The sequence below is a fragment of the Anastrepha ludens genome, chromosome 6 (genome assembly GCF_028408465.1).
Source record: "Anastrepha ludens isolate Willacy chromosome 6, idAnaLude1.1, whole genome shotgun sequence".
Classification (NCBI taxonomy): domain Eukaryota; kingdom Metazoa; phylum Arthropoda; class Insecta; order Diptera; family Tephritidae; genus Anastrepha; species Anastrepha ludens.
This window is the reverse complement of record NC_071502.1, coordinates 54,139,270-54,347,460: the sequence shown is the minus strand read 5'-3', so window position 1 is coordinate 54,347,460 and position 208,191 is coordinate 54,139,270. Positions and strand designations below refer to the sequence as shown.

General features: G+C 34.7%; 11 protein-coding genes across 18 annotated transcripts; 5 read left to right on the top strand and 6 right to left on the bottom strand.

Annotated features, from left to right (window-relative positions):
• Positions 1–344: 344 nt before the first annotated feature.
• On the bottom strand, positions 345–77,855 carry LOC128866141 (probable beta-hexosaminidase fdl). 4 transcript variants are annotated; one of them, XM_054106652.1, is made up of 9 exons: positions 69,371–69,480; positions 69,200–69,274; positions 5,881–6,063; positions 5,061–5,809; positions 2,949–3,684; positions 2,540–2,763; positions 2,362–2,456; positions 2,051–2,145; positions 345–1,561 (listed from the first exon to the last, which is right to left on the bottom strand). In XM_054106652.1, coding segments are annotated over exons 2-9 (2,244 nt in total). In that variant the 5' UTR covers positions 69,202–69,274; positions 69,371–69,480; the 3' UTR covers positions 345–1,401. The 4 variants fall into 4 exon arrangements, with proteins under 4 accessions (XP_053962627.1, XP_053962628.1, XP_053962629.1 ...); XM_054106653.1 differs by lacking the exons at positions 69,200–69,274; positions 69,371–69,480 and adding an exon at positions 77,247–77,855; XM_054106654.1 differs by lacking the exons at positions 69,200–69,274; positions 69,371–69,480 and adding an exon at positions 69,541–69,607.
• LOC128866142 (uncharacterized) lies at positions 26,330–43,673 on the top strand. The gene is made up of 3 exons (XM_054106655.1): positions 26,330–26,881; positions 30,013–30,160; positions 41,978–43,673. Exons 1-3 carry the CDS (start codon positions 26,412–26,414, stop codon positions 43,514–43,516), a joined length of 2,157 nt encoding a protein of 718 aa, XP_053962630.1. The 5' UTR covers positions 26,330–26,411; the 3' UTR covers positions 43,517–43,673.
• On the top strand, positions 69,042–92,890 carry LOC128866143 (cytochrome P450 4p1-like). The gene is made up of 9 exons (XM_054106656.1): positions 69,042–69,067; positions 88,110–88,471; positions 88,544–88,744; positions 88,844–88,925; positions 89,911–90,011; positions 90,849–91,113; positions 91,202–91,425; positions 91,486–91,800; positions 91,861–92,890. The coding sequence occupies exons 1-9, from the start codon at positions 69,057–69,059 to the stop codon at positions 92,019–92,021; spliced, it is 1,722 nt and encodes a 573-aa protein (XP_053962631.1). The 5' UTR covers positions 69,042–69,056; the 3' UTR covers positions 92,022–92,890.
• Positions 92,891–99,291: 6,401 nt separating this feature from the next.
• Positions 99,292–108,956, top strand: LOC128866145 (cytochrome P450 4p1-like). The gene is made up of 8 exons (XM_054106657.1): positions 99,292–99,615; positions 105,460–105,657; positions 105,714–105,795; positions 105,856–105,956; positions 107,571–107,838; positions 107,903–108,126; positions 108,202–108,516; positions 108,601–108,956. Exons 1-8 carry the CDS (start codon positions 99,417–99,419, stop codon positions 108,759–108,761), a joined length of 1,548 nt encoding a protein of 515 aa, XP_053962632.1. The 5' UTR covers positions 99,292–99,416; the 3' UTR covers positions 108,762–108,956.
• A 1,980-nt stretch (positions 108,957–110,936) lies between these two features.
• On the bottom strand, positions 110,937–117,473 carry LOC128866147 (uncharacterized). Its single transcript, XM_054106659.1, has 4 exons — positions 117,262–117,473; positions 114,051–114,283; positions 111,904–112,014; positions 110,937–111,829 (listed from the first exon to the last, which is right to left on the bottom strand). Exons 1-4 carry the CDS (start codon positions 117,394–117,396, stop codon positions 111,679–111,681), a joined length of 630 nt encoding a protein of 209 aa, XP_053962634.1. The 5' UTR covers positions 117,397–117,473; the 3' UTR covers positions 110,937–111,678.
• A 247-nt stretch (positions 117,474–117,720) lies between these two features.
• Positions 117,721–118,525, bottom strand: LOC128866148 (uncharacterized). The gene has a single exon (XM_054106660.1). The coding sequence runs from the start codon at positions 118,379–118,381 to the stop codon at positions 117,956–117,958; it is 426 nt and encodes a 141-aa protein (XP_053962635.1). The 5' UTR covers positions 118,382–118,525; the 3' UTR covers positions 117,721–117,955.
• A 214-nt stretch (positions 118,526–118,739) lies between these two features.
• On the bottom strand, positions 118,740–121,811 carry LOC128866146 (zinc finger protein ubi-d4 B). The gene is made up of 3 exons (XM_054106658.1): positions 121,089–121,811; positions 120,562–120,831; positions 118,740–120,492 (listed from the first exon to the last, which is right to left on the bottom strand). The coding sequence occupies exons 1-3, from the start codon at positions 121,477–121,479 to the stop codon at positions 119,651–119,653; spliced, it is 1,503 nt and encodes a 500-aa protein (XP_053962633.1). The 5' UTR covers positions 121,480–121,811; the 3' UTR covers positions 118,740–119,650.
• A 1,027-nt stretch (positions 121,812–122,838) lies between these two features.
• LOC128867445 (uncharacterized) lies at positions 122,839–124,289 on the top strand. The gene has a single exon (XM_054108648.1). The coding sequence runs from the start codon at positions 122,964–122,966 to the stop codon at positions 123,753–123,755; it is 792 nt and encodes a 263-aa protein (XP_053964623.1). The 5' UTR covers positions 122,839–122,963; the 3' UTR covers positions 123,756–124,289.
• On the bottom strand, positions 124,186–125,531 carry LOC128867446 (josephin-like protein). Its single transcript, XM_054108649.1, has 3 exons — positions 125,254–125,531; positions 125,026–125,197; positions 124,186–124,949 (listed from the first exon to the last, which is right to left on the bottom strand). Exons 1-3 carry the CDS (start codon positions 125,327–125,329, stop codon positions 124,595–124,597), a joined length of 603 nt encoding a protein of 200 aa, XP_053964624.1. The 5' UTR covers positions 125,330–125,531; the 3' UTR covers positions 124,186–124,594.
• A 428-nt stretch (positions 125,532–125,959) lies between these two features.
• LOC128868927 (ribonuclease kappa-B) lies at positions 125,960–127,546 on the top strand. Its single transcript, XM_054111545.1, has 3 exons — positions 125,960–126,208; positions 126,345–126,464; positions 126,711–127,546. The coding sequence occupies exons 1-3, from the start codon at positions 126,140–126,142 to the stop codon at positions 126,807–126,809; spliced, it is 288 nt and encodes a 95-aa protein (XP_053967520.1). The 5' UTR covers positions 125,960–126,139; the 3' UTR covers positions 126,810–127,546.
• An 8,986-nt stretch (positions 127,547–136,532) lies between these two features.
• Positions 136,533–198,493, bottom strand: LOC128867752 (uncharacterized). 5 transcript variants are annotated; one of them, XR_008455014.1, is made up of 10 exons: positions 193,167–198,491; positions 163,387–163,512; positions 158,205–158,300; positions 155,716–155,901; positions 152,571–152,888; positions 152,290–152,487; positions 151,713–152,228; positions 143,081–143,207; positions 139,137–139,311; positions 136,533–139,074 (listed from the first exon to the last, which is right to left on the bottom strand). XR_008455014.1 is itself a non-coding variant. In XM_054109220.1 (9 exons), the coding sequence occupies exons 1-9, from the start codon at positions 197,043–197,045 to the stop codon at positions 139,196–139,198; spliced, it is 5,562 nt and encodes a 1,853-aa protein (XP_053965195.1). In that variant the 5' UTR covers positions 197,046–198,491; the 3' UTR covers positions 136,534–139,195. The 5 variants fall into 5 exon arrangements, 2 of the variants coding, with proteins under 2 accessions (XP_053965195.1, XP_053965196.1); XM_054109220.1 differs by having other exon boundaries at positions 136,534–139,311; XR_008455016.1 differs by lacking the exons at positions 136,533–139,074; positions 143,081–143,207 and adding an exon at positions 149,487–149,697 and having other exon boundaries at positions 139,224–139,311; positions 193,167–198,493.
• Between the last annotated feature and the right edge of the window lie 9,698 nt (positions 198,494–208,191).

Genomic DNA, 208,191 nt, shown 5'->3' with positions numbered 1-208,191 from the left:
ATAAATATTAATTGTCGTTTTTGGGCAGTGTGGCCATCGATAATTCCTCTAATTAGCTTAAATTATGGGAATTAAGTGTAGTAGTTGATTCAGATTAAAATAAAATAAATAATTGGCGCGTACAATTCTGTTAGGTGTTTGGCCGAGCTCCTCCTCCTATTTGTGGTGTGCGCCTTGATGTTGTTCCACAAATGGAGGGACCTACAGTTTCAAGCCGACTCCAAACGGCAGATATTTTTATGAGGAGCTTTTTCATGGCAGAAATACATTCGGAGGTTTGCCATTGCTTGCCGAGGGGCGACCGCTATTAAAAAAATGTTTTTATTAATTTTGCTTTCACCGAGATTCGAACCAACGACCTCTCTGTGAATTCCGAATGGTAGTCACGCACCAACCCATTCGGCTACGGCGGCCGTCAGTTGATTCAGATTAGTTACTCTTAATTCCTGAGTTCATTCCGAATTAGGTCGTTAATCCCGATTAACACAATGGTTATCTAACAGCCGCTCGCTTGTACGCATACGTGCAAATTAATTCATATGTGTTGGTACCTATGGCTAGGCGTTCGCTGATACATTGAAAATGTGAGACCTTCGATAAGAAATTTTTGTAAATAAAAAATAAGTTTCAGCACACAAAGTGCCTTGGAACTTCATTTTTTTTATGTACATAAAAACAAACCATCACAAATAATCACAAACTAACACATACACAAACACAAAATAATTGAAAATATTGACAAGAAATGAAAAATCACTAATAAATTGTTCTTAGTTAGTACTGGCTTTGCAGGGTGTTTGTCTTTTAACAGCTTACAATTTAGAAATTAATTTAACTATTTTAGGTTCTATTTCAGATAATCTACTAATTATAAAATACATACATCATTGGGTGTGCGCAATTATATATATACATATACACTACAATATTAAGGACTCATTTAAAAGCAAATGATTTGCATATTTAAACAGTGTTGAACATATTTTATTAAAATCATATACGGTATATTATTTTAAATAAAAGGCTAGGAGAAATAAAAACAATTGCACTAATAAAAGTTTAAAAACAATATCAATTTCCAATATCAAATATATTGCTGAGTTGCGCGTCATATGTCAATGAGCATTGCTTTTATTTTTTTTTTATTTCAACCTTTAGTTTGCAAAAATTCAGGAAATCAGCAACCTGCACGTGACTAATTTTGTAAGCTTATGCTAAATAAAAATGATATTAATCGAGCAACTTTAACAAATTAAAAATGTAGACAACTCCGGCATGAACATGAAGTTTACACTGTTTAGGCACAAATCGATCCACACTGAGTTATCAGAGATTCTAATTTTCTTGCGCATACGCGTACATATGTACAAATGCAGACTAATTAGGCAATTAGAAATAATATCAAATACATTCGCCTGGATGTTGTGCACAGAATTTTGGAAATATTGGCTCCGCCTCCAAGCCTAATTCGACAAGTCGATTACGAAATACAGACATACGCTTAAAAACATCCTGTGGCACCACATCGAATTCCCGATCATCGTCTAGATCACTCCATAGTCTGAATAAAGGATATACAAAAAACGTAATATTATTTAATATTTTGAAGTCTTTAAATACTAATGATAGAGTGTTTGTTTAAGAGAATGAGAACGTAAAATGATAATACAAAAGATACAATCAGCAAAAATGCGATGCAAATTTTTGGCCATTTATCTTCAATTCTTGCACAAACTGTATTTTATAGGCACGTAAGCAAAGATCCTTAGGAGAAAATGTTACACGTAGTCGAAGGACTACGGTTGAGAACAACGACGGAATGACATTTCGGCGTCTTCTTCAACACTTCGCCCTATGAACTTCGTGAGCAGATTTATTTATTTATTATTTTCATTTTTTTTTTTTTTTTTCAAAGCAAATTCCCACAATGCTGTTGATAGCGTTGTTCTGGCTTGAACGTTTCAACAACAATTTGCCATTCTCAGCTGTCAAGCCTTAGTTATAGATATTGATAGTTCTCATGCAGCTAAAAAGAACATCCGATACTTACCTTTCGCCTAGTGCAGCAGAACGCGGCCATAATCGATTATCCAATTGATACTCATCGGTTTGCTCCGTCCACATGCAAGCCTCGCCGCCCAGTACCTAAATGGAAAAAGAAGAAGAAGAGAATAGAGTTAATTAAAGGCAAATAAAAACAACAGGACACATTTTGGTTAATGCAAAATATTTAAACTTTAAACTATGAAGCGACATTATTGTTGTTGTTTTTGTGGTTATTGTACAGCATAAAGCATTCCCCATACATTTTTTGGGGAATACTGCTGAAGTAACAGCCCTCGGCCGGATGTAAATAGTTACCTGTTTTCGCTGCGCTTTATTTAGCCGCATGCGCTCCCACGGTCTATGTTTGTACACATTTTGCCAAGTGCGGTAAGGCGAACAGGCGCCCTCACCTGTAAGCATAAAATTCATATGTATGTGCAACCCTCCATTCAATCTCATTTTTCTTATACGTATGCCTCTTCTAATCACTCACCTGTTGATCGCCAATTACCGAACCCACAGTCCAGATACCAGGCATCCACATGCGAGAAGATCACATTGAAACCGTTATCAATGAGATCATAGTTTTCCTGCCACGAACTACCGCCCCACACTTGCACAGCAAATCGGCTGCTCGGAAGACATTTTGTATTCGTCAGACCACTCGACCAAACACTCACTATGCGCGGCTCAATATTGTTGTTTGCGATTTTCAGTCTATAATCAACAAAATTAAATATTTAAATATTACAGTCAGCAAAATTACATATTTAAATATTACAATCAACAAAATTAAATATTTCAGTATTAAAAAAAAAAAATTCAAAATTTAATATTTAAATTAATTAAAAAACAAAAAATCTTGCATCGTCTAGTTCCACCTAGTCGTTTGCAACACTTACCGCGTCAACGCATTCAACATAAAATCACACCAAAGTCCACGCAAGTCTGTGTCGTTGAAGTACTGACCCCAACATTCAAGATTCACCTCATCACCGCCGAGATGAAAATAATCTGTTGGGCCGGTAGCATTCAATAACTCCTCATAGAGATGCTGCAGTACAAGATAAGTGTTGTTATTTTTAGGATTCAGTTGTCCGCACGGAGGTTCACCACAGAAAAAACTCCACGGTTGTTGATTTATACACAAACATAGATCGCCAAGGCCACGTTTTGGTCCCCATTCCCAACCGTTACCAGCGTGCGCCGGCGCATCGATCTCCGGCAAGACTTGTACGCCATGCAAACGCGCAAAAGCTGCCACATCACGCACATCTTCAAAAGTGTAGGTTTCATGTTCCGAGTAGGCGCCATGCATTGCCATTTCGGGGAAATGTTTCGACACATAGGGAAAACTTTGGGAATCGGTTATGTGCCAATGGAAACGATTGAGCTTCGCGTGTGACATGCCGACAATGGTGCGTTTGATTGCCTCTACCGAGAAGAAATGCCTTGAAGTGTCCAACATAAGGCCGCGATAACGAAACCTCGGTGTATCAACAATTATTGCCTTTGACAGAATGCGCAAAAGATTGTCATCGTCATCGTACCAGATCAATTGCTGCAGTGTGGACAAAGCGTGGCGAGCGCCAAAGAATGAATTTGCGGTGATGTGAACATTAACGGTTCCTCGTTCATCTGGAAGTAACAATTTTTAGTAATATATGGTTGAATATAGTTTGATTTACAATAACAAAATGTAATTGATGTGTACTATACAAAAATGAGAGATATGTATTTCCGTAATATACAATCAAATTAGACCAAAGTTTATCTTAGTGCTTTTGAGTCATACAATTATTCATCACTATCAAAGCATCACCTGATTGACTTATGCCCCGAATGTCGTTATCAAACAACAATCACTACCTATTGAAAGTAATACGCCCAACTCAACTAGTGAAAGCCGCTTGGTTTTGTATAGCATAATATCATACGAGTATTATAGGTATATAATGTAGCAGGCTAAGTTGCACCATAGGCATCCCTTTTACTTTGGTTCAATCTCGTCGCCAAAGCGCACTTTCTATACCTCTTCGTGCGCTGCTCATGAAACCCAGGTCTTATAATTTATACTGCAAGACTCTTAATTTGTTTATTTATTACTCTGCTTACGCCTAAGCTCTTTAGACCGATGGAAAAGAAATTTGAAGATACTATTAATGGTTGCCCTAAATAGGTTTTTACTGAAACGGTGAACTGTGGGGTAATCTGAATGGTTGCCACTAGGGATCAAAACTCTAAACAAATCGATATTTTTTGAAGAAAGAGCGGAACCTCTTTCTGAACGTAGGTATACCACTGCAATTGCCAACAAAGTACAGAGGACACATAAACATCCTTCCAACATACAAATCATTTGGCCGGCCGGTTTTCTGCCACGCAACACAAGTTTGCTCGCACTTATGACAGTCGCACAATGCATCTTATGTCGTTGTGACAGGACTTGCATATTTAGGTCCTAAAGATCCTGTTATTTCTTTGAGCTTAAGGTCGAAATCCAGATAAAGTAACACTCTATAAAACTATAAGCGAACCAGGCTACCACAGGCGAAGAGCTCGAATTGCCTTACGAGAGTCGTGTAATATCGCACAATTAAGCTCTGAATACTGTAGCAAGTTAAACATATGTCGAAGCTACGTACGATCCTAACCACCGTCTCCTACATCGCACTCATCTAAGACCGTTATTCTTCGGCCTGATCATCCGAAAGCTTTCAGATCCTACAATTGTGTGACCCACTTGGAAGAATACTGACCTACATAGATGAGGCTTAATAAAGCATCTAACTCTTCAGCTACTAATTCCAATCGAAAAGGTTACTTTTTGGCATTTATTTCAATATATATATATATACTGGTGGTTTCGAAATATGTATGCCTTGGAATGAGAAACTAAACGATTTTTCATGAAATTTCAACCGCATCTATATAAATGGTTATCGAACATTTCAATTAAGTATACAAAATAAAAAATTATCAACTTGTGTAAGTATTATTTTTCGTTTACTTACGTGCAATGGAAAGTTTGTAGCTCTCATCGGTGTCCAAGCTTAGATTTATTTCGCCGGACTTGTGCACCTCCACCTGCACCAGCAGCGTACCTATGTCACAATGACGACGCGTGTTGAATACATTGCTCAAAATTCCAGCCGGTGCCACATTCTCATTTAAGCCCACTTTACCCAGCGCTCGATCAATATCGACATTCCGCCGTATGCGTTGATGGTGATCTGCACCTACCATTTCTGATGCACTATCACCTGCAGCCACAGCAGAGTGGCCAGTGTGATACGCCTCGTAAGCTGTATCTCGACGCGCGCGATTATGATTCTGCTGATTTTGTTGTTGCTGCTGTTTATGGATGTAATGAATTTCAGGCACTTGAGAGCGCACACCGGAATTAACATCGGTAGACACATCCCGACCACCAATACCGGCGCCTTCTGAGGTTTCATCCGTACTTGGCAGTCGTTGTATGCGACGCAGATCGCTTAGGAAATAGGCAAAAGATTGTTTGAATTGTGATTCGACTGCGCTGTGTGGTGTATCCATGCGCAGTTGCACATCTTCCATTGTGAATGTGAGAGACACTGAACTAATGGCAGTTTTTATAGTCGGATGCGGCCAAATATTGACTTCGCCACAGGTCATTGCGCATGTCATGAAGGGTATGCGGCGTTCGGTGGACACTCCACCACCATACGAATGTCGTACGCAACGTTCATTTTCACATTTGTATGTCCACAGTTTTTCATCAGGTCTGCGTGTATGAGAAAGGAATCACAAAATTTATTTTCTGTTATGTATGCAAAATCATCATAATCAACTTACAGTGTCGGTCGCATTTTAACATCACGCCGGCGATTCATCGATTTCTCAACCAAAAATGCTTGCGGCTTAATACCATCTTGTTTCCAGTATAAAACTATTAATATGAATATCGTTACCGTCAGCAGTATGAGCAACACGCGACGCAATGACACAGTAAAGGCCATTTTGAGGACGTGACGAAACCTAGAAAAAAATGAAAAATTTAGTTCTTCCTTATTTGAGTGTATGGAAAAAATATGTTGGTATGTTTATAAGAGCAAAAAAAGATAGAAAATAATTCAGGCTCATTCCATAAATATATATGTATATATATTTTTTTAATATTGTTTTGCTGCCCAAAAATCACGTATGTATGTATGTACAGGGTGGGCCATATAGCGTTTGCTTTTTGAACCACCTTTTTTATTGAGAATGGTAACACAAATGACATGTCAAATGTGTTCATAATTTACTGAAAGGTTTGACATTTACGAAATGGGACGCTTGAACAAAATTGGGAAATATTTCCAAAGTGGTGAGTCTTCTTCTTCTTTTCTGATTTTCACATCGGTGGCTACGTCAATAAGCAAAATTGTCGGATTTGGGGCTCAGAAAATCTACACGTTACTGTAGAGAAGCAAATGCATCCACAACGAGTCACTGTTTGGTGCGGTTTTTGGTCTGGCGGCATCATCGCGCCATTTTTTTCAAAAATGAGCGAGGAGCCGCGGTTTCAGTAAATGGCGAGCGTTACCGTGACAACAACGAGTTTTTGTTTCCAAAAATTGAAGATGATGACATGGACGACATTTGGTTTCAACAAGACGGTGCAACTTGTCACACTGCCAAAGTTACACTCGAACTTTTGCCTACCGTTTTTGAAAACCGAATAATCAGCCGAAATTCTGATATCAATTGGCCGCCTCTGAGCTGTGATTTAAGCCCGTTGGACTATTTTTTGTAGGGAGCCGTTAAGGACAAATGCTATGCGAACCATCCAGAGACGGTTGACGCTTTAAAATACGAAATCGAAGTTGTCATTCATGAAATTGGAGCCCAAACAATCGAAAATGTGCTTAAAAATTGGGTTGATCGAATGGCCTACTGTAAAGCCAGTCGTGGCAGTCATTTGAACGATATTATTTTTCATTCATAAATGACAATGTTCAATCTTCAAAATAAAAAAAAGTTTGAAAAAATATTGATTAGTTTTTTTCTTTATAGCCGATTCAAAAAGCAAATTTTACACGGCCCACCCTATACAAGCTGGTGCCGCCTACCATTCGGAATTCGGAGAGAACGTAGATTCAGATCTCCGTGGATCACCAAAATGAAGAAACAGTTTTTTCTAATAGCGGTCGCCCCTCGGCAGACAATGGCAAACCGCCGAGTGTATTTCTGCCATAAAAAAGCTCCTCATAAAAATAAAAAAAATATATGCCGTTCGGAGTCGGCTTAAAACTGTAGGTCCCTCCAATTGAGAAACAACAACAGGACGCACGCCACAAATAGGAGAAGGAGCTCGGTCAAACACCCAAAAAGGGTGTAAGCGACAATAATATAAATATATACCTATATATATACGAGATGATGGAAAGTGAATCACCCTATCGGAAGATTTATATAATAATTATTGCAAATGGCGGCGTACTTCATTTATATATATAAACAGACAAGCAATGGAGCGGGTAGAACTCAAAATAAATATTTCCATCACTCAAAACCATTTAATTTTTATTTAGTGAAAAAGTTATTCAAAATACATTTGTATGATTAATTTTGCACCACCTTATATGTATGTAGGGTGCATTATACAATGTATGTGATCGTGATACAATTATAAATTATTTATAAATAAAAATAAAATTATAAAAACACAGCTGAATTTTTGAGCAACCTTAAATTTGCACTTTATTGTACTAAAATTTAAAAAGCTATAAAACTGCATACCAAATTTTTTTCTATAAATTCTAATTAAAAACCGCGAGATTGGAATGTTCGCGGAATTTTTGTAATTTTTGAATAAAAATTCCACAACTGCATTTATATGGTGTCTATTAGAATGACCAATGGACATTAAATAAAGAGAAGTAGCCAAAACAGATCAAAATCCCATTTGATGTTCAAAAACTCGATTCAAAATTTACTACGTTACTAGGATAGTAGGTACAACAGTTTGCTGGATTTTTGGCTGGCGTTTTTTGGCATTAAACATAATTTTGAGTTTAAGAAGCCACTTCTTGTGTTTTAACAAAGACAAACAGTACAAAAAGCGACAGTTAAAATATATCGCCTGAAATGAAAGTGGCAATAAGAGCAAATGAATTATAAGAAAAAAGAGAAAGGAGGAATAAATTCACATAAGTGGCCAAGAAAAAAGTAGGGCAAAGGATATGTAGGCTACATAGTAGAGATGTTTTTGTCAATATCAAAGAATGTGGCAATTAGCACTCGTGTATCACGTGTAGGTTGATTTTAATGATTGTAATTATACTTTCATATGTTTGAAGGTGCACACAAGGGACTTATGTATATTTGGGCATATGGCTATAACACAAATATGGTGCACACATTCAGGTACAATGCATGTATTTTTGGGTACGTTTTTCGAATTGGTCTCGAATGGTCTGATTAAAAAAGCGCAGGAAAATAGTAAAGAAGTACCTGAAGATTTCATTCCATCTGCGTTTTTCGCATTAAAGTATGTGTTATTTTTTTATATTAATCATTCTTTAACATGTAAATCAAACTTTCAAACTTTATACAAAATGTAAAAAATTTAACAATTTTTCAAATTACAATTTAACTATAAACTTTTTAATCGGAGTTTTTAGAAAAAATTTATGTATGTCCATTGAATTTTGGTATAATAAAAACCCAGTTTTAATTAGAAGTAAACGGGATTCATTTAATGAGACAGAATCAGTAGAATTCAGGGCAGAGAGAGCAAACTGAAGCAAAACTCTTTATACTCTTTCAATTCAGTCAATAGAGAATTGGCGGTATGGTCTCGAAATAAACACAGCATATTCTAAAGTAGATTGGTCAAAAGCCCTAAATAGCAATTTAAGGGCATAAGAGTCTGCAAAGTTCGAGCTATTTCTTCCAAGTAAAGCCAAGGATAGAGTACGCTTTAAATAGAATGAAAGCGATATGGCTTAGAAATGTTGAACGCGCATTAAAACCAACATTAGATCTGTGATTCCTTGAACTATCAGCGATGTAATGACATGTAAGAATAATATTAATTACCTGAGTTAACAAATAAGCTGGTATGTAAACTTATTAAGTGGCATCGCGCTTGAAGTATTTACAAATCCGCCGAGTTCGAAAGAATAGAATGTATTTTTAAATCATTCGCATACAGAGGGAAGTTAGCATAAGAAAAGCAGCTGCTCAGATGCTCATTGATAAATAAAACAAAAAGCAAGGGATCCAAAATGCAACTGTGGACCTATGTACATATAACGAATTCCTGCTGGTATGAGGATATAATACTTTTAGTAGCAAAATACATACATCTTTTTTTGACAATATTTTCGAACAGCTAATATGCCGACGAAAGCTTCTAAATTGATCTGTAATTATGAACATCGTTTTTTTTTAATGGAGCAACAACTGTCATTTTTCAGTAAACGATAAAGATGCCCGAAGTTTACTCGAAGCGATTTATTTAAGGTTAAATTCACTATCACTTTCGTTTTCATAGACACTTTGCATTCTGTCTGTTCACAATGATTATTTTGCGAAACAATAATATAATATTATATGTCGCAAAAAATTATTTTGCTGGATTTGGAACAAAGAGGATGAGGACGGATGAAATAAAGAAGAGGAAAGATAAAATAACGATTTTTAGTAAACTTAATCCTGTTTTGAAAATAATTTAATATTTATACGAATTTGTTAAGACGTTCACTACGCGATGGACAAAATCCACCTACTTTGAGGTTTATTTAAAGGAACCTGAACTGAAGTACATGTTAGTCCACCTACAAATATTTCAAGTTGTGACATTTTGAACATTGCAAACGGACAATTTTTCCAAATAGTGGAAAATGCATTCATTTATAAAATTTATTCATATTCTTTTATTTTTTTCCATTCGTTTTTAACAATGCATACAGTGACTCCCAGACAAAGTGGTCCAGCGTTCTCTTTTAAATATTTACTACACTTGTGTACAATAATTTTTTCGTTAATTGTTGAAGTTAATATATTAGTTGACAGCCCCTTAATAAACCACCAACAAAATTGGCACACCCAAAAAACCACTTTCCTCACGTTAAAGCTTTAACACAAGCCTAAAAACTGTTCGGAAAAAAGTAGGCTTTGATAGTGATTTTTGTAAATATAAAAACCTGAAAAACTGTTATTGAAAATATCATAAAAGCTATGACAATTTTTCAAATAAATAAAGAAAAATAATTTGAATTCAATTACGTAATGAACAAAAAGCTAGAAAAAAATGTCAATTAAAAAATTAAAAAAAGGCAACTTAAAAATCAAGGCAAAAGGCAACAATCAATCAATCACAGACACAAGGATTCGACTTGATATTGAGTACAGTTCATACAACAAAAACCGTGTAAATCCTCGTTTAAAACATTGTGCGAATAAAAACAAAATCTCAAATTTTCATCAAATTCTTTAATTTTTCAAACAAAATTTTTAGAAACTTTTCCGGTATATAAAGGGTGGTTAAGTTTCAAGGGCCGGTGTTGATTTTGAATAAAATACATTTTTTTTAGAAAATTATTGTCATTTCTCTTTATTATGATAATATTGGTATGGCTCAATTACGTATGGAACAAAATATCGGCTAAATAGCCGCCGCGGTCTCGGCGGCACACCTCCATGCGATGGTCCAGGTTCTATGCCGTTAATGTGCCGAATTATCTCATCCTTTAGCTCTTGAATTGTTGCTGGCTTATCGACGTACACCTTTTCTTTCAAATAACCCCAAAGAAGAAAGTCCAACGGTGTCGTTGACGTTTAGGTGTGGTTCACATTCAACATCGGCCCTTGAAATTTAACCACCCTTTACATAGTTTTGTAGAAACGCACTTGCAGGGTTGCCACGGACCTCCTTCGCCATTGTTTCACACACAAATTGTAAGTGAAAATAAAATTTTCATATAAAAACATTTTGAAGTTTATTTTCATTTTTTTAGGATACGCGAATCATTTTACGTTTACGCAGAACGAAAATCGACTCCCAGAACAATGTTTGCGAAGAAGAACAACTAAAAGACCACCTTCAACACTTTCCACTGGCAAATTCAAACACTCGATGTTTAGAGACGAGGTAACATTTAAAAGAATATTCCAGTTTGAGTCAGATTCTTCGCTAACAAAATTTCCTTAAAAAAAATCACCAAACAGATTCACCACTTCTTTACTGGTGATAGCTGATTTATCATCCAGAAAAAACAGCAGATGGAAGACCAAAACTGAAAATACTAAATTTGAGGTTTCGCCAAAACCACTTAGGACTATGCTTTATTATATTTTATTAATTTATTCAAATAAATAATTAATCTTAATGTAATCAAATTAATCTTTAACAATTAGAAAACCGAGGACTGATTTTGTTTCTGTATCTTTTGTTTAATATTATCAAGAGTAAAATTCACGGATTGTGGATTGATTTCACTCATAGCCAAAAAATATGGATATATTCACAAAAACCCTCACTTACCCCATGCTTCGAATATTTACACACCAATTTACCCTATGAAAAAATCCCTTTTTCCATAGGTTATCAAAATGGGCGAAATACATTAATACATATGGATGTAAAAATATTGATGTGTGTATTTAAAGCAAGTGACAGCGCTCATTTGTGACAGCGTCTAACAGAATAATTAGAGCTGAATATAAATCACTGGCAGCACATTCGGTTCGGCAGTATTAACACACTTTTAGTTTCACTTATTTTACCAAACACGATGTTATTTCCAACACAACAACAAAAGCGCAATTATACCAGACACTCAAATGATTGTCATTTCTGGCATTGCGTTTGTTTGCCACAAAAAAGCGCAACTGCAACATTTCACTATGCTGCTGATTCACTAACACCCACTACATTCAGCCACAAAGCCAACGCCACTAACAACAACAATTGGATGAGTAAAAAATTAGCACTTTAGTAGCCATTTAAAAACAGGAATGCAATGAGGAATTTTATTTCTTCTTTTGTCTTTTTTTTTTGTAAAGAATGCGTATTCACTTCATCATCATCATCATCCAATGACTCTAGTTGTGCCCACTACACTGCGCTCCGAGTGAGTCCTTGCCGCTGGTTGTGGTGCTAGCGAGTGCGCGCCTTATTTAACTTTGAACACACCATCGACCCAACGGCGAGTCGATGCCAGTCAGTGCTTGTCAGACATCGCGTGTAGTAAAATTACTAGCACGCCAAAACACCAAAAATGAAAACACACACACACGCGCACATACTAACAATACAAGAATGAGCACAATTCCAATAAACAAAAAACAAAAAGTACAAACAAAACGAAAATATATTTTACTAATGTACAAGTGTGAGAGTCAAAAGGCCAAATAAGAGTATGTATTTGTATGGAAAAGGCCAAAGCAATGAAGACAACAGAAAAACAAAAATGAGCTCGCAGGCGCAATTGAAAGTTCGAGTGAGGCATGAAGTGTGGAATGTTTGCCACAGGCGCTACAACACCAATAGCAGGTTATCAGAAAAGTAGAAGGCAATGCCAAAAGCATAAGCGAAAAAAGCCCACAAAAATGTTGACCCTCTGCGTTTGTTGCATTTAAAAGTGGTAGCAGTGCGCCGTGCTTTTCTTCCTCTAACACCGAGTAGTCACTTGTGCTACCGCAAATTGGTTGCTGTAATGATTTTGCTGTGCGACTAGACTCATTTTGTAAACCTTTTTTAGTGCAGGTCTGTATGTCAGACCCTCGAATAGATCAGAGAGGTAGGTAATGTCTAGTGCCCATATGCGCTCGGTTTTTACTGTTTTTTTATTTAACCCTTCACGAATTTAAGATCCCGCCTTTGGCTTTCATAATCACTGCCTACGGTAAGGAACTATCAAATACCATTGATTCTGATCTTTTGGTGAGTTGTCAAGATTTTCCTTCCACACAAAGTGCATGCACGAATTTTTTATTTGCTTGGATTTTTTTTTCATGTGAAAGGTCAACTAAAAGCTGGCGCAAAATTAATCAATTATAGAGAGATTTATAATATAATATTTGCAAATATCGTCCTACGGCAATCATATTTGACACTTGTGAGCTAGACAGCTGCAGCATACAAACAGACAAGCAATGGAGCACGTAAAGGTCAAAATAAAGATTTCCGTCATTTAAAATATTTTCTTTTTAGTAAAAAGATGAATGGTTAATTTTGCGCCACCCGATTAATTTTGCGCCACCCCTTATAAAACCATAGTTCTGGGTATACTTTTCTAAATATTCTGAATAAAAAGTTTGAAATTTTCACGAAAATTCTTTGAATATTTTATAATTTTGTACAAAGTTTTAAAAGTAACGTCTAGATATCAGTAGCAAATAATTCCCAGACGGTACTTTTTTTGACGATTGTCTGGTAGGCAAATGTACAATTTTACGCAATAGAACAACGCGTTAAATTTATTGAAACTTATTATGAAAATAGTCGATCTTCAAGAACAGCATATCACAAAATTCGTGTTGGTGAACAACCTTCAACATTGATATCTGGACGTTCGCAAAAATTAGGCATTTATAAATCGACTGTTTGGGGGACTTTACCTCTAAAGGGGTTTATGCTGGGCAATTAAATTTTGAAATGCTTTACATATGTTTTTTTAGCTGCATGAGATCTATCGATATCAATAACTATGGCTTGATAGCTGGGAAGACAAACCGTGTAAATAAACAAAAACAGTCTATTCGCGAACTTCATAGAGCATTAGTCACACAGAGCAACATCGGCCCTTATTTCCTTCGAATTGCGGAATACTGACTATTAATCAGCTAGACACCGACTACATTTTGGTCCAACAAGACGGCGCAACTTGCCAAACAGCGCGGTTAACAATCGATTTATTACAATATTTAAGCTACCGTTGACGACATACGGCCAGATTTATTGGAAAAAGTAGTCACAACTTGTACTAATGAATGGGCCAAGTAACTCGTAGCTGCGACGCACATATACCGGATATCATATTCAAAGAATAATTGCATGAATTCATCTACCAGATTATAATAAAAAAATTAATTCGATAATATTTCCGTTTTGTGTTATCATTTTATGCTCTCAGATTCTTAAAAAGACACCCGATAATTGTAGAGAGCCGTAATTTGAATAAAAATAGTGAAACCTGAAAGAATCTAAATTTGTACATGTTTTATTTTAAAACCTTTAGGCGCACCTTTTGAAAGACCCTTTAGTTTTTTTATTGTAATAAAACCTACATTTGTATAAAAACAATTCAAGCAATTAAATAATTAGTCAAAACTTTGCAATGTGTTTTTATAGTGACCATCTCTGCCTATAAAATAATGTATGTTAAAATATGTTTTGCTTTGTTTAATATTTAAAACTATTGCATTAAAAGTTTAAATATATTTTTTTACTAATAATTGTAAATGCATGTATACCAGATACATGTCTCTTTATTAAAAATTTTATTTTCATAAAATTTTGTAAAACTATATAAATTAAATTTCGTTCTTATTTTTAGCAAAAAATGAAGAAAAAAATATATGTATGAATGTATATGTATAAAAAATAAATATTAAAAATAATTTTTTTAATAAAAAATGTTTATTCAAAAATATAAATAAACTTTCTTCTATTAAAAAATATGTACAGGGTGGGCCAAATAAGACCTACTAATGTTAAGCACAAATAACTTTTTTATTTTTTGACATATTTATTTTTCTCTTTTTGTAGGTTATAATTGAAGGGCAACACACCAACATCATTAGCACCCATCTAAATGTACTGTTTGGTGCGGTGTTATGGCCACTAGAGTTATCGGTCCATATTTCTTCGAAAATGAGGATGAAACGCCGGAATCGATTTTAGGAGCTTCTTACAGAACATTGATTGAAAACTTTTTGCGGCCAATGGCGGAGCAGTATTCTAATTTATGGTTTCAACAAGATAGAGCAACTACGCATACTGCTAGTAGTAGTAGTAGTAGTAGCATTAGTAGGGCTTATTTGGCCCACCCTGTACAACAACATACAAGGTGGTATAAAATTAATCATCCTATCGGAAAAATTATAATTCTTGCAAATGGCGTCTCAAATGAATCATACCTAACACTAGTGATCTAGACAGCTACACTATATAAATAGACATCCAATGGAGTGTGTAAAGGTCAAAGTAAAGATTCAAAATCACCTGGTATTTTGTTGCCATGTAGTATTGTTGGTTAAAGTACCTATTATTTATTATTAAATTAAGTATATTCACCAGTTAGTTACTGGCTACTAATAGCGGCAAAAAATCGCTAAAGTGTTACTCCATAGCACAGGCCAAAAATCTTTGGAAAAAACACGATCTTCTTCCAATTTTGAAACTCTCTTGTCATATATACTAGCACTGGAGTTTTTTGAAGACGCACTTTTTTGCTTTAAACAAAAATTGAAGCATGTGCTTTCCAACGTTTCAGATTTTTAGGATACGGCTACTAACCTTTACGTTAAAATTCAATAAATTTTAAGAGAAGTCTTCGCTCTGTCGATATGGCGCCATTGCCATAACATCCCCTAAGTCTTTGTGCAGCTCAAATGTTTAAACTAAATGTTGGGTCTGAAGTTTTGAAGTAGTTACTCTCAACATCAAGATTAAACTTACGCTAATTCTACGTTACATGTGGCGGGTAAGTGAATGTTGTTCAACGGCAATCTACCAAATATGATAGTTCGAAATTCTTTGTTTGGCTACTGCTCTATTCAAAATGTAGGCTTGGCCTTTAATCAAATTTTGGGTGGTATTATGTCGAATGATACTATAATTTCCATATTTATTTACGATGATTACTTTAAGCCCTCTTTGTTACTTTTTAAATTGAGCTTAACAGTTGAAAATCGAAAGCACAGTTTACCTTTCTAATACCAAACACTACTTTATTGAAGGTAGTCTAGAGATACCCCATATTTATATTGTGTAAGAGGTAGTTAAATTTATGCTATGGACAATATAAAATTGCGCCTAAAAGACTTTTAACACTTTGCACGGCACCAAAAGAGAGCAGAATAGTTCGTTTCTCTTTCGTTAGTATTTTCTTCCTAAGCTAGTATTGTACATAGTATACATACATATCTACTGTCGTCGTTCAAAAGTAAAACTGCTATTCGGTAAACAACAGGCAAAAGCCGATACAGCATTTTACTACAAATCCCGCCAGCGATGAGAGTGAATCGATACGATATATTTAAGTGCAACTGTATAGCCGATTGTTATCCGCAAGAGTTGCGTGTCCTTTACGAGTGAGCGAACTGGTGGGAAGGTCGTTGGGTGATGGTAGTAAAAGGGCAGGAAATGGTTGTCCATGCATTTAAGTTATGCATGTATGTGCATATATATTTCACAAGTAATAGAGCAAGTTAGCTAAGGATGTATATGCGTGTGTGTGTGTGGCTACAGTATGATGCGCTGATGGAATGTGTTTGTCTTTTCACTGTCGAAAAAGTGCGGATCGTTCGAAACAGTATTGTTGATGGTCGGCAAATTTCAGTTGTATAAACCGCGGCCAAGTGTTAAGTTGTGCGCGTTAGTGTTTGTGAGAGTGCATTGTTCTGAAGTGTTAATATCTGTGGCGAAGAGATACAGTGAGAAAAAAATTGTAGTGTAACTATTATTATAAGTCGCGCTATAAAACAACGACTTGAATGTTTGAAAAATGTCAAAAAAAACAAAAAAAAAAAAAAACAATGTTTAAATAAAAAGATATTTTAAATTTGCATTACATTATATAAAAGAAAGAAAAAAATCTTTGGCAAATTGAATAAATAAAAGAAAACAAAATCTCTGAAAATGTCATGACAGTTAAAACAAAGTCAAGAGTCACCGAAGCAACTTTGGCTTAAATTCGCTAATACATCCACCGAAATTATTATAGAGGCAACACACATTGACATATTTTGACTATTTAGTCAAATATTTTTAAATTTCATTTATTATTATTTTTTTAATATAGTTCAATTTATAATTTATAAGATTTTCTAAACATTCGACAAACTTTCCTCATATTATATCAAATGCCGGACATTTGTTTTTTTATACGGAAAAAATGTGAAACTGAAAAAAAATAATGAAAAATCAAAATAAAATTGAAACTTCAATTTTGCACTTTGGTATAACAAATTTTTAAATAAGTATTAAAAAATAATTAGAGTTATACTTTTTTTAAATAATTTCGATAAAATTTTTTTCGAATTTTTTAAATTTTGTTCACAGTTTTATCTTCAAGGGTCTTGTGATCCTTGTTATAGAATGAACTATTTTTTCATAAAATATAATTTAAATTAAAAAATTAAACAAGTAAATAGTTAAAGCTTATGTGATACCTCTATAATAGTTTCGGAGGCACACTGAAAAACCATGTATTCCATTATTTATATTACGAGCTCACATTTCCTACATTTTTTTATACTAACCAGCCGCATCTTGTAGACACGAGTTACTTTCTTTAGTGAGTAACCGCATTACACGTTTGCAGTCTTGACCTTGACCTTGAAACTACAAAGGTCTTAAGGGTTAAGGTCTCTGTAATTTTTTTTTTTTTTCTTCAAAAAATATTTTTTAAGAGACCCTTTTAAAACAATATTCCTAAAGATTAAGTCCAGAAAAAATGTATAAATACTCGATTAGCGAATTTCAAGTAAGAACGCCAAACGCACAGTAAATTGTTGTGGTGACTTTGCGAACTCTTTTACAATATTTGCAATGAGAGTAAAAGGTTTTTCGACTGAAAAACGGATTTAGTGCCAATCTTGTGCATTTGTTAAGAAATGGTTATATATACATATATACATATAATTGACGCTTACACCCTTTTTGGGTATTTGGCCGAGCTCCTCCTCCTATTTGTGGTGTGCGTCTTGATGTTGTTTCACAAATAAAGGGACCTACAGTTGTAAGCCAACTCCGAACGGAAAATATTTTTCTATGAGGAGCTTTCTCATGGCAGAAATGCACTCGGAGGATTGCCATTGCCTGCCGAGGGAGATTCGAACTTACGTACTCCGAAGAAGGTTTTATAAATCGCCTGATCATGCCCCGTTATATCTTCAAAAACAAAAAAAAGGATTTTGTATTGTATATTATTTGATTTAAAAAATTTTTTAAAGTTTTTTTCTTAATTTTTGTTTACTTTTTAATTTAAAAAATGCACCATTTTTCCGAAAAATAATATATAAGTTAAAAACAAAAACCTACTTTTTAAGCTATGCTCAAGAAAAAAACAATCTTTACCCTAAATAACTGAACATTTACAGGAGCTCTTTATCCAGCAGTGTATCGTCTGCAAATGAGACGTTGAGATGTTGCACAAAAACGTTGAGATGTTGCACAAGATATGGTCACATTGGTTTTTAAATTTTTTCTTTGTTTTTTAATTTTTTTGTAATTTTAGGAAAATTGGCGCCTCGTGGCCTCGCTATTGGTGGTGCAATTGAAAGTGAACGTAACTCATTTGTGCATTTCCAAAGAAATAAGGAGGGATGATTTCCACTATGCTGAGATCTTCCAACTCATTGAAAAATTGTCTACCTAAATGGTAAATCTTCGTCTAGATGTGCAAGACAGTGCGAAATGACAGAAGGTGCGAAATCGTCTCTTCCTCTAGTGAGCTTCTGCAGAAGTCGTGTACCGGCATCCTCAGGGTGTGTATGCCTATTAGACAGTGCCCCATCATAACGAAAATCAGTAAGCTACGATTATATTTAATTTGGCTTAACAAAGATTCTTTGCGTTCAGCAAAGAAAGCTCCGAAATACCGGTTAAGATCTTACCGTGACCGTGACGTCTTCCTTAAAGTCATCAATCTTATTGCCGCAGATTTACTAGAAGGAAATTTAGTGTCGCATTTTATGCTTTTGATGGCGTGCTTGGCATTGCCCCGGTTAAGAGAGCAGAAACGAGTCTTTGAACTTTGCCACTCCCATAAAACCATTTCAGCACTAGATATCCTATATTTTATTAAATTCTAGCCAACTTTTAGGTTTATCACTGTGGCCACTGTGTGGCGGCAGAAACTGCATATTCAGTTCGAGTAAAACAAAAAAAAACTATTACTACGTTTTATAGGTCCAGATATTTTTTCACTGACGCCGTGTGTCTTCTTTCATACCTTTACTTTTACTATTTACTTTTATCTCTTTATATACAGACAGAATGTTTTTGTATCTACCATCAAAATTAGTGTCGTTTGAGAATTGGCTTATTTAGGGAACTTGGAACTTCTTGTAACTGCCGTGAGCTCATAAACAATAAAGTTTATTTTCAACATTGGCCACCTTAAGTCTCAACAAGACCTTTATTGCAGCGATGTGCAAGCCCGGTGCCAATCAGATTTCAAATAATTGCAGCGCCCGGGTTAATTTTTTTTTTGTCTATATCTTCTATCTTCTATGTATATTTTGTCACTGTAGTCTATAAAACTGCATACCCGAAATTATTCTAAAGATTCTGAGTATAAATCTTGGAAATTTGATGAAAATTTCCTAAATTTTTAAAATTTTATACAGAGTTCGAAACTTTGCTTTATATGGTCTTGTTGTAGTATGAACTATATTTAAAAAAAATATTTAATATTACAAAATCTATTAATATGTAATTAGTCAAAACTTATCAATTATGTTAACGCTGACAGCACATATATGTATGTATATATGTATTTTCAGAGCTACTTAAAAATTAAATACATAATTTAAAAAGCTAAAAAAAATTAAGTTGCGGCTTCTGTGGTATTTGTTTTTTTTTTATTGTAATAACTAACTTTAAAAGGCGTCAGTCAGAAGTAAATTTAGGCATCTCACACTTTTAACTTAGCGGTTTATGCATAGATATATGCATAATCCATCCCATACTTTTGTATGGGCACATACATACGTACATACATACATATGTATGTTTGTAAAGATTGCATACTTGCACTAGAAACTTTCCAAACTAGACACAACTTTTCGGTTAAGTGCGACTATATATGCAATCAACCGATATTGAGCATTATTTGTAATGATATATTGTTGTTAGAATGCCGTTAGAATGAGACATGTGGAAGTCACAAGTAAAAGCGTATCGCCGTTATTTAGCCTGTCTCTTGGGACACTCGGAAGGGTGGCATGTGGATGGTGTACAAAAATGCCAAGTAAATATAGCACAAATGTCCATGTATGCGTTTCGTAACTGCCATTCGGGCTAGGCTAGACTAGAATAGACTTTCTAGCATGCTCTCTTTATCCTGCCCGACTAGTTTAGTAAATGGGAGCGAGCTGTACAGTCGTGATGGACGAATAGAACGAACGAGGAAAATCGCTATTTTAATGCGTTTCTCATTGTAGTGAGAAAAGTGATTTCAAATAAATATTGTTTTGAATTATTCAGAGAAAAGTAATATATTTAATAAGCATTTGAGAAATAAACGAATAAACCGTTTGTATTTTTTGAATATAGCAACAAAGAGCAAATAAAAAAAACTAATAATAATAATAAACTTTAATTAACGTTCAATGCAGTAAGTTGTGTAGGTATGTGCGTGTATGTGTATTAAATCAGTGAACTAATCGATGGCAACAACTTTGCATGCGTGATTTAATCATCTAAAAGGGTTTTGTAATCGCTGCTGAACTTATGGACAGATTTGTGCCGCAAAAGGATTTTTAAAGGATTAAAAGCGATAAAAACTGATATATAAATTTAATGAAAACTCAAAAGATTTAATATTTTAACAGTCATTTTTAGTCTTGTGAATCTAAATAAATTATAAAAAATGATTTAGCTTCCGGTATTCATTAAATATTCAGGAAATTATTTTTCATTCCGCAAAATGTTTCAATAAAAACAGAGATGATACTTTATTATAAATAAAAATAATTAAGTATTGCTGAAAATTCTGAATTCTTTTTTTTTAGAAATTTTGAAGGGACTTTTCTTGTAACAACAGATTTATTATGTAACTTTTAGTGGATCCAAAAATGTGAGGCGTGAAAAATTCAACTCTCGCTTGATTTTCTGTAGCCAAATTTTAAGAACTTCTAATTCGAATACAAATTTTGAGGTGCATCCAAGGTGTAGCTATTTTAAAACAAGCACTCAAGAGCTTATGGAGTGTAAATAGTTACAGAGCTATGAATTGAACTTTATTTGAAATTTTAAATTAAATTAAAAATTTTAAGTTTTTTTTTTTATTTTAAATTTTTTAATTTAAAAAAATGTTTATCTTGCGAAAATTTTAAATACATTCGGCGATTGTATTAAGTTTGTATTACATATATTCCCTAAAACAAACATTCCATAAACTCTTACTTTTTACGTAGTTGAATAGCAATGAGTTGAATTTAATTTGATATTTAAAAGTAAATTAATGATTTAAGTTTGAAATCATTTTCTTTTTTACATAATTATTTAAATACTTTATGCAGCTATATTCAGTTTTTGTCACATACATTCCCTCAAAGCCCCTTGGACAACTTTATTTTTGTTGTATTTGGTTGTGTGACGATTTTGGGTGTTGTTGCTACCGAAATTTTAAATTAAACCAAAAGTAGCAAATAAATTTAGTATGGATTTCTTTTATTACTTGTATCTATCGGGTGATTTTTTAAGAGCTTTAGGAAAGTTTTTCAAAAAACACACGTAAAATTCAGAAAAATGCATGAAATTTTTATTTAAATCGATAGTACAGTCCATATAATTTAATGTTTGAAGATTCTTTCATGCAAACGTTGACCGCGACTGCGCTTCACATGGTCCAATGTTTCGGCCGGTATCTCACATATAAATGCTTTAATGTTGTCTTCCAATGCGTTAATTGAAGCAGGCTTGTGTGAATAGACATGAGCTTTAACATAGCCCCACAAAAAATAATCTAAAGGCGTTATATCGCACGATCTGGGTGGCCAATTGACAGGTCCCGAACGTGAAATAAAATGTTCACCGAACTCGCCTCTCAACAAATCCATTGTTACGCGTGCTGTGTGGCATGCGGCACCGTCTTGCTGAAACCACATGTAACGCAAGTCAAACTCTTGCATTTTGGGCAAAAAAAGTTGGATATCATTTCACGGTAGCGCTCACCATTCACAGTTACGTTACGATTCGCAGCATCTTTGAAGAAGTACAGTCCAATGATACCTCCACCCCATAAACCGCAGCAAACTGTGACTTTTTCTGGATACATTGGTAGCTCTTGCAATTCTCCTGGCTGATCTTCACTCCAAAATCGACAATTCTGCTTATTTACGTACCCATTGATGTAAAAATGAGCTTCGTCGCTGAACACAATATTTCGACTTCAAACTTTCAAAACAGAACACGTATTTTTATAATAAAATGCAATGATTGCAAGCGTTGTTTGTTTGTTGGACGATTCATGTTTAAATTATAGACCAAACTGACGATTTTTGACAGTGAAACAAAACACGAAACGTGCATCAGCTGTTTAAGTCAACTGTTTAAAAAGATAATAGCTAAAAAATCACCCGTTATATAGCGAAACGACTGTTTTGACCTATGCTTCTAATCTAACACACAAAACATACCTAAAAATATGCCCCATTCTAAATAAATTTTAACAAAATAATTCTGAAAGAGAAATTGTTTTTGGATTACTTTATCCGTGATATATGTATTTTCCGTGTATTTATGTGTGTATGTTGATATGTGGGACTTTATCAAGACATTGAGATGTATTCAATCCACATTACTCATACGACCCATTGTTCCATAACTTCACAGCACTTAGATGTGTGAAATTACGAAACATGCACTAAACGAAAAATGTAGGCGGATAGACGAATGATGGGTTAGATTATTATGAGATATGGAGTAGATTGCCTGTGCTCTCTTCTCTTCCCAATACTTCATCCGGACCGAATACTCTTATGAGCACTGAAAGAACTTTGGATTTAAATAATGGTTTGTATGTACTTCATTCCTTTATCCATATTGAACTAAGATATTTTCTACTTCACGAGATGGCATCAAATTCGATAAGAGGTACATTGGTGCCTATGGCGATAAGTTGCAAAAGCAAGTTGAGTCGGTCCACCATATGCAGACTCTGTAACGATAACTTTGTAGTACGAAATGGTCCGCGAAGATGCTTATGGATAGTTTAAAGGGCCATTAAGCCTAATGGGATAGTCACATATTGTTTTGCCAGTGAAGATTAGAAAGATTTCGGAACCGATTCCCAAACCTTCATTTCAAATTTAAAAATAATGAAATTTTGTTGGATAATCATTTTCTTTGAATTCAATATTTTTTTTTTCAAGGTTTAGTGGTGTACCAATCAAACAGTCACAACTTCTGAAGCCTTTGAGATTTCATCTCGGGTAATATTATTTAAAAAATAATTTTTCTATATTAATTTAGTCAAAAAAATTATGGGAACATCGAAAGAAATAAAAAAGTAGAACCTTTTAAAAATATATTGTATCATAATTGCTGTGAAAAAATTTCAAATTTTTTTTAAGCCGATTTCCGTAAGTTTATGCATGAATTTATATCCCATGTGCAGAATTTGAACGAAATCGATGGGCACGTTTAATTTGGAATGGCTGTATACAGTAATAATAATGGTGCTACAAAGCTTATATATTTTTATTTATTTATATATTTTTTATAACATTTTTTTCTTTCTCATAAAAAATATATTGTATTTCATTGGTATAAGATCTTGAAAAATTCAACAAATTTGAATTAAAAAAATTCAGGCTTTCCTTATATGCAAAACCAATTTTTCTAAAAATTCTGACTAAAAAGATTCAAATTTTAACGAAAATTTTTAAAATTTTTTTAAATCTTGTATAAGCTTTGATACCTTAAGTTATATGGTTTTTGTTGTTGTATGAAATATGTTTTCATGAAAGATAATGCATATATAGTCAAAAGTTGGTGATATGCTGGGCTACTTTTATTTTGACCGTCACTGTATATAGTTAGAAGTACTGGAGTAAAAAGGCAAAATATTAGGGAAGCGGGACATATTTAAAATTTTTTTAGATGAGCTCTTAATGTGTTTTCCAATGGCACATAAGAGTATTTGAAATTAAAAAATATTAAGTAAGGCTATAAATTTTGGAAATCTATCGAGCATTAACTAGGAATATGTCCTTCATAGACGGATAGATAGACAGGTGGCCGGCGTAGCCGAATGGGTTGATGCATGACTACCATTCAGAAGTGCACGGCTTTGAAACTCCGAGCATGAAACACTAAATGATGGAAAAAGGTTTTTTCTAATAACGGCAGGCAATGGGCAGCCTTCGATAATACTTATCGTCATAAAAAATCGCCTGCCATTCGGAGGCGGCATAAAGCTGTAGGCCCCTCCATTTGTGGAAAAATATCAACTGGCAAACCACAATTGGGAGGAGGAGCTATATATAATTATATATACTATATTATATATATATATATATATATATATGTGTATATAGCATTAAAGCATGGTATATGGTATATTTAAGACGTTAACAGAAGGACAATAATTATGGATAGAAAAATTCGAGTGGAAAGAGCTTAGAGAGGAGTTAGGTTAGGTTAGTCTGGTTGGCAATAAGCCACGCATAGACCTTTTGGTCTCTAGCGATACCATATGGAGACCGACCTCTATGAATACTGAAAGTAGACATCATGTAGGTCATCAGCGCTTTTGGCGAATCTAAGCAGAGCTGGGACATCCGCTTTTCAGACGACCTCCAGACCCTCCAACAATGGGGCTACCAGGCATTTTAACGCATTTTTAATAATGCCGGTCAGACGCACAGAAGGTGTTCTAAAGTTACCTCAACATCCTCTCTGCATTTCCTGCATTTATCCGTGTTAGCAATCCCTACGAGTATCTTGTACGCATGTGCAGCCAATAGATTATGACCTGTGTATGCTAGCATGATATGATAGTTCTGCAGTTCTTTCGCGAGAGCGTAAGTACAAATTGAGTCAGTTTTTTGTGGTTAGTTCTACACATAACTTTTGAGAGGAGGGTAAGACTCCGTCAGAAAATATGAGATTTGCAAGTGGTCTTTCGATTTCTTTGAAACTTTGGGAAATATTAGTTCTAGGTAAGATACATTCGAGCCTAAAAGGATTTTGAAAAATTTTCAAAATTGAGTCATCTACGCCATGTTGAAAATCGGGACCGTGTTTTTTTCAAAAATCAATATTTCTTGAACCGTTGGATGGATTTCAATGCAATTTACAGACAATATAGAAACAAATAAGTAGTTTAAATTAGTATTATGTTAAAAAAAAAATTTCGAAATTTTGACCAAAAAAAAGTCAAAAAAAATTTTTGAATCAATTTTTAGTTGATTTGGCCAGTTTTTTAGATTTTCTGTTATACACGTAACGATTCCTTATGATTTAACCTTTATTTTGAAAAAAAAAAAATTTAATGGTGTCTATAATAGTTCTCGAGATATTGCGATTTTAGTGGAAGCGCGCACCGTGAAGTTCGCGGTTACGCAGCGCGGGAGTAGAAAAACGCGCACAGACCTGCAGCAGTCTGCTCCAGTCACTTCATACAGGAACATAACGCAGCGCGCATTGCACACCTGTTAGCTAAACCGTGCGTGCGCGCTTCCACTAAAATCGCAATATCTCGAGAATTATTATAGACACCATAAAATTTTTTTTTTTTCAAAATAAAGGTTAAATCATAAGGAATCGTTACGTGTATAACAGAAAATCTAAAAAACTGGCCAAATCAACTAAAAATTGATTCAAAAAATTTTTTTGACTTTTTTTTGGTCAAAATTTCGAAATTTTTTGTTTAACATAATACTAATTTAAACTACTTATTTGTTTCTATATTGTCTGTAAATTGCATTGAAATCCATCCAACGGAATCGAAAGACCACTTGCAAATCTCATATTTTCTGACGGAGTCTTACCCAGGAGTAAACTCCTTTTTAAATTTTCGCGACACCTTGATTATTCCGGGAAGTAGTAATGTAGCTAATCCGTTCTCTACACAACTGCGCTAAAAATGCGCCTCCTTAGTCTAGCGAATGCTGGGCAAAAGTAGAGAAATGGCGCTCACTTTCTATCCACCTCCCAGCAGGAGACACATATTGGATTCTCGATGATGCCGATGGAAAGCAAATATAAATCAATAATGAAAAGGCTCCAAAATATTTTTTTTTTTATTTATGTAATAAAATATATGGTTTGAAAAGAAATTTAGCATTATTTTTGAGCAAATTTGTTTACTCTCTTTGCACCTCAGATTCAAACTTCTCGCTAACACGAACAATAGTGGCAGAGGAAAATAATTTCTAGCATTATTTTTTTGTCTCTCGAATTCAGCGGAAATCAATAACAACAAATAAATGCAATGATGTCTTTAAGACGTTTCGCAGTAATTACGCCGTTAATGTTCAAGTACAATAAGCAAAACATTTCAAATGTTGCCAATTTGACGACAAATGCACAAATGCATAGTGCAAAAGGAACAACACCCTCAACAACAACAAATGTTAACATTAAACAAACACAGTCGGCAACAACAGCAATAACAACGGCAACTGATAGCAACAAATATAACAATCATCGAATTATCGATAATGATGGTTACGCTGATGAGAGCAGTGACAACAATAGTTATGATGACAGCAATGAGACATATACAAATATAATTAACAAATACGCAGCCGGCAATGGATTGCAGACGATACGTGCCAGTTTCGGCATAAGTGGCCTCATCGGTCACAGTCCAGGTGGCATTAGTAGTGGTGGCAACATTGGCAGCGGTCATCAAACATATCCACATGCAATTAATGGAAATGCCAATTTGCTGTTATGCGGGTGAGTATCAGCAACGAAAACAAAACTTTTGCGAAACCACTATCAGCAAACAAGCAACATAACACCCACTCTCACACACACATGCAAGCAACAATAGAGCCCTTGGCGCAATATTTACTTTAAATTTTACTCTCAGCTGGTATAATTTTAAAAATACGTACACTTTTCGATAGATGTTCTTAACTAAATTAACCAATTTTGCAATCAGCAATTTAGTTTTTTTTTTCATAAATTAAATTTGTAAATTATTTCTTCATTTTATTTTACTATTTATTTCTACACCTTCTGACAACTTAGACAAACCAAATTTTTTAGAGACGACGAAAATTCAATAGTGTCTATGACAAAAACAATCTATTCTGAATTTTTGTGAAAGTTAAGTTCCAGGAACTCAATTGCACTCAAGAGCTTTCTTAAGTTTCAAAAACATCAAGCATTCTTGCAGCAATAGAATTAACTTGAAACATTTGATTTTTGTTCCCATTTCAGATATTTTAGCTATAGATAACTAAATAGTGGTACATCCAGTACCGGTATTCATATATGTAGATTTGCCTAACCCTTGTTGCTGATGCCCAGCGTCCATAGTAAATCGCCTTACTACAGACCCCTTGTTTATTTTAACGCACTGTTCTATTCTATTTCAGCCGACGAGTGCGTTGAAGACTTTATTCCAGCTGCGGATTTTGTTGCTTTCCGCATACGTGTATGCGTAGAAGGAGAGGTGAATATCGAGCTTGACACCTAATATCTTTCGGTTAATTGTCATATACATACACTCGATTCCGTCGACCTCAACGTACAGTTCGAGTCTCACTGTTATTCAGGTGGTGAATGGTGTAGCCATAGGCTTGCCGACAAATGCTTTGGGATTGATGCCAAAAAACTGTTCACCAGTGTACATGGTTGGACGAAGTGCGTTTCCATAATGTAACAGCTTACAGAGTATGAGATAGCTAAATATTTTTGGGGCGGCAGATAAGTTTTTAGAGGTAAAAATTTAAGAGATTGATTGAGAAATTGATACTCTCCGGTTTTCGAGACTTTAAAATACCGTTTATTCGGTTAGCTTTTAACTGACTTGAGATTACTGCCTGTAGAGACGCTACACAGGAGATTTAAATGCCCCAAATATTTACTGAAAATCTTTCGCTATTGAATAGGCAATTTAGAAAAGTGAAAATTGGGTTTGTTGCGAAGAAAGCGAAATTAGAATATATAGGATGTTCTTTTTAGATCGCAAAAAACGCAATATTAATATGACAAGTGTTGATGTTTTTATTGTAATAAAGAGTACCATATATGCAAGACGGTTACGTATAAAACACAGTAATAAAGAATCGCCTTATGGCATTGAAACGTTTGACGAAATTTTAGCTGATATTTTGGCACTTCACCAACTCGATTTCATCAATATCACCGCACTCAATGGTGCACCGAGTCGCGTATGTGAGGCCAGAAATTTTTCAGAGATTGTTTATTGGTTTACACTTTTTCATTTGGAAAACAGTAAAAAAAAAGTAATCCAACGTGATCAAATTCCATGATGTTGGTAGCCAATTCACATGATCGTCGCATGATATAACGAAATTTTCGAACCTTCTCCGCTAAATCCTCATCATTCCGGTAGTCTTGTGGTTCAATGTGGTCCCGTGTGATGCTTCATGGCTGACAAACAACGCCGTAACGAACGTCACAAATAACATCGTTAAACTCCAACAACGTTTCAGTGGAATACAAAATATAATGAAGCAGTGATCGTTCATTTATTATTTGCCCGTAAGTCTCAGCTAAGAGTGTTATCAATTATGAATTAGTGAGGTAACGTTGTACTGGACAAACAATGAAAATGTGACAATAGCAACGTTTAATATTTATATAAGAATGTCGCATGCATGCATACATATATACATATACTTACTTATACTAGGGTGGTTCAATTTGTATGGAACCATTTTTTCGACATGGTTTATAACAAATTCGCATTCTTCATAAAATTATAAGAAAAAACTACATTAGAGCATAGCTCTAATATATATCTATAATTAATACGAATATTATATAAATATTAATTTTTACTTACTTTATTTCCTTCTTTTTTTTTTTGTAATATAAACTTATACTTGCAGACCTTTTGTTGGGAAAAATTTACTTTAAATAAAAAATTTCTTATTGAAAAAGCCGGAAGTGGACGCTAAATGTTAAACATAATTTTTTTTGTTTGTCATTTTTGTTCTTCGCAAGCTTTAGTTCAATTTACATGTTAAAAAAACATTACACGTAGTCACTTTTTCTATTACAATATTATAAAATACATATAATGTGCTCTAATGGACTTCTTCCTCATAACTCTATGTAAAATCCAAATCTGCTAGGCGCGGTGTCGAAATAAAACCGTTCCATACAAAATAAAGCCATCCATTGACCCACACTAATGTATACTCACTATGTACATATATTCGACACCATTTGACTTGACATTTAAGCAAAGTAAGTCACAATTTCCCACTTCTGCTTTACAAGGAATTTTGTAACAGCCTGCAACAGTAGCAGGTCTCAAATATTTTCTCCGTCTGTCATATTGTTCGATTGACGACTTTATCTACGTTTCCTCAATTTGGAAACGAACGTATTTTTGTTTTCGTTTTTTTGGTTTTTGCCCTTAATTTATATTTATAGTAGCGCATATGTATATACATACACACACGTACACATTCGTGCGCGTGGAATATAAATAAATTTCTTGCACGTAGAATGCGAATGGCCAAAAGTAAAAAAATCAATCACGCAAACACGCACAAGTTTTCGCGTCCGTCTATTGATTTTATTCCCTCTCATAAAAAATAGAACTGGATAATCATAAATCAGCATTACATTTCAAAATTTAAATATGAAACCATTTAAAATACTTCAGGTTAATTTCTCAACTACCATTCAAGTTATTTAAGGCAAGACATTTTGTTTGTGAAAGTATACTTTTACACACCTTCTCCTACGGTAATTGGCATATTGTATATTTATTACACTAACTGCTTTAACCCAAACTTACTTTATTTTGTACACTTTTCATATATAATAGTATATATGTATGTGTATATATATGTATATGAATATTCCAACTTTACTTGCAGCGCCATGCTGTCAGTGGTTACCACAATTTTATGCGTTGTTTGTTATTGTTGCCATCGCAACATAAAGAAGCGCACCGAAGCAGCATATCGCCAACAACATCAGTGGCTTGAAAGTGATCCAAATATGGAAATATATAGTGTGGAGCAGGTATGTTGCTATTCGATTATTATGTGGCGAAAGGGCTTTTTAACACATATTTTCATAAAATAGAGGTCGATGCACTTCTTTTAGTATTGGAAGACCAATTATGTAGTTGGTTGTGCGCTATCCCAAGACTCCATGTCAAGTAATCCAACTATTTTGGACGTTGTGATATATTTTTCTGAAAATTGGTTTATTCGTAGGCTTGAGTATAATAGGAAGTAAACTGAGAAAATTTTGAAAAAAATTAATAATTTAAAACATAAGATTAATAATTTTTAAAATAACCAACAATTTAAAAAAAATTACTAACTATAAAAAAATAAGGAAAAAATTATTAACTTTTAATTTTAATATTTATTTTATAATTTTTAAATTAATAATTTAAGAAAAATTAATCATTTTGAAATAAAAACATTATAATGAAAAAAAAAATTATAAAAAATTTGAAAATATAAAAAAAAATAATTATTTTGAAATTTATTCAATTTTGAAAAGAAAAAATTTGAAAATAAAAAATGTTTTCAAAATTGAAAATTTTGGTATAGTTTTTGCAAATGAAATATCTATGGTTCTTTTTGACATTTAATTGTCATGTTTAAAAAAAATGTTTGTGAAAAAATCTTAGTGTTTTGTTCAAAATTTGTGTGGAAACCATTTTGTTGGCGTTCGCTCAGATATTTTTCTAATTTTTTTATTATTGTAATATCTGAGACTTGCTCTGTAATCTCTGCAAATTTCATAAGATCCCTTTAACTTTTCTAATTACATTCAAATACGTAAAGCGAACCATTGCAAAATACTTCTCTACCGAAGAGCTTCAAGTCGATCGAAGCCTCGCTACGTGTACTAATAAGCGATACACGATATTTTTCATTGATTTGCTGTGCGAATTTGAATATAACTAGGAAAGTTAAATATGGGGACCTCGCTATGAAACTTTCAGAGATTACTGAGCATAGTCTAAGCTATTCATGAAAAAAAGAAAAAAATCTGAGGCTGGCGTTTTTCATAAATTATAAACCAATAAAATTTTCGCCAAAAGTTTGTGATAAAAAACTATATTTTTCCAAAAAATAAATTAAAAAGTTTTAAAAATAGTATAAAAAATGAAGATGTTTCACTTTAAAAAAGTTTATAACAAAATAGAATGAAATAGAATAGACATAGAAACATTTCGAAATTATTACTTTTTTCCTAATTTCTTCAGTTTACTTCTAGTTATACTCAATCCTAACTACTTGGATCACTTAACATGGAATCACTCGCTCACCTGCTTTATTTACTTCAATATTTCCTCATCTACTCACCAACACAAAAACTTTTTCAATCATTCGTTTATCGTTTCTTATTGCGGCACATCCAAAAAACTGTGAATACTATATACTATATATAATATGTATATACAAAAATCAATTGCCGTGCTAGAACTCTCTTCTTATTTTCTTCATCTCAATAATGGGATGGCTTGGCAAGACAGAAAATTCACGAAACCCAAAGAAAAAAGTTTGAAAATCAAATTTGTGTCAATTGAAAATAGTTTCAAAAAAACTCAATACAATTTTTATTTTCATAATCACAATAATTTCGGGGTGTAAAAAAAGAAGAATTTTGAAACCCTAAAAAAAATTAAAGTAAATTAGAATTACGTTTTATACAGGAATGGGGATTCAAGCCAAAGGTCGTACTGTGTATGTACAACTCAGTGGTTTTGCCAATTTTAACGTATGGATGCCTGGTTTGTTGGGAAGCTCTTAGGGAAGGCTACAATATCACTAAACTGGGGAGGGTGCAAAGGACTGCATGCATTGGCATCACTGGAGAATGTAAAACTTGCCCCAGTGCTGCCCTGAATGTCGTTTGCACTTACTTCACATCGACTTTTACATTATTTCCATCGCAGCTCAAAGTGCAATCAGGTTAACGGATATTGGCCTCTAGAGAAGGGGCATGGTAGCATTTTTGAGCAGTTAACACCATATTTCTCCGAACTTCGAACAGATCTCTCTACCTGCAAACTAGAGTTTGAGAGCCGTGTTAGGGCAATTTTTCCAAATAGGCAGGATTGGATCGAGGAGAAAATCTACACCGAAGCTTGCACCTCTGTCTTCACAGACAGTTCCAAGATGGAATCGAGAGTCGGAGCAGGGGTTTTCTCTAAATCAGCCAATTTATCTATCTCCTTTAAATTACTGAATACTGCTAGTGTTTTTCAAGCAGAAGTCTTTGCGATCCTGCAGGCATGCAAAATGCTCAGGGAACGCGGGAGCGAGGGAGATATTAACATTTTCTCCGATAGTCAAGCCCCTAGATCGTGGCGGCGCCATGATGCAGAACGAAATTAGTTAACTCCTGTAAGGAGGAGATCAAATCTCTTGGGTGTGCAGGTAACATTTCTCTGCTCTGGGTTCCAGGACTTAGGAACATAGAGGGAAATGAAATTGCTTGAAAGGAAGGGGACTGAATTGGCCTCAGAGACCTCCTACCCGGTCATCGGCATCCCCCTGACAGTGATTAAAGGCGAACTGCGCAAATTATTTATCAAGGAAAGCGTAGAAAAGATGGAGTTCAATTTTTTCATGTGCAATTTGAAAACCCTTTAGCCCCAATACGATATACGAAAGACTCAGAAAGTCCTTTGGACTCCTCCCCATTTAATTTCCAAACTCTTAGCTGTACTTACCGGTCACTGGACGATCGGCACACACGCGGAAAAGCTAGGGTTATCATTTAACCCCCATTGCAGAAACTTTGGGGACCTTTAAGGAGAAGGAGACTGTAGGGCATTTTCTCTGTAAGTGGGGTTTGGTTTCCTGTTGGAGGTCTCATAATGGTATCAAAACGGCGCTTTAGTGCTCCTTGAGGAGCCCCAGACCGGCACTTCAACCATTTCACCCACCTACCTACAGGAATGAACTTAGCACTATAGCAATAGCATTCGTTATCAGCCGCTTCGGACTGTAATACAATGAAATGGAATTGTGGCTGGTCTACTTTTTCCGATAACAAATGGAGAGCCATGAGTTTGATTATTGAAAACTTTGATGTATCCGATTATTCCCGCTACGCTTAATCCTAAAATTAGCTCCGGTCCAAGTGGATACTTGAAAGATTGGATTAATTTCGATAGATGGTGCCAGCGATCATGCCTTACATATTTCTGATTCGATTATTCACACTGTGCGGTTTGCTAAAACATTGCAGAATTTTTGAAATTGAATATATTCACATACAATTTTTCCAGATTTTCACAGCCAATGTCATAATTTGAGTTTCAAATATTGGCTTCCGGATTGACAACGCATTCACTTTCAGTTTTACGCAGGCATGTAAAACATTACAGCTGGCTTCACTAGGGTTAGGTGTGGCAGGATATGTCACTAGCTAAAGTAGAATTCAGCCCCCTATTTAATTGCCTAACTGTTTGGCTTTTTTATTCTTGTCAGCTATTACAAAAGACTTATATATTTAATATATATATGTAGTATATGTGCTCATTAATAGTTTGTAAGTAAAGAGGCAACATGGATTATTTTTAGTTTTCATAGAAAATATAATCAATAAGAGATTAATGGTGGTAGGGTTATCAATAATGTAGGTACCCGAGTATGCGTGCATGTAAACAATTTTTGTAGGTCGTATTCACTGGAGAGGTTATTTTATTTATTAATACTCGTATGCTCAATAGGTTTAGTTACTCCTGAACTAGTGAAATCAAGTTCTACTTCCTCTGCACGATGTATCCAATATAAATAACTGTAGCCAAAAACTACCAAAAAGGATATTTTGGGCAGGACGTGCACTTATGTGAATAGCTAAGTGTGAAACTTAATTGGCGCTAACAGCAGTGCGTGCATTGTAAGATATGTAATTAGGAGCAAAGCAATTTAAATATAAATATATGTAGTTTAGCCTACTTTTTACTGTGTGTGCCCCTTTTTCACACGTAATTATTTTTGATTTTATTGACCAATCGAAAATTACATAGCTGTGCCACAATGGGAAGAAACTAGAGCAGCAAACAGTTTGTACTGGCCTGAGTTGGTAGGTAGTAGAGAATTGCTCCAGAAATTAAAGCAATGTGTGTGTACTAGTAAAATTACTAATATGGCGAGTATCCATACAGTCAAGTTTAATAGCCGGAAAGGGATAAAGTTATCAAAAATCCACGAGAAATTTGAATCACTTTAAACTTGCACCCTTGATTTTAGTTTTTTTTTCTCGTTTTGTTATTCCTTGATAATATTTTTTTTTTAATTGACATTTTAAAAACTACTATGAAAAAGTACCTATCTACACATATTACGCTCCTATGCTCCGCTTTATTATAATAAATTTTAAAGCTATGAAACTGCATATCCATTTTTTATTTAATTCTGATTGAAAGGTTTAAAATTTGATGAACATTTCTCGAGTTTTCACATATCTTGTAAGAAGTTTGAAACTTCGATTTACATACATATATGAAATTTGTTAGAAAATGAACTATATTAAGAAAAAAAATTATGAAAAACTGTTTAAAATATCGCGTTTCTAATTAGTTTACCGCGGGTGTAATTGTGAACCAGTGAGTAATAAATAACCGAGTAGTAATAGGCATTGTTTGCTTGAATGATAGTTAGGCAACCGGAAACGACAAAAACCAGTTTTAAAAACTATAAGAAGCTTCAAAAATTTCTATTGCATATGTATTATTTTATTAACTTACAGAAATGTATAAATTTTTCAAAAACAGTTTACTTAAACATAAATAAATTTGACATATGTAGATACACTTTTCTACCAAAAAAACCAACGGCGAGCTTAGTTTATAAAGCGCGCAGCAGGAAAAAATAAAGGGCTAGTTTTACAATCCATGTAAACAAATCACCGCGCTATATTTTTCAATGATTTATTAAAAATAGTAAACCTTCATTCAAAAGGCATTATAAACCGACCTTGCAGCAGCACATCTTTTCAACTCAAAATCACTGCACATTTCCGTTGATTTCTGATAAGGCAGAAATATTGCGTTTAGGTACATGAGTCATGGCGTATTGTAGACAGAACAATACCTTCAATGGTAACGCTACAAAACAAACATCGTTGAGATTTCATAATGCAATAAAACAGGTATATCAAATTAACGGCTAACTACTGGGTTATCGAACTTAAACCACCGATCGATGAATTGTAAGACATATAACGCCTTTTTACTGAAATATCGGAAAAGAAATACAATGATATGATAATAGCGGAAATTTCCAAAGGTGTCGGCGTTTCAAAAAAAAAAAAAATTCCGAACACGGTCTCACGCTGAGGTAATATTGGTTTATGTTGTTGTTATTGTAGCAGCGTAAAAATTCCCCATGCCAGTCCTTAGACGAATGTAAATCCGGGACGTCCCGGATTGTTATTTGAACATTTTATTAAGTATTAATAAAAATTAAAAATTTGTTTTGAAAACACAATTATTTCATAACCGATCAAATGACCGGTTGAGGTAAAAATAGGTATACGTGATACCTCGATACGGTTAGTGTTAATGTAGTCGCTGCGACGAAAATGCGACTAATTCGAAAATGTGATTTTTTGAGCAGAGTCGTCGTTGCAAACCGACGTCTTCATGCAGAAGGGTCGCTGAGATCTACGTCGAATTGATGTTATCGGATTCATGCGCACATTATGGGCAATATCTCACACTGGTTTAAAAAATTTACTTGTACAAGGTGAGGTCAAGTCAGTGCTTTATCTCAAATGAAATTTCTTTCTAAATTCGTACTGTTTCAGCAACAAAGCATACACTTTTAAAGTTTTCGATTTTCGAAGTTTCGATTTTGAAAGGTTGCTCAAAAGTAAAGCGAACCATTTTATATAGCGGAATATGAATACTGAATTGCTGCTATTAACTTTTTGGAACGCAGCGTCACATCGATTTAAAAAAACTAGCCTAACCGAAAAAAAACTAGCCTATCCTTTGCAATAGTAATTAATAAAAATCGTATTAAAGTAATTACCTTGAGGTATGCTTCAAGATGTAGTTACGACTTAATTCATTTGAGCTAACACTAATGTGTTACGCCTAACTATTTTTGCCTTTTTAATTCGTTTAGCTTTATAGCTCGGGGACTCCTTTAATGAGTCTTGCTCATAAAGAGGATAGAGCGCAATGCAAAGTATAACTGCAGTTCGCATGCATTGTACGCTTTCAACTTACCATTTCATAAGCCCTTTGAGAGATGCAGCGATTTTTTTTCGGCAAATGATACGATAAACAAACTTTACACCTTTGCTGCCTACTTACAGCCGCGAAGAACAACTGGCTTAAACACTAATACTAAATTTGTTCAGAATTCGCAGCTTTTTTTTGGGAGCGTAAATAGCTGTAAAATAGCATTAAAATGTTCGCCTTCAAGTTGGTTTTCTTTGAATTCTATCTTCCATTCAAGGAGCGTCAATAAAAAGTGTACACCACAAATTGGCAAATTTTGACTATTTATCGATTTTTTTATATTTTTGTAATTATTTCTAATATTTTTTAATTTTTTTAATATATTTTATTTTTTTTAAATTTTTTATAAAATAAAGCTTATACTGGAACAAAAACAATGAAACATGCATTCTGTTATCCTAAATTGAATGGGCTGTAAAACTACTTATACATACCCATAAAAGGATTGAGGAGTTAATAAAATTTTGCCGAATATATTGAAAAAAAAAATAAATAATAATAATAAAAAAAGGTTGTCAATATGTGGAGTGTCTTTCCTTTTAACGCTGACAGTAGATAAATGGATAAAAATTGGCTACAGCAGAAGATAACACATCGCGACCTAAAAAGATATTTTGCATCTTAGTAATAGGTCCTCAACCCGTTTTTGCCAATAGAATTTCAATATCCCAAATAAAAGATAAGAAGTCTTTGTTGGACGAATTCCTAACTCATGGGAGTTCTACTACTTTTAAAGTAGCTGAAATATTTCAATAATTACACAAAACTTGGCCGTACTTCTCATAATTCTCAAGACAGAGCCTTCATGCAATCCATCTCAATAGGCAAACCAAACTGCTGCAAGTGAAAATGCACGCGATTATACCCGGTCAGGTAGCCAGTGAGCGCGAGCAACCACGCCTTTCGCTTCACACACGCACACAAACGAGTAAGATTCGGCGATTCCAAAAGTTACGCCGATGCGACGATGCTAAATTTACAACCATCCATGCAAGTACAATCGACGACTCGTAATTGGTGATTACTCATTTATGACGTTACTTTTACTTACTCATGTTGGGCTCATGCTCAATACGACCCAATGCTGTAGTTTTTATAATTTTCTTTATTTCCCCCCTACTTACTTTCACACAGCACAACCACATGAAAAGCGAATTTAATGAAATTTTAGTTTATCCTTAAATGTTTACATACTGTTAATGTGACTTTACGAGCTCAGCATTTTCTAATTTCTCAGACAAGGCACATAAATAACTATTTTTTACTCTGTCACTTTCTTTGTGCCAAACCGTGGACGTAAAATCATCACCAATAACTTGACCACATTTATTGTAATTCGACCTGTCGTGTCTTTACTATGTATATTGAGTGCACACCCAAAATGTTTATATGTATATACATATATGTATACAAGTACATACATACACACATAAGTAAATATAATTAAGTTTTATGTGTCGTTTGCTTTCCTGCCTTTAAAAGCATCAACACCAGTTGCTGAGATAAGTTTTGGGTAAATCGGACATTCGCTAACATTAAATCAGTAAATTAATTGCACAACAAAATTGTTGTTTATTTAGTACACTTATACATACATATGTATGTACATACAAGTCTTTTAGCGCTGTTAGTTCACAGATTAAAATCGATGAGGTTATTTGACTTGCAACACGAGCAACAAATTTCAATTGATTTCAGTCATTTCAATAGGAACATACGAGTACTTTTATAAAAATCATACGCTGTGCATACACTTTTGAATATTTAAACAGAAGTTTTAGTAATGTAAAAGAAGCTTTGGAAAAATTGTATTCTAACACGGAAAAGCACCTAACTACATCTATATATCACTACATTATCACGTCAATCATTACCTCCCGGTGCACCGACTTGCATTTTCTTCCGTATCACCAAAAAAAAAAAAATTGTGAAAAATCAACGCGATTTTCGACCGACTTCAAACTTACACTTTACCAAACTTAAATAGGCGATAAACCTGCATATTCGAAATTGTTCTAAAAATTTTGGTCGAAAAGTGTGAAATTTTGAAGAACTTGTTTTGATTTTTTTTAATTACACAAAGCTTGAAGGATGAATTTATATGATTTTTGTCAGAGAATTAACTGTATTTTCCTAAAATAATATTAAAATTACATAAGAAACAAGCAAATTGTCAGAACTTATCAATAATCCCGGTACAATAGTAAGTTGGCGCACTATATTTTTATAATATATTAAACACCAAGTTTATGTCTTTCATTTAAAATTTAAATGGATATGAGCAAAAAAAAATAAAAAAAAGTATGTGCAAATTTTGATTTTGTGTGTGATGAAATACGCTTTTAGTAAAATTTGAAGATTATATGAGCCATTTTAATAGCAATATGTAAGATCAAATAAAAGGATCCGAAAATTTGTTCGCTCTGAAATTAACATCGTGAGTATTATCCGATTTAGATCAAATATTCACCGCTTTGTACGGGTGTTTGAAGCCTGAAATATTGGTCTGAATGCTTTTATCATTTGGATATGTGCTGAATTCAATTTTTTTTTCAATTAGGTACTTTCATGTACAAGTTGGCACAAAATTAATCCCCCTATCGAAAAATTTATAATTGTTGTAAATGGCGTCGCACGATTTGGAAATTAAACAGCTACAGTACGAGTATACAAATAGATAGATAAGCAATGGAACGCGTAAAAGTCAAAGTAAAGGTTTCCAAAAGATTTTCAAAAACAAAATTGGATGATTAATTTTGCTCCATACAAAATACAATTGTTAACATTGCCATCTCAATAAACCAATTACTGCTGCACATTAGCTTAGCATTGTATGTAATAATAACAGATTATTTTCAAAGATTTTATTAAAAAATTAAAAATAAAAATTAAATAAATTCCGCTATTGAAGAAGTGCTCGTCCTTATGGGAAGATAAACAAAAACCGAAACATCTGTTTCACAAGCCTCACTTGAGGCCACTTTTGTAACATCACGGAAATCATGTAAATGATTGAAAGGATGCCAGATCTAGATTAAGCGGCGGTTACCACCTGCCAACCAAACTCTAGGCGCTTCTGGAGCGTCGTTACTAATGCATGTGACTAAGCTTTGTTTATATGAAACGTAACACCACTCCTATTAATTCAATTCTGGTCGATCCTACGATCGCGTCTGCTTGAAAATGTTAATAGTAGAAGAGGTCCGAATTCAATGTTTGGCTCAATGGGAGCAGCTTAAAGTGGAGTATTCCCATCCAATATTACCAAGCACAAACAACAAAACCTGTTTGGCCGTTAATCCTGCTTACCCTTATTTGATTATGTCTTTTGTAGTCTGTGGTTCTCTTATAACACATTTTTTCTCCCTAATTACCATCCGCTTTCAAAAAAGGACAATATTTTTAAGATACTGTAAAGAATCTCGGGCCTCAAATCGGTCCAGAAGATTTTTACGTCAATTTATGTAGCACCTAGATACTGACCATTTTCTTCAGAGCAGCTTCATCCAAATGATTTCAATTGAGGCATATTGAACAGATAGTAGCTATAGAGGAAAAGCAACAAAAGCAATGTATTTTGTTTCCCTAGAATATCAAAATCTATAAACAAAGAATGAGAATTTGGAAACCAAATAAATAGAAACAAATCAAATCAGCTGCTCGATTTGGTCAATGTGCCTTGGATCCAACAGTCTTAGATAATGGAAGAAGTACTTAAATGTCCATCTGGCTAGACGATTTCCATAATTTTACTAACAATTTCTACCAGTGTATTTCATCTTCGACCTTCATGTGCCCGGAACAGAACCATTGAAATCATCGCTTCTCTCTACTCTACTCTTCTCTGAGTCCATAACAGCATGAAAATTGCACCGAATTTATCTTTTTTCTACCTCTATTTTTAAACGCTGTAACACATAACTGACTTCGCTAAAAACAACTTTTTTTTTAAGCGTAATGTAACCTATAAACCACCGTTCCAAAGTATATGTATTGAGATATGTTCACTAAAGATATCTAGCGGAAAACGCTTGTTTATGACAAAGCCTAACTTATCGTTCATGAAGCTGAGCAGGAGAAGTGGCATTGTAAGGGCTGACAATATTTATTATACGCAAAATATGGAATAATATATAACGGAAAAACGGTTGTAATGTCTCCAAAGACACATTCGAGGACATTTACGTGCAGAAGACCTCAAAACCGCTCCTCTCATTATTCCACATTGAAAAAAAGACTTGCTTGGGCTAAGGCAAATTCAGAACGGAATTCGGTAAACGTAGTATTCACGGATAAATTTTCCTTTTGGGCGCATAGTCGCATACGTCGTTGCATGTATTGCTTATAATAAAAAACTTCAACGAACTGTTAGGCATTCAGTTAAGTTTAGGGTTTTGGACTGCTTCTTCGAAAAAAGAATTGGTCGTTTATTTGTTTTTATCGCCAATTTGAAAGCAGTTTAGATGAATAAAATTTATCAATGCATTATTACTGTCAACTGCAACGATATTTGGAAAAATTAGCCAACCTTGTATTTTACAAGAAGACAACGAAGCCAAGCATCGGAGCCGAGGGTGTGTAGAGGGGAAACAACAAAATGGGATTGAAATGTTGGATTGGCCTTAACAGGCGGCTAATGTCAACCCTTTTGAAAATGTTTGGGCAATAGCTCAGCAAAAACTCAAAGGAAAACAAATATAGTCGACCAAACAATTCGATTGATTTGTAGCCAATTTCCTCCACAGCTTGCGCAGAAATTAACACAAACTATGACTCAAAGATGTGAAGCCATTACAGCTAATGGTGGTGAAACTGCATTTTATTGAATATATTGCGTATAATAAATATTGTAAGCCCATACAATGCAGTTGTAGCATCGAATTGGTCAAATAGTTTCCAAGTTATAGCGGACACGATTCTATTAGACAGACTGTGCATATATCCTAATGTCGCACGCAATCTTATTGATTCGTTGTTCTCTCCACTAGTTTTATGGAAATTCTACTAATTACCTTTGTTATACTATAAAAGTTGAGATTATGACCTAATAAATTTTTAAATGAATAAATTAAAATCGGCGCAAAATGTAAAATGGTCCACGAACACCAGTACGAAATCCCGACTTGCTGGCTAAGAAATAAAACAGACACTTGTATTTTATGCTATTTTTTAATTTCAACTTAAACATTTATTTTGAATTGGAATTCTTCATCTGTTAATACACCTGAATATACAATTTATAATGATAAATAATATTTTCCGAATGTCATTCGGTATATTTTCAAATCAATGCCCGAGACGAATGTGTACCGATGTATTATTTCTTGTACCGGGCAATTCGACCAAAATTTTCGATTAACTTTTTTAATCAACGCTCTGTTCGGCGATTTTTACTTTCTTGCTGATTGTGCTAGTCATATTTTGCGCCTCCTCTCGCCATGAATATTTCTTACCATCTTTCGCAGTGACAATTTACAGTTGACCAATTTCCTTGCGTGACTGCCGCTCTGGCGGCTGGTCACAGGTTTCCTCATATTTTGTAATTTTACATACAATTTCATCTTTTACTTTGGAACTCTATATTCACATATTTTTTTCTCTTTTCTTCGCAGAGCTACGAAACTTCTGGTCTCTTTTTGGGTGAATCTGGGGAGGGGTTAACCACCGTAGCAACGCTTCATCACGAGCCGCCACCATCGTACGATGCCGTAGTGGCGATGCAAGAGCAACAATTAATACAGCAACAATTTTATCAACAACAATGTCACCTACAGCAACAGCGGCAACAACAACAACAAATACATTTACAACACAACTCCCCACCACCAGGTTACCGTTCCACACTCGCCGTCAACGAAATGGCAACACCAACAATGTCTGCCTCAGCAGCAACCAGCAACCTGGCTATGGACACGCTGAACAACGACAGCAATGGCAATTTGAGTGGCAGCTGTAACATCAGCATCAGCGGCAACAGCATTGGTGGCAATAGTTGCAGCAATTTCTTTGCTTGCGGCAAACCAAACACTCCGAGCAGCAGATACAATGCTAGCAATAATAATAGCAACAATGCAGCGTTTATTAACATGAAAAAGGTGCTGAACGCACAGTCATGCTGCTCGCTACAGCGTGCCGAGGTGGAGAACATGTGGAACGCAGCAGCCGCTGCAGTAGCGGTACGCGCCACGCACGCCACATCCTCACCATGTGGCGCCACCAACCTCACAGGTGGCAGTGCCGCCAGCAGCAGCAGCAGCAACAGCAACAGAAACCACATATCACCAATGTTGCTGCCACGCAAATCATTGCCCTTGCCACTCACGCTGCCAGCAAAATTAACAGCGAAAAGAGGTGGACGGCGTTACTTGCCACATCACAGCACTTACTATCGTCGCGGTTGCCCACTTTGTGGTAAATTTCGTTACGATGCCGATGAGACGCTCATGCTCTCGGTGGAAAGTGAGCTGGACGTGTCCACAACCTTCTCCACATTACCAGCCACAACAAGTGCCGCAGTGAAGACGTCAGCTACCACAGAAACTGCAGCACGCAGCAACAGTGAGTTGAAGTTGGCTGACAGCTGTCAACAGCTAACCGCAATAAATGATGACGAGAGCAAGGATGAGAGTTTGCAAGTGGAAGTATGTGGTGAGCATGCCATGGCTGCTGTGGTAACCGCGTCAAATACAGATCCGCTGGATAATGACGAATTGGAGAGGTGCGCGTGTGCTGTGCGTATTTTGGAGTCGCCATCAACAATAATTATGGACGGTGATAGCAATGGGAACAACAACAACAATGCGGTACCGACAAATACAAATAATAATGCAGACGCAGGGTCAAAGGAGGTGATGATCGATCAGAATGCAAATGGGCAGACAATGATAGAAGAGTTAACAACACCCGCTGAAAACGCAGCCAGGGATATGGTTGTTGCAAACGGCAAAAGAGGTTTAGCAATTGCTGAAATTGCAACATCCTCCCAATGTACGACGGACGTCGCGATGCCAAAATTGCCCGAAGACACTACTTTGGATGCAATTAATGGGAATAGTGGTATAATACGAGTCGACATGAGCAAAGTCATCGATCAGACAGGCTTACCCACCTATGAAGCAGCCGCAAAGTTGGAGTCAAGTGGATATGTATAAAATATAACGGCGAGCCTGCTTAAGTGAAAGCCAGAAGTGCTTTAATAGTTTTAGCTAACAATTTCATATTCACTGAAATGCATAAAATTTGACACACACTGTACCAAAAATAAAAATTAAATTGAATAAAGGGAAACATTATAGCAACAAAAAGTATCAAAAAGAAGGAGTTTGACCTTAATTTCGAGCGATAATAAAAAACTTAACTTCTTTCTAGTGACTATCTCGATTCGGGTGACATATTAATAGGCTTGGGGGTTTGCAGAAATTCCAAAAGGTCACTTTTTTTACTTAAAACATGCCCTAATACTTTAAAAATTAGTTATTCGCAGGTTTAGTCTGAAACAAATATCCAGATATAATATTTTTATTTTGAATTTTGCCTAACGAAAATTTTACAATTATCAGCTCAGGCCATAACGTCCCCTTAGTATTAAAATAGCCTATACATTTTTTGATGTTTTGAGAAAATGAATTTCAAACTTTTTGTCGAAAGTAGCTCTCACTCAAATCTCGTTATGTCTGTAAATATTTATTATTTTTGACTGACGTTTTGACCCACTTTGTGGAACTAGAATTTGACAAAATTTTGACCACATATAAAATCGACGATGGAGAATCCAAAAATTCAATAAAAAAATAATAGCCTATGAGCACATAGGCTATTGTTATACTAAGGGGACGATAAGTTCGTGCGTTTTTTAAAGGTAGTTTTAAAGTTAACAAAAAAGGTGTTTAAAGTATTTATTAATCAATAATATATTTTCCTTCATTATTTACAATGTCTTCCCAACGTTTAGGCAAATTTTTAATTCATTGCTCAAAAAATTGTTCGTCCTTGGAGTCAAATACGCTTTGATATCCCTTTTTATAGCTTCTTTTGAGGAGTAGTTCTTGTTACTCATATGGGATTGAAGTCCACGGAAAAGGTGATAATCACAAGGTGCAATATCCGGAGAGTATGGTGGATGCGGCATTAGCTCCCTTCCGAACTCGTTCAGCTTGCCTCATGTTTGCCTTGTGGTATGAGGTCTTGCGTGGTCGTGGTGAAACAAAACTTTGCGCCTATTCACTAAAAACGGTCGATTTTTGTTAAGTGCCTCATTTAGGTTTAATAACTGATGGGAATAATAATTACCAGTTATCGTCTGGTTTGGTTCCAGAAGTTCATAATAAAAAAATCCGGCCATATACCACCAAATAGACAGGAGAAGCTTCTTGGGGTGAAGCCATCTCTAGAGGTCGGTTCTAGTGTTTCATCTTTATCTAACCATTGGCGTTTGCGAACAAGATTATTGTAAAGGACCAATTTTTCATCACCAGTAACGATAAAAAAACTTTCATTCTGAAGCCGTTGCAGCAGCTGAGAACACACATTCACTCTCTGCTGAAGGTTGGCGACGGAAAGTCTATGCGGAACCCATTTTCCCAGCTTTGAAACCTTTCCCAACTGAACCAGGTGCCTGTGAACTGTTCCATGCGATAAATTCAACCTCTGAGTTATCATATCGACTGTGAAATTTGGCTCAGCTTCCGCAGCGAGTTCGAGCAAGGCGTCGGAGTTAAAGACTTCAAGACGACCAGCGCGCGGGCAATCCTCCGCGTCGCAGTTACCACTTCGGAATTTTGAAAACCACTTTTGCGCAGTCCTTACACTCACGGTATTCTCTCCGTGAACAGTGTTTATTTCTGCAGCAGCAGTTGTTGCATTTTTACCACTTTTATAAAAAAAATACAAAATATGCATCTTATACGCGTTCGAAGATTCCATTTTATTTTTTAACAACACGTGCGCGATTAAAATCACTTGTGGAATGCACAATATATCAAAGAAAATATAAATAGTTCCGTTATATTCCGCGAATAATTTTTTGTATGCAACAATCGTACAAAAGTGAAATTATGGGGAAAATACGCACGAACTTATGGACTGACCTGATATTTTGCTGGACACCACATTTTTCAAGTCGGGCGTACTAAGACCTGGAACAAATCTTGACTATGGATTTGGAGCGTTTATTTAAAATTGCATTTGCATAGAATTATGGATGAGGTTTTGCAATATATTAAGTAGTTTTTTTATAAAAAGTTTTCGACCAATTTTTTTTTTAATTTCAAACATATTTTTAAAACGCTCCGTTTTGCAAATCGATACTCTTAATACACAAAGCATGCATAAAAACAAATGTTTTCACCGTAAATTAAAGTTGTAGGTGCAATTTCCTATCCCACAAGATCAAAAATATAGCTTTATCAAAGGAAAGCTGTACCGACGCAATAAACCTTTTTATGATGCAAAAAATCTATAGATATATAATATTATATAACACATCAATATTTTGCAATTTTGATTCTTTTTCGTGCTTTGTTGTTATAGGGAAAATGCGCAACACCGTTAGGGAAAAAAATTATAATAACTCAAGGGGATTCTTTAGCAACTTCATACTTGTACGTCATCAAACTAAAATTGAATAAGCTGTAAAATTGCACGTAAACATTTTTCTAGAAATTCCAATTAAAATCCATGGAATTGGGATGAAAATTTAGTATGATGTATTTTTTGTAAACAATTTTAAAATATGATTTATACGGTTTTTGTTAGAGAATGAGTTATACTTTTAGACAAAAATAATAACAATTAAAAAAATAAAGATAAGAATTGTCAAAACTGGTTAAAGTGCTTGATGTGCTATCGGTTTGTCACGCGGTATTCTAATGAATAGGTTAGGTTAGGTTGACCTGACTGGCTAAAAGCTTGAGCTGGAGCTTGACCCTTACGTTTCCTTGTAGTAGCCTTCTTGTAATAAGCCTGCGTCTTGCGAATCTAAGTTATCTTGCGAATCTGGAAAAAAACCACAATTTAACCTTTTTTTTTCTTAAAAAGTTTAAGCTTAGCTTTGATATCGCATAAAAAAGTAACAAGGTTTCGACAATGGGTTCTAGTAGAAGGGAGCGCTAGAAAAATTTACCTGTATCGGCGTTTTGAAAATTTAATCTAAATTTTACTTTAAGGTTTTCACATTATTATTGTAAGCTGAGCAGTTCTATTTAAAAACAAAGTGGAACATTTTATTCCTCTCACTCCTCAATAAATTGACCCTTATTTTGGTGAATTGTTTTGTGGGACAGAGTAAAAAATACTCATAACAGAGGGATATAACGGTTTGGTTTACTGAACGCTCTTTCTTTCACACTCGACGGAAAACCATGCAAATACAAAATGTTTGTATTAATTAATTTAAAAAAAATCGATGAAAGTTCTGTTTGAATAAATTAATTTAAAAAAATTCCCAGAAAATTTAAATAAAATAAAAAACAAAAATCCATTAAACTGCTGTTTGAATAATTTTATTTAAAAAAAATTCCGTGAAAGTACTGTTTGAATAAAGAGTCAAACCACGTCAAGTGGGCCCCGAATTTTCCATCAAATTCCCGATTTTAAAATCTAATGCATTTTTGGATAGTGAATTCGTCACATAATAATTGCTGTGAATAGTTTTTTTTTTATTTCGGCTTTTGTTTATGTTATTAACAATTGAATTTTTTTGCATGATATTCTTGTAAAATCAATATCTCAGAAACTACAATTGATAATTTGATGAAATTTATTTCGGTTACCGAAAAATGTTTACTCTACCGATTTAACGTTCAAAGACTGTGTATTTGTTGAAACAATAATTTTTACCAATAATTTTTATGAAAAATCGCAATTATTTTTGCGTTCTTCACGCTCTAAATGGACAATATTACAGTCAGATTAAGCGCACAATGCTCACCTTTAATAATCTGTAAAAAAAACTTTGTTCATCCAATCCGTTCTGAAGATATCGAATTTTTTGCCTGTCGAGGCACTACGCACGAAAACGAACTTGCATGAACATGGCTTTGCAGAGTCGTACAGTCGCCGCAACTTCTAGTGTCAGTGTGCTGTAATTCCTAGTATGTTGTCTATGCTTTGAGGTTAGAAAAAAATTATTATGTATTGTTATGAAAATGGTTCGACCTGATGAGTGTTGCAATCCGTTGGGGGAAAAAGGTCATAATTGCGTTCGTCATAATTTATTCCAAATAACCGCTCACTGGGATGTAAAATTCAAACAATATATCGGTAAATACGTTTGCAAATCATGTCGTATGAAGATGTATAGAGATGGAAGTGTTACTGAAAGTTCAGCGTATACGAGTATACGTCCAAGTCCACAGTGGGTATAATCTTGATCTTTATATACTTATATTGTGCACTGAATAGTTATTATTTAGGCAAATTTGGATCCAGAAATATAAAAAAGTTCTGTTATTTTTTTGATAGAGCTACATCGCAGTACAAGAATAAATCTAACTTTCTGAACCTATATTACCACAAAAAAGATTTCGGAACCGAAGCCGAATGCAATTTCTTCGCGACTTCCCATGGCAAAGGAGCGTGCGATATGGTCGGCGGAGCAGTTAAAAGGCTAGCCCGAATAGCAAGTATGCAGCGTGTTGCTGGAAATCATATTCGCGATACTAAAGCTCTTTTCGAGTGGGCCAGAGGTGTGTTTAAATCGATAGATTTTGTTTTTTGTTCGCAAAAAGATCACGATGCCCATGAAAAAAAAATTTCCAAACGCTTCAATGACGCAATAGCTATCAAAAAACGCGGCAATTTCATCACTTCGAACCTGCAAGTAACAAAAAGATTCGAAGTAAAATCTTCTCCGAGGACACATCTTGTTTCGAGACTATTATTACTAATTAAATTTTGTATGTTTTCATGTAGATTTGGATGTATGTAATAAAAATTCTAGTAATGAAACACCTCATTTTTGAATCCCTAATCCTTTTGTATGTCTCTTTTAAGTGCTATACGTTTTAGCGTATGATCCCATGGGACAATGCAAGGCCAACTGTGAAGCGCGTCGCGTTGCACCAGACTATACTGCGCATCAAAACTTTACACAGTTTGACAAAAAATGCGATATCTTCAGAACGGATTGGATGAACAAAGTTTTTTTTACAGATTATTAAAGGTGAGCATTGTGCGCTTAATCTGACTGTAATATTGTCCATTTAGAGCGTGAAGAACGCAAAAATAATTGCGATTTTTCATAAAAATTATTGGTAAAAATTATTGTTTCAACAAATACACAGTCTTTGAACGTTAAATCGGTAGAGTAAACATTTTTCGGTAACCGAAATAAATTTCATCAAATTATCAATTGTAGTTTCTGAGATATTGATTTTACAAGAATATCATGCAAAAAAATTCAATTGTTAATAATATAAACAAAAGGCGAAATAAAAAAAAAACTATTCACAGCAATTATTATGTGACGAATTCACTATCCAAAAATGCATTAGATTTTAAAATCGGGAATTTGATGGAAAATTCGGGGCCCACTTGACGTGGTTTGACTCTAAATGAATAAAAAAATGCATTTAAGTACTGTTTGAATACATCAATAAAAAAATCTATTAAAGTTCTATTTGAATGAAGTAAATAAAAAGCAAAATTCCATGAATACTCTGTTTGAATAAATTAATTTAAAAATAAAATTCCATGAAAGTTATTTCTGAATTAATTACAAAAAATTCCAAATAAATTGAAATAAATTAATTTTAAAAAAGTCCATGAAAATTCTGTTTGAATACATTAAACCAGAAAATGCATCAAAGTTCAGTTTGAACAAATTAAATAAAAACCGAAATTCCATGAAAGTTCTGTTTGAAAAAACTTTAACAAAAATCCATTAAAGTTCTGTTCGAAGTATTAAAAATAATTTGAAAGAGATATCGCAGATATCATCAAAAATTTAATGCCACTTCAGTTTAAAAGATGTGCATTCAGTATTTTCCAGAATTATAGCGTCGCTACTAAAAAAGTTTCTGTTCTAAAAAACAGTGCTGCTTTAGTTTTCAGTCGATCAACGCATCAGAAATTCAGAGAATCTCTAGAAATCTTTTCGACCGCATAAATGATGATTCGAGAACTGAGAAAGTAGACGAGTATGCGACAAAAGAGTCTTAGACAAAAATATGGGATTCGCATGTTAAAAACAAGCTGAGTGCAACTTTTACTATTAGGTGAACTAAACTAAATACTTGAAAACATAGCAACGAGCTCTCTTTGTTCAAAACTCGATAAGGGAACAAAACACGACTGCCTGTGGCCATCAAAGCATCTGCTTGGCTTCTCGCGGAAATACTAACGGGATAGTGTTGTATTGTCAATATGACCGAGTTCTAGAGGTGCGGAGGAGATACCATCAATTCAACACTTCGTGTGCAAATGCCCTAAATTTAGAAGTACGAGTAAGTATGGGGCCACTTCTCCAAGGATCTGAACGGTTAACGGGGCAGAATTTTGCTTGAGGGGCTAATGGGATATGCCAAAATATCAGGATGATTTAAAAGCATTTTAGGATAGCACTGGCCCAATATCGCTCGGGCCCGCGTGTACTCCTTTTAAGAGCAACCAGTCCAACCTAGCCTAGCCTAATGTATAAAATTGTTATGATGCTCAATTTTTTTGTCAATAATAATTGTATAGAAATCAAAACAATTCAACTACAATTGTACAAATAAATAATCTAAATACTATGTAAAATGAAATAAAGGGTGCTTAAGTTTTGACCAGCACTGTACTTATTTAAAAAAAAAAAAAATAATAATAATTGGCGCGTACACTTCTGTTAGGTGTTTGGCCGAGCTCCTCCTCCTATTTGTGGTGTGCGTCTTGATGTTGTTCCACAAATTGTTCCACTTATTTAAGTATATCGATTTATTTGAATGCCAAAGAAACAAGACAATATGTAAAAAAAGCCCCACTATCTGTCACGCTTAGAAAAGCACAACCAATAATTACCGATGCGTTTTGACGTATTTACAAATGCAAATATGTGTATGTATTTAAGTATATATAAGAACAAACACAGCCTTCTTTTGTTAAGCGTAGCGTGTTGAGGATTATCGTCGCTGAACAACAACTGTCAGCTAACGATATCGAGTAAAGAAATGGGAATACATATACATAGATACATACGTAGGGGGAAAAATATGGCACGTGTTGGTTGTTTGTGGGCTTGCGTGGCAGCAGCGGCACACTTGACGGCACAGCAGGTGCCGCAGACTTTAACCGCATATATGTATATGTGTGTATATGTATGTAGCCTGGAAAGTTGGCCAAGGCGTGTGAAGCAGGTCATTGCGTGCCTCAGTAATAGTCCAGCACAAACGTGAATGTATGCGTGGCTCTGCATTATGAATGACGGGGCGACCACAAATCTAATTCGCTTCATTTGCATGCGCACATACACACACGAACGTACAAATGCATTTGTTTATTTCAGCGAGACGTTGGCATTGTACAGGGAATAATGCTAAAAAATCAGAAAAATATGAATAAATATTATGCAAATATGCATACAATTCAACACATCCACACATTCACATAGTTAAGCAAACTTATAAGGGTCAAATGAGGGTTGGCCAGTGCCTAATGAATCTTCTATATGATTTTCAAAGAAAATATGTAAATAGAAAAATACGAGCAAGTGTGCCAAGTGCAGTGTAAGGAACTAAAAAACCTCACAGTCGGCTCAGCGGGAGGTGTTGAACACAGACAATTAAATCGACGTTGCAGCGACGTTGGCACAGGTATTTTAACCTTGAAATGTAGGCCGTTTGCGCATGACTGCATGCAACGGCATCTGTGTGCGTGTGTGTGGGAGCTCATGCCGGTGAGAAGGTGCAACTGCAGTTAAGCGTATAACATGCATACAAGCAGTTATCCTACCTAGTTATCCTTTCAAGGATAATAAGGTAGTGTGCCAAATGTGGAAAACAATACTGCCAACATAGTGGCATTATAATATTAAATATATGCAGCATGCGAGCGAGCAGACACCAATTTGATTCTTTTTTTTTTGAGGTAGAGGAGACAAAAAAAGGTAGAGTGAGCAGAGTATGCCGTCTATTAGACTAGGGCTGTCGTGAAAAAGAAAAAAATTGCAAAAGTACACCCATGTGTTTAAAACTTACATAGGGGATTTTAGCACCATAAAAAATGCGTTTTTGTTCCTTCTGAAAACCGCCGAAATATATTTTTTTCTTGTAACTTAGTTTTTTGACATCCGATTTTAAAAAGCAAACTGTCATTATTTCAGTCTTGAGGAGTTCTACAGTTCATGCTAATTTTGTTTTGAACTCCGAAGCCGTTTTCACATATAGTTGTGTACACCTAAAATAGAACCTCGATTTTTGACCATTTTTATTTTATTGTCTTTGTTTTCAAACATTTTTTACAAAATATATATTTTTAACCCAACAAATACCACATAAATCAATGATTCAAAGTTTTTAAGAGATTAATAAGTATTCAACAAATTTTTACAAAAAAAAATGTGAGTGCATGTTTGAATTGACTAAAAATTCTTATTGATTTTTGATGTCCTTAACAATGCTACACATTTTTTCTTATAACAAATGATCTACAGGTTTGTTTAAATTTTTATAGTTTTTTCAAAATATTCTCCTACATATCTGCATTCGCTTAAACTAATGCCCAAAGCACGTATGCCACTCAGAAGTGGATACTTCCAAAACGAGCTCTGTAAAGGCTTCAACAGCCTTTTCAGGCGTTGAAAAACGTTGACCTCGAATTTTATTTTTGATGTTCGGGAACAAGTTAGGCGCCGAATCATTAGACCACTCAAAATTTAATGTTTTAAGTTTTTCTAGTGGTACAGTTGTGACATGACCAGATTTTCCGACAGAACAGTTGGCCATTAGCATTGAGGTGCTTCTTTCGCAAACAACTTTTGCCGGATTAAGCTTTTCTTGGAATACCCATGCAGTTGATTGTTGTTTTGGTTCCGGCTCTTATACATCGATCTAAGATTCGTCACCTATTACACGACAAGAGTATTTTTTGGGAATTGTCAAATTATGCTACATCCAACAAAAACAAATCTTCTTGACGACCAAATGTTCATACAATATTAAATGTATGCTAGTCATACTAACGCCCATATCTGGCGAATGTTTCTGGCACAACGACAGTTTTTGACAGAGCTTCACGAAAGTCTTCTTGCGAGGATCGACGAGCACGTTGGAATACATCGTACCAGCGTTTCACAATGGCAAAGAATGCAGTTTCAACGCCAAAAGTCGAAGTAAGTTTATCAGTGCACTATTACTTAAAAAATCCACGTTGAAAATCGTATTGAATCATCGCACGAAAATTTTCACCAGTTAATTCCATCTTTTGGCGTGATGAATTTTTCAACTCACTTAAAAATGAACAAACAAAGCTTGTAAATGAAAACATTTTTTATGCTAAAAAATACTACAATATTATACAATTTTCGATAAAATACCGATTTACAGCTCATTACATTCTAAGCAAATACATTTTTAGCTTAGATATATTTATTTGTGATAGAAACAAAACAAAAAAATCCAAACAGCCTCTTTATAGCGCCAAATTTGTCTCGAATATAAATTCTCGGGTGGATATTTGTAACTTTTTTTTTCAACCCAGTCTACTGTCTACTCAGCACAATGCCGAGCGGCTGTGCTCACGCTGGCGTATACATAACCTGAATTTCACTTGTGCGCACCATTTCGGTACAACGACACTGCCAATTACTCAGGCAACGCGTACGCCCCGCTGTACAGGGGGAAAAACAATGGAGTATTGTGTTGTGGTAGACGCCGTGCATACCGTATTTTGCTGCAGTCTGCATAATGCGGCTTAATGAAATATGCATAATGGGTCATTTGACTAACATAATCTACGTGCACCCATACATACATAGAGACAGATGCATTACGTTAGTATGGCAAGGAAACAAAAACAAAAAGAGAAATTAAAAAAAGCAATACGTATGAATAATTTAATACATATTGAACAATCAATGCTTGCGCTGCAGTGACAGTTATTGGCTGCTTTTAAGTCCAGACCGTTCCGATAACGTGGTCGACACCACATTGTTGTGAGAGCGTGCGAAAGGATATTGCGAATGAAAAATATTGGGGGTAGCGTATTTAAAACCAGCTAAATACAGGATGAACAAAATACAAGTTGATGACATCTTTCGATATCCCCCGCATTAATCGTCGTAAAACTGTTACTGTGTTATGTTCTTTGTTTGTGTAATGAAGAGGTTGTGGGTGTACATTTTACGTGCTCGATTTTTCACCACAAAAACGCGTCAACTCATTCACTGTGCAAGGTGTAAGAGTTTTTTGGCAGACAAATAGTATTCTGCGCCTTTTTTATATTACCCGAGACGATGTTGCACCTAAAGATTACTCATCGTGGGCGCGTAGATGAGGTCAATGAATCTGAAACCGCGGCACTAAATGGTTTAACATCAGAGGATTGCCAAGGAACAACAATCATTGTATAGAGTTAAGAGGGAGATTATGGCGAAGACCGAAAATACCATTTTCTGTTAACAACTTTTGATCTTAATTTGCCTGTGTTTTATTGACGAATTCCCGGAAATTAAATGAGTAAACATCTTTTCTGATGAAGCATATTTCCATTCAACAACTATGTTAACATCGGGGTCCCCGATTTAACTCTGTTGAACTTTTTTGGAAAGCAGCCTTAAATCAATTATGCATACACACATTTCAGAAACGGTATCCCTTATACTTGTAGAGAATAACTTTCCAGCATTTTATTGATATTTATAACTATCTGGCACTTAGCAAAAGAAAAGTGCGCACGCTTGGCAAACCGTTCTTAAGAAACCTTTTGAGGGCATTTATGTGATGAGGAAATTAGGATGATGAGAAGTGATGAGGAATTAAGATATTGACAGTTGATCTTGAGTGAACTTCTTAAAGGAACAGTGACTGCATAGTACAGGAAGGAAGTTAGTAGCTCGCGCGCCATTTCAACCTAACCTAACTTTTATGTAATAGGCATTAACAGTTAATAAAGATTCGAAAAGTTAGTATGTTAGGATGGGCATACAGTCGCAGTAAAAAATAAAAAAAACTTGACACATTTAACTTTTGGGAATATTCATTCTTTCCAATAAAGCTAAAAAATAGACGGAAGAAATTTATTTTTTCGATTTTGTTTTAGATTTTTTTTTATATTTTTCGTTTTTTTTCTAATTTTATCTTGTTTTTTTTGTAATTTATTTTATATTACCTAAATTTTAATTTTTTATATTACTTAATTTCATTAGATTTAATTTACTTGAATTTTATTTATTTTATTTTACTTACTTTATTTTATTTATTTCATTTATTTTGTTTTAATTGAATTTAAATTATCTTACTTTAATTTTGTTTTATCTTACTTCAATGTTTAAATTTTATATTATTTTATACTACTTCATTTGATTTTATTTTATTTATTTCATTTATTTTGATTTATTTTAATTTATTTTATTTTACTTTAATATTATTCTATCTCACTTTAATTTTTATTTTGCATTATTATTTTTTTCAGTTTCATTTCATTTTGTTTCATTTAATTTCATTTAAGTTTATTTTACTACACATATATATAAATAAATTTATATAATCAGCTCTTACACCCTTTATTGAGTGTTTCGTTGAGCTCCTCTTTCCATTTGTGGTGTGCGTCTTGATGTTGTTCCACAAATAGAGTGACCTGCAGTTTTAATCCGACTCCGAACGAAAGATAGTTTTTTTTTTGTATAAGGAGCCTTTCCATGGCAGAAAAACACTCGGCATTGGCAACTGCCAAGGGACGATCGCTGTTAGAAAACTTTTTTGAATCATTTGATGTTTCATGTACGGAGATTAGTCGAACCCGGACACTTCTGAATGGGAGTCACGCGCCATACCATTCGGCTACGCCCGCCTAATAATACAATATTTATTTTATTATATTTAATGTATTTTATTTTACAATACATACATATTTTATTTTATAATTTGATTTCATTTCATTTTTTTTTTTTCATTTCATTTTGTACATATTTTTTATTTTTTATTCTTTTTGGATTTTATTTAATATAACTTAATTTAGTTTTATTCCACTTAATTTTAGTCTATTTTTATAGCGAAACTTGTATTTGCGCCACCCTGTATTAGCAATGAGTACAAAAAGTTAGTTTGCAGTCATGTATTATTCTTTGGTTAATACTTATGGTTCAGATTTCCCAAATGGAACACACATTTTTTTTGCATGCATTACCAGCAAATGTTATTAGATTGACCAGCATTTTTCTCATCTCATGACATAGCCACAAAATTAAATGTTTCCCAATTATTATCTATATAATTATTTAGTATTACATATATTAACATTGCATTGTATGATAATTGCTTTCAGCATTTTTTTCTCCTACCTGCGCGATAATAGCATTTTTCTCGCGTTTACGCTTGCAGCAAAAAATTTTAAATTGCCGAAAAACACACATACACATACAAAATAATATAAAACGAGTTAGCAAAAATTTAGCGACGTCATAGAGCAACACAACAATAAACAACAAAACGCCAATATACTCGTATGTGGTCGCTCAATAGTTGATTGCCAATACCCGCACACTGGCGCATCTACCGACAACTGGCATTGTTGGGAAATAGTCACTACGACAACCACTACCAATTGGATTCGCACGTTAATTACAACTGAAACAATGGCAAACGGATACGGCACTAAAACAACAGACAATATTTTTGCCACCAAAGGCCGCCGCCAATAGTAGCAACACCTCAGTTGTGCAAAGTGAATGGACACAGCTGACGCAGTCGCCATTGCAGCAGCCGCTTGGTCTCAACGATAGTCAACGGCCCCGGCGAATCCCCCATTCGCACATACTCTCGAATAAGTTGAGAGGTGAATACTCACATACATGAACGCATATTAGTGATGGTCACACCGGCGACAGCTGTTTTTAGCGCCAACAAATCCCCAATCGTAGGGCTGCCGGTATGCTCTGACACACATTTACATAAATATAGTGCATATTCTTACAACTTTTGTATGCGCTCGTATGTATGTAAGAAATTGTGTATTTATGTGTGCTTGGGTGTATGTACAGGCAATGCTAGCTAACACTCATAAGTAGGCTTAAATGCTGCTTCATTGCAATCTGCAAGCACAGCACACATATATACATACATACATACAAGCATACATGTACATATATATCTCCTTATGTACCTGCAGACATTGTATGTCAGGGCAACAACTTGTGCAATTTAAAAATAGCTGAATAGAGAAAAAACGTATTATTAAACCTGCGATTGAAACGTAAAAAAGATATTGAGAGGAAAATTTTCAAACGAAAGCTATGCAGAAATATGCACAAGGTATATGAGCAAAAGAACAATTAATAAATAATTATATTGTAATATGTAAGTAACGGTGAGCGAAAGTAGGCAGCTGTTTGAAAATAGATTATAATGTAAACGAATAAGCGATAAGCGGCGAATGGTTCAATATACCGCACACGCAGCGGCTAAGGGAGGTATAGTGACAATTTCAAATTTCAACTGCCAATTCATTAGACGCAGGTTGCCATATCTTTGTGTGCTTTTCGAAAATCATTTTACTGTCAACAAAGTTTAGTAGCCAATAGTATATATATATATATATATACAGTATTTTTTTACATTTTTATTTTTAAATTTGTTTATGTCAAATATTTCTGATTTTATATGTTTTTTATAATTTTTACAAACCTCACCTATGATGGGTACAAAAATGAGTACAAATTCTCACCGTGTTGCATGGCGTTAACACTGACTTAACCCTATAACGCAAAAACCTAAACCACTGTGAATTGAAATTCTATATATATGTACATATATATATATTTTTTTTTTAGTATGCTACGAAGAACACACGTTTTAAGTAGGGTTTACGATACCTCTTATATCTAAAGCGCCACGTGAGATAATCTAAAAATAGATGGGTACAAAATGTATTGTATTAATAAAGCGTTGACAAAATATGTTTGACGGTGGAAAGAGCTTTATTTAATTATCAATAACACATAGTAAAAGAAAAGTAGTGAAAAATCTTTATATTTTGGCTTTTTTTATTTTAACGGAACCATATAGTCTATAAACACTAGTTGCTAAGTATAGAAAACAGTTGGAAAGCGGAAAAATTACTTTTCACCAAGAAAGATGAATAAATCAAATCTAAGAAAATATGTTTGTTTTGTCAAAAAGTGCTTAAGTTTTACTCTGTTATCGTTTTTTGAAATTGAGTCACTCGTACCTCAATTCTGCTTTTTCACGCACTGTCACAAAAGTGAAGTTATTTTGAAAGCTCATAAAATTTAAGGCAATTTGTTTGCGTTTTATTAATGCTTAATATATATTTGATGGATTAAAATAGTTTGAATTATTTTATAATACTTAATTTGAAAATGAAATTGAATCAAAAACGCAATACCATATATGAGCCCATATGCGGTAAAGGATTAAAAACCCCTTAAATATAAAAAATAAAAATTCTCTACCAAGTGAATTTTTTTTATATTAAAAAATAAAGCACACATTTATAATTAAAAATAAAAACAAGTGGATTAATTTTTGAGTGGGTTAGTTTTCAGAGAGCGTTGGCAAAACAATTTCAAATTTATTTTATTTATTTATAAAAATTTACTTAGAGAGTAAATCTTATAAGCTAATTGTAACATAAAGCAATAGCGTCGAGGTCTTACGCTTAAACTGTGTATATGGAGTACACTTTTGTATTGTGCCTTACATTCTATGGTATAGGTTGGTTATTTTAAGGAATTTGGTTATTAAAGATATTGAATCGGAGGTTGGGGAAGATAGATGCGTTATTGGATTTGAGTTGATGAAGATTTGTCTGCTGCGGGTGGTGTATAATGGGCAATGAAAGAGGATATGGAGTATGTATGGTACATCTTACGTCCGGGTTGCACCTGCACGTAGTGGGGTTGGTGTTGGTCATGAAATGCCCATGTGTAACTCTTTGTATGTCCTAGACGAAGACGCCCGAACTTATGACAATTTCAAATTGTTTCTTTTATGTTAGCGGCAAAGATGGCGTCGCGATAGGGTGGTACACTTAATTATTACACACTTTGTCTGAGTAGATAAGGCACATCAAAAATATAATTAGTTTTTTACTCTACAAATTGCTGTTACTAACATAAATCATTATAATTTACGACTTTATGAAAATTAAAAGCGACTTATAAGCCCGATAGGATTTTTAAAAATGTGTTTATTGACTACCGCAACAAAAAAACAAACAAATCATTTTAGGTATTCGATTACTTCTGACACTCTGTCAACTGTCAATAATTTTACAATTTTTCATCGTATTTGATTCAAATCAGTTTCGTTTTGTTGATAAAACATACTTCAGGTATAAACAACTTAGTACAGTGACAATAATTGGCTTTAAAAATAAATTCCCTCGGTCACCCCACAGGTGTGCGTTAGAGGGTTAACAGATGACTTTTGTCATATAATTTGTTTATTTTTAACGTTTTATGCTGGTAGAGTTGTGTTATCTTTTTTATTATTATTTTATTATTATTATTATTTTTTTTTTTAATTAAATTGTCAGAGGAGCCAAATTGGCCTTCTTCTACGCTGGGGATCACACACAAAGTTTAGCTATGGTTTTACATAAAGCAACGCATATTTTCACCTGAATTTGCAAAATTTCTCATCTGCAGTGTAGCATATGTATTAGATAGATACGAGTATTAATTATGTCACTTTTAACCACATTTCGAAATATTCCCACGCAAAAGACTCGTGGACAGATAGATCATTTTCTTCTATTATTGGTATCGTAACTGGACGTCTATAGATCAGCGCCTCTTTTAATATCAAATTAGACAGTGCTCGTGTTTTGAACTCTCTGTTTGGGCAAAGGTTTTGATAACTGATCTCACTTTATGTGGGCTTTCTAAGCTCTAGTTTTCGAGATAACGATAATTCAAAATTTGTTTACCTTTAATAATAATTTTAACTGTTTTGTAAACATTTTTAAGAGTATTTTTCTAAAAGTTTGTACATGACGGTTTTCTAATACTACCTGAACTACTTGCGATAATAATCGAAATCGGTTCACTGCATTATGTACTTCCATACAACAGGTTGTTCAGATATGAAGTTGGCATGTGATAATATTTTTTATATCTGTCATAAAACGAAAACTTTTTTTTACATTTTTTATTTTTTTAGATAAGTAAAACAAAGTTGAGCAACGAACAATTTAAATTTCATATTCATCCACTACAATTTAAACAATTTTTCAAGTGCCGTTCTCTCGAAAACCGGAGTCAATCTGGCTAAACGAGAGATGTTATTGAAATTAGAAGGTCGCAATTAGGTAAGACCAACTATCAAAACCTTTGCACATAGTGTTATGGAAACTCATAATCATATTTTAAATTCAAAATCAACCAGTGTGGCAACTTTGTTCACGATTTTTCCCAATTCCATAGTTCGAATATTGGAAGCAAAATAAATAAAATTAGAAACGGAAGATATTTGATTAAATTTGTTGAAAAAAAATATGTATGGATTTATGTATATTTGTGCATACGTGAAATTACCTGAATTTTCACATGACACGGGTTTTCAAGCGTGAACATGAACGGTTTTAAGAGAAAATTACATTACATCCGTGAACGTGCGTGAGCTTGATCTTTCTCTTAATCACATAATTCCATACATACATATGTATTATACATTTTGGGTGAAGTGAAAATTTCACATCGTTTTCCGCTGTCTTTATTTTGCCCGTTTTGTTTTTGGTAGACACAGCTGTTTATTACAGCATTCCAAAATGGAGATAAATAAAGGCAAAAGTCACAGCCAGCCAAATAAAATTTTGATACTTAGCGACCTAAGAGAGTATCGAATGCAATAGCAAAGTGATGTTCCAATGATTCCGTTCTGTAACATAGGCATCGAAAATGAGACTCGAGTAGGCCTATCGTCAAAACGTCCATGAAATTATGAAAATCGTGGAGTCGGACGGGCATGTGAGCACTTATTCCATTGCAGTCACTGAAGATCAGCCACAAAATAAACAATAACTCACTCACACATCTTTAATATAAATATTTTATTTTGTAGTTTACACAAATTTTTAGTAACTCGAAGTACAATTTGGAGTAAAACATCGCTAACTTTGTTTTCTCCGTGCTTTTCCTTCTAATCGAATTTATTCACGTATTTTCGGGATATTCTGAACCAATTTGATATCTTCTACCTGTTCTGATAACCAATTAGGCTTCATGATTTTCATATGTTAACGTATGAAACTTCAATTCTTCTGACCTAATTATTTTCATGTTTTCAATGAAAAATTCGATCATTTTTGTGGCATGATTTAATAGCATATAATGCTATATTGGTTCTGGAGGACCAATGCAAGTAAGTATCAGCTCAACCTGCCCATGAATTCTATGGATTCTATATTTAATGTGCGAGTTATGGGTAGGTAGTCCAACTATCGTTTGGAATTTTATCAAATCAATAGCAACGTGGATTTCTTGTTCCAACCCTTGAACACTCTCTAGATGGTTGGCATAAAATGCATGTGCGCTCTTCGGCGCCTTACAAAATAAAGTCTAATGAGTTCAAAACGCAATTGATATCACTATTTCGGCTCATTATTCGAATTTTCTATATCTAATTTTGATAGATAATGGTACCGAACACCGCAAAAATTTACAATAGTTATGTATATACAGTATATTTATGGCGACTTTTATGGACGCCACAAAGCAAATTCAGCTGATATGTCTTCTTCTTCCGGTTTTTGCAGGTGATGCCGATTCGTTAATTTTTTGCCTTTTCTTCTCTTTGAGAGAGAATGTTCGCCTTCGCTCTTGATTTGGATTGATGGCTAACTTTTTAAATTGGCCACAGCTAATATTTCCAAATTATCAAGCGAAAAGCGGCGCATTTTGTAAATATGCCACTATAAACAAAATTGCCGACCCATCACGGATATTGTTCAGCTGTCAAAGTCGATAAAATCTTTAGTTCATATGTATACGAAGCGATTAAGCATCCTGCAAAAAGTTTTATTGAGCCAGACTTTTCATACATATTTATGATAGTAACTATAATGAATTAAAATTTTTATCTTTATCTTACTGTAAGGAAACTATATCCACTAAATATGTACTATTGGGGTCTAGTTTCTTTGAAACTGACATACTAACACAGACAAAATAAGAAAATACAAGGAATACTTTATAATCATAAAATTTGGAATAATCTATATATATAAAAAGAAGTTACATTTCCTTGGTAATCTTATAATTCAAGAACGGGCTCACCTATCCAAACCAAATTTTTAGGCTTTGTTTGGACTATTCAGTAGATGGTTTGTGTTTTGAAATTTTAAGAATCGGATACCAGGGTCTCGAGAAATAGGCCAAACCGTGAACCCGGGTAACCCTAGGATGTGTTTGTACAATATGGGTAGCAAATGGAAGCTGTTGATGATTTCTATAGTATAGAGTATTTTTCATACCGTTCCGTGACTAGGGTCTTGAGATATAATCCAGAACGTGGACCCGGGTAACCCTAGGATGTGTTTGTACAATATGGGTAGCAAATGGAAGCTGCTGATGATTCTATGGCATAGAGTATTTTTCATACAGTTCCGTGACTAGGGTCTCGAGATATAATCCAAAACGTGGACCCGGGTAACCCTAGGATGTGTTTGTACAATATGGGTAGCAAATGGAAGCTGCTGATGATTCTATAGTATAGAGTATTTTTGATGCCGCTCCGTGACTAGGGTCTCGAGATATAATCCAAAACGTGGACCCGGGTAACCCTAGGATGTGTTTGTACAATATGGGTAGCAAATGGAAGCTGCTGATGATTCTATAGTATAGAGTATTTTTCATACCGTTCCGTGACTAGGGTCTCGAGATATAATCCAAAACTTGGACCCGGGTAACCCCAGGATGTGTTTGTACAATATGGGTAGCAAATGGAAGCTGCTGATGATTCTATAGTATAGAGTATTTTTAATGCCCCTCCGTAACTAGGGTCTCGAGATATAGACCAAAACGTGGACCTGGATAACCCTAGGATGTGTTTGAACCACATGAGTATCCATTTCGGCAAAAATGTAAAGCACTTATGGATTTAATTGTGAAATTATATGTATTTGGGGAGGTGCGTTGCCATATGTACTCCATCGAATGGCAGAAAAGGGGATTGCCGCACGCACATATACTAATTTGGCTGGTACATAAAATAACTCCGGATCAAATCGATAGCCTTATATCAGCTGAAATTCCTAACCACACTGCTGATCCTGAGTTATTTCAAGTTGTCGTTATATATTACATTTCCTTGGTAATCTTATAACTCAAGAACCGCCGAACCGATTGACACAAAAATTTTAGAGTTCTTTTCTATCTTTGAGGAGGTGGTTTGTGTGAAGTTTGATTGAAATCGGTGCAGCCGTTCCTGAGTTATGACATTTTATGTGAGTAATGGTTTCCTCTCATACGAAATGCCTGTATGGGAAAAACAATAACAAATACACAGCCGCTTATGAGCGTTTCTGTTGTACTGTTATGGTTGTAAGTGTATTATGTTAATATTAATTTTGGGCGAAAATATAATAAAAACTGGAGCATTCAAGGAACTGGAAAAACATTTTTAACTTTATTTATTTTAGCATAATTTATTTAGCGTAAAAATTGAAATGGAAATTAAAGAATCAAAGTTTAATTACAAGTTTTTATCGGCTCTTTCACCTTACCTGTATATATGTAGGTGACCACCACAATCAAATTTTAAAAAAGTACAGAAAAGGCTAAAGTGACATCTTTAGAAAGTATGTTGAATGAAAAAAATCAACTAATTCAACTGTTTAAACATTTTACGAGTTCTATAAAGAAAACTTAATATGAAAAATATCTTGCGATATAAAAAAAACATTTTATGTATGGTGGTGCGAAGCCCACTGGGTGATGCTAGTCTATTTATAAAAAAAAAACCTTTTGTTTTTTCAACATACATATGTAGTCCGGTGTTAGCTCGATACATAATTAAAATGTTCTCCATTTTGTATGCTTTTCAAATAATAACATTTAGGGAGATTGTCTAAATAGATGTTTGCTTCATCTGCAATGCAAATCTCAAACTATCCAACTATTTTTTCATGTTGGGAAAGCGAAAAGTTACAAGGGATTAAATCTGGAGAATAAGGTGGGTGTAAAGGGTGTAAGTGAAAAACATGAAAGGAAGTGCGAAGCTGTATTCCTATGTATTGAGATGGAAAATAATAGCATGTGGGCACGATTATTTTTCTTCTGATTTTGTGCTTCAGACAACTCACATACGAAATCTAAGCCAGTGACCTATTACCACACATATTTTTGACATTTGAATTATCACAGACATACTTTGGCTTGAAAACTCATTAATTAGAAACATATATGTATTTACATGAAAAGAAAGAGGCAAATTGCTTTGTGCGAATGCGATTATTTGCGTACGGAATTGTGCTAGTGCATAATCAATAACTTTGACACATACAAACATATGTATATATATATAATATATTACCGAGAACAGAGCGAACGGCTCAACGAATTCAGTGCGATCAATTTAGGAGGAAATATTAATCTAACAAAATAATTGTAATAAATAAACAATTACGTACGAATTTAACTTCAGGCACCTCTACGAGTACATTAGCAAGTGTAATAAAAACAATGTGACTTTTGAGTAAAACAAAATGCAAAAAAAAACAACAACAATTTGATTACCGCTTGTTTATTATATTGGATTAGCCACTAAAAATTCACATTGTTATTACCCGAGCGCTCAACTTTATTAGCATTTGGCGGCGGTCGAGTTCAATGAACTAAGCGTAAAAACCAAAATAGAGAAAAATAAAGAGAGAAAATAGAAAAAATATGATAAACCAGTTTATTTTTTTACGCATTCGTTCGTGTTCGTATAAATAGCAACAATTACAGTGGCGATCAAAATAATAGTACCTTTTTTTGTACAAAATAAAGTTAATTTTTCTACAAAAGCTATATAACTTCAAGTCTTTAGCTTTGTAATATAAAAAATTTACAAAATACAAAAAATTTACAGCAAAACTTAGAATCCGAGTTTTTAAATAATTTTTGGGCACGCAGTTTTATAGTCCGTCAAATTTTTTATAATAATTTTTTTATATGGAACAAAGAGCCTAGGGATAGCCGAATTAATAGTGGTTAGGAAATATTCAATGGAATTAAATATCTGACCAATCGAACTGGAACGGTAAGACCACAAATACATATGTCGGAGTTGAAGGAAGGAACATCTCAAAATTAGTTAAGTTTGGCTAACCGTAGTTGAAGGGCCTTACAGTACTGAATGGTTTCTTAGAGTATTTCCTAGAAAAAAAGGGTAGAGCAACTACTATTCAGTTGTTTCAAGGGTGATAGAATACAAGGTTTGGCCATCCGAAGCAAAATTGCCACGTCAGCGGGGACTTGGCAGCAGAAATCTGCCCAAGAATGATAGGTTACAAGGTTTAGCCTTCAGCTAATGTGAAAAGCGAAAACGAGCGAGTAACTTCGGCTGCCACGTTAACGGGTACTCGGCAGCCGAATTCTGCCCGCTCATTGCACAAATATTCACACACTCGTCCAATCAGTCGTTGTTCAGAAGGCAACAAAGCGACATGAGCGAAAACTATACTGATTTGTTTCGAATATCTCCACCACAATCTTATTATGTCAGCCAATCAGCTGATTCCTTCGAATTCGCTGCGAGCCGGTTAACGGTCTGATGTTGGCCACACCTCCGCATTCTGTACATCGTGCATAGTTATTGGTATTGCACAGAATATGAGGTTTCTAGCAATATTTAAGCAAAGGTTAAATTACGAGTTATGACGCCAAAACAACCTGCATAATGGCGCAGAAATATAATATGTGAAAATTTGTAAGATATGAAGCATAATGGAGAACACATCAAAAAAATACGTCAATGAAAGCGTTTTATTTACTAGCTGAAAGATATATTTTACCCATTAGACACACTTTTCGGACTAAGCAGACCATTTTTTACCGGCTCTTTATGAAAAACAGACTGATACGTATGTTAGGCTTTTGGAAAATAGATGGAAAAATTGTTGAGAGATTTTTGGTTTAGAGCCTTATTTTCAAAACTTCATGACTCCTGTTCTGTTGCATTTCATTAAAAAAAAAAAATGTTTAGACAATTAATAAGGAATTTCTATATTCATTAACAATTTACTCGATTGTTAACATTCGCTTCGGTGCCTCGTATTGAGTTTTTAGTAAAACTATAGTATTTCTCGTGCAGCTTTCGAAAAAAACGAACTTTTAATTAATTACGAAATTATGATTACTATCAGAAAAAAATTAATTGAAAAAATTGTTTTATAAAATGGAATTCCAAAATGACAAAATTTTCAAAATTTGTATACCGTAATTGTCTAATATGTTTTTGGTACAGAATCGGATATAGAAATTCCAATTAAGGGGGGATTCTACTGTAAAAATCAAATTTTCATGGATTTTGTTTTCATACTTGTATTAATTTAATTAGTAAAAAAAAGTTTAGGGTTACATAAACACAGGTCTTGAGTGCACAAAAAAATTTTTTAAATTTATTTTCATTTCAAAATGGCAGCTGTACAGCCGCTCCCCCGAAACGCCTTTTGAAATCTGCCCACACTGTCGCGCATTTAAAAAAAATCTGAAATGAAAAAAACCAATTTTTTTTTATTAATATATATATCATTATTTTTAGTTGTTAAGCCTATTACTTGCAAAAAAAAAATTTTTTTGTAAAATTTTTGAAGTTTTTTAAAAAATCGACATTTTTTTGTTGTCATTTTGTTATTAAAAAAGGGGTTATAAATAATAAATTTTTTCCCACCATAGCTTTAAAAACTAGTAAATATTGTTAAAAATATACTATCAAAGTTTGAGCTTGATATGTTAATTTTTCACGGAGCTGTGATGTGGGCAATTTTGAAAACGTGGTTTCGAGAAAAACACGCTTAAACAAGCGCATTATCAAGCGCATATGACCGTAAACCGCTCGAGCGCTCAGTTTATACCTGCTTTGCTAAAACTTTTATAACTTGAAAACTATTCAAGATTTCTTTTTAAGATTTTCATGGAGCATTCTGGAGTTGTTTCTGAGTATGTTTCAACAAAAAGTAAAAAATCGATTTTTTTAAGTTTTACAGTAGAGGCCCCCCTTAACTCAAAGATTTGTCCGTCAATTTTTGTCCAAATCTACCGTCTTTGTAAAGGAATGGAATTGTTTATTTTGACCTTTACGCGCTGGATTGTTTTTCTGTTTATATAATGCAGCTATCTACATAGGTCAGAAATGTCATACCAGGTATATACCTATGAAATGAGAATTTCAGCTATTAGTGCATAGATGTCGCTAGGAGTATTTTTAAACCTTCCCAAATGTCTTGTTTTTTTCGTCTGTCATCTGTCAATAATATTCAGTTCATTGTTTGTTACATTTCAACTACGATTTGCGGACATCGTTGGTTTTCTGTTATCAATTGAAGAAAAACGCTTCTCAAGTTCATCAAATGCTTATAGAAGCTTATGGTGGACATGTTCTAAGTAGAGCACAGTGCTTCAGGTGGTTTGAAAAATTCCGAAGTGGTGATTTTAGCGTGGAGAACGAGGACCGTGGCCGGCCACCGAAAAAGTTTGAGGACGCCGAATTGCAAGCGTTGCTGGATGAAGATGATGGACAAACGCAAGAAATGATGGCAGAGCAGTTGGGAGTGACCCAAAAAACCATTTCCAAACGTTTGAAAGACATGGGCATGATTTTAAAGGTCGGAAGATGAGTGCCGAATGAACTGACAATGTGACAATGCACCGCCACATCGAACCAAAGCGACCCGGGAATTGGTGGAGACGTACGATTGGGAACCGCTGGTGCATGTGGCTCACTCACCAGACTTAACGCCTTCCGATTATCATTTGTTTGCATCGATGGGCCACGCACTTTCCGAGAAGCGCTTCGATTCTCACGAAGAAGCCAAAAAATGGCTCGATGATTGGTTTGCGACCAAAGACGGCGAATTTTTTTTGCGCGGAATCCACAAATTGCCTGAGAGATGGGAAAAATGTGTCGCTAACGATGGCTACTATTTTGAAGATAAAATTTGTAACCATTTTTTGTTATATAACTGGTATATGATTGGGGTACGACGCCGTTTGCAAAACTTATAAATCTTCCGATAGGGCGATTCATTTTGCGCCACATTTTATTGCACTTTTTTTTTTTGTTTAGAGAATTTTCAATCAGACTGAGGAACTTTGGTTGTGTGGCACCATTAATATGAGCACAGCTGTATTTCATACACACAAACACACTACATAATATGGATAATTATGCTTTTTTTTCTTCACCGCTTTTTCTACATTTAAACCTTTCTGCTCTGTGAATGAATTTTTTATTCGTTTATTTCAATGAATTATTATTGCAAGTTATTTATTGTAAATTGTTAATTAATTGCAAGACCGCAAAGCACGCCACACTTTAAAAAAGCTGTTAATTAATTTAAATTGGGTAAAGTGACTTAATAAGGAGAAATAATTACATATTCCAACAAAATTTAGGAAAACAGTAAAATGTCAAACCGAGCTTTGGCTATATAATAATTTTTGTTTCTAATGTTATTTAGAATCATTCGTATGCATTATTATGTAAGTGCACGGAAGCCTCATTTAGGAATCTGAAAATTTTGTATGCACTATATTTTAGCGTGAATATATACAATATATAATCAATTCTATCGCCGATTGTAAATCGGTTACATATCTAATGCAAATTCATTTTAAGCTTTCATTAAATTATGGAAAAATTATTCACCGTTTCCTACAAAACCCCATAAATCCAATTTTCAAACTGTGTACATATTAAAACAAAATTATCAAAATTTCATACTTTTCAAACAGAATTTTCAGAAAACTTTCGATATGCTGGGTCATAGCTCAATGAATTTTAGTATAATAAATTGCACGTTTGAAGCGTCTCAAAAATTGCATTGATTTTTAAGATTTTTTTTTTTTTGTTGTGACGGTGTTCGCTGTTTTCTTCCTTATAAGAAAAAAATATCGAGCATTTAATCATTTTGATTTTGAATAACTTTTTTACCAAATAAAAGCAACAATTTTGAGTGATGGACATTTTTATTATGACCTTTACGCACTCCTTTGCTTGTCTGTTTGTATACTGCAGCTGTTTAGTTTACAAGTGACAAAGATGATTGACGTACGACGCCATTTATAAAAATTATAAATCTGCAGTGTAAAATGTAGAAGACCGCCAGCAAAGAAAAATTGTGAAAAATCAACTCGATTTTTGAGCCACTTCAGACTTGCATTTTATACCAAAATTGAATAGGCTTTAAAATTGCATACTCGAAATTTTTGTAAATTTTGATGAAAGCTCGGAAGTTTTGATGAAAATTTGATTGTTGCTGATTTTTTTTTAACTTGCACAAAGTTTGAAAATTGGATATAAATGTTTTTTATCATAAAATAATAAATAACACTAAATGAGAAACCGGTGAATAGTGAAAATTTGTTAATAAATCCAATATTTATTTAACTCAGTGTATGTGTATGTGAATTTTGGAAAACAATTTTTTTTTTTTATTTTAGTATATCTTGAATTTTTATACAAAAGTTTAATACATACATGTCGTGAGCGGGCAAGTTTTTGATTTACTCCTGCAAGTTCGAGTTATACGGTTTATAAATATAAATTTATACACTATAGAAAACAAAAAAAAAAAGCGAAAGGACGCAATTAGGCAATTTTTAAAGATATCACTAATTACACTAAATTTTTAAAATAAAAGCGTTTCACCGGTTGTGTATTTTTGATGTTTAATGTTTCAAAACAAAGCAAAAATTTTGAGTTTAAAATATTAGCGAAAAAGTGCGACACTTTCTGCAATATACTAACTAGTAACCAATAAAATACCATTACAAAGTGAATTTAATAAAGTGCAAAAAGTTACGAAAATGGATAACTACCATAAGTGCAAAAATCCTATTCGCGGTGAGAGCGGAATCCGTTGTCACGGTATATGCGGCAAAGTTTACCACTGGACCAAAAAGTGATCGGAATTGGATGAGTGCAGTGAGAATGTTCTCACGGGACATAACTATGTATGTAGGCAAGGCAAATCTATACAAGCTGATATTGTTTCATCAGCTGATTGGAGCCTGATAGTCAAAGGGAAAATGTTAGTATTATCTTTCTCTCTTCTTCCTTCAAGGAAGAATAGCCGAAAAATTTGGCAATAGCCCACCAAATTGTTGTATTTGTAGAATCGATATTACCTTGCATGTGCGTTTTGTGTGTGATAACTGTGACACGTACATGGATAATAGCGATGAGCTGCTGCGAAATACAGGGTGGCTGATGAAAGCCGCTACCAAAAAAAATTGAATAACTCGTCCCCTTAGTATAACAATAGCCTATGTGCTCATAGGCTATTATTTTTTTATTGAATTTTTGGATTCTCCATCGTCGATTTTATATGCGGTCAAAATTTTGTCAAATTCTAGTTCCACAAAGTGGGTCAAAAGGTCAATCAAAAAATAATAAGTATTTACCGACATAACGAGATTTGAGTGAGAGCTACTTTCGACAAAAAGTTTGAAATTCATTTTCTCAAAATATCAAAAAATTTATAGGCTATTTTAATACTAAGGGGACGAACTTTTTTTCTTTTTAAGTTATCTGTTCCATTTTTGTTTTAATTTGCAGATTGATCTTTAAAATTTATTAAAATGGATAACTGGGGCACGCAAACAAGAATTTGGATAGTCCGCCGCTATCACGCACTGGAGTCCGTAGTTTTGGTACAGAGAGAGTGCAGGCGGATGTTTGGCGGCGATCCCCCGAGCAGATGGACCATAATGAGACTGGTGAATAATTTTGCTGAGCAAGGAACAGTCGAAAGAAGGCCTTATCATCGAAACCCACCAGTTCGGACGGAGGAAACGATCGCTGCTGTAGCTGCAGCTATACAAAGCAATCCAAGGGTTTCAACAAGAAGCTTATCTGCTCAACTTGGTGTCAGCCGACAGTCTTTGCAAACAATAGTGCACAAAGATTTAGACTTATTTCCCTACAAAATTCAAATGGTTAACAAACTGAATGCAGCAGACTTGCCGATTCGCTTGGAATTTTGCCAGAAGATCCTGCAAATGGTGGAAGAAGACCAAAACATGTTAAACTGCCTTTTCATGTATGATGAGGCCCATTTCGATTTAAACGGCAATGTGAACAAACAAAATTGTCGAATATGGAGTACTTCTAACCCACAGATACTCCACGAGACGGAATTGCATCCTCTTCGCGTGACAGTGTGGTGTGCGGTTTCTTCACGCTGTATTGTCGGGCCTTATTTTTTTTAAGAAAATGGTCACACCGTTACGGTTACTGGAGACCGTTATTTGAAAATGCTGAAAGAATTTTTCTATCCAGAACTACGCCGAAAGAGAATTCCTTTCAACTCTGTGTGGTTTCAACAAGATGGGGCAACGTATCACATAGCCCAGACTGTTATGACAGAGTTGCGACGAAAATTTCCCAATAAACTGATTTCAAGAAACTCCGAATTTCGTTGGCCCCCCAGGTCGCCTGACCTTACTGCACCTGACTTTTTCTTGTGGGGTTTATGTAAACAAGAAGTTTATAAAACAAAGCCAACAAATTTGGATGAACTAAAACAATCCATTCGGGCAACAATTGCGGCTATTCCTGTCGCAACTCTCAAAGCAGCAATGAACAACTTTTTACTAAGATGCCGCACTTGTGTCAACGAGTTTAAATTCAATTATTTTTAAAACTAGTTAAGCTACATTTAATAAAATTTAATGACCTTCAACTTGAAAAAAAAAAATAAATGAATTCCATACACTAAAAAAAAAGTTATTTGAGTTTCTTAATGTAGCAAAATTCATCAGCCACCCTGTATGAGAATATTGGTGGAAAACAACAGCAGAAAAATAGCAAGGATGAAAATTCCGAGAGAGTAGAGCACTGATGAAATTAATGGTACAAATGCACTTTTTTTGGCACAATTTGGAAGTAAAGTGTGCATTGGTATTACATTAACATTTTTGGTACAATTTTGGAATACGTAACCAATATGTTACAAAATGTAACCAATTATTATTTGCTTTTTGACGATGTCTATAAATCCATTTACCTATTACAATTAATATGGTTCAACTTTTTTTGTAATTTTTTAGGAATCGATAAAGACTGGAAGTCACAATAAACAGTTATTTTATACACCAATCTATTTGACTGGTTTTGTAGAAATAGGTATATTTAAATAGCTGACAAATCTAGTGTTAATATTCGATTAGTTTTATTTCTAAAACCAGAACAGATATACACGTAAATATTTGACGAAATAAACAGAATTTGTAAACAAACGACAAATGTAAAAGCAAATTTTGTTATACAAGGTATTCAAATTTATTTAAAAAAGTCAGAAATTTTATTTTCGCGAGTTTTTCCTTTAATTTCAACTTGAATTTGTTTCTGAGCTAGATTAATAATGCTGGTGAACTGAGCAATTGCCGATAGAAGAAGCTCATTCTCTGCGGTATAACCATCCTATCGCCATTAGGGAAGTTTATTTTCTCAAAGTCAGCTTGCACTTAACAATTTTTCACTGTCTATGGACTCACTTGCTCCCACGCTTCTTGAATGAAATAAACAACATATAACAAATTTTTTGATTTTGAAAACTCCAAGGCAGAGTTTTTAAGCTATCCGCTTGTGAGAGAACTAAAATATCTTTGGTGAGGGGAAAAAGTATTCGCGTCTTGTTATGGGAGGGTTGTCCGCTCAAAAGAGAAAACTTTAAAACATCCCTAAGATCCCTCCATTTGTGGAACAACATCAAGACGCGCACCACAAATAGGAGGAGGAGCTCGGCCAAACACCCAAAAAGGATTTTTGCGGTACTGAAAAAAATGTCCGCTTATGGGAGGTGTCCGTTAGGAGTAGGAGAGTACACTGTATTTTTTTAATATTAACATTAATAATCTTTTTAATTAAAAAATTAACCAATAACAACAACAATTGTTTTGTGCACCATAAAAGCCATTGCATGCAGGTGTTTTACAACCTTATGATTTTGATGTGATAGCACCTTAGATGATTGGCTATTGTTCCTTTTGCACTTTTAAAATGCGCTGCTAAACTTCGAATAATAATAAAAATATGTAAAATATTATTATTTATAAAATTTTAAGAAAGTATAACGAAAAAATATTATAGTTCGATTTTCATTTACACATGGTCCATAAAGTCTGCGTACATTAAAAACACAATATTAATTTATAGTTGTAATCTTCTGCTCTAGCACTACGCAAAGCCACTTGACTTGTCGATTACAAGCTGTCCAATTCTTTTTTCTAATAGATGCCACAAATGCTCAATAGGATTGAGACTCGGCGACTGTGGGGGTATTTTGATCTCTTTCGGAGCGTGTTTTGGCTCGTTATCTTGTTGAAACTGAAACGTTCTTGATAAGCCAAAATTTTCGGCACTCTGTTTCAAGTTCCTTTTTAAAATGTTCAAATTCACCCACTTATCCATTGTCCATTCAATAAATCCTAAGTAACCCACACCACTTGCCGCCATACACCCCCACACCATACCTTCACCATTGCCGTGTTTGATTGTACCAACAACTTTTTGTTTCTCAAGAGCAGAACTTAATTTGCGTCAAACGATTTAACGATCTCTTATTCCAAGTATAAAAAAATGTCTGCCGTCTGAAAAATGGCATGTTTCCAAAACTTTGGAGGCTTACTTATATTCAAATTCAAATGCGCTCTTGTGCGTTCCACAAGTGAAATAAACTGCTTTCTTGGAGCAACTATACCATGGTATCTACCTTTTTTTACCATTTTCTAGCAATTTCCGCACAAATACTTTTTTTAAATGTTAAACGTTTTCAACAATTTTTGATGATGTAATTCGAGGGTTAACATTTGTCATGTTGGTTAAGCTGCGCTCTGCGTTCTCCCAATAGCTTTGCCAATATTTCAGAAACTATTTCCATCACACCTTTTTACTTATTTTTCTTTGTGATACACTAATTTCTCTCCCTTTGATTTTCATACCACTTTTAAATAAAATGTGCAACTAAGTGCGCTAACCGATCAACTAAAATAACAACAATTACAATGGAGGGCGCGTGAAAGCGAGAAAAAGTCATAATAAATCAACGGTATTATTAAAAGAAACAAGCTTTGCGCAGACTTTCTGGTTGCCATATTTACAGTCAATGTCAAAAGAAAGTGTACAAACGTGAAATGTAATAATAAGGGCTTTCTTTATACGTTTGCTGGGTAATTTTAAAAAACATTTTATATTTTTTTTAAATGATATTTCATACCATAAGAATTTATGGAAACACAAAAACAAAATTCTTACAACAAAAAAAGTTGTGAACTAAAAATCGAAAATACTTCATATATTAGGTGCCAAAAGAAAGTGTACAAATCATCGACCACGTGTTTACCAGATAACGGACTTGGAAAAGAACCGTTACATAGTTTCGTCTATTGTGAGAGTCATCGTATACGATCCATTTAAAGTCTTTGCTTAGTCGCAATCGGTAGTTGCTTTGAAAAAAAAAAAAAATCGCAACGAAAAAACAAACGTCTTTGGATATTCGGGAGCTTGTGATAAAATATCACAAGGAAGGCAAAACCTTGCGCGAAATCGGTATTATTAACAGAAGCCATAATACTGTAAAAAAAATTATTGACAAGAATTAAAAGTATGGCAAGCTGGAAAATCGTCCAAAATCCAGCAGACCAAGGCGACTAAATGTTGCTGAAATAAGGTCGGTTATGAGAAGTGTGAAAATAAATCCGTCAGAAAGTGCTATAAAATTGTCCAAAAATATTTCACAAACGTCTGGAAAGCCGGTTAGTGCTAGCACAATTCCTCGAGCATTTTATGCGAACGGTCTCTATGGGCGAGTTCCGCGGAAAAAACCTCTTATCTCGAAAACCAATCAAATAAAGCGATTAAACTTTGCTAAAAAGTACCAGTATAACGGCGTTTCATTTTGGAATAACGTACTATTTAGCGACGAAAGCAAATTTGAGGTATTCGGCAAGAAAAAAGCAACACAAATTTGGCGAACCAGAAATACGGCACTTGCAGAAAGTAATGTAGTATCCACTGTGAAGCATGGGGGTGGCTAGGTGATGGTGTGGGGGTGTATGGCCGCTGGCGGGGTAGGTAATTTGACATTCATAGAAAGCACTATGAATAAAATAGACTATCTCAACATATTGAAGAATAACCTGCGCCCTAGTGTCGAAAAATTGAGCTTGGATCGGTCTTGGGTATTTCAACAAGACAACGACCCTAAGCACACTGCGAAAGTTGTCAAAGAATGGATGCTATATCACGTACCCAAGCAATTAGATCACCCTCCCCAGTCAGCGGACCTCAACCCCATTGAGCATCTGTGGGAGCACCTAGACAGATAAATCCGAAAAAAAACCATTACTAGTAAAGATATGCTCAAAGCCGCGATTTCTGAAGAATGGCAGAAAGTTGCACCAGAAGTGACTGCAAACCTTGTTAATTCTATGCCACGACGTTTGCAAGCAGTGATAAAGGCAAATGGAAAGCATACAAAATACTTAATATGCATTCTACTCTTCTGTACACTTTCATTTGACGCCTAAACTATGAAGTATATAAGATTTTTCGTTCATAACTTTTTTCGTTGTAATAATTTTGTTTATGTTTTTGTATAAACTCGAATAGTATTAAATATGAATTAAAAAAATATAATACAATATGTTTCTTTGTATCACCCATCAAAGTATTGAATAAAGCTAATATTAATACATTCCAAGTTTGTACACTTTCTTTTGACATTGACTGTATATGTTGCTGCAATTACTTACCGTTATAAAAACAATGAAGTGAGGAATCTTGTTATTTTCTTTTGCTTTTGTAACTTAAGAATGTAACGAAAGAATAAGTAAATAAAATATGTTTTCAACTATAAATTTATATTGGTTTTTAATCAAATTCAAAATACTTGTAAAGTATACGCAGACTTTATGAGCTACGTGTATATGTGATGAATATTTGTACAAAGTTTGATTAGTCAACAGTGACTAAAAATTTCCTCAATTGTGATTTTTCATAGGTGATGAATATTTACTTCACTGTTGACCATAGAGAAGCATTGACTATAGCAAATGACTGTCACTGTTCTTGTAGGGATACTTTGGTCTAGAATTTTGAAAGAAAAAAACTTTGCAAGGAACAAAGAGCAAAGAGGAACAGCTTCCAACTAAATGGCCTATGTGTAGGAAGAACTTAAAATACTTTTAGATACTTTTGAAGTTTTTTGCCATTTTTTGCACTTTAATTAGAATTGATTTTATTATTTTCCCTACATATTGCAGCTGAAATTTTACATCTCATTATGTACTAGCCGTGCCTAAAATATCCTCCAAAGAAGCTCGTATGTAGCTTCGTATAAAGACTACTATTGTGTGCAACCCACTAATGTTTTTAATATTAAATGACAATAAAATAAATAAAAAATTCCAAAAACAAAAACTTATTAGTTTTGTTGTTATACTTCATGTATTTTGTCGTATTGTTTTTGTGCTGCTTATCAAATGCGAATTAACAAGAAAATTTTAATTAATCCAACGCGATACTGTTGCAATGTTATGTATGTATATCTGTTTGTACAAATGTATCTGCATTTATATAAACTACGTTGTAATAGAGCTAAAGCTTGTACGCTTCAAAAAATAAAAAAATTTATGAATTTGAAGGTTTGAGCTTTATCAGGAATTCCGTTATCAGAAGAATTATATATATATTATATAGGAATTATATATATGTATATAAGTACATGCATGGACAATATTTGTTCATTTATTTCTGGGAAATATGAGTTTAAAATAAAATCTCTGATGTACAAAATGTTGGGTTATTTTTCAAGGACTCTGAAATCTCGCATTATGCTGCCTACAACAACTCAAAAAGGTTTATATTTCAGCCGATTAAATAAATAAATAAATAGTAATGTTGACTTTGTTGTATGGATATAAAACTCAACCGTTGCGGTAATGTTCATATATTTCATAATCCTTGGAACGGCAAAATAAATGACCACACTTGACTACTTATACACATGAAAATATGCACGTTTGAGAAAATAGTATCAAAGTCTCCTAAAAAGTTTTACTTTAAATGCAAAACTCCGGACTTGCATTATTGTATAATATATCATTTGCACTTTATGCCATTCGAATCAATTACTTTCCCTATGAAATTTTGGTATATGCTTCCGAAATCTTCACTGTGTGTTGTCACTCCTTTTCGCAGTTACGCCAGTCATACCATAGCAAATGCAAGCAGGCCCATATGAACTTGCAGTAATCTCACAAACCAATTGTTTACAGAATGATTGACCGCATGTTAATGCAATCGATTGTTTTGCACATCTATATTCCACATCTACTAAAAAATGGTTTTTTTGTGTCCCACCCAATTTCCGTGGCAATTTCCCTTTCACCGCATACATTCTTTTGTAGCATCGCTTTTTGGCAAAAAATTCCATGCTTCAGAGCCAAAGTGGCAAGCTAAATGTATGTACATATGTATGTACGTGGCTGCACATATAAAATACAAAATTTCCAATATTCACCTTAATGTAGTCAATTTGAGGCAGGCAATTAGCAGACTTTTCACATATCCTATAATCTCACACTTGAAGGCACTCTTCGCTCCTGGCCGTCCGTTTTTCTTAATTTTTATTTATTTTTAACACTGTCTAGGCAAAAACAAAGGCTACGGTAATTGGCACGAGATGAAATCTCTGTCACTGAGTTGAATCGACATTTGTTCCGGTCACTAAGTATGGGTAGAGCGGTAGTTGTCGTACGAACACGTCGCACTTTTTTCACATAGTTTTATATACTTTACGGCTGAGAAATTGCTTCAAAACCATATTTCTTTGTTTTTACATTCGTTATAAAAGCCGTAAAGAACGCCACAGCTCTAGTGAACCGGAGCACCGGAATACACAATTGCTTAACACATAAAATACACCTCTCTCAGAGCGAAGAAACACTTTTCAGCTTGTCTAATTATCAGGCATTTACTATAAGTTGAATTATTAATTAAATACAGAAATGGGATTTTGTTTCAGACTAAATAAACTCTAAAAAAATATGAAATTCCAACAGATACTTTAAATCGGTATTGCACTAAAGCAGCTACTTGGAAAGTTTCGGTCGGGAGGCAATGCCCAGTACTTTGACAGTTTTCTTTTGGCTACAAATTCTTGCGTTTGTTTTTGCACCCCTGACAGCTGCACAGGCGCTTCCAGTGCTGCCACTCTTTATTGTAAAGCGCAGTTTGTAACAAATAATTCCTCAATTTGAGAAATAGGGGGAAAATATAACTATGTTTTCAAATATATCCAATTTGCATTGTTTATTTATGTATTTTAATTTATGTATTTTAAAATTTATTTTCAATATATGAAAATCGAATTATTTCAATGAATACAAGATAAACATAATCTCCTTCTATGTCGAGTTACTTGAGTAATTAAATTTAAACGTAGATTAAAAATTATTTCCCAAAAGTTTAAGTAAAATATTATTATATTTTTGATAATCTTTATATTTTCGTTGCATCTGACATTTTTTTAGAATGGAAAGTATTAAAAAATCTTAATATTTTAACGCATATATGTACATTTACATCAGCTTTTTCTCTTATATATATAATTATTTTAAATGCGCAGCCTAATTTCCGATTTTCTTAATTCCTATCACTAAAATCTGAATGTATAAAAATTGGAGCTAAAATTTAACATAACATAATGTATTCTGGTACTTCCTGCAATGACTTCGCTGGTTTCCTTGCATTTTTATTGAGTATTATTATACACTGGTGCTAGTTCCCCAGACAGCGCAGCCTACGCTACTATAACGTCCCAATTCCAAGAATGCTGTATTCCTCTAACATTTATAAATCATTTATTTAGCCGTTAAGTACATAACATATATGAGCAAAATGATGTGAAAACACTCAAATTCCTAAAGGTCAATCCATTTCAAGTCGGGCAAGCCAACTTGGTTCGTGTTGTGCGACAAAAAGATGAGCGGTTTTCAACGATTCTAACAAAAATCGGCAATGGACTTAACTAAGCAACGATAATATTTCCCTTATTGAGTCTAGACATAATACTCAGGCTTGGTGCACGGAAAACGTGTCTAATGCTGTCAGGCTGTATTATAGTAACAATGAAGTGGATTCGTACAACCAAGCGCAATTCTAAATGCATACAACTGTCTCGCACATGATATTATGCTTGGTTATTCAAGTGAACAAGAGAAGAGACAGGTTCAAGGTAAACTACACAAGATGACAGTGGCAGAAACCGATGGATATCCGATGCCTTTGGCAGAAGGATATCCCTACATGATGATTTCTAACTGTCGCTGATGGGTTGGTAAATGGAGCTATTGGTGTCTTGCGACATATCGAACGTCAGCAGTCAAATGTAGATGACAATTCTGCAGAAGCAGGACCATCGACCAGTACAACTTCGCCAGCAGCTAGAGAAGAAATTGTTACTTTATGGTTCGAGTTTCCGGAAGAAACAACAGGAACCAGAGCTAAAGTTAAATGCCGACCTCACGTGCAAAGCAAGCCAAAAACTTTGTCTACAAACTGGATACCAGTTTAAAAGAAATTAGTAACCTTTACACTAATAAAAACTATAAAATGCAACCGAAAACAGTTTCCTTGCGTTCCTGCTTGTGCCATCACTATTCACAAGTCACAAGGTGGGTCGCTTGCTGTCATTGTTTATAAATACTCATCCAAGCAACCGCAACAGTTGGAGAACATGGCACTGAGTCGGGTGACAAGTATAGAAGGCTTGTATATTATCGCTGAAAAATATGCTCCATTTCGCTTTAAACACGGACGGGAGGGAAACGATTCACAGACAACAAGAGATATCCGTAACGAATACTTTCGACTTCGTGGACACACACTTCGACCAATTACTGATACTGCAGTACAGTTCTATAATGACTCAAACAATGCAGGACAAACTCTAATAACGAACCTTAATTCACAGAGTTTGCCTGCTCACTTGGCAGATATTGAAAAAGTCACAGTGATTCCAAGGTCTGATGATTTGATTCTGACTGAAACCTGGATGCGTGACAATTGTGATCCAATTTCAATTGAAAATTTTGAATGTGTAACCCGGCAAAATAATCGATCAGATTTTGAAACAAACGCAGCAGGTGGATTGGCAATTTATAGAAATTTGTCATCGACATCCAACGTTGAACTGTCGAATACAACCCGCCTTATTAGAAACACTGGTGACGTTTGCTTGGCAGAAGTTACATGCTTCACCGCTGGCGCAGTTTATATTCATCCTGGAACAAATATCTCTAACATCCGTGTTCTGCTGCATCAAGCACTATTTCCGTATGTTTACAACAGCCAGTATGTACATCCCATCATGGAAGTTGATACTAATTCTTGTTTGTGGTGACTTCAACATAAACGTGAAAAATGACGAAACATTTATCAAATTCATGAAAGTCATGTTCAATGTCGATTGTGCATCAGACGTTAATAACAGAATAACACAAATAATAAGAGGTTAAATATCACATTACTATAAATTCACATATTTGTATTTGCATATGCCTTCTTCCTGTGTGCATGGTAATGAACCATTTCTCTGTTGAGAATAGGACGATGATAGGAAAAGTAGGAAATGAAAGGGAGTGTTTCGAGTGTAATGTGTCTTGGAAAAGTCAAATCGATGATGGTGCCTCTGATGCACAATCGAAATTGAACATATCTTTCAAGAATTTGATAAATGTTTCGTCATTTTTCACGTTTGTGTAAATGTAACTTGACCTATTCCATTGCGATTCCATTTACCTCCTTCTCTATATCCATACAAAATAGCTATCAAACAAACAAAATTCAAATTTTCTTTTGAAAAATGCAGCCATTCCATTAGTATTTTCTTATGACGTTGTCACGTTAAACTATCGTCAGTAAGCCGACTTTACAGACAACCTCTTTTTGTTTTTTTTTTTTTTTGTTCTTGAAATTTTGTCCTTTATCAAACATTAAATTTTCTTTTCTTATGTAAGCAGATCATTTATTTTTTCAAAAGCAAATTTTATTCTAACGCTAACGCTTATTCAATTCAAACATAGGCTGAAAAGTCCCAAGCCTAACACATAAATGGCACTAGTTTTATTGCATTCACATCTTTTTCTGTTAGTTCTAAACTTAATAAACAGCTGTGGTATTCTATTCATTAGTTCGTGAGTTATTGAGCTACGAGGGGGGCGACTTTTCTTATTTTCAAAACAATGTATCAAAGAGAAGTTCATGTTTAAATTTTACACGGCTTCTTGATGGGAAAAAGTACCGTTCAAGCGAAGCAATGGCTGTTGGGACCCCGCTGCATTGGTTCGTTAGTTGGTTTAGGTGGTGATTCTTCCAGAATCCAACTAGCGCTTCCGCACCATTTTGTTGCCACTTCCTCGTTACCAACTTGTTTACCAGTTATTTACAGCATGACTATATCTAGTCTATGCGGTTCAGAAACCTTATTAGGTTGTTGACATCTAAGACCGACAGCTGTTCCAGACTCTCGAACAGCGGTTTACCCAGGGTTAACATTCTGTCCTTCCATAGGGCAGGGCATTCGCAGAGGAAATGGAAAATTCTTTCCTTTTTCTCCGGTTGTTTACAACTGTGACAGTATGTGTTGTGAGGGATGCCCATTTTTGCTGTTTGTTCTCCCACTGCCGCTTTTGACTGCCGTTAGCCTCCAGGCGTCCCGTCGTTTCATTTTTGTCAATTTTGACGATTGCTTAAGGTTGTAGTTGGGCCATAACGTTCTGCTAATTTTGCATTTCGTCTGGTCTCTCCATCTACAATCTGCGATTCGGAGGTATTTTAGGGAAATTGCACTCTTGACTGCACCTAGTGATGTGAATACCGATTCTGCAAGAGCGTTATTCGTGGCAGATCCCCTTCTTGCCAGTTCATCCGCTTTCTCATTACCTTCAATGCTCCGATGTCCCGGGACCCAGATTAAGGTAACTTTATGGTTTTCGCTCAAGGTGGTAAAGCTAGTCCTGCTTTGTTCCACCACCTTAGAGGTGGTGGTATCAGAACCCAGTGCCTGGATTGCAGCTTGCTTTAGAAACAACAATAAAACGACGGTTTGCTGATATCAAAAGTGGTGGCATCCAAATGAGGCGGTAACACCAGAAAATATAAAAAAATCCACAAAATCCTTTTGAATGATCGAAAAGTAAAGCTACGTGAGTTATCTGACATATGTTCCCCTTATATTACCCACATATTACTATGAGAAAGCTCTGTTTAAAAGGGGTGCCGCGTTTATTCACTGCACCGTGACCGCAATATGAATTGATCTTCGAAATGCTCTCACATCTACTGTATTTGCCAGATTTGGCTCCCAGTGACTACTGGCTGTTCGAAAACCTAAAAAATGCTAATGAAATCCCACGAATTTTTTACACAATGTTAACTTACACATTATATAACTATAAAATCTTTCCGGAACCTATTGGATGCCCGAATCAAATGCTCCTTATGCATATTGATCATAACGCTATTAATTACAGCCCTCAGATAAGAAATGATGTTAGGAAAATGCTTATTGGCCTCACTATCAACTACGCCCCATACGTAGTAATCTAAAGGATTAAGGTCTGGGGAGTTTGACGACTATAAGTTCGGTGTTATGAGGTCTTGTATTGCCATTGCTTTGTGTGAAGGAGCACGTTACTGCTTGCACGATCAATCCACGTTTTCACTACTATCTCTAGAGCCTCGAAATATGCAGAAGAATTCACTCGAAATCTTCGAGTAAAGAAGTGTGGCTGCATAGCATGTCCTTTGTTGCTCTCAATACCTAAAACAATAACAGTGGCCAGAAACTTCGTGCGCTTGACAACAGGAACCTCTGTAGGATTAGAACATAGACATCTGTAATTTCTGTGACTAGTATTTTGGTCTTGGTCAAACATTTTTTCGTCAGAAAAAAACCACAACATATTCAGGGAGTTTAATTACGCTTGTTGAATTAATTCTTTTGCAACAGATTCAGCAACGCCGCTTGATGCTTCCAATTCACGGTGAACCATATGAACGAATGAACTGGCTCACTTAGAGATTTCTAAACCAGTGTAATTTGCACAAATAGCAACGATAACTGCATTTCTCTTCGTTTCTTGAATTGAATTGTAGTCCTTCATGTCTTATCTGAGAAAAGCGAAAATATTGTTTTCGAGAAGTTATAGGCATATTAAATTATAGACTAATATATTAATAAAACTCTTTGTTGGAGCTAAGTTGGCATTGAAAATTGGCGGAATCGTGTTATTTTCGTTTTTGAATATATAGCCTAAAATACAGTTCCGATAAGAATTATTGTAAAACAAATTTTCGACATCGTCATGTACGATTTAAAATGGATTACCTCCAAAGCGATGATTTTGCTTGAACTTTAAAAAGCCCTCTTCCAAAACCCATTTTTTGTCTCAATCACCTAATGCTAATGTGGGACCCCAAAGAAAACCAAATCATTTTCCACTTTATCTAATGCAAACACAGAGTTAAATTAAACGTAGATCAACAAATTCTAAATTTCTGCAAGTCAATTGTGCTTGAAAAGTTTCATTGTGCAACAATGTTGTCACACACTACAATTATTGCGCTCATAAACACAAACCACTTATTTACAAACATAACTACATAAACTTAGTCACTTAAGTAAGTAGACAACTAACTAATTTCGTATCTAGTAAATGCCGCGGCCGCAGTTGTCCAGCATTCGATAGAACACGGGCTCGAAATCCATTATGGGTATGAAAGACCAAATGATAACAAAATGGTACAGATAAAAAGAAAAAGTTCTAACGGTAGCATCACATTAGGCGATGACAGCCCTCTGAGTTTGTTTCTACCATGAAAAAGTTTCTTATTAAAAAACCCTTCACGGGTAGCATAAAACTATAATTCCCCCCTTTAGTGGAACATCAATACGCACACCACAGTTTGGAGGAGGAAGTCCGCCAGTCCCTCAAGAAATGGTATGAGTGCTAGTATACTCACAATCTATAGAGTCTATCATTGTGCCATGAGTTTACATACATATATATCGAAGATAACGGTGCCTTGATTATCTTTTCTCAACGCAAGGTATACATAATTCTGTACTACGCCGTGAAGAATAGGAGTCGAGGGAGAGATGACAATTTCCATATCAGCATTTTTAGTCCGACTGCGCAGCCTTCTACTTTCTTCAAAAAGCGTGCGGCCATACAAAGCTTAGCTTAATTTTGTGATAATAATTATTCTACATACTTATATAGACGCCAAGTATGTAAAATGGATGTGCCTTTCGGATGGAGCGTGCTCTGACCAGGTTTCTCATAAGCGGAAATCAGCTATAGGGCTCTCACATTCGGCCATCGAAGCCACCGTCAGAAAATAGGTAAATATGACACCTAGCGATTACTATAAAGCATAGAATGTCTGTAGTCAGGCTAAACTCACGATGGCCTCAATATTCAAAATTCTGGTTAAGATTTTGTTCTCCCTAAGCACACGCAATTATGGACAAGTTATTAAACTACTGACCGTTCACTTGTCATGGTTCGAACTCTCGAATGTAATCGACAAAGATGAAAATCTCCTGTGCTGCCTCGTCTAGAGGATAATTATACAATACAACGGATGGCTTTGGGCGCGAACGTCGTTATAAACCACTCTTGCCAAAAAACGATTTATTCTTATTTGGAATAGATCAAAGGGAACTCGAAAACGGTAAAATATTCAGGGTGTAGACAGAACGATGCACGTGTACATACATGTATTTCTGACCATGTTGCTTTAATGTTTCCGTAACTTTTGCTTATAATGGAACTACGTAGCGTAAACAACGAATCGTAGACTCTCATATGAACCAGTACTGGCGGTACTGCTCACTATAATGGTGCTTATAGTGCTCACAGTTACCAACGTAAACGCAAGGCCGTGTCAGCTGACACGATAAAACTAATGAGAGCCCCATGTAAATGAATTCTCACCACCCTTCCGTTCCGTAGTGTCGTACGATTTTTGATAGTTTCCGTAAAATCGTGTCAGCTGATTGCTCTCCCACCACGCAGTGTTGTCAAACAGTACATTTTGAAATTATTTACAAAATAAATTTTAGTTTTTATTAAAATAACTTAAAAACAATGTTGAATAATGTTAATTATAGATAAATGAACTACAGCGCACGCTCGATAACGTGAACGCTCTAAAGCGTGAACACCCCAAAACGTGAGCAAACATTTTTGTGCATTGACTACTCTAAAACGTGAAGAAACCCGAAAAGCTCTAAACATGAACAATAAACGTTACAATTATTTGAATGTAATTTACATTGTTCTCAAGTAATTCTGAAATTGGGGAATCCCCTAATTATAAAATGGGCATTTTATTCGTAATTGCATGTAAGGAGTAAAATATTTCAGCCGCGGTTTTGGTTTTGCAAAGAGTGTTTAGTCTTATGTTCTCTGGTGAAAATGAATTCTAAAAAACCCGTGTGCTTGACATTAAAACAAAAGGCTAAAATTCACGGCTTTTTAAAAAAAGGCTCATCTGTGACGATTTTAGCAAAGAAATATAATGTTACTAAATCAACAATTTGTAACATTAAAGCGAAAAAGCAAGTGATTTTAAAATGCGTAAACAACACGTATTGTGAGCCTGGAAATAGAAAACCACTGCGTTCTTCAGAGTTGCCCAAAATGGGGAGAGCTCTTTATCGTTGGTTTATCCAAATGCGAGATAAATACTAGCCAGTAAGTGCTCTAATGTTGAAAGAAACAAAAACACTGCATGAAAAATTTAAAGAAAATCAAGCACACTTCTTCGCTAGTGATGGATGGCTCCAAGGATTCAAGAAGAGGTACGGTATTCGTCTTCTTAAAATATCAGGCGAAAAACTGTCTTCGCAACCTCAGCTAGTGGATCCGTTTAAAGAAAAACTTAAAGCTAAAATGGCCAAATTGGGGTTGTGCAACGATTATTTTGGAGACTTTTACCAAAGAAAACGTACGCGTCAAGTTTGGAGAAGAGAGCCCCAGGGGTAAAGTCCGACAAGCAGCGAATCAAGTTTATATGCTGTTCAAACGCCACTGGATCCCACAAGCTTAAGCTTTTGGTAATTGGAAAGGCGAAGAATCCCCGCTGCTTTAAAAACTTTCAGTTCCCACCGACTATAAGAGCTCGAAATCCGCCTGGATGACGTCGGCTATTTTCAAGCAATGGTTTCACGAGTCATTTGTTCCACAGCTGAATATTCCTTTTAAGTTTTGTCCGATTTTTAAGGTTAACTGGTTGTTTTTTAAAGTTACATCGATTTTAAAGAAGAAAGCCTTACCAATTAAAGCTCTCCTCCTAATCGACAACGCTCCTTCGCACCCAAATGAAGCTGAACTGGCAAAGGAGAATGGGCAAATTTCGGCAATGTTTATGCCACCAAACGTTACTCCCCTCATTCAAGCGATGGATCAGAATGCAATAAAAATCACTAAGTTGCTTTACAGAGACAGCCTTCTAGCTTCAATAGCAGCGACAAAGTCTGATTTTCTCGAGTCGTTGAAAAAAATTAACTTAATGGCAATAAATCTTTTGGATGCGGCTTGGTTTCGTGTTGGTGAAGCAACATTAGCTAAGTGCTGGAACAGTATTTTAAATTTTGCGGTAAACAATGATTATCCCGAAGATAATTTTTCGTTGGCGGTTTTAAAAGAAAAAATGGGAAGCTGAACTTCGCACCATGATGAGCAACACCGTCGATCTCCTTAGTAGTTTAAATCCTGAGGTTCGCTCGTGTTCGCAGATATGCTCAAAGATATGTATGTGGGTTATTGAAAAAACTCTTTTTTATTAAAAATTTCAGATTTAATTCACGTTACCAGCCGTTCATGAATGGAACGAAGATATCGAGGAGGGCAATGCAGATGACGGTCATCAACAAGAGGACAACTCTGATGATGACAGCGACTGGAGAAAATTAAGCCGAGTGAAGCAGTTGAAATTTTCAACAAGGCGTTAATATGAGTCTTGAAGACGTCGATCAAAATGATATGAGTGTGCTAAGACGGTTAAGGGAGAAAGCTGTGCTTCAGGTTTTAGAGAAACAGAAGATACACAAAAATATGACTGACTTTTTTTAAATATATTACAATAAAATCATCGTATGACTTAATTTTCAATTAATATGTAACGAAAACAAGAATAAAATGTGAATTTAAATGTAAAAAAATATGTATATTCACTTAGTCTTTTCGGGCATTCCAAAACGTGACCACTTTTGTTAACGTGAACTGCCTTGGTTTGAATTAGTTCACGTTATTGAGCGTGCGCTGTATTTGCATTTGTTGGTTTTTGGCTTTGGCTCATTAAACAATGAAAAATTGTAACTGATAACGCCGATGCCTGTAAAAGTGTGTATGCAATCAATGGCAACATTGTATCGATACAGCCAAACACAAACCCACACAAACCAATATACGAGTATTGTGTAAATATGTAACCAATAGAAAGTAATTGTTTTCTACGGGCTAAAGTTTTGCTCAATTTTGTTTATCTCACAGGCAACAGAGGGGGGCTACGATGAATGTGGGCACCATAAGCAAGTGACTGACCATGGAGTAGATGAATACGTAGTGCCAGGACAAGTGTGCATTCATAATGTGAATTTTTTGAAGAACGGTGGCTTTGCTTGCTGCACTGTCTGGATAGTTGATAAATCTTTATATATAAAAATGAATGTTTGTCTGTATGCCCTCGATGAACTCAAAAACTACTGGGCCGATTATTATAAAAATTGGTATATATACCTATGTATTTTTCCACGGAGAAGGTTTGTAGAATATGCTCATTGCTGCCACTCGCCACCAGGTGGCGCTGCAGAGTACTAACTTTTGCCCCGTTCAACCGATTTTTCCGAAATAAACAAAATCAATAAAATGGTTAAAATGAATGCTGATATTTCTTTAAAGTTATTTTTCTTAAATTTATTTTAGTTGTTGGCGTAGCAACGCGTGCCGGGTACAGCTGGTTATACATATATAAAAATATAGTAATTTGAAATGTGACATTGTGCTTATAAATAGTATAAAAAAAACAATACTCGGTGAGAATAAAAATCTTCAAATTATATTTTCACCCGATGAAACGTTTTCAAATGTCTTTTTTTGTCCGTGCGGTTGATCCTCTATGCAATTGCGTACAGGGTGTCTCACACTTTCAGAATGCGCGGTAGGATTTTTCTGCGGAGTGAAATTTTTGTAGTATTAAAATGATTTAAATTCATCTTATTATATATTTACTGATAAATAAAAGTATACTTACTTATGTGACAAACTGTATAAAAAATTTATTTATTTACTCACCCTCTTACATATTACAGGTACATTAGCTACCAAGTCTCCCATAGTCAAGCTCAGTTAATTTTTGATTGCTCTGGCGAATGGTTTATCACAATATTACTCTCGCTACAACTAATTCAAGCCAAATACAAAAAAATATATCTACATACGTCTGTATCCAACTTAAATCAACCACTTCGCTCAATGTTGCTTTTCGCTTTCATTATTGCTGTGATTTCAATTGCGGCCTGGCTCTATAAGCTCAATCGAGATTATTGTGTAATGGCATTTTTTGCCAAACGCTTAAAGACAATAGACGGCACACCGCTTGAGAACATTGTGCCGCAGGCAAATGCAGAGACAATTTTCGCAAATGTGTTCGATTGTTTTGGTGCTGATAATGGTAAGCAAATAAATAATAAAAGCATATACACACATACATACGTAGATATTAAATAATTTCCCAATTTAACAGTTGCACTATTTGAGAGCTCTCGTATTTCAGCAGCCAATTTGGGAAAAAGCTACGTAGAATACGGATTATTTACGACTTTTTATAACGTAATTACCGCCGAAGATGCTGAGCTATTGTTAAATGATAAAAATTTAATTACAAAAGGCATAGCATACTATTTTCTAGAGCCATTTTTACATACTGGCCTACTGACATCAACAGGTACTTAAGTGGTAAATTTTAATTTTTTTCTTTTATTTATAATGTTTTTACACATGTATATGTATTAAAAACTGATACGATTTGCTTTTCTACTTTAAGATAAAAAATGGCAAACGCGCAGAAAATTATTGACACCTGCTTTCCATTTCGATATACTCGGACACTTTGAGGAGGTTTTCAAGTGAGTGACTTATAAGAGGTCAATAAATTGTTTTTATAACGGTCATGAAAATTGATGAAAATATCGCTATACAAAAGCTTATTTTGAGATTTTGAGGTCATGAAATTTAGTATACCCATATGTATATTACATATTTACAATTCCAAAATATTTTTTAATTGAAATGAAAATGTTGAAAGAAAATATGGAAATGTAGAATTGAATGCTTCAAAAATTGGTTTCGCTTGTTGCTCTGAAGTGCGAGAAATCGATCATAATGTGTGGCTACCATTAAACCATAATCAAAGCCATGATCAAAAAGGTAATGTGAATTTTTAATTTAAAATATACGAGCACGTGAATTCGGTCAAAGTTTTTCAGGTTGATAATGCTGTCGTCTTAGACATCTGTGCCAAATTTCATGTCAATATTAGCAAACGTTCAAATTTGGATAATGAATAAAATTTCGGTGTTTATGAATAGTTAAATTTGATGGCCAAAGAAATGGCATTAAATTTGGTTTGAGAAATGAAATTTCTGCGTAAAATGCTGAAACCTACCTTCAATTATGCTGGTTTCAAACTTAGAGAATTAACTATTGAACAAGCTATATTCCAATTTTTTAAAGACCAATGAAAAGATAATCGATTTAAAACCGCTTCGGCAGCATAAAAAAGAGTTGTCAATAAGCCGCGAGCTCTGAATTTGGTATCCTCTCAAAACTACCGTGTGCGTACATAAAATAACAGCCGAACTACTTATTATGCCATTAATCTTTTTACGAAGACTCAAATGATGAATTAAAAAAAGATCTTTCCAAATGGTCACAAGTTTTCTAGAATCCAATTCTAAAACCACCCTTTACAGTATTCCCCTAAATTAGAGTTTTTGAATACTCTAGACTACGAGAATTAAATCTGCACAATTGTAAAAATTAAAAATACTTTTATTCGAAAAACGTTTCTCTTTAATATATAATTGATACAACTTACTTTTCCTCTTTCAGGGAGGAGAGCCAGAAATTCGTCGATCAACTTAATACAGTCGATACAAACTCAGTCCTTTTGAATGAAATAATACCAAAATTTACATTAAACAGCGTTTGTGGTAAGTTAGTTAGTCGGAGTTTTTCAAAGTAAAAAAATATGAAATTGAGGCGGAATCAATTTTAGCGCCAACTTGCGATAATATAGAAATTAGAGATGGTCATAGAAAAATATGTGTACCTGCCCCACTTTTAGCACTATTGAGATATTAATTTAATGACCAGCACCCCAACATATGTGGTTACCAAAGGAATCGTAGAAAATATCCATATCCATGTCTCACTGGACGTCAAACTAAAGTACGCGAAGCTGTAGCAGTAGATGTATCGTTGTAATGATGGATTACAAAGTTACAAAGATTTTAGTAGAATTTTGAGAATAATTTTGATGTGACGACATTTCAGAGAAATGTCAAAATAGGGGACTTCTGTAAACAAAAATAAATAGTTAGACTAGGTTAATTTGAATATGGAAGAGAATAGAGTTGCTTGTAAGCAAAAATTGTACAAAATTCCAAATTTACGTCAACCGCGCAACTGATTCTTTCAAATGCGCTGAGAAGTAGTAGCAATGCGCAACCTACTGCATTCAATCAATCGTGAACGTTTTAAATGAAAAGTAGGAATAGGATTCGGCCGGAGTATATTACAATTTTTCTAGTTAAACAAAAACGGTCACGGCTATCAATATCGAAGCAGTTTCCAGAAATTTAAGTTTTTTTAATTAAAAAAAAAAATATTATTAAATTTCTGCATAATTATTTAACTAAAATTTTTCTTCTGTTTCTGTTTTCTTTGATCATATGAGTTACTAGTATGTTATAAAATGCCGAAAAATACAATTCCTCTCTACAAAGAATCTTTCCATAATAACTACATAAAATTCGCTCTTTTCACAGAGGCTGCTCTGGGTGTCAAATTAGACGAGCAACTGGATGATGAGCAATATCGTGCGAGTTTTAAAATGATCGAAGAAGGATTTATTGCACGTATTAGGAATCCATTCTATATGATCGACGCCATTTATAATATATTTATGGCACCAAAAATGGAAAAACACTTGAAAACCGTACATGGATTCTCCAGCAATATAATTCACAAGCGGCGTCCACTTTTTGCAGCAGAGTTGGAGCAAAGTTCCAAAAATGGAGTCATTGAGCAGGAGTAAGTAAAAGTGCGAAGCAGAAAGCGAGAGAGCATTTTTTTAACAATTCTGCAACATTGATTTTATTTTATTTTTGATTTCACGCAGCACTGGGTTTATCAAGAAAAAGCGCTACGCCATGTTGGATACACTCTTACACGCCGAGCGCGATGGACTTATCGATCATGCGGGTATATGCGAGGAAGTGGATACATTCATGTTTGAGGGTTTCGACACTACATCAATGGCACTGATATTTACTCTAATGAACCTATCGCTGTATCCCGAAATGCAGGAACTGTGCTATCAAGAGATACTTGAACATGTCGAAGGTTTTGTATTGAGATTTACATAATTTTTGTAATTGTTTTATATTCCTCTTCCTTATGCAGATGATCTTAGTAAACTGAATATAAATCAGTTGGGTAAACTTAAGTACCTGGAGTGTTTTATTAAGGAAACTTTACGTCTTTACCCCTCGGTGCCGGGTATAATGCGTAAAGCGATACGGGATACATTTCTTTCTAATAATGTCTTTCTACCCGCGGGCACACAAATCTCCATACACATCTTCGATATACAACGCAGTCCTAAGTACTATAATGATCCGAATATGTTCGACCCGACACGTTTTACAGCTGAAAACTCCAAAGGTCGGCACCCATACGCGTTTCTGCCCTTTAGCGCTGGTCAGCGAAATTGCATAGGTAATATTTTGTAATTTTCATTTCGATTATTTAATTTTATTTCTTATCTTCTTATTTTAGGCCAAAAATTCGCCATGTTGGAGATGAAAACCTTATTAGTTTTTATGTTAAAGAAGTTCAAAGTAGTGGCCTTAATGGATCCAAAAGACTTACGCTTTGAAACGGGCATTATCATAAGAACAGCTAACGAGATTAAAGTAAGACTGCAGAAAAGGGTTTAAGCAAATAATTTTTATTTGAAAATCCCTTAACTTTTGGGTATAAAGAACAACGATTATAAAATCGTTCACAGCTACATAAATAAAGTACGGAATAAGTCCAAGTCTATACTTACCCTTGAAACATTTAAGTTAAGTGAATGTAATCAATAACAAAAAGCAAATAAGGAACAAAATCGCGTTAAAAATGTAGACGTTTAATTTCCTCAAAAATATGGTTTCAGGCAGAGTTAGAGATGGCGCCACGCTATAAACGGTCAGAGAGACTATGGCGATTTTACGTGACTTCTTCGCTAACAAACTGATAAGCCGTTTTCGTGACATATCCTCGCCACTCAGATCGCCCCACATTACCGGAATGAACTTTTTTCTATGGGGGTACCTCGAAAGTAAAGTCTATGAAACAAACCCAGCGACCATCTCAGCACTGAAAGAAAATATCGTTCGCGAATTTAATGACATTCCGACATCACTTAGTTTAGCGAGTGGTATGGAGTATAGAGGCCAGATTGCAAGAGTATATCCGACGTAACGGCCGACATTTAGAGGAAATCATTTTTGAAAAATAAAATCCGCACTTGTCTTTTAGTAGTTACTGAAACAAACTTTTATCATTAGTAATAATTTTTTAATTTAGCTTTTAGTTCCTAATTCAGTCACCGAACACCCTATAAATGGGTATTTTTCGTACTGTAATACATTGAGTAAGTAGTTAAGGTAGATACTAGGTAGATAGTTCAAGATACATTAAACAGGTAGTAGCATTTCATTTCATTTCATTTCATTTATTGCCCAAAATCATTTTAACATAGAAGTTTACAAAGTTATGATAAAATTAGATTATTTAGCATTATCCTAACATACATTTGTATTTATCTAGGAGTTTAAAACTTATTTTTCTTTTGATTATACAATAGGTTATCATTATTATTTGGAATGTCTTTGGCATAATTTTAAAACTTATTTATATTCTCCCAAAAAGGGCTTAAAAAGGAGATAACGTATATTAAACTTCTATAATTTATTTGGCTATAAATTGATCAATGTTATAAACTAAATTTTCATCGTTGAAGTTGTAAGTATTGTATCGCCTATGATAATATATTGCTTTACTATTTTTATGTAACATATTATTATTTTTTAGTACTTTTAAATATATTGGTGATAAATGTTTTTCTGTTAGAGGTAATGATACTTCCCTTGCCTTTGACAGATATTTGTTTATCAGTTCATTTTCTATGAATGTCAGTTTATCAACAAATCTTACTGACGATTTCATTAAGAAAAAGTCTATGCGTGATATTTTACATTTTTCATATAAATTTTTATTAGAAACTCTTTTCCGAAAAGTACCACTTCTGTAAGGTTGGCGGTTAAGACCGCTACAAATTCTTAAAACATAGCAGTAGAGCAAAAACAACAAGAGTATGTTTTTTTTTTGTGTTTGGTCCCTAAAATGTCAAAATCTATAAACAAAGATTAACCGCATAGAGTAGTTCAAACAAAATTTGAGGATTTAGAACCGAAATTAAAAGATAAAAATAAATGCATATTGGAACCCTAATGCTGGTATGTGATTAATGTACCAGAACATCTTTCAGTAGAGTTTTTAAAATTTGTTTACTGGTCATAACCCTGAAGTTAAGAAGTGAAGTAAGTTTCGTTGCGTTACTCAGTAAGCAAAAATATTTAAACATTTAAATTTAGTATGTTTTTTTAATGCAGCATCCTTTTATAGAAGAAAACATAAACGAAGCTAGTTTTTTGTTTAAATACAGCATCTGTTTATTACAAAACAACATAAGCAGGGGTCCATATGTACTTATACTATACATAAGCAGTTGGTCCTAGGTTCAATCTTCACTGCGCGCCTTTAATAACAGAAACTTTTTTTAACTATGATTTCTTCCTAACCTTACTGTTTCTTACTTTCGATCAACTTTGTTTAAAAATCTCCCTCTGTGCTTTAAACAGAACAATGATTCAGCAAATTTCTTCAAATTCGGTTATGCAAATTCGAAAATATAGTGCCAAAGTATTTTTAGTTATTGTATTCTGTTAAGTCTTATAAACGGCAAAAAGAAAATATTCGCAACAAATTTTCCCTATGGAAGCCAGATTTTAAATTCGCATTAACTACCGTCAAACATGAGAGACTATAAAGAAGAGGGTTACTCACTATTTTTGCGAATATTAAACTTTAGTGCGGAACAGCACAACAGACTCAATTGCTTCCCAATGCGACACCTCAAAATATGTACCTCTAAGGGCGGCCGCCGTAGCCGAATGGGTTGGTGCGTGATTACCATTCGTAATTCACAGAGAGGTCGTTGGTTCGAATCTCGGTGAAAGCAAAATTAATAAAAACATTTTTCTAATAGCGGTCGCTCCTCGACAGGCAATGGCAAACCTCCGAGTGTATTTCTGCCATGAAAAAGCTCCTCATAAAAATATCTGCCGTTCGAAGTCCCTGTAGGTCCCTCCATTTGTGGAACAACATCAAGACGCACACAACAAATAGGAGGAGGAGCTCAGCCAAACACATAACAGAAGTGTACGCGCCAATTATTTATTTTTTTAAGTGGGCGGCCGCCGTGGCCGAATGGGTTGGTGCGTGACTACCATTCGGAATTCAGAGAGTGAACGTCGGTTCGAATCTCGGTGAAAGATCAAAAAATTAAGAAAAAGTTTTTTCTAATAGCTGTCGCCACTCGGCAGGCAATGGCAAACCTCCAAGTGTATTTCTGCCATGAAAAATATCATATATATTAAAAAAATTATCCGGTGTTCAGAGTCGGCTTAAAACTGTAGGTCCCTCCATTTGTGGAACAATATCAAGACGCACAGCACAAATAGGAGGAGGAGCTCGGCCAAATACCCAAAAAGGGTGTACGCGCCAATTATATAAGTGCGTCATGACTGGCATAAGCGCATTAAAAGACAAGCTCAAGAGCTTTGAAGGCATTTGTACTGAAATCCAATAGAAAATCACTCTTGATATTTAGCAGTTCCTAATATGGAAAATAAAAGAAAGGCGGGTCCCATTTGTAGAACAAATAATGTATAGGAGTATAAAAATTTCAGAAGCAAAATATTGCAATAAGCATTGATACGTTGTCTTGGGATTTGCTGTTATTTACAAACCACAAACACATACGAGGTGTGTTCAAAAAATAAGGTGAAGGTTTCAAATTTCACAGACTACGTACATTCGAGTTTCGAAGATATGTTCACGTAAGTGGTTTGCATGTTCAGGGCTTTTCTGCTATCGAAAAAAATAAATCAAAGAAGTTGCATCAAATTTTGTGTAAAAAATGGAATTAAGTGCTCAAAAATACTTGAAATGTTGACAGTTGCATACGGTGGAGTACTCTGGTGAACAAAATGCTTATAAGTGGTACAAGCTTTTCACAGAAGGTCGAGAAGATGTGACTGACGACGCTCACTCTGTACGTCCCAGCACATCAACAACCGATGAAAATGCTGGAAGTGAAGAAAATTGTTATGGAGAATCGTTGAATCACAATTAGAGAAGTTGCTGATGATGTCGGCATATCGGTTAGCTCATATCATGCAATCTTTTCGGAAATTTTGTGCAAGAAATGTGTGTTCGTTCCAAAATTGTTGAATTTCGACCAAAAACAACGTCGGACGAGCATCGCTCAGGTATGACATCTACGATGACCCAGATTTGCTTAAAAGGGTCATAACTGGTGACGAATCATGGGTTTATTTGTTATGACATCGAACCCAAAGCCCAATCGTCCCAATGGGAGGGTCCAGGAGAGCCAGGAGTCGATAGCAGAAAATCGCCGAACACGCAAAACACTTGTCTTATAGTGCTAAAACCGTGAACATATCTTCGTGACGAGTGTACCAACAAAAATAGTGAAGTCGAATGTAATTAGCCCGCGAACTTTTAAACCTTTACCTTTATTTTTAAGCACACCTCGTACATACATACATATATACTTATGAATTTAATTAGAACTTAACCACTTTGTTAAGGGCCAAAGACAGAAGTGTTCACTTACATATTAATCAAGTTATTCCAGTTTATAACAATCATTCAGCACTTTATTAATCGCTAGTATTAAAAAACTTGATTATGACGATATCATTGTTTAATGCTTTGTCATGCACATATTTATTATTCTCGTTGTTTAATGCTTTGCCATGATGAAGTATTTTTAATACTAGCGATTAATAAAGTGCTGAATAATTGTAACCTGCAATAACTTTGCATTTCCTTTCTAGCAACAATAAAACATTTAGTACATATTTATACAGTTTGTCAAGAAAATGTGTCGTCATATTAAAATATTCCAGTTTGCACTTCTTAACTAAAACCATCACTTCTGCGGCCAAGAAAGTAATTTTACATATCTATTTTCCAAGGATGATAGATTTACCAAGTTTGCTTTGTAACTATAGTGAAAAAAAAATTGTGAGAGAACTTTGACTGCCACGTCACTTGGGGATTCAGCAGAATCCCACACAATCATTTCACACATAATTACACACTCGTCCAATCGGTTGTTGTTCAGATGGTAACGAAGCTGTTTGAGCGAAAACCAGCCGATATTCGCACAATCATTTCACACATATTCACACACTCGTATAATTACACTCCAAATGATGTCAGCCCATTGGCTGATACTGTCAAATTCGCTCAGAGTCGAATAACAGTCTGTTATAGTACGTTCACATATGCATTAATTACCAGTAAATCCACAAAATTAATCACCCGTTAACATATTGGTGGAGTATTTCGGTGTTTTTGGTTTGTTTAATTATTATTAACGATATGAAGAAAAGGCAAGGAGGAGAAATAGCTAATTTACTTGCGCAATTGGCTACTAATAATGAACAGTTGGAGGAAACCCGTTTACGACGTTTACTGAGGTTTCAAAATGTTATGGTAGCAATACTCATCGAAATTCGATATAACATTTTATACTAAGTAATAAGAGGGCACACGTTTATGGTCAAATGCTTTTTTTCTGTTATATGAATGCATAGTTAATAATACCTGCCTAACAAACATTTTATTAGAATGCCTACAAACCTGTTTTCTTTGCCGGCATCCATTTTATTTAGTTTTTACTTTAACGTTTTTCTATACACTCGAAAAAATAATGTTTTATAGTATTACACAGAAAACACAGGGTTGTATGCCAAAAAGTATGGTTATTATCTAGGATTATTTTATAATCTCAGATTTTGGGAGAGAAAGTTTGTATGGGAAATCTCGCTTTTTTATTACGGATTGGGAGGTAAGCCCGAAAAAGTGGATCATCTACGTATATGGGAACGTATTATTTTGCATTTTATTTTTGTGTTATTTTTAAAAAGAATATTTGTATTTTCTACAATTTTATGTTATTTATATTAAAAATAACCAAAGATTGAAAGAAAATTCCCGAAAAAAAATACATGCCCTATGATCAAAAGGTATCGGGAATGTTTAATTTAAACGAACCGCGCACGTGGGAATCGGCCCATATTTTTTTCTTATGTTGGTAGGACTGTAAGATAGTAAAGAATATTATTTATCCGTTTTGAAGCATTTGAGAGATGTTGTGTGTCGCAAACGGCCGGAAATGTGAGCAAACAATGCTTGGATTTTGCTTGGCCAAGAGCACTAAGCACAAATTGTGCTGGATTATTTGACCAAACACCAAGTAAACATCATCGTGCAAGCACCGTATTCACCTGATATGACCCCGTGTGACTTCCTTTTGTTTCCCAAATTTCAGTCGATAGAAAAGATCAAGGAAAATGCGACGAAGGAGCTGAAGGCCATCCCTTTGTCGGCCTACCAGAGGTGCATGGAGAACTGGGCCAAACATGGGCACATGTGTGTTGCTTCAGACGGGTCATATTTTGCAGGAGATGAAATAAATTTGCCTGAAATTTAACTATGTTTTGTTTTATGTAAACATTCCCGGTACTTTCTGATCATAGGGTACACACTTTTTTAAGCAACCTGTCTGAATTTCGATAGATCAGTAGATGTTAGAAGACTTCCTTGACAAACTGTATTTAATTTAACCGAGCTCCTCCTCCTATTTATAATGTGCGCCGTGATACTGTTCAACAAATAGCTAGTTTAAAACCGACTCTGAACGGCATAAACAATTTTTTATGAGAAGCTTTTTCATGGCAGAAATATGTCATCGCGTGCTGAGCGACGACCGCTAATAGAAACAAACATATTTTTTTCATCTGATTCTAACGAATTCTACCTACATATTAAATTTATACCAACAAATTATATTATTACATTAGCCCTTTAATAATCTTATAAGTGTCGAGTTTCTGAGAAGGTACTCAGATTTAAAAATTTAATAATTTAAATATAAATAAATTTAATAAATGTCGGCAGCCCTATTCAACCTTAGATGGCAATTTTAAATAAAATTGATTCGTTTTTTTAATCTATAAGTTAATAAACGTATACAAAAATAAAAAAAAATAACTAGTGAAAAGGAATTTATTTTACTAAACTTGTAAAATATCCGAATTTATTTCATATTGTAAGCACTGCGCACCAAACTAAAACCACCTCCGTCGAATCGATGAAGATGGACCTAAGTGTATAAAAAATAACAAGTGTCAGAATCCTTCATTTAAGTGCTTAAAAAAGTGTTTGGCAAGCTTATTTAATGCACACATTTAACATTTATTTTAAAGAAAATACGAGCAATTGAAATCCCCTTAAATGATGGAGCATGAAATAATATGTCCCAAAGTACATTGAAATTATTATTTTTTTCCAAAATTTCATGGCTATCCTATTCGAAATTGTTTTTAATCGAATTTGATTTTTTTAAATCCCAAAAAAGGATAAATATAAAGAATGACGATCATAGTCCAAGGGTCCCAAAATCTTGCGCAGAGTCTCTGAAAACAAAAACATACAAACGGGTGAGAATAAAACTTCTTACTCATCTTAAATATGATATATATATATATGCATATAGATACTAGACGTAGTTTACAGTTCGCATTTCTCAATGCTCTCACTCATATCTGCCTTGAGTTCAAAGAGAAGAAGTAGGAAGTCAAGTCTGTAACTGCAAATTGGGCAAGGGTAATCGTTGCATATAAAGTTGAATTCGTATGTACGTACATATGTATATCTTATCTTCATATAACATTTCTAGTTTGAGAACTTTTGCATGCATATGCATTAATATATATTGTATACATGTATTTACATAGTTGTATTTTACCTCTGATAAACAATTTCACGCTCGTTTGTGATATTAAGGCGCATAACAATTCAGTTGTTTCAATGTTTTCTACAATCACAGTCGCAAACTAGATTTTGTTTCGACAGTATTATTGTATTTTGCTTCTATTCTTGTTTTGTTTGCTCCTAACTTATACGTCATGGTGTTCTGGACCTTAATCATTGGTGCGCTTCTAATCGTTTGGCTATACAAGCTCAACAAGGATTATGTTGTAATGGCATTGTTTGCCAAACGCGTGCATACAGCTGACGGTACGCCCTTGGAAAATTCAGTAGGAACTCCAAAGGGTAGAACAATATTTTCTAATGTATTCGATTTGGCACTATCCAGTGATAATGGTGAGTCTACATATCTACTTATACATACATGAATAATTGTTGTTGCGATTTGCATGCATGCAGTAACCAGGTGTAACTAAAATTGCGAAAAAAGACCTTTAGAAAGAACTGGGCACTGTCACCCATCGCCTATCGAGCTCTAGACAAAAGAAACTATTAAAATATAATTGCAAAGGTTAAAACGCTCTCCTGCTACTTTATATTTGCTTCGATATATGTATCTGTAGTTTACTCACATCAAGAAGGGCTAGATAAGATATCTCACCCTCACCCTTGACAGCAAAAAGTTTTTATTCAAGCCACAGAGACTTAAGGTTAAGGCATTCAAATACATGAATACCATTCTACTATGGATATACCACCTTAATCAAAAAGTTCTCACAATATATTCAGACAATTTAAATTAAAAGTTTATTCCTTCGGCTGTTTAAACATGTTCCCCGTTATGGGCATAGAATTTTGGTACGAATGCTAATCACAGATGTGGCAACCTAACAAAAACAAAAAAAATAAAACTCAAATTAGTTGACTTAGAGCGTCACCTGGCGATTAACGAGAATTTTTTTTATCAAAGTTGTATACCTAGTAACTAAATACAATAGAAACTAAATTGACTTGAGCCATACGGGCTGCATACGATCCGGCATTTCTGATTAATACTTACGAATAGTGAAATTACAGGTTCACCAGCAAGAATAAATGATGATCAGTCGAAAAAGGCAATTTACTTACGCCGATGGCTTGATAATTGTGAAAGTAACAACAACCCCTCGGCAGGCAATGGCAAACCTCCGAGTGTATTTCTGCTATGAAAAAGCTCCTTATAAAATCATAAGAAATATCTGCCGTTCGGAGTCGGCTTAAAACTGTAGGTCCCTCCATCTATGGAACAACATCAAGTCTCACACCACAAATATGAGGAGGAGCTCGGTTAAACATCTAAAACGGGTGTTAGCGCCAATTTGTACGTATGTGGAACAACAATCGGTCTCTACCCGCGAGACCTGCATAAAGATGGCAGCTAGCTTTCTAAAAAGCTGAAAATTCCACTATCTTCATTAACACTCAGCGTGGACTGAAAGCAATAGCATTCAAAGTATTGAAATCAAGAATTGCAAATAAACAATTTAGGAGCGCTGAGCCCCTTTTGTGACACTATCCCTTAAATTCCGAATATAAAAACCATGGAATGAGTGAGATGACTGTTTAGATAGTCAGATCTGTGAGATCTCATAGTCGTTTGGTAAATATATAGAAGAAAAGAATGAATGTGATTCTATCGGTGAAAAGCATGTGTTTTAATCAGCGAAATGGCAGGTTACTATGCTATTTCACCAATGCTCCAACAACAACGTAAGCCCACATTTTTACTCTCTGTGATGAAATTGTTTAGGTGTCTCAAAAATTTTTTATTTTTTTATTTTCCCTTCTACTACCCTGGAGGTAGAAATGTTAGTGTCCTTGTTACCGATTTGACCAGACGGTACTTTCACTAATTTTAGGAATCTCGATTAGAACGCTGCGTCTCTCCTCAATGAGCAATTATGCAACGAGGTGAGAGATTTCCTCTGAGCATTTACTCTTCCAACCTAGGCTAACCGAATTTTTCGAACATGTAGTTCGATAGCAATAGAAAACCACCTGATAGACCTTTTCTGCGATTCAGAAAAGCGTTCTATTTATGAGTAAGCATATTATCATTAATTTATAAAAAAATATTTAACCAACCATCCAAGCTCCAATAATTTTTGTCGAGTGGCCAAAGATGTGTGTGACCTTGCATTATCATGATGGAATACAATACTTTTTCGATTTGTCAATTCGGGCCGCTTTTCTCCAACTGCATTATTTAATTTTATTAGTTGTTCAATGTAGACATCATAATTGATTGTTCAGTTGGTTGGTAAGTGTTCAAAGTGGGCAATTCCTTTGTAATCCCACCAAACTGATAACAAAACCTTTTTTGATGAGTATCAGCTTTTGATGTTGTTTAAGTTGGTTCACCTGGCCTGCTCCACGATCTTTTTCGCTTGACATTGTTGTAAACAACCCATTTTTCATCGCCAGTTATCAGTCGTTTTTTATTACGTTTCTTTGGCAAATCGCAGCTGTTAATGCGTTGCATTAAATGCGTTTCTTTCAGTTCGTGAGGAACCCATGTATGGAGTTTTTGTACATAGCCAAGTTGTTTTAAGAGTATTTTCAATGCATGTTTGTGATGCATGAAGCTTCTCTGTAATCGCACGTGTTGTACTGTGACGATCCGAATCGATTATTGCTTTGATTAGGGCGTCATAAATTTCAACTGGACGAAAACAGAGCGTTTTTCATCTTTGAGTAAAAAATCACCAGAACGAAATATGGCAAACCAATATTGACAGTGCCGTTCTTTTAAGGCTTCGTCACCATAAACAGCACATATCTCTTTATGAGCTTGCGATGCGGTTTTCCCTTTGCGGAAATAAAAAAGCAAAATATGACGAAAATGTCTCTTTTGATTTTCCATTTTTCAACGAACGCCAAACGAAAACTATGCAACCGATCAAAAAACTTTGTTTTTACTGATTGACAGCTGAATTACCAACTATCAAATAACAAAACGTGTTTTACATTTGTACTACGTCTGCAAACCTAAAAATTGAACTGAGGCCATTTATGAGTGAAATCCGCAATTACTTAGTTGCCAACCCAATAACAACGAGATTACAAAACTCGCTACAGTAAAAATTGAGCTGTTTGGAAATTTTTAACAATTAATATATGTTTTGAAGCAAATCAGTCGAGTTGAATACTGTACGCAGGCCAGAAGTAAAGCCAGCTGTAAAAAATGTTTCAATTAAAACGCATGGATGCAAACAATTTTCTATGGTTAATGCAATTAATGACTGTACTCTAAAGCATATAAACCTACTCAATAAGCAAAAAGTATTTTTTTTTTTTTTTGCAAAATACCAACTGTTTACTTGTTCACACAAAGTACAAGGTGGTGCAAAATTAATCACCCTATCGGAGGATTTGTAATGTTTGCATTTTCGCAAATGGTGTGGTATTATATCATAGTTAACACTTACGAACTAGAAAGCTGCAGTATACTGCAAGCAATGGAACGTGTAACCATTTTCGTTTTTTTATTTGTAACGAAAGTGAAACACGAAATTAGATGATTAATTTTGCACTGCCTCGTACATGCTCGAGTTGTTTTTTTGGAAGAAAAGCCCAGCACTGTCAACAAAAACAACTGCCAAAAATCGACGGTATTTTGTAGTCACTTGAAACTTGCACCTTATTATATAAAATATATATATAAAATTTATTCAGCTATAAAACAGCATACTCGGAAAATCGTACAAATTCTAGTTAAAAATTTTGTCAATGTTTGAAACTTTTCATTATTTGGTTTTAGTTGTATTTAGCATGAACTATATTTCTATAAAAAAATAGTGATGCATTTATAATTTGCTCAAAATTATTTGAAAATAAATCGTACGATTATGACATCCATTCGAGCATTTAAGGACCTATGCCACAAATTTCGCACTAGTTGCTCTTGATCGCGGCATAATGAGAATATAGTGATGTCACTAACTTAACCTCACTTTTTCGGCTGGTCTATTCGGATCATGTATGTAAAGGTATTAAACAGCGATCCGATAGATAGATAAGGAAATAAAAAAAATCTTGTGTATTTTGGTTTAGTTATGTTAAAGAAAGGCGTGCCAACTACAACATTACCCTAGATTATGTTAATATTTTACTTGGAGTATTGCCACTTTAAGTGAACCACTGGAAACATTTTTGTGATACGAAAGTCGTTAGAAGTCAATACGCAATAGGATTCGAAACAAGTAAAGTTAATTTTTGAAATAATTTTCACATCTTATTAGAAAAAAATAGTACGATTAGAAATTGTGATATAAATACGTATATACCACCTTAATCAAAAAGTTTCCGGAACAACCAACGAATGTAGTGGCTGGTAGGCCGTCGACCTTAAAAACTGCCGAAAACATCGATAATGTGAAAGAAAAATTGGTCAATAACCGCAAATCAATCAATAACCATTAGAGAGCTGGCAGAAGACTTGAGCATTGCTTATGGATCCGTTCAGGGCATTGTAGTTAATAATTTGGGTTTACGCCGTGTTGCTGCAAAGTTGATCCCAAATGGACTGAATTTCATACAAAAAAGGAATCGCGTTGGTATCACCAAAAATACATGAATTCCCATTCTGAATCCGAGCCAACATTCATCAAATGCATTATTACTGGAGACGAAAGTACGATACGCAATCCAAACATCAGACGAGGGAGTGGAGAGCTCCGAATAAACCAAGCCAAAAAAACCACGTCGTTCTCAGTCAAAAAAGAAAGCGATGCTCCCGGTTTTTATAGATTACAACCGTATTGCACACCATGAATCTCTGCCAGAAGGTCAGACAGTTCATAAGGACTGTTATTTGTGTGTTATGAGACGTTTACATTAAGCAATTGGCTAAAAAAGAAAGGCTTGGTAGGAAACAACTCGTGGCTTTTGTACCATTATAACACACCGTCGCACAGTACCATCATTATCCGTGAATTTTTGACCAAGGACGAAACGAATACCATCCATCGAATTTATTGCATTTTGAAGTGAAACTTCTTAGGCGTCGATGGACGAACGGGAATGGAGAGTAAAATTTCAAGGTCATGCAACGTTTTGGGCATTTTCGTTCCGCGTGAGAGAAAAAGATATAACGTATAGGAAAAGGAGAGAGAGAGAGCTATAGATGATGTTCTTGCGCTTGTGCATTATTGTTTTTCATGTACAAATGTACATACATACATATGTATGAAATACAACATAAAATAAGTGTTGATTTATCTTAAACCATTATTTTATTTTTGTAAATTTTGTCTATTTGTATTCTCTGCAAATGTTGTGAATTTATTTAGATATATATTCTTTCTCTCTCTCTCTCTCTCTCTCTCTCTCATTCCCTCTCGGGTCTCTCTCTCTCTCTCTCTCTCTCTCTCTCTCATTCCCTCTCGGGTCTCTCTCTCTCTCTCTCTCTCTCTCTCTCTCTCATTCCCTCTCGGGTCTCTCTCTCTCTTTCTTTGTCTGCCTTGAAAGTTTCACCTCTATTATGTGTACTATGCTACACGCACTTTTTTTATTTGATCGAGTCAAAAAATTGTTCTAGGGAACGCGTTTTAACAGCCGAAAGGAAGTAATGGAAAAATCGAGTACGGCATGAAAATAGAGTTCCAAAAATGTTTCGAGATCTGGATCACTTTTGAGGAATAAACTTGTATTTCGAATTTTCTGAATATACTCCGAGACCTTTTTTCATCAAGGTGGTGTAACATAACAAATAATCTTCAAATTTTCCATGTCCAAGCTTTAAAATATGAGTAATGTCACACTGACGTAAATGTTGCTAGAACGGAGTTTCAATACATAGGAAAACAAGAATTAGAAATCTTCCAGAATAGTTCAAGTTGCCATCATTCTAAAATAAGCATGCGGAATGAGTCAAAATTACAACAAAAACTACTCTACTGCCAACATTTTTTTTTTTTTAGTCAGACTTATAATTTCCAATATCTCCACAGTCCAAGGAGGTTAATTCATCGACCTTTTCGTAAGCCGAAATGTACCTACGTTTTGCGGAAACCAAATGACTTCACGAATTTTTCAACCACTTTTGGATAAAAAACAGTCCATCCGTAAGTGCTAGTAGTGGGTGGTTAATATAAAAAGAATTTTTGCAACAAATATTGAATTACTGTGATATTACTGTTATGATAATTTATGGTAATTTTCAAGCAACGAGCATTTACTTCTTTTGTATTTTGTATCTAGTGTTTGAATATTCTCGCAAGCTTGCCGCCAAAATGAAAAGAAGTTACTTAATCTACACGTTCTTCATGCCTATTTATAATATCATAACTGCTGAGGAAGCTGAACTTGTGATGAGCGATCAAAAAAATCTAATCACCAAAGGCATTATATATACCTTTATGGAACCGTTCTTGAACAAAGGACTCTTGACGGCATCAGGTAAATAAAATATTTTTCACTATTTTAGGTATTTTGCTTAATTAAATTTTTTGTAGGCAAGCAGTGGCACTCTCGTAGGAAAATGCTAACTCCCGCTTTCCATTTTAATATACTTGGGCAATTCGAGGAGGTGTTTAAGTGAGTTTACTTATTACCTATTCATTTTTGGTTTATGTACCTAAAAATATTTATTTCCAGAGAGGAAAGTAGTAAATTTGTACGGAACTTAGAAGCTGGCGATTTGAACTCGATTACTTTAAATGAAATTATACCAAAATTTACGCTCAACAGCGTCTGTGGTAAGCTATTAATGTGACTAGATAATTTTTTGTTTTACGCGTTTGGAACAAAAGTCATAATTTTCGCAATTCCAAAACCATCTATCAAAGATATACGAGTGGAAGTGGAAAAGCTCGCGGTATGAGGGATTAGAGAGTTTAGATGGGACTTTTTTACATATAATATCATGGCTATTTAGCACAACTATAAATACTAAATTTTTAGTCGAAATCGGTTTATTAACAGTTGAACACAAATTAGTTTGGCTACGGTGTCCACTAGAAAGAAAAACGAGTCGCTAAGCAAATAAAATACCCCAGATAATTATCAAAGAGATATCTTCTGTCTATGGAGACGCTTGCTTAGAAAAGGCAATAATTTGTTGGTGAATTAGTTTATTCAAGCAACGAAGAAAATCCTTCGAAAACGATCAGTGATCGAACCGGCCAATTGTCGCAACGTTCTCACTCATTGTCGAAAAATAATGAAAAAAAAATTTGGAAGATGCACATTTCAAAAATAAATAAATCGCAAATAGGTAGAAGTACGATGTACGAGCATCTTTAACATCCTCCTTCATGATCACAGTAAATTTAAGGCCAGGTCAAGATGGCGACCGAGGGAGCTTATATCACTTCGGAAGTAAAACGATCGCGGCGAGTGCTCCCACGAGATTTTGAACCCTTATAGCGAGAACGATGAATTTATGAATCAGATCGTGGCTAAAGCCGACAACTAGATTTAACACTTTAAGCTTGAGTGAAGTCGAAATCTGTGCAATGGCACATAAAAGTTGCAGCACCGCCTAAGAAGATCTTTATCTCACACTCGACTGATGGTTAGTGCTTTTGAGATTTAAATGGCATCCTCTAATTATTCTTGATTGGCGCGATAACCGCTTAAGCGATTTTGACTGAGTTTGACAAGGTACGCCACTCGTTTTTTTTCTTGTGCTAACCGGCACTAGTTGAGCACACCAACTGAAGTCAAAGGAGGCCTGTTTCCTTCTTTACTAGTAGTAGCAAGTACCGCATCGAATACTTTCAGATCTGGGGCGTTTGTATCCATTCGGACGACATGACTTAGCCAGCGGAGCCCCCGGATCTCTATTCGCCGCACTATGCCTATGTCGCCTCAAAGCTCATGCAGCTCATTGTTCCAAAGGCGTCTTACTGATCTATTAAACATTAAAAAGTACCACTTGGGAAGAAGAAGAGTAAGACAGACTTAAGTTTGCTTCGCCTACGAGGGTCATGTTGAATTGGCTGCCCTACATAAGAGAGGATACGAAGTACTTAACTACGCAGTCTATAGCTCAGTTTTAGATGCTTAAGATTATTGGTAATTTTTAAAAATAGAAAAAGGAGCACTAAGAAAAAAAAACTTACTACTGATGATAAAAAAATCAGCTATTTCTACCTTTGAAGGCCTGGACAAAACAAGTTTTTGTATTATAAATAAACTATATAGAAAACTCCGAAAGAGGAATATACCTAAAAAGAGAATATATTTCTTATTTAATTTCACTCTCCTTTCTCTTCATTCCGCGAACACATTATCTTCACTTGTATGTGCATATTCCATCCAAACCTAGAATTATATACTTGTCCTTTCACTATTTCCCTTACCAACAGAAACTGCATTAGGCGTCAAGTTGGATGAGCAAATGAATGCCGATCAATATCGCGCCAGCTTCAAAATGATTGAGGAAATGTTTATTGTGCGGATCACTAATCCACTTTATATGTTCGATCCGCTATATAAACTATTTTTGGCGCCCAAAGTTAAAAACCACATAATGACTGTGCATAATTTTTCCAGTGAGATAATCAATAAGCGTCGTCAATTATTAGCAGTGGAACATCAGCAAACCCGACCGCAGAGCGAAGAGGATGAAAAGGAGTAAGCAAATTTTATTGAATATAAAAAAATTTTTTATGATAAAATGTTCAACATATTTCACCAGTATTAGTTTTACTAAAAAGAAACGCTTTGCAATGTTGGACACACTCTTGTACGCCGAGCGCGATGGACTCATTGATCATGCGGGCATCTGCGAGGAAGTGGACACATTCATGTTTGAGGGTTTTGACACTACATCAATGGCACTGATATTTTCACTTATGAGCTTGTCACTGTACCCAGAAATGCAGGAGCGTTGCTACCAGGAGATACTCGAACATGTCGAAGGTTTTGTATTGGAGTGTGGATTGTTTCTTAGTAAAATTGGTTTTTTCTACAAATGTATATTTTGACTTTCAACAGATGACATTAGCAAACTGGACATCAACCAGCTGGGCCATCTTAAGTATTTGGAATGTTTCATAAAGGAGACTTTACGTTTATACCCCTCAGTGCCAGTGATTGCGCGCAAGGCGCCAGTTGAAACTCGTCTTGCAAACAACTTAGTACTACCTAAGAACACCCAAATCACTATACACATCTTCGACATACATCGTAGCCCCAAGTACTGGGATAATCCAAATGCATTTGATCCGGATCGTTTTACCCCTGATCGTTCAGTCGGCCGACATCCATTTGCATTTGTGCCATTCAGCGCTGGACAAAGAAACTGTATCGGTAAGTTTTCAATTGATATCGAAAATGTCACTTATATATATTTTTTAAATTAATTAATAACATATTTTTTCTTTTGTTTGCTAGGACAAAAGTTCGCTATGCTGGAGATTAAGACCCTTTTAGTTAATATTTTAAAATCTTTTAAAATTCAACCATTGATGAATGAAAACGATTTGAAACTTAATGCTGGTATGATTATAAGAACACCAAATGCAGTGAAAGTTAAATTGGAAAAAAGAGTCTAAAATTATAAAAATTATTTTAAGTATCAAGTCATTTATATATATGTATGTAGTCATGTATATAAGTGACTCTAAACGTAATTTAATATATATTTTTGAATTTAATTGTGGTTTCCCACCGTTTCTAAAAAAAATAAACTGACACAATTTTGATATGAGTTAAAAATAAAGACGCTCCATCTGGCAATAAAACCTGAATAGATTTTTAGCTAACAAAAGAGGAATGACTGAGTCGAGTGGCTAGCCAAAGAAGAAACGACACGTTTTAATGGGTTCTAAGACTAAGTAGGCAACTGAGTAGTAAAGCCCTCTGTCGATTTTTGGACCTTTGCATGTTGGTGAAGGCGAGTATCATATGCAATGGATCAATGAGCTTTACGACGACATAAAATAAGGATCCAGCGGCTTCTTTGGCTGGGTCATGTCGTCCGAATGTATACAAGCGCTCCGGCTCTGAAAGTAATCGATGCGGTACTAGCTTGTGGAACCAGAGAAAGACGAAGGCCTCCTCTTTGTAAAGCACCCGGTTTTCTTGCACCACTCTCAAGGGTTTCGAATGATGGGAAGTGGATTGCATAGTCGCGTCCAAATAATATTCAAGTTCTTGTTCTTGATGTTCCTTGATACGGATCTTCATTTCGTAGTGGTATCAATTTTGTACCGTGATACTGTTTTATCTATCCGGGGCATTCCTTGTCTTCCGCATCAAAATAACCTGCTTTTAAACCAATTTTAATATGTTATTGCACTAAAAAAGTCTTTTTTTGGAAGTATGCCATTCCATATCCACTTACTTTGATGTTCTATGTACACAGTGGCATCAAACTTGAATCAAGAATCATTCCTTACGAAGTTGCCTTCTTTAAGTAGCTCGATGGCCTCATAGCAATGAATATCTGAAACCTGATGTAAATCAATTCATTCTTAGTGCTAATTGGATTTAGTTGAAAGACCGCGGATGGCTCCATAAGGACAAGCGCTTGACTTTATTTACTCTGAACTGAACAAAAAATAAATATCGAGGTGAAAAAGAACTGTACCGTTTGGCTTTACAAGCCTAGATAGAACCCAAAATATATCTCACCATTTTAATTAGAGAAAATATATTGGTTGTCTCAACAGAAAACGTTTACCTTAGCTTTTTTTATTTCATAAAAATACTTCATCGCGAAGCTTGTCTGTTGGGCTTGTGATGTTCTACATTTGTTGTTTGATGTTCTTAATATTGTTCTACAAATGAGCATTGTTCTACAAACTACAGTTTTAAGCCGACTCCTACAGCAGATTTTTTATGAGGAGCTTTTTCATGATAGAAGCACACTCGGTGGTTCGTCATTATCTGCCGAGAGCGACCGCTATTAGAAAAAACTGCTTCTATCATTTTGGTGTTCCATGCACGGAGATTCGAACCCACGCACTTCCGAGTGGTAGTCACGCATCAACCCATTTGGCTTGAAATTACAGCACTTATATTTTTCCTTAGCACTCATAGAGCCCCCACACACTCGCCCTTTCAGATGGGCCTCGAATGCTTAAGAAAACCATGTTATAAAAATTGTGAGACGTAAGTCTTTAAAAAATTGTACCCGAGAGTCACCGGGTGTAAAGTTTCCACATATGACCGTAGAATAGAAACAAGTGCGGGGAGCCCGATCACTGGAATACGCTAAGTTCAGATATGAGCTACTTAAGCTCAACGAAACCAAGACAGGAGGTCGGCATGGATTGTAAATGATGGCTTAGAAATTGAATATTGAAGGGAAAAGGAGCAAGACACGGCAAACTAGCTTGATAACGCTTGGTTACAAGTTATAAAACTATTGCAAAACTACTAGCAAATGCTTTTAAATTAGGATTAACTGATTACCACTTGTTCTTACTGCCTAAGTTTCAATACTTCAATTCCTGCGAATATGACAAAAATGAGCTGATTGGTAGATGGCTTTAAAAATTAGTCGCGCTTTCAACACTGGCATTCGAATACTGCCAGAAAGATGAAAAATGTCAAGCCGTGGACGTTACTTCTAATAACATCTGCCGCACAAATTTATTTAGAACGAAACCGTTCTTTTCTCGAAGAGATTGCGATTTTGTACTTTTTCAAGACCCGAATATTTAATGATTGGCTTGGAGACAACTTATGAGTTATGTCCCTCTTATAGCGGGAAAATATCATTCAAGAACTTATAAGCCGATCCAAACAGGGCACCGCTTAGCAGACCTCAAAAACTTGTTTCTAAGCACTGCAATTTGTATTTATTTCAGAACAAAATTTAGTATACATTTTTTGTTGAAAAAAGTTTAAAAACTAATTTTTCAATAAATAATTCAAAAAACCTAATAACGCATTACAAAATAAAATATTTATATTTTAACTAAAACAAAAAAGTGACCATACGAGTATAGTCCTGAAAGTAACCATAAGTAGATATTTTTTATGTAGCAAAAGTTACATATACACGTAATAGTCCAGCGCATCTTAATTTAATACGCGGTTGGTCAAAGTTTCCCACATTTAGTCATAAACATTTTTAAATTACGTGTAAAAATCATTATAAGTCAATTTCTGATAGATATTTTATTGCCAATGTTCGACAGTAGAGTTTCACGAAAATTATTTTGATGGAGTATTCCAACCATCTATCTACTCTATTTATAGGTCAATTTGACCAATAAAAAAATTCTAAAAATTTCTTTTGAATAGTTAAAAAAAATTCAGTGAGGGTTATCGAAAGTCATCAACATAAGCGTTTCTCATGATTGACAGAAACACTGGCCTAGAACCATATGATCTCTTTTCTGTTACATAAATGCTGCTCGACAGCATATCAACCAGTATTAAATACACCATTTTTTTAAAGCTGGTTTTAGATATTTCAATACATATTTTCTTCATACTTATATTAAATTTTCATATCATTTACGGCTCGACCTTGAGCACACTTGATATCCAATTCAATAAACTGATTTTACAATCGTAAAAATCGCAATCGCCGTTATTTCTACCGATCTGCTCAGCCTGTTTGTAATGCAATCCCTCCGGCGTCGCCTTATCAGCAGAGGTACTGGGGCTAAAAAAAACAGTTCGTTTTTCACATTCACTCACAGTGGCTGCAATATTAAATTTATATGTATTTCGGCATACCTCAGAAAAATATGTATGAGTTCAGCAAAGATGCTGTGACCCCGTCGAAAACTTATCGAGCTCGCTTCGCATATCGCCTTCAGTACGCATTCCATGCCTTTGTAGCCATAGCTTTAAGTAAAATAATGATTTTATTCAGAGTATTAAAATTTGTTTAAATATAGTAAGTAGTTGTACAGAGCAAGCTATAGGTAGAAGGGAAATTTCCTGTTTATTTTAATATTTTTTTAAATAAATTATCTTCTTGTTGATTGATACCAGAGCACTTGTAATTTTAGTTATTCTGATTTTCTTAATATACAAAGTTTGAAATCTTAAATTGTTCATTACTAAAATCCAATTTGTATTTTTTTTTAATAATATTATATATAGCAGAAACATATTTAGGTACGTATGTACATATATGTAAATAAGCTATGAATATTCCATAAAATTTCTCAAGCAAATTTACGGTGACCGCCGTACTCGAGTGAGTTGTTGCGTGACTACCATTCAGAAGTGGAAATCGCGGATACGAAACGCCAATTTATACCAATACCAATGAAAACGGTATTCCCTCGGCAGACAATGGCAAACCTCCGAGTGTATTGCTGCCGTGGAAAAGCTCCTCATAAAAACCAGTTCCTGTTCGGAGTCGGCGACTGTTGGTCCCACCATTTGTGAAACAACATCAAGGCACACACCACAAATAGTAGAAGAAGCTCGTGCCAAAACAGTCGAAAAGGGGGGAAGCGCATATATATATTCAAATAAGTTATGGAGCTTTTTATGCCATAATAACATAATAAAATCAAATCAGCAGACCTACCACAAATATTCTAGAATTTAATATGATTTCTTTAATTTTATTTTACTTATTGAGCCGTAAGCCCTGGCAGCTAGTGCTCCTTTTATTGTAAAATAATAATTTATTGTTATTTTGTTCTTCAAAAAAATGAAAATTTGCAAATAAGTATTAAACTTTTATTCAGGAAAAAATTTATAAATGATTATATACTACGCATACATACATATATCATACATTAGAGCGGGTCGAAAAAAGTCTTCAAAAATACCCCTTTTTGTAAGCCTATGTGAAAACAAAAGAATCAAATTTTTAAAGCGCCCTAAAAACCAATAAAATATATTTTTTTTCATAACTTGGCTGGAATGTAATTAAAGCACACAAAATTATATTTTATTTATTTAGTCTGTCGATATTTCGACTTTAGTCTGAAGTCAACTTGATCAAATTTTAAATGAAAATGCTTTTTTTTAATCAGAGATAATTGTAAAGAACAATTGTTAAATTTTTTTCTAAGATGTTATTCATTCCCAAAATTCAAATTCACCAGCGAGGCACATTCAACAAGGTAAAGTGACAACCCAGCCGTACCCTCTCATATGCACCTGACGTATGCCAGGAAAGTGTTAGCAAACAAATTAATCCTTTATGAGGCAAGTACCATTTTTGCTAAAGCTCAATAGCATTTGAAATTAAAGTTTCTGTAGATATGAAAATATTTCAAAATACCTTCATTTTAGCATTATTGCATTTTAGTGTTTTCGGTTTGATAGGTTTCCTTTTTTTCTCCCAATGTAATTAAGCATTCAATTTCTTATTCAAAAACTTAATTTTAAGTTTTTATAATCCAAAATTTTTAAAAATTAAACATTTGGATACTTTCTTCCAAATTCAATCAGAACTTAAATGTATTTTGTTCAACTCACAATTTGTAATTGAAATTAAAAAATTTAAATTACGAATTATAAAGGATTAATAATTGACATTTCAGGCTCAGTTTAAAAGAGAGAAATGTCCAAATCATTTCTATCTTGTTGAATATGTCTTGACTCACTGTGAAGTCTTATGCTCAAAGTTGTACCCCCAAATGCAATTTTTTCTCAATTATGATTATAACCAAACAAGTTATACCGTCAAATTTAAATGCATTTTAAACAGATATTAAATGATATTAATTTGCTCACAAATATGATACACATTTTTAATATAACATATAAATGATCAAAATATTTTCTTTGGCTTCGAGATACTCTCCCATAAGCTTTCAAATAAGGAGTAGCTTTAAAAAAATGTAGGTATGTGGAAGCGGGCCAGCATAATGACCTGAGTGTTTTATTGAGTTTATAGCCTTTTAAGTTACTACCTGTCAAGTCGATTTGCTGCATAGGAATACAAGCTCCAACGCAGAGTTGATTGTCTCCCTTGTAATGCATACATCGGAAATGTGTTGTTGTATTTATTATAATACTCTGGCCAAAATGGATTTTCACGAAAAACTGTCGCATTATAGGGTAGCCAGTATTCAGCCTTTAATACGTGTCCAGTGGTGAGAGATTCATACGAGAGATCGGCTGGAATTCCAATGCCTCCAATGAACTATTAAAGTAAGATATACAAATTTTTGAAATTCAAAAATTTCTGCAAAACAAACTTAAGGCATAACTTAACGTATAAATTCAAATTTATAAAATTTATCCTTTTCGAAAATATTAAAACAAAAATGTATATTTTTCAAAACCGTTTCTAACAATTTAGTAAATTTCTTACACTTACTAAAATATAATTAAATAAAATAAAATGCAATGAAATAAAATTAAGTGGGTTAAAATGAAGTAAAATGAAATAAAATAAAATTTAATGAAATAAATGGAAATAAAATGAAATGAAATAACATAAAATGAAATAAAATAAAATTAAGTAAAATCAATAAAATAAAAATAAATCAAATAACGAAAGTAAAAAAATTAAGTAAAATTAAATAAAATGAAGTAAAATGAAATAAAATAAGTGGAAATAAAATTAAATGAAATAACATAAAGTGAAACTAAATAAAATGAAGCAAAATAAATGAAATAACGGGAAGTAAAATAAATGAAATGAAATAAGTGCAAATCAAATAAAATGAAATGAAAAAAAACAAAATAAAATCAAATGAATTGAAATAAATCAAGTAAAATGAGGTAAAATAAAAAAAAAGTGAAAGTGTTAAGTGAATAAAAGAAATTATCCAAAATCTAATAAAATAAAAGAAAAATAAAATAAACTATTGTAAAAAAAACGAAGTGAAATAAAATAAAATAAGTGCAAATTAAATAAAATTAAGTAAAATAAAATAAAATAAATGGAAATAAAAAATAATGAAGTAAACTTAAATGAAATAAACGTGGGAAAATTAAATAAAATAAACCAAGTAAAATAAAATAAAATAAAATAAAAAGAAGTAAGTATTTAACAAACGAAGTAAAATGAAATAAAAACAGGAAATAAAATAAAATTAAGTAATATGAAATTAAATAAACGAAATAAAATTAAAAAAACAAAAGAAAAAGTGTGTGTAGCGTAGTACACATAACAGAAGTTAAACTTTCAAGGCAGACAAAGAAGGAGGTAGAGACCCGAGTGAGAATGAGACAGAGAGAGAAAGAATATATATCTAAATAAATTCACAACATTTGCAGAGAATACAAATAGACAAAATTTACAAAAATAAAATAATGGTTTAAGATAAATCAAAACTTATTTTATGTTGTATTTCAATTGATATGATAGTTTATGTATTCGACGGCAAATTACATATGTATGCATGTACATTTGTATATGAAAAACAATAACGCACAAGCGCAAGAACAGCACATCACATTCCTACAAGAAATCAGATACGAATACGCACTAGTGAACAAGCGCGAAACAATTCTGCTCTAAAGCCTATGTAGGTGTGTATTTCTATAAACCCACTTTAAGTCCTAGCATGCATACAAACACTCATACCTACTTGCCTTCTAAACTTCCAACAAAATCATTGTATTCATATGTAACTACATCCATGCACGTTCAAACATACATACATGCATATATGCGCGAGCACAGCGCTCCCTTCTTGCTTCCGTGTACTTTTGTCTTCCACCAGTCGATATTCCGAATATTGCACTTACAAAAACAAAATACCTTGATTGACGCAAAAGCAGCAGCAAGCGCAACGCGAAGACCGCTTTGACACCACGCATTTCAAAATGTTCTAGAACACAACAAAAACGCAGCGCATTCACTTCATGCCTCAATAAGAGTATGTCCTCCAAGCCCAAAATCTAAGCCTAGCGACTACAAAAACAAAATACATTCGTAGACGCAGTCGCAGCGGCCATGATTCTTTTAATCGCGACGGCGCTGAACAATTTAGAGTATTATGTGGTACAAAAACAAAAAATGGAGATGTGAATAGCCTAAAGTGTATCTAAGATATATTATATATAAGGTATAGCTCTCTCTCTCCTTTTCCTCTACGTTATATCTTTTTTCTCTCACGCGGAACGAAAATGCCCAAAACGTTGCATGGCCTTGAAATTTTACTCTCCATTCTCGCTCGTCCATCGACGCCTAAGAAGTTTCACTTCAAAAAAATAAAATAAGTGTAAATTAAATAAAATGAAGTAAAATAAAATAAGTAAAAATTAAATCAAATTAAGTGAAATAAAATAAAGTGAAGTAAAATAAAACAAAATTAAAAAAAAAAATAAAGTGAAGTAAAATATGAAATGAAAAATGAAATTAAATGAATAAAATAATAAATAATGAAAATGAAATAAAAGGAAAAAAAAATTAGAAATCAAAAAAATTAAATTAAAAAAAAAATACAAAAATAAGAAATATGACAAAATAACAAAATAAAAATTCGAATAAAGGCCGATTAAGTGCAAGTATTTGGCGTTAAGATGGGACTGCATCGTCGTTATTTTGATAGCATACCTTGAATTCTCTTCAAATAAAAATTTGTTTGAATGCTATTAAAATAACGGCCCATGGAATGACACAAACTCAAAGCTTTATGCATTTCCTTACCGCTACTCCGTTCTCAATACATTTGACAAAATTTTATATAAATATAGAAATTTTTTTTTTCTTTGTTTTCTCTACAAACAATTTTTCTTCTTTGTTTACATTAACATTTATATTTAAATTAGATTAAAACAACGTTTCACTTCTATTTAAAATCTTCGCTATTTTGACACTCTGTTCTTAGTTCTCTCACACAACTCATTTAGAATTACGTCTGGTGAAAATTTCTTTTCTATTTTGTATTCTATAATTTTTGTTCACCGCCTTCCTTTATAGAAATTTTCAATAGGGACAGGTTAATCTTGACAGGCATTTGAACGATATGATGTCCCATTCATTCTCGCAAATCATACTTACATATGTACGTGGATCTTTCAACAAAAACAAAAAAATAGTCTCCGTTCATGGACTACGCCTGAACCAATAATCTTTTAAATATGTATATAAGATTTTCATGATGTTACAAGCCTACCACCTCTAAAACTGACCCCATGCTAAGTAATAAATAAAAAAATGCTTACTTGATAACGTGTGGGCGCTTGACGCGGAAATATAAGAAATCGCTTATTCCTCTGCAATCCAATGCTATTTATCAGGATATTACCGCTAAGAGAAATAATCACAAAACACCGGAAACAAAAGGAACAACAATCCATTTTGAACAACTATGATCAACTAAATTAACAAAATCTTAGTGAACCAAACCATCCGCTAGAGAACAAATTTAATTGGTGAAGAAAGCTTTTGTAGAAGCTGTTACACATATACGTATGTATGTACATACGTGCATAGCACGTATTAAGGTATGCATGTATGTGATGCAACGATACCGAAACCGAGGTGAAAATGCTAATTGCATTGCAATGATTTCACACTCATGTACTAAGCGGCAACTTGACGCTTTTGTCTCTATTACCATAGGTAAATAGACTTTAACATTCAATAATAATTCATAACTTAGTGTTGATAAAAAATGCAATTTTTTTTACAAGCATGCCACATATTATTTTTGCGCTCATTTTTACTACAAAAATGTTGATTTAGTTTTATTTTGACAATCGTGGTGACGAAAACGAATTATAGCAAAAAGAATAGTTTGTATACGCGCGATTACACGCTATTAATAATATAAAGTATAATTCACAAGCAATTTTTGTACCATCTAAAAAAACAACTACCTAATTCATGAAAACGTCAAATCACATGCACACATAATTAATAGTTGCGCTGCACGATGCGACGTTTTGCTTGATCCTCTTCCGTTTTCAAATTACTCTTTTTCACATTCAATTGCCAAGCATCGCTTAGCTGAAAGATATCGACCAATGTTTTGAAAGAAACACTCTTCTTGGGGTTATACTGCTGGTGAGAATGGTGATTTTCTTCTTGTTGATAGTTAAAATGTTGCTGCGTTTCTGTATTCACGTCTGCATTAGCGTCGGCGTCGGCATCAACGCTAACTTGCTCACACTCTTGCATGCACATATATGTGGCCTCATCCACAGTTGACTGATAAACGTTGCCCACATTATCATCTGTTACAGCGTTCATGCTCTCTGATTGCTCAGTTTCCTGCTGTTGTTGCAGCTGCTGCTCTACATTCTGTTGCATCGGGTGTTGCGTTTGCGGTTTACTGTCCATAACGATGCTGCTACTGTTAAGGTTTTGTATTTCTGAATTTTTTATTGATTTTATTTAAAAAAAGGTAGAGATTAAAATATACAAATTATAATTGTGTACATGAAAAACGAGTTCTTCGAAGTAAAAAAAAAAGTTTTCGAAAGCAGTTGTGAAAAGTGTAGATAACATAAAAACACTTAGAAGCTGTCGTTTCAAGTGCACATTCCCAATCAAAAGTTATTGATTGAATTTGATCCACTCTTATTGATGTAGTCAAGTATGTACATTTTTAAGCCACTAGTTTATAATTGGTTATTTTAAAGTTATTTTCCCCCTTCATAATTCCCTTACAACAGCAGATTAACAAAACAGTCTGTAATTGAAATAATCAAACACATTGGGTCTAAAGTAATGATTTATTATTATTGCTCAGTGGTGATAATTATGAGCGCATATTGCAATAAATATTTATGATTATTTCCCATTTATTCGTACGGTAATGTGCTTACATATGCTTGTACGTATGTATATTTGTATGTAGATATTAATATGTAAGGTAATATATACTATTTCGGTTACACATTTGGTCAGCTAGTGACCTATATTACATTACATACTTATAAAAATGTAAGTGAATTATATTTTGAAATTACCAAATTTCTTTCCAATTAGAAGCACTGAGATTAGTGGGGATTCTTTAAATGTATTAATAAAATATAAAATTTTAACTATTCAGCCAACTAATTTTTGATCTAGCACAAAACAAAAACAAGCATATAAAAGCAAAACACTTCGGTATAATACTTGCGTACATGGGATTCTTTAATACAATACTAATTTATATATGTACCACGAATCAAATTACTTACATTTACGGTGGCATCACGACATGATAATATAAAACTAAATTAAAAACTAAAACACACAAAAAGTTGCCATCTTATGAACCTTTTAGCTTAAATTAATAAATTCAAAATAAAACAGCGGTGCATCCAAGCTCTGCAAAGTGTTGTGTTGTTGCTTGTGCAGAGCTAATTTAAATAAAAATAAACAGTGTAATATTTCTTTACTTTAAGTATTAATATTCGCCAATACTACACTATGACTTTAGACAAAATTGAAAAAAAAAAGTCTAAACGAGAACTTCAGACAAAGTCGCAATGCTACTTTCACTCAATTTATGAAGGTCAAAATAAATCAGAAAGTAATTCAACTCAGTCTATTTCCATTCTGGCTTTTTACTGGAAGCTGCGTTCATCGTATTTCGTTGCCCTTTATTTCTTAGCTTTATTATTTCTCATCTTTATGAAATTCCTCCATGCAAAGTTTACAGCTCCATGAACCTTCGGGGGGCGTTATCAATGGAGGTGACAAACAGTACATATGATAACCACGATCACAATCGTCACAGAAAAGCAATTGATCGTCATTATCTGAAGTGCCACATATTGAACAATATTTGCATTCTATGCATTGCCACCGATAACGTTTCACTGAGATAATCATATTCGGTGTAAATTGTAGGCAAGAGGGATGACCGGAACGGCCACAATCCGAACACGAAACTAATTCCTCCGGCAAATTGGTCTTTTTATTCTCTCGCTGATCACCCAAACAGAAGTCGCAGTAGGTTGAAGGTGTTGCTACTTCACGATCAGCACGCATTTTGTTTTTTAGATCTTTTTTGACCGCAGCACCAGCAACTACTGGCGCAACGATATTTGCTGCAACTGTAGTTGGAGGCGTGCCAACTGTAGCTGCTACAGTGCTTGTTGTACCACTCACCCCACTTGTACTGGGTAGTACAGGCGCTGCGACATCACTAACACCAGCAGTAGCCGCCGGGCCTGCTTCACTTAGTGACTTATCAAATGTTGGCCCAGCAGCACTAGGTGTACCAGGTGGTATTACAATCGCCGATTGTGATGTTTCATCGTTCGTACCAATTGGTGAAGCTGAATTCGAATTGCTCACTTCCATGCTTGATGCTACGGCACTAGCGGCAGCAGCAACTGCAGCAGCTGCTGCGGCTGCAGCAGCAGCAGTGTTTGCATTGTTGTTATTTGCATTGTTAGCGACGCCACGACGACGACCACCACCTTCACCGTCCACATTATTACGACGACGACTACCTGCATGAGAAAACAAATAATTATGTCTTTTAAAGCTCATAAAATGCTTTTCATGTGCCTGATACACACCGCCTCCTTTACGACCGCGCTTTGGAGTGCCATCAGCAACAGCAGTGCTCTTGCGAGCAGAGCGTGAACCGCGCTTGCGTTTACCGCGACTACTATACGACTCATCGAAGTCATTGTCCGATTCAAAATCCTCTTCGAAGTCATCAACATGGTGATAGTGAGACATGTCAATGTCCTCATGGAACCAATCTTTTTCAGCATTGGCGTGCGAATCTTTACTATCATTATCGCCTGAGGCGCTCATTGAATTGCCATCTGCGGCAACGATTGCTAAAAATAAGAGTGGCAATAATGTAAAAAATAACACTTCTTTTACAAAAACTATTAGAAGAGAGCTGGTTTTTTACTTAAGAAACGTTTTTTATTGCATTTGGATGTGACAATAAGTGTGTGTAAATAAGTTTGGAACGCTATCTTAAGGTTATTTTTATTGATTTTTCCTATTTGATAATACTTCGGTTTCGTATATAATACGATTGTACAAAAGGAACATATTACTTTACAGCTCATATACTATATGTACATACCTGCACTCTCTGTTTGATAATGATCGCGCGCTGAGGTTGCGCTAGTTGATTGATGATAGTGAGGTTCTCGATATTGGTATGCCCTATAACTATGATGATGATTGAGCAAGTACTGGCGCTTTGGTTTACGCCAACGAGCAGATGGATACGTGTAGATCTGACCATCACGGAAACCAGGCATACGCTGGCGTTGCTTCATGAACAAAGCACAGTGGGTTTGTGCAACACCAGTCTGTGGGTCCAAAAACGGCATACGTAGTCGACGTTCAATACACAGACGTGTGTTAAAGTTCTCGCTATTCTCCAGTATCTCCTTGTAAGCCGAATCATTAAGAAAATTCTCTATTTTTTCAAAATTGTTGAGGTTTGAAATTTCAATGTCGGAAGCCATTGTCAAAGGACAATATAGAGGGCTACACGTACTGGCTTGTGCTTCTTTGCAAAGTTGAATGGACTACTTTTACTTTTGTGTGTGTGAATGCTTTTGTACGAAAGGGGTTGCTGGTACAGATGTCGAAGGTTGTTTCACAGCAGCTTTGGAGTCTTAAAATTATTCAAAGCAGCTGCGAACTATGCACTTTGAAATTTAATACTTATTTTTTGTTATAAAATACATAAACGTACAATATTAAACGATTAGAAACACATTTTTCGCAGCTTATAAGAGTATGTATTAACAAAAGCAAAATTCAGGTGCGTCTCTAACAAAGCGAACACATAAAGAAAACAGAGATGGAAGTTACCATATTTCCCAAAAATGAAATAACTGATACCCGATACTCATGAGAATGTTTTCGCACTTTAGGGGTTAACCGTGCTTTTAGCTCATCAAATTTTAATTTACAGATAAAAAATCAGTTAAATTGGGAGTATTTTTATACTTTACAGATCGGGAGCCAACATTTTTCAAAACTAGTCAACATAACTTTCAATTGAAGAGTTTTGATCCCAATATTAATATTCCAAAACGTAGAGCAATATTTTTAAACTATTCAAAAATTATTGGCACAAAACAGTTCGATAAAATTGGTATTCTGAGCCACTAATTATTCATTCAATAACGCACCTATTTGCCATTTTACATAACTTGAACACAAATTGCATTGTATTAATGATATTTTCAGCAGAGTAAATTGCTGATTATTTCAACTTAAAGTGAAGTAAACTCTAGCAAATAATATCTGGTATTGATACTTCACAAAAATAAAATGTTAATTAAATTTGTTTTTAAAGTGTGTGTAATATTGCGCCAGATTTGGTGGGCGCCATATTTATTAATATGGAACACTTTAGAATATGAAATTTCTAATAACAAATTTTATAACAAATAAAGGCTAATAGTATATTTTGTTCATATTGTTTTATATGAAAAAAGAAGCATAAAATGATCGAATGAGCATAATGAAAATCGTGCTTGGTCTTCCCAGGCATTGTGATTCTCGAAGCTGTTCATCAGGAGATAAATTCTCATTGTTTTGTTTCTGAAGTTAGAGCAAGTCTTATTCTTGCGAAAGAATTTCCATGATGCCATCTTCAAAGAAACGACTGTAAATCTTTTCCTTAGCCTTTTATGATATTTTTGTTTTCTAAAGAACCTAAAGCAAGAATTGTAAGGAATAGAAATATCTTGATTTTTGTTAAAGCAATGTTTGTAAAAAAGCTTTGCCATCTTCAACGAAGTGCTTGCATTTATTCAAAAAGTTATTTAATTAAAAAGTTCTCTTTAATATGGCAGCACTTGCGGCCAGTGTGTCATCAAATATATTAGTTAGGGCGTGGAAAGGCAATGAAAACAACTTTATTAACAAGTGGAATATTAATATTCTTATAAAATTGAACGGTGATTTTTTTTTTAATTAGGCGATAAAATTAACAATGGGTGCCAGTAATCGCACTACGCGCATAGCCGTTGGAATTTCGGCAATATCCTTCCTGTTATTTCTGATTGCATTCGTCTCTCCCTACTGGTTGATCACAGATGGTCGCATTGCTAATCCACGCTTTACAAATCTTGGACTATGGGAGGTGTGCTTCAATCATTTCCAAGATATACATCGGTTTTACGACACTGTATTCACAGGATGTATGTGGGTTTTCGAAGAGGAGTACTATATTATACACGATTTCCTGCTGCCGGGCTTCTATGTTGCTGTTCAAGCTTTTGCCACACTGTGTTTCATCATGTGCCTTATTTCTTTGCCACTGACAATAGCTTTTTTGCGTACGTCCCGGGACGACGATCGTTACGTGGTCTTGCTGCTGACTATTGGTTCCTGCCAGGTGATTGCTTCCATTTTCGGTTTTATTGCTGTTGTAATTTTTGGTGCAAAAGGTGATTCTCGTGATTGGATACCAGGATGGCAAAATAACGATATGGGTTGGTCATTTGCATTAGGTGTGGTGGGTAGCGTTATGTTGTTACCAGCAGGAATACTATATTTAGTAGAAGCACGCCGTGAACGTTATCGTCATTTAAACGAGATAAGTAATCGAGAAGTTAGTGAATACGGTGGACCCTCCGATGATTACTACCAGCAACAAGCTCAACAGTATTTCGCACCCGAGCCGACTAGGCCAAGGCGTCCGCCACCTGGTCAAAGTACTTCCGCCGCTGCTGCAGCAGCAGCTGAACTACCCAAAGCGGGTGGCATACAAACAGATATTTGAGCGGTTTTGTTGTAAAATTAAACAGAAGCACAATACCAACGAAATTTGCAAAGGTGCATATTTCAGTAAAAAAAATTTCCAGTATAATTTTAGTATCAGCCCATTAATTTTAGAGTCTCCAAAATAATCGAAATGTTTTTATTTAAAAGTCGTGTGTGCCCAAAACACAATATATATACGTATCTCGAATATTGGTCCATTTACTTGTGGCCAATCGATATTAACAAGTCGTTTTTGACATTCCTAAAATATTAAGTGCCTAAAACAGCATAACTCGTCTATCCGTCCATTTTTTTTTTTTTAATAATTTGTATGTTTCTATCATTCCAACATTGTTATTTGCCTAGTATTGTAAACCTATATCAAAAGTTTGTGAATAGAAATATATTCACACATATGTAACTTTTATTCTTAAGAAAATAGTCGACAATTTTGACTTACACGAAATGTATTTTATAGTATGTTTTATTCGTAAATTATGTCTTTTATGTATAATTTTTACAGAACCTAATAAAGTTTTTACATACAAATTTATATACACACTATAGTTTAAATTCATTATTGAATAAGAGTTTTTAACCAAATATGCCGTACTGAGCATTTGTAAACTGATTTGCGCATGTGTTTCACACTTGTACAGTATATATTAGCGAATCTGTAACATACCAATTAACAGCTCTGTTCTTTAATAATCTTAAGAACTATATTGAAAAAATAGTATTCAAGCATTATGTGAATATTTGGAATTTAACGAAAGTCGTTCACATTTTGAGTTATATCATTTTTACTTAAACGAAAAAATGACTAGAGAGCTTATAAACTGCTTTGTTATTCTGCACTCAGGTTGTGCAATCAGACCCATTCCTATTGCTTTGATATGTACCATTTGTTTCGCCTTTAATCCAATTCGGATGATGCTGTTCACCATTTGCCATCGTCTTTTCCACAATTACGAACAATTCCCGTTTATTTGTTTCTAACTGTGAACGCAAATAGGATAGTAAGGCAGTCTCGTCGCCAATACAATCCGGTTCCCGCAATTTCGAATCCAAGTTGTAATATTTGCCATCAATGCGACGTATTGCTATCCAGTGGCGTTTCTGCAGCGGCAATGTGACAAATGCGAACTTGTAGTCCGAAGGCACGTTAAGAATAAAGCCGACGATGGCATTTAAATTAATGCAGGACGGATCTCTGGTTATAGCAATGTAAAGTGGAAGCAAATAGAGTTGTAAGTATAAGTGCAGAAAAAAATAGCTACAGGACCTACTTGCGTTTATCGAACCAGATAGCTTCACAATTACGCATTTGCAGGGCTGTCATTATAACATTAATATCGTAATTTCCCAAACCTAATGGTGAACGATGCGGGTTGATCCAAACATTAGGACTTAGATCGTTACATATTTGATCTAACTGCTCTTTTGTGTAAGATTGTTGGCCTACAATAATAAATTAAATCAAATTGTTGCGAGACAACAAATATACCAAGTGTTACCTTGGAAAAGATTATTAAGTGTATGAAGCGCGCACAACTGACGGGTTTGTTTCTCGTGGTAGATATTTGTTGGCATTATGGTGCTAAAGCTTTTGACTTAGACTTGACAAGGCTAATCCGTTGTAATCATTGATTATTTTGTTATAACTTATTTTGGATTTTGTTTTTCTCGGCTTGTTTTTTACTTTCTTATTGTCTTCGTTGTATTTAGCCTATTGTCAACCATGATTTGCTGTCCAATTTATCGTGATTACACTACGAAAATATGATGTAGGCTTTCCATTGTGAATTACTAAATATAACCCGTAATACCGGACCGCTATTTTTTAAAAGGGGAAATATTTGTAATGGAATTCATTAAAAAAAAAAAACACAATAACTATTAAAAATACAGAAGCAAGTTTGTGGAAGCCGTAAATAAAACAAAAATCGTATTGTAAATAAAATTAGTTTCTAAAGGACCGCAAACTAACCCCGTACAACTACCAACTAACAAGCTTTTATTTAAAGTAAAAACATTAACATTTAGTATTTATTGATAACAATTACTTTTTTTATAAATTTAATAAAATTGTGGATGCCTATATACCATGAAATGTGTAAGAATTTTTTTATACATTAATTACTCATAAATTCCTCATTTGGAATGCAAGGAAAAAATGCCCACTGGCAGTCCCTAAACTCTGACAGCACTTGGTCGTACTGGTCGAAGCTGTCATGTGATTACATTTTTCACCTGACTGACATTTTTCTTGGCGAATTTCTTCAACAGTAATTGGGCGACGACTGAAAAATTGTAAATTTTCCCCGTGGAAATTTTTGGAATTCAAGGAGAAAAATCACAATTTAACATTTTTGCATAACACTAACAAATACAACAGTAAAAATGAAAATCTGTGGCCCAAAACTGTCGCTATGCGGTTTGATCATCTCGGTCTGGGGAATCATACAATTGGTGAGTAACCCTTCAGAGCAATGAACTACTTTGATAAAAATATATGAATGCTCTTTATCTAAAACTCACATAGTAGTTACGTTTGTACCAGAAATATTTCCCATTTCCCATTGTTTGTTCTATTTCTTCATTTTAGGTATTGATGGGAGTTTTCTTCTTTATACATAGCGTTGCGCTTATTGAAGATTTACCTATCAGCGAGGACTACTCTTCGGTCGAGGAATTCTATACTGCGGCCAATGCTGCGTACAACCAGGTATAGTCCCATTCAGTTATATATAAAATTCACAATATCTCTTCGAAAATTCAATGTTACTTTAACAAGTGTGACCAAACACTCACGAGATTGTCGTTCGTGACCTTGATCAAATATATTGATTTCTAAAAAGTTATGATTTATAATGCATAAAGCATACTTAAGGAATATAAATAAGATATATAATAATCATAATATTTGTACGTGCACACTTCTAAATAATAATTCACTTTAAAATAATTTCAGAACGCCTATAACTGCTGGATTGCGGCCTGCATCTATGTGCTAACTCTCCTGTTATCCGCTCAACAATTCTATGTGAACAGCCGAGCAACTGCCAACTAATTTACTGATTGAACGCCGTAGACCAACAAGACAAAATATAAAAGTGCATACTATTCCCATTTATAACCACTTGTTAAGTTCTCCGGCCTAAGTTATACCTCTATCATCATCCATTGTGGCAGTAGCAGTTAGCAGGCGTGCCCCAATAAAAAACATACCAAAATATGTACCTGGTATATTTGTATATTGGTGCGAAGACGGAAAAATCTGAAGTCTGCGGAGGGGCATAAACTCATATTGTCATCTCGTTCAATATCATCAGCGTCGAGGTTATTGTTGATTTTTTTTCATTAAGTAAGCGGTGTCTGCAATTTTTAATGCAACAATATTGTTTCCGAAAATATTAAAAAACAGTTAAAATTATTTACCTTCTTTTTGAAGTAAAGATAAGAGCATATTTTATTGAACAAATTACTTTGCTATTAATTTCTGTAACAAAAACAAAAAAACCTTCAAACTAATGTCATCAGTACTCATGTATTTGGACAGCACAGATAGTGCTTGTAGGAAATTGAAAACTTAATAACACATTCCATGATCGACCAAATCGCAAAGTTACCTAGTTTTTTTTCTTTAATATTTTGATTTTTGTTGTATTTCACTGTCTTGTATTCTTCCCACTTTGCGTTAGCAACGTGCTTAAAAGTATTTTTTTGATTTATGTTTATTCTTTATATGCTAAAGTTATTCTGTCTAACACAATGAAAAAACGCGATGCACTTTAGTCATGTTTGCGATATTTATTGTAAAAAATCGAGTTTACAAAAATTTCCAAATTTACAAGAAAATTCATTTTTGATTTAAACAATTTATGTACACTTTGCCTGAATAGGAAAGAGAGCATTTGTAATGCACCTAAGGGAAAAGATGTCGGTATTAAAGCAAAACAGAAAATGGGCAATATTTGAAAACTGTGACTAAACACATCTATATACAATAGGAAAGGTGACAAAGAGCGTAATATAGAACGTAGGACGGGCCTTCTCGTTTAACCTCCGGCCTCTTCGTCGCGTGTTTGTGTGTGAATAAGATATTGATATTGCAGTTTCTGATTAAAAATTGTTGCACTGCTTCTGTGTTGCTACAATTTTCTTTTTCTTAAATTCATTTGTTTCTTGTAAAAGTTTAAATATATGGTGTAAATTAGGTAAAACATATAAAAGTATATAGAAAATTCTTACAAATACAAATACCATATAAGCATACTTGAAAGATACATACATACATACATATGTAACAGGAAAGGGAAGAGAAAACCGCAAAAGCTGGTTAAAGTGTTGTAAATCTTAAAAATTAAAATTTCTTTGAGAAATGTGTACATTAAATAAATATAATTTACATAATAAATGAAACTTTAAAAAGAAAAAAAAAAACAAAAACAAATAGTTATACCTTTACTGCTGGGAGGATCATTGTCACATCACATACATATATACAAGGTGACCTCCAAAATAAACAAGACTGGTGTCATAAACATGTTTTTGATGGTTTCTAGCTGACTTCCAGTGAAAGCTTGGTGGCATTCGGTTCAGTGGAAGCGAAATTATTGCGTCTAAATTGTCAGTATGTTTGTGTCATCGGCACAAAAATGAGTTTCGAACTAAGAGTTAAATCAAATTTTGTTTTAAAGTCGGTAAAATGTTTACCGAAACATTTGAATTGATGAAAAAAGTTTATGGCGATGAATGTCTATCTCGTGCCAGAGTGCATGAGTGGTTTACATGTTTCAGAGATGGTTGTGAGGACAAAAATGACAATGAACAAACGGGCCGCCCAAAATCAGTAATCAACGAAAACTCCATGGAAACTGTTCGTAAATTCATCAAAAATGAACCGAAATCATCGTTGAAATTCATGGAATCGGAGTTGAATATCTCCAAACCATCGATTTATCGCATTTTAACTGATCATTTGGGCTTACGAATGGTCGGTGCCCGTTTCATTCCGCACAAGTAACTGAGGACCAGTTTTGATAATGCCACTTTTGATAGTATGTGTAACTCTGCTAGTAGGCACGGCGTAGACCGGGTGCTAGTAAATTGGATTCGTTCGATGCTCGCCCAAAGAATCGTTTCGGTGCGAGCAGAGGAAGATCTGCTGGTGTCATCTGGGGTTAACAGAGGCTGCCCCCAAGGCGGTGTGCTGTCTCCGTTACTCTGGTGCATGGTAATCGATCCTCTACTCACCACCTTAAACGATTCGGGAGTCTACGCACAAGCATATTCGGACGACGTTGCTTGTTTGGTAACAGGCTCTTCGCTTATGAACATCTGCAGGAAAGTGCAGAAAACTCTGGATCGGATTGACACTTGGTGCTGTGCGAACGGGCTGCCGGCAAATCCCGCCAAGACTGGTATTGTCCTCTTTACCAGAAGGAGGAAGCTTGATGGACTCGTTCTGCCAAAGCTAAAAGGAGTCACAATCCAGCTATCCAAGGAAATTAAATATCTTGGAGTAGTCCTCGATAGTAAGCTCCTATGGAAATCACACGTTGAAACAAAGGCATCCAAAGCGCTGACAGCTTTCTGGCAGTGCAAAGGTGTCTTTGGGAAAACGTGGGGTCTCTCTCCTAGCAAGGTCCTATGGATCTACACTAAATAAGACCCATTATCACCTATGCATCAGTGGTCTGGATGAGCAGACTCTCCCTCGTGGGAGTCAAGAGGACCTTATCGAGACTACAACGCACTGTGGCCATCTGTTGCACCGGAGCTTTTCCGACTACTTCAGGCCCGGCACTAGATGCTCTGATTAGTTTACCACCACTTGATGCTTTCATCCGAGGAGAGGCATTGAAGGCCATCTGCAGACTGAAACACAGTGGGAACTGGTACGGCCCTTGTCCGGCATTGGAACACAGAGAAGGCATGGACATCGATCCAACGATTCTCTCCATGCCCCTTGACTCCATGCCATCAAGGGTCGTACTTGAAAAGAGATACAGTGTAGTGCTACTAGAGGCTCAGTTGTGGGGAGACTCAGAAAATGAGCCCGGCACTGTTTTCGCATTTTTACGGATGGCTCCAGGACCGAGCATGGCTCCGGCTCTGGGGTCTACGTGGAATCCAGCGGGACAAAACTGCACTTTGCTCTTGGAATGCATGCATCTGTGTTTCAAGCGGAGGTGTATGCAGTTCGAGAAGCGATGAACTTTGTTGTGGAAAAACGATGGAGAGGCAGATCTATATGTGTCTGCAGCGACAGCCAAGCAGCGCTTATGGCCTTAGACAGCCAAGCTGCGCTCATAGCCCTAGACAACCCCCCAACCACATCAGGGGTAGTCGAGTCCTGTAAATCTAGGCTGAACTATGTCGTTAGACATAACAGCCTTATGCTAATATGCGTACCGGGACACGTGGGTATCGTGGGAAACGAGACCTCTGATTCCTTAGCTAAGATGGGCTCTGAGGTCAACTCTCTTCTGCGGCCACTAAAGCCACGGTTAGCAAATGGGTTACTTCAACCCACAAGCGAGCTTGGCAGGCTGAGAGAGGCTGCAGATGAACTAAACTGATGTTACCAGTCATGTCCGTTCGACTGTCGCAAATTCTCCTGCCATTAAGCAGAAGGGAGTGCCGACAACTGGTTGGACTGATGACGGGCCACTTTCTGTGGGCGAAGCACATTGAAAGGGTGGGCATCTCACACAGTGTACTCTGCCCAGCTTGTGAAAAGGAGGATGAGACGGCGGACCACATCCTATGCGTCTGCCCCCCTTCGCTCGAATCAGGTTTGAGGTCTTTGGCACTGATGTGTTAAGAAGCGACCATCTTGGCTCCTTGGCACCACAAGATCTACTCAGATTTCTTCGGAGATCGGGTAGATTTAAAGAAAATTAAAAGGGAACCCAAGTGTAGTACAATGGACTCAATTAATGTCTGAGTGCTGCACTTGCTAGTTATCCCGACAAAAAAAAAAAAAAGAAAAAAAAAAACTGAGGACCAAAAATTGCTCAGAATTCAACAAGCGAAAGACCTCATTAAAGAGGCGAGAAAAGACGAGAACTTCCTTTACAACATTGCAACTGGTGGTGAAAAGTGGTGTTTCCAACATGAACCTGAAACTAAGCGGCAAAGTGCCGAATGGAAGGCCCCATACGAGCCACCACCCAAAAAATCGCTGTTTTTACGATTCCAAGGGAATTGTCCACCAGGAGTTCGTGCCAACGGGTCAAATCGTCAATGCAATTTTCTATCTTGGCGTTTTGAAGCGTATGTTGCATCGCATTCGTCGGATTCGCCCTGAATACCGCGAAGGAGGAAGCTGGCGCTTATTGCATGATAATGCACCATCTCATCGATCCACTCTTGTGACTGATTTTTTGACTAGAAATCTCATGTTCACCATCAATCACTCACCATATTGGCCTGATATGGCTCCCTGTGACTTCTACCTATTCGGGAAATTGCATTTGGCCATGAAAGGAAAACGTTTTGCGTCCGTCGTGTTCTGAAGGTAATATGTTTTCGTATACATAATTATAAAAACAAAATCAATATCGCTCTAAATTTTTAAGCTATCAGCCCGAAGTTCTTAAGAAAAATGTACTTCTTGGACTACCGTTAAAATTTTTAATTGACAAGAATTTTCGATTGTGTAGATATAATGTAAATGAATTCATTTGTATTCTATATCGATCTGATTCATTTATTTATATTATTTATTTAAGAAATGAAGCTGTATCTGTAAGACTTTTTAGTCTTTTATAACACATCGATGTTGGAAGTTAAACAATTTGAAATCAATTATTTTTATGCAATGCAAACTTGAAACTAACAATTTAGAAACTTTTGTTTTTTAAATGTGACTTTACATGAAATGTAATACAACTGAAATTAAAATAAACTTAGAGATAAATATAGGAATAATCAGAATAGTCAAGAACATAAAAAATGAGGATCAAAAGTAGAAAATAGAGAGACAGAGAAATGGTAACAGTTAAATCACAATCACATTTCATATATAGAATTGGGGCACCTTTCTGCTCTGGAATTTTGAAAAATCGATTTTTTTTATATTATGATAGTTTATACTCTCAAAAATATGCTTGCAAATTTGTATATTGAAATTCGTAGTAGTTTAGACGTTACAGTCTTTTAAAACGGGACCGGTTTGGAGTACGACGCCCAGGTATAAGCGCGTTAACCGTGTTTCTCTCAAAACTATTTTTTCCGAGTTGACGTTGGTAGTTTCTCAAAAAGTACTGAACCGATTGATTTGAATTTTTAATATGTTATTGAGTAGACTTGTGGCTCTCGCGGGTAGCAAAACTATAATTTTATAATCAATTTCTCTATTTTTTTAAGAGCGAGAACGTAAAAAAATCCTTTTCTTTGTTTTTCCAATAAACAAATAAGAGATCTAAGAGACACATTTTTTTTTGTAAATCTGCTACCCACCATAGCGACATATCTCGAGAATGAATAATCGACCGAATTTTTTTTTCAGTGGCATGTGTTACGTCAGGGGAAGCAATTTTTTTATTATTGTCATTAAAAAAAAAAAATTTGGTTGGCGGCAAAAAAATTTTTTTTTCGTAAATAAAGAATTGATCTAATGAATAAAAACGATTTTCAGTTAATACCGATTGTTTTTCTTCAATTTTCAACACCTTCAATTTTCAAGTCTCTAAACCAGAAAGGTGCCTTAAAGTAATCGTATATTACCCCTTTTTAGTTACTCTTACTGACCATTATCCTGCCAGATTCATGAATTTAATTCCAGAACCTCACAGCATTATTAGATTTTATCAAACTTAATTATTCTCAAAGGCATTTGGTAGTTTTGAACTCAACTAGCTTGAAAAGAATTTTGGTCATATCTTTTGAGACCATAAGCATAGTACCACGTTCGCATTTCCCTTGAAATGATTGTCCATATCTATACAAATTGGATTGCCGTGGAATATGCGTGAAAATTCACCAGCAGTCTGTAGAGATGCTTAGTTTAAAAATGCCATATCTTCGGAGTACGCGAACTTAGGCACTTCACTCGTAAACGAACTGTCCGTTTTTGCTCAAGTTTACCTGATATGTGCATTTTAAATAGGTGTGAAAAAAATTCACGGCCATTCAATTTGCATCGATTTTGACTGCAATTTCACGTTAAACGCGTACTTAGTACTATACTTAGTGGCGTAAACCACGATGAAATTTTTAATCTATAGGACTATGAATAAGTTCGTGCGGTTTTTTTTCGAAATTTGAAACTTTATTGACGTAAAATGGTTACAAATTTAATATTCAAAATATTGTCCATCGCTTACTACTACTTTTTCCCATCTTTCTGGCAATTCACGGATTCCCTTTGTGAAAAATTCGGTCGGTTTTGCCGCAATCCACGAATCGATCCATTTTTTGACTTCATCGTAATTACGGAAGTGCTGGTCAGCCAGGCCATGTTGCATCGATCGGAAGAGATAGTAATCGGATGGCGCAAGGTCTGGACTATACAGCGGGTGGGGTAGGACATCCCATTTGAGCGTTTCTAAGTATGTTTTGACCACTTGTGCAACATGTGGCCGAGCATTGTCATGTTGCAAAATAACTTTGTCGTGTCTATCGGCGTATTGCGGCCGTTTTTCTCGCAGTGCTCGGCTCAAACGCATCAATTGTCGTCGGTAGACATCCCCCGTAATCGTTTCATTCGGTTTCAGTAGCTCATAATACACAACACCCAGCTGGTCCCACCAGATACACAGCATAACCTTCAGGCCATGAATATTCTGCGCCGACGTCGATGTTGAAGCATGGCCAGGGTATCCATACGTTGCCCGACGTTTTGGATTGTCGTAATGGACCCACTTTTCATCGCCAGTCACAATTCGATGCAAAAAACCCTTTCTTTTGTGCCGTTGAAGCAGTTGTTCGCATGCCATAAAACGGCGTTCAACGTCTCTTGGCTTCAATTCATACGGCACCCAATGGCCTACCTTTCGGATCATTCCCATGGCTTTTAAACGTTTGGAAATGGTTGATTGATCAACTCCCAAAGTTTTTGCAACCTCTTCTTGCGTTTGAGCCGGATCTTGATCGAGCAATTCCTCCAATTCGGTATCCATGAACTTTGGCGGCGCACCCTCGCGTTCTTCGTCTTCCAAGCCAAAATCACCACTTTTAAAGCGTGCAAACCACTTCTGGCACGTTCGCTCAGATAGAGCATGCTCACCATAAACTTCCACCAAGATACGATGACTTTCGGCTGCTTTTTTCTTCATATTAAAATAATGAAGAAGAATTCCCCGCAAAAACACATTATTTGGCACGAAATTCGACATTTTCAAGTGTGGTAAAAATATTGTTGTTTACGCTTCAAATAAAAAACTTATACTGACGTTTGTGCCTTACGACAGTAGCTCTCCAATGAATGTTTGGAAATGTGGATCGATGGAATAATAATCAAGTTACGCCATCTGTTGTAAAACCGCACGAACTTATAAATAGACCTATTACATAAAGCAGTACGTTACTTACAACTTTACAATTTAGCCTAAATTTGAACTTAAATTTTTTACCTTTGGCTTAGACTCGATTGGGCTTTAGTTTGTAATTAAATGCGACTTGACTTGGAACTCACATCGGCTTTCTTTTTAATTCACTTAATTTGGACTTTTGAAATGTTTAATATTAGGGTACACTTGAGTGCGTTTATATAATATTAATTTAAAGTACAGGGTGGGCCATATAGCGTTTGCTTTTTGAATTACCTATTTTTTTGAGAATGGTAACACAAACGAAATGTCAAATGTTTTCATAATTTACTTAAAGGCATGACATTTACGAAATGGGACGCTATACGCTTGAACAAAATTGGGAAATATTGAAAACCTATTTCCAAAGTTGTGAGTCTTCTTCTTCTTTCCTGATTTTCACATCGGTGGCTACGTCAATAAACAAAATTGTCGGATTTTGGGCTCAGAAAATCCACATGTTACTGTAGAGAAGCAAATGCATCCACAGCGAGTCACTGTTTGGTGCGGTTTTTGGTCTGGCGGCATCATCGCGCCATTTTTTTTCAAAAATGAGCGAGGAGCCGCGGTTACAGTAAATGGCGAGCGTTACCGTGACATGTTCAACGAGTTTTTGTTTCCAAAAATTGAAGAGGATGACATGGACAACATTTGGTTTCAACAGGACGGTGCAACTTGTCACACTGCCAGAGTTACACTCCAACTTTTGGCTACCGTTTTTGAAAACCGAATAATCAGCCGAAATTCCGATATCAATTGGCCGCCTCGGAGCTGTGATTTAAGCCCGTTGGTCTATTTTTTGTGGGGAGCCGTTAAGGACAAATGCTATGCGAACCATCCAGAGACGATTGACGCTTTAAAACACGAAATCGAAGTTGCCATTCATGAAATTGGAGCCCAAACAATCGAAAATGTACTTAAAAATTGGGTTGATCGAATGGCCTACTGTAAAGCCAGTCGTGGCAGTCATTTGAACGATATTATTTTTCATTCATTAATGACACTGTTCAATTTTCCAAATAAAAAAAAAAGTTTGAAAAAATATTGATAATTTTTTTTTATAGCCGATTCAAAAAGCAAATTTTATATGGCCCACTCTATACGTTCATATATGCATTAATTACCAATTACCACAAGGTTTGGACACACGCATTTTTTCTGTTATATGAATGCATAGTTAATAGTACCTAACAAAAATTTTATTATACCTATATAGCCTTTTTGGTGGCATGGCATCGGAACCGATCCGACCGCTTCAACTCAATTTTGAACGCGTTTTTCTCAAAACTACATTTTTCGAGCTGGCGGTAAGGATATCTCGAGTTCTAAAGGCCCGATTTACTTCAAATTCTCCCCAAATTTATGCATTCCTTCATCGGATGACCCTAGCTTTAAAGTAGAACTTTTCCTGTAGTATTTAAAAAAAAATCGGAATTGTTAAAAAAATATGCAAAAAAATGTTTTTTTCAAGCAGTCGCCTTATTGTGAATTTAACTTGTCCAAGGCTCATTTGATAGCGGCATCTATAATAATTAAGAATCTCTATTATTTGTCAGATCACCAGGAGGGTTGGAATCTTGCACGCCAGGACATCCTCTTTTTTTTGGACTTAGACTGCACATAATTTTGTAAATTTAAATTTTTTTTTATTAGTTTTTAATGTAATAATTATGTAAATATGTCATAATGTGAAATTTATAGCACACATTTTTTTGATTTCCTTTGTACAGCGCTTCAAAAACCGGGCGAAATTCTTGCCTCTCCCCTAGAATACCCCCTTAAGTTAACTATTGCTTCTATTTGCCTTTTCTTATGTCGTTAGTAATAATTAAACAAACAAAAAAAAAAAATATTCTACCAAACTAACTTCTATTAAGAAAAACTTTTCAAAACAGTCCTGACAGCTGGTTGTCCATTTTGCAGTTAAGCTGCCATATGTGAACGGGTAGATTAATCTTTGTGTATTTATTGCTAATCACTGCTTATGTGCACGTATTTTAAGGTTGTTTATTTACTGAATATAGCTTTAACTTCCATATGACCATGATTTGATTTAGACTTAATTTGTACTTGAGAGTTCAATATCGGCTTGTTTTATATTTGACTTGAGCCCATTTTTTTCTTAGTTTGATCTTCATCTTAGACTGGCCTCTAATTTGATATTGCATTGGGATTGGCATTGACATGACCTGAATTTAAATAATTTACACTTACAAAATTGTTGTTATTCTTGTTTGCTTTCAATAAAACACACGCTTCGTTAGATTTCTCTTCGAACATTTTATTTTATTATTTTAGACGCTTTTTGATTTTGATATTTTGTATGTATTTAATCGATAATAATATCTCTAGAAATATTTATATTTAAGCAGGTATTTTGCATACTTAATTCGATAATTTTCCTCGAAATAATATTGTACAAGAAATTGTGTGTGTGTGTATGCATGTACATATGCATTATTCGTACACACTTACGCCCACATTTTCGACTTTTTTTCACTTCATAAATATTTATACCAGCACTAATTTTCGTTTATTTATTTACTACTTATAAATAAATAAATTATCAACTTAATAAATACAATATGCATGTGTAGGTATGTATGTAATCACATTTATATGCATATGTATGTAGCTATGTATGATGGATATTGCTTTTGTGTGCCAATTATAAGTACATAATTTTAAGCTAATATGCCTAAGAATATATAAATTTATATAGATGTAGCATTATTTACAAATGATAATTGATTTAATTTTTTTTAGTATATAATTTTTTTTTACTATTGTACAAAAATATTAACCCATTAATATACTTTGATAAATATAATTTTAATTACAATTCAATATTTTTTTGTTTATTATTTTAGTGCTGAAATCAAATTAATTCGTGAGTATAAATATCTCCACTGCAATGAAGTTATTAAAATATTTTTGTTTAGTGTAACTTTGAATTAAGTAACTACTTGTTTGTGGTAAATCCTTTAATGCAAAATTTCTTGAGTTTTCAAAAAAATAAAAAAACAAAGCAAATCAAGCACGTTATTTGCCATAATTTGTTGCTATTATTGTTTTATAAATATTTTGGCATATTTTATTTTTAGTTTTCCTTTTATTCAAATTTGATTATTTTAGTGATATAATCTTAAAAAAAATATAGGACAGTAATAAAGCTCCACACGAACTAACAATGAATTTCTGCGCCTACTTCGGCTTATATCCATATACATATTTATATACTCAAGCACATACACATGTATGTATTTACATATATAGAGAACTCGTGAGAATTATGTGGATTCAGTGCATACAATAAATCAAAACATAGCATACAAATTACAAGGTGGTGTAAAATTAATCACCCTATCGGAAGATTTATAATTCTTGCAACTGGTGTCGTACCTCAATCATATTTGACAATTCATCCCCTTTCTGTGTTGTGTCCCTCGTAACTTAATTTTTTTCGAAATTGAGATTTTTAGTGAAAAACACTCCTTAGTACTCCTGTTACGTAAAACGAAACCTACAATGTTCATAATGATTATAGAATTTTTTTCAGAACGTTTAGATTTTTCTCGTATCTACATGTTCGAATTCAAAAACCTCGTATCAACTATAAGTATCGTATCAAATAAATTATAACTTTTCATAGAAGATAAGTAACTCTAAACATTTTTATCGATTTACTGAAAATTATGATTTTGTAGATACGAGGTTAACACAGAAAGGGGACGAATTATGAATTAGACAGCTGTGGTAAGCAATGGAGCGCATAAAGGTCAAATTAAAAATTTCCATGGCTCAATAATACATTTTTTTAGTTTTAGTAGAAGAGATTTAGAAAAAAAATTTGATGATTAATTTTGTGCCACTTTATACGTATATATGATACCTATTGATATACGCATTTATTATAAAATTTATATCATTCTGTTGTTCAGTAGCAAGTTTTTTTTACAAATAGCTATCGAAAATTAAAAAATTAAAAAAAGGCAATTGGTGTTAATGAAATATATATAGTTAGGGCCAATTTGCAGCGTAAGTTTAACCTTCCTTTCCAGCAAAACGTAAATGCCCATTTTTGCAGGGTCAGGTCTTAGGCGCTTAGAAATTCAACACAGTTAAATTAGCACTGCCAAGCTGACTCTTAAGATTTTAGGTTTGTCAGTGCTAAATTTTCTCATATTTTCTTTATTGGTGCAATTAAGCTTAATATTGTTGGAATATAAATTTTTATAGGCATTTGCATTTTTTTCTAGATATTTCACATTTGTATGTATATATTTCCATTTTTTACTTTTACAGTTTTAAATATATGTATGTGTGTATGCACGTAGGTATGTATGTATGTATGCAATAGTTGCTAGTCTCAAAAAATTTTTCAATAGTGAAATTTGTATGTAAAGTGGATTCCATATTTTCTTTCTTTATTTTTAATATCAATCGAATTCCTGTACGGGGTTCATTTAATAAATGTTAAATATCATACTAATATGTATGTATGCATGTATGAGCTTTAATAGTAAATATTTTTAAAGTTTTTATGACATAACACAGTTTGATAAACGACTTCGCCACAAAGAGTCAATGCGATGCCATAGAACTACAGACATACATCAGCGGACGCGTATTATTCACATCTTCTGTGGCATTTTTGATGTGATGCGCTGTATTTGCAACCGGCATTTATGTACATCTTTTGCGACACAATTACTGCTGACGTTTTTACTCAATTTTTGGTTCTTATTTTTTATTCACTTCGGTTTCATCACTTCACTGCTCTTTATGCGCAAATATCTACATATAAATATTGATTGATGGTGACAATTTAAGATTCTGTGAATTTACAAAAGGCCCACTTGCTTCTCTCCACCTTCGCCTCTTACTTCTTCGCTGCATCACTCGATTGTTCTCGCGCTTACTCTGTATATTTGCTCAAATTTATTCGCTCCTGATTGCGGCTCGAACTTCGAGAAGATTTTCTATTGAGCGGTTCCAAATATGCCGCTGGTGTCCAACCCTCTGCATTGGCTTCTGTGTATTTGGAAAAGTTAGATGAAAGTAAAGGCATGTGAGAAACAATTAGTATTACTATATTTTAATGAATATTTATTAATAATAAATAAATTTTAAAAGTAATTAACTATTAGAAATTAAGTGGTATTCATCTAAAATCAAGATACAATAAATTTATTTTTATATTCGGCATGCATGTTATACAGTTCCAAACTACTCTTTGTGTATTTACAACTATTTATATTTGCACTTTATTCTTAATATAATATAATAGTTTTCACGAGTTTCATAGTACAGCTCCAAAAAATATTTAAAGCAAAATAGAAATGGTTTTCAATGAAAATCTTATTTTTAATCCGCTTTAATCTAAAACTTTATTTGAAATAATTTTTTACTAATTTACTAAATTTAGTTTTAGTTTGAGTTTAAACTTCTTTCATTGAAATACTTCGCACATTTTTTTAAGATAAATAATTATGTAAGTCCGTTCAAAATTAAAAAAAAAATTTATTTATTTAAAAATTTCCAGATGATCGTTTGGCAGCCATTCCGCAAAGTATATACAATATCAGTTTGATACCTCATAACTTAACAAACAGCATTACTGTTTGTTGAAAACCATTCGAGTTTAAATAATGTTGGGCATCATTGTTGGGCTACATTCAGGTCTGGAAACATTGCTGCGAAGCATTTCTATTAAAAATAAGCTGCTTTTGATTCACCACTTCTCTGCTTACGGTGCCAAAAATTTGTATGAAGCAACAACAGTTCATCGATTTTGAAGCGATATTTTGTTTTTAGTCGCTTAAAACACTAGCGCCATGCTTAGGCCACTGCTGTTAAGTATATGAAGGGATATTTTTTGTTATATTTTGCATACTTTCTGACAGGATGCCTTGAAAAGCATTGGAATTACATAGCAGTTTGTCAAAATAAAACTAATGAAGTGCTGACAAATCATTTGTAAAGTTTGATTCAAGAGAATTTTTTGTTTAATTTATTACTCGCTATCGAATATGGTGATACTGTTGAGCAATATTTCTATCTAAAGCATAGTACTAAGCGCGCGTTCCACGTGAAATGACTGTCAAAATCCATACAAATTGCATTGCCGTGAAATATGCGTGAAATTTCGTATGTATCTCACGGCAAAGTATAATCAGTTCACGTCGCACTTCATATATTAGATAAAATTGAGCGAAAACTGACAGTTTGTTTGCGATTGAAGTGCATGAATTCCTACTCCGAAGACATGACATTTTTAAGCGAAACGTCTCCGCCAAGAGTGTAAAGGCCTCTTCTATTCGCCATTTCCCCGTTCGCTATCTCTATGCTCGATTAACTGGACGAAAAGTTTGCATGCGAAAGCAACAACAAAGTTATCGAGTAAGATTGGTCACTAGCGAGCATGGCTACAGCTCATTAAGCCGCATTGCCTTAACAGCACATGCAATTTAAGGCAATTTTCTATACTCGCTTTGCCGACATATGTTCATTTGAAGCAGTTGCTTCATCTATTCGGCTCTTGCTAAGTCTTGGCGTAAAAAAGAGGCTTTGCAATTGCTTTTGGGGCGATGGTCAAATTTAGACGTGTCTTCTCATTTAATATTCAATGTTGCTGGCAACATTTCATGGCAACACAAATGCATGTTGTTGACGAAATTTCACGGACGTGAAGGTAGTACTAGCCTTAACAATTTGGTCTGTCAACATTTGTATTCGAGATTTAGGTTTGACAGTAATGCTGTTTCGACTGCAAACATTACCGCGTAACGCGCAACATTTGAATCTGAAGTTTCCGTCGCGCAATTCTCCAGTCACTTGAGATTCGTTTGGCGACACACGCAGCATTTTTTATTTATTTACATGAAATATAATTATAAACTAGCATATTACAGAACCAAGGCACTCTAACAGCAAAAGCTATCGGCAATACATTCTCGCAGCATTTGTTTTTGATATTTGCCTATTGCAACATTGTTGTATCTGAGACTTTGTTCTGCAAACATTGTTGCGAAACATGTATAGCTAAGATTGTTGATATACAATATATTAGTAACAGGTGTTATTGGTGAATGGATTGCGCTATCAAGAGATGATTAACGATTTTTTGTGGCCGGAATTGGATGGTAGTGATCCGGAAAATGTTTATTTTCAACAAGATGGCACTACGTGCAACACAAGCAACGAAACCATTGATTTTGTACGGGACAAGTTTCCGGACCGTGTTAACTCTCGAAGAGGTGATTCCAATTGACCACTGAGATCTTGTTTATTAGCACCTCGTGACTTTTTCTTTGGGGCCACGTGAAAGAGAAGATCTACGTCAACAGCGCAGGGTCGATTAAAGACTTCAAAGATGGAATTCGTGAGGCTATCGAGGACATAGGGCAGCCACTTTGCAATTCGGTTATGGAAAATTTCATGAAAAGGATATTGTCCTGAAACCGTGGCCGTGGTGGCCATTCGATTAATGTTATTTTCCACTATTAACGGCATACCTTCCTCTTTATAATGAAATAAAGATCCGAGCATTTTTCTTTGAATATCAAAATAACTCCTCTGTTTGGAAAACCCTACAGCTGACATTTTGATCTGACAACATTGATGCGAAATACATAGGTATATTTGAGATTTCATGTGAACGCATTGTTGCGAATAATTTGCAACTGAAAAATGTTTCGAGTAATACTTAATGTTTTTTTCAGGGTTTGGGTTTAGAAGTGAATTTTGATAGATTTTCGATAATAATCATTGAATACAACGATTTGTCCGTAAATAGCAATGTAATTCGCTTTCAAAATTTTGTATGGCGAATTACCAAGGATGATAGATTACTAGGTTTGACATCAGATATGGTGAAAATGATATGGAGTAACTTCGGCTGCCACATCATCGGGGATTTGGCAGTCGAATTCTGCCCGCTCATTTTACACGAAGTCACATACTAGTGCAATCAGAGGTTGCCCAGACGGCAACGAAGCAACATGAAAGGGAGGTTGTGTTGATTTTTATCACATATCACTAACACAATCTCATTTTTTTAGGAAACAAACCGATTCATAACTCCTACTCAAGGCGAATTTATTACAGGTGACAGCAAACACATATAAGTAAAACCCTACATGTATTTGTTGTTGCGTTTGGTCCAACCATCACGTCAAAATCAGCAAGCAAATGTAAACATACGAATGTAAACATACCAATATATACAAACAAAGCATATCATTTTGACGTAAGCCATACCTACGGTGAAAAATTCAGCTGGGTGAATGCTGTCACCTTAATAAATCCACCTTGCTCCTACTACGTCAGCTCATCAGCTGATTCTGTTAAATTCGCTGAGAGCCAGTTCTGGTTTCAACGGTCTGATATTCGCCACATCTGTAAAAATCTTTTCCCCATGTGTAATTTGACGGATAATTGGGAAGTGAGTTACGAATGAGAGGGCGAATAACGTGCCGTGGGAGCATATCATTAGATACGGAGATAATAGACTGCCACTATATGCCAATACAATCTAATATGTATGTACTCGTAAATACATATATGTAATTACATATGTATGGGCAAGTGAAATGCGAATTATAAGTACGTTAGTGCAGCAAAATACTAAAGAACAGGAATGCTTCTACTGTACATTTCTAAACTTTTCAGAAATTTCTCGAAAAAGCCTTATAATTATTGCAATATTATTATACAAGTTTGTATGTGCTTTGGAAATATATAAGCATGCATTCAAATATACATATATACATAAATACTAATAGAAAAGCAATTGAATTACCTAAAACTCGCACAAACCACCAGCCAGCACAGCCCACCTTCAACAATTCAACTGTATCACTTTCACGCATCGATACTTCCGAATGTCCCATCGCCGCATAATCGGCAAGGGCAACAAATTTACTGCCCTAAAATAACAGTATTTACTATTTAACAAACTTTTCAAGTTCTACTGCAAATCATCATAAACATATTTATATATAATTAATATTTACTTATACACTAAACTATTTAAGCAACGCTGCATTATTTGCTTTTTTTCTCAGTGAAATTTAGCGAGCTAATTTTTTGAACCCTTGGGCTAACCGCATTCTTTCAGATAATTCGATTTTGAAAAACATTTTATTATCCATATTATTTTTAATGAATAGTTACGGCAGTGAAAGGGTGTTTTTTATACAAAACTCAATAATATGTATGCATTTGTGTCATTAACAAAAAGCGTTTCTGCAATATGTTTATGCTCGTATATGTAAAAGTACTATGTGAACTAAGTAAATAAAAAAGTCTCAATGCGAGGCGTTAATTATGTGAATGATGCGATGTGTCTCAAGACAAACACGTATGCAGAACTAGACAAAAAAGAGCAACAATCGCCCCTTAGGCATACATATATATCGATATGTATGTACAAGTATACAGTAATTAAGCAATACATATAAATGTTTATAGGCGCATAATGAAGCATTTATAATTTATAACGGATATTATAAGCATATTTTCCTATAGCATAGACACGCAATTTTTATTAAATTTTTTATTATTTTTTTATTTCACAAAATTTCATTTACTTGTCAAAAAACTTGAACAGAAAATCAGTAAAATTTAATTAAAATTAGTGATTAAAAATGTCAAACGAAATCTATAAGCAAAATGTATGCACTCACGGAATGGCGTTTATATTTGCATGTAAGTATATATGTTTGTATGCGTGAGTTCGATATTTGTGCATGGCTGTGTGGATGTGCATTTGTTTAAAATTTCATTGTAGTTAGTTGGTGGGCAGGTGAATTGTGAGTGGATAAGTTATAATATATTTTAATTTCACTAGTTTGCTTTTGGTGCAGTGGCTCTTCTTGTTTAAGAAGTAACTAATTTTGGATATAATACTTGAAACATACATACATACATAAATACACAATTACATATATGCAGCTCAAAACTGATTGCAAGAAAATTATTTTGCTGCGGATACTTTTCGCGTTAAATCAATACTGAAGTTTTCTATTTTTCGAATTTAAGCTCTGCAATCATAAAATAAGTATGAAAGAATGGAATAAGCATTTTCAACGTTTTGGATAACGTTCCAACGCAGGGCAGCTAAAGAGAAGGTGCTGAGATGATTTCACCTCATCATCCCTACAACTGACACAAAAAGAATACGAATTACATGCACTGGTGAAAATGACGATAAGCTTTGGTTTTTGCACTACAATATACAATTTTTGAACTATGAATATTAAATAAGTTCTACAGACGCATGTGAAAATAAGTTTTTTTTTATTTTACACACGGTATTGAAACTTATGTACCTTTTACCTTTTTAGTATATTAATAGAAATACTGTATTCTTAAAAAACATTGTTTGTTTATAGCTGATAAATGTTGATTATACACCACCGCCTCTGGCTATACTAATCGGGAAGCAAAAACAGAAGTAAATGGCTGTATTCGTAAATGCACCATGACGCGCAAACTACAATTGCATAACAAACAGAACGTTCAGAAATGCCAATATTGCAGCACTGCAATAATCAAGCGTTCAAAAAGACAACAATTCTATCAGTTGTCACTCATAATTTCTATCAAAAAATTGTTTACTGCATTTAACTACGATGTCTGATGAAAAGTAAGCAAAACTGTTTTATTTTAATTTTTGTATTGAAATTTAGTTAAATTATGTTAATAATAATTGTATAAATTATTATTTTTAAATTTTTAGTGAAAATCTCAGTAATGCGGACACACAGTTATTGCTGAGAGTACGGTTGAATATAGAGGACGAGTTTAAATCGGGTAGAAGGAAAAAAAATGTATTGTGGAAGAAAGTTGTGACCGAAGTTAAAAATGTAAATCCCAATATAAGACTGGACAGCACCACAGCGCAGAGAAAATGCTTAAAACTCTTGGTAACGTACAAGGGCATTAAGAAAAGAAATAATTCTTCCGGTAGAGAAGCAACATCCTGAAGGTATTTTGAGGACTTCGACGAAGTTTATGGTACAAGGCACTCAATGACTCCGTCAACAGCAAATTGTTAAAGTGAAACTATAAATTATTAATTTTCATAAAACTTATAAAATCTTACTTTAAAAGTGGCCCAATTCATTCGGAAATGGGAATAGAAAAGGTCCTCGGGAAACGACTTTATTGTTTTAATAAACGATTTGTTTTTAGGTATTCTTCTTTTTAAAGACAATCATTTGTACTAAACATTTTTCTCTTTGACTTCAATAGCCTTCTTTTTCTTAAATTTAAAGAAAATCTATCTTATCTTTGCTCACAAATTTCGTCTAGTGTTAGATTCAGCAAAATTTCCATTTTAGTATTATACGCGTTCAAAAATGCAAACAAACGTATTTGCAAAATTGTCAAAAATTGTATAAGAAGTATCAAATGTCAAGCTTGCAGTATTGCCACTGATGCTTATGCTGCAAGTCATGTTGCATTTACGAACACAGCCAATGCTCTGACAGCATATGGAATTTATAGAGAGCTGATATTGACACGAGGTTTAGTTAGTATTTGTATTGCTCCCAACGGTTATGCAGTTAGAGCCAAGTCAGTCAACTATCAAGTCAATACTTCGATATGAACGGGAAACGGTAAGTAAACCACGTAGATACTAAATTATGGCTACAAAAGGAGAAAATTTAATAGAAAACTTGCCAACAAGTGCTACTTTGGACTAAGTGGGCAAATGAGTAGTAAAGTCCTCTCTCGACGAAGAAAACTAAACCTCTACAAGACTCTCATCATGCCCGTCCTAACGTATGGCGTAGAAGCGTGGACGATGACAACATCCAATGAAGCGACGCTTGGAGTGTTTGAGAGAAAGATTCTGCGGAAGATTTTTGGACCTTTGCACGTTGGTGACGGCGAATATCGCAGGCGATTGAATGATGAGCTGTATGAGCTTTACGACGACATAGACATAGCCCAGCGAATAAAGATCCAGCGGCTACGTTGGCTGGGTCATGTCGTCCGAATGGATACAAAAGCTCCGGCTCTGAAAGTATTCGATGCGGTACCAGCTGGTGGTAGCAGAGGAAGAGAAAAGTCGTCTCGACGGATGAATCCGTCCGTATACATAATCTAATACATACACTTACACATTTTCTGAACATAACGAATGCTCAAGTTTTTATTTTTATATGGAAGAAAATATCAAAAAAAGAAAAAGGAAAAAAATACATTAGAAAAGGAAGCGTTCAGTGCACTTTTATTAAATTAATAATTTATGAAATAGTAAATCCCCACACTCATGGGATATTAATGAGATTAATCACATCTCAAAATTAATTTGTGAGCTTTGGAACTTTTACAAAACTTTTAAAATTTCAGACATGCATCTAATGCCACTAAGTTATAGTTTGTTGCCAGAGGCGCGTTGCTCTCTCTCTCTTAATTAAAATTGCGAATTACCCTGTTTACACGACACATTTGTAACTTTATGTGACAGTTGCCTTGTTATTGTGTTGGTACTTTTTAATTACAATTTCGCTGCCAATGGTATGCTATAGATATCTAACCGTTAGAGGTCTCATAATGGTATCAAAACTTGGCTTTAGTGCTACTTGGAGAGTGCCAGTCTGGTACTTTACCTAATCATCTAATTTCATCCTATGCAGAAGATGCTGTTGCCTCAAGAGCTGCATTTGCCTTTTCAACAATTCCTGCGAAAACAATTTAGACTACTCCAACAATTTCGAAATGCACTTTGCCATACAAATTTGTTTTAATCCTCCGTTGGATACCTTTTTTAAGACTTTCGGTTGGGCGCTCGGGTCTGGCTTTTTTCATCCTGTTTGAGGATCTTTTTTTAAATGTTATACGCATAAATCGATAAAAATTAAGTTTTAGGAAGCTACCTGGAAGATCAAATCTTTAAATATAGCAGAATTGTCTTAAATTCACGTCCAAAGTCGTAAAAATCTGCCCAGAAAAGTCTGCCGCACCCGTGTGCCCAACGAAAGCTTAATGATTTCCTTTTGCTTCCCTTACGTAAAATTGTGGATTTATTTGCTTATTGCTTTTTCAAGGGAAATTTTTATGAATTTATTTTCTTTTACTTTTTACCTTCATTTCATAATGCATTTCAGATACAAATCGGAGTAGACAGAAGTTTGTAAGTAATTCGCAAGGTAACTCAATCTCAATTATATCTAGTTGAGGTAATTTGTTCGTATAGCGCTGTCGTGGAAGCATAGTGGCGCACAATTAATTATCCATTTTGTTTGGGAGTAACTTTTTTACTAAATAAAAACATGATTTTGAGTGATGGAAATCTTTATTTTGACTTTTACACACTCCACCAACGCTAGTCCGTTTCTATACTGCAGCTGTCTGGTTTACAGGTATTTAATATGATTGAGGTACGAAACCAATTACAAAAGGTATAAATTCTGATGGGGTGATTAATTTTGCGCCACCTTGTATTATAAGCGTGAATAACTATAAGTATACAGGTACGCATATTCAATTGTGTATGTATGTATGTACGATGTTGTTTTTTCCTCTAATAAGTAAATTATAATATTTGTACTTAAATCGTGCAGTAATCTGACGCTAATTATGAAATTGCTGTCGAACTTCCGATATTCAAAATCTCTACAATATACGAGTGTGAGTTCGCATTTTCTGTCGATTTGGGAAGCTTTTGTGAAGTGATTGCTAGAATTAAATAGAATCAAATTTCAGAGCTTTCAATTTGTTAATTGTGAGGGGTTTTTAACTTGTGAGCCTTTTTGTTTTCAATTGTGGAAAGAAAACTGTCAGAATATTTCGGCAGTGTTAGAGTGCAATGGTCTTCGTATTATTGCTTGCTTTTTAAAAGCTTCAAAACATGTGAACACTTTGAGGCGGCATTCTTAGAAGTTTTCTAGTTTATAAGTTTGTGTAACAATATTTATGTACGATTGTAGATTATTTTTGTATTTAGAAAATTTCAATACATATTGCAACAACCAATATTTGTTTCGGAAAGAACAAACATTCATTTTTTCTTCAAGAAAACTGTTAACAAATAACTTAAAAATAAATTTATTCATTCATTTCAAATAACCAAAAAAAAAAAAAGACTTACGCAATATTTAACTGACAGACTGCCTCCATTTGAATACATTTTTTACACGTAGATTAAATCATGTTACGTTGTTGATTAACTTTGTTTATGATGAATAACGAAATAACTGTTGATGACGACATGTATGTATGTACATATGATGAACGATCACGATCAGTGGGATGTCGAGGAAGCAAGAGAGAGAAAGCGAGAGCGAGAGCGAGATCGATATTGACAATGAGACAAAAGACTGGCAGGCATTCATTGCAGCCGCTTGTACCTCGTACAGTTCTATATGAAAACACACATGCACACATAGACATATACATATGTGTGAAACGAGCAAGCGTAGGTAGATGGATGCACACACACACACGTGCGTAAACGAGGAGAAAAAGTTGTACGGTTTGCACAAGCAAGGAAAAAGAAACATACGAATGAAATAATGAAATTGAAGAGCGCAAACGGAAGAGGAAGTACATATATGTGGTATGTGTGTTTGAGTGAGGGCAGAAACAGTTTCGTCTTTTGTTTGTGGTGTAACAAGAGAATACTGACTGGTTTGGTTAGAAAATAGACGTGTATTCATGTGGGAAATACAATTTTTAGTGCATTTGATTGCTTTTAGTTTTACTATAGAATAATTTTATAGGTCAGAGATTCGAGTTTTGAAGATGATTGAAGTGTCTACTCGTAATATACATACATATGTACATAGCAGCGAATTACGTATGCTTTTGCGTTGTGATGGTAATTATGTGTGCACTTCTTTTTGCCTTCGGCGATGTATGACTGTTAATATTTTATGAAATGCATTTTTTATGAAAGTATTTTTGTAAAACTTTATGTACTTTTTTTAACCATTTTCATTTTACACTTTTTTACTTTGCTATTAGATATGTATGTACATTATTCGTTAGCACTATTTTTTTTTCGTAACTACAATAACTCTAATGGTAAGTTGTTTACTTGTTTGGGAATTGTTTTTTGCATCCCCTTCTGTCAAACTAAATTTACGTGCATTTTTACGGCGTTGCGTTTACCTACTAAATATTATTTTGTACTATAATTAAGCGGTCGTAGTTTTTGTTTACATATTTCATTAATTTTTGGTATTTCGTACTTTTTCGTTTTTTCTTCTTCTTGTTTTGTGTAGTTGTTCCATCCATTTTGTCGTTACTTTTTTCACTGCTCAATTGTTATTTTTTCTAACTCCCTGCTCAATGCTCAACGGAGACATAAAATTTCGAATTGGATTTGCTGTTACGCGGATAAGAGCCACCACCATTACCGTCGGAATTATAGGTCCACTGAGCCAGAAAATTCATGAAACGCTGTATTATTTTATATACATTAAAGGGTGTTTTTACCATTTTTTAGCAAATATTTTGTTGTTCAATCAATGAATTTTATTTTTATTTATGCGGTTTCGAATCATGTTTATATATTTGTTTTTTAGTGTTATTTTTAGTAGCAAGGAAATGTATGTATGAAAAATTATTTTCGTTTTCATTTGGTTTAATATGGTTTTTAAGATTTTCAAGTATTTGGTATTTATTTTATTTACGTACATTCATTTTTTTTAATTAATTTGTTTTTTATTGAATTTGCATTATAAAAATGCATTTATACATGTTTTTATTTTTATTTATCGGTTTATTTTTTTATTTAATAGTTTTTATCACAATAAAAAAATTTTGTTTTTACAGTATATTTAAAAAAAATAATATTATTATTTTTGGAGTTTTATGATTTATTCCATTTAAATGTCCATTATTATTTCGTAAAGAATTTTAATTTGTTTAATATTTTTAATTTATTGTTTTGATATTTGTTATATCAATAAAATATATTTGGTGTTATATTTGTTATTTTTTTATGTAAGTAGTAAAGTTATTTGTTTTATGAATTAAAAAAAAATATATTTTTATTATAAAATTATTTTCGTTAAGATTTTTATTTTTTGTATTTAAATTTTTGTATTATTTTCATTCGCATTCAGATATATTGTGTTTATTTTTTAAATATTTTACAATTTTTTCATATTTAATTAAGTTTCATAACACATTTATTCATTTAAGTTGTGTTATTTATTATATTAAAGTTGTATAAAATTAAAATAATTTTTGGGTTTATTTTTATTTTAATTTGTTGTTGTTGTTTGAAACATTTCATTAAACATTTAAATTAATTTAATTTCGAGGTTTTAATAGATATTAGAATTTTAAGTGTTTTTTCATTATTTTCATTTGCGTTTAGAAATGTTGGATTGTTACATTTTTTATGTTTTAATTAAGTTTTATGAAACAATTGAATTTAAATTTTGTTATTATTTATTAAAAATTATTAAATTATTTTTGTTTTTATTTTTTTAAAAATATTTAATTTAGTTTATTTATATCAGAATTCGAAGTTTTTGTATTATTTTGATTTACATTGAGAAATATTGGATTTATTTCATGGAATTTTTTGGGTGTTATTGTTATTTGTTATTTTGAAATTTTAGAAATTATTAATATAATTTACTTAATAATAATTTTTTATATTTATATATATAATACATATTTTTTTAGTTTTCATTATTCCATTTTTGGTTTCATTTTAATTTTATTTTTATTTATCAGGTTTAATTTTTAATTGTAACGTTTTATAGAAATTACAAATTTAATTTTTTATTAATTAACATTTTTTTATTTATTTTTACACACGTTGTTTAAATTTTTATACATATTTGTATATATATTTTTACAAATCACACGAAACCATTTTTTTATTTGTACAGGGTTGCATTTTGCAATTGCAGTTGTGGGGATATTGGAATATTTTAAGACAAAGTGTTTTGTGCATGAAAGTAAAAAAGAGAACCCAAAAAAATTAAATAAGACAAATAATATAAAACATACAGTAGAAGAAACTATGCAACATGTTGGATGAATATGCAAAAAATTAACAAAATTAATTTCAATAAACAAAACAAAAAGCGAGAAGAAAAGCAAAAAATTAAAACCAAATACATTTTACATAAAAAGCAACTAAAATTAAGAAATAAATGTTACAATAAATTTAAGTAAATAAAATTAAAAAAAAATATTTTAAATAATAAAACCGAAACCAAAAATTTTTGCCTAAAATAGAAAAAGTAACATAAACAAATTTTGTATTGTATATAGATAAATAAAACAACAAATAAAAATAAAATAAATGAATTCACCACTTCAACAAAAACAAAAAACAAAAAAAATGTATTTGCCAGTTTCTAAATCTTCTGCAAGATTTGAATAGTAAAACATATTTTATACTCTTAAATTTCGCCAGTCCCCCCCAATCAGTAGAAACTTTTCTAACTTACCGGCGCACTGTTGTCTTCGATTATCGACATTTCATCCTCACTATTCGAGTAATCTGAACTCCAACCGCATGCCTCTTGCTGCTCCTTATCCGCACCAGCACCACCACCACCATTACCATGTCCATGGGCGTGGCCATTGCCTGTCACTGCGGACAATGGCGGCATGCCGTGAGGGTAGGCATCATCACCGCTGCTACTGCAGTTCGAATTGCGATTCGATGATTCGGATGATGCATCACAGCTCACAGCGCGTTGTGGCATACCCAACAAAATATTGGGCGTATCCCATGAGGTGGTCTGTCGCAAGCCGTGATGATTCATGCCATACTGTTTTATCTTTTCACCCTTCAATTCTTCCAATTGATTGAGTAACAGACGCTTGATTTCCGTCACCCATTTATTCTTTACCTCATCGGTGAGAGCCTGCAATGTGTGCACTTCTTGGCGTCCCTGTAGCCAGACTTCGAAACGTGTCAAATCGCCGCGCACCGATTCAGTTAGACCAATTTGTGACATCTGTATGGGAAAAATTGGGTTTAAAATGAATGGAGATTCAAATTAACATTCAAGAGCTTACCTTAAGTTGATGCTTAAACTGATAAGTGCTTTTGTTGTGACCTGGTTTCGAAGTCTTTTTACAGAATATCATCGATTTTTGGTAGAGAAATATATGTCGCTGTTGTGGTTTTTTGCGTAATCGTAAATCTTTCTTGGACTCCGTCCACACTTGGAAGGGATCCTGTAGCAGCAGTTCGCCCTGTTGCGAAAGGTTGCTCTGTAGGATATGAGTTATAGAAAATATAATATTTTATTATTTCATGCTTGGATTTAGTTAATTTACAACATTTTCATACTAACCGGAAATCCCGTTATAGCCACCTGATGCATTGAATCGTTCACACAACGCAAAACGATTAGCATGCAATCTAAAGCTTTTTGTAATTCTTTGGTACAGCTGCCACTATCGCTGGAGCCCAGTAGGTTTTCGAGCAGTAATTTGTACTTGGTGATACGCTGTACTGGTTTCAGCAGATAGGCGCCCAACGGCAGTTTGTGACCCAAACGCTTTTGACATTCTTGCAGAAAGAGATGTGTGTCGACGAGCGTTTCACGCAACCTATCGGAGCGTGGTATGTTTTGGCAGTAGAAGGAGTACAAACGATAGAAAGTGTCGCGCTGAAAAAATGCAAAATTATAAATATTATATTTTAAAATAAATAAAAATAAACAAGATCTTTAGTCAAATCACACGAGTGTGTCATTTGAGCCCCTTTTTTGAATGTCTAAATAAAACGGAATTTGGTAGGTTTCTATTTCGGTAAATTTTAGTGTATGTATCCAAATTAAATATTTCTCATCGATTTTTCACTAATTCTAAAAATTCTCAGGTAACAAATTGCAAACTTAACAAGGTTATAATAAAATTTTACCTGAGAGTGCAAAACGATCAGCCCAAAATGATTTCTTTTTGCTCTTGAAGATCAAAAACATTAAGCTGTTGAATGCTTTGAACCTACAAAACAGGTATCCGCTTCTGAGTGGCAAAGTGCTTGGAAATTGGTTCAAGCGATTGGTCCTGGGTACTCCACGCTACTCGATTTCCAAAGTCGTAGCTGTGTTTACCGGTCATTGGACGATCTGCACACACACGAAAAAACTAGGTTTACCAATTAATCCCCATTGCAGAAGCTATGGGGACCTTTCAGAGAAGGAGACAGTTAAGAACTTTCTCTGTGAATGTCTGGGTTTAACAAATAGACGACTAAGGTTACTAGGTGCTCCTTTTTTCGATAACCTGTGCTAGTGAGCCAACCCAAATCCCATCAATCTTCACTATTAAAACAACTACTCTGACTGTCTGTAGATTTTTGCCTGTTGGAGGTATAATGATTTCAAAACGTTGCTTTAGTGCTACTTGGGGAGTGCTAGAGTGGTACTTCAACCATTTCACCTAACTACCTACCTACCTAGGATATTAAACCACTGAGAGTAGAGGTTTGATTTTTAGCATCGACAACGAGTTGTTTATGGAAGCTGACGGCAGGATTGAAGTCCGGGCGGTTTCACAAGCAGATCGACGATGATGATTCCGAGTTTTTCTGGTTTGGTAGAGGTAATATGATATTTTAATCGTGGACGAGAAGAAATTAACAGAGTTTTAAAGCTCTAAGTTTTACCAATACCTTAGCGAATAATGTTTACAGTAAAATAGCCAATTCAGTATTATTCCCGTTGACTGGATAACTCTCTAGAAGAAGAGATCATAATGGGAATGGGTGATCTATTCCTGGTTTCACCCTCTGTAACGATAGCTATGCTGAAGTGTCGATTGCTGGGACCGACAGGTATGAAATGGGTATAATAAAAAAAACAATTGCATTTTACTTTATTTTAGTGCTGAGTATTTCTTCTTAGGAAATCCATTAAATATAAATACGCTCGCAGGAAACAAGTCCTTTACTCAGGTTAAAAACTCTTGATTTGATGCAGCTAACTTTGAAGGCAATATTGATCAACTTCAATTGTGATATCTAGAATCACGAATTTTAGCAAATGTTGTCAGATAACGCACTAAAAATTTGGAATACACAGCTTACCCGCACTTCATGTCCTGAAAAGTGTTTGTGGGATAAAAAACTATGGTGTAGTGTTTAGGGAAGATTCTCTTTCAATGAACACATTAAATATATAACGCCTAAGGTGGACTCTATGCTGAGCTTTGCACTGCCACGCTTGATCTTCCTTTCACAATATGATATTTTTCTTAAATCTTCTGAATTTCTATTTTTAGTAGTTCACAGTTAATTTGTACTCTTCATAGTCTGTGATGTTGTTAAATCATAGACTTACTAAATAAAAAAAAAACTTGAAAAAAATTACAAAGTTCTATTGGGTACTTTAAAATAGTCTGTGAAATGCTATTAAGAAGTTTGCGGTTACCTGAAGGTCAAAGCCTAAGTTTTGGCTGCTTGGATAACCTATTGTACTTATATAATTATTATACCTGGTGCTTGAGAACATTTCCCAATTAGCGAGCATAAAAATATAGAAAAAGGAGTAGACTAAATTATACTAAAGCCTTCCAATATACAAGAAATGCTTGTCCACGAGTATGGTTTTGTAGATTTTGAGATCGTTGGATATTTTATAGAAATACACACAAACTTGTATTACACACGCATTTGTACCATCTTAATGTGGCATACTGGATAATTGAGAAAAAGTGGCGGGGTAGCAGTATTGGAATCAAGCTGCACTGAAAGTGCTTGCTAACCCACGCTGCTCCTCGAAATTAGTCGGTGAATGTAAGACAAAACTGAACAGCGTTGCGAAACATTACAGGGAACGAGTTAGCTGATAAACTGGCTAATGAAGGCTCTGCAAGTATGCCACTAGGCCCTGAACCATTTCTAGGTGTCAATTTTGTATCAATTCAACTATGCATTGACGAATTCATGAGGTCTACCCATAGAGGATGTTGGTCTGGGTTGAACTCGTGCAGAGTAGCCAAGTGCTTTGTGAAAGAACCAAACAGGAAAATAGCGACCTTTCTCGTAAAACACAGCAGAAAGGACCTGAGAGTACTGGTGGGGGTAATCACAGGGCATAACGCTTGTGGTCAGCATATGGCTGTCATGGGGGTCGTCGACAGCCCGATATGCCTATCCTGTTTCGAGGATGACGACACTGCGGAGCATTTTCTCTGTAGATGTACGGCGTTCCAGAATCAGATTTAGGATGTTGGGTTGCGATATACTGAGTATGGATAAAGTTCATACTCTTCCTCTTCCGGATCTTTTAAGATTCATCAATGAATCCAAGAGATTTGTGGAAGAGTGACCTCAAACTAATTTTTCCGTCTTACCACCCACTTTTTATCTTTCCTATCTCTATTCTTTCGGGTGTAGTACAATGGTCTCCTGACTGAGTGCATGGACTTGTCCAGCCCACAACCCCAAATCTAATTTAATCTACTACGAATATAGCAAACAATTTTACTCACCCTTTGCACGAAACACAGCGCCACCAGCTCCGTTGTAGATATACAGTTTTCTAGATCCTTCAAAAAGATCTCGTTGTGAAATGTATACAATTCATGTAAGTTGCCGAACAAAATGTCCTCTTTGCCCTGCAGGCTGGCGGGTACAAGATGCATCATTTCTTCAGATAGCATTTGATCACGATAGCCCTAGATAGAGATTATTCAGGTGGTAAGAGTTAGGTCGATGTTTGTTTATTTTATTTATTAAAATTACGAAGCATAATTGCTTACAGACAATCTGAGCATTAAAAATTCTAACATATTTAAGCGCAATGAGTGCATATAAAAAAACAAAATTATAAAAAAATTCAAAAAATTGCAGACATATCTACATGCCCTTTTAAAATAAATTATTCAATTAAAATAATTTAAATACTTTCTTAAAAACTCGAAGAGTACATCACACAAAATCACTATCTGAATAAATTCTTTTACCGAACAATTTTATTTCACTTTACCACATTTATATTGGCTTTCATGTTGCCACCTTCCCACTCTTTCTTTCTGCCAAACTCAACACTAAAGAATTGTCCGTATTTCGCTTCAACATATTCGTCAACTGCCGAGTATCCTTGCGCACTAACGAACTCTCGTAGCACGCGCTCGTAATTTGCTTGCTTGAATTTCGATTTTGTATTGAATTTCGGTAAATTGAACCCCGATTTTGCGTGGAAACTCTCCTCGAAAAATTCTTGACAAAACTTTAAGATCTCACTGTAGGAATTGGAAAAAAAGTTCTTCTCTTCAACTTGTATTCCATCCTCTGGCGAAGTTGTGATTTCGTTTGTCAGATTATTGGATGTTGTGGTGGTGATGGTCGGACCACGCGAGGAAGACCACTTGAGCGCCGCGTTGCAATCAACGCTGGTGCGGCATGAATTACAGAGTTGTCCTCTGAATTTCCAGGTATCACTCGCGGTGAACTGTAATGCTTTAGGCGTGGCAAGTAATTTAGCTCGACTCAGTGTATGTTTGCTCAGCGCCGATTGAGCGCGCGCTACCGATGACGAAATCGACGTGAGACTCTTTGATTGTGCGTCATCTAAGTAGTCCAGTATGTCGTTGTAGTTTTTGCGTTGCAAGTATTCTTTGAATTCGGAATCGTTTTCGATTTCCGAGTAGGTGTTATATTCCAAATAGTCTTTGACGAGTCGATATTCGAGCGATTCGTCGCCGCTAGAGAGTTCGATGAGTTCTTTAAATATCGTTTTGCGATCGTTCTTCAAGCGCTCTAAGCTATTCGAAACAATTGTGCTATCGCTATTCTGCTGGTGAGCTTCGAGTTCTTTGAATTTGTTGATGATTTTAATTGTCGATTTGCCGTTGAGCAGATTATGCGCTGAGAAATTACACAAATTCGTGCCAAAGATATAATTGGGCGCTGAGTTGTTGCTGCTCTGACTATCGTCGGTGGAATGATCGAAATTCAAATGCAGGTCAGTGGGTTTGTAACGTAAGCTGTAGTTAGTTGAGGGCGTAGCACGATAACTGCCAGCACTGCAGTGTTGTTCGAAGAGTGAGCCACGAAAGGATACAGGCGACTCGCAGAAATTCGAACGTTGAAGGTGTAAACGCTTAAGCGAATCAGTGATTTTCAAATTGAAGCGTCCAACTATGTTGCAGGCGGTATTTTGGACTTTTTTTAGTCGCAAGGAGCCGTGCGATGAGGGCGATTTTGATTTTGATGCCTTTCGTAGATCGTAACCGCCGTAACGCATATTTTTGCGGTGCACGAATAAGTTTCTTAAATAAACTCAACTAATTGTTGCAAGGAATCGGTGCCAAGAAGAACACTGCTGTTTTTCAAAGTCAATATAATAAAGTTAATTTCGAAAAAATGTTTGTCGACTGCACGGCGCGGTAGTTAAACATGAAATGAAAAATGTTAGACCTCAAAAATACATCTGATGTTCAGGTACGACGCTGTGTAAATGAATTCTACTTTTGCGAATTGTTTACCCGTGGCAAGCGGAAAATTATGCTCATATTTTAATGCACTAATTGCAATCGAAGGCATTCAACTGTTGCAGAAACGGTTAATAGCAACAAAAGCTAATATAAACGACCAAAGAAATAAAAATGTTGCTACAGTTTCTTTACTACTGTTTATAAGTATGTAGTCAGGCGGCATCTAAGCGCAGTTACCATATATTTCAATTCTTTTCTAATTGCGTGCTTGTAAATGTGTGCTCCATTCGGAGAATATTAAAACGATTGAGTGGGTGCTGACCAACATGCTTTATGGCAAATCCACTTCGGCTATGAGTATTGACTAATTAGTTGCATGTTGCATGGTCATGGTTATGATTATCTGTGGTCTGTTATGCTAACTGCCACATAATCGGTTATAATCCTCTCATAATGCAGTATGTATGTATCTTAATAAAATTTAATAATTCCTAATACTACTTATTTCCTATTTATTTTTACAATATTCAAACTAAACTTACCTTTAAAATAGAGGCCATTTCATTTACGTAAATCCGTTCTGTCTCCAGTAGTTCGGTGAGTATGTGCCCTCGATGTATACGTCGCGCCTCGGCATCCTGTAGACAAAAAAACAGATATTTAAAATGATATTTAGCCTAAGCCAGAACTCTGAACCAGTCCTTTCAGGCGGGTCCACATACATCGCTTATGTTTCAAAAGATAAATTACTATAACCACAGTGGAATCGCAAGAGACCAGTTATATTTTGCGAATTAATGAGGTAGTCGAATTAGTTAGATTTAAGTTTTGAAGATTTGAAAGTCAAAACAAGAAAAATATGAAATAAAGAGAATTTTTTAAATATTTCCTTATTTAACCCTTTACCGAATACGAGCCCATATATGCTATTCCAGTTTTATTTCCAAATTATTTACAGGGTGGGCCATATAGCGTTTGCTTTTTGAACCACCTATTTTTTTGAGAATGATAACACAAATGACATGTCAAATGTATTCATAATCTTCTTAAAGGTTTGACATTTACGCAATGGGACGCTATACGCTTGAAGAAAATTGGGAAATATTGAAAACCTATTTCCAAAGTGGTGACTCTTCAACTCAAACTGTGAGAAATTTGAAAAAAAAAAATCCAAAAAAAAAGATTTGCCAACAAGACAGTGTGTGGATCAATTTGTTAATTGTGTTCGTGAAAGTGGATCGTTAATGGATAAAACAACACGTGAACGTGCTCCTACAGTGCGTACACCCGAAAACATTGCCCCTGTAGCCGAAAATGTGCGTGAAAATCCAACAACCTCAGCTCGTCATCGTTCTCAAGAATTGAACATTTCACGCACTTCTTTCAGGAGAATTTTGCATAACGACCTCTGTATGAAGGCTTACAAAGTTCAATTGGTGCAAGAACTGAAGCCTAATGACCATCCAATGCGTTTTCGGTTCGCTCAATGGGCAGAAAAAAGTTTGACCGAAGATGAGCATTTTTACCGAAAAATCATCTTTTCTGATGAAGCTCATTTTCACATCGGTGGCTGTGATTTAAGCCAGTTGGACTATTTTTTGTGGGGAGCCGTTAAGGACAAATGCTATGCGAACCATCCAGAGACGATTGATGCTTTAAAACACGAAATCGAAATTGCCATTCATGGAATTGGAGCCCAAACAATCGAAAATGTGCTTAAAAATTGGGTTGATCGAATGTTCTACTGTAAAGCCAGTCGTGGCAGTCATTTGAACGATATTATTTTTCATTCATAAATGACAATGTTCAATCTTCAAAATAAAAAAAAAAGTTTGAAAAAATATTGATTAGTTTGTTTTTATAGCCGATTCAAAAAGCAAATTTTACATGGCCCACTCTATTATTATAAATTATTTAAAATAGCTCAAACTATTTTAGTATATCAAATATATTTTTAGCAATAATAAAATGCCAAAAAAATTTAAAGATTAATATTTCGAAATAACCTCACTTTTGTGCAAGTGGGTGAAAAAAAGAATTGAAGTGCGAGTGATTCATTATCAAAATACGATAACAGAGTAAGACGTAAGTACCTACTTTTTAACAAAAAAAGAAATGTTTTTCATAAAGTCGATATACTCATGGAAATAAAGGTATTTCGATCGGGATACAGTTTTTTTATTAATTCATGCGGTAAAGGGTTAAGTGGCATTATAAAATCTCTCTTTTGTAGAATTGAACTACGTGATGATGAAGCAATATTAAGTTCTTTAGCCAAATATAAGGAGGGTCCGCCAATCGATTCTGGTAAAGGGAACAAACAAAAAAAAAAAAAGAAAGAAAAAGGTTTACGTGTATTGACGGTTTGAAAGTTAAGTTCTGAATTTGTTTTTATGGTGATCCCACGTCTTGCAGATCTTCTTGGCAATCGGCTTTTTGCACATTCTTATTGTATAAATTGGCATGGGAAACTATGTGACAATTACATTTTAGATACATGAAGTGTTCAGGAGTTCGATATAAAAAAACAAAAGAAAGCATTTAAACGGTCTAACTCCTCAATAGAATGGTATTCTATTCTTCTGATTTGGTGTCTTGCGGCAAAGAAAATACTCTTAACAGATGGTCCTAACTGGTCAAAATGTATCACAAAAAATTTGTCATGAAATTCTATAAGTCTCTTAAACACCCAAGCTCAAAATTCAACTTAAATGCCAGAAATAAGTCAAAATAATAATTTCAATAAACACTAGTGAACAATGCTTTGGGCTGCCACACGCCAATCATGTGACAATGAATTTATGATTTACGAGTAATGAAGTTCGAAGGTATTTTTCGGAGAGCTTTAAAGGCTGTGGGGCTTCAGCTTCAGGTGAAGTAAAAAGTTCTGGTAGGTACCTTCAGTGAGGTACATTGCATAGGATCATAGAGGGTGACCGTTGGCAGATTACTAATGATAAAGTACTCCGTGTCCCTCGCTAAAGAAGTGATGCTGCGACGATATTGACCTCGCGAACTATTGTATATTTTATATTAATGCTGAGGTGGTCACTGGGTTTGTTTTATAGACTTTTGAGGTATCCTCTGGAAAAAACCCATAGGGGTAAGATTAGGCGACCTGAGTTGCCATATGTTTCCGAAACCTGCTTATCAATTTATTAGGGACGAAATCACAAAGGTATGACCATGGGCTCTCTGGCCGTATGCGACGTGGCGCTGTCTCACTAAAACCATGTGTGTTTACTGAAGGTAGGGTGCTCTCTCATGATTGGCAGAAAATAATGAAGGACTGTAAAGTGACTTTTGATATTTTAAAAGGTCACCAATATAGGCAATTTTTCTTCTATTTTTGCTTTCCATTTATCGTCGAAATCCCTCCAACATTGTCTGGCAGAAATACACGCTGTGTCAGAAGAAAAGAACCGGGTTTTTTCTTGTAACTTCAAGATATATTTCGTTCTGCTCTTTGCTGCATAATAGTCCCATTCAAGGACTACGACGCCAGTGCTAACTCAGGTTAGTGTCGTTCGAAACTTTCCTGTAAACGCAGCCAAACGAAAATGAATGAAAAGTACGCGAAGCGTTTCGAGGCGGTATTTTTATGCACACATTCGAAAGGGCCGAAATTATCTTATGCCGCGGCTGCAAAAGTGCGGTATAAAGTGTATAAAAATGTTAATGACTTTACCGAGCGTGGTTTGAAGCGAGTGACGACGATCGTCTAACTTTTTAAGCGGTACCCTTTTTTGTGACTACGCCAAACACGTACAATTAATGCTAAAAAGGGAATATATGTGAGTATCAACATCATCGAACGTCGACTGAAGGAGGCGAACATATCCTACCGTCCCACATCATAAAAATCACTGCTATCAGAAAAACATATTAAGAAACAACAAAACAAGAGAGTGGCGTCACAGTAATGGTCTGGCCTTCCCAGACCCCAGACGCCAACCCCGTTAAAAATGTGTGTATGAAAATACATCTTGACAGAAAGGCAGCCCCGGTTTGAAGCAACTCGTGCGTCAAGTTGGCAAAATCTGGTCCTCTTTGTCGACAAGTTACGCAGTGAATCTAGTTCAGCATGCCGAGAAGATGCCAGGCGATACTCACAAAACTGGAACAACGATGGAGACTACACGGATTATTTAGTAATTGCGACTCATAGTTTTTTACATACTTTCATGTAAAAAAAATTTTAAATATACATATAATATATCTTTTACACTTCACAAATAATCGCGGTTCCTGTTTTTTGACACATACTGTATTTACGCAAATTGTAATCGTCAGGTTTAAGCGCTTGCACGATTTGAATTTTAAAGGAGGGAAGTCTGAGGTCTTTCCTTAATATTTCATGCATAATAGTTTTTGGAAGCCTCAAGGCAGCTGCTCTCTTGCACACGGACTGATGGGGATTATCGTGCAAACTCGTAGCGACGAATTCAATATTTCCATTTGTTTTCAGCTTCCATATGTACTCTGGCCGTGAGCTGTTTGCTACCTAATCAAATCTTCACTTGGGGCATCATGCAATGTCGAATATTGTAACGTGAACAAAATCTACGACGACCAGTTGCGCAGGAATCATTGGCCTTGAATCGTCAGCTTTCTATTACGAACGCGCGTTGTTCAACCGTCCACTGAGGCGATCCCCTGCACGCTTATACGCTCAACGGTAAGGTAGGGATTTTAAATTTAAAGCCTCATTCTGCAACCTAATACCGTGTACTATATAGAGCCTTAAATATGACTTTATGTTAACAAAAAAAAAGTTATGTGTTACAGATTTCTAAAATGAAGATAAAAAAGTTAGCATTGTGTTACGGAGCAGGCGACAAAAGAATTTGTGTTTTGATGGGCTCAATACAATATGAAATAAAACAGTGCCGTATTCAAGGGTTCCATTCTTCCTTTCTGGTAATGTACTTAGACGTCAAACATGAGGCACGCTTTGTTCGGCTAATCGTCGAAAATGTCGATAAAACTATGGAAATCGTAAAATCGGACTAGCACCTCGTAGCACTTTTCGGCTCATGAATTGAAGATTATACTGAAAACCGGTTGGAACTTTTCACATAAGATTGGTCTCAAGAAGAAGCTCGTTGAATGTGCGCTTTATGAATTGGGGCAAACTAACCTTTGCACCGAATCAACGCCTTCAAATCTTTACTTAAACGAAATAAAGTCAACCTTCCAGGCCGATCTTAATGACGACGAAAAACGAGAACAACAACATCAAAAAACGTGGTGAAATTACGGTAAGTCGACGCAAATGATAGCCAAGTTGAAATCTCTACTTTCAACAATTCATCAGATTGAAGCAGGTTATCAACCAGAAGCGGTCAAAATTGGCAAAAAGGAAAGAAGCGCTTGACCGCGCATATTTTTAATGAGGCGCAAGAAGCTCTGAAAGCTTGTATGAGAGGTACTTTCGCATTTCGCATATCTGGCACGACGGAACTCTCAGCTTTTCGAGCACTGCAACTTTTTATGATGGTACAAAATTGGCCTTAAGAGAGACTTGTGAAACTGTTGCTTTGGCTTTTTTTATCGATAGAGACAAGAGTTCACTCAGTGGAACAAAAGTTATCGAACAACTCATATTTTATCTAAGGTAGTCAACTATTTCAATTTCCTCTTCGGAATAGAGAGGAAAAAGTTGTCAGCACTTCTTAATTGACCTAATATTTTATTCTACATATTTCCATTTTAATAGTTTACCTGCTGATTTTGTAGATGACTTCCACTATCTGGACTTGAGCTGGTCGTGTCACCATTTAATGACCCAGATGATGAGTCAATGACACCATCCATGGATCTGGGTCGCAATTCATGTATAAGATCAGCCTGAAAATACAGAAAAAGTGAACAAAAATTAAAGAAAGCTATTAACCGAAATACAGACAAATTAATATAAAATGCAGGGAATTCTTGTGTTTGCTTTTAATTGTGTGTTTATTTTCATAACAACATTTTTACAAATATCTGAAAGTTTTGAAAAACTCATTTTGTTGGTAAAAGTCTGCAACTGATACGAAATTTCTTAAAAAACTATTAGCTTGCAAAGTATGCATGTGTTTGCTTTCAAATTGCTTTACTATGCAGATCAGAGTGCCAAATATTTTTCACAGCTGGCTTTCTATAATTTTCTTTAGATACAGAAACATATATATATTGTATATTGCTATAAATATTTAGTTACTCTACTTTATATGAGTTAATGGACAAGCTATGAGTAGATACATGCTTTACGAACGTTAAAAATAAAATAGAAAATTTCACAAAAACCTTACAAACAAAGACAAACAACGGTTGACATAGATTCTTGGATTCTTTGGCTTAAGCTTTTGAAAAAACACACTTTTTCGATACAGTTGCTGAATGCTTGGCTGGTGAATTGTTGAGTCAATGGCTGAATGCTACATAGATGGTCGGATGACTAAAAGCCCCGAAGAAGCTGATAGCTCTTAATCGCTTCTTTCAATATTTCCTCTCTTTTGAATGGGAATTTTTAGGTAACTACACAACTATTTGCATACATATACAATATATTCATACATACTAACATATTTTAATCACTAAGATATAAGATTTCAATTTTTATGTGAAAAAACGGTTAGCCTTTTTTGTTATTTGTATCGCACCATTATTTATACTACTAACGTTTGTTTTGGATTATTGTTGTTTTTGTTTGACTCGTATTTTATTGCTATTTTTTGTTGTAGCTGTTTTACCTAAGCATTGATATGTATTTCCTAATGTTTCTTTTTGTAATTTTGCTTATGCCCATCAACGTTATTGTGTTGGTACCACTTTCGCTTTATGGCAGTTGAAAAACATTCGAGCACCAGGCCTAAACGAACACGAGAAATACAATTGCACATACAAGCACACAACATAACACCATTAACACACACACACATGCATATAAATATATACAATTTATAATTTCTTGGAGATATTAGAAAAGTGAGTTATGGTTAAAAAGTTTGGTGTTAAAGAAGCGCACAATTTCATTTTCCTCAGTCACCTTTCTTTTGTGTAAGCAAATCAGTAAATAAGTAAGTCAGCTGCACACAACATCCACAATCACACACAAGTATTAAAAATATTTTTGTACTGACGACTCGTTGCTATCATCGTCGCCATCAACTTCGTTGCAGATGGTGTTGATGGCTACTGACACCTCACGCTACTGATAGCTTCGGAATACCACCAATAAGCTCTACATTGACATACCAACACTCATACCTATATGTGATGTATCATACTTTCCTCGGGGAAGCGAGAATTTGGTAGCTAGTGTTGTTGTATGTTTGCTTTCGTGTGCCATCTAAACAATAAAATGGCAATAACAACAATGAAGAAATGAAAACAAAAGCACACTCAAATCGCTAAACTAGTTGCTTATTAGCTAGCTTGGTGCGGTAAGTAGCTTAAAAAACCAAAACAAAAAAAAAAGTAGAAAAAGAATAAGAAACATTAGAGGAAAAAGTGGCGAATAGAAGCAAAACACAAAGTGTTTAAAATTTCGGATGGAAAAAATAAAGAGTTCTAAGACAACTGAGTTTGGCTTATGGCATGCTTACCCTGTGCGCAAGCGACCCATTAGGGACTTGAAAAAGTTATTGCTATTTCCTGACGCGTTTCTTGCATCTTGTCTTTGATGATATACGCAGCGCAAATATGAGAGCAAAAGCTGGCAGTTAACAAGTGACAAGTAACAAATGATAATTGACATTAAAAGCTACTTCATCGGAGGACTAAAAATAAATTTGCTTTATCGAGAATAAGAAATTTTCAGCAGCGGTTGGGGGGTAATTTTACTGTATAATCAGGCCGACAAGAGAAGGAGTCAGGCAAGAGAACAAGAGGGCTTTGAGAGCGCGGTTGCGAGAATGAAGATGACAAGAATTTTGAGAAATTAAATTCGATTCTCTGTAGAATGCCGACATTTTGTCATGCCCAACACCATCATAAATACATTTTTTTAAATTAAGCCGATTTTTAAGCCAATTCAAAATTTTACTTCGTTTGAATTTAATGAGCTACGAATTTTTTTAAAGACTGATTAAAAAGTGTGAAATTTTGATGAAAATTTGCCGATTTTTTTTGAATCTGCACAAACTGCGAAACTTGAATGCATATGGTTTTTGTAGGGAAATGAAGTATATTTTCATTGAAATATTATAAAAATTAAATAAGATTTGCATCTTAAATCATAAAAACGTGTAAATAAGTCCCGTGCTATGGTTATTTAAGGCATAGTATATAATTTTCGGTAGCCGCCGTAGATGAATGGGTTGGTGCGTGACTACCATTCGGATTTCAGAGAGCGAACGTTGGTTCGAATGCAATGGCAAACCTCCGAGTGTACCTATTTCTCCCATGAAAAATCTCCTCATAAAAATATCTGCCGTTCGGAATCGGCTTGAAACTGTAGGTCCCTCCATTTGTAGAACAACATCAAGACGCACACCACAAATAGGAGGAGGAGCTTCGGACAAACACACAAAAAGGGTGTACGCACCAATTATATATATTGATATATATGTATATATAAATATATATCTCATGCTTAGGAAGATCTACGGAAGATCTATCTCATCTTCCAGAGTAATAAATTACTGTTCTCCTATTAGATCAGTCTATGAAAATCAGATTATCAAAATCATACAGAAGATCTGATACTGGTCACTGGTTCCCAGAGTTGCTAGAAAGGCGTGTGACTTAATTTGAATAAAATTCACAGCAGTATTGAACTACTTTGATCTGGCGATCTATGGAATGCAAGCTAAGACATATTTCTTGTATTTCACACTTCTCCATGTTTCATCAAAATCAGTTTGGCCACGTGGATAATTTCTAGTACTCCCTTCAATATCTAGTTAGAGTCTACCCCTTTGGAGTTCCAGCTGGTAGCAGATGGTGGTTTCAATATTATTATTATCCAACTAAACCATAGCTAAAACCATAGCGGTATTCTAAGGTCCCCATGCATGCCAGAAGTTTATGATTTGACCTTTCCTTGGAGGGTATTTTTATGCGCATGAGTGTGAATACAAGTATTCTTAATCTCTTTTTATGACGCGGAGCTCTAATTACTCTACTTTTTCTTCGTACCAACTACCGCATCCATCATTGTAATCTTTAAGGTATACAGGGTAGACCAAAATTTGATTATTTTTGTGGCTTGGAGATTATCAGTTTTTTGATTATCAGGTTTTTGTAGTGGTGGCTTTATGGGCCAACTTTTTGTTCAAAAGTGCTGCCATAGATACAATATCGGTAACGGTGAACACTGCAGAGTCGTGATTACTGATTTTTTATGACCCAAAATTGAAGATATGTTCATAAATGGACAAGCAAATTGACTAATTAGACGCTTTTTATGAGATATGGTTAAGGATTGACATTAACAATAGTGATACCGACTCTCTATTTGAATATTGTCTGAGCCACTTAAGTGGTAGAACCATAAACCATCAAACCGAGGCAGAAACATGAATGAAGTGTATTCGGTGAATAATGGAAACGTCTTTTTTTGTCCAATAAATAAAGTGAATATAACAGCTTGTGGACTACCCTGTGCTTAATTATTCGCTAATTTAGTTACTGCTAATGTTTGCGTTGACAGCTAACACTTTGGTGAAAATGTTCATGTGGGATGCACAATCAAAAGAAGGTAAAGTGAAGCAGTACGCATTGCTTGATGAAGATCCAGAGTTGTAAGCCGAATGCTTACCAGAGTATGACTTCATTGGCTTCGGTATAGATGTGCACGCATACAAATACAAGATACGTACGAGCATTGGTACATACATATATGATTTTATAAAGTAATTAGTATGACAATTGAATTAACAACTTAATATGTACTTGTTAAGGCATCTAAAGTACCAACATGAAATAAATAAAAACGACAAGAAAATAAGGAAAACAGTAAAGGTTATGTGAAAATAATTTGAAAAACATTAGAGTTGGCTTAGACTCACCACATTTTTCAGAAAATGTATGTGTTTGTCAATTACAAAAAAATGTGACTTTATATAAGGATAGTCAAAAAAAATAATATTTTTTATCTTGATGCTACTCCCTCTTTGTTCAATAGCCAAAAAAATGAGACAACGCTATGAAAATTACTCTTGAATTCACGTGGAAAAATGCACTTTTCCGTAGATTTGGCAGAAAATGTTAACAAATCGATCCAGCAGATATATTATATTTTAATTTTCTCTCACAATTGTCTAAAAAATTAAATAAGAACCAAAAGCTGTATCAGCAGCAAAAAAAAAACAGTATCAACAATTTTTTATCTCGACCTTGAAAACACTTACAATATTAAAAACAAAAACAATTTGAAATCAAAACCATAAAAAACAAAAAACTGTGAACACATTTTTGTTATTATAATATATGAATAGATTTTTATTTTTGGCCTAAAAATATATAATATATTATTATTGTGTTGTTTTAAATGTTTTTAAGAGTTTTAATAATTTGTTGCTAATATTTAATAACGTTTTTTATCTAAGCTACTAAAGAAAGTTGTAGTTATTTCGGGATCACTTTAAAAATTTATTTAAAAGATTTCGTTTTTAACTCATTCTTGATCTTTCAAGAATATAAACTCATTGGCCCTTTACAAATTGAATGGAAGAACAGTTGAAGCTTGCAGGAACGACATACCAAGATATGAATTAGAAGCTGTTGAAGGTGCATTGCTTGAATTGCGTTACGAATTTCGTTTGAACGCGGCTCCCGGTGACTTCCTTTTGTTTCCCAACCAGTCTGTATAGATTATCCAAGTATATCATTTCCTAACGTCAAATTGTAGTAGTGACTTTTATATACGCTAGAAACAAATTAATCAACTATTACTACAGAAATTTACTCATCAGAGTGATGCTATCTTATTTGGAAAAAAATTGCATTATCTTTTTCGTATCGGCAATTTTCAGACTTACTATTATCGAATTATTTTTGGCTTCGCTAATATACCTTTTGCTAAATTGTGCTTGAAAGAAAAAATTTCAAAAACTCAAAATATGTAGTGTTACTAAGTTTGAACTTTTTGTATGAAATTTTTTTAAACTTTTATAAAAGTGTAAAACATTCTACAACAAAAACTATATATGTAACTCAAAGCTTTAAATTTTGTACAAAATGCGCAAAACTTTAATAAATTAAAAAAAAGAGGTTGTCTGTAAAGTCGGTTTACTGACGATATGTAGTTTAACGTGACAACGTCATGACATGTCGAATGTCATGAAAAATGACGAAACATGTATCAAATTCATGAAAGATATGTTCAATTTCGATTGTGCATCAGACGTTAATAAGTCAACAACACTTAGAGGCAACATCATCGATTTGACTTTTTCAAGACACATTACACTCGAAACACTCTCTTTTATTTCCTACTTTTCCTATCATCGCCCTATTCTCAACAGAGAAATGGATCATTACCATGCACACGGAAAAGACTCTCGAATATGTTGTATTAGGGTTTGCAGCCCCGGGATCCCGAAATCCCGAGATTGAAATAACTAATCCCGGGATATAATTTTTGTCTGAATTATATTTTGAAATTTTTTCTCATCAAAATTTTCTAAGAATTTAATTCTCAGAAAATTTATTTTTTTTTTATGAAATATGTACGTAGAATTTTTTGTTTTGGAAACGGAATGACACCGCGCCGTTCCGCGCCGCCATTCCGTAAATTTCTGTTAAAGAAAACACTCAATCACAACAAAAATACAGTAAAAAAAAAAGGAACGGCACGGCGCGGTATCATTCTGTTTTCAGCATTACAGAGAACGTAAATTCATAGAGAAGGCGCAGTCCCGGCCCGTTCCTCCTAACAAAATACGGGTAGGAAAATGAAATCAGCACAAGTTAACATTAGGAAATTAATTAATATGGCTGCCGGAGAGAAATGAGAGGGAGAGAGTGATACGCAATGTAAAAAAATGTAGTTTACATTAGCTTACATTTGTTGTTCAGCTGGCGGTTATTGATGTAATTTATATATATAATATATATATAATGAAGAAGAAATTTATTTCACAGAGAGTGACTCGAGCCAGGAGCAAGATATTTTTGACAGCGATGGATTCCTTGACAGTAGTCAGAGTCGTAGAAGAAATGAGATAACCGAAACAAGTATTGGTCCACTGATAAATAAGGTACGAAAAATCATATCAATGTTCAGAAGGTCACCAACAAAGAATGATTTATTACAACAATATATCCGAGCAGAATTTGGCAAGGACATTGTCTTATTACAAGACTGCAAGACGAGGTGGAGCAGTCTTTTGTCAATGGTGGAACGTTTCTATTTACTGAAAGATTGCACACAAAAAGCATTAATAGACATAAAAAATACAGATAAATCACTAGATCTATCTCATGATGATATTCAAATGTTATTTGATATAATTACTGCTCTTGTACCAATAAAAACAACTGTTGAAGCACTCTGTCGTCGAGATAGCAATCTGTTTACAGCAGACATAGCCATTAATTTTATGCTAAAGAAGCTTAAAGATGCAAACAGTGCTATAAGTAAAAAATTATATGCAGCTCTCATTCCTCGTATGGAAGAACGCCGCACAGATCTAAGTGGTTTACTGCAATACTTACACAATGGTATAAGCAACGTCTCAGGAATAGATTTTGTCACAGTTCCTTCTTCAATTAAATGCCGTAAATTAATAGTGGACTTGCTTGAAAGACTAGACGTTTCAAATCCCACTGCATTACTAACAGCTCATGCAACTGGATCTTCTATTTCAAATGAGGTAAACCTTGAAATTGATTCAGAATTTGATTCAATAACTGAATCAATTTGTACACAAAAACCATTAATTGTAGCAGAAGAACTAGATAAAGTTATTAAAGAGGGATATGCACCAATGCAGCCTATTAGATTTGAGACACTGTCATCAAAAATTCAAAAAGAAATGTCTCTTTTTGAAAATGGACGGAGACGTGGTGACTACCTGGAAAGAACATACTCCTATTTAATGACGATAAAACCTACTAGTGTAGAGTCTGAACGAGCATTTTCTTCGGCAGGACAATTTGCAACAAAAATAAGAAGCCGTTTGAACGATGAAACGCTGGACGAGTTGTGTTTTCTAAAAGCTTATTTACAACAACACAAGAAATGTTAATTTCATTATGTATTATACTATTTTTTATTTGTTTTTTATAATGAATTAAGTTTTGTTTTGTTTTGTTTCAATAAATAATAATATTAAACCAATTTTTTAATTATGCTTTCAGTTTTTTTGTACTTTCAACTATGATAATGTGTAAATATTTTTCATAAATAGTCCAATCCTAATCCCGGTACCAATCCCGGGATCCCGGGATTTCGGGATTACATTATCCAAATCCCGGGATCCGGATTGAAAATATAACACGGGATTGCAAACCCTCTTTTGTATCAAAAAAAAACAAAGTAGTAAAAATTAACGCGATTTTTGAACGACTTAAACTTGCTTTTGTTATTTAAAAATGAAATGGATTATGATAAGCATACCTGGACGTTTTCCAAAGATTCTGATTAGAAAGTTGAAAATTTTAGTAGGACTTTTTAAAATTTGTAAAACTGTTGAAAATTTTGTACAATACAAAGTTTAGAGCTTTGAATTATTTGTTGCTTTTTATTGTAGAATGTGGCACACTTGTATAAAGAGCATGAAAAAAATTAATTATAATACAAAAACAAAAAAAATATTTAAAACCTAGCAATTCGTCGGAATGCGGCCGCCGTAGCCGAATGGGTTGGTGCGTGACTATCATTCGGATTTGAGAGAGAGAACGTTGGTTCGAATCTCGGTGAAAGACTAAAATGTAGGAAAAGTTTTTTCTAATAGCGGGCGCCCCACGGCAGGCAATGACAAACCTCCGAGTGTATTTCTGTCATGAAAAATCTCCTCATAAAAATATTTGCCGTTCGGAGTCGGCTTGTAACTGTAGGTCCCTTGATTTGTGGAACAACATTAAGACGCACACCACAAATAGGAGGGGGAGCTCGGCCAAACACCCAAAAAAGGTGTACGCGCCAATTATATGTTTGTGTATATATTCGTCGCGTTGTCATTATTTTGAGCACAAGTGTATATAATGCGTACCACATTATATATTTCGAGTTTATAGATTTTTTTTTAATTCAAGTACAATTTCACAAAAGGTTTTGTACGATACGAATACATAAGCCATTTATTGAGCTGAAAGGGAATATTACTTCACACAATTAGATGTGAATATCTTATTCATTGCTTTAAAAGCATATTTACAATGTCCATTACAATATTACCATACACGACACTTCATTCACGCACTGCGGGCATTCCTACTAAAACGCAAAAAACAAAAACAGACAAACTTTGGAAATCGTGCCGCCCAACACTCCACGCCGTCCGCGTGATATGTAGAAAACAAATCTCTCAAAGTTTTACAATTTCCTTTTTATTACACACATTCAATTGAGGTGCCAAGTACGTCACCATGGTTGCGATGCATGATGCCCCCTGGGTTCACTGTAGTGTTCATAGTTAATTTCAATTACTTTGACATCACAAGTCGGAGAATTGCAATGAAAAAGTAATAATTTTTACCTTACGCCACTACACTATAAGAAGTAAAAAAATAATAAGTTTATACACACTTATATAAAAATAAATAATGAAAGTAAACAATGTCACCCGCACCTGGTTACGCGTGCCTTCACACTCGTTCGTGTTGGTCAATGGTACGTACAGATAGACAGGTGAAAAGGCATACTTGAAGTCATTCAAAACTTTTGGCTATTCGCTTTACATATTTCACTTGCATTTTAGTTTTTCCTTTTTCTATTTGATTTCGTTTTCTTTGCCATTCGACAGAAATTGCACAGGGGGTGTCTGTGTAGATAATAAAAAGGCAATAGATAAATTATGCTAGTGTCACTTCGTCCATAATTAGGTGCAGAGTCCAACAGAGCAAACCCAGCATGGCGGTGTCAAGTACTCAGGTGTAGATTTATATAGGTATGTGTGAATGTGTGTCTAAGTGTAGCTATAAAGTCATACTGAGCAATCATAATCTGAATGACATTTTAATGTGTTTCTGTTTTGTCATTGTGTAGCTTTTTTGTTGGTTTTTCGTACAATACTGGGATTTTGCTTCGTGTAGATTTTTTCAGCACAAAAGAAGTGTAGCAAATAGTTTTGCATACTTACATCTACCAGAGCTACATATATGTATTTGACTAATTAGTTACTTTACAAAAAGTAAATTTCTTATGAAAAATGATTGTTCGAGAAAAGTGTACACACGGTGAGAGGACGCGACCTTTGTATGCATAATTATTTACTTAAGTAGTAAATAATAATTATAATTTTAAACAAAGTTTCTAAAGCGAGTAGCTGGTTTTCGTGTTTTTCGGGGACTGCAAAAAAAAAAGAAGAAAATATTCCCTATTTCTAGGCAACCATGGAAATTTTCAGAACTAAATTGGTAGTATAGTAGATGATTGATTGAACTGTCCCAATTGTGTAGTCTATGTGGGACATGTCACACATCGAAGCTAGATGGATGAACATTTTTCACTACTTTTTTTCTATTGGAAAGCAGAAACATTGCCGTTAAAGATGGCATAGAATTTCATTTAAGGGGTAACACCACTGTACACGCGTAAAATAAACACGACTTTTAAAGAATTTTTTTGTATAGAAGGAAAGGGAAAACAATCACTCTGATTTGGGAAGCTATTACTCATATACTAAAATACAAAACTACAAAGTTTGATCGAAAATTTTTACAAAATGGCGGCATTGGAAACATTTTTGTAATGTGGTTTCTCTTGAAGGAGCTCCGCTGCACGCAGCACAGAGGGTGCAAATTTTAATCTGGAACAAAGAAACATTTTTTTTCTTAGTCTAGATAAGAATAGCTAGGGAACACGTAGGGGATTTAAAAATATTTATTTTCGTGGAATTAGCAAGCATTTGAAGGAAAAAACTCTATTTTGGACTAAAAAACGGCACTTAAATAATTATAACAATCGTTTAAATTAATCTATCGAAAATCCCCTACGCCTTTCTCTTAAGAAGGTATTATACAGACGTAGTGAAAAACCTGATTAAAAATATTTAAAATTGTTTGAGTTATGCTGCGTGCCAATTTCAGAAAACGTGTTTTGAGAAAAACGCGGTTAAAGTTTGGAAATTTGGAAAAGTCGTTAGGTAGCAGTCACTAACGCTTGGTTAAACACTTAAAATATTTATGAAATAAACTTCGGTAACGTATAAAACTTTTTGTTCTGTATGTTAAAGGTTCAAAGAATTTTTTAAGCTTATAAAAAAAAATCAATTTTTTGAAATTTCTACAGTGGTGTTACCCCTTAAATGACTTCTATGGCTGGCTTTGCAATAGTCCATTCTGTTAACCCAATTTTCCCCGAGTGCATCTTGCAACTGCGGTGATCTCATGTTTCATCTCCTCGCTGGTCTCTAGATGGTTGACATTAAATTTATATTTGAATTTGTTACGACTGCTTATTCGGTTTTTACAGTCAGTGTGGCAGTTTTTCTTAAAGCGAAATTAGGCGATGTTTTGTGAAAAAAATTTTAGTATGATGTAATTAAACTCCGATGAAATTATTATTGAAATAAAATAGAAAATAATTAAAAACGACCAAGAAATTATTCTTCATCGCAGAGTACCAATAGCTGCACATAACCTCAATAATAGGTACTATTATGCCAACGTCACATTAACACCATGTAAGATATTCACAAACTCTCTCCGTAGGTTCAAAGGTATTGGAAAAAGAAATAATTCTAGGAGAAAAAAAAGGTCTCACTAATTATTACGAATATGAGATACAAAAAAAATTTCATATGATTTTCATACACCGAAAGAGGTGTGTTTTAGAAGAACTGCGTTGCGGAAGAACTGCCTATTGAATGCTTTTTAAAACAAGGCACAAACAAGGCAGGTATCATAGCTTTAATGCTGAAAAATTAAGAATGCACCAGCAGATCAAGAAGTTCCGCCTGATTCATTTATTGAAGGCCGAATGTTAGCACACACAATTCACTTGCAAAGTCCGACTCTACGAAATGTAAAGCCTGTGGCAGAGAGGTAAAGTTGGAGAGTTGAAAAATAAATATAATTTGGCGTAAAGTGGTTTTGAAGCTTTTTTCTGAAAACTGAGGATTCTAGTGTGTGTTTGCAGAGGAATATATACTTTATAAGTATATAATTTAATAAAGTAATCTAAATATATATAATTACATTAAATTAATAGACAGATTATCCTACTGATACGTACTTTCTATTATATAAATAATTGAAGGCCAACTTTTCGGCGAACATTTAATTTTTTAAAAGCCCAAACTGACGGATTATTCCTTCTTTTAAATATTCCAACAAATTACAACTTATGTCAAGGATATATTGAACGGCCGTCATAGCCGAATGGGATTGGTACGTGACCACCATTCGGAAGTGCACAGGTTCGAAGCACTAGGCACAAAACCCCAATTGATTGAAAAGGTTTTTTCTAATAGCGGCCACTCTCGACAGTCAATGACAAACCTCCGAGCGTATTTCTGCCAGGAAAAAGTCTCTCATAAAAAAACACCTGCAGTTCGCAGGCCGAGTAAAATTTTATGGCCCTCCATTTGTAGCAAGACGCGCATCTCAAATAGGAGAAGGACCTTGGGGAAACACCCAAAAAGGGTGCCAGTTATATATATGTAATGAAATAATTTTTATTCTTCGATTTTAGATGATCTAAAAAAAGGGATTTGGTGTACAACGGAAAACGGCTTTTTTAGAAGACCTTCCAAGAATTGGCTGCGGTTGCTTCAAAATCATAATTTTAAAACAAGAAGTTAATATTAACATAAAGTTAAAAGTTACAGCAAATATCAATACATTTTTAAGCTAACAAATTAAAACAATCTAACCGGGAGAAATTCATGAAAATCAATCCTCAGGTCTGCTATAAAAAAATAGAATTAACCAAAAAATAAAACATCTGGCATTATTTTGATTAAAGAAAAGATATTCGCATCAGAAATGCTTGGAAAATTCTTGAAAAGAATCTAATATGAAAAAAGAAGGTCAAAACTTTAAGTAAAATCTTCAAATTATCGAAATAAAAATATAATATAAATAATATCATTCCTTTTTATAGGAATATCTCTTGCCAACAAGGGCTACTTTGGACTAAGTAGGCAACTGAGCAGTGAAGTCCTCTCTCGACGAACAAAACTAGCACTCTACAAGGCTCTCATCATGCCCGTCCTAACGTATGGTGCAGAAGCTTGGACGATGACAACATCTCATGAAGCGACGCTTGGAGTGTTTGAGAGAAAAATTCTGCGGAAGATTTTTGGACCTTTGAACGTTGGCAGCGGCGAATATCGAAAGCAATGGAACAACGAGCTATATGAGCTTTACGACGACATAGACATGGCGCAGCGAATAAAGATCCAGCGGCTACGTTGGCTGGGTCATGTCGGTACCAGCTGGTGGTAGCAGAGGAAGAGGAATGCCTCCTCTGCGTTGGAAATGTCAGATAGAGAAGGACTTGGCTTCACTTGGTGTATCCAACAGGCGTCGATTAACACGAGGGAGAAATGACTGACGCGCTTCGTTAAACTCGGCCAAAATCGCGTAAGCGGTTATAGCGCCCATTAAGAAGAAGAAGATTTATATGTACATACACGTAGGTATTGATTATAGTTTATAAAACTATAATTTGATGAAAAAGTAATTTATAACAAAAATGCGAATAAATTATATTGAAAATCACGTATTTTAAACATTTTTACTTATATCACGTCTTCACTTGTTAACTAAATGATGCATAAGTCACAGTTTTCTACTTTAAAAAGTATTTAATGCTGATAAAACTGTATCAAATGACAGGGGGTACAGAACTTTGTATTAAATCTAGTAGAGGAAATTGTTTTTTGATGCACTGCTATGCAATTTCGATAGATAAATTCTCCAGGAGTATTTTTGGGGTTGCCAATTTCATACTAGAAATCATCAGCATCTTAATTGTAAACAAAAGTTATATCGTAGGCCTCATAGCCAGTAAGTTCAATTATCAAATCTCTAGCCACAAATATACTGCCTTTTATAAGAGTATATAAGTATATAGAGCTATCGCTAACCTTCATATTTCCATTTAAAAATACAACAGAAATATTTTAAAACACATTTTTGGTTTTATTATTTCCAAAAATTTATTTTCTTTGTACTGAAGATACAAAACAACTCTGAAAATAGCAAGGCAAACATCAGGTGTTCCAGTGCCTGACTAGATTTTATGTGAGTTTTCTTCACTTTTGAGCTTACAAATCTGTTAGCCCCGATTGACAGAGATTAAGCGATCTATTTAAACAATGTTCCCACGATAGTCGGTTCTGCGTTACCGGAACGAAGTGGATTTATATTCGACCAAGGACTGTCACTCCAGCAGCATTCTCCAAACATGTGTGGGCAACAGTATTTGCTTATGCTGTTACAAAAATAATTGTTTGTCTTGCCTAGTTCTGGTATTTGAGCTCACACACTGAGTTTTTAAACATCTTCTCCTAACAAGTTAGAGTCACATTTCATTCTTAATAGTGTTTTTTGTTATTTCATTTTTTTTTTGTAGTTCATATAGCAGATAAATGCTTGCTACAGAAAATTTGTGGGAATTTCGGTTTCAGATATGAATTACGAACGATTTTGTTTTTGAATAACCTTTTTACTAATATAAATAAAAGAAAAAAAAAGATTTTGAGTGATGGAAATCTCTATTTTGACCTTTACGCGCTCCACTGTTAATCTGTTTGTATACTGCAGCTGTCCAAATATGATGGAGTTATGACGCCATTCGCAAAAATTGATCAATTTTATGATTATTTTTTGGATACATATGTTTTTGTTTTTTGTATAAACACCCTCCGTAAATTATTAAAAAAGTACCTCATATGGACAAGTTTTGAATATTTACTTAATTATATTTTAATTTTAATATTCTAATATTTTTATTGAAATATAGAGGTATTATTTTCATATTCAAAGAAAAATGCTAATTTTTAATATAAATGATAGGATGTTTATTTCATTATAAAGAGGAAGGTATGCCGTTAATAGTGGAAAATAATATCAAGCAAATGACCAGCATGACCACGTTTACAGGACAATATCCTTTTCATGAAATTTTCCATAACCCAATTGCAAAGTGGCTGCCCTATGACCTCGGTAGCCCTACGAATTCCATCTTTGAAGTCTTTAATTGACCCTGGGCTGTTGACGTAGACCTTCTCTTTTACGTGGTTCCAAAGAAAAAAGTCACAAGGTGTTAAATCACATGATCTCGGTGGCCAATTGTGATCACCTCTTCGAGAGATAACACGGTCCGGAAACTTTTCCCGTAAAAGATCAATGGTTTCGTTGCTTGTGTGGCTCGTAGCGCTGTCTTGTTAAAAATATACGTTGTCCAGATCAATACCATTCCATCCTATTCAAAATAACACCTGTTATTGGAAATCCCTTTATAACAAAGAAAAACTTTAAAAATTTTGTGAAATTTACGTTTTTTTTTATTATTAATAGAAAAATAATAATTGTATCATACGATGTCAATTTTGTATTATTATACAATTATTGTATTATTTTACAATACAATTAATATTTTACATTATTTTAAGAGAAGCACTCGCTTGGTTTAGGTAAAAAATTATATTCGTTTGGAATAAAAGCATCCAATTGTTTTAATAGCCATATTTCCTGTATATACGAACGATTTGGAAATTATTGTTCTATTACAAATGAAACAACAACAGGGGAAACAAATTTCAATAGCGATTGACTCAGCTAAAGGGAGGTTACAATCTTGAAGGAGTTTATCCCTAGCTTCTCGTTCTGTTGCTGTCTTGATGTTGCTATTTAAGGGAGAGCCTGGTTTATGAGGTCTAAAAATTGCATCTCTTTGCGATTTTTTTTTAAGGAAAAAATTAATTTAATTTCAGTTTGTATAATAATTTTATTGTTATGTAAACCTTTATAAAATAAAATAAAGTAAAATAAATATTCTAGATGAACTAAGAAAACTGAGAGAAATTCCAAAATTTCAACTTTTTGGAGGTTTTAAAGAAAAAAAATGCCTTTCTATAAAAAAAAAAAACTCACTTCAACTTGGTATAAAAATCTTGAAACATTTTTTTTAATCTATTTTGTTAGTTCAAATAGAAGAGAATTTAATACTGAAGGGAACAAGCTATGATTCATTTCAAAAGGTTCATTAGTTTTTTTTTCATTCATGTACGCCAATTCAAAGAAATCATAAAAATGAAAAGTCGAGAAAAGAAGATAAAGTTTGTACTATAGCTGTTCCGTCACAGCGTAACTACCTAACGCTCCCCCACCTTTGGCTTTGTATCTATGGAAATATTGAGAATTAGGCTTTGTAACTTTGTGTGAATAGGAATCGCTAAAAACGAAAAAAAAATTGATTTTTTGGACCTTATAAACCAGGTTCCCCCCTTAAATAATAAACCTTACAGTTGTATGCCAACTTCGAAGCGTAAATAGTTTTTTTGCATACACATTTTTTCATTACGAAAATACAACCGGAGATGCACCAATGACTGCATCGCGGGTGTTATTACACCGTTATGTAATTACAGACATATACGAGTATTTACTCATTTAAAATTTTATGCTCGTTGACAAAAAATAGTATGAAGCACAAAATGTATCAAGTGGAACGATCGAAAATCTTTCATGAACTACAACAATAAAAATCTACGCTCATCTCTTTTATATGAACTTTCGATCAGTTGAAAAAAATTTGCACGCAATTATATAAGATTAAATCTTAATTTTTATTCCTCAAGCAAAAATGTCTATCAAATTAAATAGAGGAAAGCAAGCTAACAAAATATTAAATAAGTGAAGTAAAAGTATCCGTAAGATGCAAAACTTCAATACAAAGCGTACATTAAGCTTTTTTAGTTGTGTATTGAGCCAGAAGAAAAAATCGAGCCGGAAATCAGTAAATTATTTTAGTTAGTATGCAATGTAGAAAAAATGCCAAATTTAAAGTATAACGAAAGCGAATGTGAAGTGTGTTCGAAATCGGTAATGTTTATAAACATCAAAGCAAACATACATACATATGTACTTATATACATCTAAAAAAAAACGCAAGGAAACCAAAACTGTATAATGAATTAAGAAAAGGTGAGTGGTAAAAAAAGAAAGAAAAAAACAAAGTAATATACCCATTTTGGGAAGTTGGCACAAAAATGCAAATCGCGTGCTTATAAATTATTGCCTGCACATAGATAGTTTGTTATGTATTTTATAGTAATTTGCGGATTTGGCTGTTTAGATATTTTATGCTGCTTTCGCGAATTGGAAGCGAAATACCGATGAGCTCAGCTAATGGGTTGTTGATTTCAGTTGTAGCGTTGTTGGTAATGGTAAAGTGGATGACGCGCATGTCTTACGAAATTATGAAATCCAAGAAATCTTCAAGATAAATAAAAACGATCTTAGACTTTTTTCAAACAAAAACAAAAAATAGGAAGAGAAACCATAAATATGAATAAACATATTTTCTTATGCTTTATGCCTTTTTCGAAAAATTTGCCATTTTAGGAGAATGGAGGTAATAATATTCGCAGATAGAGTGGAAAAAGAATTAAAAGTTAATAAAAATAAAATCGAATGAAACAATAGCAAATAAAAAAAAACAAATGTTAATAAAATTGAACTTAAAAAGAATAAATAAAAAATTATACAAGAAATTAAATTAACAACCAAAAATGGAATAAAATATAGTAAATAAGGAGGAAAAATAAAATAAAATATTGTATATATATAATATATAAACTCTATTAAAAAACTATTTTATAAAAAAAAAATAGTAAAACAAAATACCATAAAACAGAATTTACATAAAAAATGAAGTAAAATTAGAATTATAAAATAAATAAAACATATAAAAAAAGTTGAAAATTAATAATTAATTAATAACGATTAATAGAATAAAAGGTAATAAAATTAATTGAAATAGTACAACAATTACTAATAAATTAAATATAAAACTAAAATAAAATCAAACAAAATAAAATAAAATTAAAAAACATGAAGTCAAATAAACGAAAAAATTTAGTAAAGCAAAATACATTGGGATAGAGAAAAAAGTCAAATAAAATATGGCAAAAATAAAATAAAATAAATATAAAAATATATTTAAAAAAATCAAAAGAAAAATAATTTCATAAAATGAAGGAAAATAAAATGGAACAAAGAAAAATAATAAACAAAAAATGTAAAATAAGATAAATCAAACCCGAATACTATAAAATTATGGAAAAAAATAAAACAAAAAATTATTTAAGTAAAAGAAGATCAAAAATTAAACAAAATAAAATAAAAGCGATAGTGAAAAAATTAGTTAATGAAACAAAATTATTTAAAATAAAATAAGATGGAATAAAATAAAAAAATACAAGAAACTACAATAAAAATATATAATATATAAAACACAAAATTGATATATAGTAAAATGTCTCCTCCCTTTATAATGAAATAATAATAAAATAAAATAAAATATATATAACCAATTAAAAAAAGACTAAAGCAAAATAAATTAAATTAAATGAGGTAATACATATAAAACGGAGCAAAGAAAAAATAAGAACAAAGAAAAACAAGAACAAAAAATAAATAAAATAAAATAAAAAACGTTATAAAAATGTGTTTAAAAAAATTAGTTGATGAAATAAAATTAAGTAAAATAACATAAGTTAATAGGGAATAAAGTAAAATAAAATAAAATTAAATAAATAAATACTAAGTATTTAGAATATGAAAAAAATAAAAAAATAAATGAATAAAAAAAAGTAAAAGAAAAAAAAAAATAAACACAAGAAAATATTATATATATATAATTGGCGCGTACACCCGTTTTGGGTGCTTGGCCGAGCTCCTCCTCCTATTTGTGGTGTGCGTCTTGATGTTTTTCCCCAAACGGAAGGACCTACAGTTTTAGGCTGACTCCGAACGGCATATATTTTTATGAGGGGCTTTTTCATGGCAGAAATACACTCGGAGGTTTGCCATTGCCTGCCGAGGGGAGACCGCTATTAGAAAAATGTTTTTCTAAATTTGGTGTTTCACCGAGATTTGAACCAACGTTCTCTCTGTGAATTCCGAATGGTAATCACGTACCAACCCATTCGGCTACGGCGGCCGCCGTATAATAAAAGTATTAGTATAAAAAAAATGTAATTATTGTTTGGAGAAAAAGAAACCCATTATTTTCTTGGTAGATGGCTGTAGTGATCGATATCTCGTAAAGTATCGATCAAACAATTTCAAGATTCACACTAAAAAAATCGTTTGCTATTTTCTGTTTGTTCCATTCAGTTGTGAGTTACAGGGTGTTAACAATCGAAGGCAGCACAGAGAAAATTCGGTACATTTTGCAGTTTTTATTTGAGAAAGGCGAAGATGCAAACTAGGCCGCTGAAATTGTGAATGATGTTTATATGGCCGATACTTTAACAGCTAATTACGTGCAATTTTGGTTTAGTCTCGATTTCGATGTTAAAGAAAATGTCTATAAAATCACGGAAATAATCGAACTTGGCCGGCATATATGTAGTCATAGCATCGAGCAGGAGCTAAAAATCGACAATAAAAAAATTTTAAACCATTTGCACCATTGCAGTTAATTAAAAAAATTGTTCTAGAAAACTTTCGATAGTAAAAAAATAAATCGTTTTTAAATAAAAATAGGTAAATAAGTATCATACAAAAATAAATAAATAGAAGATCAAAAATTAAGTGGAATACATAGCTCAGTTTCTCTAAAATTGCCATAAAAGAAATTACAGAAGTATGCAGATATGACCACAAGCTTATCTTTTATGCTGTGCAAAAAATTCATTGTGAATCAATTAATACTATCCCATTAGATGAGAATATGGCTTCATAATTTTATGTGGAAAGTGCCCGCAAATCCAATCCATATCTAATTTTAAATTTGTCAGATATAGACTACTTTGGTGACAGCTTCTCTGCATATCCTGTAAGCCGCATATTTCGTTCAAGAGGTGGTCTCTTAAATCAAAATGCAAGAGCTGTTTCTGTTTTTTGTCCATTTAATGTTTCATGCACTCATAGCACTCATATTTATGTTTAATCCTTCTAATTTCAGATCAACAATTATAATGGCATGCGCTTATATGTACATTTACACCAACATTACAACAACATGCATATCATTCAAAGCATATTAACCACCAAACTGCATCTTAAAATAATACAAAATGTCATGAAATGATTACGAAAAATTGGGTTTTTGAGAGGCATATGCATTTGCACATATACTCTTCCATAAAAATACTGGTCACATTATAAACTTTGTTGCATACGCCGATTACACATTACAAATACAATATACAAATATGCAATATAAGCGTTCATTTCATTTATACCCGTTTAACAACAATAAGCCCATTTTGTGCTTGGCCCATTGAGCCAGCAAATTCGTTTTTTTTATTTAATTTTTTTTCGTTTGCGGTTCGCTTGGTTAAGCTACCTAGATATGGCTCATGCACAATGCCATCCAACGGTCAACAAAACTAAATCAGTCCACACATCAGTTGACGTTGGACTTCCAATTGTAATCGCCTATATGCATGTACAAATGTGAGTGTTAATTTGTATTTGAATTTTTTTGCTGTTGCAACTTGTGATAGCCCAAAGTCAACAAAAAATATGAATAAATAAAAAAAGTAAAGAAAAAAAGGTACAGCAAAAAACGTTCAATTATTGTCGCAGTTAATAGCAACAGTAGTTGATCAAAGGTTGATTGTTCGTATTGCATATTTATTGGATATTAACAGGTAGCCATGTAAATGCATATGTGCAAATACATAAAGAAAAATATATAAGTACATAGGTGGTCATCCATATCAGAAATTTGTTAATTTGTGATTTCGCCACGGAATGTATACATATTTGTTGCTTATTTGTTAAAAGTTTGTATTGATTGACAACCAAATATTATTAGTTATGTTGAGTCGAGCCATTGATTTCTTAAAAAAACTCTGCCAACGTTCACAATGGCTGTGTTCGTATGGTCAGTGGGTCCTTTCGTAAGTATTTGTAGCGAATGGAAAGGTGAATCTACCAAATTAATTTTATGGAGATGCTGAATACAATGTTGCCGAGCACATCTTCTTCAAATGCGAGAGGCGAATCAGAGAGAGAACAGCTCTGCAACACCTGAAGAAATAATCGAGGAAACGATGATATGCGAAGAAAAATTAAATGCCGTCACAAATTTCCGTGTAGATATATATTAGTCGAAAAAAAGGGCGTGAAATGGAAATTTATGTTGAAGAGTATTAAGCATATGTTTTTCAAATTAAGTGACCCTGGACTCAGGGAGAATAAGTGGATGTGTCCTTTTTAAGACGCGCCGTCTTGAATCTCTATCTCGAAGCAATGCGAAAGCAGTTGCGGGGTTGGCGGAAATATCCAAAAGAAGAGGAGGGATGTTTTTAATGCAATCATACGTAGTCACGACGGTTACTATATAGTGCGAAGACATTTTTAATCCAATCTCGCCGCCAAAAAAAAAATAAAAAAAATAAAAAATGGTCAGTGATCGGGTCGGGATCCGGACAAAAATTCTGATAGAAATCTGGTACATTTTATAATCCGTTCTGTTCGTTTTGTTTTTTGTTATGAGTTTGGCAGTACAGTTCTTTGGAATTGGTAGCACTGACAAGCAAAGAAGTAAATTACAACAGCTTTTATTTCAGATTAGCTCCTGAAAAACGCGGATTTTCAGTTAAAGTATCGTTTTCTGGAAAATATGTAGTATTTGCTGGCCCATTATCTTCAATGCTGTCATGTTTCAATTGGAAAATGTTGTATAGAATACATCCACATATAATTATGTTATCGATTCAGTACAAGTTTGTATTTTCTTTGAAACGAGGTAATTCTCTGAATTTCTGTTTAAATATTTCGACTGCCTTTTTGGCAAAAATTCTTGTAAAGGAATGTAAGAAATTCTTCATGTTTCAGACTTTTCTGCCACATTTAATTATCAAATAGTGGATTAACGAGTTTGGAAAATATCGCGCAAGCACTGATGACAACGTATCACTTGTGCTCCGGCGACACTCGGTGTAACGTTACCGCAATAACCGAGATTTAAAAATTACGCACTATAGGCAAAAAAATTGTATCCTATCAATTCAAATTAATGTATATTTTTCTCAAAACAGCATCTAGTAATACACAGTAAATACCATAAAAATTAATTCCACAAAAACCATTCATTGAATTCGGACACAAAGGAAAAAAAAAATCAAAGCAGTTATTTTTACAAAAAAAAAATTTAGATTTCTGAAATGCTCTCATGGTAAATTTTCGCAGTAATTTGTAACATTTTGTATTTTTATTTGCTCCATACGAAATTAGAAACGCTCGTAATACGACCTAATGTACCTTCCAATTTAGTCCATAAAAATTAATGAAATTACAAGCGGCTTAGATTGATAAGCTTTATAAGAGATGTTTTTGAATGTCCTGTTAATTAGACTTAACCAAATTATCTTGCAAAAACTTACTCGAGCAACATTTGGCGTATTCAACGGTAATAGATACTAAACGAAATGAAAAAAAAAATTTACGAGTGTGAATGGATACTATTGTAATTTGAGGACATAAAACAGATAAAAAGTAGCCATTACTTTAATTGCCATGATAGAAAAAGTATCATATGGGATATGTATGGCAGGTCACAGCGATAAGAAAACTGCTGTAATATTAAAAAGAAAAACATTTACGACTATGTCTACATAGATATGGGAGGTGAGGTATATGAGAACTTCAAGAATGAAAGGGTGATGTAGGAAATCATATTTGAAAATCAGATGAATGAGAAAATTTGTGTCAAAAACTATTTAAATTGCCCATACTATCCTTAACTGAGAAAGGAGGCAGGTTATTTTGTGTATTTGTAAAATCTGAATGCCTGCATAAAGTAAAAATCATATTGATCTTGTCTACTCGGTCACAAATGCCATTCGCAATCGTTGAAGCTACAGTTACAAACTTGGATAAGCAAAATCGTAACCGTCTGTGCTAAGCGCGAAAAACAAATGATTCGCGACTTTTTGATATACCTATCATTTCAATGCCAATCCTTGAAGTGCTAAATTATATCATGAAAAGGGCATGCAGATTATGTAATTTGATTCCTTCATAGCCTAGACAGACGACGGCGTTAAACGGGATTACCGCCGCAGTTAATTCGGATTAATATTGTAGTGTGACAGACGGTTATTACGCGGATTAGTGAACAGCTGATTTGCTTATTGAATAGTTTTGTCATGGAAATATGGAAAGCAGGCAACAAATGTGGTTATTAGCTGCTGTAAAACTAAGGAATAATTATTTATTAAAAAAAAAAAAACAAATTAATACAATTAATGTAATTTTGAACGTGTTAGCGCAAACTAGCATTGCATCCAGTTTTTAAATTATGAGAATTAAGTCTAGTTGTCAATCCGCATTATATATCTATATATATAATTGTTGCGAACACTCTTTTTTGGGTTTTTGGCCGAGCTCCTCCTCCTATTTGTGGTTTGCGTCTTGATGTTCTTCCACTAATATAGGGACCTACGGTTTCAAACGGACTCCGAACGGCAGATATTTTTATGAGGTGCTTTTTCATGGCAGAAATAAAATCGGAGGTTTGCCATTGCCTACCGAGGGGCGAACGCTATGAGAAAAATGTGTTTCTTAATTTTGGTGTTTCACCGAGAATCGAACCTACGTTCTCTCTGTGAATTCCGAATGGTTGTCACGCACCAACCCATTCGCACCAACCCCACCGTCTGTCTAGGCTATTAGATGGATGTACTACTTATTTCATGTCGCTAGTCTTTGCTGATAAACCAGCTACGATTGACAATTTGGAAGCCCACATATGCCACATTTTTAGCGAGGAGATGCTGTTCACTTATGCTGGAAAAGTAGTACAATTTTGGGTAGAACGAAGGGTTTTCATAAGACACAGACGAGGTGCTCTAATATGGAGGAAATATTTATTAACACTAAGGCCAAAATAGCTCCTCATAAAAAACCGTCTGCTGTTCGGAGTCGACTTAAAACTGTTGGTCCCTTCATTTATGCAACAACATCCGGATGCCCACCGTAAAAGGGAGGAGCTCGGCCAAACAGCCAAAAACAGTGTAACCGCCAATTATATATAAATATATATAATATAATACAATTAGATTAATAAGAAAAAAATCCAAAATGTGAACTATTTTATTATTTACTCTTTTATTTTTCTCATAAAAAACGAATAGAAAATGTTAACATTTTTTTAAAGGATTTTTAATTTAAAAATGTAAGAGACGTACAAAGAACTATATTGTAAGTATAATAAGTACACTTATATCGTATATTTACAGTAGCGGACAAAGAAATCCGGGTGTAGGCTTGACATTTTTTCCTTTTAATTCACATATCCATCTGATTGGTAAATCGTGGAAAAGTGGAAAAATTTCGAATCATAAAAACATTCGCTAATTTTGTGATAAAACAAAAATTTTGCTTCACCTTTCAAGAAATTAGTGCTAAAATTAGATTTACTAAAGTTAATATTTTTCCTCCAACTAATTTCAACTTCCAAGCAGCAAAAATACCATATTTATTTAAAAGTACTCTAATTGAAGACAATTAAAAACTCCTTTCATAAATAATAGTTAGGGGTAGCTTAAAATTAATTTGGGTGTGCAAAAAGAGAATAAAAATGTGGATTTTTAAGTGTCCAGATTTCAGTGTCCGCTGCTGTATTTATGCACATACATATATTGAGAGTTAGGGCCATGTTAGGTATGCCAATAGTAGCAGAAAATTTTACTAACGGCATTTCGGGATATTTAAAAATAGTCCCGAGATTCCCAGATTAACTTAGAAACATAACTTTTTTAATATGAGTAAAAATTTAATAAATTAAAACATTTAATTTGCTATATAATGAAACTATTTTAAATTTTAGATAAATTGATTTTAAAAACCAACTTTTATGAATACAGCCCAATCTTGAAGTAATCAATTTTTGAAATGGTATTTGAAAAACCATGTGATTCCAAAACGTATGTGTCAAAAATTTAGAGCGTAGGATAATATAGGATAAATGGCTGCCCAAGCGAGGGGGCCCACTTGGAGAAATAATCAAAATTCGGCCATTGTGATACCGGGGAAAAAACAGAGGGGAAAGGTGCAAACAGGGGGAAAGAGGAACAAGTGGTTTTGTCGTTTCCACGACAGTCGGTTCTACGTTACCGAAACGTCCCGGATTTATATCCGGCCAAGGACTGTCACTCCAGCAGCATTCCCCGTATGTAGGTAGGGGGAATGTTTATGCTGCTACAACAACAATAAGTGGTTTTGTATTAGCGGATGATGGCTAATTACGTTTGTATTAAGCGCTTCAAGGTGTTGATGAAATTCATCAATTGTGTGATATTTAAACCCGCAATATCCGCAAGTGTAGCAAAAAAATGGGAGCCCAGATGCCCAAATCTTTACTCGACGACAGCAAGCAGCTGAAAAGAAGATGCTGAGATGATTCCACCCCATCCTATAGACAGATTCTGCAGAAAGAACTTGAATCAATTCCAAGTCTCGCCGCCTGTGTACCTAACGGGCAATGCCCAGTAAGGAGAGAATGCAAATACATTAAACATTAAACCAAAAATTAACAAAAATATACAAATTATTTAAAAATTGTTTAAGAAAAAAGCTTACTCAGTTCATCATTCGCATCAAATCAATTCACGTCATACTGCATAAGTGTAATAAAATTTTGTAATAAACAAGTTTTTACTTCTTTCAATTCAATGCTTCAAATTTAGGGTATCCCGGGTTGTCGGGGTTTCGGAACTGACACCCCTAAATAGTGTTCAAGCATTCAGTAGTTATTAATCAGTATTCTCATTTTTATTTATTTAAAAAAAATCCAATCTTTATGCTTCTTTTTTAATAAGGCACATTCCAATCTTGGTATAAAAAAGTGGTATAGAGTGAGTTACATAAAATTTATGGATCTATATAGATTTGCGTAGGTATTTTCTGTTGCTTTGTATGTAGGCTGTTTAAAAGTATATATTATATATATGCACATGTGTACCCACATATCTTCACATGTTATGTACGAGTATTCGATATGTAAAGCTGCATCAAAAACTCATTCACATACCAGCAAACATGAATCTGCACTTCATTAATTACAAAAAGATTAGCATTTAGTAAAAGTAGTAAAACCTGTTCCAATGTGTCGATTAATTTGCATAGCTATAGGTGATACATTTTGTTAGCATTTGCGCATTAAATGCTTGTTGGTTTAAACATTAAAGTAATGCTCAGTTATGGCATGCAACAGGTAATAGATATAGGTATTATGTAGGTGCGCAACTCTTTAAGTTGCTTGTGTTAATTGCAGCAAAGAATTCCAGAAAATAACGCATTTGCATGGTCGTAAGTACCCATATTTAAACATACATATATTTGTAAATGTGCATCTAATGCAAAGAGCATTATCGAATAAGACTATTTTCTAGTTTTGGCGAATGCGAACTAGTTCGGCATTGATAGAATTGCATTTAATAAACTGAAACATTTAAGAGAGAATGTCCATTACAAGAAGTCCCAACAGCGCGCGTTTTTTAAGATCGTCAAAGCACATCATCTCATGAGATACACACCTCATCTTGTGAGCGACTATTTCACTACCAGTCGTTATCCTTGTAAGATTTTCTTTTTCCCAGGAGTTACATGATCCCTACTCCGAAAATGTTCTAAGGAAATAAGCATGAATTCACGGAACAAACTGAAAGCGACTATAAAGCTAGTCTATGAAAAGCGTTGTGAAGGTTGGAAAAAGCAGTGGAATATGTATAGTATACTGGTTAACATGGAATAGGTGTTAGCAGTGAATAAAATAAATTGCAATGAATAAGTGAACCGTTTTCCCTTTATTTACAAATACCGGGTACTTTTAAAAAATTGCATTATTTCATAGTAATAAAGCAAGCGTAACTCATTAAGATAAAGCAAAGATGGGTGAAGTTATGTGTGCCACGAAATGAGAGAAGCGCTTAGCTGGGCAGCAGCACTCCTTACGCATTATTTACCGGACTTAGTTCTCTCTGATTTCCACTAAGATTCATTAAAAGCACTTGGCTTGATTACTGCTTTGGCTCATAACAACACCAAGTTTTTTTTTTGGCGAGACTTTCACAAATTGCCTGAGGAGGAAAAACTGTGTAGCAATAACCATTGCTTTGAATTACTTAATTTTTTTTTACTATGTTTAAATAATAAATGTGAAATACTACTAAATTGTTGGAAAATAAAAAAATCAGCGATCTTAAGTATTAATCGCCTTAGTTGAAAATCATGCTTTAGAAATAAACCACTTTATACAGTGCAAGAATGCACTTCAGCGAAAGAAAATTGTCAAAAATCAAAACGAATTTTGAGCCACTCGACCTTACACTTTACTAATATCGAATGGGCAATTAAACTGCATACCTAGAATTTTTCTAGAAATTCTTAAATGAAAAGTTTGAAATATTGATGAAATTTTCCGAATTTTCAAAAATTTTGTACAAACTTTGAAACTTTGGAAAGGTGGGGCGAAAAATAAATAAATAGTCAAACTTTGCGTTATACATTTTTGCTATTGCATTCTGAACCATATTTTTAGAAAAAAGCGAAAGAAAAATAAAATTATGACGTTTTTGTTGTAGTTCATGCATTATTTTCCGAAAGAAATTGAAATAAAACAAAAATTTGTTTTTTTCGTTGAGACGTTTTTGTTGTAATTCATACTCTATTTTCAGAAAAAAAATTAAAATAACAACAATTTAAATTAACCCAATCTAGTAAAAACTTGTCAATATGTGTTGTACACTTTATTTTGACGCTGACTCTATGTGAAATATGATCTATCGATTTTTTTACTTTGACAGTCAAAAAAGCATCCGTAATGTATCTAAAATTTAGTTTATAGTTCGCTCTTTAGAAAATAAGATACTTTTAGCGGAAAGGGTAAGGTTGATGTCAATTGGTCGCCTAGAATCTGTGATTTGATTTAAGATTTGAAGCATAACACCCAAGAGGTTAAAGCCATGGTGAGTTAAATGTCGAAACCTGCGAAAATGTACTAAAAAATTTGGTTGAGATATTGGCCTATTGTGAAGTCCGCGGCCGTCATGTGAACAAAATTTTGAGATTAAAAAAATTAGCAAAACAATGACTTCTTCGGGCCTTCAAATCGATAAATTTGAATTACAAATATCTCGAAATCGAGAGCTCACTTAGAAATGTACAATACCATTTGATTCAGCGTCCTTCAATTAGGTTTTCTGGCTGGGTGACCTGCTTGACGGATTTCGAGTGTAGCAGAATGTAATTGTTTAAAAAGAATGGTTAGGGGATACATTTATACATACGAGTACATGCAGTTTATATTTATAGTTAGTAGAATACTAATGCATAACTCAACTCAAGTAGACTTACGCGATTGTTGCTTTCGACCACATAATTTATATAGTATTCGCCTGAAGCTAAGAACTTGTAAAAAAATTTATTTTTTTCTTTGCTCATTTTTTCCCATTACCTATTACCAAATCTCGTACCTTCTCTGCCCTACCGAATGCGCCCTTCTACACCACGTGCCATATCCATTCGAGCAGTAAATATGTTCCTACTGTAAACAAACCAAATGAAACGGTAAGTGAACGTGCGGCATATAAACACACATAATTACATATGAAAGAAACTTCATCCATATAACTAAATAACTTCCGGGCTAAATTAGACAACTTAATTACAGGTGTGCACTAGGGTAGCCATAATTTGTATGGGGGGCGGAGGGAAAACATAATTTATGTTTTGCGGGATATGCTACAGAAAAGGCTATCAAAAAACCTCATAAATATGAGATTTGAAGTCAATAGAGGTTTCGAAATCTTTCAGACACGATCAAATCCTGAAATCTCCTTGTGTTTGTGCCTTGAATTTTAAGATATTAAATAAACCACCTTTTTTAATTTCTTAATTCACATTTTATTCAAAATTGTTGTTCTCCCACTTAAATTTTTTCTGAATTTTTCTAAATTTTTTTCAAGTTTGAAAAGTGCTTTTGAAAAAATTTAAAAAAATTGTTTGGTAGTTTTTCGAAAAATCCTTGCGGGTTTTATTTTTTAATTTTTTTAAGTCTACCAAAAAACTTCTAAATATGAAATATTTAGTCGATCAGGGAAGTTTCAGAGGTAGGGATTAGATCTTCAAGTTTGAAAAATGCTTTTTGGGGGAAACATATTTTTTTTAGCCAATTTTTTAAAAAAATTGTATATATATATTAAAAAACTACTAAATATGAATTTTTAAGCCCATTGGAAGGGCTTAGAGATTTCTACTAGATTCTCAAGTTTGAAAAATGCTTTTTGGGTAAAAAAGTTGGGTAATTTTTGAAGAACATCCGCCTCAGATTTTTCCTTATTTGTTTAAGGTTATTAAAAAACTACTTAATATGACTTTTCAAGCCAAATGAAAAAGGTTTAGAGGTTCCGACTAAGTCTCAAGTTTGAAAGATTTGGGGTAAACAGTTTTTTTTGGTAATTTTTGATAAACATCCGCCCGTTTTGTTATTTTTTCAGGTTATCGTAAAGAACTATCAAATACAAATTTTTAGGCACATTGAAGAAAGTTTGGACGTTTCAACTAGATACTAAAGTTTGAAAACTGTTTTTTGCACATTTTTCTGTATTCGTTTAGTAATAGCTTAGGCTATGCTCAGTATAACTTTTGGAGTTATATTTAAATACGTACATCGCACCACTCAAAAATACGCCATAGCAAAGCCCTGCCATACAACTGCACTTGTTGCTATGCTAGAGTAGTCCTATTCACTAACTCCCTGATTCACTTCGATTTTTTAAATATTTTAAAATAGTTATTTATCTCACGGTTTTGAGTTTCAATAGTGTTTTGAAAATGTACAGATCTAAAGGAATGAGTGGCAAGTTTTTTGGAAAATAAAGAAAAGACAGTCCTAACTAATTTTTTTTACATTATATGAACTTATTTTGGAAAAATACTAATTTTTCGAACTTCAGGCTCAAGTATTTCTAGAGGCTATTCCGAACAACACCAAAAATTTCAGAAATAGCAGCCACCCTAGTGTGCACATATGCACATTCGCAGTATAACATACCCCACCATACATTTCGACTTCGACTTTGCTGTGTCGTGGAAGCTTACATATGCAGATACAAGCAAAATCATTACATATTTATTGAAGTAGGCACATATGACACTGAACGTGCGCCTAAGAATCAATGGGAGTTCACCATCATCTCACACTTACTTACCTTTCTCAATAAATGTTTATTACGTATCAAGACCTCCTCGGCGCTACTGTTTCTTATGAACTGCATTTGCCGCTCTCGTTCGCGCATGCGTTGTCGCAACCATTGCTGTTCTTGCTGCTGCTGTTGGCGCACGGTGCAACGTTCACGTTCTCGTACGCGCTGACGTTCCGCTTCGATCGTGCATTTGTCGTTTGAGTTTGTGTTTGCAGTACAGCAAAGCGGTTTGTCACATTCGCAAGCGCGCAGGCAATCGCCACTTTTACCGTTACCGGCCAGTTTATAGCTGCTGCCACTGCTGCTCCCTTCATCGTTGCCATAACAACTGTTGCTACCATCACAGTTACTTGGCGTATGTACGCTTGCATGCACTTCAATGCGCGAGACGCAGTGATCATCGTCCGTCTGCGGCTCACCAGCGCTCCCACCATATTCGTAATATGAGCAATTATCATCATCGCAGCTGGTTAAGCTGCAGCAACATTGTTCGTTGTCGTCGCTGTTCGGTTCGGAATGATCAGCTTTATTTGGCGCTGATAGTTCGCTTCCCTTTTTGTGTTGCACTTTGCCAACGCTCTCTTTCAACAGTTCAGTATCTTGTTGGAAGTACGAGTTATTCCAAAATACGCCATTAACTGGACCACTGACATCGGCACTGTTGTTAGCACTTTCTTGGTAACTGCTCGTCTTTTGGTCACGCTCACTTTCCGCCTCTTCACCACATGCGATGCAGCTGATCTCACTGAAGTTATCCGCTGAAGGGGTCGGTGAAGAGGCACATGCGCGTAGGGTATCGGTTATAGTGCCTTGACTACACCTTCCCGCGTCTGCAGCACAATTGTAGAAAACTCCCGCTTTCGTCATGCGGTCCAGGCTACAGCAGTTCTTCGTGCCCACTGATCCGCCGTCGTTTTCATCGTCTTTTTTTTGCGGTACTGTACTGTCCTGTCTGCCTCGGCGACAACTACATTTGCATCCGCTACTCGAAGCGCTACTCGATATGGTTGTGTAGGAGCTGCCGGATGTGGATGTTTTGCTGGCGTTTGTTAGTGCGGAGGCGTCTGAGTTTGTTGAACAACCAGAGGTTTGCGAAGTGTGGGAGCACATGGAAATTGATGAAGCACGCGTCGTATTTCCATCCACCCCACCGCTGGATGTTGAGCTGCGCACAAAAATCTTCACACTGTGCTTGTCGCTGTCGCCGCCAGGGCTATGACTGTGTTTACTATGGTTACTGTTATTTTTATTGTTGTGGAAATATTGGCGCGCATTTGCGAACTTGGATGAGATACGCAGCGGGGGCGGTGGAGGCACCATCAGCGAGTCGGTATCGCAGCCGTTCTGCTCTTGTACCCAATCATCATCGATTTTTATTGTGGTAGCGCATAACGGTTTGTGTTCGTTGCTGCAATTTTTCTTTTTGTAGCTGTTGTTGCTATTTGTGTTATTGTAAATGCGTTGTTCGTTATTTTTGAGGTCATTTTCGATATTGCACTGTTTGGTTTGGTTGGCAGCATTGCAGGCGCTGGCGGCGCCCGTCCGGTTAGACAACTTATCAACTGCGCCTAATTTATTGCTTGTGTTGTTTTTTGCCGCAGCCGCCGTCAGTAATTCATCCGTTGTGGCCTTAGTGAGACTTTTTTTAGCAAAATTTTGCACATCGTTTGGATCTCCACCTGACGCTTTTCCAACGTGAATTTTAATTTGTCCCTCTTTAACCACATCAATATCCAACTCCTTTAGCTTGGGTGCCGCAGCATTCGCGGATAGCTTAAAACTTTGTTGCATTACGGTTGGCTTCACACTTGCTTGGTTGAGCAAAATTTTCACACAGTCCGCACACTTCTCGAGATTCTTCATATTATTTTCCTTAGTATGGCGCTCCTTGAGATCTGTGGAGGACGATACACCTGAGTCCGAGCAGCAGCTCTCGAGTGATAGACGCTTGCGCGCCTTCATTTCCTCATCAGACTGTTGCGGTGTGCTGGCGCTACTGCTGCCTGCATTACTCGCCGCCGACATAGGACAGTTAGCGTATTTGCAATTCTTGTAGCCACAGGTACGTCGATTGGCGTCTAGCGCCGATTTATGCGTAGATTCTTTCCCCAGCTTATGGGCGGCGTTGCATTTATTCTCATTTAGTGATTCTTTTTCCTCCGTCACCTTATTATTGTTTGCGGGCTTCGACTCATTGAGTTGATTAATTATGAGGAGCGGTTGTCGCTTCTTACGTATATGTATTCGCTCCATTTTATGCTTCTGAAAACTAGCAGACGCAGGCTGGCGCGTTTGCTTCAGCAGGCGCTGATCCAACTCATCACAGCTGTCTGGTTTTGTTTCACTGTTACACTTTGGCTTATCCGACTTCTCGAAAGCTGTCGATTTGGTAGCGCGCAGTTTGATTTTCGCACCTTCGCAGTGCGTACGAAACTCCGCAGTTACCTGTCGGTGAAGCTGCTGTTTCCGCTCCTCTTCATGGTCGAACATTTGACGTATTCGCCTCTGCAATTGCTCATTTGCTTCATTATAGGGCTGCGCCGAGCTGGTCGAGTGCCGCTGTTGTTGCTGTGCCTCGCAGACAGGCTTTGGTATGCGCGATACTTGCTGTCGTTGCTCAGGTGATCCACGCGATAAGCGCACCTCATCAATAGTACAGCGTGAGTTTTGACCTTCGCTCGAATTGGTATTGCTTTCCCGTACACAATCATAACAATCACCAGGCGCGCTTGAATTGCTACAACGTTTCGAGCGCTCTTCAATGCAGGGCAGCATTTCGCGCGGGTGCATTCGCATGTTAGGCTCTTTTTTTATCGGTGTTGATGCAGGGCGTAGTGGTTGTGAAGGCGGCTGTATTAATGCAGAAGCGGCGCTTTGTATTGTCGCGGGCGGTGCTGGCGCGCGATGTTGTTTTGTGGAGCGCCTCTGCTCGGGGCGCTTGGCGTGCTCGAATAATCGATTAATTTGCGAAACCACCTCTGGCTTACGCGCATCATCACCTGCTAACATTGCGGGTAGTGATGCACGTTTACTATCGCCAGTCACGCTACTTGCTGCATTATGCTGTAACTGATGATCACAATCAGTTTGTTCAATGCGCGCTATGCGATCGGCGCGGGATTTAACACCTGCACGCGCTATATCGCGTCGTACATCGCAGGTTGAGATGCGCGCACGATAATTCCAACTGTGGGACTTCTCACAATCTGGATAATGGACAGTGGACGCATCATCATCGTCATCCGATGAGGCAGACGATTGTGTAGCAGAATTACAGGAGGAGTTGCAGCACGATTGAACTTCTGCATAATCTTGATCATCGGAGTCCGCGTCATTAGCGGTAGCAGTAGTAGCACTAGCAGTGGCAATGGCCGAGGCGGATTGTGCGCGCGCGAGCGGTGCTCGATATTTGTGTGTTGCGGCAGCGGACGCTGGCTGCTGTTGCGGCTTCATTTGTGGCATTTGATGTTGCAGAAATTTCCACGATTCAATTGTGGGTGGCGGTAGTGGCTGCTGTGCGCGTTGTGTCTTGCCTTTAGATGCTGTGGGGCGTTGTGAATTGGCAGCGGCCGCGCCAGCTTGCACTTTATTTGCATTGGCTGCGCTCAATTTGGCACCAGCAAGCTGACTGTGGCTGCTTGCCGTTACAGTTTGCTTGTAGCTTGGATATTTCATGCCAACTGCCATGAAGGACTGCCTGTGCTGCTGCGTTGTTGTAGTCGGTCGCGGCATGCGTACTTCCTTGCATTGATGCACATAGTTCACCGGGAGCAGTTCCATTTGCGGTATTTCCGCACTGGACATGCGTGAGTCTAGCGTGCTGTCAAACGCTAGACTGGCGAGTGTTTCGCTAGATGGTTTGCGTTGCATTTTATTGAGCAGCATTCTTTCACGTCAATTTATTGCACTGCATTTGTTGAAAACTTTAATAATCCACAATTATTGCATTTTTGCTTGTATATTTTCGTGATGTTTTTCTTTTTCTTCTTCTTGAATACACAGTCTAGTAATTATTAATTTTATTGAACAACAATTACACACATCGAATTTGGTATGCGCCTGCGCGGCGCCACATATACGCGGGCTTATGGAATTCGCGCGTTTATCTCTATCGGGTTCGTGTTCGAATTTGCTGATTTAGTGTCGTATGCGTAGAAATTTGGTTTATCATTTAATATACAATAAACAAATAATACGTTTGTCTTGAGATTTGAATAATTTCAATATATAAAACACAATGAGACGGTTTCTTGTGGGTTGTGTGGGGCACAAAATGATATGACAAAGCACTGCACCACAAAATTCAAAGCTAGAGTGCCATCGGCAACTATGACATGTAGAAACCTTTAACTTTTCGTTTTTATATCAAATTACTTCATTTTTTCCACTCTCTTACTTCTTTTGCATTTGTTTTAATTTTAATATAATTTTTTTTTTAAATACTGTATAACTACAGCCGGTGCTCTGTCGCATTCACCACAAATAGTTTATAATTAATTTATTTTCATTTCCACATATCATTGTTGTTGTTATTTGAACACAACACTTTGTGAAATTGTAAAAAACACACTTTTAACCGCTCATTGTTGTTAACTCGTCAAAGTTCCGGCTTAAACTGTTCGCTGCACTAAACTAAGTTTGTAGTTTCAAGTTTACCAGATTGAAGCTGATGTGGAGGAAATTTGAAAAAGGTTCGATTGAATTGCACCAACCAAAATGTGCGCTCAAACATGCTCGCTGCTCGTTGTTGCTCTTTGAAGTTCGATCGGTTGCTTTTTGCGCTTGGCAAGCAGTTGAACGGAAGCCGCGAACATGTCGCGCCGGATTTGATAGTTGCGTACATTGTACACATTAATTTCTTATACATACATACATATGTAATAAAATGTATGTGTTTAATCGTATGTATACATACATGGATGTGTGCACTGCTAATTGCGCTACATTTCATTTTCAGCATTGTTTTATCCAAGCTTTGAGTTTTTGTTGGAAGTTCTTGGTCAAGTCTACGGTTTATTACTTTGTTCCTTCAATTTTATTTTTCTATTTTTCTATTTTTTTACTACGTTTTCAATCTATTATTTGTTAGCCATTAATCAGTGTATTATGGGCGCGCTTGCTGCTGTTACCAAGTTCAAGGCGAATGACTTGTGAATGGAGAATTAAAGGGTTTATGGATGCGAGTGATGTAATTAGAGCTTCATCTTCATGTAAAACTCATAAAATTTTATCAAAATGACTTGGGCACTATGGTGGCTACGTTAAAGTTGGGAAACGGCTGAGTATTTGCGTTGCACGAAATCTTACGGAGAGGGCCGTCAATAGAAAATCCGAGCTCGAGAGTAAGTGAAATTGTTCTACTAATATAATACAATATTACATTTTTTATATCAGTGCACAATATCATATTCTTTTCAAAATATCAAAATACATATACGCTAGAGTTCAAAATAATAGGAACGCGCTAAATTTCCAAATTCTAACTATTAAAATTGATTGATCCGTACATCCAAGTCTCAAGTTTTGTACAAAATTCACAAAAAGAATTTTTGTTTTTTTTTAAATTGCCATCAAAATTTTCTACTTTTTAGAAGGTATGCAGACTAGTTGTGTAACCGATGAAATTTTATCTAACCACAGTGTAAGATTGAAGTTGCTCAAAAATCGCATTGATTAAAAAAAAAAAATTGCATACGATATTGAGAGTTTTCTTCCACATAAAGTACACTCTTTTATCGAAACCACGAGCATAAAACACCAAATGATAGAAAAAGACCTTTCGCCAAGAAGTGGCAAAGCTCCGTGAGCATTTCTGTCATGAATAAACTCCTCATAAAAAACCATCTGCGATTCGGAATCGGATTAAAACTGTAGGTTTCTCCATATGTAGAAAAACATCAATACACACACCACAAATACATAGGAGTAAAGGCTCGGCCAAATAGCCAATAGAGGGTATATGCGCTAATTTTATATAAAGGGTGGTTAAGTTTTAAAGGCCAGTGTTGATTTTGAATAAAATACAATTTTTTTAGGATATTATTGTCATTTCTCTTTATTATGATAATATTGGCAGGGCTCAATTTTTCGATGACGCTGTGGCATAATTGAAGCTCTATGCCGTTAATGTGCCGAATTATCTCATCCTTTAGCTCTTGAATTGTTGCTGGCTTACCGACGTACATCTTTTCTTTCAAATAACCCCAAAGAAAGAAGTTCAACGGTGTCGTTGACGTTTAGGTGTGGTTCACATTCAACATCGGCCCTTGAAATTTAACCACCCTTTATATAATATAACTGCATGACCAAAGTTTCTAAACAAATTCTCAATAAAAAGTTGGAATTTTCGATGTATTTCTTTTGAAATTTGTTAAATTTTTGTGAATTTTCTACAATTTTAGATTCTTGAGGAGTTATATGGTTTTTGTTGTAGAATGCACTATATTTTTATAAAAACACAAAAAGAATGTCCATTAGTTTTGTCCCAACGACATTTGAGTAGGGAATAGTGAAAATACAATCAGAATCATTTATACATTTATTGACTAAGTTTCCTTTGTAATTCTATTAGTATAGCTGATTTTTCTAAACCCTAATTTTCTAGTTAAATGCGATTGTATTATCATATTTATATTTGAGTAAGGCTCCGGCTCTGGGATGTACGTGGAATCCAGCAGGACAAAACTGCACTTTGCTCTTGGAATGCATGCATCTGTGTTTCAAGCGGAGGTGCATGCAGTTCAAGAAGCGATGAACTTTGTGTGGAAAACCGATGGAGAGGCAGATCTATATGTGTCTGCAGCGACAGCCAAGCTGCGCTCATGGCCTTAGACAACCCCCCAACCACATCAGGGGTAGTCGAGTCCTGTAAATCTAGGCTGAACTATGTCGTTAGACATAACAGCCTGATGCTAATATGCGTACCGGGACACGTGGGTATCGTGGGAAACGAGACCTCTGACTCCTTAGCTAAGATGGGCTCTGAGGCCAACTCTCTTCTGCGGCCACTAAAGCCACGGTTAGCAAATGGGTTACTTCAACCCACAAGCGAGCTTTGGCAGGCTGAGAGAGGCTGCAGATGGACTAAACTGATGTTACCAGTCATGTCCGTTCGACTGTCGCAAATTCTCCTGCCATTAAGCAGAAGGGAGTGCCGACAACTGGTTGGACTGATGACGGGCCACTTTCTGTGGGCAAAGCGCATGGAAAGGGTGGGCATCTCAGATAGTGTACTCTGCCCAGCTTGTAAAGAGGAGGATTAGACGGCGGACCACTTCCTATGCGTCTGCCCCCCTTCGCTCGAATCAGGTTTGAGGTCTTTGGCACTGATGTGTTAAGAAGCGACAATATTGGCTCCTTGGCACCACAAGATCTACTCAGATTTCTTCGGAGATCTGGTAGATTTAAAGAAAATTAAAAGGGAATCCAAGTGTAGTACAATGGGTTTAATTAATGTCTGAGTGCTGCACTTGCTAGTTGTCCCGATAAACAAAAAATATTTATATAGATCTATCAAGAATTCTAAGCGTATTTTTCATTCCAAGCACCGGCGTTCCTGAGAGCTTCTTTAACGGCGGGAAACTTCCTCACTTCGCTACATATGAAAGATTTGCCAAGGCAGCTTACATTTACAGGTAAGTGTAATACCCACAGCGAATTGGGAGCGAAGTGTAGCAATCCTTGGAAATCCTAGCGCAACAACACAAAAGGCATGAGAAACCTTACCTCTGTCAAACAAAGCCGAAAAAGCAATATATTCGTAACATATGCAAGTTCTGTGGCCTTGGTGCGACATTAAAAATCAACTGAATCCATCAGTTTTTTTTAATTGATTAAAGCAAATAAATTGGACGTATATACATATATTAGTTTTTCATGTGTTTTAGAGAAATATTTCATTATTTATAAATTTCAAACATGTTTTTATTTTCTTATCGTACCAGCACATTTTTTCAAAAAATCATAAAAATATATCTGTTTTGCAGAGCACTAATTACAATAACAGAAGAAAGAAAATAACAGTTGTTAAATGTGTCTTGCTACGGCTCCAACGACAATTGATGGAAGCTAAAGAATTTGTTTGTAATGTTTTTGTTTTTGGCCTGTAAACAATACAATAGTTTGACGTGCATACGAAGAAAGTGGCGCAAAATTAATCATCAATTCGTATGATTCGTAAATTTTGCAAAGGTACGTTAATCCTATTTGTCATTTGTGAACTAGACAACTGCATACAAGCATATAAAAAATTGAGTCCGTAAAAATAAAGATGTCCGTCATTTAAAATAATAACAAAATTGGATTAATAATTTTGCGCCACCTTGTATAAGAAAGTGCAAGTTTGAAGTGGCTTAAGATTCACGTTGATTTTTGATAATTCTTTCCTTGACGCTGTTGTGCATTTTCTCCAATTTAATGCACAACTTCTTTCAAGTTTTGAAGATAAACGTGCTTAAAGGGGCTAAGAGTCAGATAGGGATTTAGTTTTTGAGAGCTCATTTACCTCTTGGTACGTTTACGAATGCAAATCAATTTTACTCGTAGGCTTTACTCGTAGACTTTCCTTAATACTGCAACTCTTTTTACTATTATATATATAAAGGGTGGTTAAATTTCAAGGTCCGATTTTGAATGTGAACGACACCTAAACGTCAACGACACCGTTAGACTTCTTTCTTTGGGGTTATTTGAAAGAAAAGGTGTACGTTGAGAAGCCAGCAACAATTGAAGAGCTAAAGGATGAGACACACTAACGGCATAGAACCTCAATTATGCCTCAGCGTCATTGACAATTTGGACCATCGGATGGAGGTGTGCCGGCTATTTACCCGATATTTTGTTCCGTATGTAATTGAGCCACACCAATATTATCACAATAAAGAGAAATGATAATAATTTCCTAAAAAAATTGTATTTTATTCAAAATCAACACCGGCCCATGAAACTTAACACCTTTTATACACACGCGTACACCCTTTTTGGGCGTTTGGCCGAGCTCCTCCTCCTATTTGTGGTGTGCGTCTTGATGTTGTTCCACAATTGGAGGGACCTACAGTTTCAAGCCGACTCCGAAGGGCAGATATTTTTGAGAGGAGCTTTTTCAGGGCAGAAATACACTCGGAGGTTTGCCATTGACTGCCGAGGGGCCACCGGTATTAGAAAAATGTTTTTCTTAATTTTGGTGTTTCACCGAGATTCCAACCAATGTTCTCTCTGTGAATTCCGAATGGTCGTCACGGCAGCTATGGTAGCCTTATAATCCTCATTTGTTTGTAGGTCAAGCAAAAGTATTTCTGAAAGAGCATATTACGAGTAAACACCAATTTACACAGTGCAACAAAATGAAAAAAAAAAAAAATCATTCCAGGGTCCTCATAGTATTTTTCGGCTAGGTTTTGAGAAATAAGAAGGCATTTACTAAATATTTATATCAATATTTAATCAATTTAATACCACCTTGAAGTTAACAGTTCTCATTTTATATGAAATTCTGAGATATTGTAGTAAAAAGCATATCTGACTTATAAATCATATAAATTTCAAAATATTGCTCAGGTCTTTACTTTTAATTTTAGCTGAGGTATGGAACTTGAAAATAATAAAAATAATAATAGAGCATATATTCGTAAGCCTTTTATTAGAAAGAAAATGTTCAACATCGCATACAAATATTTTTTTAATCAAAGCGATTTTGAGCGACTTTAAACTTACACTTTAGTGTATCAAAAGTAGGGCTATTGCATTCTATACCCATAAGATTTCAAAAATTTGTAAAGAGTCTGATGAAAAAGGTGAATATTTTGTTGACAATTTTTTTTTTAACGGATTTCAGTTTTTAAATTTTGTACACAGTTTGCAAATACATAAACATTAAATAGTTTGCTTACAAATTTTGAAATCCTTAACTCTATCAAAATGTTGCGCCAATCGCCTCTTTATTGCACGCATTGACGCTAGCTAGAAACACCGAGGGCGGTCAGGACGTCGTCGTGTTGTTCTTTCCAACGTAGATGAGCATGTCCTTTTTTGCGAATTCCACCAGTGCATTTCGAAATGAGCACCTTATTTGGTGGAGCGTTATTGTCCACTCGTTCAACGTGACCTAGCCAGCGTAGCCGATTTTTGATGCGCTTCACTACGTCGATATCGGCATACAGCTCGTGGTTCCATCTAATTCGAAATTCATTATTCACGCAAATCGAAGCATAGATCTGGCAAAGAAATTTTCTCTCTGAAGCTCCTAAATAAGAATCGACTAAACGCAAATCTACGGCTACTAGAATACCGCTAATAGACTAATGTCATATTCAAATAAGCCGATTAACTGAAAATTAAGAGCCCCATTATAAAAAATCGTTCCCTTGAAAGTCGCTTCTTCGTTACCGGAACGGCTCGGATTCATATTCGGCAAAGGACTGAAGCATTACGCGTACACGCATGGGGAATGTTTAAGCTGCTATAACAACAACAACATCCCTAATTTATGCGAAGGTTTAGTTTTATATCAAAAATAATTTACAGACTATTAGTTTCCAAGTCATACAAGAAATTTTGTAGAAACTATTATAATGAAGAGAATTTCAGAAACAAAAAATCAATGTAGAATTCGAATTATCGTAAAACACTGCTTGAATCATTTATTTCAGTGTTATGCACAAATGTTTTTATACATAAATATATTATATTGAGTATTTAGGTTCAAAGGATTACACCTTGACGTGCGCACTAATTTTTCAATCAGGAAATTTTCCTACGTAACTCTCGCCAAATCTACTTAACACCCATCCAAATTGATGGTGATTTCGAACAGTAGATTTTGTTTGACTTTACCGAATCAATGATAAAAACTGAGAAATAATAAAAAAAAAGTATTAGCAAATAGCAAATTGCAGCATGTAACTAGTGAAAAACATATCCAAAAAAGAAGCAAGCAAGCCAAAAGAGAAAAACTTTCAGTTTCGATTAGAAAACTTATGTGTTTACTTTAAGCGCACCTCACGACACAATAATTTCTTTTAGTTGTCTCCTCCGCACCGTTACAGCGTTTCACGTCACGCTTGACACCTCAACTGCCAACTGTGGTTAATTAAATAAATACGGACATGCTTACTTATAACATTTATCAACATACCCAGTAGAAAGTACATATTATTCTGCAGTTAACAGGGAAGCCAACTGAGTTCCATAAACAGCTGATCGAATTTTTACAAGGTTGTTTTTACCTAAACGTACTCGTGTTCTGCAGCAGAGTACTCGTAATGCCGATCGATTTTGATAGTTTGAGTTTCAGGTAAAAACGTAAATGCACATAAATTTATAATTCGCAGACAAACGAGCTGATTTGTCTTTGGAAATGTACTTATCTAGCAACTTTCTTAATTATCAGAACTATAAGTATATAATTATTTTATATTTCAATGCAATAAATTCTTTAAAAAAATTGTATTAACGTACGTACATACATACAGGGTGGCGCACGAATCGTGCTACAAAAACAAAACGTAATAACTTTTTTTCTGTGTGAGTAATCGGCTTTTTTATTTTTTTATTTTGCAGATTAGTATTTAGATTTACAAAAAATGGAGGTTTGGGATACCGAAAAGAGAATTTGGATAGTGCAGCGGTACCATGCTTTGCAGTCCATCATTTCCGTCCAAAGGGAATTTAGGCGGGAGTTTGGCGGCACTCCCCCGAGCAGATGGACCATTATGAGGCTGGTGAACATGTTTGCTGAATCTGGAAGCATCGCACGCAGACCGTACCATCGAGATCCCCATGTTCGGGTCGAAGCCACAATCGCGGCTGTAGCATCGTCAATTCAGGCAAATCCAAGAGTTTCGACTCGTAACTTGTCGGCGCAAATTGGAGTTAGCAGACGGTAATTGCAGCGGATAGTTCATGATGACTTAAACTTGTTTCCGTACAAAGTTCAAATCACAAGCAAATTAAACCCTCTGGATTTGCCTATTCCCCTGGAATTTTGCCAAAAAATTATTGAAATGGCCGAAGAAGACAACAACTTCATAAATTGCTTGTTTATGTCTGATGAGGCCCATTTTGATCTAAACGGCAATGTAAATAAGCAAAATTGCCGTATATGGAGTCAATCAAATCCGCAAATACTCCATGAGATGGAACTGCACCCAGAACGAGTCACAGTGTGGTGCGCAGTTTCATCAAGGTGCATTGTCGGGCCATACTTCTTCGAAGAAAACGGTGTAACAGCGACTGTAAATGGGGACCGTTATTTAAACATGTTGAAGGAGTTTTTTTATCCAGAACTGCGGCGAAGACGTATCCCTTTTAACAGCATTTGGTTCCAGCAAGATGGAGCAACTGCACATATAGCCAGACCGGTTATGGAGGAGCTCCAACGAAAATTTAGAAATAAATTGATATCCAGAAATTCCACTTTCCGCTGGCCCCCAAGGTCACCTGACCTCACTGCACCAGATTTTTTTTTATGGGGTTATCTCAAACAAGAGGTGTATAAAGCAAAACCAAGTAATTTGACTGAATTGAAGCAGTCCATATCAACAATAATTGAGGCGATCCCGACTTCAACCCTTCAGTGCGCAATGAACAATTTTCTCATCAGGTGTCGCATATGCGTGAATGAGCATGGAGGTCATTTACGTTCTATTATTTTCAAAACTAATTAGTTACATAAAATAAAATTGAATTATCTATATAATAAAAAAACAAAAAGTTAAATACATTGATTAGAAAAAAAGTTATTACGTTTTGTTTTTGTAGCACGATTCGTGCGCCACCCTGTATGTTGATCTTATTCACCCAATATATTTAAATTCATGTACCAAAAATTCCTATTTTGAATTCATACAGATATTTACATTATAAGTATTAGAGTCCAAATCATTGTGAATTTTATCAAAAAAAAATTATATTTAATCATTATTTTGAGATTTTAAAATTTGCGATCAATAACAATAATAAATTTCTAAGTTTCATTATATTGTTTAGAAAATATAATCGTGTATTGAGTTTTATGTTAACGGTTACTTTCGAGTTTTAGTTCTCTTATCGAAAATAAAACTAATATTATTTTATTTGTGGGCTTTTGTTTTTTGCCTAATCGAAAAACTCAAACCGCTTAAATACATGAATATATAAAGTGTGTTTCATAACTATATCACATATACTTATTGACGAATTTTGTCAATATATTTATTTTTTTACTTTCATTATTTTTATTTAAATTTTTATTAGATTATTTTTATTTATATTCTTATTTTATTTCTATTTATTTTTTTATTTAATTTTATTTATTTATTAATTTATTTTTGTATCAGAGTAAAAGAATGCAGTCGAGCGCGAATAATTCGTCACTTAATTTTTTAGAAAATTGCAACCAATTTTTCTATTCTACATATGACTAAAACTAAAAAATTATGAAGTCTCTATTCAGACAAAATTTTTGTGACTAAGTATTAATTTTTAAAGCCTTTTTTGCTATACATTTGATAGAAATTATTCAAATGAAGTCTCTTTTTGAAGTCAATTGATTCAATTCCCTTTTCGAAGTCAATTGTAATCATTTGAATGAGGTTTTCGCTGAAGTCATTTGCAGTAATTTGAAATCAGGTATATTTGGGCTGTAGTCAGTCCTACATTTTACCTGTTTTATGTGAATAAGTAATAAAGTAGAAATAAGTACTTATTTAATTTTAATTTCTACTCTTCTACCTTTGTAGAAAAGATTTGTAAAAAAAAGATTTTTTAATTATTATAAATTTGTTGTAATAATCGACTTGCATTATGAATTATGTTCGGTAAATGCTTCCATGGTGAAAAGGTGTCAGAGATGTGGCCAATTTCAGACCGTTAACCGGCTCTCAGCGATTTTGAAGGAATCACCTGATTGGCTGACGTCACATGGGTCATAAGAGCGGTTTGCTTACAACAAAACTGAGATTCTATTGGTGATATAAGAAGAAAATAAACACAGCCATTTCTTCGTTGCCGTCTGACAACGACTGATTGGACGAGAGCGTGATTGCATTGAAAAGTAAAGTCATTTAATGATTATCGAAATACAGAACAAGACTTCATTGTTTTACTCTTTAGCCAAAACTTTAGTCACTGACAGCATTCAAAAAGTAAAAAATTGAAGTCATTGATTATGACTTCAACTGATTTAAATCGCATATGATTGCACTCATTACAACCCTGAACCATATAAATCCAATTTCTAAACATTGTGCAAATTAATTAACAAAACTTAAATTCTTTTTAATAAGAACATTTATTTTAAATTTTGTTCTAATAAAGTGTTAGTTTGGAGGAAAAAAATTAAAAATATAAACTTTTTTGCAGGTGTTTAAAACACTTAAACGGAAAGTTCACATCGACAACATTTCTTGCCGGGTGCATGCATATGTATGTAAGCATATACAAATATATGTGTGTGTCCTATGGAATTAAAAGTAAGTCGCTACTGGGTATTTACAATCATAGAATATATACAATTAATATTGTAGACAAGCAAATAAGTACAGTTGAGCGCCGATACACAAACATTTACAGAAATACATTGTACATACAAGTAAATGCGTTTATTCGTTGGCAGCCAGCAGTCAAAGCGCAAATGAAAGTAATTTGATGTCACTGCGGCTAACTAACCACACCAAGGTATCAGCGCAGCCTCAGAGATAGCAATCAAATGCTGCAAGCTATAAACCAACAGCCAAACTACCTATCAACAATCTTTGTGTAACTTCTATGAACGAGTACATTGCAGTTTCAAAAGAAATATACGTATGTACATACCTACAAATATATGAACGTCGGCTGATTTACTTTTAATTTTACTTTTCCATTCATACTGATAGCCTGAGCTCTGCCACTGTGGGCTGCAAGAAATTGAAAACTGCAGTAACAAAGAAATTATGCCGTGACTAGCTATCTATGTATGTAGATACATATTTGTACCATGTATGTATGTATATACGCAGGCAAGCATGTGTGACATGCAGTTGTGACTTTTCCCCATCTTTCTTAATTATAATTC

Bases quoted from the DNA above. Each gene is read 5' to 3' on its own strand.
- LOC128866142 (XM_054106655.1), top strand. From the start codon at position 26,412: ATGATGTCTTTAAGACGTTTCGCAGTAATTACGCCGTTAATGTTCAAG. The intron at 26,882-30,012 runs GTGAGTATCAGC...CTTTACTTGCAG, and splicing joins GCCAATTTGCTGTTATGCGG to CGCCATGCTGTCAGTGGTTA. The intron at 30,161-41,977 runs GTATGTTGCTAT...TTTTCTTCGCAG, and splicing joins AAATATATAGTGTGGAGCAG to AGCTACGAAACTTCTGGTCT.
- LOC128866143 (XM_054106656.1), top strand. The intron at 88,926-89,910 runs GTGAGTGACTTA...TTCCTCTTTCAG, and splicing joins CACTTTGAGGAGGTTTTCAA to GGAGGAGAGCCAGAAATTCG. The intron at 91,801-91,860 runs GTAATATTTTGT...TTCTTATTTTAG, and splicing joins TGGTCAGCGAAATTGCATAG to GCCAAAAATTCGCCATGTTG.
- LOC128866141 (XM_054106652.1), bottom strand. The intron at 2,764-2,948 runs GTAAGTGTTGCA...TGTTGATTATAG, and splicing joins ATGTTGAATGCGTTGACGCG to ACTGAAAATCGCAAACAACA. The intron at 1,562-2,050 runs GTAAGTATCGGA...TCCTTTATTCAG, and splicing joins TCTGCTGCACTAGGCGAAAG to ACTATGGAGTGATCTAGACG.
- LOC128866145 (XM_054106657.1), top strand. From the start codon at position 99,417: ATGGTGTTCTGGACCTTAATCATTGGTGCGCTTCTAATCGTTTGGCTA. The intron at 105,658-105,713 runs GTAAATAAAATA...AATTTTTTGTAG, and splicing joins AGGACTCTTGACGGCATCAG to GCAAGCAGTGGCACTCTCGT. The intron at 105,796-105,855 runs GTGAGTTTACTT...ATTTATTTCCAG, and splicing joins CAATTCGAGGAGGTGTTTAA to AGAGGAAAGTAGTAAATTTG.
- LOC128866147 (XM_054106659.1), bottom strand. From the start codon at position 117,396: ATGGATTGTTGTTCCTTTTGTTTCCGGTGTTTTGTGATTATTTCTCTT. The intron at 114,284-117,261 runs GTAAGCATTTTT...TTACTTTAATAG, and splicing joins AAGCGCCCACACGTTATCAA to TTCATTGGAGGCATTGGAAT. The intron at 112,015-114,050 runs GTAGTAACTTAA...TTTTACTTAAAG, and splicing joins GCAGCAAATCGACTTGACAG to CTATGGCTACAAAGGCATGG.
- LOC128866148 (XM_054106660.1), bottom strand. From the start codon at position 118,381: ATGGACAGTAAACCGCAAACGCAACACCCGATGCAACAGAATGTAGAG.
- LOC128866146 (XM_054106658.1), bottom strand. From the start codon at position 121,479: ATGGCTTCCGACATTGAAATTTCAAACCTCAACAATTTTGAAAAAATA. The intron at 120,832-121,088 runs GTATGTACATAT...TCTTATTTTTAG, and splicing joins TTATCAAACAGAGAGTGCAG to CAATCGTTGCCGCAGATGGC. The intron at 120,493-120,561 runs GTGTGTATCAGG...TTTCTCATGCAG, and splicing joins GCGCGGTCGTAAAGGAGGCG to GTAGTCGTCGTCGTAATAAT.
- LOC128867445 (XM_054108648.1), top strand. From the start codon at position 122,964: ATGGGTGCCAGTAATCGCACTACGCGCATAGCCGTTGGAATTTCGGCA.
- LOC128867446 (XM_054108649.1), bottom strand. From the start codon at position 125,329: ATGCCAACAAATATCTACCACGAGAAACAAACCCGTCAGTTGTGCGCG. The intron at 125,198-125,253 runs GTAACACTTGGT...TTATTATTGTAG, and splicing joins ACTTAATAATCTTTTCCAAG to GCCAACAATCTTACACAAAA. The intron at 124,950-125,025 runs GTAGGTCCTGTA...TGCTATAACCAG, and splicing joins ATCTGGTTCGATAAACGCAA to AGATCCGTCCTGCATTAATT.
- LOC128868927 (XM_054111545.1), top strand. From the start codon at position 126,140: ATGAAAATCTGTGGCCCAAAACTGTCGCTATGCGGTTTGATCATCTCG. The intron at 126,209-126,344 runs GTGAGTAACCCT...TCTTCATTTTAG, and splicing joins TCTGGGGAATCATACAATTG to GTATTGATGGGAGTTTTCTT. The intron at 126,465-126,710 runs GTATAGTCCCAT...AAATAATTTCAG, and splicing joins CCAATGCTGCGTACAACCAG to AACGCCTATAACTGCTGGAT.
- LOC128867752 (XM_054109220.1), bottom strand. From the start codon at position 197,045: ATGCTGCTCAATAAAATGCAACGCAAACCATCTAGCGAAACACTCGCC. The intron at 163,513-193,166 runs GTAAGTAAGTGT...CTGTATTTTCAG, and splicing joins ATAAACATTTATTGAGAAAG to GCTGATCTTATACATGAATT. The intron at 152,229-152,289 runs GTAAGCTCTTGA...TTTCCCATACAG, and splicing joins AGTTTAAGCATCAACTTAAG to ATGTCACAAATTGGTCTAAC.